Raw genomic sequence first — 288358 nt, 5'->3', positions numbered from 1 at the left:
TAACTATGTAGACCACCTATATACTTCAGCAAAGTTTCAGCTGAGTCTAAAGAAATTTCTATAATCAAAGATCTTTTCCTAAATTCTTGGGTGTACACTTTCCCCTTTCAATTGGCGAAGAGTTTGCCAACTCATCATAGCTTGCTGCATATAAGCTAATGGATAGAATTGTTTTTTAATTGCAGAGACAAATTCATTCCAGGTAGAAAGAATTTTACCATGTTTCTTCAAATTAGCTTGTGTCTTGCCTTCCCACCATACTAGGGTGGTGCCTCCAAGGCATAGGCTAGCCAGCTGAATCTTTCTCCTTTCTGAATCGATGTTATGCACTCTGCAATATACATCAATTTGTATAATCCAGTTATCTAGCTTTTCTGCATTCAGTTCTCCGTCATAAACTGGCAAATCAAACTTCACATCTAATTTAATCAACAAATATTTCTTCTTTTTCTTTTCAGGGGTCTCTTTGTGTGAAGAAGATGATGATGAAGGTGATGATGGGGGAGATGGTGGAGAGGGCTTCTCTTCTTTTCCTTTGCCTTATGGGTGGGAAACTAGAGAGGTTATTCTACTCCTTTATCTTGTTTGGAGGTTGATGACTCTTCACCTCTACCTTTCTTAAATTCTCTATACATTTCTTCTACCATGGCTCTCATGGTCATGAAATTGTCCATGAACTGGGAGTCTGATTCTAAGGGACTTTCTTCTGACATTTTCCTCTTAGGATAGACTCTTCCGATTTCTGGGTTAACTTCGACCAACTCTCCTTCTCTTAATTTAATCTTTGATCTAGTTATCATTCAATAAAAGAATCCAACACAAGCTTGTCTAACCTTAGTAACCTAGAGCTTTGATACCACTTGATCTGAAATTGATCTAAGACAAACAATTAAGGTATTACAAACTCATGTGCATGGATGTGCCTATGTTATTTTATGCAACGAATCAATAAGATTGTGAAATACACAAGCACTGAAGCAGTTAGAGAAAACATAACATGCAAACATGTAAACACAACAAGTTTAATAAGGAGTTCACCTAACACTCCTGGGCTACATCTCTCAGTCTAGCCTTCAGTGGTGGCCTCTCTATTATGTTTTCAAAAGCAAAGTTTTTACAACAGTGAGCTCAATTTGAGCCTCACTCAACAGATAGATATCAGCAAGACTGTACTTGGATTCCCCAAGTCTCTGGAGTACACAGACTCTCTTTACTGATTCTCGACCTCCTATGGGTCACGATAGTATGAGTCCAATATGAGACTCAATACATGACAGGTATTTACAGAGGAGTTCACTTGAGCCTCTCAAGCCTTCTCTAGAGTACACAGACTCTCTGCTCTCTTTGTCTTTGTCTCGATACTACCTTTTGCCTCTGTAGGTTAGCTCTATTTCTTCTTTCTATTCTCCGCTCTTAGCTTTCCGCTTCTAGCTTACTTACTAACTGCCCTCCTTCTTTCTTTGTCAGTTCGTGGATTTAAAGCCAATCTGCATTCTGACTGTTTGTTTCCGCTTCTCGGCTTTCTGGTTCCCCTGCCTTTGTCCGTTTGAATTCCTCTGTTCTGCGTCATCATCACTATATAACGCCTCATAGGGAGGTGGCCACCTATTCCATAACGGATGAGGGTGTCAGCTCTCTTAGACATGTTTGAATGGTCATTATTTTTGTTTGCTCCAGGAGTGCCCGCGAAACTGAATCTTCTACCAACGCATCGTCCATGTCGGACTTCAAATCTTATACAACTTTGTCTGTTTACCCCGTCGAATCTGATCATCCATCGGATTGTGTCTCCGCCATCAATCTGGAGCCTCCAGATCCAACGGTCATCATTTTTATTGGGTGGGTAAGTAACGTGATGTTTATCCATCCAATGTGAGCAGTTCTCTCTCTCTTCCGTCGGACGCGTGTCAATCACCGTGTGGCATCGGGCAGGACTTGGTTGAAACCACTTACCGCCTCAAAGCCCTTCCGATATCCTGCCGGTTTTGTGGGACCCCTCCTTTGATGGAATCGGCATGATATTTGTTATGTTTTATAACTATTTGGGTCTGGGTCGCTCGGGGCTTTTCCTTCTCTGAGGGGTTTACCCAGTGATATGTGATTAGTGACTTGTCGCTAATCGCATATCAGAAACCACCCTCGTTTCTCAAAAAGACCTCCAGTTTTGCCAATTCGTGATAGCGTGCATTACCATGGGCCAATGGTCTACGTGCTTGACCGAGGGTCCTCATTGCTCCGCTCTACTCACAAATTACAATTGTTTTGAGGATATTTCTAATCAGCTCATTCTTTGTAAGACTTCAAAACTTTGGCATGAATTTACAGAGTTCATGAAAACTTAGAGAGTGTTTTAGGATCCAATTTGGATCATCAAGGCATCTTACCCTCAGGTATTTCATATTTCTTAAAGATCTCCCATTAGCATAATATGGTAAAAAATGTAGGATTGTGTAAGAGTTGGTTTTATAAGCAAAGGTGGCTAGTTAACTTGGCCACATTAAGCAAGTTGGTGAGGAGAAATTAGTTAGACCACTCCACACGTGGCAGTAGTCAAATCAGAGGAAAAAAGGAGATAAGGCAAAAAATGGTTAAGATATAGATGATCAAAGTGGGAGATGATTATGAGGTAAGGAGGAATGATGGAGTGGTAGTGGGACCAACAGTCCAAAAGTGGGTGCTCGTATTTAGCTAGCCAGCACACCATCCCACACCATCACCTGTATGAGGAAATAAAACACTGATTTCCATGCAAAGGAAGCATTTGCAATCTTGAGGATTCATCGAAGCAAGGTTTCTCTCAGCTCTTGAAGCAGTGCCTACACAAAAGACAATGAGCATTTTTTAGTGCAGGAGCACCTACAAGATCCTACAGGAAAACCTACAGGATCCTATAGGAGGACCTACAGGATACAGAGAAATCATCTATAGGATTGTTAGTGGGAATTTAGAGAGGAAAGATCAAAGGTTGGCTTCATCAGATAGTAACTAGCAGGTAGGAACTACACCTTCCCACATTTTCCAGTTAAAAATATATAGAAAATCCCTCCATTTGGTTAAGGAAATTGCAGTCTAGGGGAATTATATTATAGAGTTGTCATTTAAAATCTCTCACCCACTATAATTTTGAATTATACCCATACAAGCCTCCAAAATTACCAGAGGAAAAATGACAGGGGGATTTAACAAGAGGAAACCCACAAACACAGTAAGAATTCATCATCACCCTCCTGTAGTAGAAATTTTCCCAAGGCACAATTGGATGGGTTTCTTTGAAAAAATGATGGGATACGATGATGAGGTGGGTAGATACTTTTCTCTCTCACTCATACCACTAACTGGGACCCATGCCACTACTATGGTGAAATGCCTCTTAGTAGAAATCACCCTTTAAGTCACAAGAAGAATCACCACACTTCCGTTAGGATTTCCTTGGAGAAAGGAAGATAAGGGAAACAACACCCTTGCAAAGAAGAAATTATTTTTGGAAGGGGAGGAGGCAATGGAGGACAAAAATTGGGTCATAATAGAAAGCCTTCCATACCCTTGAAATGAAATTAGCTACCACCTCATTAAATATATATCATGTGAAGGGAGATACATTGTGGTGTATGGATACCATTTCAGGTTTCTCAAAGAGCTGATATTTGGAGTAGACACACCTCCTCAAAACAGACTAAGCATACCCCATTTCATTCTTCAATCAGTGATAGGTATGAGCATCAAAGTGCAGGAAGTAAAACATCAACAACTAGCCCGTCATGGGTTAATCAAACTTATCCTAGAAGATGCCCTCCAAAACCTTAGACTCCCTATTACATGGACAAATTTCAGAGACATACAGGTAGGGAGAGAAATAAAAGCTCTTGAATATGACAAAAGCCCCACTGCTAGTGAGAAGGATGAAGAAGAAACAGAGGAGGAAAAAGAGAAAGAAAAGGAGAAGGAAAATGAAGAAGAGATAGAAGAAGAAGCAAAAGAAGAAACATATGAACAGAGTGAGGAACTGGAGTAAGAAGAGGAAGAGAAAGATGTTGGTGTCCAGGTATGAACAATTTTTCACCCCTTTTCCTACATTAATGTATCAATCCAGGTGTGTATTCTTTTCAAGGCAAAACGCAAGGTATATGTAGGGGCAAGGTTACAATCTGCCATCGACCAAGGGTTTGTGATTACCAAATCAAGCATTGTTGAAACAGAAATAGAAACTCAACTGCAGAACTTAAAAAGGTATTCATAGTGATCTAAAAAATTTGCAACAACAATCAAGAAATAAAAACAACAATGAACAATACACACATAACAAGGAAACACGAAGCACCTGATCAGGGCTGCGTTACTCACAGCGAAAGATATATAAAAAAAAGGGTTGTATTTTATTAATCTGTACAATGCTGTTACAATACAATGCAGGGTCTGGCTAACCCCTTGTACATGAATGACTCATATTTTATACAGTACAAACGGGAGTAACATCTCTCCCCAAAACCTAGCAACTATATGCCCAAAGATATACATCAGTTCAACACAGCACTAGCGCCAAGAGAGCAAGAACAGGAATGATCCAAAATGGGTTGAGAACAGCTGCAAATCAGTTATGTTTTTTCATTGTGGTCGATCAGTTGTTGTGAATCACGGAACTGCTGCGATATGCTGTGCGGTCAACACCTACGCTCCATAATCTGCAGTCATAACATGTTTTAGTGGTTCACATAGGTAAAACTCTCATGACTCTACTTCATTAATTAAATATCCCAAGAGACGATAAAATGGGAATTACCTCATAGTTTTACATAGTAAATATATGCAAATGAATACAAAAAGGGATGAAAAGAGGAGTGGAAATGCAGGAAAAAGATAGGCCAATTTGGTGCCCAACATCTCCCCCCAACTAGCCTTCTGCACGCCCTCGTGCATATCGTCGTCTCCGCAGGTCTGGGTTGGATAGGCTGTGTGCTTCATGAAGCCGGGCGAGATCGTATTCCTCAACCATTTCTATTCCTAGAACCTTAAACCCCTTTGAGAGAAGAACTTCCTTCCACCAATCATTTGGTACATTATATGCTGGGGTGTAGTGCTCTACTGGAAACCAAAGGACAGGGTACTAAAATCGAATTCCCATCCACTGGATCCCGCATGTTTGGATGCATGCCATGTATCTTGGCACCCTACTGAGTGCTCGTGCAAAATTTGGTGCTCCAAACGGTTCTCTGTTCCGGACAGATGTGGGTGACATCATCCACCTTTTTTGACAACTATCCAGGGCCTCAACTTGAAACATGACTAATTTCTTGACAAAGAGATCAGTGCACCACTTTTGTGTCCTCATCATCCATTCCTTATTTCCCATAATTTCTAAAAATTTAGTGTGCTTATTGTACATAGTCACTAATTGCTCGGGTTCTCCTCTTACCATAAAAGGCTTCGTGACTTGATTTGACTCAAACGTATTAGAAGCCTTCTGCTAGCTCATCTGATTAAAAGTGTAAGAGGTGAGGGCCCTTAAATGAATGTCCCCCACATATGGAACCAGATTAAATTCTCTATCAACATGTAGGAGATACCCATGCATGTAAAACTCACACATCAAATGCTGAGTTGGCACATCATGGGCTCTCAATATCCGGAGGAACTGTACACCATCCTCAATCTCGTGACTAATTTCTTTTTGGATGCTTTCCAAACAGAAGAAAAGAAAACGTTCATGCAAAAATAAATAATAACTGGAAGTGGGAGGGCAATATGCCATCACCTCCTATGCTAAATGGAGCATCTATTCTTTGTTGGTTTTCAACTCTGCCACTTCCCTTTCCAGCCGCTCCACCTTGAGTTGCTGCTTTGCATACCTCAATTGCATTATATCTATGCACTCCACATATTCGAAGATAGCCATGGATGCTTGTTCTTAGGCTTTCTTCACTTCGTTATGATATTGCACCGTGGTGGATTTCCAGGTTTGTACTTCAGCTATCAAAGAAAACTCACGGCCTTCAAACAAATACTCTATAGGGTCTGTCTGAGTGGCAACAGAGGTTGTTGCCACTCCATCTACCTGTGTCTCTACTTTGGCTATCATGGCTTTGGGCTTCTTAGCCCGTCACTTATATTTCTTCACCAGATTCTTCAATCAGTGCACCTGCCTTCTCAACCTCTTGACCTCTGTTTTGAGCCGCATTTTTTCTTTGAATTGCAACTGATATTTCTGCTTAATAGGCAGCCTCCGTTGCTCACACAATTCTACCCATTCTTGTTTGACCACCACCTCATCTGGTACTACAGCCGGTTCAACAGGTGGTGGATTACTCGAGGGAGTATCCACAGGGTTAATCAACAGGGATGCTTTGCTTGGTCTCTCTTCCTTGGGAGCAGACGCTTCCTTACTGACTCCTGCCTCAACCTGCTATGAAGCTATCTCAATAGGTGGCGGACTCACTTGATGGGTGTCCATCGGTGTTTCAGCTAAAATTTCCCCTCCAGGTTCCCTTGTTTCAAAGACACCTGCCTCTTCCTCTACTCTCGGTTCCTGGGAAAGGTCTCTGTGGAAATCTACAGCCAAAAAACCTGTGGCAGCTGGTTCCTTATTTAACCCATCAAACTTCAAAATCGGCGGAACAACAACATCCTCCTCCATGTGTCAAGAAGAGCGAGACACCCTAGCCCCTTTTGGAATGGAGAAGTAAGATGAAAATTGAAAGAATTTTCCTACCTGATCTCTCTCGGCCTCGGTTATGGCCTCAAGATATTTCCCTCTATCTGCAACATCTCTGCTTTGGGTTTAAACCCCTACCTGTGCAGTCCCCTGTTCCAAGGTTGACGTTGGTTCTTGTGGAGCAGTGTCAGTCTCAGCATCTAATTCCTCTACAATCTCTAGGGTCAGACAGGTTGATGGTGGTTCTTGTGTAACACCACCTTCCGTATCCAATAGTTCTTGAACAGACGATGTTGGCACTATTTCTTCTAGCATGACATTGATAAAAATGGATTCTTGCATCATTACATCAATTCCATCCATTATACCCATAGCCTCTCCTTCTATTGGCCCCACGGTTCTTTCAGCTTCGAGCCCCTCTCATCCTGGTTCATCTTCCTTCATTGGTTCCACAGTCAAGGGTGGTTCTTGTAGGACACCCCTGGCTACAATATTAACAAATTCCTCCACCTCAGCCTAATGTGGTACCTCTTCTCTTATTATAGTGTTGTTGATTTGCTCCACTGGCTCCATGGTCGAGGCTGGTTCTTGTGAGACAGCCTCGATCATGGTGCTGGCAACCCTTTCTATATTGGCGCTTTGCTACAACAATTCTTCTTCCATTGATTCTATGGTCAAGGCTCGTTTTTGTGGAGCAGCCTTGACTATCCTCTCTGGTTCATGCTCCTGATTCTATTCCAGCCCCTCGGGTTCCATCTCCATTTCCTATGGTTCTTCTTGATCTATGTATTCGTCCTCTGCTCCGCGTTCTTCCTCCATCGCTTCCAGCTCTTCTTCTCTAGTGGCTCTAGTAGATGTTATCTCTTCCTCTGTAGAATCCCAGAATGTTTCCCACGGGATTTGAGGTCGATCGATTTCATGCATGACTAACAGCCAGACTAGCCCATGGTTGGTAATGACTGCTGCCACTTGTCGCGAACTTCGAGCAGATTGCGCCATTGGCTGGAGACTTTTTAACAGGAAGAAAGGCATATTGAATAAGAAGGCTTCCCATTGTGGGAACCAGAGGTGATCCAACATTCTGAAATGATATTTAAACATGGTGGTATACCTCCCCTCACAGGTTATGTATCTCACTACAAAAACTGCTACCTCACCCCATGGGTGTGGTAATGAATTCCGGTCATACCCCCAGCCTTTCTTAACAACATTTTCTCCGGCTTGCAAAAATGCTTCGGGGAACTTTGAGAGGGAGGTTCTTCGTGAAAACCATCTCTGCCCCTGCTGGGGTAGTCTACTGACCTTTGCAATGGTTTCCTCTGTAACAGGGATTTCTATCCCCCGGACTCGAGAGCTCCCTTCCTCTAAATTGAGTGCAAATTCAATTGCAATCGCCTCGTTAAACCCCTACAACCTATCGAAATAGACGTTCCACCCTGCATTTTCAAAAACCTGCCATACTTCCTGATTATTTCGAACCATTGTCGTATCCTCCAGCTCATGGTGCACAGCCAACCCACCCATCGTTGTAGGAACTGGATCAACACAATGGATACAATTGGCTGGTAGGGGGAGAGTAATAGAAACTCAACCGACAATGGAAATAATGTTAGCATGGTGGCTACGGGGTAAAAGAATGGTAATAATGGCTGGTACACCTCAAAAAACACAACAAATAATGGCAGGGTATGGTAGTACAGGTGAATGATTATGGTGATTGAATACAATGTACTAAGGAAATGATCGATGAGGTTTTTCGCATACGATTTCAAATTCCAATGCATTGGAATCATGATTACAAAATCACACTATTTTTGGTTTTCGTTCACATTAGATTTGGTAGTGATGTGATATTATTACAATTTTAGATATGCCATCATTTATTTGTGACGGAACCCCCCAACTTAAATGCGGCCATCCGCGACGTGTACTAGTCTCTTCTTTGGAATATTTTAGTTAAATCCGTAAGAGTCAATGAAGGCGTACTTGGCAACCTACCTAGCGATGGAGTATTAGCAAAAAAATAACCGGCGGGGTAACAACACTAACAGAGTAACAATGCTGATGTAGTAACAACACCAGCGGAGTAACAATATGACAGAGTAACAACAATGGGGGAGTAACAGCAACTACAGAGTAACAGCACCAATGCAGTAACAACAACGACAGAGTAACAACACCGGGGGAGTAACAACATCAATGGAGTAACAGCATTGGAATAGTAACAACACTGGCGGAGTAACAACAACGATAGAGTAACAGCAACGATGGAGTAACAACAATGGTGGAGTAACAGCACCGACGGAGTAACAGCAACGGCGGAGTAACGACACCGGCGGAGTAACAACAAAGGCAGAGTAACAGCTCCTGTGGACTAACAACAACAGCGGAGTAACAACACCGATGGAGTAACAGCAATGGTGGAGTAACAACATCGATAGATTAACAACAATGGCGGAGTAACAGCACCGATGGAGTAACAACAACGACGGAGTAACAACACCTGCGGAGTAACAGCAACGGTGGAGTAATAGCACCAATGGAGTAACAACAACAGTGGAGTAACAACACCAGTGGAGTAACAACACCAGTGGAGTAATAGCAACAATAGAGTAAAAACAACGACTGTTACTTGGAAAATTTCTCAGTTTCTCCTTGTCATAATTCGGTTTTTATTCCTGTAAAAAGACAAACAAGTAAGTAGTAACAACATATTATTATTATTATTATTATTTATTTTTAACAGAAGGCAGAGGGAGTATTCTCTACACCAACAACCATCAAACCAGATGTATCAAAAAGATGTTTGATGAAGGCATCCTTAGAAGTTGGATGGTGATATAACTTCAGACGATGTCTGTTCACTAGGAAGGAAGTATGATTTTCATCTACTGTAACCAATCCGACTATTGCATTGTCAAATACAGCGTCCACTTCATAGGGTCCCATCCAACGAGTGCAAAGCTTTCCTTTAAAATCTTTGAATCGAGAGTCATAGAGCAATGCCCAGTCTCCTGTATGAAACACCTTATTCTTGATAAATTTATCATGCCATTTCGTTCTCTGCTGTTGGATAGCAGTGGTTCTCTAGACAGCTACTGAACGAATCTCGTCTAACTCATTGAGCTATTCCAGCCGGTGTTTCTGGGCCTCTAATAAGTCTAATCCCACTTCCAAATCTGTTCTAAGCATACTGATCTTGAATTCTACTGGAAACAAGGGGGATTTCCCATAGACTAGCTCAAATGGTGAAAACCTGGTTGTATTCCGCCATGTCATCCTATACGCCCAAAGAGCTTCTGGAAGTTTTTGCGACCAATCCTAGCGATGACTTGCTACATTTTTTGTCAAGATATTTTCCAATACCTTGTTTGTGCTCTCTACCTATCCATTCGCTTGGGGATGGTAAGGAGTTGTCACTCTGTGTTTAACCCCATTATCTACATAAGCCTCTCTATCATGTGGGATATGAACTGTGCTCCTCCATCTGAAACAATTTCTCTCAGGGTACCATATTGGGCAACAATCTCTTCAAAAAGGAAATCTGCTACCACCTATTCTGTTGCTTTTGTAACTGCTATGGCTTCCACCCACTTAGTCACATAATCAGTGCAGACCAGGATGTGAACCTTCAGGTGAGAAGGTGGGTTGAAGGGCCCAACGAAATTGATGGCCGACTCCTTAAAAGGTTAAAGGACTATCTGGGGCTGTAATGGCATTTCATCTAATTTCCCAGGTTGTCCCATCCGTTGACAACTGTCACATCTTCAGACATAATCTCTAGCATCACGAAAGATAGAAGGCCAGTAGTATCCCATTTGCAGCACCTTGTGGCCTATTCTTTTATCTGCAAAATTTCCTCCACAAGGTCCACCATGGGCGGCCTTCAATATCTCATAGATATCATCCTCTGATACACAGCGCTGAATCTGTTGATCAACCCCTGTATGAAAGAGGTATCCTGCCATCCATGAATATCGGGTACTATGATGAATAATTTTTCGTTGATCCTTATATGACAAATGACGAGGTACCTTCCCTGTAGCAAGATAGTTAGCAATATCTGCATACCACAGAGTGTTAGCGGAAATTGCAAAGAGATATTCATCTGGAAAGCTATCTTTGATAGGTGTACCTTCGACATTATTTTCTAACCTAGACAGAAAATCAGCAACCACATTGTCCTTCCCTAGTTTATCTACTATGGTAATGTCAAATTCTTGAAGTAGCAAAAGCCATCTTGTAATACGACCAGGAGTAATGGGTTTATTCATCAGGTACCTGATGGTTGCATGATCAATGTGTATAAAGGTGGGGTAACCAGTGACATAGTGTCAGAATTTGTTGATAGCGTAGATGACAGCAAGGAATTATTTTTCAATCACTGTGTAGTTTAACTCAGTAGGAGCCAAGTTCTTACTAACATAGTAAACTGCATATCGTACCTTATCCACTTGCTGCCCAAAAACTACCCCAACTACTGTCTGGGAAGCATCAACATGAATATGGAATGGTAATGCCCAGTTTGGCCCTCTAAGGATCGGAGCACTACAGACCAGTTCCTTGATCTTCACAAAGGCTGCATCATAGCCATCTGTCCACAGAAAGTCTGCACATTTTGTCAATAATTGAAAAAGCGGATGTTCTGTTTTAGCAAATCATACTATAAAGCACCTGTAATAACTAGCGCAACCGATAAATCTACGTACCTGAGTGGGTGTTCTGGGTATTGTAAAATGATGTATTTCCTTTATCTTAGCTGGATTCATCCGGATTCCTACAATCGAAAGCAAGTGTCCAAGGACTATTCCTTCGTTCATCATCATATGGCATTTTTCCGTACTTAAAGAGACATGCACCTGCTTGCATATTTCAAGAAATTTTTCTAGCTTCCCCAATGCTTCTTCGAATGAATCTCCATATTCTGTGAAATCATCCATATAAATCTCAACACTATCATCCATCAGATCAGAGAAAATACCTAAAATTGCCCTCTAGAATGTTGCAGGCACATTAGAGAGACAAAATGGGAGGACCCGGTATGCGAACGTTCCCTAAGGGCATGTGAAAGTGGTCTTATCCTGATCTTCAGGAGCTATCTGGATCTAGTTGTACTCACTAAATCTATCCAGGAAGGAGAAAAACTTCTTCCCAACTAATGAATCCAAGACTTGGTCAATGAATGGTAACAAAAAATGGTCTTTTTGAGTTGCCTTATTTAATTCTCTGTAATCCACTCATATTCGCCATTTACTATTTTTTGTAGGGACCAGTACCAATGGGGAAACCCATTGGTTGTCTCAAATGGGGTAGATAAATCCCATGTCTAGCAGCTTTTGGAGCTTTTCCTTAACAATGTTTTTCATAGCAGGGTTCATTCTTCTCCGGGGTTGCCTCACAGGATGACAATCCTCCTTAATGTATATGTGATGGGTGCATAGATTAGCAAGAATCCCCTTCATATCTGAGTAGTCCCAGGTGAAGGCTTCTTTGTGTTTCCGAAGAACATCCAAGAGTTGTTTCTTCTGGGACTCTGATAGATCTGGATTGATATTTAGGGCTTTTCCTGGTTCTATTTCCACGGAAATACTATCATGGGGCACAGTTGTAGGTAGCTCATCAAATCCATCTATTGTTCCAATACTTTCCTGAGTCTCACAGCTCAAGACGGACTCCAAGATTTGTTGATTTAAATCTGAAATAGAACAAGGATCACTAATAAAGGTAGTAATTGTGTCATCTTCCATTTTGGTTTTCAGCTGGAGGGCCTATCCAATAGTAAGAACTGGTCTTAACTCCTCATTTTCTGATTCAGACTCTTTCCTGGGTAAAGATTTCTTGCGGCCTGTTGATTTTGTTGATGGGTTAGGTTCTGCGGGAGGATATAATACTATATTCTTAGTGTTTTTCCCATTTGAAATGATCATATGTCCAGACCGACACCCAATATAAGCGTCTGCAGTTGCCAGCCATGGTCTTCCCAGAATCAGGGGATGGCCTCCAGCTGGAGATTGCGTTTGGAGTACTAGGAAGTCCACAGGGTAGTGCCATGAATCAACCAAAATTATGATATCTTCTAACTTCCCTACTGGTTTCACTGTAGATCAATCTGCCAGTTCTAACATTGTAGGTGTGTGTTTCAAGTTATGAAGACCTAATGCACACATAGTTTCAGCAGTGATGACATTTATGGTAGCACCCAAATCTACCAATACATTTGGAATTTCTACCCCATTAATTTGCACGGTTAAAATTGGGTTCCCGGTATCCCCATACTTTACAGACATGGAACTTCCCATCATGAGATATGATAACTTCCCCATTACATGAATGGTGAGCGGGTGTCTTGATTTCTTTTTAGGCTTCTTAGAACAATATTCCCTGAGAGTTTTTGCGTATAAAGGTACGTCCCTCATAGCTTGCAATAGGGGAATCTTGATAAATAAATTCTGTAACTCCCCTAACAGGTCAAACTCAGCTTGAGGGTTTTGTTTACTCAAAGCCAACCTTTCTGGATAGGGTGGTTTAGCTTGGTGCTTTTGAGTAACTAGTGGTTGAGGTGTGTTGACTCGGTTTGATTCCTCCTCAACCATTTCTGGTTCCTTTTCTTCACTGTCAATTTGTTAAATGATAACTGGTGAGGGTTGAGCATCTACTGTCCACTCGGATCGTAAATTCATCTCATAGAATTTTGTGGTAGAGTTGCCGTATGAAGGTAGGTTGAGGGTGTCAGCTTGCTAAGCCCCTTTATTGTTAGGATTCGGATTGGGTTAGATGGGAAGATGGGGACGAACAGATCGGTTACCAGGAGGCACATTAGAGGGTAACTGAAGTTGTTGTTGTGGCATTGACTGGGGAAACTAATGAGGAGGAGAAGGTCCTCACCAGTTCGGAGCCCGTGAGGAACTCGAACTAGCTTGAGGAGCCCACTATTGCCAAGGTGGAAACTGGTATTGGGGCCACATGGGTGGATAAGCCATGGACTGGGGACCCATATTAAAATTACTAAAATATTGAGATGGATCCGGAAACATACCTTGATTTCCCATTGATGGCTGAGGTTGCCATGGATTTTTAGGTCCCATAAAGTACAACTGCTCCATCTCTTCGCCTCTCCCTTGAAAAACCACTTTTAGTCCGGGCAAGGATGGGCACGAACTTGTCGCATGATTCAACTCATAGATTTCAAACTCCTCTATAGAGTTTAATGGACATTCCCTCTGTGGGTGTTTCTTCCTGCATGTTGGGCAAAATACAACCATAGTTCTTTCCAATTCCAGTTGTTTCTGTTTTACCTACAGTGTGTCTATTTGTTCAGACAAGGTACTCAGGATATCAGTCCTCAGGCTGTCCAACAGATTCCCAATTTCTACTTTTGTAACACCTCCACCAGATACTTTTGTTGATCGAATCCCTTGTTTATTCCTTGCAACTCCCCTTGAGCACTGGATGCACAACTCGCAGATGGTGTCAAAGTTCTCCTTTGATATATCTCCCTTTCTGACTATATTTAACAATTCCAAAGAGTCCTCTCAGAAGGCTCGGAGAAGGATAATTTTTAAAATGTTCTTATCCAAGTTAGAGTGACTTGATCTCTGCAATGTGTATTTAAAGCATTCCACATAGTCTTCCATATTTTCATTCTCTTTCTATGTAAATTTGAAAAGTTCTTCTTTAATATCCTATGATTTACAGTAGTCCTGGTACTTCTCCAAGAAAGCAGTGCTCATCTCCTCCCATGTGGTGATAGACCTTCCCCCAAGACGCATATACCTTCGTAGGGATATCCCTTTTAGCGTAGTAGGGAAGATTTTCAAATTCTGAGCATCCGTTATATAATCATATCCTCAACACACAATGTCAAATTCAAACAAAAACATTTCAGGGTCTTCTGAAATAAGCCCATGGAAACTGGGTAAAGTTGTTAAAGGAATGGGCTTTGTTGGTGCGCCAGTCCCAAGATCCCCAATTAGGAAGTCAATAGTAGAGGTTGTAGACACCATGAATATCCTCTAATAGTCACTGGGGATTTCAGCAGGCTCCACCAGAAGGGCTTTTATCATAGGGGTTCAAGTTGCCTTAACAGTGCTCCCTCTATCCTTTGGTGATAGAAGTGTCTCTATAATTTCTTCCTCCCTGTCACAGTGGCTTGACCCTTTAGATCTCCTCTCTGCAACTTCTTCTTCCCTACTGGGATGGACCATTCCCTCGGATGCTTTACTTGCAACTTCTTCTTCTTCTGTTACAAGCAATGGTATCCCTTTATCAAGCGTACTGTTGCTTGTCTCTCCGACTACTGGAAGGGTCTGTTGTATCGAATCAGCAGGGGGTGTTGTGGACAGCACTGGTTGATCTACAAATTGTCCCTCAGATCTTTTCCACGCACTTGGCTTCACGGCTACATAGGAAGACGCCTCTGATTCAACTTTTGCAATGATTTGCTAGATATAAGTATTGCTTCCCAAATCCTGTCCTCCCTTCTTTGGGGCTCTCCCTCTGCCCCTTTTATTTGGCTCTGTGTTCATACAAGTTGGTGTGATGAAGGGTGTTTCTACAAAATCATAGTGCTTAAGACCTAGAGTAGGGCGTCAAAAGACCATTCCCTCCCCAGGATGAGAGATCACATTGAAAATATAACAGTTAATGGGAAAAGAAAATAAAACAGGAACCTAGGGTTCAGGGACTGGAGAAGGGCATCAAAGGAATCCTCCCTCCCAAGGACAAGAAACCCAATCAAGAAAAATAACACACATATGAGAAAACCTAACACTTCAAGACCTAAAGTAGGGTGTCAGAGGATCCCTCCCTCCCCAGGGCAAGAGATTGGGTTTCTCAAAACCAAAACAACAAAATGCTAGGGAAATCTAAGCTCAGGGCTTGGAGCAAGGCGTCAAAGGACTCCTCCCTCCCCAGGGCAAGAGATCGACCCTAATAAAATAGGAAAACAATAAAAGCACAAAAAAAACGAAATACCTACGCTCAAGACCTGGAGCAGAGTGAGAAAGCTCGTTCTCTCCCCAAGTCAATATATTGACCCTCTGGTTGATACAGATCGTGTCTTGCACCTTGTTACCCTCCCCCGGCAATGGCGCAAAAATGTTGGTGTCCAGGTATGAACAATTTATTCACCCCTTTTCATACATTAATGTATCAATCTGGGTGCATATTATTTTCAAGGCAAGAATCAAGGTATATGCAGGGGCAAGGTTACAATCTGTCATCGACCAAGGGTTCATGATTACCAAATCAAAGCATTGCTGAAACAGAAATAGAAACTCAATTGTACAACTTAAAAAGGTATTCACATTGATCTAAAGAATCTACAACAACAATCAAGAAATAAACACAGCAATGAACAATACACACATAACAAGGAAACACGTAGCACCTAATCAGAAGAGCGGGCCCAGCTCTCTGATCAGGGCTGTGTTACTCACAGCAAAAGATAGATTAGTAAAAAGGGTTGTATTTTATCAATCTGAACAATGTTGTTACAATACAATGTGGGGTTTGGCTAACCCCTTGTACAAGAATGACTCGTCTTTTATACAATACAAAGGGGAGTAACATCTCTCCCCAAAACCTAGAAACTATATGCCCAAAGATATACATCAGTTCAACACAACACTAGCGCTGAGAGAGCAAGAACAGGAATGATCCAAAATAGGTTAAGAACAACTGCAAATCAGTTATGCTATTTCATCGTGGTCGATCAACTGCTTTGAATCGCGAAACTGTTGTGATATGCTGTGAGGTCAACACCTGTGCTCCATAATCTACGTTCATAACATGTTTTAGTAGTTCGCATAGGTAAAACCCTCATGAATCTACTTCATTAATTAAATATCCCAAGAGACGATAAAAGGGGAATTACCTCATAGTTTTACATAGTAAATATATATGGATGAATACAAAAAGGGATGAAAAGAGGAGTGGAAATGTAGGAAAAAGATAGGCCAATGTGGTTCCCATCAAAAGACAAGGATGAGAAGGAAAATGGAAAAGAGGAAACAAAAGGCAAGGAAGAATAGAGGTATACAGTTCAAGGCAAATAAGGGGAAGAATCACCAAAGATATCTTCAGAACCCACTGAGAAAGAGGCAACATCTGCTCTTACTACCCTAAGTACACCTATCAAGCAAAAAGGGAAGAGACAAAGACAAACCCCATTGTACTTTAGGACAAGAAAAATCACAACAATCAGGAAAGGAAGACTTCAAACACCCACCAAAATTCCTATTGCCATTGAAGACTCACCAAAGCAGAAAGAAAAGGTATCTCCTCTTGAGAAAAATTGGGGAGAAGGATCATCAAGACAAGCCTCTCCCAAATCTCCCATCACTTATGTTAGTAGTCCTATCACCAGGTCTGCCTCATCAAAGGGAAAATATATCCTATAGGAGACATAGAAGGACCTACAGGAAGCAGAGGCCATCCTACGGGAAACTCTACTAAACCTACAGGAAACTCATAAAATGGACCAAGAAGGTATCACTCGACAAGAAAGAAAGAAGGAAGATCCAAAACTGAGGGAACCTAGTCCTCAACCCAACCTTGACTCTTACTACAGGTTCATTGAAGGGGGTAGGGTCATTCCACATAAATTTGCCATCCCCTTATTCTTTGAGCTTGAAAAATAAAGGAAAAGAACACACAGGTGGATGCAAATTTCCAAATTTAGAGTGGAGGATATAGGCCACATGGAGGAGAAAGTAAAGGAGATGGGAAGATAACTGAGCAGCATAAGGGACAGAGAGGCAATGATGAAAGCTCAGTTAGAAGCAGAGAATGCATGGCTAAGGGGACAACTACAAGAAAGATAAAGTCAGTTGGCACCTATGGCTAGTTTATCCCTAGAGGCAATCCAGTGAAAGATGCCAGCAAAGTCTTATGTCTTGTATCTTAAGGAACAATGGCTATAATTCCAAATTAAGACTTTAGCATAGAGAGGCACTATGCCCTTCCAAGACTGTAGACAATTCATTGATCTCTGTGATCAAAGCACCTCAGAAGATAGAGCAAAAATGTCTAAGTTTTACCTACACAACTTGGCCTGGACTGATTTGAATGTGTGGGACCCAAATACAAAATTGGGGGACTTGCAATTGATGGCCTTAGCATCATGGATGAATCATGAGGAGGCAAGAGATACAGAGATGAAGAAGGTAATGGAAAGAGAAGAGACAGAACCCCTCATGATAAGAGCTAAGCAATCTAACCCAATGGTTGTCATCAGCACCCACAACCTAATTGCAAATGATCCTAAGATTGCACCTAGGTACCTTGCTTCCCAAGAGCAAGCAGTCACACACTTTGAAGACATGTTCAGGTTGTTAGGAGATGACAGCATGCAAGCTTGCCAAAGGATATGGAACACCTTGCCCTACAACCTGAAAATTAGAGAATACCATTCTCCTCAGAGAATGAGAGAGGAACTAAACAGAACACCCATGTACAAACAAGCTCTACAAAGACTGAAAGTCAATTGGATTGGCTTGAGACTCAATCCAACACTGCTCTTAGGAATGTTGGAAGGAAGGAAGGAAGAGAAAGAAAGAAAGTAGTGGGAAGAGATAGAGAAGAACTTAGGATTCTATTCACAGGAAGAAGAAACTACAACAGAAGCATGGGATGTCAGGGAGGCCACTAGAGCAATGAAGGACATGGATATAGATTGAGTTGCTCAAAGGATGAGAAACACTTTCAATAGGGGGGTGATGATGAGCCTCATCATTGGGTAACTTTATGGACCTTAATACACCTCCAAGCTTATTAAAATCAACTCTTCTCATAATTCCTTACATATTTTGATTATATTTTGCTTAATGAGATGAGTAAAAGTGAGATGTTGTGTCTAGTGGACTAATGTGCATTGATTGCAGTTTTTTGAGAGAAAATCATGGAAATTTTGGTTAATTAAGGGCAAAAACTTGAATGCGACAAGGAGGAGAGATTGTAGGAGATAGATCCTCCTCATTTAATCCTCACTCATTCGAATATTCCTCCATCAGATCACACTAGCTTGGAGTTGCAAGCAACCGAGTCATGAAGATCAAAAAGCAGTTGATCCAGTGATAGTTAAAGAGCCAGTTCATCTTGAGTTTCGAAGCCGAGCCTCTCTATATTTAAGGTATTCATTGGAGACTTAAGTTGTATAAATAAGGATGCCTAGACCCTCATCAGGATTCAAATTTTTTATGTAAGAGCACTAAGAATTTTCAAGTTTAAGACTTGTGGAAGACATTGTTATGTAATTTTCTGATATGATAATGAGAATGAGAATTTCCTTGATCCAACATTGAGTTGACTCAGAGGGCTGAAGCTCTTGGGTTAGGGCCCAACCCTAGCAGCAAAGGATCCTCTTCTTGTACTTGTATGTTTAGTTGATTTCATAGATTAATGGTTGAATTGTTTTAGCATTATTTTATTGCAAGTAGTTGTGAATTTGATTAGTTTGCTTCCATTTGTGCATTGCTTTAACAGTAGCTTAGAAAGATAAAGGAATACCAAGAAGTTGAAAATAGGAAGGTTTGGCCTCACTCCTCCCTTTAGGGACCATGGTTTGAGGAAAGAACTCCTATGCAGCCCCAAAAAGACAGAATTCTGATTTCTTATGGAATTTAGGGTTTTCTGCTACTTAGGCCAGCATCTTTTCAGTTTTCAAGAATAGGATTTAATTGTCATTTCTGATATCTTCAGCCTTGCATTAGATCTCATAAGGGTTTCACATTATTCTGCAAGTTTTTCCATGCATGAAATAGGCAACTAGATAATGAAATTATGTTTTCTTAGTTGATTGAAAATATTTCTCATTTGACATGATTCATGGATAAATGCCAGTGATTGATGTAGTGCAGGAGTTTCAATAGTGCAGGGATATCTCATGACCAGCAACCCCAACCTAACTTCATCCATCCATGATCATCAAAAGCCACTAAGTCCCTCACCCAATTCATCATTCCATAAGAACAACTTTCCAGGGTTGTTGAGCAAATCCAACCATCTTACAAACTCTGTTTTGAGCTTTGAAGAAGTCCTAGTCACTCTCTTGCCTTATTTCTCCCACCATTCACCTTCCCTAAGCCCTACACCACCTTCCAAATCACTCCTATTTCTCTCGGCTAGATCCTGTAGGAATATAGGGGATCCTGTAGGAGCATTAGGACATCCTGTAGGAGGCATTAGGATATCCTGTAGGACGACCTGTAGTGGCCTATTTTGAGGCCGAATTGTGGAAAAAGCATCTAGGAATATAGGAGAAGACCCCTACTTGCCTCCTAAGCCATCTGACCTTCCACCACCATCTCTAACCCACTTGCCACATCACCAAGAGGATTTAGCATTCACATTTTCACACAAGAAAAAAAAGGCAAAAAGGAAAAAGAGTTATTGTGTTCATTTACATGCACAGTAGTAGAATGTTTGGTTATTTCAGATTGCATGCCTAGGAAAGTAGGATTAAACACATGTAAACTTAGAATTATTTTGAAGAAAAGCCTCTTAGTAGTTAGTTAGATGAATGGTGTGTTTGATCATTTGATTTTAGTCTTTCCTTACTACAGTAGACAAGATTTTAGTTAGTGCAAATTTCCCCTTTCCTCATTGGTAACCAAGCTTCTTCTGAATCAATAGAAGGTTGGTTTGAGAAACCATAGTGGTCTATCGCCAAATTAGCAGTGACAAAGAGTGGACCCATCGCATCTGCTTATGTATATAGCACTGTCACCTCCAAGTTTGTATGAACCTCGGGTTGATAATTTAAAGTTGGTAGCCCCAGTAGTTGCAACATTCTTGTTACAATACAGGTGCTCATCACTCTCTTCCCTTTATCTCCCTCTCTCTCTCCCCTCTCCATCTTCCCTCCTCTCCTCTCTCCCTCTCTCTCCATCTCTCCATTGTCACTCCCTCTCTCTCTACCTCTATCTCTTTATGTTTGTGTTCTTCCCTCCCTCTCTCTCCCCTTCCAACTCCATCTCTCTCTCCCTTCAATCCCCTCCTCTCTCTCTTCCTTCCTCTCTCTCCCTCTCTCTTACACGTCCATCTCTTTCTCTCTCCTCTCTCTCTCTCTCTGCCCTTCAACTCTATCATTATCTCCCTTCCTCTCTCCTTCTCTCTCCCCTCCCCCCTCTCTCTCTTCCATCTATATGATGGAAAATTTTCACTCTATGTAACTAATGCTATATGTAATGTATAAAATATTTTACATTTTAATTTTTTTATTGTGAAATGAGTTATGTTTTTTGGGCATGTGTTATTTATAAGCCATGTTATTGGCCCATGGTATTATAACAAAACCTATTTACAAGTTAATAATATCCATGGTAAAGTGGGGGTGGATATCCATTGTTAAGAAACTTGTTATATTTTAAGTTTATTGTAAGTATTAAGTTTTATGTGCTTATTAATTAAATTTAAATATGGCTATGGAATCATTATTAGGCATTTACCACGCATGACTTTGACAATTGAATTTTTTGTTGATCGCTATTAGTTCAACATTGACCAATGCAACTCATAATATTTAACTTTGAAGAATAAATATATATTTTTCAATATTATTAAAAAAAAATCAAAAATTTGATTTGTCCAGAACTTGAAGATCTTAATGCAGCCTTTGCGTAATATAACGTCATGTGAATAACTAGCATACATATTTTATTCCATAATTTATGGATATGGTTGCAATATTAATGCATAATTTTTAAATGTTTGTGAAGTTATTTTTTATTCTTAAGCTTTGCAAGAAAACCATCCAAAAATAGAATACTTGAAAATAACTTATACTCAAATAAATAGCATATCTACCATCAATTACTTCCCAAGATGTAAAAACTACACTTATAGGAGTTATGTCCCACCATTATTTATGTTTTCTTCAACCCTTATGTAGGAGTTAAATTGTAAATGTGTAGACTTACTAGTGGTTACTACCCACCCAAATTTATGCAAGTTCTTCTGCATAAGCAAGCAATTGCTTATCCACTTCACATCTCAATTTAGTAGTTCCAAAGCAAGACTATAGGATGATTTGTCTATCAACCATTATTAATTTAGAATTGACTAATGTAACTTATAATTACAATATAACATATTGAAATTTATTATTTTTATTACTTTTAACTTTTTATTATTAATTGAGCTAAGATTCAAATGCTTACACTATAACATCTCCACCATAATCGGCTTCATATTACTTTTAACCTTTCATTATTTTTTAATTGAGCCGATATATAAACATTAAATGTTTATGTTAATCTTAAACCTTTACCCCTACACATCTACCCGTATACTAGGTTGTAGAGGGCCTCTTGGCGCAATTAAAAAACCCCATGGTAAAGTGAGGATAAATCTCCATGGTTCAGAATCATGTTCCATCTTTTCTTTAAACATATACATGTTTAACTTATATATTCATTTTTTTCAATTAATAAAATAATAATAATTTAAAATGTATATGATTTAGTTAGTTTCTATGATTCTTTTTTTTTTTTTTTTTTTTAATTTTTTTTAATTTTAGCAATGTGAGATGTATAATGAAGTGTGTGTTTTCATGCTTAGTGTAGATTGATGCATATCCTTATTTACCACCCATGATTAGTGTAGATTGATGCATATCCTTATTTACCACCCATTTTAGCAATGTGAGATGTATAATGAAGTGTGCGTTTTCATGCTTAGTGTAGATTGATGCATATCCTTATTTACCACCCATGATTAGTGTAGATTGATGCATATCCTTATTTACCACCCATTTTAGCAATGTGAGATGTATAATGAAGTGTGTGTTTTCATGCTTAGTGTAGATTGATGCATATCCTTATTTACCACCCATTTAATTTACATTTAATTTACATGAGTTCGTTGGTAATAGTTGGAAGTTAAAAAATGAAATGACGACGATGGAATTCTTTGGGTATTTAGGGTAAACTTCACTTGGTTGGAATTTTACAGTATATATTTTTTGGTAACCCATAGTTTTTCCCATGGTATTTTCATGTATGTAGCCTATTTAAGGGCATGATGAATCCATTGTAAAAAATAATAATAGATATATTATTAGGAAGCAAGGGTTTCTAGGAATGTGTTATTGCCTTTGCATTATTTTTTTCTGTTTTTTTTTTTGTCTAGAGAAATTGACAAGTCTTGTACTTAAGAATCAAGGGTTTCCAGGCATGCGTTATTTCCTTTGCATTGTTTTTTTCTTTTCTTTTTTTGTCTAGAGGAATTGACAACTAGTCTTGCACTCATGTGACATAGGGTAGGAAGGGATTGATTCCTTCTGCTACCACTCTAACCTCTAACCCAGTCTTGTACTCACGTGACATAGGGTAGGAAGGGGTTGATTCCTTATGCTACCACTCTAACCTCTAACCCCTTCTAGAGACACAGGTAAAATAGGGGGATTTGAATCTAGAATCTATTGGTACATAACACTTCATTATCACAATGATCATCAATTGAGCTACCCCTCGCGGGCTTTCATTTATGCATACTATGATGCATTTATTATCTCTATTTTTATAATAGTGGTATCAAATCTAAGGGAATGGAAATTTATTCAACAAAAGATCTATGATTTATATGAGCCAATGAGAGATGGATGTAATAGATCTAAGCTATGTTGAGGATAATTGAGCTATACTAAGAAGGCTAGGTCAAGGTGAGATGAGAGTGGTAGATGATTGGTAAGTGAAGATCGAGGAATACGTGCAAATTATGGATAGGTTGAGAAAGGTCATGTTACTTAATGTATGAGAGAATGTAGATAAAGTGTATGGTGTTGAGGCTTGGTGAAGGAGAAAAATTATTATAAAGAGCCCTAATAGTGCATGAATGCCCTAAAGTACTTAGGCCAATTTGTAAAGCCTAGTCATCTGGAGGATGCATTCCCTAAGGTTGTTGTAGTACTTATTTTTCAAGCATACATGTCGTATCATGGTAGCACACGATATCATCCCTCTCATACACAAAGCCGATGGATTATAAACTTATGGAATGACCCATTTGAATAAGTATGAGGGAGGTGGGTGTACTGGTATTGTAACTCGAGACTAGTTTGTTGGAAGACCTCTTATTTAGGCATACATATTGTAGTGTTGTGGGACCACTTGAATAGGTATGATGGTGGAAAGTGTAATCATGTACTAGCCTAAAGGAGAAATGTGAGATCTTAGGATGTGATATGGTTCATGAACCTTACATGAGAAAAGTGTAAGTGAGATCTCAGGATGTTAGATAATCGATGAACCATGTACTAGAAAAACATCACAGAAAATTGGTGGATATAGCTACTAATGGCTCGTATATTCTGAGGGATGGCAAGTTTTTTTTATGTGGAATTAAATAAAGATATTGGGACCAAGTTAATCTCTCCAAGTCAAGTTTAAGGGGGGAAATGTTAGTGCAGTTAGGGTAAACTTGACTAGGTCATTAAGCCAATTTGGTATGATCATTAATGGGTTTATCATAAACAATTTATCAAATACCAAACCTAGGTGTAGAATTTGAGTTTCTTAATTTAAAATCAAAGGTATTCATGTGTTTGGAATTAAAATTAAATATTTATCTTTAGAGAATTTAGAGAAAGAGAAAACTTAGGGTGATGAGATCTATTATCTTTAGAGAGAGAATGATAATGATATAAACCATATGCTTGATAAATGTTCTTATGTCAAGAAACTATGGTAATAAATTAAGTAATCCATGAATTTCATGGGAGGTTGGGTTGATGAAATAGTGAAGTAAAGTATAATAAGTTGGTTAAAAAGGAAATAAATAAAAGAGAGGAGGGTTCTCCTTTTCTAACATTTTAGGGAGTGTGGAACATTAGAAATCAATGGTTCTTTTAAGTATAAGGGGATGTCATCCATCTAGGTACCCCAAAATTTAAGAGTTTCAACCATATAATACAACTTAAAATTATATAAAACAATTACAAGGAAAAATATGGAGTAGATTATTAAAAAATGTCAAGAAATTATTAAGCACATTCTACTTGAATGTGTCGCAAATTTTCCAATTTTCCTTGCATGAAAATTCCAATAGTTGGGATTGTTATACATAGACGCTTAAGCTCATGAGTAGAGTTGGTGAATTATTTGTGCAAGAACCATTTGGAATCCAATGGTGGGGCTAGGACATGACCCATTCTTGCTCGACATTATACTGTTCTCCAATTATTGATACAATTCAAAATAATGAACTAAACTCCTTGTAAAATCCCAAGATTGTTGTTGCATATATTGATGTCTTCTTAGACATCATAGGTAGCTCAATGAGTTGATTTTCCCTAGATGCCATCAAACATAAAACCAATAGTTCGAAGAATTGAGTAAAGGCTTGTCATTCAATGCCAACATTATCTCTCATTGAACTAATTATGTAGTCTATTATGCAAAGAGAGAGTGGTTCAAAAAAAAACTTGGTCACATAGATGTTGAAATTTGAAGTGATGAATGCTTACAATGTCAAATTTCTATGGTTTCATTTTCATAAGTTAGTGAGCGTGATTTCATAACAACATCACATTATCACATGATCTTTGATGTTTGATGGATATTATTTTCAAAGATGCAACTTCAAATCAATGGTACCACCACACCACACAACAATATTTTGTATATATATATATATAGATAGATATATATATATATATATATATATATATATATATATATATATATTGTTATTTTCTTATAAAATATAATCTATATCTTCACACAATGATGTTAATTTATAATCTAAATGACAAAAATTCTTGAAATAATTTTTAACAATTGTAGATGATAATTAGTGTTTGTGTAGCCCCGAGGGTTAGCTCAATTGCTTAAGTCTCATTGTTAAAGAACCTTTCCTATTGAGAGGTGACAGGTTCAATTCTCTAAATATTCTCGAGGTCAAAACCCATGGTTGAGCTAGTAGGAAGTGATCCCTTAGGATGGATCTTCCCAGTACAAATATTCCATGGATGCAACAATCACCGATCTCTCGAGTCTGTGAATCGCATAACAAATTGAGTTAGTGCTTGTGTGTTATTGTTTTTTCAATGTTATTTTCATATTTTTTTAGATTAATAAAATTAGTGACTCCTTTAAGAATTATAATTGTTGGACACCTAATCCTCAATGGTTACTGTGGAAGCCAAATAGACAAAAGGAGTCCAAGAGAAATTGGGATGTGGAACCCAACGGTCACAATATGTACTATAAATGTATATCAATTGTTAATAAAAATTGATTCTCATGTTTTATCTTTCAGATTATTCTTGTTGCCCATGTGTGTTTAACATGGTATCAGAGCGGGCGAATTCCTGCCCTGCTCAAGTGTGAGCCACTATGTTTGTGTGGCCTTTCTTTGTGTGTCATTCTAGTCGTTGCTCATGATATGTGGAATGTATACATTGAATTGTGGTGGACGCTGTGAATTTGATTGAAAACATTGAAAGCTTAGACATTGCATTTATTTCAGTAACTGCATTGAGTTCTGTATGCTGGTGTTTGAAGCGTTACTCAGAATACAGTGATGAAATAATGAATTGCAGGATTTGTTCTTATAAAATTGATTTGGAATAAAATCTCAAGACCACAAAACGTTGTTTTTGAGTTTCCTATTGTATTAAAAAGTTGTCTGCCACTTTGCAGTGCTATGGAGGATTTAAAATTTGGGTCTTTGTTGCCTTGAAATGGTTTATTTATTACTGCTACAAACTGTATGCATGTGTCCTTGCTGAGAGACCCATCGTTGAAACCTCAGGCTTCCCATATAATACGCTGCCCATCTGACAGAATTCAGTTTCTAATATATACGCTGCTCCTTGCTCTAATACGCAGCCAGCTCTCATATAATCTGTGGTATCTGTCATATACGTTTTATTCTCTCTGAAATGGTCCACCCTCCAAACCGTTATGCTCGGTGATATCGCTGGTCCGACTTGCTGGAATGGAATTGCTGGTGGTATGACTCTGTTCCTCTGCCATCTTTTCATGTCAGACAACTACGCTGCCCACTGTCCACTATCATAACAGTTACATTGTCCACCTCCTCTAGTTGCAGAAAATGTTAGCGTGAACATTCCTGGTATCATTTGTCTCTCTGCCTGCCTAATGCTTGGATCTCTGCCCATATACTCTGTCGATTCTCTGCCCTGTAATCAATCATAATTCATCTGCTATACAAAGGGACCGTTACAAGCCTTCGATTACTGACAGTGCCTGGAATCACTCTCGTTTGAATGACTGTGCGTTGAATGTCGTCAAGCCACTGAAGCAATCCTGAATATCCCACATTTGGTGAGTGTTATGAGTATGGTGTTGATGCATTAGCCTTATTGTCTACTATGTATCATATTCCAAAAATACGTCTTCCACCACCGTTCGTAGAAGTTGAACTCATGGGAAGGCATTGAATCCCATTGAAATTTTAGGAGTTCGAATGTTCTTTCTTATGCCTAAAGAGAGTCATGTTCAACAAAACCTAGCCGTTGTTCTTTCCTAGAGATTAGAGGCCGAGTTAATATCAAAAGAAGTAGTTTGAACACCAGGGCCAAATTGTTCTAAGCGTTGTCAATAGATTCATCGGTTGTAATCATATGGCTGCAGGTACGGAACGTGAAGTTCTGTGGCAGTGATACCCCAACTATTTGATGCTGACTAAGTGAACTTCCTAACTGAAGGTCGAACCTTGTGGGAAGAGTTGTGTTCCTTTGCTTTGGGAGGCTGAGAGCCTTGCTCTGTCACCTGAACGTATTGGGGAGAAGGTTGCATTATTTTTGGAACATCAATGACTATCATGAATGTTGAATTGATTGCACCCTATGGAAAGAGTTGAATACTTGTTTAAAGGCTGCTAAATCAATGTCAAAAAAATTCATGTATCACTGGGTTGCATGTTACTTGAAGTCTGGAGCGTATGGACTATAGGATGTGAAATATTGTCACAAGCAGAGCCGCAGGACATTTAGGGATACTTCCAGAAATTTCTGGTGCCAGAGAAGGGATGTCGTTTTTAGAAGGCCGAGGATAAGTCGCAAAATTTCCATAAGCTAGGATGCTGGGCTGAGGAAAGCCATTCCTTTAAGCTGAAATTTATTATTTGAGTAAGCCAGGTGCTAATTGCAGTCATCCTCATTTGGGCAGATCAAGTTTTGAGACGGGTTTCTCTATGCATGGCTTGATGGACAAGTTCCCTTGTACATGGTTCGATGGTGTGATTAGAGCAATGTCCAAATTGAGGGTGTAAGGGTCTTAATCCACTGAAACTTGCTTCCACATATGAATGCTTGCTGAAATTCTGAAAAAATTCTATGTACGTTGTCGCTTTCAAAGACTATATTCCTGTAGTGTGATTGTTGGAGATCAAATACTTCACTGGTATAAGAATTGTTGCTATCGTCCTGTAATGAGTGATGCAACTATGCATTTAATTCCTGAAGCAATAATCTTCTTGAACGAATTTATTATTTTCTGGGCAAGTCAATTTGCTTAATCCAAAGACAACATTCGATTATAGTTGGAGGTTGACTTAGTATTGTCAGAGATCGTTGGGATTGCACAAATCTGGGTGTGAATTCCTCTGCTAATTTCAGAAAGGTTGGGTTGCTGGACGTGCATCTTCAACCGTGGCTGTAGTAGGCATTGTAAAGCAGAGGTGAGGAGGCCGTGTTTATCAGTCTTTCCCAAAGTGTATGCACTGCGTATGATGCGTTCAAGGAGGTTGCTTATGGTATGACAGTGTATGGTGTGAAAATGGTGATGATTCGAATAGAGATCAAAGAAATCACAAATGTCGCTTTGTCCATTTCCATTTCTTTGGCGTTAACTATATTTCGTGATTGCAAGTAATGTGACAACAACTTTTCATTCCATGTGGGCCACGAAAAATGGTTTTAAATGCATCCCTTCCTGATGAAGAAATGGAAGCATGAGAGGTTTTGAATCTAGAGTTAAAAGCATTATTCCTTTGCTATTTTTGTCAGGTTTTATATATTAAGAAATTTGCCTCTTAAAATCTTGTGGTTGCTCCTCATTCTGGCATATGCGTTGGTCATTTTTATTGTCGATTCATGCTCCTTATATGGCGTTGTTTACTTTATGTTATTTAAAATGTGTTGGAATATGAAGCTTATATAACCAAACACAACTGAAATCAAGAGCCATCACTATTTTTTAAGACAATTGCAATCTGTTGTAAAATCCAATTGTATTGACATATTGCGAGTGAGTGTTGATTTTTCTCTACAAGTTCATAGTTGTGATCAGTGTAATTTTGACAATGAATAAAATAGCCAGAATTGGTGAAGTATTGGAGTTCTTAAAAACTTTGATACATTCCTCTGATCATGGTACAGTAAGAATAAGCAAAGCTTCTCTTGTTGACATTAGAACCTGTTTGCATAATGTACAAGAGAATATTGAGTTTTTGCAACTTGAGACAAAGCTACAACAAGAAGAATTACAGCAGTGGAGTCATCATTCTGAACCTGTTTCTGTTCAGAATATTGAAACAAACTCCCATAAACAACAAGACAATAACATTACAATTCATTCAGATTTAGTACCCCATAAAGCAGCAGTTGTACATGTAGATGCAGAAACTCAGTCTGCACCTCCCAAGCCCATCATCAGACCTTAGGAATAGCTTGTACACAACAATCACATAATTGGTCTTGGATATGAAAAGGACATGTCCTTTCATATTCCAGACTACTCAAAGTCCATTCAGTTTCAGAGTGTTGGATTCATTCATGACAGTTCACATCTAGCTGTTCCAGATTCTACTCCTCTTTCACAGCAACAGCAACAGCCACCACAACATATTGTGAAATGCCAACACTGTGACCGAGTTGGCCATTTGAAATATCATTGTTTTGATATTCATCCATGTAAGAACTATCATAAAACCACCCATTCTTCACACAGATGCTTCAAATGTCCTGCAAGAACAAAGATTCATCTTGGATGGATCGCTTCTTGGCTATGGGCATCAACAACCAAGAAGATATTCCAATCACATGTCAGAACTTCTTCTAGAGTATTGAACAGTCTTGTAGTTGAGTTTTCTCCATCATCTCACCTTGTATCTGACAGGGGGGGAATGATGGTCATCTACAAGCTTCAAAGTCACATCAAGCGAGCCTGAGCCACAACCTGCAATACGAGATTCAGAGTTGTAGACAGAGACAAAGATGCCCCTGAGCATGCCTTCAGTTGGTAATCTTGGACACTTCCTCTAGTAGAAGACTTCATCTTCTTGCGATTTTTGGAAGAATTCCAGGAATGAAATTGAGGAAACTTCCTCTAGCAGAAGACTTCATCTTCTTGCCAGATTTGGAAGAATTCCAGGGTTTGCATTAAGCATTCCAAAGTTGTTGGTCATCCTTAAACCATCACAGGTTGAGACTTCCCTTTTCAGGTTGAAGTTCTCCCTTTTATGCGAGGTGAGACCTCCCTTTCATGGTTGAAGGTTTCCCTCTTCAAAACAATAGGAGCACTTCCTCTAGTAGAAGACTTCAGCTTCTTGCCAGTTTTGGAAGAGTTCCGGGAACTGCACTAAGCGTTCCAGTGTTGGTGGTCATCCTTAAACCACCGCCCTTTATACCAACATTTCAGAGAGCACATTCAGCCTAGTGCTGCCATGCATTTTTTCACATTTTGTATTACAGCTCTCTTCTTGGACTCATACATAACCCTTCGGATTAAGGGGGGGAATGTTGGACACCTAATCCTCAATGGGTTAGTGTGGAAGCCGAATAGACAAAAGGAGTCCAAGAGACCTTGGGATGTGGAACCCAATGGTCACAATATGTACTATAAATGTATATCACTTGTTAATAAAAATTGATTCTCATGTTTTATCTTTCAGATTATTCTTATTGCCCATGTTTGTTTAACAATAATTCGGTTTGACTGTGAGGAACTAATATAATCAATCATTCTTCTTAGACTGTAAATCTAAATATTTTTTTCCTTTCCCTCTAACAAATCACCCCACACTCTAGCCCATAAGCAATGGTAAGATATCCCATTGGGCTCAACCCCATACAAAAAATAAGGCTAAAATCCATGAAATCAACATGTTAATTTGGGAATTGAATTTGTGTGGGTAGGTTAACAAATTCCTTCCAATGACCCAAGATAAACCCAATTGAATAGTGTAAATATTAATCTATACTTGTGCACCATATAGTTTGTTTTAGATAGAAAAGGAAATAAAAATATATGCCAAAATAAAAGGCACTACATAGTTTAAAATTATAATATATGTAAACATTAAAAATGAATGGAAAATAGAAAATAATGTTTTTGTTGTCCTTTCTAACCTTGATTAGACCTCAAGAATTTGTTTTGGCTCATAACTAACCTTGTCATGGAAATTGTTACCACCCAAATTAGCCCCCTTATGAATGTCCCAACCATAGTGTTATGGGGTTAATCACACTTGGGAAATGCACCACTTTCACCTTAGCACAATTATGCCTTCACTTTTAATCAACTCCTAGAAGTAGAAGCCATAAGGGATATTGCAATATATGAAAAAAATGATGTAAAGCATATCATTGTTATTCATAAATTACCATGGTATTCCACTAGGCAAACTGTCACAATAGATCTGATAAAATTTATATTTAAAATCTGAAATTCTACATTATTACAGTGTTATTAGATTTTTGGATCTGCATATTATTATTAATAGTGCATGCATGTGAATTAAAATTATGCAGAAAATAGAGAACGAAAAAATAAAATATCACACACACATTTGACACAAGATATGCTCTAGGAAACCCTTTCAGGAGAAAAACCTAGTTAGAAGGTGAGGTTGCTCTGCTCACTTTCTCTAAGTGGAAATATGTCTGCGAGTACAAAGAAGTATGGCATGTGGCTCATAGGCTACTACAATGCATAAATCCTCATTGTGTGCTCTACCTCCTATCCCTCTTGGTTATTTTTGCTTATCTATGGAACAAATGTACTAGAAATAATGGAATCACTTTTCCTCCTAGTGGCTCAGTTATAACACAACCTGATAGCCTCCTATTGGTTAGGTTTGGCTACCTCAACTCTTAACTAGAGTTACAATATAGAATCTTCTAGTTTTTTGTACATCATAACCATATGGGTAACCCATTTTCCATGAATATTAGGGGATGATATGGCATCCTTTCGAATTATGGTGGTGAAAATAGGAAGGTTAACTTCTTAGTGGCATAACTTGCGCATATGGACTTTGATTAATGTGATTCTTGTGTTGTTGGAAATGTCTCTGTGTGTAGAATAACATGAAATGGTGCAATGCTAAAGCGACAAAGTTTTACCCCTAAAATACGTCATTTGATGCCTCAAAATGATCCTGGAAGGTTTCAGACCATGTTTTGCCAAACTGGGTCCTGTCGATAAAAATGGTCCTGTGAGTTTATTCCTCCACTTCTTCCACTCTTAAATCGCTATATGGATGAAAAATAATATAATGATCAAATTTGGATCACACCTCCCCATTTTGGGAGCCATTTGGTCCCCAAAAGATTCTACTGAATGAGGTGAGGAAATTTTTCCTCCACCTTCTCTTTGGTGTACCACTTAGCTTTGCTAGGAAGTTGTCCTTCCAACCCAATCTTCCAAAGGTCACGTTGCCCATATCTTGCAGTTCTAGACCTATTCTGAAAAATTGTATCTTCTGTCAACTCTGCCTGAGCATTTGGTGCCAAATCCTCCACAAAAGGTAGGACCTTTTCCTCTTCTCGATCTAGCATGGAAGGCTCATAGAGCTTAAAATTATCTACATTCACAACTGATTAAATGCACATATATGGAGGTAAATTGAGTCAATAGGAATTATCACCCACCTTTTCTAGTATCTCAAAGGGACCATACCTCAGAGCCTTGATTTTATTACCAGGCCATTGTAGCCTCTCCTTGTTCAGTTGTAGCCATACTCTGTCGCCCACCTTGAATGATTTCTTTGTTCTATGTTGATCATGTGTTGTGTAATCTAATTGGTAGTTAAATTACTTCATTAATTTTCTACCAAGGTTTGTGTACTTGTGAAGTGCATGTGCACAATATATGCAGGAGTTCTATTTTTTCTTATCAACTCAAGATCAACTCATCTCAACTTTACAAACATGTTCTTTCTATAAAACTTGAAAAGGTAAACTATGCTTCTAAAAACAATATTAAAGAACAAGAATTGAATCTATTCTACTTCCATCAAATTGAAATGACTAGTCTAATTTCGTTAAATTGAAAGAACTATTCTAGATTAATCAAATTGAAAGAGTTACTCTACTTGTGGAAATCAAATCTTAATCTACTACATCAATTTGAAATCCTATTCTATCCAAAAGAATCAAAACTTATTTTGAAGACAAACTATTTGAAATTAAACATATTGCATGAATTAAAGAAATGAAATCAAAATTCAAGTTATAATAGATTACTCATATGTGAAATGGAGATCTGAATCAATTCAAACATCTAAATCTGATACTATGAAATTCTTAATGAAAAAAATAAAATAAAAAATTGGTCGTTTCCAAATTTAATGAGCACTCGTTCTTGTGCCAGTGAAATCAACAGTAAGTGAATGAAAACTATATAGATTGCAAACCAAAATAAAAAATAATTGAAATGAAAAAGGAAATGGGGGGCTCCCATTGAGTGCAAGGTGCTATGAATTCAAATCAAATTGATTAAGGATGCATTCGTACTTTAGGAACAAAGTACTCATATTAATAAAAATAAGGAGTCTCCAAAAATTATCAACAGAGTATATATGATCTATCCTTTATTATTCCTTTTCTGGACTTTCAGATCAAGGAGATATTTATACACTAGCGAATTAACAATTTAAAGAAAGAAATGTCGAGAGGCAAGTTCATGGATTGACAACACAATTTTTGAATTTGACTACGAAATGGATCTGGCATGATTTTCTTTGTAGTAGCAAATCATGCAGATCATTTTCTTATGCACATCATCTACATGAAACTCACTTGCTTGGTATCATTTTTTCCATGCTCACTTGATGTCAAAACTTCTTCCTGAAACCATTGCACACGAATAGAACAATGTTGATCTGGACATTTGATCAAACAAATTCTCAATCTAGTCGATCTTTTGAGTTGGAATAATAGGTGGATAAGCATGTCCTTGACATTTGGCATATGATCATGTCCTTTGTTTGCTTTAAAAGTCTCTTCATCCTGTCTAACCATGGATTGAGCTACGGAAAATTCAGTCATATACAGAAATGTTACAATTCAGTAGCCAAAGAGATATTTTAGTCAATTTCATAAAGAAAGTCTAGATTATGGGAAATAATGATTTGATACCTTTTGTTATAGCTGAAATGACATTGATGACCTTATGACCTATAAATATATATCAAAACATATATGGGATGGATGGAAAAATGGAAAAAAGTGTCAAAATTGAGGACAATTTGAGGATCCAACATTCCCCCACATTGAGGATGTTGCATGTACTTATGCATAAAACTCAAAATTGAAGAAATATATTTGCTACTGTGTTGCTTCTAAATCCTAAACTAACACATCTATAATTCTTAACATCCCCTTGTTTCTCACATTAATATACCATCTGGGTTTTCTCATGAGAAGTTTTGCTTACAACCCCTTTATGTTATTTCTGAGCACCTTGTTGTTTTCTTTAATATTTTTGTTTTTGTTTTACTACAAACATATTCTTAATAACATAGTGTCATTTTGTGACGTCAAAAGTTCATTTTGTGCTTTGACCATTTCATTTTGTTCTTTGATATACTTTTTTAATATTTCTAACTTAGAAATATCTTGCTTGATAGTGTGAATAGTTTCTTGTTTCTCTTGAGAAGTAGCTATATGTATCTAAGGATCATCATCATATAAAAATTCTTCATGAAATTGAGTTTCTTCAAGGGACTTTACCTCCTTCTGTGCTCTTTTCCCCAAATTCTCAAAATATTCATAAACTTCTTGTGGAGTTAGATCAATTTTTAGAGTATTTCTCATTAGACTCTGCTAGAATGAAAATTTCGTCTCTATTCCTATGTAAGAATCATCTATCTCTTGAATATTAATAGTTTCTGGAGGGTTCTGGCATGTTGCATCTATTGAATTTTTGGAAAGTCATTTGCTTTTTCTCAATTTCTACTATGACTCTATTGTTTCAAGTGTAATCCTTCTCTTGTTACCCTTTCTTTGTATCTTGGCTTGGTATTTTTCATCTTCTTTTGTCTTCTTCATGGATTCTGGTTCTTTGTGTTATTTTATTGGCTTTCCCTCTTCTAACCTCTTGTTTCTTGTTTTTATTTCTAATTTTTTCCAAATACCGACTAAGTGGCACATCCTCCCTTGGTATAATTTCCATTAATTCTGGTTCATTGACTGGAAAACCCTCTTCCTTTTTTATAACAACTTTAGGGTTAAGGTTTTGTGATGTGCTTTGTCAGCTTCTCTTAGTTTTTATCAATTCCTCCTCCTCTGAAGCTTCTATAAAATGATTTCTAACTAGAAAATATTTTCAATTATCATCAATAGAATTTAGATGAGCTTCAATTATAATTTTTGTTAGACCATGATGATATAAAGCTCTATCGATATTCCAAGAATCTCTATGAATATTGAAGGCCATTTTCTTTAAACTCCACATTAAATAGTAAGGTAAATTCATTTATTTTCCTTAAACAAAGTGCATGAGCAGCCTAGCATGATAAAAGAGCATAGTACCAAACCTACCTTCTCAAGTTAGAAACTTTTGGAGGACGAGCAATAGGTTTCTCCACTTAGTCTTTAGCATAGTGACTGGTATTCCTTTCTTGAATGTTGAGGTGTCCATGTGTGGGTTATGCAAGAAATTCCTCCAATATTCATCCTTGAACATTTTACTTTTGAACCAACTTTCTCCAACTCAAGGCAATCATGTTGCCTCTACTATGAATGACTCGGAAATCTTAAACCTCATATCTCCTATCTTAGCCTATACGCCATCAAAGGCTCTAGCAGAATCTCATGTAACCTCTACTACGTGCCCATTGAATTTCTCAAAAAACTGAAGCCATCTCACCTTCTACAACTGGTCTCTAACCTTCAGATAGGCACTAAGAAAATTTTCTCCATGTGGCTCAAACCTGACAGTAACACCCATGGTGGAAGAGAAGTTGAACCCTCAAACTACCTCTTTCTTGAAAAGGATGAATGGAGATGGATATAGCAATGAATGAGTAAGACTGATGGAAGCAAGATATGAATGAAATAGGAAAGTAATTGAATTTGAATAAGACACCTCATTTGCTAATGATTCCCAACGAGCTTTCTTGGTCTATTTTTATAGGACCGTTAATACATTTTCAAATCACTTTCATACAATGGAAGGATTTTAACATAATGAGATGAATCACGATAAGGGGATCAGGTGTAAACATGATGAGTTATACTACACGGTCATAATTTTAAGAGAAATTGCATAAAAAATTATTATAAAAGCCCATAGATTTACCATTCCTTAATGAAAATTTACTTTAATATCCTTTATATGTACCTTTTGATGTAGCCATTTTTCCATTTTACATATTTGTGATGCCTTTCAGATGCTTACTAATTGATTTAGTTTTGCAGGTATGTCTTTAGCTACAGAATTTGAACTGAGCTATGGAAATTGTCAAATTCGGTAGCTTCCTTCCAAACTTTATAATTTTTTCCGGAAAACGTGGTGCTGATGTGGTTGATCTTTGTTGGTGTTGCTACCCTCTGGAAATAATTGAAGAAAACCAGATCTCTAAAAATACTTATTAGACCTGAAAATTTTATTAGAAGAAAAAGGAAAGATAAAATGGAAATGGGACAAGATAAGGAATTAGGAAAATCTAAACTGCCAAGAATTCTTGGTTTTCAGCTAATATTTTTTATATAGACATGCCAACAATTTTGGTTTTCATGTCTATACTTATTATTATTGTTAATTTCCTTTTTAATTTTTTTTTTTCAATTTAAGGTAAAAAATTACAATTTAGTTGGAAGAAGAAGTGTTATATATCTAGGGGGGATAATATGGGGTACCAAGGGAGGTACCCAAGGTAATAATGTAATAGTGGGATGGGCAATAGTAATAAATAAGGTGGTTAACCCATATCATGTAAGGGACCACAAGTAGTTAATAATAATGTAATGGGCCCATGCTATTAGTTGATGGTATGAGGGTACCATGGTAATGACCCATGGTATTGTATGTATGAGGCCTATGTAGAGGCTAGAGACTCCAAGTCAAGGAATATAGTCAAGGATTATTGTATGAACAGGCATATGGCTTGTGGAGTGTTCTCCTTCCTTAAGGAGTGAATGTATGGTGTTGCCCTACCTTAAGGGTTTGATCAATAAAGAAGCATTTATATCTATTTCTATCTTGTTATTCTTGGGTTATTTCTATTAGCATAATATCTTTGGGTTAGATATATAACAAGTGGTATCAGATATATAACAAGTGGTATCAGAGCTATAAAATGTGGTATCAGAGCACTTTCTTGGGCACAAAAGTGGAGATTTTTTTTTTTAATTTTTTGTAGGATTTCGGGGGTGGCGAGTTTGCAGATCAGATCTGTATGTTTTGGTGAAATATCTACAAAATATAATTGTAGATCTGTATTCTTTGTGAAAAAATAGCCGATTTCAAAAAAAAAATCGGTTGAATCGGAGTCCGGATGAAGGAGATATCACTAATCTAAAAATCAGTGGTGTTGTAGACAATTTTTCGGGCAGTGAGTTTGCGGCGAAGATCTAGACGTCCTGGTGCAAGATCTACAAAATATAATTGTAGATCTGAATTTTTTGAGAAAAATTACCCAATTTCAAAAAAAAAATCAGTCGAATCGGAGTCCGGATGAGGGAGATATCGCTGATTTAAAATCAGCTCTTTTTTGCAGAAATTTTGGTGACGGCGGGAGAGTTGCAGCGCAGATTTGAAATTTCATTGTCTGGATCAAAATTTTTATCACATGGGTAGATGCAGAATGATTATTCCATTTCTGAAAAGAACTCATAATAAGGATTCTGAGCAATATTGACTAAACTGTGACAATTTCAAATTTTCACCAAGTAAGTGAATTTTTTCAGAACCCTCTTCATGGCGGTTCTATGTTTTACAGGAAAAGGTAATGGTCCTACTATTGAAGAATACATAAAAAAACACAAGTTATTATGGACACATCATTGGAGAACTTTTGTAGTGTTTAATTTTGAAGATGAGGCAGCCACATGGTGCGGATTACTTAACCAAAAGAAGTGTTCCAACCTGTCCGATGAAGAATTTGAAAAATTACTTTTAGACATATGGTCTCATGCTAGAAAACAAGATAAGGAGAAACATGTGGGGCTATTTCCTACTAGTATATCCTTATTGCAGGTTCATGGATTGATTTAGAAAGAGAAGATCATTATTTCTATAAATTCTAGTTGCAAGCATAATTTTATCAATGTTAATTTGGTAAAAAAATTGCAAGTTCCAGAAAAACACATTGAAAACACACAGGTGGATGATGAGGATGTTCAATTGTATAAGGATTTGAAGATTTCTATGGATAAGTATGTGTTGCATGGTGATTTTTATGCTTCAGATATGGATAACATGGATGTTGTTTTGGGATACCCTTGGATGGAATCGATGGGTACTATCAATATTAATGTACAGAAGAAATTCCTGAAGCTCTGGTATAAAAAGAAGAAAATTACATTACAGGATATTTCCATTAATAAACAGGTAGAGGGCAAGGAGGCTGAAGCAGAAGATGTTCCAGGGTCTGACATATTAGATGATGAGACAGTGATGATTGACATTCAAACACAAACAAAGGCGGAAGCAGAAAAGGTTACAGGTGCTGATACATCAGAGGAGGGCTCAGTGGTTGAAGTCATATTGGAAAAGAAGACACCACAACAGGCACCACAGCAGGGTGAATTAAAGAAGAAGACACTGTGGGTTAAAACTTCAACATATCATCACCCACATCACCCCGCAAGAAAACAACCAACAAGATGGAAACCAATTAGCCACAAGGACAACAACCCCCGTATGACGGATAGCGAGGAGCGAAGATCCACCTACTACACATCAACACAGAAGAGCTGCCATGGTCAACTTCCATATCAAGCAAGCGAGGCACCAGCGAGATCGAGGGTTCACCTTTCTCTTGGGTGGCTAGATGCACGTGCATGGTACCAGTGGACTACTCTTTTGAGTAGATCTTATTATTTGTGTTCTTCCCATGTTTCGGGGACGAAACATGCTAAGGGGGGTGGAGTGTTATATACCTAGGGGGGATAATATGGGGTACCAAGGGAGGTACCCAAGGTAATAATGTAATAATGGGATGGGAAATAGTAATAAATAAGGTGGTTAACCCATATCATGTAAGGGACCACAAGTAGTTAATAATAATGTAATGGGCCCATGCTATTAGTTGATGGTATGAGGGAACCATGGTAATGACCTATGGTATTGTATGTATGAGGCCTATATAGAGGCTAGAGACTCCAAGTCAAGGAATATAGTCAAGGATTATTGTATGAACATGCATATGGCTTGTGGAGTGTTCTCCTTCCTTAAGGAGTGAATGTATGGTGTTGCCCTACCTTAAGGGTTTGATCAATAAAGAAACATTTCTATCTATTTCTATCTTGTTATTCTTGGGTTATTTCTATTAGCATAATATCTTTGGGTTAGATCTATAACAAGTGGTATCAGATCTATAACAAGAGGAGAAGGATCTCCTTTTTCAACCATCTTGAGATCAGAATTATTTTGCAAATATTTGACAAATTCTTCTCTTGTCAAGGGCTTATGGTATAACTTTATTAAATGGCAATTAACAAGGAAGGTGATCCTTTCTTTATCAATAGTCTTGATTATAACCGCCCCATTTTCAAAGACATTATCTATATCATAGGGACCAGGCCAATGTGTTTGAAATTTTCCTTGAAAATCTTTGAATTTAGAGTAAAAAAGAAGAACCCAGTCACCTGGCTTGAACTCCTAAACTTTGATGAATTTTTCATGCCATATCAATCTTTGTTGTTGGACTATGATGGTTATTTGGATAGAATCTTGTCGAATCTCATCTAACTCATTCAAATGTGCTAACCTTTGCTTTTGAGCTTTAGATAGATCAAGCCCCAACTTTGTTGTTATTCTGAAAGTCTCCACTTGGAATTCAATTGGAAGCAAAACTTGCTTCCTATAGAAAAGCTCATAAAGAGTGTGTCCGGTAGTATTACTCCATGTGGTATGGTATGCTCAAAGTGCGTCTGGAAGCCTTTCTACCCAATCTCTTCTATGAAAGTGTACAGTCTTGGTCAAAAATAATTCAAGTACCTTATTGGTAGATTCCACTTTTCCATCGACTTGTGGATGATATGGAGTAGACTTTTAATGTTTGATCTTGTATTTCTCCATACTTTTATGCACCAACTTGGATGTGAATTGAGTACCTTGATCTGTCACAATTTCCCTTGGGACACCAAAATGAGTAAAAATATCCTAAAAAATAAATGTAACTACAACATTTTCAATAGAAAAAGAAAGTGGTTTAGCTTCTACCCATTTTGTAACATAATCCGTACAAATAAGTATATACCTTTTCTATTTAGATGGAGGATTCATTGGACCAACAAAATCTAGAGCCCATTTTTCAAAAGACTCTACGAGTACCTAAGGTTGCAGAGGCATCTCGTCTGATGGAACAAGTTTTCTATTCTTTGGAAGTTATCACATCTGCTATCATATTCCTTGGCATCTCTAAAAGGAGAAGTATAACAATATCCTAAAAGAAGGAATTTGTAAGCATTTCTTCTATCAGAAAAGTTTTCTCTACATGGTTCATCATGGAAAGGTTTTAATATCTCTGGTACTTCATCCTCTTCAACACATATATGGATGATCAAATCAGGTCCAGTTCGGTACAATTCTCCCTCTGTCCATGAGTAACGTGCATTGGATTTGATTTTTCTTTTCTTTGGTTGATGATTGTGAGGGAAACTTTCCTATAGCCAAATAGTTATAAATATATGCAAACCAAGGAGTTTTAGTGGACATTACAAAAATATATTCATCAAGAAAGTTATCCTTCATAGGGGTATCAATATTATCATTCTGCATCCTAGAAAGGAAATCAACGACTATGTTTTCATTTCTTGGTATATCCAGAATATTAATATTGAATTAATGTAATAATAACAACCATCTAATAATATTACCATTAGTACATGGTTTATTCATTAGATATCTAATAGCAGAATGATCAATATGAATGAAAGTTTCATAAAAAATGATATAGTTTCAAAACTTATTAATGGCATGAACAACAACTGAAATCTCCTTTTTTGTTATTGTGTCATTTAACTCTATAAGAGTCAAATTTTTACTTGTGTAATAAATAACATAAGGCATTAGATATTTGTATCCCAACACGACTCCTGAAGTTCTCATTAGTTGAAATATGAAAAGGGAGAGACCAATTAGGCCCTTTTAGGATTGGTGCTTCAGTAATTTTCTATTTCAATGATTAGAATGCTTTATGGCAGTCAAAATTCCAATAAAATCACAATCTTTTGTAAGAAGTTTAAAAAATGGAGAGGTTATTTTTGTGAAATTTTCTATGAATCTTTTGTAATATCCTGTAAAACCAAGAAAACTTCTAACATCTCTTTGACAAGTAGGAACTAAAATTTTAGAAATTATCTTTACCTTCAATGCATCCACCTTAATTCCATCACCTAAAATATGGTGGCCTAAAACAAGTCCCTCATTAAACATCATAAAAAATTTCTCATGACTCAATGAAATATTTTTGTCTTTACATCTAATGAGAACTTTTCCAATTTTTCAATATCTTCTTCAAAACTACTTCCATAGACATTGAAATGATTGATGTAAACTTCTACAAAATCATGAATTAGATCATAAAATATACCTAAAACTGCTCTTTAGAGTGTTTTAGGTGCATTACATAACCCAAAAGTAAGTACCCTATAAGCATATGTACCCCATGGACACGTAAAGTTTTTTTTATCTTGATCTTATCGTGCTAATTGGATTTGGTTATTCTAGAAATTTGATATAATTCCAACTGCTCAAGAAATCTAATCTAAAATCAAGAGACACAATTCTACTCTGCTGATGTGTGAAATGAAATTCACAATTTAGAAGAACATATTGTTGGACAATTGACATTGTTTGATTGATTGGTGGCACTTGGTATGTTGGCATTGATGTCAACTGGACTAGCATTGAGGTTAGAAGCAATATATGTTAGCATTGATGTGAGCATGTTTGTTCCAAGGGGAGTCCCATGGTTGTTGCAGTCTCTGGTAGAGAATCATCATAGTAGTAGGCCTATTGGAAAATCCATAAAAATATGATTGTGCTGGTTGGGGAGTCTAGGATTCCAGGCACAAGAATAAGAGTCAAGGTGCAAAGAATGGTAAATAGTTTGAAGCCATGTTTCAAGTACCAAATGGGCTCAAGGACTGCATTAGACCTTCTCCACTGGAAATTTCTTTGAAAAAGATTTCCAATGGTATATGGAAGTCCATAAACGGATCTCGGGATCAAAAGTTATTGATAGACGAAGTAAGTATCTTGAAGTCCTTAGGAGCAGGCCAAATTTAAGATCCTCAGAACTAGGGAAGCAGGCCGAATATCAGAACCCTAAATTTCAGAACTTCAGAACTTCGGAGGGTCGGAGTCTCGAGACCTCAGAGGGTCAGAAGCTTGGGACATCGAAAGGTTAGAATATTGGAACCAGACCGAGTATTGGAACCCCGAATTTCAGAACTTCAGAACTTCAGAGGGTTGGAGTCTTGAGACCTCGAAAGGTTGGAATCTTGGGACGTCAAAAGGTCAGAATATCAAAACCCCGAATTTTGGAACCTCAAAACCTCGTAACTTCTTATTAATGAATTCTTTTAAAAGCATTGAGGGATGCGGGGAGCAGGGATTTACAAAGGAAAAAATTTTCTAAACCAAGGATCGAGGTACCCTTCCTCTCTCCTCGTACAAGACACATGGCAGTAGTTGATTAGCCCTCAGGGGCTGATGGTGGAAGATGACATCAACATGACATGGTTGTATGGAGGACATATGGCAATCAGATTCAACATTATTGAGTGGCCTAATGGGGAAAATCCTGGTGAAACGTGTCACCACTAAGGAGACACCATGCAGGGTTGTTGAAAATAGCATGATGTCACCCTAGAAGTATATTTCAGAGGTTAGATATTTCGTAAATCCTCTATAATTTCACTTAGAGAAAGTTCTGATACCAGGGAGCTTCTGATGTTGTTGGCATTTGGTCATCGAGCCCAAAGGACCAAAGGTGTAGAGCCAGAACACAAGAAGATACGCCCCCGATAGGATCCCAGAGGGCTTAGCAACTAAGTGCTATGGGACCAGTCATAACACCCGGTCCTATGGTGGAAACAAAATAAGAGGCAAAGGAAAAGGGGATAAAGGTCAGGCTCGGGATCTCGCGATATCATAATATCCTAGAACATAGTCACCTTTATAAAGTTACGAGATGCGGAGCTTCGAGATTGCAACACAGAGGTGTATGAAGGATGAATGAGTCGGAAGCTAAGAGTAAATGGGCACAGAAGAGTTGGTCGATGGAGTAAATAGCGACTTTCAAGATCGCTCAGTCAAGGGTGACAAGGATCACCGTTTAGAGATTCCATGCTAAAGTACATTTCAATCTATGTGAGCAATTAATAAGCATGGAAGAACCACCTGGGAGTATAGACTGAATGAGATTTAATTCTAAACATGGAGAATCACACAGTGACCCATTCTCCAAATTTATTATGCTGCAATTGCAGTTGTTGAGTAGCTAAGTAGGAAAAAATGATTAGAAATCCATGCTCCACGTTTAATATCATCGTAGTAGCAAGAAGTTAGATGCTACATCAGTATGGAGAGACATTCGTAGAGTACACACTCAGGATTCATTTATAACAAGTTGATGGTTGTCAAGGACTGCATCATTCACTCTGTGATAGGGGAACAAAACTTGTGATAGCAAAAGAGAAAATTGGGGGAATATAATATTGGTGTACGAGCTGAAGTGTGTAGAGTGGAGTACGCGAAAGTTGTGAAAATGGCCCAAGTGTTAAACTAAGACATAATTTTGTAGAGGATGTGATTAGAGATGAAGGAGCAGCAAGGAGCGCCATTCAGAGGAGATCTATAGTGTTAAAAGGAAGAGGGTGGTATTGTAGTGAATCAGATTTGTATTTCTACACATATGTATTTGCCCCTGTTTTTAGTTTGAAAATTGTATGAAAGGTAGAACAGTGGCTAGAGAAGGTGGTGGTCTGCATTCATAAGAGGTTGGTGCCTCTTGGTAAGTAAGGGCTTACTATCTTAAGTGGGTCGGTGCCTCCTCTGAGTGGGTTCTCACAAACAAATTGATGTAATTAAGTAGGTGCTTAATTCACATCATAACAAAAAATAGATTGGTGGTTTTTTCCCTTTGTGTTTCCACGGAAAAAATACTTGTGTAAATATGTGTATGATTCTCTTGTGATGGATTGTATATACATGTGAATTCCTTGTCTTCCTGTTCATTTGTATTGTGTATGAATTCTCTCACAAGTAACTAACAGTAGATTAAAGAACTAAAGACTTATTCTTAAAAGGTTTAAGAACCTCACTATTACTGAGTCATCCCCCCTCTCATTAATTCCTTATTCCAACAATTTGGTATCAGAGCCAAGTTCCTTCAGGAACATTCTAACCACTAGAAGGTAGAACCATAAGGAATTATGTGTAGGAAAGAGAGTCAAGAGGCCTACTCAAGCAAATACCAGTCATTGATGGGACAAACTATGTCCCTTGGAAAGTAACGATGGAATCTTATCTTATGTCCCTAGGAGTAGATGTTTTGAGCTTCGTACTAGTATATTATGATGTCCTTGATGTTCCTCCCACTGATGCAGATGGTAAAACATTGTATGGAAATAATGCTAAAGCCAAGAATGACATTCTCTTTAGCCTTAGTCAATCCGAACATGTAAAGGTTATGCACTACAAGTCTTCCAAGGAAGTGTGGGTGAAACTCAATCAAAGTCATGAAGGAGATGATAAAGTCAAGCAGGCCAAACTTCAAACTTTCAGAATGAAGTTTGAAAGCTTAAAAATCAATGAATAAGAAAGTATAGAAGAATACTTCCTTAGAGTTGATGAAGTAACCAGTATGATTAGAGGACTTGGTGAAGAGGTCAAAGAAGATATATTTGTTCAATAGCTATTAAGATCTATACCCATGATATTTAATGCCAAAGTCTCTGCCATTGAAGAGATGGTTGACTTAAGCAATCTCAAGATGGATCAGTTGCTTGGTACTCTCACGACCTATGAGATGAGAGTAGGGAAAGAGAAGTCTGAACCCAGGGAGCCAACGTTCAAAGTATCTAAGAAGGCCAAGGAGCGAAAATACCATCAAGATTTCTCCAGCTGCGAATATGATCAAGAGATGGATCAATTTTCTAGGAAACTAAAGAGTGGCTCATAAAAGTATAAAGAGAAGCTTCCCTTCAAATTCTTTGACTGTGGAAGAGTTGGACATTTTTCGTCAAAATTCCCTTACAAGGAAAGGATAGAAAAGGAAGATGATAAAAAATTTAGAAACAAATCTCAAAAACATTAGAAGAAGAAGTTCTTTAAGAAAAAGGGACTCTACTCCAAAGAGGGTAGCTCAACACTAGAATCAGACAGCGAGAACTCTTCAGAAAACAATTCAACTGAGTATTTACTCATGGAGTTTGGAGCATACTCCAAGAAACAAAATATTACTCACTCTGAAGGGGAAGAAGAATAAGTAGGAGTAGTTTAGTTTGAAGGGGAACTCATTAGTGCTCTCGATGAGTTAAAGAAGGCCAAGAAAAAGAACATGCAGCTAAAAGAACAACTGCATCATGTTGAAGAAGGTATGTACAACTAAGATAATGAGGAGTTTGTTTACCAAAAAGAAAAACTTGAAGAAACCATTAAAAGAAAAGATAGTTTATCCCTTCTACTAGAAGAAAAATAGGTAACATGTGAGAAACTATAAGAAGAGAACAAGCATTTAAAATAAGAGTTGTTTAAGTTAAAGAAGGAAACAATCTCAAAAACATGCAAAGATGAAATTTTGTCCCTGAAAGTAAAATTAGAATAAGTTAAGAGAAATGAAGAAGTTATTCATGATTTGATCCATGAATGGGAAGAAAATCATTAGAGTCTTGAGGCAGAGGTCGTCTCCCTAAGAATGGATCTTCAGAGAGTGGAGAGTGAGAAATGTATAAATGCAAAAATTGCATAAGGAAAAAGAAAGCTATATTAAATTCTAAATAGTGAAAGGTCTTCAAGAAACAAAATAGGCCTGGGATACTCTAGACCACAATAATTGTCTATGGAAAGATAAACTTCAGGTCCGCGGGATTTGAGGAACTAAAGAGCTATGTAAATATGTATCAAGAAATAATCAATGAAGACAAAAGGGTATCAAGGAAAAGATGATATCATCATTGGAATAATAACTCCATCCACCCCAAGGAACGCCACCAATGGAGAATGAATAAATCAACCATACAACAAAGGTACCTTCATGCACAAACTCATGAACCTTCCAACAATAGGTACACTTATTTATTTTATGGTAATTATTATAAATGTCACATATTTGGACATAAGGTTGTTGATTTTAGAAGGATCAAAGTTGAAAGAGATGAAAATCCTAGATAAAATAAGTACCAGAATTTTAGATCTCAAAAACCTCCTCTCAAAGATCGAAATGCCTTCTCTCCCCCAATAAGTGATGTTGATTGTTTCAAATATAATAATTTTGGACACAAGGAAAGTGAGTGCAGAAGGAGGTTTGAGTACCCATCTAAGTGCCGAAACACTTGGAAGTAAAATTTTCAAAAGGATAAGGAGAATTGGAAACAAAAAACTGAAAAGAGCATGACATGTGGACTTGCTCTATCAACACATAATCAAGAGAAAAGATGGTACGTGGATAGTGGTTGTTCCAAGCATATGACTGGGGATAAGAGAAAAATTATCTTGCTAAAAGAAAAAGTCTGAGGGAACAATTTCACTTTTGGAAACAATTACTCGACAAGAATTAAGGCTTAGGGCATAGTCACTCTTGATCTAAAGATGAAAGCCCAAAATGTGATGCATGTGGAAGGTCTCAAGAAAAACTTTCTTAATGTAAGCCAAATGTGCGATATGGCTATAATGTGACCTTTAGATCCAAGGAATATGAGATTCAAAATGAGAAAAATGGAAATTTGTTGGGAAAAGCAGTCAGAACTCACAATAATGTATATGTGTTTGATGAATCCAGAGTAAACTTCTATTTGAGCAAGACGAATGAAGAATGATTATGGTAAAGGATAGTTGGTCATATGAATTTTGAAAATCTAATAATAGTCAGCAAGATGGGAGTTGTGGGAGGTTTTCCAAGACTATGAAGGCCTGATAATTCAATCTGCAAGTCATGTCAATTTGGTAAGAAGACTATAACTCATTTCAAGACAAAAGAGTTATCTTCATCTAGACCACTGGAGCTAATTCACACAAATATATGCAGCTCAACTAGAGCAAGAAACCCAAGAGGAGAAAGGTATTTTATGTTGCTCATTGATGATTTTACTAGGGCCACTTAGATCATGCTCTAAAAAGAAAAATAAGCATTTAAACACTTTAAAAAATTTAAATCTCAAGTATAAAATGAGAAAGATCTAAATATAAAATTCTTAAGATCAGATAGAGAAGGAGAATACACTTCAAGAGAGTTTCAATAATTCTATGAAGAGCATGGCATCATGAGGCAGTATTCTATGGCTAGAACTTCACAACAAAATGGAGTAGTTGAGAGAAAAAATAGAATAATCTAGGAAATGGCCAGAACTATGATAGATGAAGTAGATGTACCTCACATATTCTAGGGACAAGTAGCACAACCAACAGTGTACATATCAAACAGAACACAACTCATGTGGAAGGGAAGACCGGCATCAGTGAAACATTACAAGGTGTTTGGGAGAAAATGCTTTATCAAAAGGAATGATAAAAATCCGAGAAAGTTTGATTCACGTTCTAATGAGGGTATGTTACTCGGGTACTCTGCTCGAAGTAAAGGCTACAAATGTTACAACAAAAGTACAAAGAGTGTTGAGGATTGCATTGATGTAGTAGTAGATGAAATAGATCCACAACCTGAAATCTCCAAAGAAAACATGAACTTAGATGGTGAATAGAGTTCAGCAATCAAGTCCTCGGATCATGAAGAAAGAGAGTCAGATAATGAAGACATAGAAATGAACATAACTCCAAGTCCTAAAACACCTTTAAGATATGTATAGAAAGAACATCCTGAAAGTCAAATTATTGGATATCAAATACTTAGTGTTCACACTAGGAGGAAAATATTTATTAGCAGTTCAAGTTGTGCAAATCTTTCTTTGTTATCTTAGGTTGAGCATAAAAATAGCAGTTAAGCAAGTGAGGACGAGTCCTGGGTAAGAGCCATGAATGAAGAACTTGGTCAAATAGAGAAGAATGAAACTTGGGAGCTTGTTCTAAGACCCAAAGAGAAAAATTTCATAGGAACAAAATGGGTCTTCAAAAATAAGCTAAATGAGCAGGGTCAAGTAATTAGGAACAAGGCTTGTTTGGCATGCAAAGGGTATGCCCAGATAGAGGGGGTAGATTTCGAGGAAAAATTTGCACTAGTAGCTAGACTGGAAGCTATTAGAATGTTTCTTGCCTTTTCCAGTCATAAAAACATCAAGGTATATCATATGGATGTGAAGTCTTCATTTCTCAATGGATATTTGGAAGAAGAGGTTTATATTGAGCAGCAAGAAGGATTCACGCTCACCAAAAATGAAGGGTTTATGTGCAAACTGAAAAAGGCCTTATATGGACTCAAACAGGCTCCGACAACTTGGTATGCAAGACTGGATTGATACCTTAAGCAGCAAGGCTTTAAGAAATGTACCGTAGACAACAATCTATAGATATAGTCTGAAGATGATCATCTACTAATTGTAGTAGTGTATGTGGACGAGATAATCTTTGGCAGCGACCTGGAACAATTGGGAAATCAATTCATAAACTGTATACAGACAGATTTCAAGATGTCCATAATCGGAGAATTTTCCTTCTTCTTAGGTTTGAAAATTTCTCAGTCAAAAAATGGGGTATTTATCTCCCAATCCAAGTACCTAAGAGAATTTTTGAAGAAGTTTGGGCTGCAAGATTGCAGGCCAGTTAGCACACCTATGGTTATAGGCTACAAATCGTGCAAAGAAGACACGACATTACTGGTAAATCAGATTGAGTACATATCAATGATAGGAATCTTGTAGTGTCCGATAACTTTGAGACCATACATCATACAAGAAGTGGATCTTGTGGCTAGATTCCAAGCTTTCACTCATGAAAGTCATGCCATCGTTGTCAAAAATATTTTAAAATATCTTCGAGGAACAACTGATTATGGATTGTGGTATGCTAAAATAAGAGAGTTTAAGTTGAATGGCTATACTGATAATGATTGGGAAGGTAGTATTGATGATAGGAAGAGCACCTCTAGTGCAACATTCTTTTCGGGAAACTGCTTGATGTCCTAGGTAAGCAAGAAACAAGACTCCATTTATTTATCAGCAGTTGAATCAGAGTATATTGTAGCTACCACTTAGTTGCAACTAGAATTGTTCGACTTGAATATGTGGCCACTAAAAACCAACTTGCAGACATATTTACAAAGCCAGTAGCAAGAGAACTCTTTGAATATCTCAGGTAGAAGATAGGGGTTTTGACTCCTCCTCCCACATGAATCAATTATAATGTGTGTTGGAAGGTACTGCTAATGTGGGATGAATTGAAGAGTAGGTTGCAGTGGTTTAGGGGAGTTTTCAAGAGCATCTTTTTCCATTGATGCCAAAGGGGGAGAATATTATTGCTGCATCGGATAAGAACAACAATGAAGAAGACCATGCCTGGTTTTAGGGGGATGTTATGTTGTTTCCATCAATGCTAAAGGGGGATATTGTTGGATAATTGAAATTGTCTGATTGATTGGTGGCACTTGGTATGTTGGCATCAATGTCAACCAGACAAGAATTGAGGTCAGAAGCAACAAATGTTAGCATCGATGTGATCATTTTTGTTCTGGGGGGAGTCCTATGGTTGCTACAGTCTCTAGTAGAGAGTCATCATTGTAGCAAGCCTATTGGAAAATCCATAAAAGGATGACTGTCTTAGCCAGGGAGTCCATGATTCCAGGCACAAGAAGAAGAGTCAAAGTGTAAAGAATGACAGATAGTTTTGAACCATGTTTCAGGTAGGAAATGGGCTCAAGGACTACATTAGACCTTATCCACTGGAAATTTATTTGAAAAATATTTCCAACGGTGTTTGGAAGAACATAAATAAATCTCGAGATCAAAAGTTATTGATAGTCGAAGTAAATATCTTAATGTCCTTAGGAGTAGGCCGAATTTTGAAACCTCGGAATGAGGGAAGCAAGTCAAATATCAGAACCTCAAATTTTGGAACTTCGGAACTTTGGAGGGTCAGAGTCTCGGGACCTCAGAGGATTGGAATGTCATAATTTCAGAAGGTTAGAATATTGGAAGCAAGCTGAATATCGGAACCCCAAATTTCAGAAATTCAGAACTTCAGAGGGTCGAAGTCTCGAGACCTCGAAGCATTGTAATCTCAAGATGTCAAAAGGTAGAAATATCAGAACATCGAATTTTGGAACCTCGAAACCTCATAACTTCTTATTAATGAATTCTTTTAAAAGAACTGATTGTTGCGGGGAGCAGGGATTTACAAAGGAAATTACTTGCGAAACCAAGGATTGAGGGACCCTTTCTCTCTCCTCGGGTAGGACACATGGCAGTAGTTGATTGGCCCTTAGGAGCTGATGGTGGTTGATCACATTAGCATGACATGGTTGTACAAATTACATGTGATAGTCAGATTCAACATTATTGAGTGGCCTAATGGGAAAATCCTGGTGACACGTGTCACCATTAAGGAAACGCCATGTGGGGTTCATGACAAGAGCATGATGTCACCCTAGAAGTATATTTCGAAGGTCATAGATTGTGTAACTCCTCTATAATTTCACTTTGAGAAAGTTCTAATGTCAGGTAGATTTCGATGTTGTTGGTGTTTGGTCGTGGAGCCCAAAGAACCAAGGGCATAGAGCCAGGACACAAGGAGATAGGCCCCAACAGGATAGTGAAGGGCTTAGCACCTGAGTGCTATGACGCTAGTCACAACACTTAGTACTATGGTGGAAAAAAAATAAGAGGTGAATAAAAAAGGATAAAGGCCAGGCTCAGAATCTCGCAATCTCGTAATGTCTTGAAACGTAGTCACCTTAATAAAGTTATGAGATGTGGGGCTCTAAAATTGTAGCATAGAGGTGTATGAAGGATGAATGAGTTGGTATCAAAGAATAAATGGGCACAGAAGTGTTGGTCGTTGGAATAAATAGCGACTGTCAAGATCACTGAGTCAAGGGTGACGAGGATCACAGTTTAGAGAAACCATGTTGAATTACATTTCGAGCTCTGTGAGAAATTAATAAGCATGGAAGAACCTCCTAGGAGTACAGACTGAATGAGATTTAATTCTCAGCATGAAGAATCACACAGTGACCCATTCTCTTAATTGATTATGCTGCAACTGTAGTTGTTGAGTAGCTGAACAGGAGAAAATTCTTAGAAGCCCATGCTCCACGTTTAATATGATCGCAGTAGCAAGAATTCAGATGCTACAATAGTATGGAGAGCTATTCATAGAGTACATACTCAGGTTATGTGTATAGCAGGTTGATGGTTGTCATGGACTGTGTCGTTCACTGTGTGATAGGGGAACAAAACCTGTGATTGTAGAAGAGAAAATTGGCAGAATAAATATTGTTGTGCGAGCTGAAGTGTGTGGAGTGGATTATGCAAAAGTTTTGGAAATGGCCCATGTGTTAAACTAAGATATAGTGCTGAAGAGGGCTATGATCATAGCTGAAGGAGAAATAAGGAGCACCATTCAGAGGATATCTATAGTCTTAAAGGGAAGAGGGTGGTACTACAGTAAATCAGATTTGTATTTCTCTGTAAATGTATTTTCCCTTGTTTTCAATTTGAAAATTGTATGAAAGGTAGAAAATTAGCTAGAGTGGGTGGTGTCCTGCATTCATAAGAGGTTGGTGCCTCTTGGAAACTAGGGTTTTCTATCTTAATGGGGTCGGTTCCTCCTGTGAGTGGGTGCTCACAAACAAATTGATGTAATTAAGTAGGTGCTTAGTTCACATCATAACAAAAATAAATTGGCGGTTTTTTCCCTTTGGGTTTCCACGGAAAAAATACTTGTGTCAATATGTGTATGATGCTCTTGTGATGGATCGTATGTACATGTGAATGCCTTGTCTTGTTGTTCATTTGTATTGTGTATGAATTCTATATTGTAATGATAATGGTTTTTAATAAATTATTTTTTATTTATTTGATTTATAATTGATTTTATTTTTGTGAGATTGTCATTTTTATTTTTATTAGAATGGTGAACTATCTAATATTTAACAATGATTTTGAAAAAAACTAAAAATTCAATGAATATGGATGAAGTTAATAATTTCACGTATCTATTAAACATGTAAGATTTTGAATTAATTATCCTTGATTTCTCTTATATTCATCAAATATTTAAAATATTCTAGAGTTTGTATATTTGTAATAGATGGAAAATGATGCCTTCCACCTATATCAATCACATTTACTAATGTGGTTGTGCTAGTATTAAAATCTAGTTCACTTGACCAAAAAAATCAAATACATCCAATTTATAATACCAAAATCTATGCATCAAATTCATAATGGTGAAATTCATTGAAGTTTCCCAAACAAAATGAAATACATCCAATTCATAATACTAAAATCCAATGTAGTTAACCAAACAAAATGAAATACATCCACTTCATCATACTAAAATCCAATATTGTTGCTCAAGAAAAATGAAATACATCCAAATCATAATACTAAAATCCTGTCCAATTATCCAATCTAAAGGAAATAGGTCTCATTCAAAATATTAAAATCGAATCTAGTTGCCCAAACAAAATGAAATACATCCAATTCATAATACTAAAATCCAATGCAATTGAGCAAACAAAACGAAATAGTCCAATTCATTATACTAAAATCCAGTTGAATCCAATTTCCCAAAGAAAATGAAATACATACAATTCATAGTACTAAAATCCAACCGAGTTTCCTAAACAAAATGAAATAAATAAAATACATCACATCTCAATGCTGTAATCTAGTTTAGTTTCCCTTATAAAGTGAAATACATGGAATTCATAATACTAAAATCTTGTAAGTTAGACAAGGTGATATTAAAAATACCCATTACCAATACAAAATGAAATACATCCACTTCATAATACTAAATTTATGTCCAATTAAAAATAATATTAAATATATTATTATCCAATTTTAAGGTCACAACCAAGCCAACACCAAAGTAGTGTATGAGACCCCTTTGTTTGTGGGACAAGGGACCCACCTATGCATAGCTAACTCTACAAAGGCATACATACTCTACCCTCCTCTAATTTTGAACCTATGACCACACACCAAATTAGTATATGAGACCCCCTTGTTTGTGGGACAAGGTACCCACCTCTGTGCAGCTAACTCTACGAAGGCATACATACTCTACCGACCCCACTTTCCCGTTTGGTACTCTACCTACTCCCCTTTCCCCTCTAGTTTTGAACCTCTAACCTCACACCAAATTAGTGTATGAGCCCCCTTGTTTGTGGGACAAGGTACCCATCTCCACACTGATAACTCTACGAAGGCATACATACTCTACCCCCCTTTGATTTTGAACCTGTGACTTCTTAGAAGGAAATACATGCTCTTAACCATTAGGCCCACTTAAACTATATAAAACCAAATACATCCATTTCATAATACAATTAATTGAAACACATTTCAACCCTTTTATTTTTCAAATCAAAATTTTAAATATTCATAAAATTTAAAATATTAAATAAAATAGAATTGATATTTAAAAAAAAGTAGTTGCATTTTGAAAATGTCGTGCATGTCTCGAAACGAATGGCAGCCTGTATCCGAAAATGAAGCTTTTGTTTGTTTCTCAATTGACTGAGAATACCGCCATCTCAACTGACTGAGAATACCGCCATCATCCATGACGTTAGGGAGGTTATCCTCCCCACAAAAGACCGAGGGCTATAAAACGTTTAAATAAAACCCTAAGAAATCTCTAAAGTCTCTGGCATCGCGTGCTGCTATCTTCCTTTTTTACCATGAATATAAGTAAGCATGTTTTACCATGAATATAAGCATGTTTTACCACAATGTATGTGGGGTTAGTGTATTTCTAATTTAAGATTGAATAAATTGAGTTATAACTGAATAGAAGTCATTATCTTCAAAATGTAGTGGTAATTTTTTAAAGAATTTTGTGTAGGGCAGATACCAATATGATTTAATATGTGGGGTTATGTTTTAGTAATTTTTTTTTATTATAAATAAACAAATTTTGTAAGGATTTTTTGTTATGCATTTGGCATACATCCTTTTCATAAAAGTCATTTATTTTATTCACATGAGTTTATTGCTTTTGTTTTTATTCTATTTTGTTTTTATTCTATCAAAATGGCTCTGTCTAGAACTGCAATAACTATAGAGTCTAAATAATTTGATTTTGGTGGGGGTTTAAACAATATTAAGTTCACACCTCGTAAAGAGGAGTTGAACATCACTTAGTTTTGAGTATGGTTATCTTTATTTTTTGTTGTTCTTCTTAGTTGTCTTGTGTTATATGAGTGGAACTTCAATAAGGTTGTAAAATCTCTTCAAAGATAACTTCTAATTGACTTATTTTTTTATATTCTTCACATATCAAACAAGCTTTACATTCATATACACTTCCCCATCATGTCTAGTATCAAATATTTTGTTAATTTAAACTGAGCCATGTATTTTTTTTTATAGATATTATCTTCCTTATTAGGCTAGTTTCAAAGTCCGTTGATTTAGTTTTATGTTTATATTCAAATCCCATATCATACTTAGTATGAGATATTCAGTTAAATTTAAAATGAATAATGAATTTTTTTGGAGGCTAATATTATTTACTTCATTTGGGTTGTTGCAAAGTCATTTTATTTTACAAAGTGATTTTCTATAGTATTTTTGGATTACACATAAGTACAAATTCATCTTAGGGCTAAATTTACGATAGTTTCAAGAAGTTAAAATTTCTCAAATTACAAACTATTTCTAAAGTACAAAAATTAAAAAAAGGTTGTAGATCAATGTACGACTTACACTGCAAAATGTTTTATCCCTCAATGTGCTTACAAGTTATATTTTACGGACACATGGTTATATTGGAGTTAGACTTGACCAACACACTAATAAAATGTTTTAACCATAATTTTTTTCTATTATTCTATTTCATAATAGACATTTCATGATTTTCATTTAATTATCAGTAATTATTAGGTGGATGGTAGAGATTTAGCCTCCATTGAATATGCCAAATTTCATTCATAGACCAAGGGTTAAGATTTATCTCCAAGTTACTTATCCTCTTTTAATTAATTTATCTCAAATTAATTAACTAAGGAGAATGGCATATCAACACTTGTGCATGTGGTATTAATAAGCCATGATATTGGCTCATGTTATTGCAACAAAAACTATTTACAAGTTAAGAATTTCCATGGTAAAATGTGGATGAATAAGCATGGTTAAGAATATTGTTACATGTACTTTATAAAGGTATATATATTTCCCTCATATGTGAATTTCTTTTATAATTAATAACATTTGTGCATGTGGTATTAATAAGCCATGGTATTGACTCATGTTATTGCAACAAAAACTATTTACAAATTAAGAATTTCCACCATAAAGTTTAAATGAATCACCATGGTTAAGAATGGTTTACATGTATTTTATAAAATGTGGATGAATAAGCATGGTTAAGAATATTGTTACATGTACTTTATAAAGGTATATATATTTACCTCATATGTGAATTTCTTTTATAATTAATAACATTTGTGCATGTGGTATTAATAAGCCATGGTATTGGCTCATGTTATTGCAACAAAAACTATTTACAAATTAAGAATTTCCACCATAAAGTTTAAATGAATCACCATGGTTAAGAATGGTTTACATGTATTTTATAAAGGTATGTATATTTACCTCATATGTTAATTTCTTTTATAATTAATAAGAACAGTGACTTAAAAACATTGAACAATTAGTTAATTTTTATGGTTTTTTTAATGTGGCAAATGTGAGATGTGTCATGAAGTAAGGGTTTTGATTCTTACCATGTCTTGATGTCTATGCGTGTTTACCACCATTTAATTTATATAGTTTCCCCATTGAAATATTTTACTAGGAATTGAAATATTTTAGTTATGATCAACTTTAAATATATTAATATATATGAAATTGATATTGAAATATGTGTTACCATGCGAATTCAAATATTTTGTGAATAACATTAAAATATTTTTAATAATTATCACAATTACACATATTAGATTAAATATATAAATATTATAGTTCTATCATCAAGTCAACAATTTATTTTACATCTATTCCCTGCAACTCTGATAATTTTAGTGGATACAATACTTTCTATACAATTAGATGGCTAGATCCAACAGGTCTTCACCTTCGCTCTGACCCCATGCTTTAGATATTACATGTTTTAACTCATTGGTTGCAAATGGGTGGTGGTACTAGAAGTCAAAACCTTCTCAATTTATCAAGAAGGTAGAAAAAATTCCAAATGTGGAGGTTTTTTCTCCTCAATTAAGGGCACGAGCCCTGCAGCAAGATGAATGTAGCTTGGTAGGTCAATTCATGGTGATGTGGCCTTCCCTCATTCTCTGAGGTTCTAGGTTGAAAAATATTGGAATTCCATCATCGAGTGTTTTTTTAGTTTCCTTTCTGCATAAAAGGTATTTTTACCTTCTTTTTCAAGAACAAGGATGATCAGGACCTAATCTTTCGAGGCAGAGCTTACTTCATGAGGGCCCAATGAATATATATGGATTCATGGAGCCCATATTGTAACCCTACAAGTCATGTCGAATCTATCATCCCTCTTTGGGTAAAGCTCCTTTTTCCCCGCACTATTGGAATGATACTACTTTTGGAAATATCGAGGATGCACTTGGGAAATAAATCGATCGATCCAAGCCGACAGAGGGGTTCTTCTCTTGTGCAAGGATACGTGTGGGGGTATGTTTGGATAAGGGTATCCAAGCAACAATAACACTAAATCTGGATGGTTGGACGCATATTAAGGAGGTTGACTATGATCAAAATCCTTTTAAATGCAAAGTTTTCCATGAATATGGCCACTTTTCAGGAAGATGTAAAATTTATCCAGGGAAGTAGAAAAAATAAGGGAACAAAGGAGACTAGTGGAAATAAAAGAATAGGAGAGGATGCTTAGCTAAACAACAGAACAATTCACCAACGTAGCGAGATCATAATTTGAACAAAGGGAAAGGAATAGCTTCCCCTAAGTGATTCACTTAGTAGGGGGGGGAGGGATATAGTAAAGGCCAAAAAGAGGAAAATAACAGCTTTGAGGTTCTCAATTTGGTGACTAGAAAAGGGGGAAATTTATAAACCGATGTGCAAGAACATGTACAAAATTCAAGAGTAGGGCGTGAACTAGAGAAGAATAATGCATTAATGTGACCATTAGAAAATGGTCCAATATTAGGGTATTAAACACTAGAATCATCCTCAGGAGAGGAATAATTCCTCTCCCCTAAAAGTTACAAATTGGCGCCTCCATTTTCAATATTAAATCATGAGAATTTAGAAATAGAGAAGAGAGAAGAATTAGAAAGGGTCTAATGGAAGGCCAGTCAGTAAACTAATAAAAAGGTTAGACACAAAAAAGTAGAGAAGGTCAAGGAATTATAACACATGCAATATTAGATCCGAAACTAAAAGGATATATAAAAACCAAAAAGGGAGGCAACTTAACCCCTTAGCAAAGGGCTACTCATACAATAGGTAGGTAGTGAGGGTTACCTCTTGGAATTGTAGGTGATTGTGGTCGCCAAAATGGATGGAGGATGATAAATATATGATTAAGAAAAAAGCACCCTTAGTAATCTTGGTCTAGGAGATAAAAATGGGTGATCAATAAGTCCTCAAAAATTAACGCAAGGTTTGGAATGGTAGTGGGATTTTTCCATTAGTGCAAGAGGCGTTTCAAGAAGGATATCCACCATGTTGTCTCAATCATCACTCAAAATGGTAGAACCTTTTTCAATAACTCACTGGTTAGATACTCATTTTCTACACATTCCTTCAAATCAGTTATGCTCCACTCTCAAAATTTACATTCTTGTTCAGTTCAAAGAAAAACATGTTTGTTGGAATTCCTTAGTGGCCATTGGGGACAAAATGTTTGGATCAGAATGCATCTTGGGTGGAGACTTCAGTCTTCAATACAAACACTGCATTAATTGGAGAAAAATGGGAGATATCACATTTGATATCAATTCCGAGAACATTTAGAAGACCTTACCCATAACCTAAATTTTTTAGATATAAAGCCTTCCACTAAAAAATTAACTTAGAGCAATACATAAACTATATTAGTCCATATTGCTACCTAGCTATACAAATTTTTAATTTAAGTTTCATACATATCACAAAAAGGATTTTAATTTAAGATTATCATACATATCATAATCATGATTGTCATCTCATATCTATTGGATCTGATCCATCATCAAATTCTCGGGTGCACACTTAGTTTTAGATCAAGAAAAGCATCAATAGCCCATTACATGCATATTTGCTTCAATTCTAACTATTCATAAGATTTCCATCGCTTGCACGCACTACCAATTTTTTCTTCATCACCTTATATAACTTACCCTTTATCCAATACCACAGGTCAAAACCATACTCCAACTGATGGTTTTCTTAGACAAGATCGAAACATTTGTTACTAGGCTCAATACCATAGGGAAATACCATGGTAAGTACCCTTGGTATTTAGAATAGCATGGTGCAGAAACTATACGTGTCTTTGCTTCTTCATACTCACGTGTGTATGCGACTTTGCTTAACAGAACCCGCATATACTTCTTGAACTTTTAACTTTATCATACCTCTACCTCTGAACTACTATGCCATTGTCAAAGCAATTTGTCACATTTTTAAAGCATTCTATCACATCTTGTTTACATCTTCAACAAGTAGGTTTCCATCAAGAGACAACTCACCAAGTAGGTTGTTGTTCATCAAGTAGGTTTCCATCAAGGACAACATATAATTCATAATGCCAACAAATATTATACATTCCCTCACAGTTCACATATTTTTGCAGGAAATAAACAATGTCACCCCATGGGTATTTTAGGAACAATCATAATACGCTTTTGGCCCAGTCAATGTTACCTTCCGTTCTATTCAAAAATTGTGTAGCTGCTTCTTTAACTATCCTCTTCCCTTTAAACCACTTTTCACCTGTTGGTGGTAGCCCTGAACCCTAGCTAGGGTTTACTCTGAGACAGTTAATGTAATGTCGCCAAACCTTGTTGTTTATGCATTGAATGTATTAAAAAACTACTCTGTGATTGTAACATTATTCCCTTGAAACCTTTTAAAATTTGGAGTAGTCTAGCTCTGTGAAAATGTATCCTACAGGCTGGGAACGGTTCTAGGAGAGAAATTCCATAAGCTTCAGTACATACCGCTCTTGGGGCCGCCATTCTTACTCTTGTCTCTGGTCATAAGGCTTAGGCTTGGTTTTAGGGATATAAGGTATGATACAAAGTAGCGACACTAAGCTTTATAGGACTTTGAAATTGGAAATTGTTTTAGATTATATCACATAGAACAGGAATAGTTCGATTTTGGATAGAAGTGATATTTGTAACCAAAGGTACAAATGCGACTTTTCATAATCATTAGCCATAACATATTTATCATAACGAGGAGTAGGCTGACACCATTAGACATTATAGGATAATAATCCATAACAGATAAGTGGTCATGTTAACAATAATTACATAAAAGGGTATGAATCATGGTAATAATGATAGGTTATGGAGAGTGGGGAATAATTTATTTAAAAATAAAATCACTTCTTTTTAAACTATTTTCAATTTAATAAATAAGTGTGAATAGTTTGGTTACCTTGTCATTACCTTGTAAGGAAGTAAAAAATTGTGATCTTGCTGGTACATTCACCATTGCTACCATGATGGAATAAAGGTCTTTTTGTTGCAACCATCTTCTTTCTATTGAGACTAATTTTACAGGAAAACACTGCTTAATTGCAGAAATTTGAACTTTACTTGCAGTAGTCTAAACTTCACTTACAGGAATTTGAATTTTGCATTCAGGAATTTGGATTTTATTTACAGGAATAATTTGAACTCATTCCTTAATATTACAAAAATATTTCCTCATTTATAGGAATTTAAAAAGAGAGATTTCTCTTGCTAACATTGCTCAAAATTTTCACAAGTGATATCAAATGTAAATTCTCTTCAATCCAAATTTCTAACTAAGATAATCAGTCATAAAAATGGTATCTCTTCCAATAAATATTGAAAGTACTTTAATCCTAGAGATCCCTGTAATTAAAGGATTTTACAGGAAACTTTTCTGATTCTATTTTTACAGGGATTGATAATACATGTTTCTAGAAATGCCTATATCTACAGGAATGAACATAAATGTTTGTTTTAATTATGCATTTACACGAAACAATTTTCACATTATTTTTGTAAGTGAGAGGCTCTTTCTCTGAGTAACTTCCATTTATTACCAAACTATAATATTTGTATCTTTAGAACACTCTCATGTGGATTTTTATCAAGCCTATGATAATAAATGCTCGTTAGCATTTTCATTTTTAAAGAGTTTGGAAAACTTAAATAAAACTCAACTACTATCCTGTGGATTTTCCTTGAGGCCGGGATGGTTAATTCTCGCCATTATTTTCAATTTTAGAGAGTCTAAAAAACTTAAAGAAAACTCTAAAGGGGTTCCTTTTCTATTATTTAATATATCAAAGCTAGATAAAGGATTAAACCTAAAATTGATAGATGTCCTTCTCATTTTTTAATGAGTAAAAGAAGGAACAGAGTTAGCTCATTATTTACGAAATATAAATTCAAGACGAAAGTGGACAAGGGGTATTACACCATTTACCCATAATGTCCATCTCTGCATTTTAAATATTTGAAACAAAATCATCCTTAGAACTGGTTGATGATAGAATTTCAGCGTATGGCCATTGCCTATAAATCAAATGTTTGATTCATCAATTGTCCTTATTTATACAATACCATTACAAACACATTTCGAATTTCATATGGTCCCAACCAATTAGTATTAAACTTACTCTTGAAGTATTTAAACCTTGATTCAAACAATAGGGCCCAGTCTCTAGTTTTGAATTATTTCTTCTTTATGAATCTGTCATGCCATTTAGCTCCTTGTTGTTGTATAAGAGTGGTTTTATGTAGAGAATCTAATCACATTTCATGTAATTCATTTAACTGTAGAACTCTTTGTTGTTGAAATTCAGATAGGTTTAATCTCAATTTAGTTGCAATTTTAAAAGTTTTAACTTGAAATTCAAAGGGAAAAAGTACAAGTTTTCTGTAGACTAGTTTGTATGGAGTATGAACGATTTTACTCTTCCAGTTGTTCTATATGCTCATAAGGCATCAGGAAGCCTTTCTGCCCAATCTGTTTGGCGAAGATAAATATTCTTTGGTAAGATGCCTTACAAACCTTATTTCTAGATTCCACTTGGCCATTGGCTTGTCGATGATAAGGAGTTGATTTTCGGTGTTTAATTTTGTATTCCTTCATGATTGACTCAACTAGATTTGATGTAAATTAAGCCCCCTGATCAATAACTATCTCTCTAGGTACCCCAAAATGAAAAACAATATCTTCAAAAAGAAATTCCACTACTGATTCTTAATTGGCTGTTACCAATGCTTTTTCTTTTTCCCACTTTGCCACATAGTCAGTATAGACTAATATGTATCTCTTCTTCTTTGATGATGGATTAATAGCTCCCACAAACTCTAAGGCCCATTTATATACAAAAACTTGTGGATGAAGAGGAATTTCATCGGTTCCAACTAGAAGACCCATTCTTTGGCAACTATCACAACCTTTCACATACTTTCGGGGATATTTAAAGAGACTTGGCCAATAGTATCCTAGTTGGAGAATTTTGTAGGTTTTCCTTTTATATGAAATGTTTCCTCTACATGGCTCATCATGACATGCTTTAAAGATATATAACATCTCATCTTCTCTAACACATCTACAGATGACCATATCTACTACTGTATAGAAAAGATCTCCTTGAATCTAAGAGTATCTAACACTTTTTCTGATCACTTTTTTCTTTTCTTTTGATAAAATGTGTGATGGAAGCTTTCCTGTAAAAAAATAATTTTAAATATAAGAAAACCAAGGGGTTATGACAAAATTTGCAAATAAATTTTCACCGGGAAAACTATTTACTACAGGAATGGTCTCACCAAAATTGTTGATTCAAGAGAGAAATTTTGTTACCCGATTTTCCCTTCTTGGCCTATATAGCATTGTGATTTTAAATTCCTGTAATAGTATCAACCATCTTGTGATTTTTCCATTTGCTACTAGTTTTTTCAATAGATATTGAATAGCAAAATGGTTAGTATGCATAAAGACTTCATAACCTGTAATGTAATGATGAAACTTGTTAACTGCATAAACAACTGCCAATAATTACTTTTCTGTAATAGTGTAATTAATTTCATTCAGAGTCAAGTTTTTACTAATATAGTAAATGACATATATTCTTTGTTGTTCTTTTTCCCCCAAAAAGGATCCTACGGCTGAATCAGAAGAATATATAGATATAAGCACATCAAGAGCAATTTGGTAGTTATCATTCCAATATAACCCAATATCTTTTGCAAGAAGTTTAAACAATGGCGAGGAATTTTTTGAATTTTTTTTAATAAAATGCCTATAATACCCCACATGTCCCAAAAAGGTTCTTAAATCTCTCAGAGAAGATGGAATGGGAAAGTTAACAATTACTTCAACTTTTTGTGGATCTACCTTAATACCAAAGAAAGAGACATGATGTCCAAAGACAACTCCTTCATTAAAAATTTAAAAACATTTTTCATTGCTTAAAGAAAAATTTGACTCTTGGCATATTTTAAAGATTTTTTCTAGGTTATCAAGGGCTTCCTCAAAAGTGTTTTCATAAATAGTGAAATCATCCATATATACCTCTACACAATCATGAATTAAATCAACAAAAATAGTCAAGACTTCCCTTTAAAATGTAGCAAGTGCATTACAAAGTCCAAAAGGTAATACTTTATAAGCATAAGTTCCCCATGGGTAGGTAAATGTTGTCTTATCTTGGTCTTCCAAGGCTATTTGTATCTAGTTATAGCCACTGAAACCATCAAGGAAAGAAAAATACTTCTTTCCAGCTAGTTTATCTAGGACTTGATCTATGAAAGGTAGAGGAAAATGATCTTTTAGAGTGGCCTTATTAAGTTCCCTATAGTCTATACATACCCTCCATTTACCATTCTTTTTAGGAACAATAACCAAGGGTGAGATCCATTGGATTCCAAATATTGGGTAGATAAAATCTACATCTAATAGTTTTTGGAGTTCCTTTTTGACAATTTCCTTCAATGCAGGGTTCATTCTTCTTTGCAGTTATCTAACAGGTCTAACATTTTTTTGAATGTAAATATGATGTGTGCAAGTATTAGGATGTATTATTGGAATATCAGTGTATTCCCAAGTAGAAGTTTTGGAATTTTTCTGCAATAACGTAATCAATTGATCTTGCTAGAAATTTTCTAATTTAGAGTTGATATTTAAAGTCTTTCCGGGAGATATTTCAATAAATTTATTGCGAGGATTTTATATTAAATGTACAGGAAAAGCTAATAAATATGCTGATTTTAAACCATCCTCAATAAATATTTCTTGAAAATGTTTTCCTAAAAGAGAATGCAAAGAAAAATCTGGGGTGCTCAACAAAGCTACCTTAGAATTTTCAGGAAAATTTTCAGGATTTACAGAAATTTCACAATTTATAGGAAAATTTATAATGTTTACAGGAATTGTTGAGTGTAACAAAATTTCAGAATTTTGAGAGATTACAGGAATTTCAGACTGTTGAAATATTGCAAATTGATCAGAATTTACAAGAATAACAGTTTGTTCAGAAATTGCATAATTTTCAAATGGTTCACAATCTTCTATTGTAGTTGATGTTCTAGATGAATTACCCCTAAAATACTGTAGAAAATAAGGATGGGAAACAAAATGATCAATTTTATTTTCATCAACATTTTCTTTGAGATTAAATTCTTCTTTAATGGTTAAAAAAGGGTGAATTATTTCATCATCTAGTTCATTTTTGTAAAACCAATGAACTTTTTTAATTTTCATTTTGTTTTAGCACAGTGGTACAAAGTAATGTTTTTAATTTCATTACAGTTTGTTATTGTCATATTTCCATAACGACATCTAATGTAAGCTTCAACAGTTTCCAACCATGCTTTTCCCAAAATTAGAGGATGTCCTCCTAATGTGGATTTGGGTTGAAGGATCATAAAATCAACTAGATATGCCCAAGAGTCAATAGAAACAATGATGTCTTCTACAATTCCCTCAGGTTTAATTTTTTATCTATCAACTAATTCTAACATTGTTTGAGTTGGTCTAATGTTGTCTATTCTAGGATATCCATGATTTCTTTGGTCATCACATTTATAGCAATAGCCAAATCAATAAGCATATTAGGAATAGAAAAATTGTTAACTTCTATTGTTACAACATGAATGCCTAGGTCAACATATTTTTCTACAATGATTTCTGTAGTCATTAGACTTGCTAATTTACCTATGACTTGTATTTTTTATGGATCTTGTTTCCTTTTTCTAGTTCTTTTAGTACACAATTCCCTTATTGTTTTAGTGTAAATTGGTATATCTTTTATTGCTCTAAGTAAGGGAATATTTATAGTAATGTTTTTCAATTCATCAATAATATCAAATTCAGGTATGATTTTTGGCACATCTTGTTTTTCAAAAATCAATCTCTCAGGCAGTGGCATTGTCCTAGAAGTTTGAAGCTTCTTTTGTGAAGGAACAATTTGTTTCATTGTTGTTTTCATTTTTCTTGTAAAGGGGCTATTTTTATTTTTTGTTTTTTGTTTTATCTACAATTATTTCAAGTTGTTCTTCAATTATCACTGTAGATTTTGGTTTTACAACTTTACCAGATCACAAATTAATCTCTTGTGATTCTACAAGACTATTTGTTAATGTTACAACAAATTCCTGTAATTTCACTGGATTTTCTTGTAGTTGTACAAAACAAGCATGTAATTTTACTAGTTCTTCTTGTAATTGTACATAAAATTCCTGTAATTTTACTAGAGATATAAGATATGTAGGGAATGATTCAGATTCAACATTATAAATAGGTTTTTCTATCTTATTATTTGGATTTGCAACTAGTTGAGAAGGAATTTGTGTAGGTCATGGAGGTGGTTGATTGGATGGAAGTTGTAATTGTTGAGGTTGGGTTAATTGAGGTTTTTGTGAAGGATGTGGTTGTTGTGGTATTTGTGGCATTTGGGGATATGGCTGATATGTTTTTTGGTGACATGGAGGCTGAGGTTGTTGATATGATTATTGTTAGTATGGAGCTTGAAATTGTGGAGGATAAGGATGAAGACGTATATTTCCATAAGGAAATGCCCTACATGTCTGTTGATAGGGTTTATTATGTGCTTGTTGTGGAGGCAATTCTTGACATGGAATTGGTGAATTCCATGTATTCAGAGGAGCATTATAATAAAGAATACTTTTCTGATTAGGATCTTGATACATACCTATTCCACGTGGTTGCCATGGTCTCCAGGGTGCAATATTGTAAATTGATTCTACATTTCTGGAGTCTCCTTGGTAAGTTTCCTTTAACTCAGGTAGTGTGGGACATTCTTCAGTTTTGTGTAAATTTGCACGAATTAAACAAACTTGAATATTATCAAGAGGACATTCTCTTAATGGATATTTTTTTCGACATTTAGTGAAAAATATAGATAAGGCAGACTCTTGCTCTTATTTGTTTTTTCCTAATCTTCAAATAATCTATTTGAGAAGTAAGAGTATTTAAAAGATTAGTAGTAAAACCCTTTGGTAACTTTCCTAATTATGCCCTACTCATACCTTCAGTTGTTGATTTAGTAACTTTAGAAAGTGGATTTCTTATACTCGTACCCATTTTATCTTTTCCTCTTGAATATTTCCTGCATAAATCACTCATTCTATCAAATGAAAGATGTAAAATATCACCAACACCCATTAGATTAATTATATCTACATATTAATTATGGATTCCTTTTAGAAATATAGTATGAATTGTGTCAGGACTCAAATCATGTTGCTTAAATTTCTTCAATATAAAAATATTTCTAAATAATCTTCTAAGTTTTCATCTTCTTGTTGCATCATTATGAAAATATCCTCCTGAGAATATCTTAGTTTGCAATAGGGTTGATATTTCTTAAGAAAATAATTTTTCATATAATCCCAATATGCAATAGTATCCTCACCTAAACCTATGAACCAACATAGAGCATCTCCTTTCAATGTTCCAGGAAATAATCACATTTTTTGTGCTCAGTGTTATAAGCATAACTGCGACATAAAATATCAAATTCAAATAGAAAGGATTCGAGGTCTTCAGTGATCCTACCATAAAATTTTGAAAGCACAGATGGTGGAATGTTCTTCCTTCGAATTTAAACACCTGGAATGTCCGCAATAGGAAAAAAAATGGTTCTTCCCTATCATTATCATCTGGTGGTGGTCCATTTCCTCAGCCTCCTCCACCAATTCTATGTCCATCAAGGCCACCTCCTATATTACATCCTCTTTCCTCTTCTATCATGTTTTTGTTCCAAAATACAGTATACATTATATTCCACTTTGTAGGGGAAGAACCAAACCATGGTTCTAATTGAGTCTCTGATGTATCACTTATATAACTTGATCCTTTTAGTGCTTCTATTTAACTTTCAGATCTTCTTTCTTCTTCTACAATCACATGAGTATATGGGGGAAAAATATCCCAATTAACTGGAATTCTATGTCTACCAATTCAAGATGGTGTAATAAAACTTCCTCTTCTATCTCTTAAAATATACATACAATATTTAGCTCAATTGTCTTGGTAGGACACACTATGGTGGCAGCGCAGGTTCTTACCTCTCGCCTTATATTCCTACTCCCCCATAATAAAAAAAAATCATATTGTAGGATTTAAATATATTGTATGTGTGCAGAATCAGGAGCGAATCGTATGGTCTCAAACAGGCACCTCGAGCATGGTACGCTCAGATCAACAATTATCTCAATGGATTAGGCTTCACCAAAAGTGAAGCAGAAGTAAACCTCTATCACATTGTGGTATACAGTAAGTTTCTTATTCTTCTTTTGTATCTTGATTATTTAATATTGATAGGTGATGAGGAGTTGATCCTCTCTTGCAAATAGGATCTTGCAAGGGAATTTTGGATGAAAGGCATGGGCCTCATGCATTACTTCCTCGGGTTGCAAGCATGGCAAGGTGATAGCAAATTATTTGTGTCTCAGGGGAAGTATGCCTCTAAAATACTTCAAAGATTTCACATTGATAGTTTTAAGCCCATGGACACACCTCTAGCTACAAACTAGATGAAGGAGAATGCCACTTCAAGTGAAGAGGTTTATGCTACCATTTACAGGAATCTTGTGGGGCTTTTGATTTTCTTGTGAACACAAGACTCGACATGTGCTATGCAGTAAACTAGTTGATTCAAGCTATGGTGAGGCCTACCAAATTATATTGGAAGGCAACAAAGCATGTGTTACGGTACCTTAGAGGCACTACCGAGTATGGATTATGCTACAAGAGGACAAAGGGAGTGAAGCTTTAAGGTTTCACTGAGGCATATTGGGTAGGGAGTCTATCAGATAGGAAAATTACTTCAGGTGTTATCCTCAATGTTGGGTCCGCTACTATTTCCTAGTACAACATGAAGAAGAGGTTTGTGGTGCTCAACTCAGCAGAGGTTGAATACATGGTTGCAAGTCAAGAAACATGTGAGGACATATGGATGAGGAAAATACTTGTGGGTATTTTCAGTTGGGAGATGGATCTGACAGTGATATATTGTGATAATCAAAGTTGCATTAAGCTCTCTAAGAGTCTGGTATTTCATGATAGGTCCAAGCACATTGATATCCGGTATCATAATTTGCTGGACTGTATGCAGAGGAGAATTATGTTGTTATAGTACATTCCAACTGAGGAGAAAGATGTTGACATCTTGACAAAGGCATTATGAAGAGGTAAATTTGACTTCCACAGGTGCAAGATATGGGTGGTGAAAAATCCCTTTCTTGCTAAGAAGGAGTGTTGAAAAAATGTAGCAAGAAAGGCTCAATTTGATTTTAGTCTTAGTCAAATTGAGTAAAATAAAATTTCCACATCATAAGGACAACTTGGAGGCATTTAAATAGTGTGACATGGATATTTTCACTTAGTTAACTCAGTAAATTTGAGTTAGAGGGCATGGAGTTCAATTATGCATGTGTGATTGCTAAATTTTAGTAATATAGTTTAGTTATTTTTAGTTGTATTCATTTAACGAACATCTAACTATTGATAGATTCAGTTGAAGGTTAATTATGCAGTGAGGCAACAATATAAGTCAGAGTTGTGTTAGTTAACTAATCAATCCACCCAAAATAGGTAGTGCATGCAAGGAATTTCAATTCCTCAGCTAAAGTGGAGATGACAAGGTAGTGTAACATCGGTTGTAGACTATTTTTGAGTGTACAAGTGTTGCATCAGTTAGAAGATCAATAATTGACTAGGTGAACTAATATTTGGCTAAGTTTTGGCCAGAGCTATTCATTTTGAGCAAGGAGAGCAATTATTCTTTTGCAAGTTGAGCTCATAGTTGGAGCTAGAAATTGTAATAGTTTATATATTCAATTGATTAATGCAAAGAGGCTTGAGGGTTTTTTCCTAGTTGGGTTCTCCTATAAATTATTGTGTATTTGTGGTTTTTCTTATTGCATGTTTATGCATGTGCTGGAATAAGGAATTACTAGGGGGGGGGGGTGAATCAGTAATAGTGAGGTTCTTAAAACTTTAATGAATAAGTCTTTAATTCTTTCCTCTACTATCAGTTACTTGTGAGAGAATTCAAACAAAATACAAAAGAACAACAAGACAAGGCATTCACATGTACATACAATCCATAACGACAACATCATACACATATTGACACAGGTATTTTTTTGCCATGGAAACCCAAAGGGAAAATACCACCAATTTGCTTGTTATTATGATGTGAATTAAGCACCTACTTAATTACATAAATTTGTTTGTGAGAACCCAATCATAGGAGGAACTGACCCCTTTAATATAGAAATCCCCTACTTTCCAAGAGGCACCAACCTATTATGAATGCATGATATGACCTGCTCTAGCCAATTTTCTGTAGGAATTTACAGGGTAAGTTCCTCAGAAAGAACACCAAAAGGACACCACTCACAACCAGATCACAGATCAATACACCAGTATTTTTGACGTGGTTAAAACCCTCAAAGAGGGAAACAATCCACGGCCTGCGCCAACGTGGCTACTACAGGCAATTTATTAATCAAAGAATGAAAATTTACATAAGCTTCTCTCATGCACGGATTACCCGAACAATGACCCTCCATGCGCTTTAAATAGAACTCATGGACCAATCGGGTGTCAAGCCACGGATCAAGTGTCGGTAATACCGAGGAGAGAGTGAACCGTCGGATCACTACATATCGTGACCGTCGGATTGTAAGTTACAAAATGTACAATGGTAAAGAAACACACTTTACCTAACTCTACACTAGACCAAGTTGAACTTAACTATATCCTATGTGTCGGAATATCCTAACACCCCCCCTTAAGAACAACTTGGGATAGGATTGAAGGATTTACAAATATGACACAATAGGAGAAGGAAGGAGGCACTAGAGCCTATCCCCCCTTAGTGACAACTTCCTGAACTCCAAGCATATATCGAAGTTTAGTGAACTTCGCCTCTGTGAGAGCCTTTGTGAAGATGTCTGCAACCTGATCATCTGTTGTACAATATTACACTTCAAGAACATGGTCATGAATGAGCTTTCTGATGAAGTGCATGTGTAGTTCAATGTGTTTGTTGCGCTGATGCTGGACTGGATCTTTGCATATCTGAATGGCACTTTGATTATCACACCAAAGTGTGGTTGGATGCTGCTGCTCAAAGCCAAACTCTGATAGGATCTGACGAAGCCACAAGGCTTCCTTACTGGCTTCCACGGCACCACGATACTCTGCTTCTGCTAACGAAAGAGAAATGGCAGCCTGTTTCTTACAAGCCCATGTAATAGGTCCTGAACCTAGAGTGAAGACATAACCGGCAGTAGACTTCCGATCATCAGGGTCACCAGCCCAATCAGAATCAGTAAAACCAACTAATAGAGGAGCTGCTTTGGCACTGTAATGAATCCCAAACTGTACTGTACCTCGAACATAACGAAGTATTCTTTTAGCTGCTTTCCAATGACTTTCATGGGGGTTTTGCATAAAACGAGCAACAAGGCCAACAACAAAGGAAAGGTCAGGACGAGTATGGGTTAAATACAAGAGTTTTCAAACAAGTTGACGGTATAAGGTAGCATCAACTTCAGGAGAAGTACAAGAGACTGAAAGTTTGACTCCAGACTGAAAGGGAGAAGGGGCTAGCTTACAGTCTTCCATGTGAAAATGACGAAGAATATCACAAGCATACTTGGACTGGGAAAGGGAAATACCCTCCTTGGATTGCAAGACTTGAAGACCGAGAAAATAGTGTAAGTGTCCTAAGTCTGTCATTTCAAATTTCTTTTTAAGGCTGGACTTCACATGGTTTATAAGGTTGGGATCACTACCAGTAAGAATAAGATCATCAACATAAAGAACAAGGATGATAAGAGAGTTGCCCACTTTCTTGGTGTATACAGTATTGTCAGAATAACACCTAGAAAAGCCAGATTCTAAAAGAAAGCTATCCATTTTGGCATACCAAGCCCGAGGATCTTGCTTCAGACCATAAAGAGATTCCTTAAGTCGACATACAAGGCTGGAGTCTGTTTGGATGAAGCCAATGGGTTGTTCCATATAGATTTCTTCATGCAAGTCCCCATGCAAGAAGGCAGATTTAACATCCATCTGATGGACTTCCCATTTTAAAGAGGCAGCAAGGGAAAGAACAAGGCGGATAGAGTTCATTTTGGCAACAGGGGAGAAGGTTTCAGTGTAGTCAATGCCTTCAACCTATGAAAAGCCCTTAGCAACAAGACGAGCTTTATGTTTATCAACTTTCCCATCTGGTCCATACTTGGTTCTGTAAACCCATTTACATCTAACAAGTTTGCGTCCCTTTGGTAGAGGAACAAGATCCCATGTGTCATTTGTCAACAATGAATGATATTCTTCATTCATAGCTGCTTCCCAATGTGGATGGCCTGAAGCTTCTGCAAAAGTGTCAGGATCATGATTTACTGGAGCTTGAGCCAATAAAGAAGATGCTCTTTCAAACTGAGAACGTGTACGTCGCTGATCTGTAGGATCACCGGCAAGATCACCTGCTGCATCCCGAGTAGCACGGACCCATCTTGGAAGTTGAGGATCCTGAGAAGGTGGGGGAGGATTATCATCCTCACTTTCATCATCTGAAGAAGAAATGTTTTCAAAAGTAGAAGAGAAAGGAAGAGGTGGCACATCCGCCGGACTAGGCTCGCAGGCCGATTTATTTTCATCAAATTTTACATCTCTTCTAATGATAACATTTTTGGACTTAAATGGAATAAGTCTATAACCTTTTACATCTTCAGAATATCCAACAAAAGTACATTTCTCACTCTTAGGTTCTAAAGCTTTATGCTTTTCATCTGGAATATGGGCCCATGCTTCACTTCCAAAAACACGAAAGTGACTTACATCTGGTTTAATGGAACTCCAAGCTTCTTCTGGAGTGATATTATTTATAACCTTAGTAGGAGTGCGATTGATTATATAATTTGCACAATTAATTGCTTCGGCCCAAAAACTAAGACTGAGTCCTTTAGATTGTAGCATACAATTAGCCATTTCCTTTAAGGTGCGATTTTTCCTTTCAGCTACACCATTTTGTTGTGGAGTGTATGGAACAGTATGTTGCATTTGAATTCCATTTTCGGTGCAAAAGTTGATGAATGTGTTTTTAAAATATTCTCCACCATTATCAGTTCTTAGCTTAAGAATTTGATGTCCAGATTGTTTTTCAACAAAGGCTTTGAAGGCCAAAAATGTGTTAAATACTTCACTCTTGAGTTTTAATAAGTATAACCAAGTGTGTCTGGAGAAATCATCAATGAAAGTTAAGAAATACTTGTAGCCAGAGAATGAAGCAACAGGAAGTGGACCACATAAATCACTGTGCACAAGCTGTAAAGGGGCTGAGGCGTGCCAAGAGGCACGTTTGTCAAAACTGTCCCAATGATGTTTTCCGAGTACACATCTGGAACAAACACCATCTCTGCAAGATACCATAGGAAGACCTGTCACCATATTTTCTTTACATAGATGCTGAAGGGAGCGATAGTTTAAGTGACCAAATCGCTCATGCCAAAGTTTGCTCACTTGATCATTATGAGCAACAAATATTGAGGGAAGATTTGATGACCCAAAGTTGTGAAACTTATACAACCTTGTGGAATCATCAGCAAGACCAGTAGCTAGAATCTGTTTAGGATCTTTTAGATCCTTGATTACAACATCATGAGGTGAAAATTCAACAATTTTACCTTCACCTGAATGAGTTATCTGATATACAGATAGAAGGTTGCAGGATAAGGTTGGAACACATAATACATCATTAAACTGACCATTGTCTAGATGAACAGTTCCAGTCCCTACAACATTAAGAGATCTATCATCACCAACGTATATATTTTTGGTGTTACAATCATTTAAAGAAGAAAACATGGCTTGGTTTTTGGCCATGTGATAAGAGGCTCCAGAATCAATGAGCCACTCATGAGAATGAGAAGAAGAAGATACATTTAATGCATAACCAGACTGAGATGATTGAGAACGACATGCAGAAAGTGCCATTCCTGAAGATGAAGTTGAAGTTGAAGTTGAAGAATGTAGGAATTTACAGGGTAAGTTCCTCAGAAAGAACACCAAAAGGACACCGCTCACAACCAGATCTCAAATCAATACACCAGTATTTTTGACGTGGTTAAAACCCTCAAAGTGCAAGGAGGGAAACAGTCCACGGCCTGTCCCAACGTGGGTACTACAGGCAATTTATTAATCAAAGAATGAAAATTTACATAAGCTTCTCTCATGCACGGATTACCCGAACAATGACCCTCCATGCGCTTTAAATAGAACTCATGGACCAATCGGGTGTCAAGCCACGGATCAAGTGTCGGTAATACCGAGGTGAGAGTGAACCGTCGGATCACTACATATCGTGACCGTCGGATTGTAAGTTACAAAATGTACAACGGTAAAGAAACACACTTTACCTAACTCTAACCTAACTCTATACTAGACCAAGTTGAACTTAACTATATCCTATGTGTCGGAATATCCTAACATCCCCCCTTAAGAACAACTTGGGATAGGATTGAAGGATTTACAAATATGACACAATAGGAGAAGGAAGGAGGCACTAGAGCCTATCCCCCCTTAGTGACAACTTCCTGAACTCCAAGCATATATCGAAGTTTAGTGAACTTCGCCTCTGTGAGAGCCTTTGTGAAGATGTCTGCAACCTGATCATCTGTTGGACAATATTGCACTTCAAGAACATGGTCATGAATGAGCTTTCTGATGAAGTGCATGTGTAGTTCAATGTGTTTGCTGCGCTGATGCTGGACTGGATCTTTGCATAGCTGAATGGCACTTTGATTATCACACCAAAGTGTGGTTGGATGCTGCTGCTCAAAGCCAAACTCTGATAGGATCTGACGAAGCCACAAGGCTTCCTTACTAGCTTCCACGGCACCACGATACTCTGCTTCTGCTGACGAAAGAGAAATGGCAGCCTGTTTCTTACAAGCCCATGTAATAGGTCCTGAACCAAGAGTGAAGACATAACCGGCAGTAGACTTCCGATCATCAGGGTCACCAGCCCAATCAGAATCAGTGAAACCAACTAACAGAGGAGCTGCTTTGGCACTGTAATGAATCCCAAACTGTACTGTACCTCGAACATAACGAAGTATTCTTTTAGCTGCTTTCCAATGACTTTCACGGGGGTTTTGCATAAAACGAGCAACAAGGCCAACAACAAAGGAAAGATCAGGACGAGTATGGGTTAAATACAAGAGTTTTTCGACAAGTTGACGGTATAAGGTAGCATCAACTTCAGGAGAAGTACAAGAGACTGAAAGTTTGACTCCAGACTGAAAGGGAGAAGGGGCTGGCTTACAGTCTTCCATGTGAAAATGACGAAGAATATCACAAGCATACTTGGACTGGGAAAGGAAAATACCCTCCTGGGATTGCAAGACTTGAAGACCGAGAAAATAGTGTAAGTGTCCTAAGTCTGTCATTTCAAATTTCTTTTTAAGGCTGGACTTCACATGGTTTATAAGGTTGGGATCACTACCAGTAAGAATAAGATCATCAACATAAAGAACAAGGATGATAAGAGAGTTGCCCACTTTCTTGGTGTAGACAGTATTGTCAGAATGACACCTAGAAAAGCCAGATTCTAAAAGAAAGCTATCCATTTTGGCATACCAAGCCCGAGGAGCTTGCTTGAGGCCATAAAGGGATTTCTTAAGTCGACAAACAAGGCTGGAGTCTGTTTGTATGAAGCCAATGGGTTGTTCCATATAGATTTCTTCCTGCAAGTCCCCATGCAAGAAGGCAGATTTAACATCCATCTGATGGACTTCCCATTTTAAAGAGGCAGCAAGGGAAAGAACAAGGCGGATAGAGTTCATTTTGGCAACAGGGGAGAAGGTTTCAGTGTAGTCAATGCCTTCAACCTGTGAAAAGCCCTTAGCAACGAGACGAGCTTTATGTTTATCAACTTTCCCATCTGGTCCATACTTGGTTCTGTAAACCCATTTACATCTAACAAGTTTGCGTCCCTTTGGTAGAGGAACAAGATCCCATGTATCATTTGTCATCAATGAATGATATTCTTCATTCATAGCTGCTTCCCAATGTGGATGGCCTGAAGCTTCTGCAAAAGTGTCAGGATCATGATTTACTGGAGCTTGAGCCAGTAAAGAAGAGGCTCTTTCAAACTGAGAACGTGTACGTCGCTGATCTGTAGGATCACCGGCAAGATCACCTGCTGCATCCCGAGTAGCACGGACCCATCTTGGAAGTTGAGGATCCTGAGAAGGTGGGGGAGGATTATCATCCTCGCTTTCATCATCTGAAGAAGAAATGTTTTCAAAAGTAGAAGAGATAGGAAGAGGTGGCACATCCGCCGGACTAGGCTCGCAGGCCGATTTATTTTCATCAAATTTTACATCTCTTCTAATGATAACATTTTTGGACTTAAATGGAATAAGTCTATAACCTTTTACATCTTCAGAATATCCAACAAAAGTACATTTCTCACTCTTAGGTTCTAAAGCTTTATGCTTTTCATCTGGAATATGGGCCCATGCTTCACTTCCAAACACACGAAAGTGACTTACATCTGGTTTAATGGAACTCCAAGCTTCTTCTGGAGTGATATTCTCTAGAACCTTAGTAGGAGTGCGATTGATTATATAATTTGCACAATTAATTGCTTCGGCCCAAAAACTAAGACTGAGTCCTTTAGATTGCAGCATACAATTAGCCATTTCCTTTAAGGTGCGATTTTTCCTTTCAGCTACACCATTTTGTTGTGGAGTGTATGGAACAGTATGTTGCATTTGAATTCCATTTTCGGTGCAAAAGTTGATGAATGTGTTTTTAACATATTCTCCACCATTATCAGTTCTTAGCTTAAGAATTTGATGTCCAGATTGTTTTTCAACAAAGGCTTTGAAGGCCAAAAAGGTGTTAAATACTTCGCTCTTGAGTTTTAAGAAGTATACCCAAGTGCGTCTGGAGAAATCATCAATGAAAGTTAAGAAGTACTTGCAGCCAGAGAATGAAGCAACAGGAAGAGGACCACATAAATCACTGTGCACAAGCTGTAAAGGGGCTGAGGCGTGCCAAGAGGCACGTTTGTCAAAACTGTCCCGATGATGTTTTCCGAGTACACATCCGGAACAAACACCATCTCTGCAAGATACCATAGGAAGACCTGTCACCATATTTTCTTTACATAGATGCTGAAGGGAGCGATAGTTTAAGTGACCAAATCGCTCATGCCAAAGTTTGCTCACTTCATCATTATGAGCAACAAATACTGAGGGAAGATTTGATGACCCAAAGTTGTGAAACTTATACAACCTTTTGGAATCATCAGCAAGACCAGTAGCTAGAATCTGTTTAGGATCTTTTAGATCCTTGATTACAACATCATGAGGTGAAAATTCAACAATTTTACCTTCACCTGAATGAGTTATCTGATAGACAGATAGAAGGTTGCAGGATAAGGTTGGAACACATAATACATCATTAAACTGACCATTGTCTAGATGAACAGTTCCAGTCCCTACAACATTAAGAGATCTATCATCACCAATATATATATTTTTGGTGTTACAATCATTTAAAGAAGAAAACATGGCTTGGTTTTTGGCCATGTGACAAGAGGCTCCAGAATCAATGAGCCACTCATGAGAATGAGAAGAAGAAGAAGATACATTTAATGCATAACCAGACTGAGATGATTGACAATGACATGCAGAAAGTGCCATTCCGGAAGTTGAAGTTGAAGTAGGCTCCACATGGATGTTATGTTTCTTCATTGCGGCTTCCAAGGCTTCCATCTTCTTAAAGCATTTAGATTCTAAGTGGCCATCTCGATTACAAAAGTTACAATGTCTATCAGTCTTCTTCCATTTGTTTTTATTGGTCTTATCATTTTGCTGAAATGATCTTTCATTTTGAGGCTGAGATGGTTTAGGACCATTCTTTTGAGGATATGACTTCTTAGGATTCTTTGAATTTGGTTGCTGCTGGGCGGCTAACGCTTTCGTGGAAGAGTTTCCAAGATTAAGAAGACCAAGGTGTAAGAGTTTTTCTTGTTCTCTTATTAAGGAATCACAAAAGGAGTCAAAGGAAGGGGCCTTGTAGTCTTTTCCTTGACAAATGAAAGCTTCCCTTGTAGAATGGAAAGTGGAAACAAATACAGAGTAGGCTGGTCCCAACTTAGTAAGGATGGAATAAATAAGGTTACCATCTTCTTTCTTAACTTTAACACCTTCCAAGAGATATCTAAGGGTCTTGAATTTGGACAAGAAATCTTCAATGCAAGAAAAATTATTAGGATCCAAAGTAAGCAGCTCATTTTCAAGTTGATGGGCTCTAATTTCATTTTTAATCCCAAAAACTTTAGCGAGTTTTTCTAATGCTTCATGAGGAGTCTCAAGTTCTGCAATGTGGAATCTAAGATCAGGAGAAATAGACATCCCTATCAAACCACGTGCTTGATCTTGTCTATTTTCCCATTTTGCAGCCTTGTCTTCATCTTTTGGTTTCTTCTCTTGGTCTGTGGCTATTCTGAAGAGACCTTTACTTCTAAGTAAATCTTCCATGTAGGCTACCCATTGGAAGTAGTTAGTGCTGTCAAGAATGACTTGGCATGGACTTTCCATTTTTTTTAAAAAAACTGAAGCTGAAGATGCTGAAAGTAAGTGTTCCAATGGATAGATCTCGAAAAAATAGGTGGTTTTAAAAAAAACGGCTCTGAAAAAGGCTTCCGGATGAAGAAGTTATGGCTTTTTGAAAAAAAAATTGTTGAAGTTGCCGGCAAAGTGCGCGAATGTGCGGGAATGAAAAAATCCGCCCCCACAAAATGGAGACTTGAACCCAAGACCTCTACTCTCTTAAAATAGCTTTGAACCAATTGATCTATACAAAAAATTTGAGAGAGAGAGAGAGAGAGAGAGAGAGAGAGAGAGAGAGAGAGAGGGGGGGGGGGCCTTGGTTTGCGTGCTTGCCTTGAGAAAGCTCTTTTTCCCTACAAAACACAAAACACAAAACCCAACACGAATATGCAAAGAAAAACGAACCTTGCGGCTCGAAGTTAGCTTTAGCCAAAAAACTAGAAATTTAAAAAAAAATCTCAAAGTTAGCTTTAGCCGAAAAACTAAATATTTTTCTCAATGTTTCTGATTTTCCGAGATCACACTAAGGTGCAGGGAAAAGAGCATACGCATGAGAAAAATCCTTCCTTTCTGTTTCTGATTTGCCCAGATCGCACAGAGTCGCAGGGCAAAGAGCATACGCAGAAATGAAAGGTATAGATCCGGTTAAAAAAAAGGCTAAATAAACTGAGACCGAAATAAGCAGAGAGAAAATAACAGTAAACTGCAAAAAAAACACTGTATACCTCCCGATCTGAAAAATGACGCAACTAGGGCTACCGGAAACCTTTTCGCGTGAAACGAAAGGGGTTCCTCACTGGAACAGATGCTCCGAACGCAACAGAGCAGTCTTCTCGGCCCGAAAGCAGTCAGAAACAACAGATCTAGGAAACGACAGCCACATGCAGTTCTACCGGCTTCAGATTTGGATCACCAACGGACGCGGCCCTCAACTTGGCTCTGATACCATGTAGGAATTTACAGGGTAAGTTCCTCAGAAAGAACACCAAAAGGACACCGCTCACAACCAGATCTCAAATCAATACACCAGTATTTTTGACGTGGTTAAAACCCTCAAAGTGCAAGGAGGGAAACAGTCCACGGCCTGTCCCAACGTGGGTACTACAGGCAATTTATTAATCAAAGAATGAAAATTTACATAAGCTTCTCTCATGCACGGATTACCCGAACAATGACCCTCCATGCGCTTTAAATAGAACTCATGGACCAATCGGGTGTCAAGCCACGGATCAAGTGTCGGTAATACCGAGGTGAGAGTGAACCGTCGGATCACTACATATCGTGACCGTCGGATTGTAAGTTACAAAATGTACAACGGTAAAGAAACACACTTTACCTAACTCTAACCTAACTCTATACTAGACCAAGTTGAACTTAACTATATCCTATGTGTCGGAATATCCTAACATGCTCCACATGGATGTTATGTTTCTTCATTGCGGCTTCCAAGGCTTCCATCTTCTTAAAGCATTTAGATTCTAAGTGGCCATCTCAATTACAAAAGTTACAATGTCTATCAGTCTTCTTCCATTTGTTTTTATTGGTCCTATCATTTTGCTGAAATGATCTTTCATTTTGAGGCTGAGTTTGCTTAGGACCCTTGTTTGGTTTAGGACCATTCTTTTTAGGAAATGACTTCTTAGGATTCTTTGAATTTGGTTGCTGCTGGGCGGCTAACGCTTTCTTGGAAGAGTTTCCAAGATTAAGAAGACCAAGGTGTAAGAGTTTTTCTTGTTCTCTTATTAAAGAATCACAAAAGGAGTCAAAGGAAGGGGCCTTGTAGTCTTTTCCCTGACAAATGAAAGCTTCCCTTGTAGAATGGAAGGTGGAAACAAATACAGAGTAGGCTGGTCCCAACTTAGTAAGGATGGAATAAATAAGGTTACTATCTTCTTTCTTAACCTTAACACCTTCCAAGAGATATCTAAGGGTCTTGAATTTGGACAAGAAATCTTCAATGCAAGAAAAATTATTAGGATCCAATGTAAGCAACTCATTTTCAATTTGATGGGCTCTAATTTCATTTTTAATCCTAAAAACTTTAGTGAGTTGTTCCAATGCTTCATGAGGAGTCTCAAGTTCTGCAATATGGAATCTAAGATCAAGAGAAATAGACATCCCTATCAAACCACGTGCTTGATCTTGTCTATTTTCCTATTTTGCAGCCTTGTCTTCATCTTTTGGTTTCTTCTCTTGGTCTATGGCTATTCTGTAGAGACCTTTACTTCTAAGTAAATCTTCGATGTAGGATATCCATTGGAAGTAGTTAGTGTTGTCAAGAATGACTTGGCATGGACTTTCCATTTAAAAAAAAACTGAAGCTGAAGATGCTGAAAGTAAGTGTTCCAATGGATAGATCTCGAAAAATTAGGCGGTTTAAAAAAAAACGGCTCTGAAAAAGGCTTTCGGATGAAGAAGTTATGGCTTTTTGAAAAAAAAAATGTTGAAGTTGCCGGAAAAGTGCGCGAATGTGCGGAAATGAAAAAATCCGCCCCCACAAAATGGAGACTTGAACCCAAGACCTCTACTCTCTTAAAATAGCTTTGAACCAATTGATCTATACAAAAAATTTGAGAGAGAGAGAGAGAGGGGGGGGGCCTTGGTTTGCGTGCTTGCCTTGAGAAAGCTCTTTTTCCCTTCAAAACACAAAACACAAAACCCAACACGAATATGCAAAGAAAAACGAACCTTGCGGCTCGAAGTTATCTTTAGCCAAAAAAACTAGATATTTTAAAAAATGAACCTTGTGGCTCAAAGTTAGCTTTAGCCGAAAAACTAAATATTTTTCTCAATGTTTCTGATTTTCCGAGATCACACTAAGGTGCAGGGAAAAGAGCATACGCATGAGAAAAATCCTTCCTTTCTGTTTCTGATTTGCCCAGATCGCACAGAGTCGCAGGGCAAAGAGAATACGCAAAAATGAAAGGTATAGATCCGGTTAAAAAAAGGGCTAAATAAACCGAAACCGAAATAAGCAGAGAGAAAATAACAGTAAACTGCAAAAACACTATATACCTCCCGATCTGAAAAATGACGCAGCTAGGGCTACCGGAAACCTTTTCGTGTGAAACGAAAGGGGTTCCTCACTGGAAAATATGCTTCGAACGCAACAGAGCAGTCATCTCGGCTTGAAAGCAGTCAGAAACAATAGATCTAGGAAACGACAACCGCATGCAGTTCTACCTGCTTCAGATTTGGATCACCAACGGACGCGGCCCTCAAATAGCTCTGATACCATGTAGGAATTTACAGGGTAAGTTCCTCAGAAAGAACACCAAAAGGACACCGCTCACAACCAGATCATAGATCAATACACCAGTATTTTTGACGTGGTTAAAACCCTCAAAGAGGGAAACAGTCCACGGCCTGCGCCAACGTGGCTACTACAGGCAATTTATTAATCAAAGAATGAAAATTTACATAAGCTTCTCTCATGCACGGATTACCCGAACAATGACCCTCCATGCGCTTTAAATAGAACTCATGGACCAATCGGGTGTCAAGCCACGGATCAAGTGTCGGTAATACCGAGGAGAGAGTGAACCGTCGGATCACTACATATCGTGACCGTCGGATTGTAAGTTACAAAATGTACAACGGTAAAGAAACACACTTTACCTAACTCTATACCTAACTCTACACTAGACCAAGTTGAACTTAACTATATCCTATGTGTCGGAATATCCTAACATTTTCTACCTTTCATACAGTTTTCATACTGAAAATAGGGGAAAATACATTTACAGAGATATACAAATATAATTCACTGCAGTACCACCCTCTTCCCTTTAACACTATGAATCTCCTTTGAATGGTGCTCCTTATTTCTCCTTCAGCTATAATCATATCCCTCTTTAGCACTTTGTCTCAGTTTAACATTTGGGCGATTTCCACAACTTTCACATACTCCACTCCACACAGTTAAGCTCGCACAACAATGTGTTCTGCCAATTTTCTCTTCTACAATCACAGGTTTTGTTCCCTTGTCACACACTGAATGACACAGTCCCTCAAAATCATCAACCTGTTATACACGTAGCCTGAGCGTGTACTCTATGAATGGCTCTCCAAACTGTTGTAGCATCTGACTTCTTACTATTGCAATCATATTAAACGTTGAGCATGGGCTTCTAAGCATTTTCTCCTGCTCAGCTACTCAACAACTACATTTGCAGCATAATCAATTCAGAGAATGGGTCACTGTGTGATTCTCCCTGCTGAGAATTAAATCTCAGTTAGTGTGTATTCCCAGGAGGTCCTTCCATGCTTATTAATTTCTCACAGAGCTTGAAATGTACTTTAACATGGTTTCTATAAACTGTGATCCTTGTCACCCTTGACTCAGTGATCTTGACAATTGTTATTTATTCCAACGAACAACTCTTCTGTGCACATTTAATCTTAGCTACCAACTCATTCATCCTTCATACACCTTTGTGCTATAATTTCAGAGCCCCACATGTCATAACTTTATTAAGGTGACTATGTTTCAGAATATTATGAGATCACGAGATTCTGAGCCTGGCCTTTAGCCTTTTTGATTCACCTCTTTTTTTTCCACCAGAGAACTAGGTATGTGACTAGCGGCATAGCACTCAGGTGCTAAACCCTTCAGTATCTTGTTGGGGGCCTATCTCCTTGTGTTATAGCTCTATTCCTTTGGTTCTTTGGGCTCCACAACCAAACACCAACAACATCAAAATCTCCTTGACATCAGAACTTTCTCAAAGTGCAATTATAGAGGAGTTATGAAATCTACGACCTCTGAAATATACTTCTAAGGTGGCATCATGCTCTTGTCATCAACCCCATGTGGCTTTTCCTTAATGGTGACATGTGTCACCAGGATTTTCCCCATTAGACCAGTCAATAATGTTGAATCTAAATTCCACGTGTAATTTGTACAACCATGTCATGTTGATGTCATCTACCACTATTAGCTCCTGAGGGCCAATCAATTATTTCCATAAGTCCTGCCCGAGGAGAGAGAAAGGGTCCCTCAATCCTTAGTTTTGCAAACAATTTCCTTTGCAAATCCCTGCTCCCCACAACGCTCAATGCTTTTAAATGAATTCATTAATAAGAAGTTATGAGGTTTCGAGGTTCCAAAATTAGAGGTTCTGATATTTTGACCTTTTGACGTTCTGAGATTCCAATGCTCTGAGGTCTCGAGACTCCAACCCTCTGAAGTTTCAAATTTGTGAAATTTGGGGTTCCGATATTCAGCTTGCTTCCGATATTCTAACCTTCTGAAAATCTGAGATTCCAACCCTCTGAGGTCCCGAGAGTCTGACCCTCCAAAGTTCTGAAGTTTTGAAATTTGAGGTTTGATATTCGACCTGCTTCGCTCATTCTGAGGTTCTGAAATTCAGCCTGCTCCTAAGGACATTAAGATCTTTACTTCGTATATCAATAAATTTTGATCTTGAGATATATTTATGGACTTCCACATATCGTTGGAAATATTTTTCAAAGAAATTTCCAATGGAGAAGGTCTGATGCAGTCCTTGTGCCCATTTTCTACCTGAAACATGGCTCAAACTCTCTGCCATTCTTTACACTTTGAATCTTCTTCTCGTGCCTACAATCTTTGACTCCCTGGCCAACACAATCATCTTTTAATAGCTTTTCCAATAGGCTTGCTACTATAATGAATCTCTACCAGAGATTGCAGCAACCATGGGACTACCCCTGGAATAAAAATGATCACTTCGATGCTAACATCTATTTCTTCTTACCTAAATTCTAGTTCGGTTGACATCAATGCCAACATACAAAGTGCCACCAATAAATCAGACAATTTGAATTATCCAACAATCTCCCCCTTTAGCATTGATGGCAACAACATAAGCTCCCCTGAAACCAGGCATGGTCTTCTTCATTGCTTTTCTTCTCCGATGCACCAATAATATTCTCCCCCTTTGGCATAAATGGCAAAGGATGCTCTTGAAAACTCCCCCTAAACCACTGCAACCTACTCTCCAATTGATCCCACATGATGAGTAGCTTCCAACACACATTATAATTGAGTCATGTGGGAGGAGAGGTCAAAACCCCTATCTTCTACCTGAGATATTCAAAGGGTTCTCTTGTTATTGGCTTTGTAAAGATGTCTGCAAGTTGGTCTTTAGTGGCCACATATTCTAGTCGAACAATGCTAGCTGCAATTTTCTCTCTTACGAAATGGAACTTGATAGGGATGTGCTTTGTCTTTGAGTGCATGACAAGATTCTTAGAGATACTGATGACACTAGTATTATCGCACATCATTGGAATGGGATTAGTCAACTCTACCTTAATTTCCGTCAAGGTCTGCTTCATCCATAGAATATGCGAGCAACAAGCGGTAGCTACAATATACTCTACTTCAGTAGCTGATAAAGAAATGGACTCTTGTTTCTTATTGACCCAGGACACTAAGTAGTTTCCCAAAAAGAATGTTGCACTAAAGGTGCTCTTCATGTCATCAATACTACCTGCCAAATCAGCATCATTATAGGCATTCAACTTAAACTCTCTTATTTTAGCATACCACATTCCATAATCAGCTATTCCTCGAAATATTTGAAAACAATTTTGACAACGATGACATGACTTTAATGAGGGAAATCTTGGAGTTTGGCCACAAGACCCACTTATTGCATGATGTATGGTCTCGAAGCTATGGGACACAACAAGCTTCCTATCATTGATTTGTACTTAGTCTGATTTACCAGTGGTGTCGTGTCTTCTTTATACAATTTTCCACCTGTAACCATAGGTGTTCTAACTGGCTTGCAATCTTGCATCCCAAACTTCTTCAGAGTTTCTCTTAGGTACTTGGATTGGGAGATAAATACCCCATTTTTTGACAGAGAAATTTTCAATCCTAAGAAGAAGGACAATTCTTTGATCATGGACATATTGAACTCTATCTGCATACATTTTGCGAATTGATGTCCTAATTGTTCCTGGTCACTGCCAAAGATGATGTCATCCACATACACTACTATAATTAGTAGATGATCATCTTCATACTTTATGTATAGATTGTTATCTACAGTACCTTTCTTAAAGCCTTGCTCCTGTCTAAGAAAACCATCGGTTGGAGTATGGTTTTAACCCATGGTATTGGGGAAAGGGTAAGATATATAAGGCGATGAAGATCAAAGTGGTAGTCTGTGCAAGTGATGGAAATCTTATGAATAGTTATAATTGAAGAAAATACGCATGTAATGGTCTATTAATGATTTGCTTGATCTAAAACTAAGTATGCACTCGAGAATTTGATGATGGATCAAATCCAATAGATCTGAGATGACAATAATGGTTATGAGATGATTTGATTTGGGTTAATAGCGTCTTAAAGCGTGATTTTCTGTGTATGTCTTGATTAGGGTATGTCTAAAGTTCTGTGTTGCAGCGAATATTTGATTCTAAATTTGCATATTTGTACATGGGTTTTATAGTCTGCGAGGGATGTACACACGCTAGTGTGATTTTGGTCAGTCGCATACATGCAGGTTTATTTCCTGAAAAGTGCATACACACGTGGATATGCTTTGAAGAAAGTGCGTAGAAAAAGTAGGTTTTGATGAAAATGGTGTTTGATCAGTGTAATCAGTTTTGATGTGTTTCTGTTGTCTATCAATGAAGTCTTCTTGATGATTTGGGCTTAAACCATGATGTTTTGGTTATGGGTTGATTGATTAAAGAATGTTGAAGTTACTTGTTGATTGTGATTGAAGATTAGAGAAAGTTTTGAGATTATTTCAAAATGATGTAGTAAATCTGTGTATGATTCAGTGTTTGTTTCAGAGTGATAGTGGTTCAGTTTTCAGGTTGTAGTGGTTGAAGATATGTACATCAGTATGCTTCATAAAAATCATGTACACATGCCGGTTTTCTACTACAAACTAGAGTACATATTTTGATAGATGGTTGATCAAAGTTTGTAGTAACAGAATCTGATTTCTGTGATGTGTAGTATGATGTTTAGTATTTTTGGTTACAATGATTTGACTTTTCTAGTTGATTGGTTGAGTTTTGGTTAATTCAGTGATTGGCTGGTTTTGTTGGTTTAATGTTTGGTTGGGTCAATGGTTGACTTATAGATATAAGTTTCAATTTCGATGATTGATTTTGAACTTAAATGTTGGTAGTGGGTCCAATCTGAAAATTTGATGAAACATGGCCTACAATTTATGATGTTGTGTAGCAAGTGGATCTAGTACGAAAATTTATGAAACGTGGTCCCTGAGGATGAGGGAGTTGGAACTTCCTTCTATTGGTGGCTGGTAAATAAGATCAGGGGGTTGGAGCTCCCTTCCAGTAGGAGCTGGAAAATGAGCAAAGGTTGTAGCCTTTTGTAGGTGGGTGCTTGCGTACTAGTATGAGTTTACGCTAGTACAAGATTCAGGGGCTTGGAGCTCCCTTCCACTAGGAGCTGGAGAATGAGTGAAGGTTGTAGCCTTTTGCAGGTGGGTGCTTGCATACTGGTATGAGTCTATGCCAGTACAAGATTGTAAAATCTTTTCTTTATATTAAAAAGAAGATAGAGATGACAATAACAGGTGGTGTTTTCCCACATTGGGTTTCCACTTTAAATCCTGGTGTTCATGTGTGTTGCTTATGTGTGATGGTTTATTTTATTCTTACTACACATGGTTACTGTCTATCTAATGTTTAATAAATTATTGATGAACTGGCTCAAGATAAAGAGATGATGAATTAACTGAAACATAAGTTTTTTGGATATATGCCAGTTTTCTTAAGAACAATTATGTACAAATGCGAGCTTCCTTTAGGAAAGTTGCGTACAAAAAATAGAAAATGAAATTGAAAAGTCTATGATTTGAAAATACTAATTCACTGCCCCCCAATATTTTTCCCAATAATTGGTATCAGAGGAGGTCCTTTGGCAGAAGCTTGATCGCTTGAAGGAGATTCGTCAAGACAATGGGAAAGAAGAAAGAAACTCAAAGGAAGAAAATAGTGAATGGAAGTAGATATTTAGAAGCACTATTAGGTATGGACCATTTTTTCTAAATGTGATCCATTTCCTTGTCTATGAAAAAATGATAGTGATTAAGAAGATGAGTTTGATCAAGACTGTCAATTACTTATGGCATTTGAAGATGAGTCTGATGATAATTTCATGGATTCCCTAGAAGAAAATGATATTTTTATTGAAGAAATGTCTCAGCTTAAGATTTGTTTAGAAGAAGCTAAATTAGCAGAAGAAACTTTGAAGAAACAAATCATAGAAAAGGAAGAGCATAATGAGAAGTTAGAATGTGAAATAGTCAGTCTAAGGAAAGAACTTGAGAAATAAAAAAGTCTTAATCTTAGATTTGCTAAAGGATCTGAAACCTTGGATGAAATCATCAAGTTTCAACGCTCACCTCTTATAAAGACAAGTCTTGGATACTGTGAAGAAACATCAAAGACTGTAAAGTCTTCTACAAAAACAGGAAGCTATCTCAATGCAGTAAAAGGAAGAAGTCAAACTTTGTCCTACAAAAAAAGAATAAAGGACCAAATACAAAAGTAGGAAGCTATCTCAATGCAGTAAAAGGAAGCAATCAACATCACTTTGTCCTACAACAAAAGAATAAAGGACCAAATACCTCCCAGGTAAATTATTCTTGGTTCAATCAAAATAACAACTCTAGAAGGTATATGCTCCGAGATGATTCTATTTTAATGGACAATGTTTTTCTTATCACAATTTTGGTCATAAGGTTGCTCAATGTGTTGCTTACAAAACTATCATGACTAGGGAAGCAAGAAAACAAAAGAATGAGAAATACTCTCACAATGCCTTCTCTCCTCTTTAATATGAAACTAAATGCTCCCTTTACAATAACTTTGGGCATAAGTAATCTGAATGCAGGAGCAAAGGACGATCAATATCTCAGGATAATCAAATGGAAATAACATCTAAGGTATGGAAGAAGAAAACTAGTGAATCTGAGAATTGTGGTCTAGATTTATATGGAGGGGATCAAGAAAATTGGTGGTACATTTATAGTGGATGCTAAAAACACATGACAAGTGATAAAGATAATTTTATGTCTTTTAATGAAATAAATAAAGAAAATAATGTAACCTTTGGAAACAATACACTTGCTACTATTAAAGGAAAAGGAAATGTTATGTTAAAAGAAAGGGTTAAAGCTGTAAATGTTTTATTTGTTGATGGATTGAAGCATAACTTGTTAAGTGTCATCCAGATGTGTGATCAAGGGAATGAAGCTATTTTCAAATCAAAGAATCATGTAGTTCAAAGTCTCGATATAGGAAAGACCATAATAAAAAGAACAAGAACTATAGACAATGTCTATGTCTTGGAAGGTGGTCTTGAACAATGTTACTTAAGCAAAGCATAAGAAGGTTACTTATGGCAAAAAACATTGGGACATTTAATATTCAGTCAATTACATAAGTCAAGCAAGCTAGGAGCAGTTTGTGATTTTCCAAACATCTCTCTACCATAAAATACCATATGAAAATCATGTCAATTTAGTAAGAAAACTCGGGTACAATTCAATGCCAAAGAAGGTTCTGCAAGTAGGCCTATTGAACTTATTCATACTAATTTATGTGGGCCAATAAAGAAAAAGTCACTTAGAGGTGAACGATATTTCATATTATTTATTGATTGTTTTACTAGAATGTACAATGTGTTGGATTGGTTTATTAAAGTATAAAGATGAAGCATTTGATAGATTTAAAAAGTCTTCAAAGCTTTAGTAGAGAATGATTCATACTTGAAAATAAAATTTCTCTGACCATACAGGGGAGGAGAATACATATCAAACAAATTTTCTGACTATTGTGAATAGCATGGCATCAAGAGGCAAGTTTCTATAGCTAGGACTCCTCAAAAAAATGGGGTAGCAGAAAGAATGAATAGAACAATTCAACAAATGGCATGCGCCATGCTCAATGGGTCCAAGACATCTCATACCTTCTAGGGTGAAGCACCACAAACAATGGTAAATATTCTTAACAGAGCTCATATTCGTGTGAATAGTGATAAAATTCCTTATGAACTTTGGTAAACTCCCAACTGTTAAGAACTTCATATTTTTTGGCAGTAAGTGTTATATAAAGAATAATAATGATAAATTTGGAAAGTTTGAAGCTCGAGTTGATGAAGGAATTCTTCTTAGGTACTCCTCTAGAAGAAAAGGATATAAATGTTATAATAAAATACTTAAAAAGATTGTTGAATGCATTGATGTTGTGATTGATGAAGCATCCACAGGTATCAAAAAGGAAGCACCAATAGATGACAAATATCCTCTTACATCTAGCCAAAATAGAGGAAAGAATCAATGAAGCATCAGATGAAGGAAGTGACAATACAGAAGAACCAGAAAATAATCCATCAAGGTATGTTCAGAAAAACCATCCAGAATCTCAAATTCTAGGTGGTAAGGAATCTGGAATACAAACTAGAAGAACTCTTGTTGGAACTGCTAGTCATCTAGCCTTACTATCCATAATTGAACCGAAAATGTAAATCAAGCTAGAAAAGATGAATGTTGGGTTAATGTTATGCATGAAGAACTAGATATAAAAGAATCACACTTGGGAATTAGTTCCTAGACCCCATGATAAGAATGTTATTGGGATGAAATGGGTATTTAAAAATAAACTAAATGAGAATGGAGAAGTAATTAGAAACAAAGAAAGACTCATTTACAAAGGTTGTGCACAACAAGAAGGAATAGACTTTGAAGAAACATTTGCACCTGTAGCCAGACTTGAAGCCATAATAATGTTTCTTACCTTTTCAAGCTTTTGTATTTTCAAAGTCTATCAAATGGATGTTAAAGTTGCATTTCTAAATGGGGAGCTATAACAAGAAGTCTATGTTGAATAACCTGAAGGGTTTATTCTAGGAAATGATGAAAAACTTGTTTGCAAACTCAAGAAGGCATTATATGGGCTAAAACAATCCCCTCGTGCATGGTATTATTGCCTTGAAAAATATCTTCAACAACAAGGCTTCACTAAGGGGTATGCAGATAACAACCTATATATAAAGGTGGATGATGGTAAAATTTTAATTATTATTGTTTATGTGGATGACATCATCTTTGGTAGCAGTGAAGAATCCATGAGTCAAAGGTTTTCTTCTATCATGCAACAATAATTTGAAATGTCTTTACTTGGTAAACTAACATACTTTCTTAGTTTACAAGTACAACAAGAAAAGAATGACATCTTCCTCTCACAAACAAAGTAACTTAAGCAAATTCTAAAGAAATATGGAATGGAAGATTGTAAACCAATATACACACCCATGATGACAGGATGTAGTCTCAGTTCACATGATGATTCTCCCACAGTCAACCAACCAAAATACAAATCCATGATCAGAAGTCTACTTTATCTTGCACGAACAAGACCAGATATCATGCATGCAGTTGGGATTGTTGGACGATTTCAGGCCAATCCAAAGGAAACTCATCTTTAGGCGGTCAAAATAATCTTCAAATATATATAAGGCACTGAAGGCATTGATTTATGGTATCCCAAAGATGCATATCTTACTCTTCATACTTATATAGATGCAGATTGGGTAGGAAATGTGGATGATAGAAAAAGCACTAGTGGAGGAGAATTCTATATAGGGCCCCTCTTGGTATCATTGTTCAATAAGAAACAAAGCTCAATTGCTTTATCTATTGTAGAAGCAGAATATGTAGTTGTTTCATCATGTTGCACACAACTTCTCTGGATGATGCAAACATTGCAAGATATTCAAATCAACTATTCTCAACCCATTTCCATTCTATGTGATAATACAAGTGCAATTAGTATTTCAAAAAATCCGGTTATGAACTCCAAGACCAAGCATATTCCAGTTAAATATGATTTTCTAAAAGAACATGTGTTGGAATAAAAGGATAAATTGGAATCTGTTCCATCAAAAGAACAAGTTGCTGATATTTTTACAAAACATCTTCCACGTGATGCATTTGAATATCTCAGATAGAAATTAAGAATGGTCTATGTTGGGAATGGAATCCCCCCACAGCATGTTTTTGGGCTCAAAGCCGAAGTTTTGAGTGATATTATTGTAAAGCTCCGCGAATTACGGGCGCGAAATGTATGTTAGAGTCATAGGGTTGTCTGCCCTAAGTTTGAATGTAATGTCGGCCTACCCGCGGACCATGGGTAGGTCGACATTACATTCAAACTTAGGGCGGACAACCCTATGACTCTAACATACATTTCGCGCCCGCAATTCGCGGAGATTTACAATAATATCACTCAAAACTTTGGCTTTGAGCCCCAAAACATGTTGTGGGGGGATTCCATGCCCAATAGTCTATGTTTCATCACTCAGTTGATTCTTCATGTTTAAGGGAAGTAATACATACGTGACTTGATGATGACTCCTATGGTTTTTTTTTTTTTCATGCTCCTTATAGTACTTATAGTGTCTCTAGTATAGTCATAATGCACAGGTACAGACAGAATAGACTCAGGGGGAGTTGAAGGTGTGAAATTTCCATATTTCACTTTTTGTATGTAGATCCTATGAGGAGAAGTCGTGTGTATACGTGAATTCTGAACTGAACAATCACATATATCTTGGTTTGATGAAGAAACATTGGTACAAACTCAGGAGAAGGGTCTGATATGCTTTAATCAATTATTGTTTGGCTTTTCTTCTCTGATGGTTGGTGGTTACAGTGTGTTGATGTTATTTAGAAGTGCTTTTGGTCTTTATAATTTGTCGATACCTTAATGGATGACCAGCCGATCAAGATACTTTGATGTCCTAACTAATGGACGAAATGATATGATCTGATAGTTAATAGTTGACACAGGTTCAGGGGGAGCATCTTCTATGCTTCTAATAATGCATTGTTGGCATTATGTTTGTTCCATACATAATTATTCTTTGGTGATGCTTCTTATGAAGTTCTTGAATGATGAACTTGTTATCTCATATTATGATGAATAGTTGATTATGACTGCTTAAGTTTCATATTGATGAAATAGCTCTTGATGAAATGGTGTTGGTGTGATAATTCTTCATTATGAAGAATTTGGGCCAAGATAATGATGTTGCGAAGACATGGTTGTATGCTACTGCTACATCTGTTAGATGATACTTGGAAACATGGCATATTGAAAAATGATGCTACACTGTGCTATCTTACTTTATGATTATATGCTTGGTTCTCTCTTATGATGTTGTCGCTGCATATTTGGTCAGAGGTTAATGATACTGAAGCTACATTGTCTTATCTTGTGAATTGATGATGGAAATGTACACACGAGCGAAATCTAATTGCAAAGACCATTGGTGGATGGTATACTTGAGTATATTTTGAAACAAGACAACCTTGCTACTTTCTACAAAGTTTAGATATGATTTATGATGAAAAACACATAAAATGCATATTTAGAGTCGGGAAAAGCAACCAAGAGTGCCTAAAAGAATTTAGAACAATTAGTCTTGTTTGTGTTTGTTATGTATGTAATAACCACCAAAAAATGGTTAATTACCACTCTAATTGATAAATAACCATGTCATTAGCTCAAACTCGTAAAAAGAGGCGGTGGTTCCCTTTAATGTTTCACCAAAAAAATTTCAATTGAAATATAAACACAACTAACCACTTAGGAGATGAATTTCTCCATTAAATTATGTTAGAAAAGATTTAGAAACAATCTACAAATGAAATATATTAGAGTTAAAATGCATCTTCGTGGCTAAATCCTAGCTTTTAGGGTTTTTCCAAATCTAATTTAATGTTGCAATTTAATTTCTAGAATTATTAAACACCTTATATTATCACACAACACATTATATAACACTTTTTACCACAAATATGTGGGGCCATTTTTCCGTCATTCGAGTTAAAATTCAACAATTAATCACAAGATACCTTTAGACAATGGATACCTATTTTTATTTTGTTTTATCTTTCATGATATTTTTTTCTAATTTGTATATTTAAATACAAGAAAGAAAATAGTTTGGGTTTTCTAGGGTTTTCGATTCATTGTTTGAAGTTATTTTTAATACCTTGTCTCTAGTTACCACTTATGGGTTCAAGAAAGAATCCCCTCTAAGCTTTGGTTATATAATTCTTATAGATTAGAGCAAAGGATATAAAATACTAAAGGGTGCTAAATAGTCCCTTTTCTAATCAAGTCAAGTTATGAAAACTAAGTCCCTTCACCAACAAGTTATTACTCAAAGGAATAACCTTCACCAACAATATCAATAATGGATTGGAAAATAATATTTAAAACCCTTGCTAACGAAAAAAACCTAATGAAAAGATATTGAGCACTTACCAAGACACTTAAGGATAATGGAAGAGATACAAACCAAAAATGTCCCACTTTCATGTGATCGATTTTCCCTTCAAATGGACTGATCTTGCTAGCTAGTAGTAGCCTTGAACATTCACAAATATATCTTCAATGAACAAAGAAAAATAACAGAGAAAGAGAGAGATCTAAGAATCGACACTCAAACACCAAGAAACATATTATGCTAATGACTTATGTTGGCTTATATGGGCCTGACCTAGGTTTGGAAGAATTATTTAGCCAAACAAATCCCACAGCTACCAGCCCTTTCGGCAACAGTCTGCGAAGAGCAAACTGAGGTCTCACCCGAGGTAGCAGGGGAGGGTGCTGGAACCAGGTTTCTGCACCCTTGGGATGTCTGGATGTGGTCTTGAGGTATCGCACACCGCTCGACAGCCTCACACTGCTCTATATTCATGCAAATTTGGACCCAGAATGACTTTAACTTTCTATGATCGTGCTGTTGATATATCTAATCTACTGGATGAAGTATTGTAACTCAGATCTACCTAGAAGGGTCTTTAAGCAAACATTTAACAAATTTAACCAGTTCACGTACTTAGAATACACTGAGATTCACATATATTTATAGCTTAAGCATATGCGCATAGATTAAACAGTTATATCAATCATTCATATAGTCAAATTCACGATAACTCAGATTGTAACACAGAATTTGCAGAAGAAACTTATCTTTATTTCCACTTATCACCAATACATCCAAATCCACCCTGTGCACTCAGCTGCAGGGGTCCGCACACACAGCTGCGGACTCTTCCAGGTATTTGTGCACACAATTGTAGAGCCTCTATCCACTACCCAAACCCCCGACTCGGACTTACAGACGCTTTCAGAGTGCTTCCCTCAAAATCCCATTACAATTTAGATCCAAGATCATACCCAAAAGTGAACTGCCTTTCCATGATAAAGTCACGCTCTATTTATACCTTCCTATGGTCCACGGACCGACTTACTTCCTATTATTTTATATTATTTATTGGGCGGGCAATCCTTTGACTCAACCTTTTATGTTTTGCGCTCCACATATTTCGGACGTTTACAATATTTTTATCCTACTTTCTAGGTTATCAGACCCAAAACTATTATGCAGGACCTCTGCTACCCAACAACTTATAAAAATGATATCCAACTCTTAGGGTCCTATAATAATAGGATTCATAATTTTGAATTGGTTTTGATTAGTCTTGTAATATTGTACATACTTTTGCTTTCTGTAAAATGTTTTCCTATATTAAAAATAAAAAATGTAAAGAGGGTAAGTCCTAAAAGAAAAATCAAAGGACTAAAAGAAAATGATCAAAAAGAAAATAAAATATGAACCCCACCAAAAAGAGATTAAAATAGACACTCAAAGTGATGCAAATTCAAATTCCACTACTTTTTACTTTGCCTTGAAAAAATAAGATTGTGTGCAACTTGTCAAAAATGCCACAATCCATGATGGTCAAATAGTTTAATCTTGATTCATTCATGCTTTAAATTTCATGTTGATAGATAGAGAATGAAGATCCAGCCAAACTGTTAAACCTTGGTGGATCAATAGTTAGGTAAAGAATAATAAGGAGCTCATTAGTTTAATCTGATCCCTTGGAAGTTATAAGCTTAGAATTATATAGTTTGCTTATCAAAGAAAAAATAAATCAAGGGTCAACAAGCTCAAATTCACCCAATAAATGAAGAGAAAATGCTAGGGTAAATAAAGGGTAGGTACAAGAGGTTTTGGAGTGCACAAGGTTGCAAGCTCAAATGCACCTTCATTATGCTTAATCCTATGTTTCATGTGTAGGAGGAACTGTCAAAGGAAAGAGGACATTCACAAAAGTTGTGTAGTACTTTGGGTATTTACCCTAAACAAGTTCTATATGATTTTAGGCCTAAATACTAAAGTTCATTCACTAATTTCCCCTCATTTCACTCAAACCCTTACATGTCTAAGTTTCCCTCCATTACCCCTTCATTACTTTTCATTCACTAATTTCCCCTTCTTGATTCCAAAGGACCCTTCCCTTTCACTTCCTCTCATTTTAACACATTCCCATTGTAAAAACCCTTTCCCTTCATTTTAACCCTGTTTCCCCTTGATTTTACACTTTTCCCTAGACATTACCCTTTAAAAATCATTTTCCCCTTATTAATTTCCCTTTTCCCTTAAAAACCCACTAGACCCCCTTATCCTAAGTTATTTCCTAACATATAGTCTCGCTTTATGTATATTAACCCCCCACTGTATAAATCCTCAACCCTCACTAAACCTTTGAAAATATGTAACCCACCACATTATTTATCCCCGGGCCCCGCCAACCACACCCCGACTCTACCCTCGCAACTCTACCACGTGATAGCCATCCAATCAAACACTCCCAGATCCAACGACCCATATCCATATCGCGCGCTCCCATCGTCCGACTGTTAAAATCCCAAAAACACGTGAGATTTGTGGTTTTTCCCAAGCGCTCTTTTGTTACATGGCAACCCCGCATTATATCGCGTGCTCTCAGAAAATACCGCCTTTCACTCAAAAGCAGTGTGATATGCCACAAAACTGCCTCCCCATGTAGGATGAAACTGCCCACTATTCATACTTTAATCTCACGCCCAAATGTTAACCGTTGTTGGATAAAAGCCAAAAAGCCGCCCTTTTACCCTTTTCGTTGTTATTTCGTTGCAAACAACCTCTGCAGACCAATTTTGAACCCCTAAGCTCTGCTCAACCATTTTAACCTCACTTGCAACCAGAAGATGTGGCAGAATTCAAGTTTCAAGCAGCACACAGGCAATTGAAGTCTCAGAAACCTCTGTTGCTACCACAGAACCCTGACTGCACACCAAAACTCTGTTTTTCCGGCTATTCTTGCATAAAACTAAAACGGCCTTCTACTTAAGCTTTGCACATTAATTATAAAAGGTTAATTAATTAAATTAATTAAAAACTTTACCAAGTTGAAGAAACCTACTATGCATCCGAGGAAACCCTTTTCTCCAGACTATATTCACCCTTCCCACTATTCCAGAAGTCCTAAGCTTACTTATTAAGCTAGATAAACAATAATTCAATAGAACAAACCAAATTATGGATTCCCAAAGCATTCTAAATGAGAAACCCCTACAAACCCCTCACCTAGATGTTGACCACCTCCCATTGGTTGACAAATATTTCCAAATTAAAGACACAGTTTCCCCTAGCCATCTATTGAAACTCCACTGCTGGAGTAAAGACAAATTCCTGAACCAAAATGATGACATTCATTTATGGGAATCCAATTTTCCCAAATACTTGTTCCCACAGGTATACCAGTTCCCTGAAATCATCCATCTATGCAAAAACTATTATATCCCAAGCCAAAGATCCATAGTCTCTCCTAACTAGCAGATTTTGTTTACAATCACTGCAGAGTCAATAAACCAAATGTTGCAGATCCATCCAAACCCAAATGAAACCCCATTTTCCATTGAATACCTACTTGAACTCTATTTGAAGCTGGACCTTCCCAAGAGGACTCAAATCTTTCAGACTTTCATCCTATAAGAGTCTCATACCCCTACAGACAGTCCCCCATACTCTGCTACCATTTTCTCTGAGAGGGCTAGACAAATTGTTACCATGCTATCTTGTATTCTAGGATACACCACAGATGAGCATGTAGATGAGCCTATTCTTGCTTTCCTCTCTATTTTTTTCCCAGGCAAGCCTCCAGCTACAATTTTCAATTTTGCCCAGTTCTTGGCAAATAGAATCCATGATCAATTGATCAGATTGCCAAATGAAAGAGTATTCAAATACTCTTCAGTTCCAATCAGATAAGTTTCCAGTCAATATCTAGAAGCTGGACACTAAGGGCCATCCCAGATCAGTCATGTTTTGGAAACCCTTAATCCAAAAGTATTCCACAGTTTTCAGTTACAAAGAGTTCATTGATTCCTTTGTGCATCCAGTTGTAAATATGCTAACCAGTAGCAATCAACCCAGGATTAGTGATGAGATAAAAATAATTTTGTAGTTGTCTAAGAACAGTAGAATAGGAGACTGGTATCTATACCAGGACCACACTGAAATTAGAATATATGGATGCTAGCTCACTCCATATAAGCTACCTAAATATCTTCCCATGAGGATATTTGCATTAGAATATATCAGGCAGATTTTAACTTAGATGATTTGAATTTCCTATCAGCTAGGAAGAAAACATAGTTCAAGATAAAAAAAACCAGATTGGTCCTTTTATCTATAATAATAGGGAGGTTGGAGAAGAAGCAGAGAAATGTTTATAGGAAATGAAGTTCAGTAGCAGTTTTAAATGGCAGTATGACCCTTTAGGAGTCATAAACAAACTAAGGCTCAAATTCAAATTAAGCCCTTTTATGCATGAGTCCAAGGTAGACATTGAAAAATATGCCAACCAGTCAGAATGGTTGGAAAATACCTTGATAGATATGGAGAAATAGATGGATACTAGTTCCATTTTACATACTCTAGCCCTGCAGGACAAAAGTACAAAGAGGACTAGGGAAGAAGGTTCATGTTCAAGCATAGATACAACACATGATAGATTTGAAATAATGTACAGGAAGAAGCCCAAGCTAAATCTTGTCAATGAGCAAGAAGAGCAAGCAGAGATAGTTGGGACAGTTGAGACACTTTAAATCATTGATAGAGAGACAGTGGTCAGAGAAAATACAGGTTCATTAGTTTCAGAGGAAACTCATCAACCTTTCACCTCTAATACCCAAAGCATTCAAAAAAAACTTAGTATAGAGGTTTCTTCATCAAGAAAAACAGTAGATAAGGAGAAGGACATAAAGGAGAAGTATAAAGAGATCAAATTAAGGAATGAGGCATTAAAGGCTAAAGCATATGCCCAGTATTTCAAATAGACTCCTAGCAATCAAAATAGGTTGATGTCAGCTTTTGACATTAAAACTGGTAAAATGAAAATGACCTTTTTGCATCCTACATTCCAGCAGCCTAAATCATCAGTAGACTACAGGAAAATAGAATTTGAAGTTTTGGCCAAGGATGTTCACCCTATTGATCAAATTGAATTTCATAAGTAGGCAGGAGAAATGATCTACTCAATGATGACCAACAAGGCCATGAGTGTTCAGAAACTTCAAAATTCTCTAGACAACATCACAACACAGTTTAAACTAGAGAAATTATCATCACAAGCAAAGGATAACAAAATCAAGTCACTAGAATACTTGGTTATTGAGATTGGATATAATCCAAATGACATCAAGGCTATAGAAAAGCTCATAAAGAAGAAAAATGAAGACATTGTTGCACTGAAGAAACAACTGAAGTTGCCTCCTTCTGAACATCCACAGACCAAGGAGGTTCTAGAGAGCCAAAGCCAGAAAGATGAAATGATGGACCTCATTCTCCAGCTAAATGCTCAATTAAAAGAAATGGAGAATGAATTGGAAAATTTAATACAGCTGAAACAAGCCAGCATTGAGACAGCCACTGCCACTACTATTCCTATAGTTACTACAACAGTTCCTTCAACTTTGGCAGCTTCATTGGCCCCAACAGCTCCACTAGCTACAACACTTCCAACTGCAATATCAACTACATCAGCAACAAGTTCAACAACAACAGCAGGTCATCCTAGTGATGAAGCAGCTAAACTGGTCAAAGCCATGGAGGATATGTCCATCCTATAGAAATTCCCACTATAGATCACCTGATAATGCAATATACTAAAGCAAAATACTTAATCTACTTCTACAACCAATTATGCGGAAGCTTAATCGAATTGAGCAAGATCAATTGAACACATATAACTGATAAGAAGAAATCAATCACACATAACACAGAAGAAATAACCAGGGGAAAGCCTCAGCCTAAAACCCCAACTTTGTATTATCATACAAGTGGAAATATAGTCTGGATTACAAAAATATTCAGCTCACAAGCTATCCTGCTCTCTCTGCAATCCCTCTACTGTCATAGACAGTCAAAGGCATCTCTAAAACCTTCTCCTCTACCCTCCAAACCTCCTATTTCTTTGCGCAATTTTCCTTGGGGTCCAATGTTGTCACTTGTGTGAATTGGACTCTTCACACACTCACTATCCTCTGATCTAACTGCGCAATCCTGAAGGAGATAAATCCTTCTCCATGGATGAGCTTCCTTTATAGGAAAAATCCATCCCACTGATAGTACAATGTCCCTCCTTTGATCTCAACTCGGTCTCTAACTAAACTGACATGCATGAGTTATTTATGAGAGAATATTCAGTTATCTGAAGTGCAACAGTTATATGCAAGCATGCATTAACTAACTGAACTCACAATTAATTCAACAAACTGTTTGAATTAATCTAACTAAACTTGACTCAGTTAACTGAGCCAACTAATTACAACTCAATATTATAACTCATCCTTATCTCTTTAACTGATGGATAAATTCCTCAACCAATGGAGAAACTGTTGCATTTCCTCACATAGACTTCATGTTTGATTTTTCACACTAATTAACTCATGGTGAATTAATTAATTTATTTTCAAATGGCTATTAAGTTCAAATTCGAATTTTACTTCTCAATTTTAGTCCAGGGATTGACTAAAATTGGAATCTATCCCAAACAGCTAAAAATAGCAATGCTATTTTTAGCACTTCCATTTTTCATTCCCTGTTGCTCAATCCATCACTGGTACCCAAACTGTTATTTATAGCAGTGTTATTTTTAGCACTTCTATTTTTAGCATTTCTTGTTGCTATTTTCAACACTCTGTCTCAACAAGAAAGGCATTCAACTTGAACTCGATCCCGTACCTTTGGAATGTTCTACATGCAACACTTCTCCCAAGTGTGGTTGCTCCAGCAACTCTAGAAACAAAGAAATCTCCTAACTGACCTCTCTGTTGGGCTAGAAACATCCTCTGATGTTGAAGCTCCATCTACTGATAACAAGTTTTCCCTCTCTGACCTCTGAGCTACTGCAAAACTCCATGCATCTCGCACCATTGCACACCTCTCTATGCCATCTTGCACTTGTGCAACACTCCTGTGCCTATCGCATTGTTGCAAACTGCTAGCTCTACACTATCATGGGACTCCTGCACTGTAGCTCTCTCTACCGCTCCATCCGCATCTGTCTCTACCCACTCAGCCAGTCTTGCTACTCCTCTTTGAGGCTCCTGTAGCAAAGTTGAATCAAAGAGGTTGGGTACCTCAAGGATCCTGCCCCTATTCCAGCCTTCTTGGGACGATCACTCCACATCGCCCCACCTCCTACTTGAAGGTATGGATGCATGTGATCCCTCTACCCACTTGAATTGAAATTTCCCCTACTAGAGGTCTCTGCATGAGTAGATGTCTTTACTAGATCTCCTCTCAGCTTCTCTAGTTGTGGTTGCTCCACAACCTCCTGAAGCTGCTTCACCAATCATGGCTCCTCCACAATCGTCTGAGACTTCTTCTGGCGCTACATGTTGAGAGGTAATGTACTCTCCCTCTCAACCACCAAGTCTCCATTAGTTGCCTTGCTCCTCAAGGCTTTGCATGCATCTTGAACCTCAAGAGCATACAGGTTCTTGACCCATGAACCAATTTGCTTCACCTATCTAGTGGTGATATGTCGAAGGAAAACCTTTCCCTTACTAAAGACCACATCATAGCCTCTGTCTTCCACCATCGTGATCGACACCAAATTTTTTTTTAGTCCTGGTACATACTTGACATTGGTCAAGGTAATGCGAGCTCCATGCTTCCTCTAAAAAACAACCGTGCCTACACCTGAGACACTATACTTTTCATCATTACACATCGCTATGAGTATCTGGAGATCTTTCTCCTCCAAATTACTGAACAAACTCTTGTCATCGGTCATGTGGAAAGAAGCTCCACTATCGAGAAACAACCACTTTCCACCATGAATGAAACCATGCATGCGAATAGTGTGAAATCCAACTTGAACTATGAGGCCAGTGCCTCACCTTCTGATACTTCCACGGATCCCTTCTTGGATTTCCTCAGTGGACAATTTGTAGCAAAATGGCCCACCTCATGACAACGAAAGCATCACACTTTCAATTTGTCAAACTTCTTCCCAACTGGATTCGGAATGAGAATCCTTCTCCTTCCCCTTCTTTGCCTTACTCGCTAAGGTGTAGTTTTCTTCATCCTCCTTGGATGAAGAACCATCTCTGGTGCTTCTTCTTATCTCCTCCTTCATTAGATCTGACCAAAATCGTTCCCAATATGGCAGTTTCTCTCTTCCACTAACCGAGTCCTGGTAGCTATGCCAGCTCTTAGGAAGATCGAGGAGTGCAAGACTCACCATGCCATCATCAATTGTCGCGATCCCTACACTTCCAAGCTCATCCTTGCATGTGGTGAGCTTGTTTAGTTACGTAGAGATTGTGTCGCCCTTTTCACACTTGATCTTTTGAAGCTTGTCTTTCAGCGCCAGCTTCCTCTGATCGCTGCTATTCTGATATAGATCTTTCAATGTTTTCCACATTGAAACTGGAGTCTCCTTCCCATGGAGACTCGAGTCTATGTGGAGACTCGAGTCTATGTGGTCTCGAACTCCCCGTAGAAGGATTCTCCCTGCTCTAGCCACACAATTCTTCCATTCCGCCAATTGAGTAGCATTAGTCGACTTGGGGACTTCTTGATTAATGAAGTCCTTTAGACCGTTATCCTTTAATATTGCTTCCATGCGATCCTTCTAGGCTATATAATTCGAGCTTCCATCAAGGGCATAATCTAGCCTTAAACCACTTAATGCCATAGGTGAAATAGAGATGTGATAAGAACTCGATTTCTATATTCAGGAATCACAAACTTCGAACTTCTCCCTTCTTGTATATTGTTCTTCCTTGATCACCTTTGCTCTGATACCATGTAGAAATTCCCACTGTAGATCACCTGATAATGCAATATACTAAAGAAAAATACTTGATCTACTTCTACAACCAATTATGCGGAAGCTTAATCGAATTGAGCAAGATCAATTGAACACATATAACTGATAAGAAGAAATCAATCACACATAACACAAAAGAAATAACCAGGGGAAATCCTCAGCCTAAAACCCCAACTCTGTATTATCATACAAGTGGAAATATAGTCCGGATTACAAAAAGAATTAGCTCACAAGCTATCCTGCTCTCTTTGCAATCCCTCTACTACACATAGACAGTCAAAGTTCTCTCTCAAACCTCCTCCTCTACCCTCCAAGCCTCCTATTTCTTTGCGCAATTTTCCTTGGGGTCCAGTGATGTCACTTGTGTGAATTGGCCTCTTCACACACTCACTAACCTCTGATCTAACTGTGCAATACTGAAGGAGATAAATCCTTCTCCATGGATGAGCTTCCTTTATAGGAAAAATCCATCCAATTGATAGTACATTGTCCCTCCTTTGATCTCAACTAGGTCTTTGACTGAACTGACATGCATGAGTTATTTATGAGAGAATATTCAGTTAGCTAAAGTGCAACAGTTATATGCAAGCATGCATTAACTAACTGAACTCACAATTAATTCAACAAACTGTTTGAATTAATCTAACTAGACTTGACTCAGTTAATTGAGCCAACTAATTACAACTCATCCTTATCTCTCTAACTAATGGATAAATTCCTCAATCAATGGAGAAATTGTTGCATGTCCTCACATAGACTTCATGTTTGATTTTTCACAACTAATTAACTCATGGTGAAATAATTAATTTATTTTCAAACAATTGTTAAGTTAAAATTCGAATTTTACTTCTCAATTTTAGTCTAGGGACTGACTAAAATTGGAAACTATTCCGAACTGCTAAAAATAGCAATTCTATTTTTAGCACTTCAAATTTTCATTCCCTGTTGCTCAATCTAGCACTGGTACCCAAACTACTATTTATAGTAGTTCTATTTTTAGCACTTCTATTTTTATCATTTCTTGCTGCTATTTTCAACACATCTAGACCACTAAAATAAATAGACTTAAGGAACAAATCAAAATTCTAGAGGATGAGAAGAAATTGGCTCAAATTATGCATAAGAATGAAGTTTAGAAGACAAACAAGTTGAATGAAAAGATTGGGAAGCTAGAAAAATAATTAACACTGAAAGAGCCACTAGCCCAAGCAAAACAACTTTTATGGGCTAATATCATTGACTCATACATCTATATATTAAATTGAAAAATAAGACCATTTTTTCAATAATCTTTCACATCCTGAAGATGAACCACCATTGTTGGTTCGAAACGTCGATCAACAAGAAACCTAATGTGATGAATCCAGAAGATAATCTACACAATCATTAACTCAGTGAATGATATTTGGCCATATATATAGGTTATCTTTGAACCAAATGATTTAGTCAAAGAGGCTGGTGAAGAAATTCAAAGGGTTAAGGCCGAACTTGGAAACATGCCAAAAGAAGCCTCTAGAATAATCCAGTTCCTTAACTCAAAAAATAAATATGAATTGTAGGAGCTTGGAATAGCTGACAGAACTGGCACTATACTAGAGGTGAAGAAGGTAATCACTAAGAGGAACCTGATGATGCAACTTGAGGACAAATGCCAAACAATGGATCTAGTTATAGGTAGGTTCATGGTCAAATTTAATGCTTTGAGGCAGAAATATCAACCTAATCCACTGGCAATTAATGAAAGGTTAATGCCACATGAAGACTATGATAAGAGAATCAGAGAAGTGGCAAAGGAGCAAGCCAATAGTTCCTCCATGAAAGGAATGCCTATAGGAAAGGTGTGTTACCAGACTTTTGAGAACCTCTTTTCCCTCCACCATGAGGTAAAACATCTTTTTCTAAATAAGCCCACCTTTGCAAAATTTACAGAAGTGGATGAAGTCTACAGAAGAATGGTAAATATTAAATTACTAGATATGAAAACTTGGGAAAAGTTAAATGATTTACTGTAAAAAAAATGCAAGGTAAACAATGAATACAGAGCAGTGAAAGTGAAACAACAGATCAACTAAGTCAAAGAGTATCAGATGAAAGAGTATAAGTCAAAATGCAAAGTAAAATAATAGCTAGCGTAGACAAACAATAAAGGAGAGAAGTCAGTAAAAGATCAAAGTATAAAACAACAAAATTAGTAAAAGAAGGGACAGCTATCCTTTTAGTTTCCTAGGTGTCTCTATCTTCTTGCATGAAGATATTTATTTTCCTTGAATAATTCCTAAAACAGTTTAGGATATTTTGTAACTATTTTTTGTATAAATACTTCATAATTTGAAGTATAGAGGGTGGATTGTTGAACATTTCTATAGTTACATTGATCTGAAAACCTGAGGGTTTATTGTAAACATTTTCAAGTCAGCAGATTGGACTAAGTAATAAAGGCATTGCATTATAGGATTCATGTGTTGGGCCACTTCAGTGAAGTATATTTCATTTGTCAAATTGTTATTTTCTTAAGTATTTCACAAACATACATGTGTTTCCAATTTGAATGAAATAACTAGAATTTTACTTCAGAATTTGTTTAAGTACACTCTATCTTGAACAATTATTCATTTTAATGTTTTCTTCTGATATCCAGAGTAGGGAATTCTTCGTTGCTCCCTAGTTTAGATTGACCTCTTTCATTTCCTTCATTATCTAGTTTGATGAATCCTTGACTGTTCCTTGACCCCAATTGAAAAACCACTTCACCATCCAACCTAAAAGATATGAAATTACTCAGCTACCTTTCCCCGTGAACACTATCTTCAGAACTTGATTCAGTGATTTTTTCTTCACATTTGGACTCCATGGCCCAATGGTAAAAAGACATCTATCTATACATATAAATCAATGATTCCACCACCAAACCAAATCAAAAACCAACCCAATCAAGCTTAAATAATTATCCTAAAATCAATTAACTTAGCAAGGTTAAATCATTAAGAGAGAGCCCTCTCTAAGCATTAGGAAGGCTAGATCTTGATCTCAAAAGTAGGTTTGTGGTTACCTCTATTATTTCTTTCATGACAACCCTAGGGAAATTTTAGAGTGATAACATAGTGGCAACCATACTGGGGATGAGTCCTCAGTTCAATAAACCTTAAAGGAAATCCTAAATCTCATCTTTGCACCTTAGGGCCATTTAGGGTTGTAAAAGATTTCATTAAAAAATAAAAATAAAAATAAAAATTCTGGCTTCCAAAAGAACATACTATACCAGGGCACATCCAGATCCAAACCCTACTATAATTGTTGATAATCCAGACAAAATCTTGAGAAAAAACAATAAAGTAGAAAGCCAAGAAAGCATTAGTTAGCTAACCAAAGAAAATTCACTTCCTAAAGAGTTATCAAACTTAGAGGATCTTCAATTTGATTTATCATTTGAGCATTCATTGTTTCATACCAAATCTGAAACTTCAGTTCATGATACTGTAATAGACCCTGCTTTTATTCAATTTATTGAATCAAAGAAGACTACTATACATCCTGATTTAGATCAACATGTTCTAGACACTTTTGACAAACTTGATGCTTTGACCTCAAATTTGATAAGACACATAGATGAAGCTTATTTTCAACAGTCAGTTGAATTAGCTACCCTAATTGTTGCTACTCCTAAGCCTTCTACCATTCCTTCAGAATCTATAAATTCATCTTTATTTAGTACCACCTCATCTATTATTTCCACTACACTTAATTCCACAGAATCATTCATCCCCAAGCTCCCTCTTCAACCCAGAGTTTTATTTCCATCTCCAAATATTTCAAGCTCACCAGTAAGCCCTTCAAGCTCAGCTGTAAGCCCTTCAAGTTCATCTTCAAGAACTACCACTTTACCTCCTAGCCAATCTAGAATCTTAGCCATGGCTGCCAGATATGCTCCTTTGACCTTACCAGCTCAACTACATGCTATTCCCCAAGACTATCATACTAAAATCTTTCATTTTGATGGTACTGGTCAATATATTGCACAAGAACATGTAAATAAAATGAATGATTACTTTTAATTACATGAAATTAATGAAGGAGATGTACAAATGATATTATTTGCACAAACACTAGTAGGAGATGTCAAGAAATGGTTTAAAGGTTTACTTGCTAGTCATATTGCTGATTTACCTACTTTCCGTAGATTGTTTATCAATAGATGGGAAAGGAAGAAAATCCCTTTACAAATATTATCTGAATATGAAAACATTAGAAGAGATCCTAATGAATTAGTTCAGGACTATTGTACTAGGTTTAACAGTATTTACAATGCAATCCCTACAAATATCGAACCTCCCCCAGACTTAGCACTAATCAAATTCCCTGATGGTTTTGACACTGATATGTCTTACCAATTGAGAGAAAGAAACCCTCCAGCTTTAGAACAAATGCAGACTGATGTAGTTAGTGTAGAAGCTAACTTGTTGGCTAAAAGGGCTAGAATGAGGAATGAGAGGAGAGTTACCATTAAGGAGGAACCATCCACTTCAAATGTTAAGATAGATACTTTTGCTAAAAGTTTAGAAAAGTTAGTGGATAAATTAGAAATTATGGAAAGAAAATCATAATGGGATAATCAACAACCAGGCCCTCAAATAAGAAATCCTAATTTTAGGAAGAATCCCAATACTGGTAAGCCTAGAGAAGGGCCACCTGATCAACAAATTAGACCACCTTTCCAAGAAAACTATGCTGAAAGTTCTCACCAAAATGAAGAAGATCAAGACACTCAGATTAACCTAATGGGAATAAATGATGGTAATACTATTTTTCTTACCCAAGAAGAACATGAATTATGCATGTTACAACAATTACAGTTACAATCTGGAGAGTCTTTTGATTATAAACAAGGTTATGAATTTGCCATTAATGAAGTTCATAAGCAATATAACCTTAGGAGTAGGAAAAACACAGAAGCCCCTACTAATAAAACTATCCAAACTCAAACCAAGAAAACAGTGGGAGCTCCTGCAACCAAAGTGCTGCAAATTCTCTCTAGGGAAACCCAAAAAACTTTCACTCCAAAGATTGCAGCCAATCCAAAAATTGTAGACATCACAGATACTACTGTCAAAACTTCAATTGATATTCAAAAATCAGCTGCTGTGAAAACTTCAAAGGATGACCAAAAATCAACTAATCCTCAAGCTTCAAAAGCTATTCAGATTTCAACTACTTCCCAAACTATTCCAAATCAAAGAATTGAAGATAGTAAAGCAGTAGACACCCAAACACAAACTGAATTACCAACTGAGGATAAAAGAGAAAAAACTACACAAACTCCAATTTCCAAGGAGGAAGTCATTCAGTTAGGCAAAACACAGACTCCATTTAATATCCAAAATGAAATTGCCAAATTAAAAATATCAGTTCCTTTAACAGAATTGATAAGAAATGATTCCTACAAAGCCCAAATCACTGAAACATTGAATATAGATGAAGGAGAAGACTCTGTTAATCTAAATGATGACCAACCAGAATTAATATTTGGTCCTGAGGTAAATGGTAAACATGAACAAAGTGGTGTTCCTCCATTCTACATTAGCTTGACTATTCATGATCAAATCTTGCACAATGCTATGTTAGATTCAGGAGCGTCTCACAATTTAATGCCAAAAGAAATCATGGAAACATTAGATTTAGATATAACCAGACCATACAAAGATCTTTTCTCTTTTGATTCAAGTAAAGTCAAGTGCCTAGGCCTGATAAAAGACTTGTGTGTCACTCTAGTTCAATACCTAGGTAAGAGTATTGTCATGGATATTGTAGTTGTTGATATCCCTCCAAAGTATGGAATGCTATTGTCTCGCTCATGGGGAGCAAAATTGCAGGGATCTCTACAGTTAGACATGTCTTATGCCACAATTTTAGTATTTGGTCAACCCAAAAAGCTTTATAGAGAAACTTTAATGAAATACATGGTCAGTAGTACAGATAAACCACAAAACTATCCTATTTATTATGTACATTCTGATATGGATTCTTTCATTTTATGTAATTCAGACACTGAAAAGGACAATAACACAGTTATCAAACAAGAACATAAAGAACTTGATAGTGAAAATATATTTCATGAATCTAGGTGGCACTTATACTTTGATGGTTCAATGAACAGATTAGGAGCAGGTGCAGGAGTTTGGATTCATAACATGGAAAATAACCATTCTGAAGGTCATGCATGTAGATTAAACTTTAAATGCACAAACAACATGGAAGAGTATGAAGCCTTATTCTTAGGATTTCAAATTGTAGGAAAGCTTGGAGCCAAGAGAGTTTCCATCATGGGAAACTCTGAATTGATCATAAAAGAAATTAGAGGGGAGTATTTTGTAAATAATCCTAGACTTAGCCAATATAGAGAAATTGTCCTAGATCTCATTAAAGAACTTCTTGAAATTGATTTTGTTGCTATTCCTAGGAAACAAAACATGCAAGCTCACAGTTTGGCTACTTTTTCCAGCACTTGCAGATTACCTTTTCAGCCCAATCACCACTACACTGCAGAGGTGAGACACAGGCCTGTTATACCTGATAATCTAAAATATTGGCATATTTTTTCACAAGATTCTCAAATCTATGATTTTATGAATGCTGAGGGAGAATTCCAAAACTGTAACATAGATACTGATTGTACAGTAGATGACACCATGGATAGTGAAATAGATATAAATGCTTTAGATGTAAATAAACCCACTAAATTCACTAAAGTAGAAATAGATAACTTAGAAAAAGTAGAAATAGAAGAACTAGTTAATGATGATTCTGAGATTTTAAACCTTAAAAATAACTTTTTTCCTAAGGGATTAGTCCCATTAGAATATATGTTTGATTCAAATGATGTAGCTAGGAAACCAAAGATGGAGCCTTTAAGATCAGACATAGAAGAATGCAACCTGGGAACAAAAGAAAAACCTAAGCTTTTTAAGTTATCCAAAGAATTACCTCCAGCTGAAAAGCTAAAATACATAACTCTGTTTAAATAATTTCAAGATGTCTTTGCCTGGAGTTATGAAGACCTTAAGTCTTATGACACCAACATTATTCAACATAAGATACCCATCAAAGAAGATCAGAAACCCTTTAAACAAAATCTTAGGAGAATTAATCCAGTTCTTATGCCATTGATTGAAAAAGAAGTAAAAAGGATGTATGAGGCACAAATCATAGCACCAATTAGATATTCTTAGGTCTCTAATTTAGTCAATACTAGAAGGAAAACAGGAGAAATCAGACTCTGTGTTGATTTCAGAAACTTGAACAAAGTATCACTAAAGGATAATTATCCCCTCCCTAAAATGGAAGACATTCTCTAGAGGGTAGTAGGGTCATCCAGAATTTCATTACTTGATGGATTCTCTGGATACAACCAAATCCTATTTCAACCAGAGGATCAAGCAAAGACTGCATTTACCACTCCTTGGGGTACTTTCATGTATTTGAAGATGCCTTTTGGATTGATGAATGTTGGAGCAACATTCCAAAGAGCAATGGACATAGCTTTTGCAAAATAAATCCATGACTTTCTAGTTGTTTACCAAGATGACATCACAGTGTTTTCCAAATCAGATAATGAACATCTAGATCACCTAAGAAGAGTTTTTATTAAATGTAGAAAATTTGGCATTTCTTTGAATCCCAAAAAGACACTCTTTGGGCTAGAAGAAGGTAAACTCTTGGGACACATAATTTCAAAAGAGGGCATTAGAATTGATCCAGCTAGAATAGAGGAAATCCTAAACATCACTCACCCTAGGAACATTAAAGAATTACAATCATTCTTAGGTAAAATAATTTTTCTTAGAAGATTCATTTCTAACTTAGCAGAACTAATCAGAGAATTGAATAACATGTTAAAGAAAGATTCAACACTTAAGTGGATAGTAGAGGCTAAGCAGTATTTTGAGGCAATCAAAGAAGCCCTTACTAAAACACCTATCCTCATAAGCCCTGATTTCAAAAAAGATTTTATAATTTTTTCCTTTGCTTCAGAACACACTATTGCAGCAATCTTGTTGCAAAAGAATGATCAGGGTTATGAGCAACCTATTGCATTTTTCAGCAAATATTTGAGAGATGCTACACTAAAGTATAATATAATGGAAAAACAGGCACTTGCTTTAGTGAAGGCTATTAAAGATTTCAGAGTGTACATTTTATACTCACACATCATTGCATATGTTCCAAATTTAGTAGTAAAGGACATTCTAACATAGGATGGGCCTGAAGGAAAGAGAGGCAAATGGATTGCCACTATTTTGGAATATGATATTGAAATAAAGCCCACAAAACTAATCAAAGGCCAAGGTTTAGCTAAACTCATGGCTGAATCAAACTGTCAGGCCTTAGATATAAATTTCATTGGTGCTCTAGACGATTAGGAAGAGATGGTGACTCCACATATCAGTGAATCTTTTTTAGATTCACCTTGGTATACATATATCATATTTGTTTTACTAAATTTACAAGGTCCTCCAGGTTTATCTAGAACTAATGGTAGATTCTTGAAAATGAAATTAGTGAAATATTGTATCATAGACAATGCTTTATTTTGGAAAGATAATGGTGGCATTTTTTTGAATTGTTTATTAAAAGATGAAGCTGACAAAGTTATGCAAGAATTTCATGTAGGAGATTGTGGAGGGCACCTATACTGGAAAACAACTGCTGATAAGATTTTAAGGGCAGGTTTTTATTGGCCCACCATTTTTGTGAAATATGTAACCTCCTGTCACAAAAGCCAAATCTTTGAAGGCAAGAAAAAGCTATTACCTTTGCCCCTAAAACCCATCTCCACAGAAATGCCATTTCAGCAGTGGGGTTTAGACTTCATTGGTGAAATTCACCCATCCTCCTCAGCCCAACATAAATGGATTTTGACAACCACTGATTACTTCACCAAATGGATAGAAGCCATCCCTTCTAGACAAGCCACTGATTTTGTCATCATCTCATTCCTTGAAAACAATATCCTTTCAAGATTTGGATGCCCACAAAATCTCATTACTGATAATGCAGCTACTTTCAAATCCAAGAAAATGGTAGACTTTTGTAACAGATATCACATTACCCTTGTCCATTCCACTACCTATTACCCTCAAGGTAATGGACTTGCAAAATCCTCAAACAAAAGCCTTGTTAATATCATCAAGAAATTGTTAGAAGACAATAAGAAGACCTAGAACAAAAAGTTGGTTAATGCCTTATGGGAAAATAGACTAACTACAAAAAAGTCCATTGGTACATCTCCTTATCAACTAGTATATGGAATGGATGTTGTTTTTCCATCCTCTTTAGGAGTACCAGTGATGAAAATGATTCAAGAACTGTAGGTAGAATCCAATGATATCCAAAGGAGGATAAATCAGACAATACATTTGCAACAAACTAGGGAAGAAGTCTATGTCAAATCCCAAGTGATCCAAGATAAAATCAAAAATATTTTTGACAAGAAAACCAAAGCTGATGATTTTTACATAGGTGACAAAGTACTCAAATGGGATTCCAGAAGAGAAGAAAAGGGTAAACATGGTAAATTTGATTTCCTATGGAAAGGCCCTTATATCATTTATGGTTATAGAGGTAACAATGCATTTTTCTTGAGGCAGTTAGATGGAATAGATCTACCAGGTGGACCAGTGAATGGTAGAATGCTGAAGCATTATTTGTCCCCAGATTAACATTAGTTCAGTTGTTTACTTTGCTCATTGTACATAACATTGCAAAGTTTAGATTGGATTAGATGATTATCTTTTGAGGTTGAAGCCCGAAGAGAAGGCCTTAAGCTTTGAAAGGTGTACCATCATATGTATGAATAAAGCAGATCACTGAGAAGTAGTTACAAGGCAACCACAGTCAAAGTTTCAAAGGCTACTGATCTTAAAGTTCTTGACATTTCACCAGGAAATGCCATCCCCATGTGGAGCCACTGTTAGGGTCCTATAATAATAGGATTCATAATTTTGAATTGGCTAAGATTAGTCTTGTAATAATGTACACACTTTTTATTTTTGCAAAATGTTTTCCTATATTAAAAATAAAAAATGTAAAGAGAGTAAGTCCTAAAAGAAAAATCAAAGGACTAAAAGAAAAGGATCAAAAAGAAAATAAAATATGAACCCCACCAAAAAGAGATTAAAATAGATTTTGAAAGTGATGCAAATTCAAATGCCACTACTTTTTACTTTGCCTTGCAAAAATAAGATTATGTGCAGCTTGTCAAAAATGCCACAATCCATGATGGTCAAATAGTTTAATCTTGATTCATTCATGCTTTAAATTTCATGTTGATAGATAGAGAATGAAGATCCAGCCAAACTGTTTAACCTTGGTGGATCAGTAGTTAGGTAGAGAATAATAAGGAGCTCATCAGTTTAATTTGAGCCCTTGGAAGTTATAAGGTTAGAATTATATAGTTAGCTTATCAAAGAAAAAAGAAATCAAGGGCCAGCAAGCTCAAATGCACCCAATAAATGAAGAGAAAATGATAGGGTAAATAAAGGGCATGTACACGAGGTTTTGGAGTGTACAAGGTTGCAAGCTCAAATGCACCTTCATTATGCTTAATCCTATGTTTCGTGTTCTGGAGGAACTGTCAAAGGAAAGTGGACATTCACAAACGTTGTGTAGTACTTTGGGTATTTACCCTAAACAAGTTTTATATGATTTTAGGCCTAAATACTAAAGTTAATTCAATAATTTCCCCTCATTTCACTCAAACCCTTACATATCTAAGTTTCCCTCCATTACCCCTTCATTACTTTTCATTCACTAATTTCCCCTTCTTGATTCCAAAGGACCCTTCCCTTTCACTTCCTCTCATTTTAACACATTCCCATTGTAAAAACCTTCTCCCTCATTTTAACTCTGTTTCCCCTTGATTTTACACTTTTCCCTTTAAAAATCGTTTTCCCCTTATTAATTTCCCTTTTCCAATAAAAAACCCACTAGACCCCCTTATCCTAAGTTATTTCCTAACATATAGTCCTGCTTTAGGTATATTAACCCCCCACTGTATAAATCCTTGGCCGTCACTAAACCTTTGAAAATATGTAACCGCTGCATTATTTATCCCCGGGCCTCGCCAACCACACCCCAACTCCGCCCTCGCAACTCTGCCATGTGATAGCCATCTAATCAAACACTCGCAGATTCGACAGCCCATATCCATATCGCACGCTCCCATTTTTTGACTGTTAAAATCCCAAAAGCACATGAGATTCGTGGTTTTTCCTGAGCGCTCTTTTGCTATGTGGTAGCCCCACGTTATATCACATGCTCTCAGAAAATACCGACCTTCACTCAAAAGCGGTGTGATATGCCACAAAACCGCCTCCCCGCGTAGGATGAAACTACCCACTGTTCATACTTTAATCTCGCGCCCAAATGTTAAATGTTGTTGGATAAAAGCCAAAAGCCGCCCTTTTACCCTTTTCACCATTATTTCATTGCAAACAACCTTTGTAGACCAATTCTGAACCCCTAAGCTCTGATCAACCATTTTAACCTCACCTGCAACCAGAAGACGTGACAGACTTCAAGTTTCAAGCAGCACATAGGCAATTGAAGTCTCAAAAACCTCTGTTGCTACCACAAAACCCTGACTGCACACCAAAACTCCATTTTTCCAGGTATTCTTGAATAAAACCAAAATGGCCTTCTACTTAAGCTTTTCACAGTAATTATAAAAGGTTAATTAATTAAATTAATTAAAAACCTTACCACACTGAAGAAACCTATTGTGCATCCGAAGAAACCCTTTTCTCCATATTATATTCACCCTTCCCACTATTCCAGAAGTGTTGAGCTTACCTATTAAGCCAGATAAACAATAATTCAATAAAACAAACCAAATTATGGATTCCCAAAGCATTCTAAATGAGAAACCCCTGCAAACCCCTCACTTGGATGTTGACCACCTCCCATTGGCTAACAGAGATTTCCAAATTAAAGACACAGTTTCCCCTAGCCATCTATTGAAACTCCACTGCTGGAGTAAAGACAAATTCCTGAACCAAAATGATGACATTCATCTATGGGAATCCAATTTTCCTAAATACTTGTTCCCACAGGTATACCAGTTCCCTGAAATCATCCATCTATGCCAAAACTATTATATCCCAAGCCAAAGAGCCATAGTCTCTCCTAACCAATAGATTTTGTTTACAATCACTACAGAGTCAATAAACCAAATGTTGTAGATCTAGCCAAACCCAAATGAAACCCCATTTTCCATTGAATACCTATTTGAAATCTATTTGAAGCTAGACCTTCCCAAGAGGACTCAAATCTTTTAGACTTTCATCCTAGAAGAGTCTCATACCCCAACGGACAGTCCCCCATACTCTGGTACCATTTTCTCTAAGAGGGATAGACAATTTGTTACCATGCTATCTTGTATTCTAAGATACACCACACATGAGGATGTAGATGATCCTATTCTTGCTTTCCTCTCTATTTTTTCCCAGGAAAGCCTCCAGCTGCAATTTTCAATTTTTCCCAGTCCTTGGCAAGTAGAATCCATGATCAATTGATCAGATTGCCAAATGAGAGAGTATTCAAATACTCTTCAGTATTATTCCACATGTTTTTGTATTTCCAATCAAATAAGTTTCCAGTCAATATCCAGAAGCTAGACACTAAGGGCCATCCTAGATCAGTCATCTTTTGGACACCCTTAATACAAAAGTATTCCACTGTTTTCAGTTACAAATAGTTCATTGATTCCTTTGTGCATCCAGTTGTAAATATGCTAACCAGTAGCAATCAACCCAAGATTAGTGATGAGATAAAAAGAGTTTTGCAGTTGTCTAAGAATAGTAGAATAGGAGACTGGTATCTATACCAGGACCACACTGAAATTAGAATATATGGATGCCAGCTCACTCCCTATAAGCTGCCCAAATATCTTCCCATGAGGATATTTGCATTAGAATATATCAAGCAGATTATAAACTCAGATGATGTGAATTTCCTATCAGCTAGGAAGAAAACATAGTTCAAGATAAAAAACCAACTTGGTCCTTTTATCTGTAATAATAGGGAGGTTGGAGAAGAAGCAGAGAAGTGTTTATAGGAAATGAAGTTCAGTAGCAGTTTTAAATGGCAGTATGACCCTTTAGGAGTCATAAACAAACTAAGGCTCAAATTTAAATTAAGCCCTTTTATGCATGAGTCCAGGGTAGACATTGAAAAATATGCCAACCAGTCAAAATGGTTGGAAAATACCTTGATAGATATGGAGAAACAGATGGATACTAGTTCCATTCTGCATACTCCAACCCTGCAGGACAAAAGTACAAAGAGGACCAGGGAAGAAGGTTCTTGTTCAAGCATAGATACAACACATGATAGATTTGAAATAATGTGCAGGAAGAAGCCCAAGCTAAATCCTGTCAATGAGCAAGTAGAGCGAGCAAAGATAGTGGGGACAGTTGAGACACTTCAAATCATTAATAGAGAAATAGTGGTCAAAGAAAATACAACTCCATTAGTTTCATAGGAAACTCATCAACCTTCCACCTCTAATACCCAAAGCATTCAAAAACAACTTAATATAGAGGTTTCTTCATCAAGCAAACCAGTAGATAAGGAAAAGGACATAAAGGAGAAGTATAAAGAGATCAAATTAAGGAATGAGGCATTAAAGGCTGAAACATATGCCTAGTATTTCAAATGGACTCCTAGCAATCAAAATAGGTTGATGTCAACTTTTGACATTAAAACTGGTAAAATGCAAATGACCTTTTTGCAGCCTACAATCCAACAACCTAAATCATCAACAGACTATAGGAAAACAGAATTTGAAGTTTTGGCCAGGGATGTTCACCTTATTGATCAAATTGAATTTCATAAGCAGGCAGGAGAAATGATCTACTCAACGATGACCAACAAGGCCATGAGTGTTCAGAAACTTCAAAATTCTCTAGACAACATCACAGCACAGTTTAAACTAGAGAAAGCATCATCACAGGCAAAGGATAACAGAATCAAGTCACTAGAAGACTTGGTTATTGAGATTGGATATAATCCAAATGACATCAAGGCTGCAAAAAAGCTCATAAAGAATAAAAATGAAGACATTGCTGCACTGAAGAAACAATTGAAACTGCCTACTTTTGAACATCCATAGACCAAGGAGGTTCTAGAGAGCCAAAGACAAAAAGATAAAATGATGGACCTCATTCTCCAGCTAAATGCTCAATTAAAAGAAATGGAGAATGAATTGGACAATTTAATACAGCTGAAACAAGCCAACATTGAGACAGTCACTGCCACTGTTATTCCTACAGTTACTACAACAGTTCCTTCAACTTAGGCATCTTCATTGGCCCAATAGCTCCACTAGCTATAACACTTCCAACTTCAATATCAACTACATCAGCAACAGGTTCAACAATAGCAGCAGGCCATCCTAGTGATGAAGCAACTAAACTGGTCAAAGCCATGGAGGATATGTCCATCCAGACCATTGAAATAAATAGAATTAAGGAACAAATCAAAATTCTAGAGGATGAGAAGAAATTGGCTCAAATTATGCATAAGAATGAAGTTCAAAAGACAAACAAGTTGAATGAAAAGATTGGGAAGCTGGAAAAAGAATTAACACTGAAAGAGCCACTAGACCAAGCAAAACAACTTTTATGGGCCAATATCATTGACTTAGTCAATGATATTTGGCCATCTATACAGGTGATCTTTGAACAAAATGATTTAGTCAAAGAGGTTGGTCAAGCAATTCAAAGGGTTAAGGCTGAACTTGGAATCATGCCAAAGAAGCCTCTAGAATAATCTAGTTCCTTAACTCAAAAAATAAATATGAATTGCAGGAGCTTGGAATAGTTGACAGAACTGGAACTATACTAGAGGTGATGAAGGTAATCACCAAGAGGAACCTGATGATGCAGTTTGAGGAAAAATGCCAAAAAATGGAGCTAGCTATAGGCAGGTTCATGGTCAAATGATGCTTTGAGGTAGAAAGGTCTACCTAATCTAGTGGTAATTAATGACAGGTTAATGCGACATGAAGACTATGACAAGAGAATCAGAGAAGTAGCAAAGGAGCAAGCCAATAGTTCCTCCATGAAAGGGATGCCTATAGGAAAGGTTCTTTACCAGAATTTTGAGAACCTCTTTTACCTCCAGCATGAGGTAAAACATATTTTTGTAAACAAGCCCACCTTTGCAAAATATACAAAAGATGATGAAGTCTACAGAAGAATGGTAAATATTAAATTACCAGATACAGAAACTTGGGAAAAGTTAAATGATTTACTGTAAAAAATGAAAGGTAAACAATGAATAAAGAGCAGTGAAAGTAAAACCGCAGATCAGCTAAGTCAAAGAGTATCAGATGAAAGATTATCAGTCAAAAGGCAAAGTAAAAGAACAACCAGCGTAGAGCAACAAGAAAGGAGAGAAAGCAGCAAAAGATCAAAGTATAAAACAACAAAATCAGTAAAAGAAGGGATAGCTAGCCTTTTAGTTTCCTAGGTGTCTCTATCTTCTTGCATGAAGATATTTATTTTCCTTGAATAATTCCTAAAACAATTTAGGATATTTTGTAACTATTTTTTATATAAATACTTCACAATTCGAAGTGTAGAGGGTGGATTGTTGAACATTTCTATAGTTACATTGATCTGAAAAACTGATGGTTTATTGTAAACGTTTTCAAGTCAGCAGATTGGACTGAGTAATAAAGGCATTGCATTACAGGATTCATGTGTTGGGCCACTTCAGTGAAGTATCTTTCATTTGTCAAATTGTTATTTTCTTAAGTATTTCACAAACATACATGTGTTTCCAATTTGAATGAAATAACTAGAATTTTACTTCAGAATTTGTTTAAGTACACTCTGTCTTGAACAATTATTCATTTTAATGTTTTCTTCTGATATCCAGAGTAGGGAATTCTTCATTGCTCCCTAGTTTCGATTGACCTCTTTCATTTCCTTCATTATCCGGTTTGAGGAATCCTTGACTACTCCTTGACCCCGATTGAAAAACCACTTCACCATCCAGCCTAAAAGATTTGAAATTACTCAGCTACCTTGCCCTATGAACACTATCTTTAGAACTTGATTCAGTCCTGTTTTCTTGACATTTGGACTCCATGGCCCAATGGTAAAAATACATCTATCTATCCATCTAAATCAGTGATTCCACCACCAAACCAAATAAAAAACCAACCCAATCAAGCTTAAATAACTAGCCTAAAATCAATTAACTCAACAAAGTTAAATCATTAAGAGAGAGCCCTCTCTGAGCATTAGGAAGGCTAGATCTTGATCTCAAAAGTAGGTTTGTGGTTACCTCTATTATTTCTTTCATGACAACCCTAGGGAAATTTTAGAGTGATAACACCAACAATTCACAATAATTTCAAATTAGAGGAGGGTGTTTGTTTGTAAATTAAGCTTCTAACTCCTTCTCATTATTTATTCCCTAAATCAAGCCAAAGAACATAAAATAAAATTGACTTGTCATCGACACAAGAAAAGAGACCAAGTGAAAAATACAAGTAAATGATTCCACATATGCACAAAACCCTTGAAGGGAGGTAGATACTTCATAAAAAAACAAAAGCAAACAAACAAACAAAAACTCTATAATAGTGTAGTATGATGCTCTATAACATCTAAAATAAGCCTTAATTAAATTCCCATATTCATACCTCAAGTTAAGAAACCTCCATGAAACATAGAAGTTAGCCCTAACATCATAAAATGGATCATTAAGCTCCCAACAAGAAAAGTGACATCAAAATGAGTAAGGTTCACCCCCAATATCTACACATTTGTCTTCAACTTGTGTCTTTCAACTATGTCCAAATCATACTCATAATTTTAATTGAGTTGCATATCATTTCTTCATGTTGGGAAGTGACCTCTCCAAGTCACCACATTCTCAAAATAACCCCATGGTTGTCATATTGTGGTCACATGTGTGGGTTGACCCTCATAATGTATAAAAATCAACTCCAAAAGTGAAAAATAAGGGGATATATCTACAGTCTTCCATGTGGCATGTGTATAGGGTTTCCATGTGAGTATAAATAGCCCATTTATGCAAGGAATGTGACAATTTATCAAAAAATGTGGAAATACATGAATAAGAGCATCAACATCTCCTGGCTAAAGTGTGGTACACAAATAAGAAAATGGGTTCACGTGTCTATAAAGTAGGCGTGCTAAACATGAGTATGAAAAACACTTACAAAGTGAAATTGCCTTTACATCGTATATAACATAAGTGTCTAACTAGGGGATTAAATAAATCATGTATCCTAATAGTTTCACTTCAATTTACCCAAATACATAACCAAAACATAAATTCCCAACTTGAAATGGAGACTAAGAGGACCGGTCAGTCTGACCACCAAAGGGGTCAAGGCTACCAACTAGAAAAACAGGTTTACCTCCATCATCCTAGCATTTCCCAAATACAATATATAGATACAATCATCATCAAACCTTTTTTATACATGTGGATATAATTGGCCACCCACCTCGCCCATTGACTCAAATGTTCTTTATATTTTTGCCAATTTTTCTATGATTTTTGGGTCTCAAACTTCTAGGGCCATTTTGAGGCCCCAAATGAATTTTTTTGTCCATTGAGGGGATAAGGGTTTCATGGAATTCAATGGTCTTAACTAAAAGTTGTAATTCTTAAATATAGCTTACAAAGAGCTATTTTGTGCCCTAAACTCAGATTGTATGCAAAAGTGGTGCGCCTAGGAAGTTGATGAACTAACCACGCACCTTAGGGCCTGCAAACCTTTTGTGCTTCATCTTCTAGGGTTAGGGTTTTGAAAATTTAGGGTTATTTATTTATATAAAAGGCTACTCTTTTAGCCTCTTTTGATATACTTTTCAAATGTGTGTAGCTTTCATCTCCTCTCTCTCTCTCTTCAAAAGTAGCTACCACCATTCTATTTAGATTGTGTTCTAAAATATTTTGTTTATTAATAGAATTTGGTTTTTAATATATTATTATGATCTCTACTATATTTCTCTATGTACATGTTGCATTTCCTTTTTCTTCCTTTCATTTCATTATCTGTACAACCTATATTAATGGCATCATAGCAATATGCTCCTTGTTGTTTCTCGGTGCATGTTTCCAACGAGCTCATTGTATTGAGAGTTGGGTCTAGCACTAGTTTCACTTGAGGGTAATCACTCTCACCAACCCCATTAGCCTTCCATGGTGGAAGAGAAAATACACATAGCAAGAGATCCTCTGAAGTTGTTTTCTAAGGAGGCACTTATGGATAGAGGAATGAGATGATAGACAATTTCACCCATATCCTTCGATGATTGTTAACAATTCCCAAGGAACTTTCAACAAGTTGAAATTTCATAGATGCATCATTCTTTAAGGTACAATTTAACTTTGATATCCCCTTATTTAAAGGACAATTAGATATAGATGCTTTCGATAAATGGTTAAATTTGTTAGAGAGACATTACTTAGTCCAAAAATTTTGTGAAAATGAAAAGATCACCTTCACACTTTTGAAAGCCCTTCCCCATGTAAAATATTATTGGGAAGGTTAATAGGAGAGATATAATTAAGATGAGTCTACGATATTCAAAGGAGGACCCAGTTGGGTAGTTATTGTAAATTCCCTCAAATAGGAATTCTACACTATAGGGAACTATAATAACTAGTACACAAGATGTACAACTCTGTGATAGGAGAGAGACTATATGGTGCCATAGTACAACGATATTTTCCATACCTTATGCTCAAAGTTGAGTATCAGAGAATCCAATTGGAAAATGGTTCTGAGATATTGTAGTGGGCTACATAGGTACATCCAAATGGATATGGATTTCTTATACATATCCTCATTGTGAGTTTCATATTGATATTCTATTAGAGATTATTAGAAATTTAAGTAGAGGAATAAACAAGAGTTCATTTCTACAAATATGCTACAAAAAAATCCTTGAAAAGGTGCCCCCCTAACTTGGAAAACAAGGGATAGAGCAAGAAGAGTCAACCCCAAGAAAACTAGCCTAAGTCACAAGTAAATAAGGTAATGAAAAATTAGAAAAGGACACTAGAAAGTGGTGTGAGTTCGAAAAAATCCCCATGCATGCTACTCAAAACAATCATTGTTGGATGAACTTAAAGAAAAAGAAGCATATCATGGCTCTAATTTTGATTTAGAACAAAAAAAGGGAAAATAAATAATAAATTAAAAAACCATTCTTACCATAGTGACAACAAAGATCCAATCAAAATAGTTAGATGAGCTTGAGGAGGGGGCACACATACTCCATTCATAGTTATGGATGAAGGGGACCCCACTGCATTTCATTGTTGATAGTAGGAGCCAAAATAAATTTATCTTAGCTAAGGTCATCAAAATATTGAAGTTGGTGATAATGCCACATACCCAAACATATACCATTCTTCAATTGAGCCATGGATGAGACATCTGCATCGCCCAAAAATGCTTCATGTCCTATGACATCAAACCTTTCAAATGTGAGGTATTGTGTGATGTTATTTTAAGACATCCTTATCTATGGAAACATCATGATATTTACAAATCCCATCCTTGTAGTGTCACTTTTACTCTAAGAGATTAGCTCTATAGGGTACTAGAGGTACTTTTGACTACTATGATTCCATTAATATTAAGAAAATAGTTCTAAAAGGTAATCTCTTAGACTGAAAATTTTGTCCTCTTCATTGTTCATTCAAAAAGTGGAAGGAATGTCACTGTAGCCACCACATCCTTAGCTTAGGGCCTCTCTACATATCAAAAGTTGGTGGGCAAGATTGCTGAGACATATAATGATATATTTGCTTCACTTGTGGGGTTTCTTGGCATTGTTATGTCAAACACTTAATTGACTTGATATCTAGTGCTCCTTTACCTAACAACCCAATATATAGATGTTGTTTCTTGGAAAATGACGAAATAAAATGTCAGATTCATGAGCTCAGTGAAAAGGGCCACATTCAAACAAGCTCCTCACATTGTGGGAGCCTAATTGTATTGGTGTTGAAGAAGGATGGAATGTGGAGACTCTATATTGATTATAGATCCCTAAACAAAGTCATTGAGAAGAAAAGATACCCAATCCCTCATATTGACGATCTTCTTGATCAACTTAAGGTTGCCAAGTTCTTTAGTAATATTGATATGAAGTCTGGATACTCCAAGCTCCAATTGAACAAACACATGTATCGAAAAAAACCTTCAAATATAAAGAAGGTTGTTAGTTTTTGTAGCATCGGAAGTGATCTAGTCTTGAGACTTTGTGGAGAGGCTAAAACATAGGAGTTCTCCATAACCTAGAAAACATTTCTTGGAATTCCACCTAGAAATGTCTCGATTAGATTATTAACCTTTTTTAAAATGTTTCTTAAGTCTAAACTTAGGAAAACTATTTAATTAATAAGTATTAATTTGGAAAGGTGAGAATTATCTAGATATTCACACAGATCGACTCAGAAATAATCTCAACCATTGATTAAGATTTAGTCTTGGTCGTTGGAGTCCCACATTGAGATTATAAGAAGTCGATGGGTAGATAGAGGAACACACTTTTGACACTTAAGATCGATTTCCTGGGAGTTCGATTTTCTAGAGAGCAGTAGCAGTTGTCGGAAGGGTTCGAGCCAGAGAAGGGAAGCAGAGACAAAGAGGGGCAAAGGCAATGAGTTTGGAGGAAGTATTTTTGTTTCGAGGACTCGGAAAGAGGAGGCTGAGATTTTCTCCAAGAGGCTGCGTAGAGGCAGTGCAGAGCCTCAAGAGGGAAATTCAATCCATATGAAGAAGAGCTCGTTCTCAGTTCCAGAGGCCGAGAATATTTTCCAGAGTGTTGGAGAGATAGTTTCTTAGTCAGAAGCAAGCCGAACGACTAGATTGGCAGTTCATTCAGGCAGAGCATGTGAGGGACTACGCTACGGCGACATAAGGCATGCACAAAGATTGTTGGACAGTTATCTTTTCAGAGGCAGTGACGTGTCTGGATTGCTCAGAAAGAGGGCAAATTCCCTCAGATAATTTTTTCCAGTATTTCTCTTGGATAGATTTGTCTGTTTGGTGATATTTATTGTAATTAGAATTTCTCACTGCTTCTTAATAATAAAAACCCTCAACTACTGCACCGGTTTTCCCAAGTTGAGTTTTTTTGGGGACTTTTGTCCAAAAGTAATGATGTCATATTTTTGTGAGTGTGTGCGAGCATTTTCTCAGTTTTTAGTTTATCTTCTACAATATTTTTATTTGTGAAGATAGCAGTGTGATTTATTCGATATTTGTCGTAGCAAATAAACTGTTAATTAATTTACATTTAGAAGAATTTATTCTAGTTGCTACAATAGAATTTCAGTGGTGAAATTTTCACAAAGGCAATTTTGAATAATTGGTTTATCAACATTCATGAAGATGATGAATGATCTCCCATGGACATTCACAAGCTCTTTTATGGTTGTATTTTTAGATGATATCCTCAACTTTGGGAAAACTTGGGAAGAACATTTTTATCACATTCAACAAGCCCTGAGCACATCACGACAACACAAGTTGTATGCAAATTTTGAGAATTACTCATTTGGAATGTAGAGAATTCAATACCATAAAAAATTGTTCACATGAAACGATTCTACTTGAACATCATGTACAAGAAGAGCAGTACCAATCATGTTGGAGAGTGAAAAGTTATAGAATCACTATCATATAAAATGGTTTACATGCAATGATTCTACTTGAACATCATGTACAAGAAGAACAACACCAATCATGTCGCAGAGTGCCTCAGTGAACTTTTAATTGTGGCGTTAACCATAATTATTGACTCTTATGGGAGTCGGACCTTTGTTTCTGTTAAACACTCGCTGATAATTACACACGCAGATGCTTAGTTTTTGTTGTTTTCGTCCTTCCAAAATGCTCATTGTCATGAGCAATTGAAAGGATCACGGAATCATAACAGGGATAAAGACATGTTTCGTATTATTAGAACAATAATGGGTTGGTGTATTACCAACTCAGACACCAACCAGCTTTAATCCGTGGCTTTTGAAATTGCCATGGGAAATTGCAGAGAAATAGATGTTTTGATTTATATCCTAATTTTTATGTTTTCGAAGTATTCCCATGGTGAGATACTAAACGAGAGCCATTCGAACTAAAGAACGAAAACTTTATATGATAGGTTTTGGTTTATTGTGCTATTCGCAATCATTGAGGTCCTCGTAATCATCCATTCAAGAAAGGCCAAAAAATTGTGATAAGCATCCACGCTTAGTTTCAAGTAAAAACGGTTTTTAAAATTGTTATTGGGAAATTCCCCTAAAATAGCTTAACCAATTAAACTAACTCTAAAACAAATATGTTTGTATTTTATTTTTAATTTATGTTTATTTTTATTTTTTTGAATGTTTATATAAATAGAATTTTAATAGATAAACAACCATAAAAAAAACTCAAATTAATGGGATTCAATTACATTGATTTTATTTTGGTATTTTTATTATAAAATTTTAATACATGTTCCCCAACACTCCATTAGTAATCCGACGAAGATTGTCTCATGGAACATTCAGGGCTTAAATAACCCAGGTAAGTTTCGACATCTCAAAGCAAAAATCAAAATGGAAAATGCAAGGATTATTCTACTACAAGAAATCAAAATTTTAGGTACAAAATTAGAGCAACTGGTAGTTAAATGTCGGCCAGGTAGTGCTTCCATCGTGGTGGATGCTTGTGCCATAGCGAGAGGATTGGCGGTTCTATGGGACCCTTCGAGGGTCACTTTCCAACACTGGGAGGGTTTGACCTATAGCCTGAGTGGTAAGTTCCGATCCATTGGCTCCGAGAAGTGGATTTATTTATCGGCAGTATATGGTCCACATGTCACCTAAAGTAAAGAAAAATTCTTGCAAGAACTTTGTAGAATTAAAGAAACCATTGATGAACTGGGCTGGATCATCAGTGGAGATTTTAATCTCATCCAGGACTTGGGGGGGAAACTAGGAGGGGTCAAAAGGTTGGATCACTTAATCAATGAAACAATCCAAGAGTTAAAGCTTGTAGAGATCGAGATGAGTAATGGAGTACACACTTGGAATAATTGAAGGGGGGGAAGCCAACAAATAGCTAGTAAATTAGATCACTTTCTCGTCTCAAAAGAGTTGATTGGGAGGGATGCTTTCATGGAGACCATGATTTTGTCTGGTATGGGATCTGATCACTTGCCCATCAAATTGGAAATGAACATCAAAGCAGTAACCCAAAATTGTTCATTCAGATTCGAAAGTTTCTAGCTAAGAAGCCCAAATTTTATAACTAAATTAGAAGAATGGTGGGGGTAGATTAAGGTGGAAGGGTGCAGCCGCGTATATAGTGCTTCCAAAATAAATTTAAAGAAATGAATTATAAGATTAAGATATGGAATCAAAAGGAATTTGGAAATACCATCCAGGAAAAGAAGAGTGTGGAGGCCCGAATGGAGGAGTTACAAAGTCAAATAATTAGAGAGGGTAGATCAGAGGACATCGCCTTAGAGGAGGGATGAATTTTCTAGGAGCTAGAAGAAAGATGGAAACAAGAAGAGATATTGTGGTGGCATAAATCAAGAATTCAGTGGTTGAGGGAGGGAGAAAGAAATTTGAAGTTCTTCCAATGTCGCTCTATGATCAATCATAGACAGTAGAATCACATCCTATCCTTAGCTTCATCCTCAGGAGAGACACTTCTAGATCATCACGAGATGGAAACAGAATTGATCTCATACTTTTCTAGTATCTTGATTGAAGAAGATCGAGATCAGGAAGAGGTAATAAATCAAATAACTGGTATCATCCCAAGTCTAATATCACAAGAGAAAAATGAAGCATTGATGAGACCTATCACAAAAGAGGAGGTGGAATTTATTATTAAAGGCCTTACAAATAACAAATACCTAGGCCCAAATAACTTCATTGCTAAATTCTTCAAAGAAAGTTGACCCTTTTAGGGAGATGAGATCGTCAAAATAATTCATAAGTCTCACAACAAGCAGCAAATTTGGTCAAGATTGAATGTGCCCTTCTTAATATTGATTCCGAAATCACATGAGGAAGATATTCCAAGTGGCTATTGATCGATCAGTCTTTGTAATGTGATCAATAAGGTTATCTCCTCTCTCATATTTCATAGACTAAAGTCCTTGCTAAAGTTGATTATAAGGGTCCTTGCTAACGCTGATTATAAGGCCAGAGAAAACAAGCTTTGTGGAAGGGTGCCAAATCCTTGATGGAATAATTTTAGCCCATGAAATAATTTACTCGCTCAAATCCCACCATAGACCTGGTATGCTCATGAAACTAGATTTATCAAAAGCCTATGATTGCCTTAGCTAGAATTTTTTTTTCCATATCTTGTCAACTTTTGGCTTCTCAGAAGAATGAATTAGATGGATTCAATCAATGGTATCTACTCCTTTGTTCTCCATCCTACTTAATGGACCACCCACCTGCACTTTCTGCTCCAGCTGAGGATTACGACAAGGGGATCCGTTCTCCCCTTTCCTGTTCATCATATAAGTAAGGGGTTTGGGTCAATTGATCTAGGATCTAAAGAAGAAAGGTCAAATTAAAGGGCTTAAGATCCTTGGTACTAATCTCTCAGTTACGCACCAATAATTTGTGGATGATAATATGTTGTTTGGGGAGCCAATAAGATGGGAGGCACATGCAGCGCGAGAAAACTTGTAAGTATTTTAATTTGCATCAGGTATGTCCCTTAACAAAGAGAAATATAATATTTTTTTCTTCAACACTCCTGTTTAGATCTAGAAGCATCTAGCAAGAATTCTGGACTTCTCGATTGGCACATTACCTTCCAAGTACCTAGGAGTTCCCTTGGTGGCCAATCCGCTGAGGATTGCATAATGTAAAAAGCTTTGTGGTAAGCTAGCAAAAAAATTGTCCTCTTAGACTTTTTAGGTGCTCAATCTTGCAGGTAGAGAAACGTTGTTGAAGGCAGTGCTGTAATCCATCATGCTATATCAACTTTTAGTATTTCCCGCACCTCATTGCATCTATCAAGAGACGGTGACCATATTTAGGAAATTCATTTTTCAAGGAACTAACCCCCAACGGAAATGGGTGTTGGGGTCTTGGGAGAAATTATATTTACCAAAGCTGAATGGAGGATTTAGGCTTTGTGACTCAGAAACCATGAGCAGGGTAATGGGGACTCAAATCTAGTGGGGATGGATCCAAGGAGGGAATGAACTGTGTAAGAAGATCTAGTTCCAAAAATACTTCATGGGAAAAACACAAGAGGAGATCATTCATGTTCAATACCTCGACGTAGGCTCACCAGTATGGAATATAGCAGCCATAAACAACTCCATTGTCAAAGATCACTTGTTATGGGAGGTTCACAATGGAGACTCTGCTCTGTTCTAGCAGGACTTCTGGAAACAACTCCCCAAATTGATGAATAATCCCAACTTAGCCTCAGTGAAGACCATCTTATAATCTCATAATTCCCATAAAGTAAAAGACTATTGGAAAAGTGTAGGCCCTTGAGATTAATGGAGGCAGTGGAAAAAGAAGGAAGATTGGTAGGGTGTGGGTGAGACACTGGACTAGGAATCATTCCATAAAATGTTAGAAGAAAGACACATTTTCATATCCCAAAAGTCAAATAAGCTTTGCTCGGGCTACTCCTTGGTAGGTATGTTCTTAATCAAAGAAGCTTACTCTTTGGCTACTGAGGATCAATCCCTACAATGAGAAATGATCCGGAGCAAGATATGGACTACAAAACAGGGGCTAAAAGTTGTTATCTTCCTATGGTTACTACGAAAAAAACATATTTTAACTAGGGTCAATCTGTTAAATAAGGGGCTAGTGGGGCCATCCAGATGCCCGTTATGTAAACAACATGAAGAAGGTATTGAACGTCTATTAAATAATTTCCTTATACCAAGCTCCCTTTAGCGTTGGGTTGGAGGGAATTTTGGGAGAACATACCATTCTCCAAATAATCTACTTTACACGCTAATACATTGGAGGCTACCTCCCTTCAAGAACCCCATTATTAATCAAGCTTGGACCCTTACCCTTAGCCTATTAGTGTGGAATCTATGGAAAATCCACAATAGATATATCTTTAAGGATCAAAGTACCCCTCCATAGCAGATATGGAAGACTATCAAAGATAGCATAGGAGATACCATTCTCTCGAAGTTGTGGGCAGAAGACGACAGGTGATTAGTCCCAGAGGAAACCAATATTCTGGCCAATCTCAACCTTTCTCCATATTTATACTCCCCTTGGCACCCCATTCAATCTTAGCCTCAAGCTCCCCCTCCCCTATTCTACTCCCACCCCCTAGAAGGCTTTATCCAAATTAAATTTGATGGGGCTTCCAAAGGTAATATAGGTTTTGTAGGGTATGGTGGCATCCTTAGAAACTGGTTGGTTCAAATGCTCAGCTTCTTCCTTGGGCCTTATGGTCATACAACCAATAATGTTTTGGAACTAACCGTGCTAAAAATATTCTTTATTATTTCTAAGCCTAATCATTTTAGAAAAATACAAATTACCGAATACTATGAAATGGTTATTAGAATGGCCCTAAAATTTCTACATGGAGTTTTGGTGGAAAATATCCTCAGAAGATGGATATTAGAGGCACAAATTTTTCGAGTTTAAGACCTCCTGTTGTACTTCCCATATGTAATACCCACTCATATCAGACGAGAAGGCAATAAAATCACATATTGTTTAGTCAATCAAGGAACCATGGAGAATTATCAAGACTTGGTGTTGGAATGGCTTCCTCTCACGCATCCAACCTTAAGGAAAAATTTGGAGCCTCTCATCAACAACGATCAACTCTCCTTGATGGGGGTGCTTTCCAAGAATGATGAAGGGACAGGAAGTGTTCCTTCTTCACATGGGGAATTTGATTAGCATGATCAGGATTAAATGCATCTTGGGAGACTACCTTTGGAAGTTTCTCGATGCAGGCCAACAATTGTTACGAGGAGTAACTGAAGCGATGGGTATCATTCTCTACAAAGATATGTGTCTAGTTCTTGGAGAAATATTTTTGGAGCTGAAGATAGTTTCCTTAGTTCTTTATCCCTCTGTTGGTGGCGAGACAAGACCAGGAATTTGGCCCCCCTCACTTGTTGCATTGTTGTAGTTCTCAGCCTCCATTGCAGTCCTTTGTCTTGAGATCCTGACGTGAAAAAAGGAAACATTGGGAGAAAGGTGGCAAGGGGCAGAGGAATGAAGGTAATGCTGAGGTCGTTGGAGAAGCTCTCTTTTGGCATTATGATTCAATTGTTTTCCTTGATGGCAACTCACTCATAGGTCATTTCAGTTTTGATGAAAGGCAACCCACAATGTAACAAGTCCATTCAGATGTTACAGGGCATTGGTACAGAAGAACAGGTAGATGGAACTAAAGTCTACTAATAATAATGAAGAAGTTGAAGGTAAAGGACAGTGAAAAGTAGTTTAAGATGTATATGCAGGTCCACTTAGTCAAAACAACGTATACACACTGGTTCATAGAACAAAAAGAGCATATACGTATACACTCACTTTCACAAGAAGAAAACTGCGTATATGTTGGAAAATTGAGGAAATTCAAGAGGAGACAATACTAGGGGTCAATAGCATGGTATTAGCCCACAATATTGAGCAGAGTAATGACTATTTGATCTCGTTCAAGAATACCATGGGTCCTAAGTGGTTTTGGTCCGAGGTATTGAGAAAGGCCTAAAACTATATAAGGAGAAGAAGATCATAAGGCCAATGTGTGCAAGTGAAAAGGGTTTCTAAGGAATACTTCTATCTGGAGTATATTTTATGTTGCAGGGGGTATGTTGGTGATTTGATTTGAAATATTGTGTGCACCTTGAATTCAATGTTTGATCAGGATCGTGAGACCTGAAATGACTTATCATTGAATGATTTGATATTGGTTGGGCTAGATTTGATTCTATATACCTGTTTTATTCTTTAAATTTCATGATCTAGGTTTGTCTGAAGTCCGCAATGGTAGCAAAGTTATTAGTTAATATTTGTAGATCTATACGCTGGTTCGTCTCGGTAAAATCACGTGTACATGCAGGTTCTACTCTTCCAAGTAGCGTATACAGAAGAAAAGCCTATTCTTCATATCTGACTGATCTATCTGATTAGTTCTATTGTTTTACTATTGTCTGTCAATGAAGTCTTCTTAGATCTGAATGTAAAACTGAATGCATAAGGAGTTTGATATCTGATTGTATAAGTGAGAAGGGTGATCTCTGCTACTACCTGTGTAAAGATCTGTAAATTGACAGTAGATGTTCAGTATATTGTTGGTTGGTATATACTTGATTCAAAAGTTTTATGTTTCAGTAGTTCTGAAGGTATACGCAAGTTTGATTAAAGGAAGTAGCGTATACATGCAGGTTGGGTTCAGTAAAGTAGCGTATACATTCTGATGCATGATTTTTGAGGTTGCAGCTGGTTCTGAATGATGATGCAGGTTTCTGGATTCAGCATTGTGTTATGGTGATAGTTTAAATTAACTGATTGTTGGTTGCTGCAGTTTGAGTTTCAAAGTTTCTAATGGGTCCAGTATGAAAATTTGATGAAACGAGGCCTTCATGTATATTGTTGTGTGCCAAAAGCATCCACTCTGAAAATTTATGAAACATGGTCCCTGGAAGAAGAGGAAAGTTCGTAGCCTTTTGTAGGTTGGCGCCTACATACTAGTAAACACATTGTCTAGTACAAGAGCTAGGGGGGTTGCAACTCCCTTCCAGTAGAAGCAGGAAAATGAGATAAGGTTGTAGCTTTCTGCAGGTGGGTGCCTACGTACTGGTATGAGTCTGCACAAGTACAAGATTGTAAACAGATTTTCTTATTATTAAAATATTACAGAGATGACAGTAGTAGGTGGTTTTCACCCACATTGGGTTTCCACCTTAAATATTAGTGTTCATGTGTGTTGCTTATGTGTGATGGTTTATTCTGTTTTTACTGCACTATTTAATAAGTTATTGATGCATTGGTTATAGATCAACACATGATAAATTAACTAAATCACAAGTTCTCTAGGTATACGTTGGTTTCACTAATCACAGTAGTGTGTAAATGCTAGTTCACTTCACAGAAGTAGCGTATATAAATCTGTTTGGGAAATGAAAAATTATTGATCTGATAACACTGATTCACTTGCCCTCTCAGTATTATTTCCAACAATTGGTATTAGAGGAAGTCCTTCAGAAGAAGCTTGATCTCTTTAAGGAAAATCTTTCAAGATGAATAATCACGAAGGCATGGGATCCATTAGACTACTAATATTCAATGGGAGAAACTTAGTATATTGGAAAATAAGAACGAGAGCTTATCTACAATCGCTTGGAGCTGATGTTTGGGAAATTGTGGAAGAAGGATATCAATTTCCAACAGCAATTCCTACAGACTTTGCAGGTAAGAATTTATACGAAACCAATGCCAAAGATGTCAATACATTATTGGGAAGTCTGTCAGAATCAGAACTTATCAGAGTCATGCAGCTCAAGACAACCAAAGAGATATGGGACAAAATCATTCAGAGCTACGAAGGAGACTCTTAGGTAAAATGTGTTAAGCTTCAAACTCTCATAGTTCAGTATGAAACTCTTAAGATGCATAATGATGAGAGCGTTGCTAGTTACTTTTTATGTATAGATGAGATTGTTAATCGTATGAAGAATCTGGGTGAAGAGATAAAGGAAGCTACTTTAGTTGAGAAAATTTTGAGATCTTTGTCTTCTAAATTTGAGTCAAAAGTGTCCGCCATAGAGGAAAAACAGGATCTTCAAACTATTACTGTGACTCAACTCTATGGAATCATAATTGCCTTTGAAATGAGAAAAGGAGGTCTATCAGATATGAGAGAAGCCGCTTTTAAAGCGTTAGTAAAGGGAAAAGAAAAGGAAGAGCACAATGAATTAGAACACATTTAAGAAGAAGAAGATGAGGTAAATTTTGTGAAGAAGCTTCAACGGGATTCCAGAAGATTCAGAGGTAAGCTACCTTTCAAATTCTATGCTTGTGGTAGAGTCGGCCATTATGCTTCCAAATGTCCTCATAAAGATAAATGTGAAAAAGGAAAGGAATATGCAAAAGGAAATAGAAAATAGGTTGTGAATAGAAGGAGTTACTATACACATGAAGATAGTGATGGCTTATCTAATAATGATGAACATGAAATTGACCAAGATTATAGACTACTCATGGCTTATGACAATGATGATTTCTTGGATTCCTTAGAAGAGGAAGACTTTCTTGAAGAAATCACTAAACTCAAAATCTGTTTACAAGAAAAGAATATGACCATTGATATGTTGACACACCAACTCACTGAAAGAGAATAACACAATGAAAATCTAGAATGTGAAATTGTGGGTCTAAGAAAAGAACTTGAGAAGACAAAATCTCTTAATCTTAGATTTGCTAAAGGATCTGAAACTTTAAATGAAATCATCAAAGTTCAGTGTTCTCCTTTGATAAAGACAGGTCTTGGATATACTGAATAATCATCTCAATCACAGAAGTCATCAGCCTCCACCAGAAGCTATCTTGATGCAACAAAGACCAGTGAATAGTATGTCAATTGTCAGAAAAGGCCTAAAATTACTCATAAGGTAAATCATACCCAATTTACTCCAAGGATGAATATCAGCAGAAGCTTCAACCAACAGGTAAACAATGCCAAAAGATTCTATGATCGCATAAACTTCTTTAATGGGCAATGTTTTTCATGTCATAACTTTGGGCATAAGGCTGCTCAATGTGTTTCTTACAAAACCATCATGACTGAAGAAGCACGAAATCAAATGAGTGTAAGAGGAATCAAGAAAATTTCCTATAATAACTTTTCTACTCTTGAAAATGAAGTGGAATGTTCGATTTGTAACAACTTTGGTCATGAAAAATTTGAATGCAGGAGCAAATTTTGGCCATCACCTCAAAAGGAGAAAACATTATTAAATCCCAAGATATGGAGAAAGAAGGAATCTCAATCAGAAAGATGTGGCATAGCTCTATATGCAGAAGGATAAGAAAATTAGTGGTACATCGACAGTGGATGCTCCAAACACGTGGCATGTGATAAAGAGAAACTTCATTCATATAAATATTTAGAAAAGGAAAAGAATGTATCATTTGGAAATGACACTCCAGCTGTCATTAAAGGTAAAGGTTATGTCTTCTTGAAAGAAAAGGTTAAAGCTAGAAATTTCATGTATGTAGATGGTTTAAAGCATAACCTGTTAAGTGTCAGTCAAATGTGTGATCAAGGAAATGAAGTTGTGTTTCGATCAAACAGATGTGTGGTTCATGATCTTGATATAGGAAAGACCATGATAAAAGGAACAAGAACTCCAAACAACTTACACATACTCAAAGGAGGAAAACAACAATGTTATCTAGGCAAAACAGATGAAAACTAGCTATGGCATAGAAGATTGGGACATCTAAGCTTTTCTCAACTAAGAAAAGCATGCAGGCTCAAGGCAGTTCATGATCTTCGGGATATCAGCATCCCAGAAAATACCATATGAAAACCATGTCAAGTTGGTAAGAAAACCAGAGTTCACTTCAATGAAAAAGAAGGATTAGCAAGTAATCCTCTTAAACTCATCCATGCTGATTTATGTGGACCAAAAAGGAAAAGGTCACCTCGTGGAGAAGAATACTTTATTTGATTTATTGATGATTTTTCTAGGATGTGTTGGATAGGTCTACTAAAGCATAAAGATGAAGCATTTGAAAACTTTAAAGCCTTCAAAGCTTTAGTTGAAAATGAATCATATCGAAAAATCAAATGTCTCATATCTGATCAAGGGGGAGAATTCATATCAGATGAATGCTTTGACTTTTGTGAACAACATGGAATAAAAAGGCAATCCTCCATCACAAGAACTCATCAGCAAAATGGCGTGATGGAAAGAATGAACATAATAGTTCAACAAATGGCTCAAGCAATTTTTGATGAATCTAGAACTTCTGCAACGTTTTGAGGTGAAGCTGCATTTGCTGTCGTGACTATTCTCAACAAAGAAAATGTTTGGATAAATAGAAATCAAACTCCATATGAACTTTGGTATGGTAAGCCTCCTACGATAAAACACTTTAGAGTGTTTGGAAGAAAATGTTTCATCAAAAGGACTGATGAAAAACTTGGTAAGTTCGAACCCAGAGCAGATGAAGGAATTCTTCTTGGTTATTCATCCAAAAGTAAAGGATACAAATGTTATACTAAAAGACTTTGGAAAATTGTTGAAATCATTGATGTTGTAATTGATGAAGCATGCAGAAATCCAGAACAAATGAAATCAACAGAGGAATATGATAGTGAGGAAGATGGGGAATGCTTTCCCGCATTAAATAAAAATGATATAGAAGAAGAAACCAATGAAGTACCAGAGGAAGATACAACAGACAGGGAAAAGACTCCATCCAGGTATGTCGAGAAGAATCATCCAGAATCTCAAATTCTAGGAGAAAAGGGGGTTGGTGTACAGACAAGAAGAACTGTTACAGGGAGCTCAAGCTATCTAGTATTACTATCCTCCACCAAACCTCAGAATTTAAATGAAGCCTGCAAAGATGAATGTTGGGTCAAGGTCATGGATGAAGAACTTGACCAAATTGAAAAGAATGATATTTGGGAGTTAGTTCCTAGACCTCATGATAAAAATGTTATAGGAACAAAATGGATATTTAAGAACAAGCTAAATGAAAATGGAGAAGTTATTAGAAACTAGGCACGACTTGTTTGTAAAGGTTATGCTCAACAAGAAGGTATAGGTTTTGAAGAAACTTTTGCACCTATTGCCAGACTTGAAGCCATAAGGATGTTTCTTGCTCTTTCTAGTTTTCGAAAATTCAAAGTATATCAAATGGATGTAAAATCAGCCTTCCTTAATGGAGATTTAGAAGAAGAAGTTTATATTGAACAACCAAAAGGATTCATTCTTGGAAATGATGAAAAACTTGTATGCAAGCTTAAAAAGGCTCTCTATGGTCTGAAACAGGCTCCAAGGGCTTGGTATTACTGCCTTGACAAATATCTACAACAACGAGGGTTCACAGAAGGTTCTGTAGATAGTAATTTATACACAAAGATTGAAAATGATAAACTGCTAAATATTGTTGTTTATGTTGATGATATCATTTTTGGTAGCAATGAAGAATCCATGAGTCATAATTTTGCTTCAGTGATGTAGAAAGAATTTGAAATATCCTTACCTAGTGAACTTACTTATTTTATTTGTCTACAAGTACAACAAACAAAAGATGGTATCTTTCTTTCACAAACCAAATATCTCAAGTAGATCTTGAAGAAGTACGGAATGGAAGATTCTAAACCAGTATGTACTCCAATGGTAATAGGATGCAGTCTCAGTTCTAACGATGAATCACCAGCAGTGAACCAACCAAATTATAGATCTATGATTAGAAGTTTTCTTTATCTAACAGGTACCAGACCTAATATCATGCATGCAGTAGGAATTGTTGGAAGGTTCCAAGAAAATCCAAAGGAATCACATCTCCAGGTAGTCAAAAGAATTTTCAAATATCTTCAAGGAACTCAAGACTTTGGACTATGGTATCCTAAAGATACAGACCTTACTCTTCATGCATATACAGATGTAGATTGGGCAGGAAATGTTGATGATCGAAAGAGCACTAGTGGAGGTTCATTCTATATGGGTTCTCGGTTAGTGTCATGGTTCAGAAGGAAACAAAGTTCGATTGCCTTATCTACATATGAAGCAGAATATGTGGTTGTTGCATCTTTCTGCACACAACTACTTTGGATGATGCAAACATTGCAGGACATTCATCTCACATGAACTCCACCCATATCCATTCTATGTGATAATACAAGTGCCATCAGTATTTCGAAAAATCCTGTCACGTACTCCAAGACCAAGCACATACCCATTAAGTACCATTTTCTACGAGAACATGTGCTTGAACAAAAGGTTAAATTGGAGTATGTTCCCTCCAAAGAATAGGCTGCTGATATATTCACTAAATTTCTCCCTAGAGAAACATTTGAATATCTGAGACAAAAGCTAGGAGTAGTTGCTACATCATCTTGTTGTTAAATCCAGTTTTCAAAGGAAAGTTATTATCTGGGTTTCATGAAGTATAGTTGCATGTACATGTGGTTTTCTATGGCTGAATGAGTGTATATGTTTTTCTAACAAAAAAACAATGGGTCAGACTCCGATATGGGTGCTTTGTCTGATATTGATGATTACAGTCTGATGATATGCTTTGTTCATTGATTTTTATCTGACTAACAAAGATGCCTTGATGAATGACTTGTTGACAATGCATAGGTAGCACAGGTTTAGGGGGAGCATTAGCCTTCACACACATTTAGCATTATTGGCATCATGGTTGTTGAGTTCAGCTATGGATTCAGATACTTATATCATTTGTTGCATAAGTCATGTAAAGATCTAGGGTGTGATATGACTTCTTTTGTCATGGTCTATATTTCAATGAGTCCTATTGGACATATGATGTAATTTGTATCCCCACTTTGCATGGGATGGATGATGTAATAATTGCTTTATTTCTATCATGTGTAAACAATTGGTATATCCCCACTTGGTTGGGTGGATGAGTCAAATATGGCGTACCCCCACTTGGTTGGGTGATTGATGTATGTATGAGTCATTGGTCATAGGGAGGTCATACTCACCTAGTTGAGTTATAGAGTCATGTTATTCTTTTTAAACATATCTCTGCAAACTTGGCATGTACTCAGGGGGGCATGGACAACATAATGTATATCAAAGGGGGAGAATATCTTGGTCCGCCCTTTGCCCTTGATTTCAAAGGGGGAGAGTATTTTGGTGTTGCTTGTTATCTCTAACGATTTCTATAGCTTGCAGTAATCAACATCAGCATGGTTTCCATCAAGTCCAAAGGGGGAGATTGTTGGCATTATGATTCAAGTGTTGTCCTTGATGGAAACTCACTCACAGGTCAATTCAGTTTTGATGAAAGACAACCCACAGTGTAACAGGTCCATTCAAATGTAACAGGGCATTGGTATAGAAGAATAGGAAGATGGAACTAAAGTCTACTAATAAGAATGAAGAAGTTGAAGGTAAAGGATGGTGAAAAGTAGTTTAAGATGTATACGTAGGTCCACTTAGTCAAAATAGTGTATACATGCTGGTTCACAAAACAAAAAGAGCGTATACATATACACGCACTTTCACAAGAAGAAAAGCACGTATATGTTGGAAAATCAAGGAAATTCAAGAGGAGACAATACCAGGGGTCAATACCATGGTATTAGCCCACAATATTGAGCGGAGTAATGACTATTTGATCCCGTCCAAGAATACCATGGGTCCTAAGTGGTTTTGGTCCAAGGTATTGAGAAAGGCCTAAAACTATATAAGGAGGAGAAGATCATAAGGCCAATGTGTGCAAGTGAAAAGGGTTTCTAAGGAATACTTCTATCTGAAGTATATTTTATGTTGCAGGGGCTATGTTGGTGATTTGATTTGAAATATTGTGTGCACCTTGAATTCAATGTTGGATCAAGATCATGAGACCTGAAATGACTTATCATTTAATGATCTGATATTGGTTGGGCCAGATCTGATTGTGTACACCTGTTTTATTCTTTAAATTTCATGGTCTGGGTTTGTCTAAAGCTCGGAATAGCAGGTACGTTATGAGTTAATATTTGCAGATCTATACGCTGGTTCTTCTTGGTAAAAGAACCTGTACACACTAGTTCTACTCTTCCAAGTAGCATATACAGAGGAAAAGCCTATTCTTCAAATCTGACTGATCTATATGATCAATTATGTTGTTTTACTGTTGTCTATCAATGAAGTCTTCTTAGATTTGAATGTAAAACTAAATGCATAAGGAGTTTTATATTTGATTGATTGATTGTATAAGTGAGAAGGGTGATCTCTGCTACTGCCTGTGTAAAGCTCCATAAATTGACAGTAGATGTTCAGTATATTGCTGGCTGGTACAGAATTGATTCAGAAGTTTTATGTTTCAGTAGTTTTGAAGGTATATGTAGGTTTGATTAGAGGAAGTAGCATATACACGCAGGTTGGGTTCAGTAAAGTAGCGTATACATCCTGATGTATGATTATTGAGGTTGCTTCTGGTTCTGAATGATGATGCAGGTTTCCAGGTTCAACATTGTGTTCTGGTGACAGTTCAAATTAATTGATTGTTGGTTGATGCATTTTGAGTTTCAAAGTTTTTGATGTGTCCAGTATGAAAATTTGATGAAACGAGGCCTTCATGTATATTATTGTGTGCCAGGAGCATCCAGTCTGAAAAATTATGAAACGTGGTCCATGGAAGAAGAGAGAAGGTCGTAGCCTTCTGTAGGTCAGCGCTTATGTACTAGAAAACACATTGGCTAGTACAAGAGCTAGGGGGTTGTAGCTCCCTTCCAGTAAAAGCTGGAAAACGAGAGAAGTTTGTAGCCTTCTGCGGGTGGGTACTTGCCTACTGATATGAGTCTGCACTAGTACAAGATTGCAAACATATTTTTTTATTATTAAAAGAAGACAAAGATGACAGCAGCAGGTGGTTTTCACCCACGTTGGGTTTCCACCTTAAATCTTGGTGTTCATGTGTGTTTCTTATGTATGATGGTTTATTCTATTTTTACTGCATTGTTTAATAAGTTACTGATGCACTGGTTATAGATGAACACATGATAAATTAACTAAATCACAAGTTCTCTGGGTGTACGTTGGTTTCACTAATCATAGTAGTGTGTACATGCTAGTTCACTTAACAGAAGTAGCATATATAAATCTGTTTGGGAAATGCAGAATTATTGATCTGATAACACTGATTCACCCCCCCCAGTATTATTTCCAACACTCTCAACTTGACAAGGCTCCCACTTGGGTAATTCACTGCTCATTTGATTATTATCAGGTGTCCCTTAACATTTTCTATGTAGGCAGGAGTATTTCCGATCACAAGGAGATTAACACTACTCTGGTGGAGAAAAGGAATAGGTTCTCTCATCATTCTCGAAGGTAGAAGTTGGCAAGCTTAAAAATCCTTTGGCTGGAGGCTAGTGAAGTCAGGGTCAAACTCAAAAGTCAAAACCCTGTTGAAAGTGAGGAAGTGTGGTGTATCTTCAATCTAGTCATGGAAATCACTGAAGTGAGGCCTAGTAAAAGCCCCAAAAAGACTTTGCCTTTTGGCGACATGATAAGTAGACTGAAGAGAGGTGGGGTGCCCGCGGGGAGGAGTTCCAGGACAATAGAGATAAATACCACACCGGTAATGAGGAAAGAGGAAATATGGTCACTATATATATATATATATATATATATATATATTTGGTGTTAAGATTACGATTTTTCTTATGTGTAAGTCAATCTATTTTGATATCTAGGTTAAAAAATTTAAATTTAAATTTTTATTCTTTTTGTTAAGTAATGTAAGTTCTGAGATGACTGACACACTTAATTTGTGGCTTAAGTAGTTTCAATTCAGGGGCATATACATGTCTTGGGCCACACCATGCCTTAGCAAGAGCGAGGTTTCAACATTGTGACCTTTGAGATAATCACATTGTTACTAAATTAATAATGATGGTGTATATACAGAGAGAAAGAAGACAACAAAGAAAAAATTTCAACCTGCAAAGAATGAATAAACCACAAGGAAGAACCCACATAGGGGAAGAAGACATTTATGTACATTTAGGATAGCAGAAGGAAATGCCCACTAGGAAACGGTCAGACATGATGAGAATTTGCAGGAAAAACTGATAAACTTGTGAACAATAGCAACTCATAAAAAAATTTAATAGAAAAATCAAACCCTAAGAAAGTGGAAATGGTGAGGAATGAGGAGAACTGGGGTGAGACCTCCAAATGAAAAAATTGTTGAAGATGTGGAATAAATTCAAGATGAAGGGTTGAAGGGAGAAAAGGAACATATTTCCTCAAAATTGCACACAAACTTAGAGAAGAAACCTGTAATAGAGTTGCATGGAGAATTCAAGAATATCTGACCCCCAAACTTTGATGGGGGAAATAGGCCACTAAGTTTTGGTGGATTAATATTAACATATACTTTCAATTGTATGATTATTCCACCAAATTAAAGGTTAAGTTGGCTACATATAAGTTGTAAGTAAAAGGCTTCCTTGTGATGGGAAGAAATGAAAATAGTTCATAACCAATAAGGAAAATAGGTCGACTAGGAAGAATTTTAACATTTATTCAAAGAGAAAGACCTATCAGAGTATTATTTTGATGACAAAGCTAAGGAATTCCATGAACTAAAATTGGGACAAATGAAAATGGATGAGTTAGTCAACACGTTTACTCATTTATTGTAATATGTACCATACCTAAAGGATGAAAAGGCAAAGATAAATTGATTCTTAAGTTGTCTTCCACCTTCATTTAAGGAGAGAATTGTGTATGATAACTTGAAAACCATGGGAAACGTAATTAGAAAGGCTCGAATATGTTATCAACAAGTCAAGCAAAAGAACGAAAATATGAAATCTTGGTCCAACAAGAAAAATGACTAGATGGCTCAAGGAGGCACTAGTTAAAAATGGCTAATTAGTTACTAAAAAATAACTAAAATTTGCATATAAATGACCATTTTTCAGTTGGTGGCCAATAGTGGTTAATTTACAATATCTTATAACGCGGCCAACTTTTAGTTGTATTTAGCTTAATTATTAATTGACTGTCTCAATTTTATCATCTAGTAGTGTTTTAGTCATAAATTTGGTCCTTAATTTAGTCATTAATTGCTACAATTAATGACCAAATACAAAACAAAATATACTACTACATGATCACCCAAGAAAACCAATTAATGACCAAAGAGATTTGACCAAAATGTTGGTCGTGTTATAAGATACTATAAATTAGCTACTAATTGTCATACATTTGTAAATTTTAGTCATCATTTGAAACCAATTAATGACCAAAGAAATATGACTAAATTTCATTCATGTCATAAGATATTGTAAATTAGTGTCACTAATAGTGGTATATATGTAAAATGTAGCCATCATTTGCAATCAAAAATTTATCATTTATAGAATTCATTTATCTTGTTTTGGTGGTTACATATTCATTATATAAACAAATGATTTAGTAGTTATATTCATTTCATTTTCTTTCATTAATAATCATTATAAATGACTAATTTAGTTGTATATTCATTTTATTTGTGTTCATCATTGATCAACATAAACTACTAATTTAGTAGTTTTAGATTGATTTTATGTGTTCATTATTAATCAACATAAATTAATTAGTATGATTTTGTGACTAAATTAAAAAAATCACATACAATGTGCATGCTCATCTAATATGAAAATGCCAAGTTACATATGCTAATTACAATACTAAATAATATCAAGTACAACTATAAATAATTTCAACCACATAAATTATATGATATAAAATGTCAAGTATTACAGTATGAGTTTCCAACTTAATATTGGTTGGACTACATTTTACACATGAAATATTATTTCATCACTTCAAAGCATTATCATTGTGTTGCCAAGGCATTGAAGGTGAATCCACCAACTCTAAATACTTGACCATCAGTCTGTATTTGTGTATCATGTGGGATATTGACTTTAAGGGTATCACTAGATAGATTCTCTTCGCTCTCTCTTTCTGCATGTGTCACTCAATTGTTATTGTTCTCCCCTTTCTTCAATTCCTGCTTCTTACCATCAATATTGAGTTTCCCTTGTGAAAATGAAAGAAAATACAATGTATAAGACATGAAAAATGATGAACACTGGAATATAAACTAAAGTATAATATAAAGGATTTATATGACATATACCTCAATATCAACAATGTCAATGCCATTTTTCCTAGAAAAGCAAGAAACTCAAACAAGTTTTCTTCAATTGGGCAATAGTAGCCACTATGTGGCGAGATGACTTGTATACACAAAGAAAATAAAATGTCACCATAGAAAATAAAACCTTAGGAACTTAGTATTCAACCTTTAGGAAAATCTTAGGCACAATCCTCCCAACTAAGTTACATGCTAAAAATCTGAGGTAGTAGATAACGTGTGAAAACAAATGGAAAGAAAAAGAAAACATATAATAAATAATGTATGATATTTGACTAGCAGATTGCATCATAGAAGAAAAATTTCTCCTACGGTTATCCATACATGTGGGTTTATTTAATGTTATGGAATATGTCGATATTGATAACCAACTAACACATACAATATATTTCCCTCAAATTTTCTCTGAGGAGGATGACCAGATGATTGGGGGACCTATTACTAGGGCGAAGATTCACTCTGTTCTCAAACGTTTCTTGAGGGAAAAAGTCCTAGTCCAGAAATATGGACCATCAATATGTTTTTTCATTTCTATTAGATAATGGGTTTTGGCCTATTAAACATGGTGCAAGAGTCTCGGGGTTTTAAGATAATTTCTGGAGCAATGAAAGGGACCTTCATTATGTTGATATCTAAATCATCTGACCCTAAGAATTTTAGGATTACAATCCTATATCTCTGTGTAACATTGTTTACAAATTTATATCTAAGATAATTGCAAATAGGATGAAGGCATGTCTATCGTCCCACATATCATAAAAGCAATTCATTTTTTAACAAATTGGCAAATACAAGATGTGGTCGCCATCAAACATGAAGCTTTACACACAATGATAACATGTAGGAAGGATGCCATCATTTTAAACTTGGATCTTCATCACACATATGATAGTGTAAACTGGACTTTCCTTAGGCTAGTCTTTCATAAGATTGGGCTCTCTGTGGGGGTTGTTGAATGCACAATGGCATGTACTTCATCAGCGAGCTATGCAGTTTTAATTAATGGGGTACCATCGAGTTTCCTATGTAGTTTTAGTTAATGGAGTACCATCCAGTTTCTTTTGTGCCTCCTGAGGCCATAGACAGGGTTGCTCCTTATCACCTTTGATGTTTTTATTAGTCATTGAAAGACTTAGAAGATGGATCCTGGTAGACAAAGCACAAGGATTTTTCCTGGTTAACAACTCACAAGACTAGTATTTATCACATACCTTATGCTTGTGGATGATGTATTACTATTTGGAGAGGTTCCTTTAGATCAGTGGATCCACCTTCAACACATTGTTTCAACCTTCAGGGAAGCCTTTAGATTATTTATGAATTCTTCTAATTCCATGCTCATATAGGATACTCCTAAGTTGGAAAAAGGTCGACCTTCAAGGAAGCCTCTAGATTATTTATGAATTCTTCCAATTCCATGCTCATATATGATACTCCTAAGTTGGAAAAAGGTCGAGGAAATATCTACATTTTAGATATCTCTTCCACTCCTATGGAGATGGGTTTCATGTATTTGAGTTTTCATATGAAGCCAAACAAATATTTTCTTGTGGATTAGCAATGGCTCATTGATAAATTCAGGGGAAGATTATCCTCATGGTCTCACAGATGGATATCTCTCGGTGGTTGATTTACTGTTGTACAATCGGTCCTGCAGAATATATTGGTGTACTGGATGCACCTTTACAGGCTTCCCAAAGAGATCATAAAGAGAATCGATGTTATTATCGCAAGTTTCATATGGTCATGTACAAAGATGGGAAATAAAATGCATCTTGTTAGCATGGATATTATCACTAAGTAGAAGGAATTTGGTGGGTGGGGTATAATAAACACTGAGAAATTCGGTTGGGCACTCCTGTCTAAAAGCTTTTGGTGGGACATATCTAGTTTTGTCATATAGCAGGAGGTCATCAAGGGAAAATTTTCGAAGCATATGGGCACACAAGAATGGATCAGGCATGGAGAAATAGGCACAAAATATGGATCATACATTTGGAGAGGTTTTTTATGACCAAAAGATGGATTATAGAAAACATTCACTAGTTCATTGGATCAAGTAGGGAGACTATTATTGGTTTCAATCCCATATATGGTGTCTCGAGTGAATATATGCTACCATTCCAGATAATGAATCATCTTCAAGATAGATGTATTTTTCGTATTTCCTAGATTCTAAAGGGTTTGGATCCATTGCAACAATTTTCTATTTGGATGTATGCGACAGATATGGGCATCAATGATGCATTCTTTGATATATGGAATAGGTATTTTTTCCAACTGTCAATGGTAGGCATCTCACTAAGGCATGATGAAGATCAAATTTGCTAGCATGCTGGTATTTCTTTGTGTCATATCATTGTTAGAGGTATTTACGATCACATTTCTTCCTCTCTTGGCAGGAGGGATTGTAAGTGTTGGTTTAGCAAGGTTTGGTCATGGAATATGCCAACAAATATTATGTTGTTTAGTTAGCTTGTATGGAGGAATTGGGTCCTCACCTAGGATGCTTTAGTAGGTGGGGAAAATTTAGTAAGTGGGGGTTTTAGGGCCCTGGGAGTTGCAGTGTATGTCACGGTTTGCATGAGAATGTTTTGCATTTATTTATAAGGTGTCCTTTTTCTGTAGCTACATGGATATATGTTTACAGAGAATTGGGATCAATGATAGTTGGTGTTTTTCATCTATCGAAACATGCTTCAAATATTGGTTTGATCAAGAGAAGGAGGTCAGTACACTACCTTTTTTTATTTGTTGGGGCATTTGGTGGGGGCAGAATACATGTATCTTTAAAGGTTTCTCATATAACATTAGGCATATTGGATCAAAAAATTGTGCCTATTATATGGAATATTGACGGGTTCCTAGCCACAAGATCCCAAGGATTATAAGTCGCATGGATCTAATGGTATCCTTTCCAATAGGACATTTCGATGAGGCTGCACAAAATTCCATTTGTGGATGTGGTGCTAGCATTGCTATTGATGCAAATTACTTTTTCCACTTCTGTTAGAATGGAGGATTCTGAACCAACAATAGGGCAGAGATTATCACCCTATCGGGTATCTTATATAGATGGCTAAATCTCAGTGAGGCACATATTTTCGACAACTCAAAGGTGGCTATTGATTGGAATAACAAAGAAACTATCTTCGCCCCTCCCCTCCTCGGTCACTAGATGCTAAGGATTCACAAGATCAAGGAATTATTTCATCTAGTTACCTTTACACATCTGCACAAGTGCTCAACAAGGAGGTTGACACATTGTCAAAGGATCGGTTGGTTATGCCACTTGGGCTTGTCAAATACACAACCTACCAACAAGGTCTACAAAAAATTTCGGGCTACATACAATGGTGTTGAGGGGTTGCTTTCCATATTTGTTTTTTTGGAATGGATGGATGCTCGTCACAGATCTATTCCCAATACTTGGTGATGATTTTTTTCCTTTTCAGTAGGTACTTCAACTCGCAATGATATAATTGTTTTTTGTTTGTTTGTTTCCTGTTCAGACCTAGGTGTTTTCTGTTGTGTTTAAACATTGACAATGTGTATATCGGAGATAATAATTTCCACCTTTTAGTTTTTGATAATGGTAATTTTGATTCAAGTATATTTTTTCATTTATGTGGATTTTCACCAGATTTTAGTATATGCTCCTAAGAACTATATATGTAAACATGCTTTTCTATATAAATATATGTTCTATTTTTCTTTCCTAAAAAAGAGGAATCCATGCTTTGAATAGATGAATAGAATTTATTATCTTCATTTATTAGATGTTATGAAGTTGGAAAAAAAACTACTTCATTCTTTTTTTTAAGCTAACAAAAACACTTATCAAAAAAAATTGGAATTTCCAATTTTTTGAAAACAAAAATTTATTTTTAATTCATATTATTTTATTATTTAAATTTTCTCAAACATTTAAATAGTTAAGTGAGAAACTTATCATAATTTAGTTGTTAATTGGACTTCAAACAACATGATGGCTCATCACTATTATTCAAAACAAACCATGTCACCTAATTTTATTATGTTACTAATGGTAAAATTACCCTGTTACTAATAGTAGTCCATAAAAAAATAGGCTTTCACTCCTATTGAATACGGAGTGATAAAAATTAACTTATTCCTTTATAGCCAAAAAAACCAACTTTAAAAAAAATAGTTTTTAAAACATACTTCAAGTATTAATTGTATACCACAATACAATCCATGCTTTGTTGACATTCTAAGAATATGACATGAATATCATATCTGTTAATACCTTTTTTTTTAATGAAAATTGCTAGAATTCTGTAAAATAATTTGAATTACAAATTGGAATTGTGAACTCTCCATGTCTTTTAGGGCATTAATTATATATATAGTAAAAAAAACTGATTTAAACATTAAAATTTAATCCAAAAAAATAGTATTTCACAGTTACACAAAGCCTTCGAAAACTAAATACCTCAAGCGCCGAAAATACCTCTGAAACGCCACACGCTGTCAGGTCCCCGGATTACGGGATCTGCCGCCCGCCGAGGGTTCAAATCCTGTCGCCATTTGTTGTTTTCCTGTACTTTGGAGCCGTTACGCACTTCACTGGCTCAGCAATTTATTCATTGATTCAGACGATCGCCTTTACGCATGTTATTCCTTGTCCCTCACGAAAAATCTCCCCTTTTTCCTGCCACACACAATCCCAATCGCCTCACTGTCACTGGAACCCACAGCAGCGGCCTGCCAAAATATTCATTCACAGCAGCGTTTGATTGGCGAGGGTTTTGTCTGGATGCCATTGATCAGCGCATGGGACAATGCTCTTAACTGATCTGGATCCGGAAGTTAATGGAAAATTTATTGCCAGATCCACTTAATTGATCGATACCCCTCTCTCTCATTCAATTCAGACGTTTGTTGGTATTGAGAGGCGCTTGTTATATGGACTGTGATCGATTCAATCGATTGTTCAGACGAGCTTGGAGATCCACAGTACATCTCGCTGAGAAAAATAAGGCATGAGGCGTACATACAGGCTTAGAGCAACAGCCGCCTCCATTGTGGCCCAGTGGTGGCCCCTGCTGCTTCTCTTCTCTGCTCGTGTTATACATTCTGCACGATTACTTAATACTCCAGGTAATCTAAGTTTCTGCTGTGCCTGTGTTATTGTGACAGGGAATTTCATGTGCTCGTAATATTAAATTTTAGTTTTAGTGATTTGGTAAATAATTTGTTTCAATTTGGTTGGTTAAATCTATAGAGACATGTTGTATGGGTTGGTTTAAATCTATAGAAACATGTTGTATGAGTTGGTTCAAGTTTTCAGAGACATGTTGTGAGTGGACCGAGGTGCTCTAATAGTAAATCTTAGTTCTAGTGATTTGGTGAACAATTTGTTTCAGTTGGGTTGGTTTAAATCTATACAGACATGTTGTATAGGTTGGTTCAATTCTCTAAAACATGTTGTGAGTGGACTGTTAATAATATTCATGAAATAATTGTAACTGGTTTAATAGTGAAAAAGCCAACAAATTGTTGTATATGATATATGGTGTAATAGTGAAATCCTATCTTTCAAAACAATTAGTTGAATAGTGAAAAAGACAAACTTTTATGAAAGAGTTTATACAGTGTAATAATGAAATCCAATTTTTAAAAGCCAATCTTTTTATGAAATAATTACATATGATATAATAGAAAAAAGCTAATATTTTATGAAATAATTGTATATGATAACCGTGAAAGTCAACTTTTAGAATCTCTATTCTTTTTTGGATTATAAAAAAAATTGTTAAATGTAATATTTTCTATATTCAAGTTTTTGTGATCTATAATGAATTAGGTAAAGTTTTTTGGTAGAAATTACATCAGAGAAATTTTTGGTTTATCCATTTGGAACAACGAGTGTGATTTCATATCAGGACCAAATGACGAACCACATTTAGTGGTTCCAGTTTGCCAAAAATTTCTCTTATATGATTTCTTAAAAAAACAGAAAAAACAAATTTTACTAAATATAATATTCTTGCATTTAAACAAATTTGGACTAAATATAATATTCTTGCATTTAAGCCAGTGATAGAACATTGAATTCGTGTTCTCCATTCTAATATGAAGAGTAATTTGATCACACCATGGTCTCTTAAATGCATTTATTCAGATGAAACTGGAGCACAGAGCCTGAGATCAGAATCGTCCAGCAATAAGCTGCAAGGATTAATATCAAAACATCCTTCTTGCATGACAGTTGCAGGAAGGATCAGTTGCAGAATTGAAAGCACGCAGTTACTGCACGAGGTTCCGTCTGGTCCGAACTGCATCGGTAACTTTCAAATATCTCTCAAACATTTGATCAAGACATGGGCACCCCCACCACCAAGAGCTGTACGTCCCTGAATAAATATATATATATATATATATAAACAAAGTCTCTGAAAAATATCAGTAGCTTCTGCTTTAGCGCTTGAGCATGTAATTTGCCTCTAGTTCAGGCAATTATTTGCAGAGCTGCAGGGAGGATGCTATGGCTTGGGCTTAGGTATTTCACTATATGATATAACTTGTATGAACAAGAGTATGGCGAGCTTTTATGCCATGGCAAACTTTAGTTCCGCTAAATACTATAAGCGGACATCACCATGATGAGCGAATGAGAGCTTATGTTAATGAAATATTTATGACCGTCGTTTCTATGTAGTTCCATGGCGGTTACGGCCGTCAATGAGAAGAAAAAATAAAACTAGAAAAACCCATGAGAAGTTAAATGATTGCATGTCACCGTTCAATTTATAAATGGTATATTTATTAATTTTGAATGTATAAATTTTCTCTCGATTAATTTATTAATTTTGAATGTATAAATTTTCTCTCGATTGAAAAGTGGAATTGAAGTGTGAATTTGTGTAGTAAAATTTAAATAAAAATAATATTATTCATGAAAACGGTTGTCAAATTAGCAGCGGCGACGGATCTGCAATCTGGATCTGTGAAGGTAGGCTGATTCATTAATGGCTTCTATCTGTGAATTTGTAGCATATATATATATATATATATATATATATTATTTACTATATTATTTTATCATATATTATATTTTTTATTATAATAAAATTAAGCAATAAAATATCAATTAAAAAATGAATTTTAATATTTTTCTTTTAATAATTTATATATATATAATTGATAAGCATCAAAACACTTATATCACGATACATCTTACATTTTTAGTCTAAATAATCTTAAAATGACTTAAACATCTTACATTACCTAGACGAAATAATCTTCAAATCACTTAAAGGGTATAAAATTTGATCATGGGGATATTCTTGTTAGTTTTGACCTAGCCTTCTTTTACACTAATATCCCTATTAACAAGGCTATAGAGGTTATCAAATGCATTATGGGGATGTTCTTGTTAGTTTTGACATAGTCTTCTTTTACACTAATATCCCTGTTAACGAGGCTATAGAGGTTATCAAATGCATTATGGATCTTGATACAGCTAGATTGGTTGAAATTTGTCTTACCTCAACTTTTTTCAGCTTTGAAGGGGAATTCTATGAACAAACTTGTGGTGTTGCCATGGGTTCTCCTCTTTCCCCTGTCATGGCTAACCTGTTCATGGAGGACTTTGAATCCAAAGCATTGGCCTTAGCTCAATTCAAGCCAAAGCTTTGGAAAAGGTTTGTGGATGACACCTGCATCATCTGGCCTCATGGGCGGGAAAAGTTGGATCTATTTTTTCATCATCTTAACAATCAATCTAGCTCCATCAAGTTTACCATGGAATATGAAAACAATGGTAGCGTGCCTTTCCTTGACGTTCTTATATCCAAAAAGGATGATGGTTCTTTCTCACACTAGGTCTATCGTAAGAAAACTCACACGAAGCAATATCTTCATGCTAAGTCTCATCATTATCCTTCTCAAAAACTAGGAGTTCTCAACACGTTGGCTACTCAGGCTTTAAGAGTTTCTATGATAATCACCTTGAAGATGAGAACGCCCATCTCCTTAAGGTATTTGAAAATAATGGCTATAGTAAGCACCAATGCCTCAAAGCTTTTCTTAAAGCAACCAAAGGTCCTAGGATAATAAAAGAACCCAGAGATCGGATTTATGCGGTGCATCTTCCCTTTATCCAAGGGACCACTGACAAGATTGTTAGGATCCTAAGGAAACACAAGGTTCCTTCAACCTTTATGCACCTAAACACCATTCAAAGTTCCCTAAGATCAGTCAAAGACCCGATGAATCTTAAGAATACGAAAGGCGTTTATGTAATCCCATGTTCTTGTGGGACCCCCTACATTGGTGAAATTGGCTGCCTAATTAATCAAAGGATTCATGAGCAACCAACATCAAGCATGGTAGGACCTACTCCTTAACATTGGCTAAACATATGGAAAAGACAAAACACCACATCTATATTGAAGAGGATCTGGTCATTGCAAGGATTGATCACTTCCATCACCAAAAGCTTAGGGAGGCCATAGAGACTGAAAGGAGGCCAAGTAATCTTAACAAAGACAATGGCTGGAAAATTAGTAGTTGTTGGATCCCTGCTCTTTCTTCTTAAAGGTTTCTCTATTCTTTGTTTGCCTCCTCTTGCATTTCCATTTTGTTTGACTCTTCCTAACTTACATGCTTAATTTTTTCTATTATTTTATTTAATTAATAATTATTAACTAATAATTGTTTCAAGGACTATTATATTTTCCTAATTATTTTTTCTTTTATGATCATGTATTTATATCATTTTTTCCTTAATTCTATCCTAATTTTCTATGTTCATTTATTCAATTTTAAGTTTCATTTCCCTCAACTTACTATTTACTTATGGTTTTGGGTGAGCGAATGGAGTTGGCTTATACTTTTTAGCAAAGCGAGGGCACGTTTTGGTAAAAAAGGATGCTCGATCGAGCAATTTTAAGTGCTCAATCGAGCAATTTTAAAGTGCTCAATCGAGTTGTTTATGTGCTTAAAAATAGCTCAATCGAGCAATTTTAAAGTGCTCAGTCGAGTTGTTTATGTGCTTAAAAATAACTCAATTGAGCATAAACAAACCCTTGATCGAGCCCTTTTCTAACCCAAGTTAAAGGCTCAATCGAGCATTTAAACAAACCCTTGATCGAGCCCTTTTCTAACCTGAGTTAAAGGCTTGATCAAGAGTTGGGGCTCAATCGAGCTATATGGTTCGATAGATTTTGTTATTTGTTATTAAAAACCCTAGGTCATGGCCTGTGCAAGTCATTTTGCTTAGACGGCGAGAAAAAAATAGTTCGACTGAAGATTTTTAAGCTCGACCAAGATGGAGGAACTTAATCCAACTACCCAACAACCCTGCCAATGACCCAGAGGCTCAAGCCAAGGTAGGTTAGGTTTCTTGTCATTTGTCTCTTTTATTTAAGTTTTTCCAAAATAAAATAAATTAAATTGAAGATAAAACCTACCATACAAAAATTACAAAAAACAACCACGAAAACCACCATGAATACCACAAAAAATCAAAAGAAAACCCTTGAAAACCATTAAAAAAAAAAAAAACCTATAAAACCACCATGAAAACCCTTAAAAACACAAAAAAAAAAAACTATAATTTATGTTTTAGTTTTTTTATTTCATTGTACTAGTTATTTGCAATGGTAGCCTGGTTATTATTATTTGCAATGGTAGCCTGTTTATTAGAATATTTTTTATGAGAAAAAAATTATTTTTAATTATTTTAGGTATTAAAGATTTTTTAGGAATTTAGTGAAATAAATATTTAAAAAAATATAATTTTATCATTAAAAATGCATTTTAAATTTTGAGCAAATTTGACTAGAAATATGCCAAAAAAAATCCAAAACAGAAAATTACTAAACTATAATCAATAAATAAATAAATTAGAAGCCTTAGATTGACATAATGAATATGGTTTCTCATGGTGAACCTCTCTTAAATCAAATAAGAAATTTTATTTCAATTTATATTTTAATTTTTTTAGTAATAAATATAGTAATTTATTTAAAAAAATAATAATACTTAAACAAAATATTAATTAAATTAAAAATCCAAAACTAAAAAAAATTGTTATTTAATTAAATTTTATTAACCCCCCAACACACATATATAACATAACTAGTATATATATTTTTCTAAACAAATATAATTATATATAACATCTAATTTAATCTAATCTTATATATATATATATATATATATATATATATATATATATATATATCTTAGCATAGCATAACATAACATGTAACATAACTATATATAACATAGCTATCGCTATAACATCACACACACACATATCTATATAAAACATTTAACATAGTTTTATAATTATTTAACATAATGTGCTATTCACAATAAGATAAGATGAGTAATGTTCAACAACATTTTAAGACTCGAGTTTATATATAAATTGTAATTTTCCTTAAAAAAATCCACTATTGATATTTGTAGAATTATATAATATAATGATATGACAACTATATATCTCTTAGTTCCCACCCTTATTAAATTAATTAGTTGAGCAATGATTTTGTAACTTACACTTCCTGTATTTTTATTTAACTATATATATATATATATATATATAGCATCATTGATGCATACATTAAGTTCATGATGAGAAGTGCATTTAAAGTGAATATAAGCATTTTGACTCTTTTCTAATTTGTACCATATTAGTTCATTATGTAGTGTGTTGTACCAGAAACATTGTCTTCATGTGTTTGCACCTAGTACATGTCATGTGTCAAATTCAAATATTATAAGAACGTGCCTTATGGAGTATTTGGTTGGCATGAATTTTTAATTGTTTTTCAAATAGGTTTATTTCAATTTTTTACATATATTTACATATTTCTACTCCATGAATAAAATTCATTATTTAGAAATGGGAAAAAGTGTAAGTTAGATTTGATCACATTTTTTGATTGTGTTTACATGGAACTCAATACTTTGGTTGATAATTTATCAAAAAAGAGACTCTATTTAGTTTAGGACTTCAACCTAGATTATTCTACTTGAGTTTATAAATGGTTTTCTTGTCAACATTCTTTCTATGTCAACATTTTTTTCTTGGATTAGTTTATATGTATTATATGTAATTTGCAGATCCATCTCTCGTACACCCCCCAACCACAACCCCTCGAAGTGTTGGGGAATCTATCATACATGGTCGGGCTCATGATAGATGACGTAGCCATACAAGAGTGTGTGTTCCACTCATAGGTCCTCCCTCCGACACTAGTCAGAGTGTCAGAGGTAGTGTTTTTGTCTCTGCTAATGATCTTGCTACAGATAGTGGACCTTCTTCAAATGTTGTAGGTACACATCTTGGATTTTAAATTTTCTTTAAACTTTATGTGTTTATGTCTTGAAATTGTATTTAATTTTTAAATCGTATTCAATTGATGTGTTTGAATTTAATGTATATGTTATTGTGCTTCTAGTTTGTTATATATTAAATTATATTTATGATTTGTAGACCCTCGGCAGAGTGAAAATGATGATCACAGTGTAGCATCAATCCCTCTGTGGAATGATGCTATAACTAGTATCAAAGTTAAGGATGTTAAGGCCCAACAGACAATGATTACATGAGAGCTAGATAAAATCTCTGTCAGTTCGCATACTAAGCGTATTTTGTCTTTAATGTTGGATAACATCAACAAGTTGATCAAGACATACCAGAGGGTGGGCCCACAGAGCCACCTCCTATATTCCATACATAGGATTAGGAAGCTAGAGGTTAGAGGCCAACATACTTGGAAGGTGGTGAAAGATGCCACCAAGAACATTGATGTTCATGGGGAGTTGTTTGACATCCCTTCGGACTGTCACACTAAACATGTTGATCTGATTCCGCTAAAATATTTTTAGAATGTTGATGCAACCCCTTTTTTTATGATCGATTCATTGGATATTGGGGCCATCTCCCCCACCATGACCAGGTCCCCATTTACTTTTCAAATCATATATATGTGGAGTATGTGCTACATATAAGGTTGTATTACACCAGCACCGGATCTAAGTTTTATGGAACTGACTTGGGATATAGTTATGAATGTGTTATGGCTCATAGGGACCTTGCGTATGTACCACCACCTTTAAGATTTTTTCCACAACCATCTCGAAGTGTGGTATTTCTAATGGATCTAGACAATTTGTCACAACTCGGTGTTTAGACTAGGTTTACCATTACAAATAACATGCAGAGGACATTGGCCATTGTACATGTCGCATTGCATGGAGAGATGAGCAGACCACTTTCGTTTCCTTGTGGCCCACCAGTTGCATTACATGATGATTCATATCTTGAGAGCCTAAGGTATGACCAGCTTTTGTCATATGCACGTACGTGACGTGATATCATCTGTGACACTTGGAGGGTGCCCAGTCCATGTGACACTCACTAGGTACATATATATGAAACTTTTGACTCTTATCGCCAAATTATACATTATTTATATTAATAAGTTTGTATCATATTGCATTTATATTAATAAGTTCATGATAACATGCATGCACAACCCAGTTACACATATGAGCTTTTGATGTCATATGAGGGGGAATTTGACTAGCCAGAGCAGCCTCCTCTAGTGCATGTTTCCATGGATCAGTCTCCTCCACCTCCACCTCCACCTCATAACACTCATGTGGAGGAGAGTCACTATGTACAACCATATAGACCAGCAGTTGAAGTAATTTTTTGTATTCCTAAGATTTCAACATTTTCTTTTTTAAGTTACATATATGCATGATAATTAATTCGTAGAATAATTATAATTTGTCTATCATTGTGTACACAGGCCCAGACGCAAAGTGGTGTCGATGTCACAGTTATGTGGATGCATGAGTGGGATTGTGGGTATGGAGGCATTGAGCCATAGGCAAGGGAGCACCAAACCCATATTGATCAGATCCCCATCCCACTTGACTTCCATTTGCACTCAACTAAGCCACAACTAGGAGACTAATTAAATTCACATCTCAAAATCATTTATTTCCTGATTGTTTCTTTTGTACAAATAATTTTCTAATTAATTTGAATTTGAATGTGTTATATTTGCAGTATCATATTATGGACACTCACTCTGAGCAGCGGAACACACATAAGAGTTCTAGAAGCGATATTTTCTAGAGTGGATCACAGATAGTTTGTATAATTTCAGGCCCATTTCATAGGGCACATTCACATGTTATATACAGACTTTGTATATTTTCATACATGGACAGTTTATGGATGCATGAACATTATTTTAGTTTATGGATGTTCATGTACAATGTAATTTGTATATGTTTTTATATGGACAGTTTATTATCATACATAACTAACAATATAACAATTTTGACTTCTATTAGAGGAGCTAGTCGGTTTAATTGACTAGTCTAATGAAAAAGGACTAGCTGACTAGCCCCAGTAAAGTCAGTAGTCTGTAATGTGATATAAGGTTAACTAATGGCTAATTAAGCAGCATTATTAGTTGAACTGTTAAATCTACATAACTCTCCTGTCAGTCTATATATATTTGTCTACATAACAATGTAAAGGTTGGTTCAATACATAATAAAGAATATATCTGTGTGTCTTAGATATCTCTCCTTTACTGTATTTCTCGTACCTTTATATGCTTATTGTGTAATTGGTTTAAGTCTATCTATTGGTAACAATGTATGGTTTTCGCTAGATCACAAAATTGGTTGCTTTACCAGTAGTCAGAACTTGAGTCATATATTATGCAAGTATAAATGTTAACGTTACACAATATACATTTATGGTGGGAAGAAAATATTAATAATTATTTGAAGAACTATGCATGAAGTAATTGGTGTTTGCTTGCAGAAGCCAGAGATAACATTTTCACAAGAAGCACATGAGTTATTTTATAGAAGGTGCCCCAATAGAGATAAAAAAAATCCTCAACAGAATCACCCATGAAAAAACCTCAAAATGAAACTAATGCCCAACTGTCACTGAAATTGTTGAACATTGGTAGAACGAAATTACATGAGTGGCTCGAGTCAATTCTGGAAGACTACTGTGAATAAAAATCCTTAGAAGATTGGAAATTTATTGAAAATATAAAAACTAGATTTTACGATGACTTACACGAAATTTTCTTCTACACAATTTCAACCTTAGTACACAAATTTCATCTTGACGAAGGTGTAGGCCATATTGTCGAGTATCGAACACTAGCGTTAGGGCCACCATCCAACATTGACTGGGGGAAGCAACAAATGAATTGGCGTAAATTCCTCGAAACTCACTATAATGATACAAAAGAAGCGTGGGACTATTTATTAAACAAATAATTATGTTTGATGGATACTCCCTTGTGAACCAGCACTAGTTGGGTCGGCAGGGGGGGTAATGGATCGTGAGAAATAAAGAAGGAAAATGAAAACAAAAAAGATAAAGTTGGATAAGTACTTGTAACTGACAAATATGGAAGGAAGTCATCTGTCATAAAAAAACAACAAGAAAATAACTGACCAAGTAGTGATCGACAATATAAACAATCAATTGATATATAAAAATTAGCAAGAGATAAGAAACAACAACAATGGGAGAGAATTAGAGAACAAGAATACCAGAGTAAAAGAATGGAGAATTGAGAGTGTGAGAGTGAAGATGCATGGGGCTCCTCAAAAGAGATGAGAGGCATAGCACCGCTCGCACCGATGGAGAATGAAGGTCTACTGATAACCCCTAGAGAGCAAGTAGACACAATGGAAATTGATGACTTTGGTCCAGCAATAAGGAACACTCTGATTGGATTTTTATAAAGTCCCAACGTTCGAGAATTTCTTCAATCGTGAAATTATTTTGAAATACCTACAATGTTGCATACCGAAGACCAACAAATAAAGCATTAAGAAAATGAAAATGTTATCCAAAATCAATCAAATAATAACAACCTATTATAATGAATACTTCTCCAACTGAATAATCTCACGATCGTACCCTGCTACCGCAATTCGTATCCATTGAAGAAACTAAAAGTATAGAGTCGGTCAATAAAGAGTCACACCCGCAAGTAAGTTGGTTCATAGAATACATAGATAGGGCTTGTTAGACTGAAGATTCATTATATCAAGACATCAACGATAACGAAGAAAATAAAGACACAAGTTGTCAAGCTTTGATGAAGAAATTAATGAAAACGACCAATTCGTCCTACGTTACCTCATACGAGCAAGATGGGCCTAAATCATATACCCATCTACGAATGATGAAGATCCAAAAATACATTAGTTTGTCTGTGAAAATTTTTGGATAGTGAACGACATCAATGATGAAGATAAGCAAATGGTGTAGTTAATTACAGCCTTAAGGAAACATGATCTAACATGGTTCATGAACCTAACAGAAAAGAAAATAAACAAAAGATGAGATCAAGTCCAACTTCCTCACATTATTCAAAGCACAAGATGTTAAGAATTTGGTAGTGCAAAAACTAAAGGAAATCAAGCAAAGACCAAATGAATCTATACGAGAGTATGACAAACGAATCAAACACTTACTAAGCCAGATCCCATATGCCATCAATGAGAATCTTCTAGTATAATGGTATGTGGCTAGCTTAATTTAGAAAATTCGTGGGCTACTTTGAATGTATGAAGTCAAAACATGCGAGCAAACCCTTAAATTAGCACAACAAATCGAACAAGACGACGAGGGCCAATTGATCATCACACCAACCAACAATAAGATTGAAGATAAATTAGAACAACTACAAAACTCTTTGATGTAGTTATCACTTCAAAAGAATCATCTATGGTGTACCAATTTTCATATGTAAGTCCATACAAAAGACACTTCTAAGTTCCTATACTAGTTTGATCAGGATGTTAGACGAATATAAACTAAGGTATATTGGGGTATTTGTCAAATTGCTTCTAGTCACTCCACTAAATATTGCCAATATAACCTACGAAATTCCAAGCCAAAGTGGTGTGAAATCTATGAATATAAGGTACATCCCACTGAGGAATGTCCAATGAATGGGAAAACTAAACCTAAATACCACATTTTCAAACATACTCATGTTACCGACCATCTCTTAGAATCATCCTCATTCACCGGAAGAGGATGAGGTCGAGGAGGCTATGAAGGACGTTGAGGTGATTATACTAGTAGAGGTCATGATCATGGCGAAGGAAAAGGAATATTTTGTTGCTATACTTGTTGGAAAGAGAGACATATTTTGACTGAAAGCGCCTTAAAAGACAAGACTGATTTATTCTTATGTAATATGTGTGGTTTGGGTGACCATTCTTTGGAAGACTGTCCTAAAATTATAGAAAAAGTCTTAAACAAAAGATCTATCAATTTACTACAAACTATTCTGAAACATGAGATTCTAAATTCTAAAAACCTTCATGTAGTCACAAGGTCTGGCATAGGGATAACAATCAAGACCACCAAGTAATTTGTCTAATCAAGAATACAATGAAATATCATAATATGCAAGGTCACAATGATTCAATGAAACAAGTTGTCGATTTTTTTATGAAAGAAAATGAAGAACAATGTCTATCTAAGGATTTAATCTTAGAATAATTCCTTGAACTATTAAAGGAAGAACATTTTGTCACTTGTCTTGTCGAATTGCTAAATATGTTGAAAAATTGCAATGAAAATAGAGAAAGAGGAAAGAATGTCAAACAACTATCGCAAGGAAATCAGATAGAAGATCATGATCCACAGGTGGATTTGGAAATAAATGGTTTTATGGTTAAACAAGTTGTTGTTGATTTTGGATCGCAAGTAAATATTCTCCCAAGGGAAACATGGATTAAAATGGGACAACCAAACTTACACAAAACATCTAACTATCTTAAATTGGCTGACCAGAGATTTATTGAACCAATTGGCACACTATGACAAGTCCAAACATCTATAATGAGAATCCCGGCGATAGTTGATTTTGAAGTCATTGACTTAGTTGACAGAATTCCTGGTTACCCAGCGTTAATCGGTCGACCCTCTGGACGAAGAATGAAGGTGATGATATCATTAGAAAATGACATAATCAAACTAAAGGGAAACAATAAAAAGATTATTATCCCCTTAGACCCTCAAGAAGGTAAATCATGGGTGGAAGCTTTTGATGAAGAAGATGAAATAAGGAAACTTTAGCAAGTCCTACATGATGAACATGACAGTGTTGAGAAAAATGCCTTTGGTGAAATTTTCACTGGGTCACCTCTCTCAATCGAAAAAAATTCGGATGTTGAGCTATATGAATGGAAAAATTGAAAACTATGAATCAAAAGCAAAAGAGTATTGGAAAATTTAATTTATTATGACATCAAAGATTCAACCATATTATTCTATCAAAGTGGTACCAATTATACGAGAATTTCTTTTTCAACAAACACCATCTTTACTTCCAAAAGATCTAACGAATGACTCTAATAATAATATCCATTTTAAATAAAGAGCATCCCCTATCAATCACATAGAACAAGTAACAAAATCTATTGGTGAGCAGGGACGAATGCAAAGTTTAGTACAAACTTTTACCGGTCAGGAAGCAAGATGGTGGGACACCCATTCATCCCAACTCCAAACATGGATGACTGCAACAACCTATTTTATTGAACAGTTTGGAGGAAAAAATTTATATGCGTAAGCAAATATACCCACTTTTAGTGTTGGCCAAGATCTTGTTGAACATATCAAAAACTGTGAATCAGAATGGCGAAGAATTGGTTATAAAGATGAATGTGTTTGGCCACATATGTTCCCAAATACCCTAGATGATCTACCGAATAAGTAGTATAAGTTAGAATAAGAAAGGGGCCAATCACTCCAATGGAAATAATTAAAGGAAAACTTCATTAAGGACTTTGAATTCAAACCAGAGGAAGCAGATTTAAGAGACGCAATCCGAAAATTAAAGAGTTCATCATAAAAAAAACTAGTTGATCAATAGACCTTAGTTAATGGTTCAGTAACTTGCAACTATATAAATTGCACCACAGACCAAAAGATGGCTAGTTAATTACAAATGGAAGAAACACCCATCAATGGCCAAAAATTTTCTTTGAATAAGCATCACCCTGAAAATCACAAGAAAATTCAATCAGTATACAAAGTCATTAAACAAGACATAGAGAAACCAGATAAGTTATATTTTTTGCTAGCTTATCAAGAAGAAAAAGTTGGAGAACAATGACTAGACGAATCAAAAGCACCCAACTAGATGGATGCAGAAACCAAAATATGAGAAGTAGACATATCAAATTATGACTAACTGAAAATTACTTTACTTGGTGATTATTGGTCAGGGTAACAAATCACAGAATTCGTCGACTTACTTAAGGAATACCAAGATGTGTGTCTTGGGACTATAAATACCTAAAAGGATTAGTCAAGGAAATGGGAGAAATGAATATCAATCTCATTCCTGGAGCTAAACCAATAAAGAAAAGACCATACAAATTAGTGCATAAATATAAACCCATTGTACAGAAAGAAATAGAGGGAATGCTTGTCACTGGTATCATATACCCCATAGAAACATTAGAATGATCAAGCCCTATTGTTGTTCAACTGAAGAAGCATGATCCAATGAGGCTATGCATTTATGTCAATTATCGTGGATTGAATAAAGTAACAATTATTGATCCATTCCTGACTCCTTTTGCCAACAAGATTATCAATGAAGTCACAGGACATAAACGTTACTCCTTTACATATGGATTCTCATGATACAACCAAGTATCCATAACAGAATAAGATCGAGAAAAAATGACATTTGTTACTGAATTTGGTTCTTTTGCGTACAGAGTGATGTCATTTGAACTAAAGAATGCACCTGTAGTATTCTCGAGAATTGTTGTCAAAGCATTTCAGGAGTATATTTATAAAACCATGGCTGTATATTTTGATGATTGGACAGTCTACACGTTATTAAAGGATCATATTCAATGGATAAGACTAATGATTGAAAGATGCAAACAGATATGATTATCCCTGAATATTAAAAAATGTATCTTCGCAACACTGATTGGAATATTACAGGGTACTATAGAAGATTTATCAGGGATGATTCTAACATAACATTCCCAATCGACGAAATTTTAAAGAAAGGCTTTCCTTTCATTTGGTTTGATGAATGTGATGAATCATTCCAACTATTAAAATATAAGTTGGTCGAGGCACCAACCCTCAAATTTCCATAATGGTCTAAATGGTTTCATGTTCATGTCGATGCATCAAATGTTGCAGTTGGAGCAATCTTAGCACAACCCGATGATGAATTAATAGACCATCCAAATGCTTATGCCATTAAAAATCTCAACAAAGTAGAAAAAAATTATTCAACGATATAACATGAAGCTCTAGCAATGATATTCGCCCTGTAGAAATTTTGGCACTACCTTTTGGCAAACCCCTTTATATTTTACATGAACCACCAAGCATTAAAATACCTTGTAAACAAACTAGTTCATAAAGGAAGAATTTGTTGATGGCTACTATTATTTCAGCAATTTGAATTTGAAGTTGTTGTCTAACCCAGTAAAAGAAATGCCAGTCCCGATCACCTATCCCGACTAGAATTGCAAGAGGAACCGTTAGACATCGATGATGATTTACCCGACACACATTTATTCATAAATTAAGTAGTCCCAACTGAACTTACTGAAATAGCGGAATTTCTACATAGGTAAAGAACTAAAAGGATTATCAGAAAATATATATATATATATATATATATATATATATATATATTAGCAATCAAAGCGACGTCATATACATTGATAAATGGTCAATTATATAAACTGGGAATTGATGAAGTACTTCAAAGATGCATCCTAGAACATGAAAGAGAAGCAATTATCAATGAAGCCCACAAAGGGGGAGTTGGAGGCCATTATCAAGGAGACACGACTGCTCAGAAAATAATGCAACTCAATCTCTGGTGGCCAACAATGTTCCATGACTACTGACAACAGGTTAAAAAATTGTGATATATGTCAGAGAATAGATTGAAGTCTACCAAAACATCAAATTCCATTGCATTCCATAGTTCCATCATTACCATTTGAAATATGGGCTATCGACTTCATCGATCCATTTCCTAAAAGAGCTAAACGAACAGGCACAAAATACATCATAATTGCAGTTGAATATGTAACAAAGTGGGTAGAAGCAGAACCTGTAGCATCATGTACTAAGTAAGTAACAGCTAAATTCATGTACGAAAATATAGTGATGCATTTTGGTTGCCCCTTGGTCCTCATTAGCGATAGGGGAACATATTTTGTTAATGGCACGATTGAAGTATTAATAAAGAACTTTATGATAGAACACAGGAAGACTACGACATATCACCCTCAAGAAAATGATGTAGTTGAATCATTTAATAAAAGTTTGCATAAAGGATTACTGAAAATGGAAATATCATACAACATACAAGCAGTTGACGGGGTCGATGTCGTTTAAGCTTGTCTATGGACAAGAAGCACTCGTGTTGTTCCACTACTCAGCAAATGCACAAAGCATATCAACTATACTAAAATACAACACAAAGTTACAAGCACAACGCATCAGACAGTTACATCAATTAGAGGAAGATTGAATGTACGCATTATATCATCAACAAATTAACAAAGACCAGAAAAAGCATGTTATGAATGGAATTTTCAAGCTAAACATCTTCAAGTCGGTAATTTAGTCCTATTGTATGACAGTTGAGTCAAAGGAAAACCAAAGAAACTTGAAATTGCATGGCTCAGTCCATTTTTCATTGAGGATATTCGACCATTTGGAGCAGTTCAACTAAAGACATTACAGGGTCACCTTTTCAAGTCTCTTGTCAATGGCGCCTGTTTAAAAAATACATCTCATAAAAATAATTATTATATGTTAAATGTAAGGCCATTAATAGAAAAATATAACTGACTAATATGTAATATATTAATTTATTAATAAAAAGAATAAATAATAAATAATAAATTAATTTGTTCTTTTCATTTTCTTTATTAAAAATCAAAATAATAAAATCAACAAAAACAAGTATTTATAAATATAAATGACATAATAGTTGGCATACCAATAAAAACTAATTGTAGGGATACATTAGGAAACTTAACGGAGTAACGTTATGGAGCGGGATACTGACCTTCACAACCTCTTAAGAAAAAAACAAAGTTCAGAATGAAAGCAATATGAAGATGATAAAGATATAGAATACAGAGGGAGAAGTCGACTTGTATCATGAAAGAAATGCTCGACAGAATAGGCACGCAGAGTGTTATCTCTTAAGGAAAACCCTGACTGCAAGAAAAACCATAAGGTAACCTCAAACCTCTTTTAGGTTGAAAGCTAGCCCTTCAACCTAGAGAGGGATCTCTCTGTAAAACTCAACTACCCTATGGTCACTGTAGTAGAAGGTTTTCTGCAATTGAGTTCAGATGGCCAGATTTAGATCTAGGATGAAATTGGTTGGGTGGTTTCAAAACATACCATTGGGCATGGAGTCCAATTCTTAAACAAATGAAATTACATATCCAATGAGCAAGTTGTACAAAGCATGAAAGCAACAAGTCCTTTGATTATTCGGGAAATTGGAAGAAAGAGGAACAGGAAGGAAACAGAGTTTATAAATGACTGGAAGAACAAATACTAATGGTTGATAATACAAGAGAGGAGCATAAATGAAATCCAATCTTAGAAACTAACATTCTCAGACATGAAAGAGAATTTTCATAACAAAGAAGTACTGACAGGGAGATGCAACACATGAGTTTCCTACAAACTGCTCATTAAAAATTGTAAATATATTCAAGATTGCTCAAATATATCAGACTGCAAATATGTTTTTCAATTAATTTCCAACCCTTCTTCATTCTTCATAAATTGTTATATAAGACTTACATAATTGTTTGCACAATAGTAGTCACCATAATAATTACAATAATCTGAGATATCTGAAATATCTTTCAAGTTCATGCATGTAAAATATAAAACTCAAAAATATTTTGTTTTTCCTAAAATAACTATAGGAAAATATGTTGATGTTTAGGTAAGGTAAAATATCTTGTTGAACTACTTCCCTTGGAAATAGAACAGGTCCCTAAATGGTAGCTCGACATCCAAGCTGGCAAAACAGGTCCCTCTGCAAATCAGGTCCAAAACTCCTCCAAAACTATTATTCTGTTCATCATGATTTTCTTTGGATTTATTGGAAGAAAACGTTGATACTGTAGATGTACGTCAGCGTTACTAGTTTTATGTTTGCAACTTTCACTGACAACCAGGTGGTCAACATTTTCGCCTGTTTGAATATTGTTGATGATGAACATGTCAGCACTCCTTGTTCACTCCAAAATTGCTAACGGGAAGACCGTCGGCCTTTTACCTGTATCGTTTCTCCAGCAACCGACACACATAGTTTCACCCCAAAATAGCTGACAGGCAGACTGTCGGCCTTATCAAAAATGATGACAATAGGAATGTTAGCTCTCCCAAAAAGTATGTTGTATGCAAAAGCTATAAGGCCGATTGTCAGCAATAAAGTGAAAACTTTGTTTCATAAGATAGATAGGCAAAAAATCTAAGTTTAATAGCCAAGCATCCTAGCTAAGGGTACTAGCCACCTTGAGCAATACATTTACCTTCTTCAATCTTTGTTTTTTACTCTGCCTCATCTCCATGGGTCCCCTTTTCGTAGTTTCTCTACTTTGGCTCTTCTTAGAACCTATAAAATTCTTCTTTATATTAATAATAAGTTCCTTCAGTGACATGTTGTCCATGTAAATCACCTCCTAACCCAACTCTGGGTTATTTCTAAGTTTGATCTTGTATTTTCACTAGTTAGTTTTGTTGGTATGTCTATTGCCACACTTGGATACCTTAGGTAGTGGCTCCTCCTCTTTCCCTTCCACCTTTGGTTCTTTTCCTTTAGGGTCCTTTGTTTTAATTGTGTCTGTAGGGAAAGTTTTGGAGGGTGGAGTTGCAACATGGGAAGAGTCAACATCAATTGGTGGGTTCACAGGGGGTACAAGTTCTAGTTTATGAATCCAAGCACTTTTACTCTAGTAAACCTTAGGGATCTTTGGACTAGATGAGGTAGATGGAACTCCTAGGTTTTCTTGGCTGGGAGGCGGTTCACTAGGAGCTTGACTTTTTTCTTTCTTTCCCTTTTTGGTAGTCTGTGGTTTGCCTCTTGTTCTATTAATGGGTTGAGGTTGAAAACCTCACAAGAAAATGAAATGACTCCAAGTCCTTCCTATCTTGGTCAGCTGGTTCTCTATTATTAATTTAATCAGGGCTCTGTGGTATATAAAATGAGAGGAAGGATTAGTATGTGTTGGGTGTGGAGCCCGATTATATTCTTTATTCAGAGGTATCGCCAAATTGGATCTCAGTTCGTAATGTGGTAGCAACACCGCCCGTAAAATGTTCGTCACCAGGGGGGTCTAGGGGGGGCAATTACAATTCTTTGGAGCCCCCCCCCCTCGGGTGGGGGATTGGGGCAGCGTCCCCGAAGCTAAAAATAGATGTAAAATTGCCTTGTAAAATTTTGTAATTTCGTAGTCAATCTGGGCCGTTCATTAGGCAGAGATCTGATGGTAGAAGTTATGTTTAATTTAGGGTTTTTTGCCCTAGAAGGAAACCCCTCGCTATGTAAGAGGAAATTGTATTGTGTCTATTGAGATCTGTATTCTGAGTGAGAAAGAGAGAGGAGATTGTGTGAGAGCGAAGAGGGAATTACAGCAGATCTGTTGTAGGTTGTATCGCTTTAGTTTGCTGGATAATGTAAAAGGAAGGACGGGTTGTTTCTCCATGGACGTAGCCCAAATTGGGTGAACCACGTATATATGTGTCTATCTTGTTTTATGTGTTTTTTGAAATATATTTCTGCAATATATTTTATGTGTTCCATTTCTTTGTAATATATAATTTTCTAACAGTATGTGTCCTGAACCTAGTTGCCATATTTCTAAGGCTCTCTAATAGATAAAAACATGGATTGATCCTAATCTGACTAGCAAGATGAGCGAGAAAGTAAAAATGGTAAAGGTTCACTTGATTATACCAACCTTCACATGAAAAATATTGCTAACAGAGGTGTAGGGGAACATGCCATTGATCCTGCAACCACTCCTTTTGAACTCCATCCCTCCAATTCTTCCCTCTGAATTCTTCTTTGAAGAAGAAGGGGACATTAATCCCTGCCAAAATGTGACTGTGAAAGATTTTCTCACCATCCGCTGGTAAGGTCGTGGCCTCAACAATGGTTTTCTCTATGACTACGAAGGACAAACCTCCCACCTCCACATGGTTCCCATCGAACCCCTGTGCAAAAGACTGAGCCACAAGGTCGTGGTAGTCAGAACAACGGTGGAAGAATTCACTCCATCCTGCCTACTAAAACAACTGGAGAATCTCGGGGTAAATATCCAGCAAATTTGGCACCTTGGGCTTGGACCGGTTCAATTTACCACCTCTCCCCATTTTTCTGCGTGGTATTCCTGGGATTCGATGTTGAAACTCTATAAACAAAACTGCTCCCAATGCCAAGTGTAAAGGCTCCCGAACTAACATCAACCAACTTCTTAGAGGACAAGTCAAGGTAACTTATCATACAGTCGAGGTAATGTATCAACCCTTAAAATATACAACTAATTAGATCAATTATGTTATTTATAGTCAACACATAACTATTCAACTAATTAGCAAATTTTCCAAAAACATGAACAGAGAAAACTTACCTGTAGTGATGATATTCCTTGTGATTTTAGAGTTGACCTTATTTGAATCCCGCTAACCACAACAAAGTTTTGGGGACGACTCTCCACCCAATCGTAGGCTCAGCTGCACATAATCTTTCTATAACTGGCCACCCTCAAACCCTCAATCAACGTACTACTACCAAGGAATCCTTGGTCTCACAACCCTTTTCTCCCAAGAGAATGGATAAAAGAATGATGAATCTCATCTTCTTCATCGTTTATTAAATAGACCAAATAATGGAAAGGGGTTTGCATTTACACATTCCATGTGTCAACATGCAACTTTTATTTATTTATATTAAGTTTTACTTAATTTAATTCTTTCTTATTTTATTCCTTTTTATTTTTTGTTAACTTTACTTATTTTTACTATCTTTATAGTTCTCTTGATTTAACTCTTTCTTATTTTATTTTACTTTTTGTTAACTTTACTTATTTTTACTATTTTTATAGTTTACTTTTATATATATTTGTTTAGAACTCCAATATTATTATTTTCTATTTTATTTATTTATTATTATTATATTCTCTTCATTTTATAACCATTTTTATATTTTTTTATTGTTTATCATTTATTTGATTATATTTTAATATTATATTTTTTTATTTTATATTTTTATTTTTTTATTATTATTAGGGGACATTATATACTCCCCCTCTTTAAGGAATGTCATCCCGAAGTTAAGTTGAATCATTTAACATTTTATATATATTTAGTTATTTATTACTTCATGTTTGCCTTACACCATCTGCTGAACTAGTATAACCAGCAGACATTGAAAATATCCACAACACCGAGAATCTCAAGGAATCTTTGTCATTTTCCCACTTTTGGAACCAAGCATAAGCCTCATCGGTCTGTACCTTAGTCCAAGGCTCGCGCTTGGTTCAGACCTCATCTACCCTAAGGCAGGCATCAAGTCCCAATACTTAATGACTCCGGGCATCTCACAAGGTTGGCCCACTCCCTCCACACTCACTAAGGTGCACAACCCCAGGCATCGAAGTCCTTACACCCCCACCAAAATTCGGCATCCCAATCCAATATTAAGCACTTGGCCTCCTCAAGCTGGTCCAACAGCCTCTTAAGAGCTATCCATCAAAAGCTATACAAGACAAAGGAATCACTGGCATATGTAGTGTTGATTGAGCTTTTCCCTAGCCCATATGGTGTTACATTCTCCCTCACAAGTATAGGCTCCCATGAGATCATCAAATAAACTGGCCCTCTCAACCCATTTGTGGATTTCCTGTCAATCACCACATCTCAATATACACTCAATGCATTAGCTATAACATTGTAATATCATAGAAAATAGTCAATATGCTAAGTCTTGCATGTCATCATGAGAAAATAACATCATTATTATCGCAAAATTTTGCATGTCATAAATCTACATACAATTACCACATGCTTCACATCATAATATCCTCCTAAGTTATAACATCAACATTCAACATCAAAGATGTATCATCACATAATAAATGAACCACATGTCAATATACCTCAACATAACATCACAATTTCTATGCACACCATATTTATCATAAGTACACAACATTATTATCATAACAACTATATCATAATAAGAAATACATGTACATCATTATCCTCATACCACCCTATCATGAAACATAATTAATATGAGAATCATTTCAATACTTATCAAATATAGAACAACAATACGCTTTAAGCATTCTTATCATGAATTAATTTCATTTACTTATAAAAACAATGAATACTAACTATGAATTAAGATTATTCAACATCCCTCTAGGATGTATGTTATGTCATCAATACTATTAGTGTCATGTTTTCATCAAGGTACCAATTACTTTTCAATAACCATTTCTTGTTCTTTCTATTAGGAATTTTACCATTTACACTATAGGTATACTCATCTAAGTACATCGTTAAATTTCAAATGAGCCTTAATCTCTCATCAAATATTCCTCCTTTCCCAAGGAAAATTTAGTGAAGTTCATTGTTAAGATATTAACATTTGTACATTCATTTAAATCATCAATATCAAGTTAAAATTCCATGATCACTATACATATTTTGCTTATCCATTCTATTACCGTTCTACTTAATGACACACATACACTAGGTCATCTTTGTTTGAGTTTGTTATCTTGCTTAATCAACTTGCATGAGGGTTTGTTCATCCCTTGTAAGTTATCCATCATTGTGTAATTAGAATTATACATCCTCAAAGGACCTACTTATCTCATCAAGTTCTCATCTCAATACCACCTGACTTCACTTCTTTCGTCGATTTGTGCATATTCTTCTTGGAGTATCATTATAGAATTTCCAACAACATATGTTCTTATGCTTCATGGTCAATGTTTTCTCATTAATCCACCTAGTTTACTTCCTTTTCCATAAGTTAAGCAATCGTTATCCTTGAAACATTTTCCTAGTTTATCGCTTGTCATTTCTCACCAATTACAAGTATTCACAAATTCTAATCTTGACACTTTTAAATTTTGTAGGTTAGCACTATGACCCTTACCAATCATGTTGTTCAATCCACTCATCAATATCCTTAAGAGAACTTTCCACTTGAGATAGACCCCATAATTTATCCCTAGACATTATTACATTTTCACAATTATCTTCATACTTTAATGTTATGCACGTTAAGAGCTGTATGAATTTTAATTCGTTACTCCAATCTTAAAATTTCATATTGGTCTTATGTTAGAAGCCTACTCAACTATCACTAACCTTCTCCTCTTTATGATTATCCTTCTCTTGTTCTTTTGTGGAAATACTACAATGATCCCACATACATTTTCCCCAAACTTATTCATTCATGTGATACACCAATATTGTTAAGTTACTTAACTATGATCAATCCCTAATAAAAAAACCTTGTAAGATATACTATAAGTACTTCTTATTTTTTTTTTTATTCATCAATGAAACTTCCACCAATTCACTTTAGGTATTTATTAATAATCCTTTATATTAATCTCATCATTAAATTTCAAAAATTATATATATATATATTAAAATTACTTTATATTTATATATTATTAATATATATTTCTTTATATTATTTAAATACACGATGATATACTAAGATATAATTAAATTATATATTAATGCAAGTTCACAAAACATTTCTTCTTTTTTTTTTACCTTCTTCTTAAACCAAAATCCTTTGTTTTTATTTTTTAATTAAAAAAAACACTCCCACTCAAATATGTTATGCTCTCATTCTTATAGTGGAAAATGTTGACTTACTAGTTTTGATGTTCCAAGCAAAGCGTGGTATATGTGGCATATGTCGGTCAATAGCAAATACTTATGCTACTTAGTTTAAAACATGTGCATATTGAAGTATCATGACGCAGGGATTTCTCTCATTAATATATACTAGTTGATTTTTAAGCAATTTATAAATGGGCTACATTAGTTGTCTTTGTATTTGCTAAGTATCACCTATTTTATTTTATTTTTATTTTATATATACAAAGAGTGCAAGTGTATATGAGGAATATTTCTCCTATCCTCTTTTTAAATAAAACTATGAGTGTGTTAAGTATCTTCCCAGGGTTATTATTCTCTCTAGGAAAAAGACCTTCCTATGCATAACATCCTTTGATTTCCCGCCTTAAATCTATGCATATTTTACGAAATCGACATGGCTAAGTAAATTCCTAGAATTTTATTGCAACCCCTGGTCCTTCCTCCCTTGCGCGTGATAAAGTCACTAAAAAATCCTATGATTTTGTTTCTATCTTATCTTTTTACTCTTTCAAATAGCATACAATAATGGAATAATATTTCTATATTTTAGAATATAAGTAATACGCAATTCTAATGGCATAGTTTTAATAATTTACCTGTAAATAATTCAATAATAATATTTGGATTTCTAATAATTATGGTACTTTTTTTCTCGTTATAAAATATATAGAAGTTCAAAAGTCCAATAGAGTTAGAACCTTTGCTCTAATATCATATGTAATAATTTCGATTTAAAATATACAATTAATTAAAAGTCCAATAGAGTTAGAACCTTTGCTCTAATATCATATGTAATAATTTCGATTTAAAATATACAATTAATTAAATCAATTATATGATTTATAGTCAACAAACAACTATTCAACTAATTAGCATAGAATTTCCAAAAACACCAATAAAGAGAACTTACTTGTAATGATTATATTCCTTACTTGTGATTTTAGAGTTGAACGTTATTTGAACCCCATTAATCACATCAAAATTTTGGGACAACTCTCCACCCAACCCTAAGCTCAGTTGCACATAATCTTTCTACAACTAGTCACCCCCAAGCCCTCAATGAACATATTACTATTAGGGAATCTTTTGTTTCACAACATTTTTCTCCCAAGAGAATGGATCAAAGAATGATGAGCCTCATCTTCTTCATCGTCTATTAAATAGACCAAAAAATGGAAAGAGGTCTGTATGCACACATTCTATGTGTCAACATGCAACTTTTATTTCTTTATATTAAGTTTTACTTAATTTAATATTTTTCTTAATTTAACTATTTCTTATTTTATTCTTTTTTACTTTTATTAACTTTACTTATTTTCACTATCTTTATAGTTCTCTTTATTTAATTCTTTCTTATTTTATTTTACTATTTGTTAAATTTACTTATTTTTACTATTTTTATAGTATATATATATATATATATATATATAGAACTCCAGTATTATTATTTACTTTATTTATTTATTATTATTATATTCTCTTTATCTTTTTATTATTTATTTGTCATTACTATCTTTCTTTATTGTTTATCATTTATTTGCTTATATTTTAATATTATATTAATTTACTTATTATTTTTATTTTTATTTTTATTATTATTATTAAGGGACATTATAGGTAAGACAAGTGGCAAGTGAATAATCATGTCATTCTAGGTTATGATTATGAATAAAATTCATATCATATGATAAGATTTAGTTAAATGACCTTTCACTGATTACAGCGGATAAAAAATGATTAACCCAGTACTTTACCCTTTCGAAAACGATGGAGACATGTTTAATCGAAAATGCTGACACTGACGTGGTCAGCACAATCATCATTTTTTAAATTTGAAAACTGGTTTTGGCGCTGACAATTGGCCTATTAGCCAAAATGAAAAATGTTGCTACCCTTATTGTCAGCGAATTCCTTTGCAAGACCATATCGGATTTCCAAAAATGTTGATAGCCCCGCTATCAGAAATTTTCCCTATTTATTACAATTTAAATGTTAACACTGCAACTGTCAACATTTTCTAAAAAATTTAAAAAACGAAGTTTATTGTGATAATAGTTTGATCCATGGGGATGTTGTCGATCAATGATAGGAGCAAGAACTCCCCATGGACCAGTTGCCTCATCCATTACAAACACTAGCTTAAAACAAAAGTAACTCAAAAATAAAGACTTCATCTTTTACAAAGATTATTTTCCAGACTCTGAACTTGAAAAAATAATTTTTTTCTAGAAAACTTTTATTTTTCTGATGAATATCAGTAGAACCTCGGGGCCTTCACTTTGGGCTTCAAGTCCTTTAGAATATTCATCCACACCTGCAATATATTTTTCAAAATATATGGATATGTACAATGAAATTTGAAAATCATTATGTGTTTAGGAGATATAATGCTTCAGGAAACATCCATTGATTGGAACTCCTCATAGAAATTCTCCCTGTGAACCTTCTAAGATGAAATTGTTTTCACCCCGGAAAGCTGCAATTTTGCATGGCCCTTTCCAAATTTTCTCAAACTTCCCCTATTTACCTTTATCCTCAATGCGGGCATCCCATTTTAAAACTAGGTCTTGGCATTTGAAGTCATCCTCTTTAGTTTTTCTATCAAAAAATTTCTTAATCTAATCTTGTACTTCCTAAGATTTTTCATACACCCTTTCTCTAGTTTCTTGCACTTCAATTAGTTGATTTATCCTTCTTTGTAGCTGATTTGGTTCTTCTCCCAATTCTTGCAAATATTTCATAATAGGCATTCCAATTGAAATAGGAAACAATGCATCAACACCATACACCAACTGGAAAGGAGAAGTGTTGATTGACCTCTTAGTACTAACTCTATCTGCCCATAAGGAAAACTTGAGTTTTGTATGCCAAGCCTTTTTGTTATCTTCTAACAATTTTTTAATAATTCTGACCAAACTCTTATTGGAGGATTCTGCAAGTCCATTACCTTGAGGGTAATAGGTTGTGGAATGGCTGAGCGTGATATGGTAGTCTTCACAGAATTTTACTAACCTCTTAGACTTAAAACACTATGCATTATCAGTAATTATCCTCTTTGGGAAACCAAATCTAGAAAGAATATTTTCTAAGAATTGAATAACCACAAGATCAGTAGCTTGCCTACTCGGAAGTGCCTCAATCCACTTTGTGAAGTAATATGTCCCTGTCAAGATCCATCTATGTTGTGTTGATGATGTCGAATGAATTTCACCTATGAATTCAAGGCCCCATTGCTGGAAAGGTGCCTCCACAGAGATAGGTTTCAAAGGTAAAGACATTAGTTTTGACTTACCCTCAAACAACTGACATTTGTGACAAGTTGCTACTTCTTTTCTAATATCATAAAATAAAGTAGGCCAGTAAAAACCAACTCTCAATATTTTATCTGTTGTGGCCTTCTAGTAATGATCTCCTCCACATGCTCCTTCATGAAACTCTTTACTCATTTTCTTAGCTTTGTCTTCTAGCAGGAATTTCAACAAAATGCCCTGAAGATCTTTCCAATATAGACAACCATTCAAAATACAATACTTAAAATATTTAAATCTCAAAATTATAACCTATGTCTTATCGATTCCTGGTGATACGTGTAAATTCAGCAGAATGTAAACAACTTTGGCATACCATGGACATCGTCTAAAACAATCTTCAGCTTTAACCACTAATTCTTCACCTGGTAGATCTGATAATTCAAAAATAGAATTTATACCAACAGCATCAAGATTTGATTCAGTCATTAGTCTAGCTAGACCCTGTCCTTTAATCAACTTGGTAGGTTTAATTTCCAAGTCGAACTCCAACATTTTAGCAATCCATGTCCCTCTTCTACCATCACTGTCTGGTTGTACTAAAATACTCTTTATTGCAACATCTGGCACATACGTAGTCACATGAGAATGCAAAATAAAAACTCTAAAATATTTTAGTTCTTTGATCAATGCATATGCATGTATGTCTAGAATATTGTACTTCAGTTCAGCATCCCTCAATGCCCTGTAGAGAAAGGAGATGGGTTGTTCTTGACCTCCCTCGTTTTTCTGAAGTAACATGCGAGAGATAATATGCTCGAAGGCAAAAGAGAAAATCATGAAATCTTTCGAAAAATATGGACTAATGAGTAAAGGTGCTTGGCCTAAGGCTCTCTTGATATCATTAAAATAATTTTGTGTTTGCTCAGTCCACTTAATTTCACCCCCTTTCTTAAGAATTCATGTTATTACTTTAAAAATTTATGCAAAATTCGGAATAAAATGCTGTAGAAAGTTTACTTTACCTAATAAAAATTTCACTTCCTTTTTTTTCTTGGATGCTCAATTTTTTTAGTTGTTTTCAGTCTATTGGGGTCTATATTGATGTCTTCCTTTGATACTATGTGTCCCAACAAATTGTCTTCTCTCATGGCGAAATGGGACTTCTTTGGATTTAGAGAAACTCCAAATTTCCTGCACTTTCTAAAAACCGTCCTTAGATGCTTCAAGTAGGCATATTCAAATTTTTTGAAAAGAGTAATGTCATCTAGATAAATTACCACAAACTTATCTCTTTCGTCAGCAAAGGTGATGTCCATTGTGTGCTGAAAAGTATCTTCTACGTTCATGAGTTTGAATGGCATCTTAGAATACATGAACGTACCCCACGGTGTGGTGAAGGCAGTCTTCTCCTGATATTTTGGGTCAACCAAGATTTGATTGTATCCTAAAAACCCATCTAGCATGGAAATCCTTTCTGCACCAACCACCTTCTGAAGAATGTGATCCATTTTTGGCAAAGGATAATTATTCTTCAGTGAGACTTTATTTAAATTTCTGAAATCCACACACAGGCAAATTTCCCCACTTTTCTTTCTTACTGGCACCAAGTTCGCTACCCAATTTGAAAATTAGAGTGGATCAATAATTTTTGTAGCCAATAGCCTCTTTACTTCTTTCTCAATCCGCGGCAGTAACTATGGATTGGTCCTTATCAACTTTTTTTTAAATGGTTTTTTATCCTCCTTAAGTGGTATAGTATGTTGGATGATGGACTGATCATAAATATTCAAATATTCATACCTCCAAGCGAATATATCAGCAAATTCCTTCAATAATTCTGCATATTGTGTTTTCTACTCTTTTTTCAAAGTGTTGGAAACTTTGACTACTTTTGGGTCACTTTCGGTCCCCAAATTATAATCCTCCATGTCACCATCACTTGGCAGAATTCTTGGCTTTACTGCTACATCATTAGAATCAAACAATCTTTCTAAAGGTACCAAGCCTCTAGGAATCAAATTATTACTTAGCTGAATAATTTCCTATCCTGCTACAACATTCAAAAAGACTATTGTTTCAGAATTTTTATCTATAGTTTCATCTTCATGCTTTTCTATTGGGGTGCTGAGAAATTCATCTGTTCTTTCTAGAAACCTTTTGATCTATTGATTGTCTTCAAACACCTGCCAATGTTTTGTATTATCCAGAATTGAAGACCTGCTTCTCACATTTATCTCGTCCTTTTCATTTGGATAAATCGAAATTCTGAATGCACTGATATTTTTTGCCAAGGAATCTACGATTCCATTCTCCTCTCTTGATACCAGTGAGATCTCATGTTCGGAAAAGAAGTTAGAAAATAAATCCCAAACTTCGTTTCTGGAGGCTCTCATTCTTGGATGTTTAGTTCGATAGGTAACTTCGACTTGGTTCACAATAAGCTTTGAGTCCCCAAAAATGTGAATTTTCTACGCCTTTTTCTCTCTTAACATATTTAACCCAATGATGAGAGGTTCATACATTCAAAATGAAGCTTAAATGAATGTAATTGACTTGTAAAATCTAGTGGAACAATCCACACTCCTACTCCAGAACCTTTCTCACACGTGGATCCATCAAAATGTAATTTCTAGACCTCATCTAAAAAAATTTGAAACTGTTCTTACTTAATATCATTTTCATTTGCTACTGATGTTTCCCCCTCAAAGCAACAATCATTGAAAAATATTTGTGACCCCAGCGCTATGTCGACTGCATAGATTGGGTGATTATCTGGCGTTTTGTTGCTCACCATATAGGCCATTTGAACCTCTCGGTATAATATTTTCATTTCACCAAACAATGGTATAAAAACATAAGTCATGTCCATCTGTAAAGTCCCTCCTAATCTTGCTGCCCAAGATCAGGATAACAACATGCCAAATCTAGTAGGGATGTCTACTACTACTATATCCATCAAGACACTTTTAGCGAGAATCTGAGCTAAGGTGACAACTAAATCCTTAATCATCCCTAAGCATTTTACCTTTCTGGAATCAAAGGAGAACAAATCTTTGTAGGGTTTGGTAATTTGGAGTCCTAGATGGTCCATGATTGACTTAGGCATGAGGTTATGTGAAGCTCTGGAGTCTAACATGGCGTTGTGAAGAATCATATCATGCACATTTAGACTTACATAAAATGGGGGCATGTCATCGTTTGCACTTGTGACGTGTGGGCCAAACACAAATTCAGGAGCATCATCATCTAGGTTCAAAGAATCTTGTGAAATTATGTTGACTTGATCAATTTATGAATTTTTAATCATAGTAGAAATTATTTTCCTATATTGCTCATTTCTTAAAAGTTCAGCAAAAGGAATGGACACTTTCAACTTACTGATTTCAGACTCCATATTAAAAGCTGACTGTAATTTTCCTGCATCTTTGGTCTCCTTTCTTGCTTCTTCTGAATTTCCTTCTTTGGCTCCTCTGGCTTCTTCAATACTTCTTTTCTAGGTTCAGCTTGTTGTTCAGCTGTTGTATTTTGTGGTAGAACTTTAATAGGAACATTCTAGTTTCTGAGTTTATATTGTATTTTAAAATATGCCACCACATTATTGTACCCCTACTGATAAACAATTGAATCACAAAGATTATTTTTGTCCTTTTCACCTAAGCATCCAACAGAAATGTCATGTTCTTCTTTGGTGGCAAAGACTTGGGTTTCCTTGTCATCAAAGCACCCAATCTGATGATATTCTTCATCAATAGTATCATCATCTACAAATTATTCTGGAAAATGGGGTCGAACAACAGGTTGTTTTTCTTCAGGAGCTTTCTTCTCTTTAGGACGATTTTGAGTAGCCTGGGGTCTCTTGAAATTCAAATTTTGGACTTGAGCTTGATTCTCACCTCAGGGAGGAGTCAGCTTATCCACCAGTTTATCCACAATTTTGAGCATCATATCAAATTTCAAGTAAGTGGATGAGAATGACTCTTCTTTGAATCCTACTCTTCTTTCAACCTTCATTTTTGCCTTCTTTTCCAATAAATTTTCCTCCACTCCAATTGCATTGCTTTGCATTTTCTCCAAAGTAGCATGATTTCTTTCAAGGAGTTGATAAGCCAACTCGACATCAAAGCAGTCAAGATAATGTAATAAATAAAAACCAAGATGGGGTTTGATTTCAGCCGGAATATAATTATAAGTCTTATTAAATATAACTGTGAATTCTTGTACAGATTCTCCTGGGTTTCTTTTGAGTGCATTATACTCAGCTAAAATATGCAATGGGTTTTTATTCACTTCCCATCTGGCGAGAAACAACTATTCAAACTATTGGAAGTTATTAATACTAGTTGCAGGTAAAGATCTGAACCATTTATTTACCTCACCTAACAGACTTTGTGCAAAAATATGAGTTTTGACATCCTCATGGTCAACTTCTTTTAGATCTATGAAATTGTTGAGTTTGTCTACATGTTGTTGAGTTGTATAATACCCAGTACCATCAAATTGAATAAGACACTATCCATAATTCTATGGGAGGTCATGGATCTAACCCCCAATATCGAAAGGTGCATATCAGGAAGCCATAGGCTTACGATGTGAAATTATACTAACAGCAGGAATAAGGACAACATAAGTTACAGGTACTGAGATTGATGGAATGGCAGTTAATGTAATAGGCTTTTGCAAACCTCCATATGATAGCTGAGTAGTTGGGGTAAACAAAGATGGGACGAAATAAGGATAATTCGGGGATTTAGCAACAGCTTCTTGAAGTTCCTATACTTTTTGTTCCAATTTCTAAAAGTGACCTAAAATCTCAAAATTTTGGGGTAAAATCTCTAGTTTCAGGATAGAGGGCCCAGGGGTAAAGGTCTTAAGATTTGTTGGATCTAGAATAATCTCTGACAAATTACTCTTGGATTTATGTTTGAGTAAGTTACTTTCAAATTTAACATCTAGCACTAAGTCTTCAAAAGTTTCAAGCTTTGCAGGTAAAGAGAAAGATCTTTCTAAATCAACTGTACATGTTTACTTTGGAATCTTTTTCTTGAACAACTCTTTTGGGCTTGAAAAAATATGAGGTGGATTTTGATCTGGGTTCCTCCGAATACGAAGTCCTGTATGATCCAGAACTCCATCAATAAGAACCCTTAAGATCATAGTGTGGAGTCGCCAGAGAAAACATCTTGCAGCCAAACTGATATACAAATATTTGTTTTGCCTCAGTGATTTGATCTTCAACAATAAATCATTAGGGGGAAAATATGATTCTTGTTCTTTGGAAATGGTGCCAAAATGTTATCTCTTAGGGAAAACACTGGCTACAGGAAAAACCCTAAGGTAACCTCAAACCTCTTTGAGTTTGAAAGCTAGCCCTTCAACCCGAAGAGGGATTTCTCCATAAAACTCAACTACCCTATGGTCACTGTAGTAGAAGGTTTTCTGCAATTGAGTTTAGATGGCTAGATTTAGATCTAGGGATGAAATTGGTTGGGTGGTTTCAAAACATACCATTGGGCATGGAGTCTAGTTCTTAAACAAATGAAATTACAGATCCAATGAGCAAGTTGTGTGAAGCATGAAAGCGACAAGTTCTTTGACTGTTCGGGAATATGGAAGAAAGAAAAACATGAAGGAAACAAAGTTTTAAATGACTTGAAGAACAAATACTAATGGTTGATAATACAAGAGAGGAGCCTAAATAAAATCCAATCTTAGAAACTATGATTCTTAGACATGAAAGAGAGTTTGCATAACAAATAAGTATTGACAAGGAGATGCAACACATGAGTTTCCTACAAACTACTCATTAAAAACTGTAAATATATTCAAGATTGCTCAAATATATCAGACTACAAATATGTTTTTCAATTAATTTACAACCCTTCTTCATTCTTGATATATAAGACTTACATAATTGTTTGAACAATAGTAGTCACCATAATAATTACAATAATTTGAGATATCTGAAATATCTTTCAAGTTCATTCATGTAAAATATAAAACTTAAAAATATTATGTTTTCCTAAAATAACTACAGGAAAATATGTTGATGTTTAGGTAAGGTAAAATATCTTGTTGAACTGCCTCCCTTGGAAATAGAACATGTCCCTAAATGGTAGCTCAACATCCACACTGGAAAAATAGGTCCCTATGCAAATCAGATCCAAAAATCCTCCAAAACCTCTTTTCTATTCATCCTGCTTTTCTTCGACTCTACTACAAAAAAATATGATATTATAGATGTCTTCTTTACTAGTTTTCTGTTTGCAACTTTCACTGACAACTAGGAGGTCATCATTTCCACCTATTTGAATATTGTTGACAATGGATATGTTAACGCTCCTTGTTCGCTCCAAAATTGTTGACAAGCAAACTGTCGACCTTTTCCCTGTATCATTTTTCCATCAACCAACACACATAGTTTCACTCCAAAATAGCTAACAAGAAGAATGTCTACCTTATACAAAATGTTGACAAAAGGAATGTCAACTCTCCTGAATATTATGCTTTATGCAAAATCTATAAGGCTAATTGTCACCGATAAAGTGAAAACTATGTTTCATAAGATAGATAGGCAAAAAATCTAAGTTTAATACCCAAGAATCCTAGATAAGGGTACTAGCAGTCTTGAGAAATACATATACCTTCTCCAATCTCTACTTTTTACTCTGCCTTGTCTCCATGGGTCCCTTTTTCATAGTTTCTCTGCTTTGGCTCTTCCTAGAACCTGTAGCCTTCTTCTTCCTATTAATAATAAGGTCCTTCAATGGCATGTTGTCCACGTCAATCACCTCCTTAGCCAACTCTGAGTTATTTCTGAGTTTGATCTTGTATCTTAACTAGTTAGTTGGCCTGGTATGTCTATTGCCACGCTTGGATACCTTAGGCAGTGGCTCCTCCTCTTTCCCTTCCACCTCTATTTCTTTTCCCTTAGGGTCCTTTGTTTTAGTTGTGTCTACAGGGGAAGTTTTGGAGGGTGGAGTTGTAGCATGGGAAGAGTCAACATCAACTGGTGGGTTCACAGGGGGTACAAATTCTAGTTTATGAAGTCGGGCACTTTTCCTCTGGTAAACCTTAGGGATCTTCAGACCAGATGAGGTAGATGGAACTCCTAGGTTTTCTTGGCTGGAAGGGGGTTCAATAGGAGCTTGACTTTTCTCTTTCTTCCCCTTTTTGGTTGTCTGTGGTATGACCTCTTCTTCTCTTAATGAGTTGAGGTTGAAAACCTCCCCAAAAAATGAAATGATTCCATTTCTTCCTATCTTGGCTAGTTGGTTCTCTATTATCAATTTACTCAAGGCTCTGTGGTATATAAAATGAGAGGAAGGATTAGTATGGGCCCTGAACCTAGCTTTCATATGTCTAAGGCTCTCTAACTGATAAAAACATGGATTTATGCTAATCTAACTAGCAAGATGAGCGACAAAGTAAAAATGTGTTGTAGCGGCTACAACCACCCTCCAAAATTTTTCCTTAGCTTCATTTTAGAGCCTCCCTACCAACCATCCTTAGCAGCATGTCTTGAACTATCCAAGTGAAAATGCTTTAGATGAGTTTCACTGGCTTATCAACTTGTGTGTGACAGCTTGTTTTCCTCCCACTCATAGGCTGACATTCCAGAACTTGGTCAGTTTCTGGTTGTGATGTTCACCTGGAAAATTACGCAATTCCCGAAGGGAACCAACCTTCCCTCTAGAAATTGTGCAATCAATCTAGGCTGCCTGCTGCTGTTAGGCCCTATAATACTAGTGTAACCCCTTTTTTTTATTAGTACAACCCCCTTATTATATTGGTGTGTCCATGTAGTCCCCATATTTCTATTATTGTTCCCAATAGAAGCCCACTATTGTTATTATTGTGCCCTTACATTATTATTGTTATGTCGGCTCTGATTATATTATGACCCCTTAGACTCCTATATATAGAAAGGAGGTCTTGGCATTGGTATCATCCAAGAATTGTTCATTTGTGTAATGTAAAGGAGGTTTCCCCCTCGAAGAGGCTGAATTCTAAGGCATTGATCTATCTTTTTATATTTTTTGTGAGCTGGTTTCCTTACATTTGGTATCAGAGCTTTGGATTCTAGGGTTTTCGCTGCTCCAAACAGGTCATCGTGGCATTTTCGCTATAACTTTTGTTTTTCAACATTCCAGAAGCTAAAAATAAAAACCATTTGAGAAGAATTTGTTCTAAACCTCGGCTATGAATTTCAGATCCTTTCTCGCTATATTTTTGGAGATATAGTATGAGGACATTAGGGTTTTTGCACATCCTTGAATTACATTCCAAATAGGTCACCTTGGGAAAATTGTCATAGCTATCTCTCTGAGCATCAGATTGAAATTTCGTAAGAAGTTACAGAAAGAGGATGGACTATAGTTTTATGTATATATTTTTCAGAACCAAAGGTCAAAATAGTAACACGTGGCACTTCATACAAGTTAGCTCGTCTGAAAAGGTATATATTCAGGTCATCTTGGGAGATTGTACATAACTCTTTCTTGGAGAATCCAATTTTGATCAGATTGGTGGCATTGGAAAGAGGACACAAAGGGCTACTGCAATTCACAATTTCAGAACTGGAAGAGCTGAAATTACAGAGTTATAGTCATTTCAAGATCGAGCTCCTAAAATCAAGAAAATGCGATATGAGTAAATTTGATGATAAGGATCCAGTAAATTGGATACTATAGATGGAGAAATATTTTGATCTACATGAGGTGAAACTGTTACAAAAGGTACGTATTGCATCTTCATATTTAGAACTGGATCAATTTTTATGGTATAAGGGCTTTGTTCTCATAAACCACTTGTTACGTGGTCAATTTTCACGGAGGAAATGATAGCACATTACGAGGATACAAAGAGAAACCCCTACTTTAGCCAATTGATAAATATCAAACAAAAGTGTTCAATGGCAGAGCACATTGAGGACTTTCAAAAATTGAATATAAGGGTAAATGATATTCCAGAGAAGCAAAGGATTGATGTCTTCATAGGTACTTTAAAGGATAACATTCAACATGAGGTTCATCTTTGGGAACCTGATTCATTGGAGAAGGCATTCAGGTGGGCAAGAAAAATTGAAAGAGAAATTATGGAAACAAGGAATCCCACCACTCACAACTATAATTATGGAAGTGTTTTTTCTCCTAGCCTTCCACAACCTACAATGTTTACACGACAACAATTGGAAGAAAAAAGAGAAAAAGGGCTTTGTTACAATTGTGATATCAAATGCACTAAAGGTCATAAGTGTGCTGAGAAGAAATTATTTTACATAGATTATGAAGAGGAGGAAGAAAAGGATCAAGAAATATCAAAATAAGAAGATATACACCAGGAACCAACCCCAGAGAAAGAAGAAATGAATCCGACCATATCTTGTAAAGAATTGGAAAGAATTACCACTCCTCAAACTCTCAAGATAGAAGGACATATCAAGAAGAAAAAGGTTCAGGAAGTGAAAGATCACATCAAGAAAGAAGAAATGAATCCAACCATATATTGTAATGCATTGGCCGAAATTACCACTCCTCAAAGTATCAAGATAGAAGGACATATCAAGAAGAAAAATGTTCAAGAAGTGAAAGATCACATCGAACATCAAGAAATGAATCTGACCATATCTTGTAAAGCATTGGAAGAAATTACCACTTGTAACGACCTATCTATAAATTATATATTTCAAATTATTAATAAAAATTATATTAATATATTAATAAATTAATAAAACGATTAAAAAAATATATATATATATAAGAAAAAATCTTAATATCAAAAGAAGCACTTTAATAAATCATAAAGAAATATAATTAATTAAATTTTAAATGAAATAAATACATTTGTGATCATAACAGAGATATAGATGATACGTGACATGGAAGGAGTCATGAGAAGGCTAAGCGGTGGGCTGCTGGTGGAAGATCGGCCACCGCCAAGAAAACAAATAAAAACCACCGAGCAGAATTTTAGAGGGAATCGGGGGGAGGAAGGAAAAGAGCATAGGAAAGGGAAACTGGAGGAAGGACATCATAAACTGAAGTTACCAGCACGAAGAGCGCAGATTTTTCTAAGGTTTTTGAGCATGGGGGAACAGTTTGCTTCAACTAAGAAGCTTACTGGACTAAGTAGCCAGGTCCTGCTTAGTTTGGCTGGGTGGATTCGGTCTTTTGGTAACCGAAGCAGGGAGCTGGATGCATCATCAACCACAAGTGCACAAGTAGGTACCCTCAGTAGCTCTGTTAGTTAATTCTGTAAAATTCTAGGAAATTTAATTACAGGCTCATGATTAAAAACCCCTTTACTATATTTACATCTGCTTTATGGTCGTCTCACCACTCCTCAAACTCTCAAAATAGAAGGACATATCAAGAAGAAAAAGGTTCAAGCAGTGAAAGATCACAACGAGCATCAACAACAAGTTCCCCAACTTTTAAAGGATAATGCCACTTTGGTGCAGAATCGAATGAAACAACAGGTAGATCAACATCGTAGTGAAAAAAGTTTTGATGTAGGTGATTGGGTATTTTTACAGCTACATCTCAAGCAAGCTATTTATGAGAAGGAAATGTTGGCAATACTACATTCACTTAAGAAATGGAGACCTTACCCAATGGGAAGACACTTCAAGGTAAAACTGGATCATGATAGTCTTAAATACTTTTTAGAACAAATATTATCTTTAGAAGAACAGAAAAAATGGGTCACAAATATGTTGGGTTATGACTTTGACATCATCTACAGAAAAGGGAAGCAAAATTTTGTTGCAGATGCACTCTCAACAAAGGATGAGGATGTGGAAGCATTGTTTTGTGCTATTTCTATTATCCAACTAGATTGGATAAACGAAACAAGGGATGAATGGAAGAAAGACGAAGAAGTGTGGCCACTCATTCAAAAGTTATAGAAGATCCCAATTCAAACAATATTGCTAGAACTTGAAGAGGAAGGAAAAATCATATTGGAACCTGGAGCAATCACAGAAACAAGAACTTGACAACTAAGAAATCGATCAATTTCATAGTATCTCATCAAGTGGAATAACTTACCTGCTGAAGATTCCACACGGGAGGACAAGAATTTTATACAGAAACATCAAGAACTACTCAAGCGTTGAGGACAACACTTTTTGAAGGAGAGGGGCATGTTAAGCCCCTATACTACTAGTGTAACCCCTTATTGTTATTAGTACAACCCCCTAATTATATTTTTGTACCCATGTAGTCCCCATATTGTTATTATTGTGCCCCATAGAAACCCACTATTGTTATTATTGTGCCCTTACATTATTATTGTTATATTGGCTATAATTATATTATGACCCCTTAGACTCCTATATATAGAAAGGAGGTCTTGTCATTTGTATCATCCAATAATTATTCATTTGTGTAATGTAAAGGAGGTTGCCCTCTCAAAGAGGCTAGATTCTAAGGCATTGATCTATCTTTTCTATCTTTTTGTGAGTTGGTTTCATAACAGTTGTTTCAAGATCAAGCTCCTAAAATCAAGAAAAAGCAAGCTGAGGAAGTTTGATGGCAAGGATCTGGTAAATTGGATACTACAGATGGAGAAATATTTTGATCTACATGGTGTACCACCATTACAAAAGGTATGTATTGCATCTAATTATTTAGAACCGAATCAATTTTTATCGTATAAAGGGCTTTGTTCTCATAAACCACTTGTCACGTGGTCAATTTTCACGGAGGAAATGATAGCACATTATGAGGATACAAAGAGAAACACCTTCTTTAGCCAATTGATAGATCTCAAACAGAAGTGTTCAATGGCAGAGCACATTGAGGACTTTCAAAAATTCAATATAAGGGAAAATGATATTCCAATAAAGCAAAGGATTGATGCCTCCATAGGGACTTTAAAGGATAACATTCAACATGAGGTTCGTCTTTGGGAACCTGATTCATTGGAGAAGGCATTCAGGTTGGCAAGAAAAGTGGAAAGAAAAATTATGGCAACAAGTAATTCTACCCCTCACAACTATAAACATGGAAGTGTTGTTTCTCCTAGCCTTCCACAACCTACAAGGGTGACACCACAACAATTGGAAGAAAAAAGAGGAAAAGGACTTTGTTACAATTGTAATAAAAAATACATTAAAGGTCATAAGTGTGCTGAGAAGAAATTATTTTACATTGATTGTGAAGAGGAGGAAGAAAAGGATCAAGAAACATCAAAAGAAGAGGATATACACCAGGAATCAACCCCCGAGAAAGAAGAAATGAATCTGACCATATCTTGTAAAGCATTGGCAAGAATTACCACTCAAACTCTCAAGATAGAAGGACATATCAAGAAGAAAAAGGTTCAAGAAGTGAAAGATCACATCGAGAAAGAAGAAATGAATCCGACCATATCTTGTAATGCATTGGCCGGAATTACCACTCCTTAAATTATCAAGATAGAAGGACATATCAAGAAGAAAAATGTTCAAGAAGTGAAAGATCACATCGAGCATCAAAAAATATCCGATCATATATTGTAATGCATTGGAAGAAATTACCACTCCTCAAACTCTCAAGATAGAAAGACATATCAAGAAGAAAATGATTCAATAAGTGAAAGATCGCAACGAGCATCAACAACAAGTTCTCCAACTTTTAAAGGATAACACCACTTTGGTGCAGAAACAAATGAAACAACAAGCAAATCAACATCTCAGTGAAAGAAGTTTTGATGTAGGTGATTGGGTATTTTTACGGCTACATCTCAAGCAAGCTATTTATGAGAAGGAAATGTTGGCAATACTACATGCACTTAAGAAATGGCGACCTTACCTAATGGGAAGACACTTCAAGGTAAAAATGGATCATGATAGTCTTAAATACTTTTTAGAAAAAAAATTATCTTTAGAAGAACAGAAAAAATGGGTCACAAATATGTTGGGTTATGACTTTGAAATCATCTACAAAAAAGGGAAGAAAAATGTTGTTGCATATGCACTCTCAAGAAAGGATGAGGATGTGGAAGCATTGTTTTGTGCTATTTCTATTATCCATATTGGATAAATGAAGCAAAGGATGAATGGAAGAAGGACGAAGAAGTTTGGCCACTCATTCAAAAGTTGCAGAAGATCCCAGTTCAAGCAATATCGCTAGAACTTTACGAGGAAGGAAAAAACATATTGGAACATGGAGAAGTCAAAGAAACAAGAACCCGACAGCTACGGAATCAATCAATTTCAGAGTATCTCATCAAATGGAAGAACTTACCCGTTGAAGATTCCACATGGGAGGACAAGAATTTTATACAGAAGCATCAAGAACTACTCAAGCGTTGAGGACAACACTTTTTGAAGGAGAGGGGCATGTTAGGTCCCTATACTTCTAGTGTAACCCCTTATTGTTATTAGGACAACCCCCTTATTATATTGGTGTGCCCATGTAATCCCCACATTTTTATTATTGTGCCCCATAGAAGCCCACTATTGTTATTATTGTGCCCTTACACTATTATTGTTATGTCGGCTCTGATTATATTATGACCCCTTAGACTCCTATATGTAGAAAGGAGGTCTTGTCATTTGTATCATCCAAGAATTATTCATTTGTGTAATGTAAAGGAGGTTTCCCCTCGAAGAGGCTTAATTCTAAGGAGTTGATCTATCTTTCTATCTTTTTGTGAGCTGGTTTCCTAACAGCTGCTCTCCATAAATGCATAGAACAGCCAGAAAGCCTTCCCTTTGGAAATTGTGCAATGCTTCCCATCACTGGGCTTGCTCTCAAAAATTGCACAATTCTAACTGACAGTTAGGGCTTCAGTCTAGAAATTACGCAATGCCTGAGTGACAACCAGACTTGCTTAACCCAGAAACTGCGTAAAAGTCACTCCAAGGCGTACAGGTTGTTGGATGCTCTCCCATGTTGCCCAGTTCCCTCCAAGACTAAGCAATCTTGATTTGCATGCATGGGTTGATTTTCCTGAAAAGGAAAAAAGCAAAAAAAAAAACATCCCTAGATTTTAGGGATCTATTTTTAGTAGCTGAAGGTTACATGAAAAAATCATTTTAGAAACCTCCCACCAAGTGTCTCTTTTTCCTAGATTTATGGCATTTGTGTCATAAGCCTCGATCTTATCAAAACTTATTTATTCAAAGTTCATAGTTCATTCCTCACATCGATCTTGGAGCTTTGACATCCCACATCAAATCTAGGAGCATTCAGCAGATTCATCCCAGCTTTTTTTGGGTAAGTCCACTTTTCATGTCTTTTGCTGCTTTTATGTCGCTTTTTGTATTTCAATTTGTGTGACTGTTGTTTTATTAGTTTTAATGAATGCTTGTTGTAGTTTTAACGCATGTTATCTTGTAGAAGCATTGTTTCATGTTTTTTATTGCATCTCACTGTTGTAGCATGCATGACACTATTTCTACACTAACGGTCGTCATTGCGGTGAATCGCTTCACACACTTACTTGTTTTCCTGTTTTTTGAATCTTGCACTCACCGTTTGCATGCATGATCATTCACTGTTTTTTGCACTTAGCTTCGCCATCCATTCAAGATTTTCATGTTTTCAGCCTGTCGTCGATGGGTCTAGGATGCCTTGGCCCTGACCTTGCCTTCCCCAGCTTGCACTGTGCATTTCTGAGAGTGAAGGCTCTACCTTCCTCCCAAAAATTACATGGAGTTGGCCCAACATTGGCCTCCAAACTTGCTCTATGCAAGTCTTGGAGGCAGTGCCCTGCTGGCCCCAGGAATTACCCATATGCAATTTGTTGGTTGCAGTCATTGTTGACTGAAACCGCATATTGCCTAGTTTCAGTCCTCAGCAAGCTAGGCTGGATTTTGCATTGTGCGGTTTTAGCAATCAGTCAGCCCGCTAATAGCCCAGACTATGCTTTGCATAGTTTTGACAATTAGTCTCCCAGCCTCCCAGTGAAAACTACTCAATCTTTCCAGTTAGTCACCCAGGTGTGTTGTATGTCAATCCTCAAGTTGCTTCTGGTTTTCAAGTGATAGATTGCTTGCCATGAGTGTTGCTATGTCTCTAGGTATCATAGTGTTTTTCCATCTCTCAGCAGTATAGGTACAATGGCCTCCAAGAGATAAGGGTCAAAGGACATCGTCGAGAGTGCAATTGGAGATGTAGTTGAGCATGTGTTTATGAGCTTTCCTATCTATGAAGACCCCAAGCTACTCATAGAAAAGGATATCAAGATGAAATGGCAGGACATCAATGACACTTTTTCATGCACATTTGAGGAGAATCTCGAAGATCGCAAGGTCTATGTCAACATACACAAGTCTAGCTTGTATCGGATTGCATGCAGGTATACCGAGTTTCCATGCGTGGACATGATCCATTGGATTGTCTCACATACTGATCCAAAGAAAATGGTGTTGAACAGCATCAGTGGAACAAAAATTTCTACCTTCAGGGCAAAGGATTTTTAAGAGATGTATCACTTACCACATTCGATGATCATGAAGGATACACTCTTCACCAAACCCAGCAACAATGCAAACTCAAGAGACATCTTGAAGAGATGGGTGAAAGAGCCCTCCAAGTTTAGGACAACATCCAGTCAGGTTTACAAGCAAAAGATATTGCGGAAGGCATATCATCTCTTAGTCATCTTCGCATGCCTCTTATACGACCAAGAGAGCACAAAGACCTTCCTACAAAGTTGGATGATTGTGTTGGATCAACTGGCGTTGAGGGAAGACCTTGTAACTGGTCTGACATGTTGGGTCTTACGTTGATCACCTACAGGTTGCTCTCCTTGTACCTACATTGGTTCTAGAAATTCAGGAAAACAAGAGAGAATCCCAAAGCCTCCATTCCAGAAGCTTCCAGGATCTATTGTAACCTTTTACCTCAAATAAAACACTCGAATCCTATCCTATCCTACCTTGGAGTTTCCATCCCTTATCCTTATATCTCATCATCCCATCAAGAGTGGATCTCAATCCTAATATTGGTAAAAGGATAAGAAATCCCAAGTTACCTCACTCCTCTATATATTTACAGCCTTCCATATGCAAGGGGTTGGATTTTGGAGAGTGATTCTACCCTTATGCTGTTGTTGTGAGAGTTATCCTTTCCTACATTTAGGGTGATTGGAGGTACACTTTGTGACAAAGGAAGGACAAGTCAACAACTTGGATGAGCTCTTCTACAAGATAAACACTTATTTATGGTTGTAACTCGCTCCATTTATATCAATACAAAGAGTTCTTTTGTTTTCATATATGTGATGTCATTATTTCATGTATTTCAATACCATATTGATCTATTGAATGAAGTAGATAGATGATGCTACATAGATCTCGTAGTTTCTTGGCTTGTGTTGTCTGGTTGTGTAGGTTCTAATTTTGGTATCTGGAGCTAGGATTGGAGCATTCAAGCCAAAGAAGGAGCGAAACATACGACAGATTCCAAGTAGGTTTCTTCCCCTCATCTACTTACTTTAAGGAAAACATTGGGTCCTTTGTCATTCTGTTGTTCTAGGTTAGCCACCAAACCTAGGGGAGATATTTTTGTCTGCAATCATAAATCCTGCATAACAAATTGGTGAATATATTGGGGAACGATGTATTCCCTTGGTGGTTTATTTTTCCATTGTGTTTGATTTACCTCTATCATAGACCTTTGTTTCTTTAACCAGCCAAGAACAGACCTAGGAAGTGATTGCATTGAGTCTTGTTTGCAATTTTTGTGTCAGAATCCTCTTTCCCAGGACCAACGCACCCTTTGGTCTACTGACAAAGCATTCCACCTCACTTGGGCCTTCTCTGTGCTTGCATTACACCTCACATGGGCCCTCTTTGTGCCTGCATTGTAGAGCACTAGTGCCTCTTTTTCACCTGCGTTGACCCTTGTTCTTGCACAAATTTTTCCTTGTTTTCTTAGTGTTGATTTGATCAACCTACTTCCAGCTAACCTTCCTCGAGTCTTGAGAGTCTTTTGGTCTCTTTGGAGCCTCCATTTGGTTTGCATTTTTGTTTGATTGCCTTTGGTAAGAATTGGTTTCAATTTTTCTTTGTTCTTATCATTAGGTCACTTGCAAACTTGTTTTGTTTTGGTCATTGATCACTTGGATGAATTGTTGTTCTAGTCCTCATTCTAAAAAGTGCATTTGAATCAGTGATTAAACATTTGCATCTTATTTTTCCTCATTTTGAAAATTAAGTGTGGTGGAAAGAAAAAAGCTTACATTGGAATTTAGGGTTTTGGCATCTATATTGATTTAGGAGCAGTTGCATGAAAATGGAATTGCATCGAGCATCTTGTTTGCTACATTTTCTATGTTTCATATTGTTTGTCTCCTCCCTTCCTTAGCTATATTTTCATTGAAGATAAAGATTCCATTTCCTCATGCTAGATTTTCATTTTAGGGAATTCAGGTGAATTCATGGTGAGAAATAAAACTGAAATGTAATTCAAGGTCAACTTAAAATTTATTGAATCAACTTAAGGAGCATTTGTAACATTAACGCAAACACGTAGAGGTCTAGGCTAGAGACGTGTTCCGACATCGTTAAACGTAGGAGTTATCATTGTTTTCCAGCGTTGCATCCCAGGGTGAATTATCATTCCACATATGTGAGTGTATAGGATCGTACTCCACGTACCTTCAGGTATATTGGTGGCACTCCACGCACGTAAAGTATATGGGAACGCTCTCATCGAACGGTTATGCATTAGAAAACACTACTACGGACTGCACTCCCATGTACCATTGTGTATACTTTGATATTCCCCAATAGGTTGTTATCTGAATCTGCCACCTTGTAAACCACGATACATTGAACACAACATTTGGGGAGATTGGCTGCCATACGTTAAGTCCTTGGTCACCAAGGTGTATATTCTAGTTCATGGTTTCTTGGTAATCCTTATCCCTAGATTACCCTCTTTTTTATTTATTTCTTTTTGTGTTAATAAAATTTTCTATCCAACGTGGAACAATAAGATCCCCGCCTCTTCCACCAGAGGTTATTCTTGGTCATTGTTAGAAACATAAAATAATGCAAACTACCGAATCGAGAAACTTGGGAACTACTTCTGGTCCTCCTAAATCTGATCAACCAGAACCATTTGTTCCCTTGAGTACCGAACCTGAGATTACATCTACTTTTTCAGTGAAACTGACACAGCTAATACTGAATTACCTGAAAATTTGTTCCCTGAGGTTATACAATTTGACCTTCCTAAGTCAGAAACTTTATTTCCTAAGGTCATTGATCCTGAGGAGCATCAATAATCTTTGCCTATTGCTTCAGTTATTTCATCCTCTCTTTCATTGTATCAAACAGATTTGCCTACTATATACCTCAGCCCCAACGATGAACTTCTTACACCTAGACTTGTGAGTATCGAGGAGATCCCACAAGAAGAGCCTCATCCTTCTACTCATTTGGAGGGAATTTTCCTTTATCCAACCCATCCTCTTCTTCCTCCACCTCTTAAAAAAACTCCTTTACCTGGTTCTTTTGACTTACCCACGAATTTCATGCGGAAATCCACATTGGGATTATTGACCATGATTGGAACTGATATGGATTCTCAGCTTGCATCTACCACTATGGTTGAGACTTCAAATGTCACTTCCACATATATGTTTTTGACATCACCATAGGCACATTTGTATGGTGGCTCATCCATCCCACCAGGTTATCAGTCCTTATCTGGTACCTTCTCTGGTGCATCTTCCAGTTTATGGACATCCCCCATGTCATCCACTTTGGGAATTCCATCTGGCACTGCTCTTATGAGTGTTTCTCAGCCTGCTCCTTCTCCTCCTCCTACACCGACAGTTGAACAATAGGTTGGCCCCTATGTTAGTGGGAAAGGTCTTCTTCAACAACCTAACTATCCTTATGTTGGGTACCCTCCACAAGGGGGGAAGTTTCCTCCATCATCCCCTCCTCCTTTGGCAAGGGGGAAACCTGTTGTTGGTATACCTCAAATTGGTAACCAGCCTTATTATAGTCCTCCTTATCCTTGAATAGTTGTTAGTGTTTGGCAGCCTACTTTTCCCATTCAACCTGGTTCGATGTTGGGTTCATTGTTTGTTTCCCAACCTATGCCATCATCTCAAGTTCCTATTCCTCAATTTGTACCTCAACAAGTTCAAATTCATGTAAATCATCTTGTGTAGGTTGCGATTGCATCTCAACCCATTCCTTCAATATCTTGTACCTCTCAGGTTCCTCTTACTCAACCTTATAAGTTCCTTTACAACCTCAATAGCTTGCATAAGGTATTCCTCAAATTCTAGTAATACAAACTATGTAAAGCATGGCACGGAATCAATCGAACCCTATTTATCATGGGACAATGCAATTCCCCGTCAAGAAATAATATAGACCTTATCAAGGTATTCCTCGGGTGCATTTTCAAGGCTAGAAAATCCATGGTTATCCTAGGGCTAGTCAATAAGGTCACTTGTATTCTGGCACTCAGGATCCTCCTTATTCTAGTAACCAGGTTCCTTATTACCAAAACCCTCCTTATTCAGGAATGCAAGTGCTTGTTGCCCAGACTATTCCTTCATATCCAGGTCATCCTCCACCAGACTTTAATTGGTAGTTTCCTTTTGTAGCCACTCTCGAGTTACCAAATTTGACTCAGCTCACCAATGACCCCATCGCTCATTTGCCTTGTTGGTCAATTATTCCTACTAAATTGCCTTCTGACATCCCTAAATTCAATGGGAATCCAAGAGAAGACATGTCAACACATGTCATGACGTATCATTTGCGGTGTTCATTAAACTCCCTTAATGATGATTCTATTTGACTTCGTCTTTTCCAAAGAACGTTTATGGGTATTGTTGCTAAATGGTATATTGAGTTACCCAAAGCTTCATTCCATGATTTCAGTACCTTATCCACAACCTTCCTCACGCATTTCTAGTTGCCCATCAAATACGAAAATGGAACGGAACTGTTAACCAACTTCAAATAATCAGATTCCACTCACATTTCAGATCACATTCATGAGTTGAAGCGTCATTGTTAGTTGATCAAAACTTATGTTCCCAACCAATTTCTCACGGAATGGTTCACCAAATATCTATTGGCACCTATAATAGAAGATGTGGCCAAAGGTGAATTCGTAACTGAAGAGAAAGTGATTTCTCGTGTGCAATATTTGGATTTGGTTTATACCCAATTTGGCACGCTCTAAAATAAGATATCAAACACTCTTAGACCTTCGAATATTGTTCCTCCTCTTATGCCCGATAAATAATCTCATGTTGTTGATACCATTATCAGTTATACCAGTATGCAGACAACGAGTAACGATATGGTATTGCTCCACCCGCATCTTCTCAAAACCCTCAATCCCACCCTCCTGCAGCTTCCACTTTCGAGATAAATTTTGTTTCATCTAATAAATGCAAGTCTCAATAGCAACCTGGAAGCAAGAAGAAAGGAAAAGGTAAGAAAAAGAAAGATCCCTCTCCATAGGATAAACAAACAAATCAGTCTTCTAATGAGAAACGAAAGCCTCGATATCCTTACTTGATTTGTAATGAGGAACACTTTACACGTGATTGTCCTCACTGCATTGAAGTGAATCAATTTCTTAAGTCCTCCACTTCTCCTGCAGTGTTGACCGACCCGTTTCCTAATCAAGAGACTCATATGGTTGCTTGGGACCCATCTTCCTCTAACACGGTTTTGATGCTTTCCTCTTCAAAGCCGAGATCTGATGTTTTGGTAGCTACTCAGAACAAGGATTATGGTAATGAAAATCTACCAAATGGTCAAGATACTAATCAACCTACTAGTTCAACACCATCCTTGTTAGATCCCACTCCGCCATCGATTCCTACCGAATTGACTATTAAACCTCCAAAGGGTGTTATTCATAAGTCAACTTTCAACCCTCGTGCAAGAGTTGCTCAGAATTATAACGTAGTTGAAGACTTGGCTCAATCTCCATCGGCTATGTCAACTCTTGAGGTGTTGCAAAATTGCCCTACCCAAAAGAGGGCTTTACTTTCAGCTATCATATGTGTGAATCCATCGAATTCCAGCTTTGTTGTTTTCTCTCATGAAAAGTATACCCGTCGGCTTCCATGTCAGTTAGCTTTTATAATCCAAGTCATCGTCTGTGGTAAGAATATTCATCATTTTATCGTGGATGAGGTAGTCTTGACTTGCATTATGTCCATGTCTTGCTGGAAGGCGATTGGTTCTCCTCAACTGATTCAGTCACCTACTACATTGAAAGCCTTTGACAGGAGAACATATAAACCTTGTGGGATTTTGAACTCCCTGCAAGTTGAATTAGGGGGAAAAACTATGTCCATATAAGTCAAAGTTATTTACAGATCTCTCGATTACAATCTTCTATTAGGATGTATGTGGGTTTATGCCATGGTTGTTGTCATTTTGACTTACTTCCGTATGATTTCCTTTCCTCATAAAGGTGGGATTGTAACCATAGACCAACTCACCTTTTTCACCTCTAATTCATAGGTTACTAGAATAGTCCCTCTTGTGGGGGAAACCCTGCAGTCATATCAACATGTCGGAGTTGGATTGTTGAAGGATTCTTCACTTATGGGAACCTTTTCACTCCCTCCTCCTCTCCTTCCTGACAACTCATCTTTGGTAGCCTATATCAACATGATATTGTCTTCTACTATCCTGGTCGATCCATGTATTGTACCAGACGAAACCGACATCCAAAGTTTTGGCAACCGAATGTCGCTTAGCCCCATTTAGCTAGATTACTAAGCCATTTATTTGGCTTGTGTAGTTTCCTCATTTGATTCGCTTAATTGGTTAGACAAATCATTGGACTATGGTATGTCTTATGATCCTTTCTTGTGTGTATTCCCTACTGATGAAAGCATCATGGAAATCATGATGTTAGACGATGCATCATGGGATGAACATCACCATCATTCCTCCTTACTTGATTCCATTGAGGATAGTCTCAGTGATGTATACTCACCCAATTATGTCGATCTTTTTACAAATTATGTGTCTATTCATGAGGTCGATTCAAAAAAGAACCTTTCGAATATCAAAGAGATGATACCTCTTGACATTTCCATCAAGCCAAGTGTTGTCGAAAATCTACACATTGGAGCATCTTGTTCTCCATCTGAGATCGAGACTTATCGAGCCCTTTTTTGTGAGTTCCGAGATGTATTTTCTTAGACCTACAAGGAGATGTTGAGTATTGACCCAAATATAGTTGACAATGAAATTAAGACGTATCCTGATGCCAAACCAGTCTAGTAGTGCCTCCGTCTGGTCCATCCCAAGAAGTCTATTGGTATTAAGGCTGAAGTTGAAAAACTTCTTTGAGCTAGTTTTATATACCCCATTCCTTTAACTAATTGGGTGTCGAATGTAGTTCATGTCATGAAGAAACAGGGCACCATTCGAGTGTGCATTGATTATCAGGATGTGAATCGTGCATGTCCAAAGGACAATTATCCCACCCTATTTATTGACCAGATTGTTGACGACTGTGCTGGCTGCAAAATTTATTCATTCATGGATGGATTTTTGGGCTATAATCAAATCAACATTCTCCTGACGGACCAACCTAAAACTGCTTTTATTTGTCCCTAGGGCACTTTCGCCTATAGGAAACTCCTGTTTGGTTTAAATAATGTTGGGGCCACATTTCAACGTGCCATGGATTACACTTTTCATGATATCAAACACATCGTTCAACCATATTTGGATGACCTCCCTGCTCACTCAAAACATCGGACTGATCACCTGATGCATCTTCGGGCTATTTTCCTTCGTTGTAGACATTATAATATTCACCTTAACCCACACAAATGTGTGTTTTGTGTCAATTCTGGTCAACTCTTAGGTTTCATTATATCGAAACAAGGAATTCATATCAATCCATTGAAAGTATAGGCAATTGTTGATTTGCTTGCACCTTCTTCACTAGTTCAGCTTCAACGACTTCAAGGGAAAGCTAACTTCCTACAAATATTCGTCCCTAATTATGTTGAATTGACCAAAGGATTCACTCACTTGCTGAAAAAAGGGGTTCCCTTCCATTGGGATGACATGGATCAGAAAGTGTTTGATGCCCTGAAAGATGTACTGGTTCAGGCATCTCTTCTATATCCCCCTAACTATTAGCACAATTACTTCCTATATCTTGTTGCTACCATTTCTACTATAGAAATGGTATTGGTCCAAGAAGATGATTTAGGGACTGAACATCCCATTTACTATCTGAGTCGGAATCTTAACAATACTGAAATTCGATATTCCCACGTAGAAAAGTTGGCTTTGGCGGTCGTTCAAGCCATCCAAATATTTTTCCATTACATCTTGCTTCGAAAGACTATGATCATTTTGGATTGTAACCTTATGACATACATTTTGTCAATTCGATTGCTAGGGGAAAAGTACTTGAAATGGATTGTTATCTTACAAGAATTCGAAGAAATCCCTAGTTTTCATGGAACTAATGTGCGATCTACCTTCTCCTGATTTAGAATCTACATCTAAAGATTCTATTCCCGACGAGTTGTTTTTTCTGATCTCGTCATCTGACCCATGGTATGGAGATTTCCTGATTTATCTCCAGACCCAGACTTTCTAGTCTAATACCTCTCACTCATAGCAGCAACATATTCGTTACCAAGCCCGAAATTACATCATTATCGGCAACACTCTTTACTGTCGTGGTATCGATACGATCTTACGAAGGTGCCTCACACTTGAGGAGGCTGAGAAAGTCTTAAATGAATGCCATCTGAGGGCATGTGGCAGACATTTATCTGGTTATGCTACCGCCTAGAAAATTTTACATGTTGGTTACTTATAGCCTACCATCTTTCAAGATTACATCCTTGTTGTCCAAAGTGTCATGCATGCCAGATATATGATTGTAAGACCGTACTCTACCCAGTCTGTTACATCTCGTTATCATTGTTGGTCCCTTTGTGAAATTGGGTATCAACTTCATGACATGTAATCCCCACTCGCTCGAGGAGCATGGTTATATTATTATCGTTGTTGACTACTTTACTAAGTGGGTCGAGGCAATCCCTACATTTAACAACAACGGAGAAACAACTCCATACTTCTTTTTCAACAACGTCATCACACGGTATGGTGTTCCATAAGCAATAGTTACGGATCACAGAAAACATTTATGGAATCATATGATGACCGAACTAACTACTAAGATGCCTGAAATTTCCACTCCCTACTAGCCTCAGGCTAATGGATAGGTTGAGGCCATCAACAAAGTTCTTAAGATGATGCCTCAATGCATGGTAGGGGTCCACAAATCGGACTAGTATTTACTCATTTACGTTGCTTTGTGGGCACACCGAACCTCAGTCACGATGGCTACCGGATTCACGCACTTTCAGTTGGTGTATGGTCTGGAAACTATCCTCCCAATTGAATGCAAAATTCCATCATTGAAACTAGCTATCGAACTTCTTCCTGCCACTTTCGTAGAGGATGAGCATCTTTTACATTTGACTCTTTTAGATGAAACCCAACGTGATGCTACTATAGCTAACGAAGCTCATAAAAGACGCATCAAGGTGCAGTATGACAAGAATTCAAGCCTCATTTCTTCTTGAAAGGAGACCTTGTCTTGTTATATGACCAGGAGTTTGATAAGTTAGGTTCAGGGAAGTTTCAACCCATGTGGTTAGGTCCATACATTGTCAAGCAATCCTTGCAAAAGGGGCCTACGAGTTAGTAGATCTTGATGGAGTTCCCTTAGTGCAACCTAGAAATGGGTTGTACCTCAAAAATTACTATGCTTGATCTCAAGTGTAGTTTTCACTGTGTACATACTATCTATAGGTACGTTGAGTGTGTTTGCAGTGTGCCTTTATAGAGTTTTACATGGTTTCTATTGATTTCCTTTTATGTTTGGTTTGTAGATGTCAGTATCTCTTGAAACTTTCATTGGTTATGTTGATGGTTCCAGTAATAGTACTCAAAACCTATCTTCCATAACATGGGCTATCTTTGCTCCAAATGGCGCATTAGTGACTCTGCAAGGAATTTGTATTGGTCACTACAACAACAACATCATTAAGTGTAGCATAGTGGTCGAGCTACTGTCTAATGCTATTGCACATGGTATCAATCATTTATTTGTCAGACTTGATTCACATCTCGTAGTACTACAACTTTTCGGTATCTATTTAGCTAAAAGTCCCATCATCTTATGCATGGTTTTAAGAGTACGCCTTCTAGAAAGACATTTTGATTTCATACAATATGAACAAATTTCTAGAAATCTAAATACATTGACAGATTCCCTAACTAATCATGTTTTAGATAGAGATTTGCAACTAATGTAACTAATTTTCAATTCACATCACATCATATTGAAAATACAATAGAAACCCAAAAACATTGATATATATATATATATATAAGTTTGGTTTTACAAAAATTTGTGCCCGAGACACATATGGCATACATCACCCATATAAAAAACTACATGCAAGGATCTAAGTAGAAATAATCAAAGGCGCTCATGATAGAATAACACTGCGTGAGCCATCTTGCACAGTAGTCGACCAATATGACTAGGCACTCCTATGGTGTATCGTTGAAGTCACAACGGAAGTTGGTCGACCATGGTATCATCAATTCCATGTGCCAACCCTTCCATGTGGTTCTCTACCTGTGATAGGTCCTCTGTTACATCTGGATCCTGTAGCATATCCCATCCTACCATAGTGACACGTGTTGGTTCTACTACCTCCTCCTATTGTCGTTCCTCTACACGACAGAGATATGAAGCACCAATAGGGTCGAACTTATCCCACATATGCATGAAGCATCAATAGTTTAGTCTCAAAAACACCAAGAAACACAAAAAAAAAAAAAAATTATAAAACTTTCAAAGCTTTAAAGGTCGAAATTTCTTACCTGTAGCACCCCATTCCTTACCCTCAGGAAGCACGACCTCAGGGTCATCACTAAAATCCATGCCTCTGTAAAGATAGTCATTGATCATGATAAACTGACTACATAGCCATTCGAAGAACGCTGCTGAGAAGTTGATCACTAACGGCCCTGCATGTTGGGACATGTGATCTATCCACCTCCTCATCCGTGGCACCCTCAGATCGATAAGCTTGAGTATGACATGTTGAGGTTGAAATATGGAACTCATTATAATGAAAAGGAAACTAAGATCGCACCATATCCAAATTTCTTTAGTTTTCCCTCTTTTTCCTTAGTCAATTGTTCTTTCATATTGACCAGAACTCCCTCGCTCCAGTTGAAGAGTGTTGGCTCTAGACACTCCAATCCATATTGCATATATGATCTGCTTGCCACATGCAATGTGGAGCTACCTGCCAATCTTGCGATAATGAATAGGATCGTTCTCAAAGGTAACTAGGTCACATATTTTATACTGATCTTTCCATCCTTTGTTGGCTGAGATCGAGGTCTACAATAGGTGGCGATATAATCTTTCACTGTCTCCCCACCACTTCTCCCTAAGAGAGATATGGGGGCACCCCTCATGGATAGCCTGAAAGTACATATCCTCTACCTTTATCTTGAGTAGATGTTCCCCAAACATGAACTCTTGTGCCTAAAAATCCCATGAAGGAAAAAGGTATTTCAACAACTCCACCTGTTGCCTCATACCATGAAGCCAGAAGAATTTTGGAAATCCACAATTCTTTAAGGGTTGGATGGTAGTAGGATCATTTGCTACATTTAAATCATGTTCATATTGTTCTCTTTCTCTCCATATGAAAGTTATTTTGTGTTGATGAACCCCTGAAACATCAACAAGAGATTCATTAGGATCCTTTTCATGCAAAAAACTTGTCAAATTTTGAGGGAAAACTGATAAACAAGATTTACATTTGTGCCCAACGCACCCCAGGAGAGCAAACCAAAGCATTGCACCTCTGCCTATAGTGCATGACTGCCTAGGTGCAATGCACTTTTTGACCCTTTGGGCCTGCGTTGGTCCTAGGGCGAAATTATGGAAACCCAAGGCCCTCAAAAACTCATAATGTTTTCTTGAAATCACATAATGGAACCACTGAAAGAAAGAGAATGGTTTTAGCTCCTACCTGGAAGCAACGGTACTCAGAATCGTCCACTGGATTGGTTGCAATCAGTTGCAGAATATTGAGGGGAAAAGTAGTCAGAACTCTCATTGTTAGAGGTAATTGTGAAATGGTAAAAATGAACAGTAATTTTGAGTATATATGGCCATATTGTTCATTATTTTACTCCTATTTAGTGTTTTGAGCTAGTAATGATTCATTTTTACTATGAAACAGGTATGTTTAATCCTTTCTGTGATGTTCTACGTAGGTTTACAGTTGTTAACGAATTTTTTTGTGCTTTACAGAGGTGATTTTGACCGAAGAGTATACTTTTATCTCTTTTTTGGACTCTTTAAACCTATGAAAAAAGAACCCCATGGAGTCCTCTTTCATCTCTTTTTAGACTCCCAAAACATGAAAATATTGTCGAGCTCATAAAAGTAAATGAAAATATGTCTACTCAGTATAAGTTTAACCATTTTCCAGACTTAGAAAGACTAACTACGAAAAAGGAATACCTTAATCGAATATGGCTAAGAGGTTCTCTTGGGTATTGTTTTCTACCTTTTCAGACCTAAAGGACTATCTATGAAAAGGGACATTTGGATTTTTCTTTTTTGCCTCTTTTTCAAACTCTCTAAACATGAAAAAGGTGTCAAGTTTTACCTTCACTAGACTCGTTAAAACATCAAAAAATGATGGACTTGTCGAACATGACAAGGCCGAACCACTCCTTCTCAAGATTCATTAAATATACTCGGAGGGATTCATCCAAAGGATGGACTTACAAATCAAGCATATGTTATCCTCCTCAAGCTTGTTAAAAAATAAAGAGGTACTGACCAATATGGTTGGGGAAATTGGGAAAACAGGGTACTCCATTTTTTAATGGCAACAAGTTGCTCTTGAACACGACACTTTTCCACTTCATCTTTGTGGTTGTTAGGTTTGGTAATCTGCTTGTCTTTCGGTTCATCATACCTTCACAGAACCTTCATTTCAGTTTTGGGTCAATGTTGCCAACTCCATTTTAGTGTCGCTGTTGTGTTCAAGAGAATTCATTCAGTTGATATCTGTTACAATACTCTTAAGCCTTCATTCCATGTTTTCCTTTCCTGTTCCAATTCCATATCAGCATCATTCTTATCATTTTGTGTCAATCATCATACCCGTTTCTTGTCGTTGATGGGGGATACATCAAGGCCCCCCTGCGACGGGTCACTTCCTCTCAACATCAGCACATTATCCAAGAAGTTGACTTAGAAACACCAATTGGTACCTTGGTGCTTGCATACATCAATGACAAGTGTCCTTGCTCTCAGCAACATGTTTACATCATTGGCCTTCAACCGAAATATTTTGTGTGGTGTTCGACATCAACTCATTTATTCACACCATATAGATTGTACTTGAGTACCTTGAGAGCCATTAACATCATTGGTGGTTTCTCTCACGTCTGTTAACGGCTTACATCATTGGCCGGTAATCAGATGGTGTCTACCATGTTTGAATTCAGCTCATTGATTCACATGGTTAGACTCGTATGTTGGTTGGTCATGTGAACGAGATAAAAGACCCCAGATCTAGTTTCCGCCATTTGGGCTGCAATTTCAGGATTATATAGAGATCACTATGTATGATGGCTATGATCATATTAATAGTCATCTAGTCATGGGTCCACCATCAGTCATCAGTGGACATGTCTTTTGATCATTATACATGTTATGTTAGCTTATGTGTTGAGTATGGGTATGCCTCCCTCAGCAAAAAGATGTCATGATGTAAATGTATTGTAACAAAAGATGAAGCTCGTCGGTTGTTCTTGATCCCGACTTGTCACAAGGTAAATCACTTCACTCATCAATCATCATCTCTGACCTTGTGCTTTAAGGAGAAATATGTTATATGCTATTTTGTCACACATGATCAATCAACCTCCTAATGGGATCAATCAACATCATATTCACTCTTTACATCATCATTGCACAAATCCCTATGCATGACTCTCTCATTCCCCATAGTTTATACCCTGAACTGCATCATCTGAGTTAGGACCAATGCACCCTGGCCTCTTGTTAGATAGTGTTCACCTACAGGTTGCTTGATTGTGGCCTATGTTGATCACCTACATGTTTCTCTCCTTGAACTTGCGTTGGTTCTAGAAATCAGGGAAAAAGGAGAGAATCCCAAAGCCGCCATTTCCATAAGTTTCCAAGATTTGTTGTAACCATTTACCTCAGATAAAACAATCAAATCCTATCCTATCCTACCTTGGATTTTCCATCTCTTATCATTAGATCTCATCCTCCAATCAAGAGTGGATCTTAATCCTAAAATTGGTAAAAGGATAAGAACTCTCAACTTACCTCACTCCTCTATATATTTACAACCTTCCATATGCAAGGGGTTGGCTTTTGGAGAGTGATTCTACCCTTATGTTGTTGTTGTGAGAGTTATCCTTTCATGCATTTAGGGTGATTGGAGGTACACTTTGTGACAAAGGAAGGACAATTCAACAACTTGAACGAGCTCTTCTACAAGATCGACACTTATTTATGGTTGTAACTCACTCCATTTATATCAATACAAAGAGTTCTTTTGTTTTCCTATATGTGATGTCATTATTTCATATATTTCAATACCATGTTGATTTTTTGAATGAAGTAGATAGATGATGCTACATAGATCTCGTAGTTTCTTGGCTTGTGTTGTCTGGTTGTGCATGTTCTAATTTTGGCAGCTGGAGCTAGGATTGGATCATTCAAGTCAAAGGAGTGAAACATACAACAGATTCCAAGTAGATTTCTTCCCCTCATCTACTTACTTTAAGGAAAACATTGGGTCCTTTGTCATTGTGTTGTTCTAGGTCAGCTACCAAACCTAGGGGAGATATTTATGTTCGTAGTCATAAATCCCGCATAACATTCCTCTAGTAATGTATTGCTCCAAAAATGATCCTCTCTTTGTTATAATTCCCTAAGGAGGCTTATATCAATTCTTTATCACTCTATTAGTGGTCATATCAATGCTATCTCAATTGGATGATGGTTAATTTAACATATAGCCTATCTCTTCTAGCTCTCTCGCACTTACGCATTGGGTCTCATACTCTAAAGGTGTATCATTGGATTTAGTGGCAGTGAATTAAAGTGTTAATAAGCATTTATTACTTAGCTTTTCACAGGCCAAGCTCAAAAGAAAAAATGTATAAAGCCCCTATATCACCCTCATTCTTCCTAATTCTTATTTATTTCTTCCACTTGTGAGATTGAAAGCATCTATTGACCAAAACACTTCATTAGTCCTTGTCAACACTAGGAGTCAACCAACTCAAACTATGTATGGGTTAGTTTATTCCCACTTAGCCTTTGAATTCATTTTAGTTATTTATCTTATGAATGAAATTGCCTAAATTTTATGTTTCTCGCTCTCAAACAACTCCCTCACTCCCTTTCTCTCCATCAACTAAGTAAATATCGTGCTTCTTTCCAAGTAGATGGTCATGCCATCACATTTCACATTAATCCTTAACCTATTTTTCTCTCCATGCACTAGAATCATCTCATATAGCTCACAATGGAACCTCGTAAATGCTATCAGTAGATGAGGAGGACTTCACAATCTCCAACTTGTTAATCACACTCAGTTCATTTTCAATTAAGCCCTGGGATTATTTCCTAGTAACCACGAGTTCATTTTTGGCCCCTTAGTTAATTCCTCTAGGCCAATAAAAACCTAAAAATCTGTCAAGCCCCATATTCTCTACCACTATGCCCTTCATCATTGCATCTTCTCTAGCTGGCTCAACTAATAACCTAGGATTTTTTGTTCCAGGCACCATCCCTATGTATCTCATCTAGGTTTTTCATAAAAACTTGGCACTAGTCTCAATCATCAACACACTAGTGACTTCTCCTCAAGGAACAAGCGCACATCAATTTGTCTCACAGAAACGCTAATCTCACCCTGTATAGCCAAAAAAAGCATCTTTGCAGTGTGATATGGATCCATCCTGTTCAATATTGTGATTTTATGAGATGTAGTGTCATTCACAACCCTTCCCTTGGTCACTCTTATTAGTCTTTCCTTTCCTTTCACCATAGAAACTTGGAATCTCTATATAGGTTCAAAAAGAAGAAGAGTAAGCCAATACACAAACAAAAGCAACCTCAATACTAGACCTCATAATTACTTGGAATTAATGTTTGTGGGATAATAATTATAATATGTGTTTTATTTCAATGGCTTAAGCAAGGAAATTATGCACATGTCATGAAAAAGGGCCTATAAATTCCCCATAGTTGAGCCCCAAAATGAAGACTCACCCACTAGCTCCACTAGTCTTGAGTTCATGGAAAATCCATGCTTCATTGACATTTATGTAGCATATGCATGGCCAGAGGTGTATAAACTATTCCAGAGATACAATTTTCCCCTAGATGACCCAAACTAAGAAATATACAGGGTCATTAGAAAATTGTGGCTACACAAGGTGGCTTCCCATCCCCTTATCTTTCCATGTGTAGAGGTAGTTTTGTTTATTGTAAAGAATACCGACCCTCGATAAGCCATGACTAGTGACAGTCACAAGGAGCATTTTTCTTCATTCAGTGCCTCAATCATTGAGATGTATTACAGGCTCCTCAAGGAGGAAATAACCTTTGATGAATACTATAATACCCCTGATTTGATCCTCAAATTGTAAATATATATGTACATATGATGCTTAGGCTGGTGAGCAATGGTACATACTAATTAGGCTAGGGAGTTAGGTTCTATCAAGGTCTGGGTACCTCTGTGTGTATAAATGTGCCAGGCTTGTGGGTCAGTGTACTAACATGCTTTAAGGCTAGGGACGGTCACAAGAAGCATCTTGCTTCATTCAATGCCATAATCATCGAGATGTATTACAAGCTCCCCAAGGAGGAAATAACATTTTATAAATATTATAAGACCCTTGATTTGATCCTCGAAACAGTGTAAATGTATATGTACATGTGATGCTTAGGCTAGTGAGCAATGGTACAAACTAATTAGGGCAGTGAGCTAGGTTTTATTGAGGTGTGCATACCATTGTTTGTATAAATGTGCCAGGCTTGTGGGCCAGTGTACTAACATGCTTTAAGGCTAGGGAACTTGTATAGTCATGTCAATGAGATTGTATCACGCAAAGTATGCATGTATCAAAAGAACACCACAATTGCGGGCCAGTGAATGAAAATGCATGGGGTGCAAGGACTCCACGAATGGAAAATAAAGTGGCAGGTTGATATTGAAATATATTATGATATTATTATTATATATTATTATAAAAGGGTGTTTCCCCCATTTAGTTGGGCATGAATCAGTAAGGACAAGTGTCCATGTGTGAGGACTTGGACGATACCCATAGATCCCTAAGGGTAGAAGGAACTCATGGAGCCATAATTTTCTTGGCATCCTTGGTCGGCTAGGTTGGATACCCTAGAGGTAGTGTCATAGCTTGAGGGACTACAAGTGCATAGAAGGGGATGCACTACTTGAGGGTGGAGCATATGGAGGGTATAAGCTTGTTTATGGTACCTTGGCTTTGTTGTATTTAGTACTGGATATGTACCTAGATCAAGAATCCATTACTAAAATGGAGTCACTGCCCCAACTCAGGGGTGATTTGCTACTGAGAGAGCTAGAGCAATGTGGTCTATGGTTAGGTGGTACATCTGAGTCCTCTAGCTAGTCAGTGGATGTTACTAAATAAGTGACCAACATCCTTATGGTGTTTACAATTTATGATTTCCGTCCCTGATATTATGTTTATAGATTATGTGACATATGGATATATGTATCGTCATAACTTGTGGTATCAATATGTTAGTGGATGGCATCACCCCACTTGGAGGATGTTACAAGTGGTATCAAAACCTAAGTCTCAACACTTGGCCTACATGGGCAACATTCAAAGCATGGACATGAAATCATTATAAAGTTAACAAATTATTTAATAAAATGTTTACATAAAACATGGTAAAAATGATAGTGGTATTTTTAGGGTATGTAGATCCCTAACAATTATTTTTTTTTAAGTGCTAAGTCGATTTATGCTTTAATTGTGACAATTGGAATTGATGGTGATGGCTCTATGAGCAATGGAGATGAAATCATTACAAAGTTAACAAATTATTTGATAAAATGTTTACATAAAACATGGTAAAAATGATTGTGGTAATTTTAGGGTATGTAGATCCTAACATTTTTTTTGAAGTGCTAAGTTAATTTATGCTTTAATTATGACAATTGGAATTGATGGTGATGGCTCTATGAACAATGGTCTCCTTGATGTGTGTGCTAATTTTTTAGAATAAAAAGAGGAAGACACACACAGAAATACAAGTAAACCTACAAAATCTCAAATTGTGTCTAAGTATGTCATTTAAATGCATTAGATAGGATCATCTTCCCCATTCATGAGCTTGTATTGGTATATGCAGGTTTTACAAAGGCTATGTATTTGACCAGGGAAATCTCTCTTATTTTCTACATTTAGTTGCCCTTTAATGCAAACAAAATCAAAGAAAAACACACAACTATAAATATGAAAACAATATAAGTTCTTGGGTTAAGCTGGGAAATGTGATCTCCCACACTTCCACGATCACAAGATATTGCTGACAATGGAGATTGGGAAATATTGCTGACAATGGAGATTGGAAAATATTTCGCGTCAATGTGATGTTGTTTCATGGACAACAATTCTTGCAAGATATGTTCAAAAATGGCAGGATGGATGAAATTCGAATAATGTTCAATAACATGCCCGCATACAATGTTGTCTTGTGGAACTCGAATAATGTTCAATAACATGCCCGCATGCAATGTTGTCTTGTGGAATGGTATGATTAAGGGTTTTGTATGGGATGTTGGGATTGAAGAAGTTTTCGAACTGTTTAACAAAATACCACGCCAAAATATGTTTTCCTAGACTACAATGATTGTGGGGCATGTGAGAAAATGAGATCCAATGTAGTCACGAAGCTATTTTAGAAGATACTGCTAATGGACGTAAAGCTGAATTTCACCACCATTTTTGTTCTCATCGTTTGTTGCAGCTTAACTGATCTAGAAGAGGCAGGAAAAAAGTTTAACAGAATGTGTCATAATTCAAAGTGTATTTGGAATGCTCCCAGATCAATGGCCTCTGTGCAGGTTTTGCACGATGCTAATGAGTGTTGGGGTTGCTCAGCCATTGCCTTTGGAGGTGTTTGGTATATTTGTCAACGTTTTGTAAATCTGAAAGGAGTTTGCGTGTACAGTTATACTGTCCCATTGCACTTGAAAATAGTTTAACATATCCAGGTATTTTACGGGCTGAGTGTTTAACACATCAATGCTAATACAGAGGGATGTATCATAGCCATCTCCATCAGCCACTTTTGTCTTTCTTCGGTAAGGCTGTATCTCATCATTATTGATGTGAATTTTCTGGTGTGTAATTTCCAAGTGTCATGGTAGTTTTGAAGAGCAGCCTGGGCCTCCACAAGTTTACGTTGCAGAAGAATGCGAGATTTGAAAGCTTATATTTCTTCCTTCTTGGAGTTGTTCTTGAGTTTGTCACTGATGAGCCTGGGCTCCAGTCCAAGGTTTCGATATTTGTGTATGTAGTTTGGTGGTTCGAATAAATAGCACAAATGGATTGCCTCTGTTCTGGCCGGTTCTTTAAACTCTAATTCTATGGAGAATTCATGGAATTCCCAAGTTATTATGGGCTCTACAACGTGAAATGGCTCATGTGCTTGTGAAATTATGGTTTTGGGAAGGGCTCAATCTCGAGACCTGATTTAATAGTCCATCGTCAAGGCCCGACTTCTCTAACACTTTGAAGAGCTCAAAAGGCAACAATATGTAGAAAAGGTCCTACTTAAAAATGTGTTTGAACCAATATTCCTTAGGGTGAACTCAAGGTTCGGAAGCATAGCACATATACACTCTGTTATGCAATTTTTGCGTCTACTGTGATATTCCCCTTAAGGCTTTGATCAATTTATTTAATTCTGAAGATGTTATTATTACCTAATCAGCGCTCGGTTATTAGATGAAATTCTCAGAATTCCACTCAAACGCAAAATGCAAACCAACACAAATGATCCACAAAGAAGACAACGATTACATTTATTAGCTCTGAAATCCTTGTATTTTTCAGTGGAAAGTCCTTGAAACCCTAGCATTTCACAAGATAACTACAACTTCAAATATTTGCTACTATGCATGGTCTAGCCATCGACTACCGCTATGCTAGATTAATCCGCAATTTACTGGAGCTCGAGTTCCCTATAAAGATCTGTGGTAATATACATGGTCAATATTCAAACTTGTTACAACTGTAAGAAAACTATTTGATTTTAGGGGATTATGTAGATCGTGGAAAGCAGAGCATAGAGACAATATACCTTATTTTGGCATACAAAATGAAATTCCCCTTTCCCTTGAGGGGAGAAACCATGAATGTGCTTCAATCAACAAAATGTATGGTTTCTATGATGAATGTAAGCCACTGTACAGTGTTTGAATATGGAAAGTTTTCGTAGAATGTTTAAACTGTTTCCTGTTGTTTTTCTTATAGATGGAAAAATAATCTTATGTATGCATGGAGGTCTACTCCCTGAGTTGAAGGACTTGTGGCAGATCAAGGATGATATTCCTCAACCTTTAGATGTGCAAGATCAAGGTACCCTGTGTGATCTTCTTTGGGCAGATCCAGATCCAGATCCAAATTTTCAAGCCAGCTGAGAAAAAGGGAAAGCCTGGGTATGGTAGTAGTGCACCACTGCAAGCCACACCACCTCACAAGGATTCACACACTAGGTTGTCCTTCACATTCCTCAAATATATATGTGATGACAAGTTGGTCCATAAGTTTTATCACGACCCAATTGTATTACCAGTAGAAAAGGTACGTCCCAAAAGAGCATACAATGAAATCGTGAAGCAAAATCCCAAAAGGAATATTATATCAGAAGTTCCAGTTCGAGTTTAAGTATTTTTGCAGATTTTTGGTTGTCAATTTGTTATTCCCTATGTTACCCCGCAAAATGTGCCTCCATTTTCAGGCATACTTTCAGTATGGGAGTATTGACTTCATATTACTTAGTAGAGATTTATATAAACAATGGAGAGTCTAGAGTTCACATTCTTGAAGAATGAATATCTACAAAACAGTGGCACTGGCTCTAGATGAATGCATTTCCCAGCTGCTCCAAATATAATAATGTTATTCAGGAACTTGTTATGTGCACAAACAATGATGAAAAGAGACGTGTTATAATTGTATCAACTGTAGCACGTTAGAACAATTACTATATTAAAGAAGCTCTGGTTGATACAGTAACAATACAGAATTTGGGCATGTGATTCTTAAGAAAGCAAAGTCTGAAGTTACATCTGGTTGGATTTCACAAGTATACTGCGGGGGTGGGGAGGGGTTGAATTTGCATAATGAAAATTGTTACTTAATGTCATTCAAACATCATAAAGCATCAATTTCATGAACTAAACAAGTAATATTATATATATACATGGAAATTTTTATAAGAGAAAACCACAAAACCTTTTTATATGAAAGATCTTATAGGCACCAACCTATAGAAGACACCAATCCACTCTGCTGCTTTGTATGTTCCAACCTACAAGAGACACCAATCCCCTCTAATTCTTTGTAGGCACCAACCTATGGGAGACAACAATTCCCTCCACTGCTTTGTAGGCACCAGCCTATAGGAGACACCAATCCCCTCTACTTCTTTGTAGGCACCAATCTACAAGAGACATCAATCCTCGCTACTACAAATATTCGTAGGCACCAACCTACTTCACTAAGTCTTCTTGATCTAGATTGGATCATTATATTGTTTTTCATCCATGTAGAGTGGAAAATTTGGAGGAATCAACTCATAGGACCGCTTTTACCAATGAGACCTAGTTTGGTAAATTGGTGTTTAAAACATTATAGGAGCATTTTGAGACATCAAATGGAATATTTTGGGGATAAAACTTTTCCACTTTAGCGCTGCACATATTTTTTCTATTTTACACATAGAGACCTTTCCAATGGCACAAGAATTGCCTCAATCAAAGTCCATATGCAAAATTTATGTCACTCAAAAGTTGACCTTCCTATTTTGACCACCATAATTCAAGAGGATGTCACGCCATCCACCATCATTCATGGAAAGGGGCTAGCCACATGATCATGATGAAGAAGACTATAGAAAAATCCATATTGTAGCTCTAGTTAAAAGTTTAAGGAGTCAAACCTAGTTACCTAACCATTAGTAGGCTATCGGGCTATGTTACAACCAAGCCACTACGAGGAAGAGGGGTTCCATTATTTTCGAGTATATTTTGTTCCACATACGAGAAAGGTAGTTAAGAGGGATAAGCAAAGAGCACGCAAAGAGGATTGTGCACTATAGTAGCCCACAAGCCATAGACCTTACTCCTTTGTACTTGCTGCCATTTTCTATTCAAAAAAAGAAAGCAGAGCAACCTCACCTTCCAGCTAGGTTTTCTCCCGAAAGGGTTTCCCAAGATATATCTTGTGTCAATTGTAGTTTGTGAGTTGTAGATTTTGGATTTTTAAGCATACTTCTATCAGATCTGTTGTGACGAAGTATCCATTGGAATATCCATGGAAGTTTATGGATCACTACTTGCCTCTTCACAATTTTTGTTAGTTGTTTTATTTCACCAAGTCTACTTGTTGCTTCTGTCTTTACCATCTTTGTGAGTTTCTTCTGCCTTCACCGGGTCTACCTGCTTCTTCTTTCACCAAGTCTACTTCTCCCAAAGCTTCTTGTTTTTGGCTTCTTCCCAAGAATGAATTTGCACATCATGCCACGTATCTAATTTTGCAAGTCTGGTTCTGAAATTTCTACCTCGGGTACCTAGAGATCTCTTCTCAATCTCATCCAAATTTCACAATCTGAAACATCTCAGAAAGAAAGTTACAGCAAAAATTCCAAGCTTACATATTTGAAGTATGTTTCAGTAGCATTCAAGAACACTAACTTTCTCATATCATATCTCCAAAATTATAGCGAAATAAGGTCTGAAATTTCTACTAAAGGTACTTTAAGATGATATCTTCTTTGTCTCCTACATATTTCAAATTCTGAAACATCACAAAAAAAGACAGTGAAAATACCAAGTTGACCTACTTGAATAAGATTTCAAGGGCATTCAAGAAGCCTAACTTCCTTGGAACATATCTCCACAATTATAGTGCACCAAGACCTAAAATTTGAACCACAAGTACTTGACAATATTCTATCTATATCCTCCAAGTTTTGCAATCTGAAACATCCCAGAACGAAAGTTATAGCAAAAATGCCACACTACGTTTGAAGAAGATTTCAAGAGAATTTAGGAAGCCTAACTTCCTTAGATCATATCTCCAAAATTATAGTGAATAAAGGTCTGAAATTTGAACCATAGGTACATGAAGATCTTCTATCAGTATCCTCCAAATTCCATGTTCCAAAACATCCTAGAAGAAAAGTTATAGCGAAAATTGTCATATGGCTCGTTCACCCCATAAATCATATTTTTGCTTCCACCTTTATGCTCCAAGAATCATCTCAAAAGTTATTCTTTAGCTCCTCCAGTGACTTTAGATCTCATTTTGCTTGGATTGTGTTTAAATCAACTCATATTCTCTTTATTTATAGTGTTTGTGCATTCACTTATAGGGCTTACTCGTAAAACTGGTTGGGTCAACCTGCTTGTACTATGGTTGGGTCAATCTTGACAAAATCTTTCAGATCTCTTTATTCCTATGGAGTTAGAGGGAATGTCATATACCATTGGAAAGATCTTTCCAACCATATATCACATGCTCCCATTTGAGCTAGATAATTCGAGTAAAGATGTCTTCAAAAATAAGGTATCCAAATGAGGCATCAAAAATCCAAAAAAAATATTTTCAACAATCTTCATTTTCAAATCTTTATCTTAGACACAAGTAATCTACTTCTATCTTTGACATCAATAAAAACAATATTTCTAACCCATCTCATCTCTGTGATAAAGAAATTGTTCTTATCAAAAATTAGTATCATTAATCACACAGGAAAGGGTGGGTCTCCTTGTCTCTACTATGAAACATATTCCCAAGGATCCTATTCAGAAAAGGCATATGTACACCGATTGATTCAATATTTCCTCCATATCGCATTAAGGTTATGATCTGGACTAGTCAATTTCCTGTAGAAGATTTTATTCTGAATTCAGGGCGGTCTGTCCCAGCTAAGTGACTTATGTGATTTATAAAGCTTCCTTAGCAGCCTCTCATATAGCCGTTGCAGGAGATATATGCAAAACATGTCAGTATTGGTACGTTCTCTTAAATGACAGCCACTGCATCAAATCTGAATAAGGATAATAAAATAGCAAGGTATTTTTCAATGCCATTACATGAGTGCTTAAGGTCTAATTTTGAGGAAACACCCATCATGGAAAGGACTTGATCCATTATAGAAAAAGGCCTCTTTGAAAATGGTCTTATATTTCCCAACTAGTCTGAGAGAGGTATTTACAGCCTGTGCACACTTATGCTACTACGTTGTCATGTGACTACAATGTCATGGGGAGATTGGAGGTCCTATTCTCTATGTTCTGGCACTTCAACTCAGCCATCTGGGAAGCCACCGCCTAGGGGATATTCCAAATCACATCAGCAAGTGAAGGTAACCGGGGAAAGAGGACATGCTGGAGTGTTTTATCATCACATAGCAGTTGAAGAACACCTTACCATTGTGCTATTCCCAAATGCATTTTGTTATGTTCCTATTGATGACTTCAAGTGTGAAGAAAACACCTAACTTGCTGATTTCAGGAGTCTGATCAATGGAAAGGTAATAAATATAACAGAATTGATTGATCTTCTTAACAAGCAGTTTGCAGCTTGTAGTTCAAATTTAAATGAATTTCCTTGGAAAAAAATAGCCTTTACATCAATTTAATATATAATTTAATAAGAAGAATAAAAAAACTTAATATTGAAATCAAAATTACAATAAACTGGAAAACCGTAGATAGATATCTACGTACTAAACAAAATGCCAAAGCATTGAACTCAAAATAGCTTGTAAAATGATAAAAATAAAAATGCCAAGGCATTGAAATGAAAATTACAATATTTTTCAAAATCATATATATCCGTTTGCTCAACCAAAAATATTAAAGCATTGAAATCGAAATGATAATATTATGATTCACCAGGGTGATATATTGGACATGATGAAAATATAGTCTTGCCATACTTACAAATAAAAAATGACAATATCCTACAAAACCATATATATCTAACTGCTCTAAATATTATATCTAGCTATTAATAATAGTAAGAACCAAAATGTCAAACATTGAAATCAAAATTACAATATCTTGCAAAACCATAGGTGTCAGCTAATTAGTTTGGGTGGGATTTAACCCTCTTCATGTCACAGATTCAAATTTTATAAAAAAATTGAAAATACAAACTATTTAAGAAATTAAACTTCCCAAAAACCTCATAAAACTTTACACAATCTTAATGATAAGCATTTATTATAAATCAGCGTTGTTCCATCTCATAAACCAGTTAATACCAACCTAAACTTGTAACTCTATTTCAAACGAATACCAACCTAAACTTGTAACTCTATTTCAAACGAAAACTCTCTCATTATGAAAGATGTCCTTAAAAAAACCATAAACCAGTTAAACCCCAACCTAAACTCAGCCAGTCACAGAAAGAACCTAAAAAACATAATAGTAGTAAGGTAGGGATTTAACTTATAACTGTATTTCAAACAGAACTCTCTCACTATGAAAGATGTCCTTGAAAAATGTTTCGCTGCCGTCAAAATCAAGCAAGTGCCTTAAACTTAGTTGTTTCATGCTGCACCACGACGCACAGAATGAATAAATTACTCAGCTAATGCAGAGAATGTTATGTCCAAGGTCGTATTAAACTCCTCCTGGAACAGATTCAAACGCCGAGAAAACAACGCAAGCTCTAGAGCTTCCTGTTCTTGCCATTTTTGATCGAGGGAACATGACGCTCTCTGAATAGTCGTCCATGGTCTGGGAAACTTTGGTTTGACAGGATGGCATTGCAGCATCCTTTCCGATATGTTTCGATTCACTGATTGACTGAATTCTTCAAATCAATTACCCTCACCTCTTCATCCTCCTCCTCTGTTATAGTAAAATTATCTTCAGCTATGTCTACGACTCGAGAAGGAGCTGCAGCTGCTTCATCCGGCTTCAATGCTCTGAAATTTCTCTTGATTTTCAGATTCTGATCTGCCTCACGTGTTGTCCTTCTCCTCTTGGCCACCGATGAATAGTGTTTTCTCTGCCTTTTCTTCCGGTAAAGTAATCCCGAGAGCGTTTATTGGGAGGTTTGGACATTGCAGGCTGAACTGATCTTTACTGGATTAGCTCTGTAATGTGATACAGAAAAGCTAGAAAGCGGAATTCGGGAGGAGGGATTCAGGGTGGACCTCCTGGGTTTCGTGCGAAGAAGGGCAATATGCGGATATAAAAGTGGTCGACTGCATGCATGGATGAATGAATTTGAAGCACAACCAAATCAAGAAAATCCAGGTATGCAGTAGTGGGCACGTTTAAGTGTGTGGGGTTTAAGTGTATGGGATTATATGCAGCGATCAAATTTGAATGGCTAGTCTTAATATCAAATTTCAACGGCTAGTTTTAATTTTATTTTATTTGGAAAGTATATATATTTATTTTTTGAAAGATGAAAAGTTATATATATATATATTTATATTATAAGTGTATATTAGATAAAAATAAATAAATAAATAAAAATAATTCTAAAACAAAATGGTGTCTTTTTAAATCTTTAAAATTTAAGAAGTGGCTACATTAAAATACTATAAAATTTCAATAGAATTTAGTAATAGGCAAACATTTTTCTCAATTTTATTAAAAAAAGGTAAACATATGTTTCTTCGATTCATTAAATAATCTTCAAAAGTATTTGAATTTACATTAATAAAAATATAAGTCTATTTGCACAATGGAAAAAATTCTTTAAAGCAAACCAAAAAAACAAATATATACCTTCAACAACCAAGGGAATTAAACTTTTCTCCTAACATTGCTCAATCAAAGAACGCTATCAATAGAATTTCGTCTTCATTAAAAACTTCAAGCTCTATAGATTCAAAAATTTATGTAATTAAAAGGAACGTTTTCCATATCTAATAGAGAAATATTGTCATATGTAATACACATCTGCAGTGTTGTTGTTGTATGGCTTGGTTGGTCGTGTGTTTTTTGTTTAAGAATGATTTTCAAATTTGGTCCTTACAATGAATTCAAGTTTGGTTGATATCATTTTTCTAATATTGTGGTTTCTTTTCACTGATGTTTTTTCTAATAATATGGTTTCTTTCAATTAACAATGTCATTTAATTTTTCTATGATTTCAACATCTCCTTAAAAACCCTTCATAGCATCAGCGACATGGACACCCAAATGCACAACTTATTTCCTAGATGCCCAATGGAGAGAATGAAGCGGGAGACACAATAGTAGTTGTATGGATAGCTATTGGCATTCTATATCTTTTGGGAAGACCAACCAGTTGTATCCCAGACCAATCTTGGGTTGTGTGGTTATTAATAGAGTCCTCTAGTTTCATTTTAACACTTCTCCCCGGTTCAAAACTATACATAATTTTATGGGAAGCACAATTATTATTTTTCAATTTTTTTTATAGCATTAATTTCTATGTTTTCAAAAACTAGAGAGTTAATAAAGAAAAAGGCTTTTTAAGATAAGAGAAGAAATACGGGGTTTTAAATAAAGTTTGATTTTACAAATGCTAGGCTTAATAGTAAGCTTGATTACAGTGAGTTCAAATGGCAGCAATGTTAGGCTTTTGTAAGCATTATGGTTGTCAGTCATGAAATCATATAAAAATAGAAAAGAGATGGTAGTAGTTATTTACAAGAATATCACTAAGCCTAGTTACCACCATCTAATGGGGTAATTTCATAATTGAACAATCTTGTCTGAATGGTTGGTTGACAAGAATGAAAGAAAATTTTGCAAATTAGGAAAGAAAATGAAGATATAGCAGAAAATGTGGTTATGATGTAAAAATGTCAATATTATCACTTTAATCTAGTTTTAAACACGATAAAATTCTTTAACTAATTTATTTCATTTATTACTATAAAATGAACAATTATTCATTTATTACTATAAAATGAGAATTGAAATTAATAAAGAGATTACTCTATCTATATACCGGTGTTCGCTAAAAAGAAACCCTAAAGAAAGAACCCTATCGGTCTTATTATGCTATCTCAAGATTTCCATGTCGAACATTAGAGTTTCAAAGTAATGATGTCTTCATGGAAAATGTAAGGAACCCTATGGGCCTTATTATACGATGTCAAGATATTTATGTGGAACATCAAAGTAATGTCATGAATATGTCCTCTTAAAGGTAGGATGGAAAATGTTTTCATAGCAGTAGGATGATCAGTACTCGAATATATTTGGCATCCTCAAAGATGTAGTAGATGGTAGTAGTTATTTACAAGATGAAAAAAAAAGTTTGTGAATCAATAAGCTTAGTTATCACCATCTAATGGGGTAATCTCATAATTGAACAATCTTGTGTTAATGGTGGGTTGACAAGAAAGAATAAAATTTTACAAATTAAGGAAGGAAAATGGAGATACCACAGTAGAAAATGTAGTATGTGGTTATGATGTAAAAATGTCAATACTATCACTTTAATCTATTTTTAACAAGTATGAAAAATATCGTTTCAACTACATACCTGTTGAAGGCCATTGATTGGGACCATGAAATCGCTTGCCTTTATCGACGCTTCAGAAGCTTCATAACTCCCCTTCCAATCCCCTGGAAAAACGAATATATGAAAAAATATGAAGTGAAATACTTCAATGGATTGATTTTTCAGAGTTGAGCAGAGCAAGATGTAATTACAAGGAGAAGTAAATATAAGGAGATACAAATCCACATCAAACCTTCGAGCTGAATGGAAAGATTAAGAGATTCTGCTTGATATGGAGTGTAACCTTGACAGTTCTCATTCCACAGCAATTTCATCGTTTCCTCCTTAGGAAGGGAAAAAGTCGTCGACTTTGCTCAAAGACTTAGTCCAAAAAATCTTCATCGATGACATGATGGACGATATAAAAAAAATCCAAAGTCTACACATGACTATATAAAGATCAATCAACCATTCCATACATAATAATTTTAATCGGTTCCACCTAAATGAATGAACTAAATGAAAAGCCAGGGAAATGAAAGTTGAAAATTAAAACTGAGAGTTAAAAATACCTTGCAAACTTGTGGTATAGTCGACGTAAGTTTCGGGTTGAAAAAATCAATGCAAGAAAGATTCACAAGCTCATAATAATCTACCTCAGTCATCGTTAATTCTTTCTTTTGTCATTTGTTTCTTCTAAATCTTTGATACCTTCAAAATATGTGTTTCACGGATACCAATACATATCTATTTCTCCTCTCCTATCAATGAATGCGAAAAGAAACCTCTGTTATCAACGAATGCGAACATAAACCTCATATCATGTCTACTAACTCTATCAGTGCTTCCATTATGACTGATGGCCTAGGAATGGATGAACAACCTCCATTACGTCCCATTGCACTTTCTTGAGTGTTGCCAGAACCTCCTGCAGACTTTAGAGTGTTACATCAATCAGATAACTGGAATTTTCTAAAATGTCCTATGGACACGAAGCCCTTCATACGGCATTTTATAATATTATTTAAATTTTAAAAAAAATCTGTAAAAATCAAAATTTAATTTTCTTTTGACTGGTAAATTTCGCTAAACACTTCTATGACGTGCTAGAGTGCTTCGGAAGGGCTGTGACATGTTCAAATTTGAACACTGAGTGTATGGACAAACGTTAATGGAAAAGATCGTATGAGTTATCAAGATCTGAGATCATATGGACGGCAACTAATCAAGACCGTGTGCAAACATTACGAAGGAAATGGGAGAGTAGTGAATATTTTCCCTCAAATGTGGTTCACATTCTGAATCCCTTTCCAACATATTCATGAACCTGTAATTTGAGGGGACTAAACCCACACAAATTAATTGGTCGTTCACCAGTAACTTGATAGGGTTAAACTCCACATAAATCAATTGGTCACCCACCAAATGAATGTTATTACCAGGATTCCTGAAAGGTGGCTCCCATCTTCAATCCCTTTCATGAGATTTGAACCTATGACCCAAGGGATATTAAACCCCACATAAACCAATTAGTCTACACCTAATAGATAATGAATATTAAAATACAATGTGAAAGTAGAAAATATTCAACTCTAATGTGGGAGATGTGTGAAAATCATTCTTCCAAAACATACTAATGAATACATCTCTAATCAATATATATAAGATAAGATAATTATATTTATGTCCATAAAATGTTGGAGAACCAAACAGTATCCTATAAAAAATATAATGCATGAATATAAAAGGTACAATGCAGGAACATAAAAGATACAATGTATGGAATGCCCTCACGAAGAGGATTAGACTGATCTCTCTTAACATCCTAGACTGACTAAAGAGCACTAAAAAAATTATACAAAAGTTATAGAGAATATAAATTGAGATATGATATAAAGGTTTAAAATGTTATATAAATTGAGATAATCCAATAATGAATACATCTCTATATTTATGCCAAAAGATGTTTTCTCTACGGGATTGGACTAGGAAAACATTGTTCATCACAGCCAATCTCAGCTTTTCATTTTCGTTGTTCTCGCTACTTAAAATTTGACACTGTCCAACTAAAATTTCAATACCTGACATGTGGATCATCATTGTTGTTGTCTCCTTTTTCAACAGGTTTCTATAGCATAGAGGCCCATTTGCGCAGAGAAGCCATCCCTTGGTAGCCATGGTGGTTTCAGTGTTTGATGAACTGTAGAACAACACAACCTTCATGGTTGTTGTCTCCTTTTTCAACGCTTTTCTACAGCACAGAGGCCCATTTGCGCAGAGAAGCCATCCCTTCTTTGGTATCCATGGTGGTTTCAGTGTTTTATGAACTGCAGAACATCCCAACCTTCAACCAGAGCACATCCTAACCTTTAGCCATTACCACCTTGTTTCTGACATCAACGCTATAATATACAACTTGTCCAGACTTGAGAGCCTCCACGAGAATCGAACTCTGCTCATCATTCGGATCCTTTGGATCCTTTAGCCACTGTCGCCTTGTTTCTGACATCAAGGCTATAATCTACAACCTGTCCAGACTTGAGAGCCTCCACGCGAGCCTCCACGAGAATTGAACTCTGCTCATCGCTTTCATCCAAACTATTTGTACGAGCTAAAGGTTCCCCCCTCTTCCGTCAACCTATGTTTCAGTTCTTATGTTTAGTGTTTTTCTTTCATGATGTTGTTTGTTGGTTCGTGGTGCTTTCCAGCACTATTACTCTTATCACGGTTGGCTCTCTTCGCTTGCCTCCTGGTACCCTATTTAACATTTCTTGCCTCTATCTCTGTGTGTCCTGGTTTGTTTGCGTTTTTGTCCTGTGTGTGTTCTATGTTCAGTTTTCAACGTTATTCCATAGCCGTGGTGGGCTTGTGTGTGTGCAATTGATTTGATTTGGTTATTGATCAATCGTTTCCAGGGGGTGGGCTGGCTCCGGAGATCGGATCTCCTCCATGATCCGCCCGACTTCAAGCGGCTTCATGGTTTTTTTTGTTAGAAGATAAAGAACTCTGCAAGTTGGGTATTTGAGTTCTCTAAAAAAAAATAATTATGTTGTACTTCAGTGCCCACCTCTCTCAAAAATACTCCTTCACTCGTTGCCAACTTTGAAACACTCTTCCCCGCTACTACACACATTCAGTCCTTCCTTGTAGGGGCACAGTGGCGTGCAACTACCTCACGCTATAATAAATACATGATTTCATTCTCATTCTCAGCCACACCTACAACCTCACTGACGATAAAGAGCTCAGCTGATTGGGTTGGTTTTTCTCAACAGAACTCAGAGCCAGTGTATTGTTTCTGAGTAGACATGGCTTTCACCAAGCCCATACATGTTGCACGCTCATCCTCCTGCATATTTGCCCTCATCATATTCATAGCCATTACCATGCATGGAGTGCAGAGTGCGTTCTTTGATCTATTTATGTGTTGTTCTTCATCGGTGACTCTTTGTTATATGATTTCCTTACAGTTTGTAATAGTCATTGGATTAATCATAGAGGTCTTGCAGGCGTCACATGGTTAATGTGTTAGGATGATGTACTGTATTTGTTCAGGTGCCATTATCAAGTGCGAGGAGCTTCCCGTGGAACTTTGCGCCTTCTTTGTTTCTTTGTCTAGTAATAGACGTGTGCTCGAGAAGGATGTAATGATGGACAACACATTGCAATATCAATGTCAGGTACCTTTTAATTATTAACGCCTTCAATCATATAAACCTCAGTTTACACAACTATTAGTGTTAATATATACGTCATCAGCGATGATCATAGTTTTATGAAAGAGTAACAATTATTGCACATATATATAGTCATCAGTTGTGATGGTGGAGAAATTGGAGGGATGGATCGAAAGCGAGGAGTGCATAAGTGTGTGTAGCTTGGAACGGATGGTTGTGGGAATGTCCACTAATTCTCTCCACGAACAGGAGTTTAGTAACAAGTTTTGTTCTTTTGAGTGCCGCAACAATTGCCCCAACTTTGTCGCTTTGTATGTCAATCTCACTGCAGGAGAAGGTGGGTCCCCCAGATACCCTTTTTTCTAATGTAAAATATTCATTTAACATATTGTTGGAGTCTAAATAGACGGCTTTTTTCCCTAAAAATCATGGAAATTTTAGCAAGATTTTGATAAAATCTGGTCGGGATTTTGGCAAATTCAAGTTATAGCTGTCAAACTTCAAAATTTTAGGTACCCCAAAGGTTTTTGATGGCGCTGAATCCATTTCCACTATCGGAAACATGATTCAAACACTGCTACCGCAAGATTTTTTGAAATTCTTTTGCCAAGATTTTGGCCACTTTTGACTGTCCCAATTCCTCTGCCTCAGTATCCTTCTTCTAAAGTATTTACATAATAATAGATTTGAGACATGGTTTTGACAAGAATATCTTTATCCAGCATGTGTGAATCTCATAAGCAGATCGGCAATGTGATGATCAAGAAATTAGACTCTGACTTGTCCAAGTCAAAGTCAAGCATCCGTTCCAAATCGTCTAATCCCCATATCGAAAGTCAACTAGCGAATTGAGTCAGAAGTTGTTGTGATTGGACTTCCATGTTTACGTAGACTGATTATTATTTTTAATTGCATGGAGAAAACTAAAATTGGTAATTTCCTTTACACCTAAGGAATAGAAGATTTGGAAAATCATCTCGACAACCCATTATTGAACTAATGGATGGGACAATCCCACATACTAATGGAGAATAATATCATACTTATACTTATGTGTGTTTTTTAGAAGTAGTTGGTAAAACATATCATATAAAATTGAGGTTGTGAGATTGAAATATTTGTTTTCTTGTTTTGTTTAATTAGGTAAAATCTATTATAATTTTATTGATAAATAGGTAAAAGGTAATAGTCATGGTTTACAATTTATCAATATCAGTTAATCCATTACTGGAATTAGGTGATATATATATATATATATATATATATATATATATATATATATTAAATTTTTATGGTGGTTTGTAAAGAGTTAAAGGAAAATTCGGTGATTTTATATGCTTGCTTTAATAAATATGTACTTTTTAATAAATATCTACTTTTATCATGTTAGTAGGCTTTTATTCATGTTAAATTTAATGGTTATTTAAAAAACAAAAACCTATTCTCTTCTATTAAAAACACCTTTTAACTAATAAAAATATTTTTAAATTCTATTTCAAAATTCAAAAATATTATAAATAATCATTAATATCCATCGAATACCTAACACACAAACAAAGAATATTTTTTATTCAACTATATTTTGATATAAAAATATATAAATATAATTTTGCATTACATTTTTCAATGCAATAATCCATAACATTTTTATTTTGATATTATCTTAACAATTCTTATCTTAGGTTATGCATTGATTACAAGAAGTTGAAAAAGGTGTATTAGGTCCCTATACTACTAGTGGAACCCCTTATTGTTATTAGTACAATCCCCTTATTATATTGTTGTGTCCATGTAGTCCCCATATTGTTATTATTGTTCCCCTTAGAAGCCCACTATTGTTATTATTGTGCCCTTACATTATTATTGTTATGTCAGCTTTGATTATATTATGACCCCTTAGACTCCTATATATAGAAATGAGGTCTTTTCATTTGTATCATTCAAGAATTGTTCATTTGTGTAATGTAAAGGAGGTTGCCCCCTCGAAAAGGCTTATTTTGAAGGCATTTATCTATCTTTTCTTCTATTTTGTGAGCTGGTTTCATAACATTTGGTATCAGAGCTTTGGATTCAAGGGTTTCGCTACTCCAAACAGGTCATCGTGGCATTTTCGCTATAACATTTTTCTGCGACGTTTCAGAAGCTAAAAAAAAAATCCATTTGAGATGACTTCTCGCTAAACCTCAGGTCCAATTTCAAATCTTGTCTCGCTATATTTTCGAAGATATGATCTGAGGAAGTTAGGGGTTTTGCAAGATCCAAAATTCCATCTCAAACAAGTCATCGTGGCATTTTCGCTATAATTATTTTTCTACAAAGTTTCAGACTATGAAATTGAAACCCATTTGACCCGCAAAATTGGTGAAGCTCGGGCCCGAATTTCAAATATTTTTTGTTATATTTTCTGAGATACAGTCCAAGAAATTTAGAGTTTTTACAGGCTCTCGAATTACATCCCAAATAGGTGACCTTGGGAAAATCATCATAACTTTCTCTTTGAGCATCAAATTGAAATTTCGTAAGAAGTTACAAAACGAGGACGGACTATAGCTTTGTGTTTATCGGTTTCAGGTCTTAAGGTTGAAACAGTGACATGTGGCACTTTGTACAAGTTCGCTCTACTACTCTAGTCTATAATCAGGTCATCATGAGAGATTTGACATAACGCTTCCTTGTAGAATCCAATCTTGATCAAACTTGCGGGGTTAGAAAGAGGAATCAGAGGGCTACTACAGGATGCAATTTCAGAACTTGGAGATTTGAAATCACAGTTACAATCGTTTCAAGATCGAGCTCCTAAAATCAAGAAAAGGTGATATGAGAAAGTTTGATGGCAAGGATCCGTTAAATTAGATACTACAAATGGAGCAATATTTTGATCTACATGAGATACACCTATTACAAAAGGTATGTATTGCATATTTATATTTAGAACCGAATCAATTTTTATGGTATGAAGAGCTTTGTTCTCGTAAACCACTTGTCACGTGGTCAATTTTCATGGAGGAAATGATAGCACATTATGAGGATACAAGGAGAAACACCTTCTTTAGCCAATTGATATATCTCAAACAAAAGGGTTCAATGGCAGAGCACATTGAGGACTTTCAAAATTTGAATATAAGGGTAAATGATATTCTAGAGAAGCAAAAGATTGATGTCTTCATAGGGACTTTAAAGGATAACATTCAACATGAGGTTTGTCTTTGGGAACCTCATTCATTGGAGAAGGCATTTTGGTTGGCAAGAAAAATTGAAAGAAAAATTATGGAAACAAGGAATCTCACCACTCACAACTATAATTATGGAAGTGTTTTTCTCCTAGCCTTCCACAACCTACAAGGTTTACACCACAACAATTGGAGGAAAAAAGAGAAAAAATGTTTTGTTACAATTGTGATAGCAAATACACTAAAGGTCATAAGCGTGTTGAGAAGAAATTATTTTACATAGATTAAGAAGAGGAGGAAGAAAAGGATCAAGAAACATCAAAAGAAGAGGATATACACCAGGAATCAACCCCAGAGAAAGAAGAAATGAATCCGACCATATCTTGTAAAGCATTGGCAAGAATTACCACTCCTCAAACCCTCAAGACAGAAGGACATCTCAAGAAGAAAAAGATTTGAGAAGTGAAAGATCACATCGAGAAAGAAGAAATGAATCCAACCATATCTTGTAATGCATTGGCTGGAATTACCACTCCTCAAACTATCAAGATAGAAGGACATATCAAGAAGAAAAATGTTCAAGAAGTGAAAGATCAGCATCAAGAAATGAATCCGACCATTTCTTGTAATGCGTTGGAAGAAATTACCACTCCTCAAACTCTCAAGATGAAAGGAAATATCAAGAAGAAAAAGATTTAAACAATGAAATATCACATCGAGCATCAACAAAAAGTTCTCCAACTTTTAAAGGATAATGCCACTTTGGTGCATAATCGAATGAAACAATAGGTAGATCAACATCGCAGTGAAAGAAGTTTTGATGTAGGTGATTGGGTATTTTTACGGCTACATCTCAAGCAAGCTATTTATGAGAAGGAAATGTTGGCAATACTACATGCACTTAAGAAATGGTGAACTTACCTAATGGGAAGACACTTCAAGGTAAAAATGGATCATGATAGTCTTAAATACTTTTTAGAACAAAGATTATCTTTAGAAGAACAGAAAAAATGGGTCACAAATATGTTGGGTTATAACTTTGAAATCATCTACAAAAAAGGGAAGGAAAATGTTGTTGCAGATGCACTCTCAAGAAAGGATGGGCATGTGGAAGCATTGTTTTGTGCTATTTCTATTATCCAACTAGATTGGATAAAGGAAGGAAGGGATGAATGGAAGAAGGATGAAGAAGTGTGGCCACTCATTCAAAAGTTGCATAAGATCCCAGTGCAAACAATATTGCCAGAACTTGACGAGGAAGGAAAAATCATATTGGAACCTGGAGCAGTCACATAAACAAGAACCTGATAGCTACGAAATCGATCAATTTCAAAGTATCTCATCAAGTGGAAGAACTTACCCACTGAAGATTCCACATGGGAGGACAATAATTTTATACAGAAGCATCAAGAACTACTCAAGCATTGAGGACAACACTTTTTGAAGGAGAGGGGCATGTTAGGTCCCTATATTACTAGTGGAACTCCTTATTATTATTAGTACAACCCCCTTATTATATTGTTATGCCCATGTAGTCCCCATATTGTTATTATTATTCCCCATAGAAGCCCACTATTGTTATTATTGTGCCCTTACATTATTATTGTTATATCGGCTCTGATTATATTATGACCCCTTAGACTCCTATATAGAGAAATGAAGTCTTTTCATTTGTATCATCCAAGAATTTTTCATTTGTGTAATGTAAAGGAGGTTGCCCCCTTGAAGAGGCTTATTTTGAAGGTGTTATCTATCTTTTCTTCTATTTTGTGAGTTGGTTTCATAACATAAAGCTGCAATAGGTTATGCATTGATTACAGGAAGTTGAATAAGGTGACCATCAAGAACATGTATTCGTTGATGAAGATTGATGATTTATTTGACCAGTTGAAGGGAGTAGCAGTGTTCTCAAAGATTGATCTTAGATCATGATACCATCAAGTATGCATTAAAGACGAGGACATCTACAAGACTACTTTCTAGACCAGGTATGGGCATTATGAGTTTGTTGTAGTTCTTTTTGGTTTGACTAATGCTCCAACTACTTTTATGTGTTGATGAATAGTGTGTTGTGTCCTTATCTAGACAAGTTTGTTAATATATTCATTGATGATATATTGGTATATTCTAAAAATGAGGAAGAGCATGTTGAATATTTAGCAACAGTGTTGAGATTGCTAAGGGAGTGTTGACCACTCCATGTCAACTACCCTATACCAGTACCCTCTTTTTTTCGCAAAAGGGATTTCATCATATTCCAATGTTCAGATCATCCAAGATTCATCATCAGTAAATAGTTTGTGAAAGTTGTAAACCCATTTTGCAAGTTTGTAATGTAAATGATATTAGTAAGACCATAATGTAGGTAACGATCTAGGTAAGCCTATCATATTCGTGATGATTTTTATCCTAGGAGGTTTTCTGTCTCACTGATTCATATGTGTTTCTAAACACAGATGATCGACAAAGTTTTTCCCTCTAGCCTCACCCCAAAGCTAGGATGAATTTTGTTGTCAAGATTTTAGGTGAGTCCTAGTGTTCGAATCGAGTCTTCTATAAAAGTGATTTGGGAATAATTTTAGCTAATTGACTAAATTATTTTATTACAAATCACTTGGTCTACTAAATCATATTGAATCTTATAATTAGGTAAAATAATTTAAAGTCTATAATGAACGTGTTTTCCCCCTTCATGGGTTAGATGTAGTTATCTTATGTAAATAATATTTAGCCATGGTGTTAGAATATTAGAGGGTTGTATAAAATTATTAATCCCCTTATATGTCAATTAATTAATTTTTCTGACAAAAATAAATTAAAAATACTAAGTCAAAAATTTAATTAATTAGAGTCAAAATTAAGTCTTAGGAAAAATAAATTCTCCAAAATAAAAAAATGTGTGGGTTCTAGAGAAATTAATTTTTGGAGGCCCCCCACCAAAGGAATATTGAGAATTTCAAACAAAATTGGACCATTGGACTTTGGTGGTTAAGTTAAAGTCAATTTTTTTGAGGAAATTAGCTCCAAATAATTAATTTTGAGCTAATTAAAAAGAAATTAAAAGATAAATTCGAAAATTCTTCAAAAAATAAATATTTCAACGGTGGAGATTAAAAGATAATTAAATCTTTATCAACAATCGAGATTACTTTGACGAGGATCAAGCCAACTAGCCGTTTAGAGAATTTATCTATAAATTATAGGTCATTTGTCTCACAAAGGATCCAATCATTGAATTGTGTACTAGCTCTTGAATATCTCTTGTAATCTTTTATGGAATAATAATAACACAAAGTCTTTGGGGTTTACATTGATGGTGGTGTTTCTCTCGTGCATCTTATGGTAATATTGTTTTTAATGTTCCACTGAATACTATTTTTATAAGTTAATGCTTAATAGTCTTTGTGAAATAATCTATTGATAGGGTATTTTGCATAGGTTATTGGGTTTAAAAGCATTTTAATTTAATGGACTTAGCGGGTATCTCTAATCCTTGAGAAATTATATTGTTATTTTATCTCTATTAATCTAACAGTTTAATCTGAAGTGTGCAGAAATCATTTGGATTTAAAAAATTGGGCGTTTGGGGAAGTCCTCAGCTAGAACATCTAATTCCCAAGCCAAAAGATCTGAAGAGACTTCCTGATCTAAATTCCTAAACTTATCTTACGATTTTCTTTTTGTAGGGTCTTTAGGGCTAATACCTCATTTTTTAAAATAATTATCTTTTATAATTTGTGCTCAATAGATAGATCTGGCTAGGAAGAGCTTATATCTATAGATCTGGGAGTGGATTTGGACTCGTACTCCTCAGCTCTAGTAGATATGTAATTTAATTGTATAGATCTGAAATAATTTTTTAACTTCTAACATCTGGGTTCTGGGGTTTTATTTTATTTTTGTATGTATTTGAGATCTAGAGTTTTATTTTTATTTTGTGCAAGTGTAAATCTAAAATTCTTCAAGCAAAATTTGGAGGTTTGAGATATATCTAGGCCCTCGAGAGCAAGATCTTCTCTCAAATATTGTTTGCAGGGAATAAATGACGATCATTTAGCGAAAGTTTGATATCTAAGATTTCATAAATTTCTGAGATTGATTTTGCGGCAAAATATAAAAATCTGGAAGTGAAATTTGAATATCGGGCGAGGGTTTGTGTTTAATTTTTTTTTCTTCTAAGGTCTTTGAGGCCTTAATGTAGAGCTTCAACAGCCCTCAAACAATCCTATTTTCTCTGGGTTAGCTCCTTCCTTCTCTGTCACACCCATACCTTTCGGATTTGCCTGCTACAACCCTCCAAGGCAAGCTCCAACCTCCCTTGTTGCAACCTCCTCCTCAACTCCATTGTCTCTTCCTTTCCCTTATCCCTCCTTTTCCATTGTCCCTTCTTCCTTTAACCCTTAATGCTGCTCACAACATCCTCTTCCCCTGTCGTTGTCCTAGTTCTCTCTCAGGCTGCTTGTAACAATGCCCTAAATTTTAACGCAATCATTGTTGCTGCTTGTAGCAGATTTCAAACACCTATTATTGCTCTGCCTCTCTCATTGTCACCTTACAACAATTGTTAATAATTTCTGTCACTATTTCTCCTCGCTACAATACAAAATTTTGAAATATTTTCTGAGTTTGGATAAGGCTATTTTGCATTCAAACCTGAACTGAAGGGAGAAGTTAAAATTTTGAGTTGACACATTTTTGAAGAGAAGATTGGTTGAATATTTTTGTTTTTATATTTACTCATCACTGAAGATTTTGACAAGTAATTCCAAGGCCTAGGGCCTCAGGTTTCACTTCTAAACCCTTTTTCTTTCACTCTCTAAATAATTAAAACATTAATTCCTAAGCAATGACATTAACTGAACACATTGGCAAGACAACAATTGGCATAGATCAATAATTTATGGTGACTGTCATATGTTTCCTAAAGCTTATTCATAATAGAAATTTTCATCTTTCTAAGAGATAGTTAACTGGGAATTGTTTGACATATTTGTTCTCTGGTTTGGCATTAAATTGGCATCTTAATTTCACTGTTGTTATAAAACAATTTATTGTTGTCCTAAAATCGTCTCTAAAATTGAAAAGAAGGTGATTGTTTACTTCAACAATTTTGGTGCTTACAATTTTCTGAAATCCTAATTCAAATCACACACAAGCTTGTTGCCTAAAAAACACAAAATAATCATAACAAATCAGTAAGTATCTCTCTCTGTTGCATAACTTTGAGTTCCTTTGATTGTGATTGATATTTCTTAATAATGGACTGATATATAGTGACTGTAAGATATGATATTTTTATTTTTGAAGTTCAAATTAGATTTCAGATCTTGGTCTCATTACTTTTCTTATCAAATCACTCAGTGAATGTTCTTACAATAGTTGAAGGTTTCACTTTCTCTCATCTATTATATAAGGCACTCATAAATCCAAGAGTAGGCACTCATAAATCCAAGAGAAAAATGGTAATTCGTTGATAACTCTTACAATTATTATGCTTATCCTCATCATTTGGCTTTATCTTTATCATCATTGTAATATTTTAAGTGGAAATACTATTCTATTATCCCTGTTGTAGATCATCATCTTTACTACTCATACTAACATTTTTTTGCAGCACTGATATTTTGTAGTCTGATATCATTTCCTAGCAATTACTTTGATTTACCATTGAGTATTAATATAGAAAGGCACTTGTCTATGATAACCAAGTTACATTAATAACAAGTTTCCTTGATCTAGATCTCCTAGACCCTATTATTCCAATAGGTTTCCCATCGTCCATCCACCTACAGGGACTACCCCCCTTGACTTAGCTAGGAGAGAGTCTAAATGGAGTGAGTAGGGATCAGCGTGACAATCCCTACTCTTAGCGTTGCGCCTTAAGTGTACACTTTAGGTGATAATATTTTTTGGCGTTGTTACTGGAGATAAATATTTTTTGTCCTTGGTCCCCATGACATTTTTCTAATCATCTAATATTTTCCACCATTCATTAGTCTATCAAGCGACACAACATTTTTTGGCATCATTGCTAGGGACCAATTTATTGGACCTTGGCATTATGACATTTGTCTTAATCTTCTCAGTCTTTCAACATTTCTTATCCCTTCAATGCCACATTTTTCTGGCGCAATTATATCACTCCATCTTCATCACCTTATCTTTTTCCTCTCACTAATCATTTCATCTTCTCCATCTGCACTTTTAGCACCTAGACATTTTAGTTGGTTTCTTGTTTTGGTGGCGACTCAACTTATTCATCCATTATTTCTCAGACATGAAGCCCTACCTAATATCCATATGCTTCTCTCCGACTAACCTTTCGGTTTTTTTCCTATTGGATCTTGGAGTTAGATTCATGTTCAAGTGGTGACTCCACTTCTTTCATTTCTTACAAGAATTTCTATTAAAAGCTCGCTTCTTGTGGATCTCCTGATTTTCTTGAGCAAGGGTCTCTCTCTCTAGTATCCATTTGTCCCCTCCTTTTCCCTTTAAGGAAGTCATCAATGATGACTTGTTTGCTCCTTATGATTTTACTAACTTTCAGGGAGCTCCACATGATTTCACGCATTCAATCAGCAAGGCCATCGATGGGGTGCCCCCTTTTCAAGGTAAAAAATCCATTATTATCGACTCACCTTCAAAATGTCAATATTTGCATAAGCGAGTGTCACCCATATACCGACTATGACGATGTGAAGGTGCAACTTTTCATTCTCACCTTAGGTGATGATGCTTTGGATTGGTTCATTGAGTTTCCTGATAACACTTTTGATTCTCTACAATCAATCATTGATGCCTTCAAAGATCAATATGGAGATAAGAGAAAGGTCAAATTGAAAGTTGAAGTAAAGGAAATTAAAGAAGTTGAAAATGATTTCATCAAGGAGTTAACTCAAATGGTTAAAGATATGCATTTGAATCAAGCGCATGTAATTAAGAGTATGGAGGTTAACCAGTCTCAACTCATTAGGAACATGGAACTTAATCAAGAAAAATTAATAATCAATCACGCCAAATAAATGAATTCTATAGAAGCTAATTAGGTCATTCTTCATAATAGTGTGTTATCTATAGAAGAAAAACATGTTGAAGAAATTAAGATCATGGAAGTTAATCACTCTAATCAGATAGCCACCATGCAAAATCATTTAATTACCAATGAAGCAAATCATCATAAAGAAATGAGTGTTATTTAAGTGAATCATAACACAATGATAAAGGACATAGAAACTAGTCATATATCTCTTCATAACAGGTTGTTTCCATGGGAGAAAATCAAGTACAATTAATAAAAGATATGGAATCAAGTCATGCAAAGGAAATCAGTGCTATGAAAATTAAGCATTCTAATCAAATGACTGATATTCAGAATAAGTTGGACAAAATGGAAAGATCACATATACAGATGTTTCAACCCAAGTCAGATAATAAATAACTTTCAACGAATCATAAGCCACCCATTTTGTTGAAGCAAGATCCATATTATTATGAAAAGGTCACTTGTTTTATTGAAAATTGGCTAATTGAAGGCGATCCAGATAAAAGGGAAACTGAAGGAAATTTTGTTAATACATGTAAGGTTAAACCATCACCCCTAATAAAGAAGATGTAGAATGAAGAAATGCATGTCATGAATATCTTGGATACTTCATCTGAAAATTTTCAAGATCAAGCAAAATGTTCTACATCATCAGCATCACAACCCACCACAAAGAAAAGTATGAAGCAAAAGAGAAAAAGAAAGAAGTTGGGTAAACCCGATGTCCATATACAACACAACATTGGGATAAGTTAGAGTCCTAAATGATTAGAATTGCACATGGTACATCAGAGAAACAACCTATGGATATGCCAAAGAGCAGGAAGATGCTTAAGAAATATTTCATTGAACACATCTGATGCCATGGGGCATCCTCTATATTGTGTTTCTAACCCTACTCCTTGTTATTTACTTATGTTGTTAAAGTAGTTTTCATTTCAGCATTTTGTTTCGTAGTTTGAGCTTCACTTCTGTCTATAGGTTAGATTTACGTTTCAAAGTTCCTATTTCATGTACTTAATGTTATATGATAATTTTTGGATGGACACTACTTATACGATTTTGTGTGTTTCTTAGGTGCAGATTTTGGATTCTCACATTCCTTCATTGAAGCAACGTGTCCCCAAGTAGAGCCAGAGGTTCACCACTCCGTGTCAACTGCCCTATAGTAGTAGCCCCCCTTTTTCACAAAATGTATTTCATCGTGTTCCAGTGTTCAGATTATCCAGGATTCATCATTAGTTGATAGTTTGTCAAAGTTGTAAACTCATTTTGCAATTTTGTAATGTAAATTATCTTAGTAAGAGCATAATGTATGTAACAATCTAGGTAAGCCTATCATATTGGTAACGATTTTCATCCTAGGAGGTTTTTTATCTCACTGATTCATTTGTGTTTCTAAACACAGATGATCAGCAATTTTTTTCCCTTTAGCCTCACCCCAAAGCTAGGGTGGATTTTGTTGTCAATATCTTAGATGATCCATGGTGTTCTAATCGAGTCTTTTGTAAAAGTGATTTGGGAATAATTTTAGCTAATTCGATAAATTATTTTATTACAAATCACTTGGTCTACTAGATCATATTGAATAGAAAATTTGGATAAAATAAGTGAGGGTTTATAACGAACAAGCTTCCCCCTTTCATGGGTTAGATGTAATTACATTATGTAAATAATATTTTATCCATGGTGCTAGAATAATAGAGGGTTGCAAAAAATTATTAATCCCCTAATGTGTCAATTAATTAAATTTTCTCGCAAAAATAATTAAAAATACTAAGTCAAAAATTTAATTAATTAGAGTCAATATTAAGTCTTAGGAAAAATAAATTCTTCCAAATAAAAAATTTGTGGGTTCTAGAAAAAATCATTTTTGGAGGTCCCCCACCAAGGGAATATTGAAAATTTCAGGAAATTTTGGACCCTTAGGCCTTGGTGGTTAAGTTGAAGTCAATTTTTTTTCGAAATTAGCTCAAAACAATTAATTTTGAGCTAATTAAAAAGGAATTAAAAGAGAAATTTGAAAATTCCTCAAAAAATAAATATTTTGACGGTGGAGATTAAAATATAATTAAATCTTTATCAATGATCAAGATTACTTTGACGGGATCAAGCCAACTAGCCATTTGGAAAATTTATCTATAAATTAGAGGTCATTTGTCTCACAAAGGATCCGATCATTGAATCATGTACTAGCTCTTGAAGCTCTCTTGTAATTTTTTCTGGAATAATAATAATGCAAAGTCTTTGGGGTTTTCATTGATGATGGTGTTCCTCTCCTGCATCTTATGGTAATATTGTTTTAATGTTCTGTTGAATACTATTTTTATAAGTTGTTGGTTAATAGTATTTGTGGAATAATCTATTGCACAAGTATCTTGCATAGGTTATTGGGTTTAAAATAGCATTTTAATTTAATAGAGTTAGCATGTATCTCTAATTCTTGAAAAATTACATTGTTATTTTACGTCTCTATTAATCTGACAGTTTAATCTGAAGTGTGCAGAAATCATTTGGATTTAAAAAATTGGGCATTTGGGAAGTCCTTGGCTAGACCAGCTAACTCCCAAGGCATAATATCTGAAGAGACTTCCTGATCTAAAGTCTCAAACTCATCTTACGATTTTCCCTTTGCAAGGTCCTTAAGGCAATAGCTCATTTTTTAAATTAATTATCTTTTATAATATGTGATAAATAGATAGATCTAGCTAGGAAGAGCTTATATTTACATATCTGAGAGTGGAGTTAGACTCATACTCATCAAATCTAGTAGATCTATAACTCAATTATATATATCTTAAAAAAAAAGTAGTTATATTTTATTTTTGTACATCTTCGGGATCTAGGGTTTTATTTTTATTTTGTGCAGATGTATATTTGAAATTCTTCAAGAAAAATTTGTAGTTTTGAGATAGATCTAGGCCTTGGAGGGAAAGATCTTGTCTCAAATATTGTTTGCAGGGAATAAACGACAAGATTTCATAAATTTCTAAGATTGATTTTGCAGCAAAATACACAAATCTAGAAGTGAAATTTAAATAACATGCGAGGGTTTGTGTTTAAATTTTTTTCTTTCAAGGCCCTAGAGGCCTTAATGCAAAGCTTCAACAACCCTCAAACCCTCCTCTTTTATGCGGCTTAGCTCCTTCCTTCTCCGCTGCACCCATACCTTTCAGATTTGCCTGTCGCAACCCTCCAAGGCAGCCTCCAGGCCTCCCTTAAGACTTATTGCAGCCTTGCCGCAGCCTCCTCCTCATCTCCGTTGTCTCCTCCTTTCTAGTATCCCTCATTTTCCACTGCCCCTTCTTCCTTTAACCCTTAACGATGCTCACATTAGCCTCTTCCCCTATCATTGTCCTAGTTCTCTCTCATGTTGCCCGTAGCAGCATCCTAAATTTTAATGCAGTCATTGTTGTTGGTTGTAGAAGCTTTCAAACACCTATTGTTGCCATGCCTCTCTCATTGTCACCTTACAACAGTTGTTCCTAATTGTTGTCACAATTTCTCCTCACTGCAATACAAAATTTCAAAATATTTCTGAGTTTAGATAAATATTTTTGCCATTCAAATCTGAACTAAATGGAGAAGTTAAATTTCTGAGTTGACACATTTTTGAAGAGAATATTGGTTGAAGATTTGTGTTTCATATTTACTCATCATTGAATATTTTGACAAGTAACTCCAAGGCCTAGGGCCTTAAGTTTCGCTTCTAAACCATTTTTCTTTCACTGTCTAAATAATTAAAACATTAATTCCTAAATAGTGACATTAACTTAACACAATGGCATGACAACAATTGGCATAGATCTATAATGGTGATTGTCATATTTTTCCTAAAGCTTGATCATAATAGAAATTTGCATATTTCTTAGAGATAGTTAACTGGGAATTGTTTGACATATTTGGCCTTTGGTTTGGCATTAAATTGGCATCTTAATTTCACTACTATTATAAAACAATTTACTGTTGTCCTGAAATCATCTTTGAAATTCAAAAGAAGGTGACTCTTTACGTGAACCATTTTGGTGCTTATAATTTTCTGAAAACCTAATTCAAATCACACACAAGCTTGTTGCCTAAAGAACACAAAATAATAATAAGAAATCAGTAAGTATCTCTCTATGTTGCATAAATTTGAGTTTCTTTGATTGTGATTGATTTTCTTAATAGTGGACTAATATATACTGACTATAAGGTCTAATATTTTTATTTATGAAGTTCAAATTAGATTTCAGATCTTGGACTCATTACATTTCCTATCAAATCACTCAGTCAATGTGCTTACAATAGTTGAAGGTTTCACTTTCTCTCATATGTTATATATAGGCACTCATAAATCCAAGAGAAAAATGGTAATTCGTTGATAACTCTTACAATTATTATGCTTATCCTGATCATTTGGCTTTACCTTTATCATCACTGTAATCTTTTAAGTGGCAATACTTTTCCATTATCCCTGTTGCAGATCATCATCTTTACTGCTCATACTAACATCTCTTTGCAACACTGTTATTTTGTAGCCTGATATCATTTCTTAACAAGTACTTTGATTTACCATTGAGCATTATTGTATAAAGGCAGTGGTTTATGTTGTGGTTTGCCTAATCAAGCTTAACTGAATCTACCTTAACATTGATCATATCATTAACACTTTCCTTAATTAATAACCAAGTTACATTAATAACAAGTTGCCTTGCCCTAGATCTCCTAGACCATGTTATTATAACATGTCTCCCATCTCCATCCACCTATAGGGACTACCCCCGTTGAGTTAGGTAGGAGAGAATCTAAACGGAGTGAGTAGGGATCAGAGTGATAGCCCCTAATCTGAGTGTCGTGCCTTAGGTGTACACTTTAGGTGACAATAGGGAGCATCAGTTGTATGCTAAGCCAAGTAAATGCAGTTTCTTTTAGATAGAGGTGCATTACTTGGGACATGTGGTTTCCAAGGAAGGCATAACAGTGGATCCAGAAAAGATAAAAGCTATTATGGAATAGGCATCTCCTATGAATGTGGATGAGGTAAGATCACTCATGGGGTTAGCAGGTTATTATAGGAGGTTCATCAGGAAATTCTCTTGGATTTCCTATCCCATTACACCATTGCATAGGAAAGGTAATAAATTTGAATGGAGAGAAGAATATGCAACTAGTTTTGAGCAATTAAAGCAGTTGTTGACAATGCTCTAGTTTTAAAGTTTGTAGATCCAGACAAAGAGTTTGTGGTATGTACAGAAACTTGCAAGAGAGGACTTAGTGGAGTCCTGATGCAGCAAAGACATCTACTATTCCATGAATCAAGGAAACTGAATGAGCACGAGCATAATTATGTTACGCATGACCTTGAGTTGGCAACGATTGTTCATGCATTAAAGATGTGAAGGCACTATCTTTTTGGTAGGAGGTTTGTGTTGATGAACGTTCGAAGTGGATTGAGATATCTATTTGACCAACCAAATCTGAATGCCATACAAGCTAGATGGTTGAACACAATCAACGAGTTCAATTTTGTGATCAGGTACATTAAACGTAAAGAGAACAAGGTTGCAGATTCTCTTAGCAGGAGGATACAGGTGAATCATATACCAGCTATGAGCTACTATGGGACAGATTTATAGGATCCAATCTTGCAGGCAGGTCAGCAGGATGACAAGCATAGGGAGCTTATGCATAGGTTACAACAAGGTACATTTGATCAGGATGTGGACTACCCTCTCATAGTAGATGGCTTGGTCAGAATTAGGGACAAGATATATGTGCCAGATGACAGTGAGCTCAAGAAGTTTATCTTGAGGGAATTTCATCCTAAGCCATATTCAGGTCACCCAGGATATCAGAAGACATTAACAGCGATGAAGAATTTCTACTATTGGCTGAATTTGAAGAGGGAAGTGGCAAAGTTTGTGCCTAGGTGCTTGGATTGCCAATAGGTAAAAGCATAGTGTAAGGATTCAGATGGTCTACTACAACCAATTTCAATTCTAGAGTGGAAATGGGAGGTCATTTCCATGGATTTCATTATAGGTTTGTCAATGACATCTAGACAACATGATTCTATTATGGTTGTGGTTGACAGGTTGACTGAGGTAGCTCACTTAATTCTAGTAAAGCCTACATATTTAGCTAATGATGTATCACAAGTCTTCATCAGAGATGTAGTGAGGTTCCATGGTGTATCGAAGAATATTGTATCATACAGTAATGCTAAGTTCACTTCTAGGTTCTGGAAAGAGTTATTTGTAGGTTTGGGTATAGAGTTGGCCTTCAGTACAACTTATCATCTACAGATAGATGGACAAATAGAGAGGGGGTCAACATAATTCTGGAGGACATGTTGAGGATGTATGTGATGAATCAAAAATGGAAGTGGGAAGAGTATCTTCCATTGGTTGAGTTTTTTTAGAACAATGGGTACCAGAAGTTAGTGAGGATGAGTCCATTTGAGGCACTCTATGGGTGGAGTTGTAATACTCCCAATGAGTTGGAGTGATCTAGTCAATAGGGTGTTGATTGGACCGAACATGTTGGTAGAGATGGAACATGAAATGTAGGTAATCAAGTAGAATTTAAAGGTAGCACGGGATAGACAGAAAAATTATGTAGATTAGAATAGGTTGTTTAAGAAGTTTCAAGTTAGGGCACAAGTGTACTTGCGCATCAATCCCAAGAAGAGCTCCTTGAGGATTGGATCATGTGCCAAGCTGGCACCTCATTTTTGTGGACCTTTCAAGATTCTTGAAAGGATTGGACTAGTAGCCTATCGACTTGCATTGCCTCCAACAGTGAAATTCCATGATGTTTTCCATGTGTCATTTCTTAAGAAGTATGTTAAAGATGTTGATCATGTGATTGACTAGTATGTATTGTAGGTGGAACCAAAAGGAAAATTCCAGCCGGAACCTCAGTGAATTTTACAGAGAAAGATGTTCATGCTCCAAAATTGAGTAATCGAGTAGGTTAAACTGCAATGGAAGCACTTTGGGCCCAATGATGCTACGTGGGAGATGGTGGATCAGATGCGGGCTTTGTATCATTCTCTATTCGCTAGTTGAGCAAATGTTTTTGGCATATGTTTTGGTACATGTATATATGTATATGGATGTAAATACCACCATGAGTTGTGTTATAAAGATCCAATAAGTGGTATGGGTTTCATGTTGTTATGTTTCTCATGTTATTTTTCCTCTCAGTAAGTTGATAATTGTAAATACTGCAATGAGCTAAGTTATAAAGCTCCATGGGTAGTATGTTTTTCTTTTCAATAGTCTTGTTGGTTGTAGGTGTCATTGAACATTGAGGATGGTGTTCCCCCAAGGGGGAGGGTTCTGTAACAGCCTTGGTAAAAAATCCATGTAATAAAGTTAATAAAGGCAAAATAGTAACCAAGGTCATGGGACACGTATTCCAAGCTAAATGTTGGGAAAAAAACATATTGATGGGTGTTGAGAATCTAGGGCATTAGAATTAGGTGATTTCTTTTCTATTAGTGACTGCTTGTGAATGCATTTTACATTTTAGATTATGATCTTATTCTTATTATATTATTAGTGTTCTTCTCCATCAAATAATAAGCAATGCATGAACATAAATAGACAAGAGACATAAAATGTCAGCGATCAGCCAGGGCCAAAACCTCTCACTCTTTGAGATGAAAACCTGCACAAATTCTTCTTATAGAGATTCCAGTTGATGAATACCAAGACCAAGACCCTAGACCTATTTAGCCACTCCAAGACCATTCACTAGTTCTTCTCTTTTCTTCTTCTTGACTCCATTTATGCTTCGATCTTCTTAGCACCAAGTCATAGCTACCATCGAGATCTTATCTCTGTCTATATATTGAGATCTCCTTTAACTGATGAGACCTCCTTGTTGTCAAAGACCTTACTTCTGTGATGGCACCAAGACTTCTTCTCTGAGTTAGCACTGAGACCTTTTGGAACAACATTGATGTCTTTTACTGTGGCAGCAAGACCTGTTTGAGTTCCTTTTGTGACATGCTTGTCACTATAATATTGATCTGAATTGCAAAGGGTAATCTGAAGTATCCTAATGGAACTGTGTTTCTCTTCACATCTCAGAACTAATCCAAACTTTTGTGTATGTAATTAGCCTAGTAGAAAAGGTCCTTGTTGTCCCTTCATCACTACTCCATCCAAACTTGCTTTTGTACTATATATTTGAACTTCTCCCTGACTTATTCACCCAAAATCTCAGAGAGATACTTCCAAAATTCATTTTGTTTTTATCCATCTGAAACCATAGAGAGGTATGTGAAATTCTAACTATGGATATCATCCTAAGATCTCATTGACAAATCCGAATTTTTCTGTGTGTAAATGTGAAGAGCCTAGTTGTGTATATATAGTAGTTTGTTTCCATAAATAAGTTGACATGATCTATCAAAGGGATGTGTACATTTAACTGTGAGACGACATGAGTTTAATTTATTCATTTGGAGGCTGACTTGAAGAGGATGGCTAGTGCTTGTTGTTGGAGGGCTATCTAGACATTTTGTAGACTCATATACATTGATATATCCCCAAGAAGGGTTCTTCATACATGACATGGAATCTTTGACTTTTAATGACCAATCCTAAGGCTCTCAATGGGAGCCAACTAAAATAAAATCACTTGCTCATGAAACCCATGAAGTAAGGCTTACAATAATAATTTTATTTTTCTTCATTACATATGTTGAGCCTCATAATTGCTTCTTTTTTACACCCTTTTTCCACCTATTTTACTCCTTTTTTATCATCATAATCACTCAATGGGAAAAAAATCACAAAATCTATGGCATGGCAGGTATATAAAAGTCTTGTATTTCATAAGTTAATAATGTTCTTTATTATTAGTCTAATATTTGTTTTAGCTACCGGATTGGGATGATTGTGCAGCTAAGTCCATTGTTTCATAGGTTCTAAGGTGCCAACTGGAGAGCGAATTATATGGAAAGGTGGAAATCAATGCACTCAACGATTCCTTCCTACTTTCATGAACTAGATCAACGAAAGAAGCTTCCGGTTGTGTGGTCAAAGGAAAAAGTCAACTCTATCATCTACACAGGCGAGCGAGGAATAATATATACGCGTAACGATTTTCTTTGTTAATAGCAAATCGTTAGCGACTTTCATTATGATGTTTTTCATAGTTAATTTTAGTATATTGTTAAGCGAAGCTACGCATGAAGCTCTAAACATTTAATGATACGAGCTTTATAAAAAAGGCTCATAAGCAAACATAAAGACAGTGATTTTATTATGCGACAGTGAGAATTAAAACTCTGTTTTCAATTCAGTTATAAAGAATCCTTCTAATTTCGATGCGTGGTTGATTGTTCAATTGGATCTTGTGACCATCTACTTGTGGAGGGCCCCCTTAAGTAGTAAGGTTCTTTAATGTTTTTAAGTAGAATTTCCTTATATCATTTTGTGAGCTTATTTTCTAGATGCATTCTATAGAACGTTTTCCTTTGTTGATTTTTTTGAGTTAAATAGCAACAATGTGATTGTCTTGTTAACTAATTTTATTTATTGATTTAAGAGCACATGAATTGATTTTAATTAGTAATGATAACAACAGTGAGGGTTTGGATTTACATTAAGTAGAGGATTTGATTACAGGTTTTATTTCAAGCAAGAGCGATTTATGATTTTGAGCAAGTGAGAATATATTTTCAATTCATTTTGGATTTTCATGCAAGAATGTGTTATTATGATAGATGATTTGATTCTTTTAGAAAAATGAGTTTCTTTCAAAGCATAATAAGACATATAGCAGAGAGAGAGAGAGAGAGAGAGAGAGTGTGTGTTTTCTGAGTTAAATTTCATTTTACAAGTGTGAGATTGATTTATAATTCTAAGATTTTCATAAGTTGTGTGGATTTCATAATTAGATATAATTTTTATAAGAGTGCAATTAATTTTCATAAGTGTGGGATTGATTTATTTTTATGCAGAGTTGTGAAAGTTTCTTTTGAAGTAGAGTGTGAGATTTTCCATAAGTAGTCTTTGATAAAAGAGTGTGATCATTTTATTTTCTAGGAATAATTGCTCTACTCATGTGCATTCCAATAACTTAATTTAGAATCTATATTTCGATAACTTAGTTTAATTTAGAGGTGTGAATAACCAAGGACTTCTAGCACATACAGTGCACTTACACTTCATCATCTTACTAGCTCTGGTCAATAATTTATGCAAGTAATTTAAAGTTAATTAAATTACCAAACATTTTGGCGTCATTGCCAGGGAAGTGTAAATAGGAGTCTTTTATTTTTATATCAAAAAAAAAAACAAAAAAACAAAAATGATATGCATAGGGAAAGAGATTCTAGAGGTAGATTTGTAGGTAGAGGTAAAAGTTTAATTCCAACAACATCACTCACCCCACCATGACCTTGTAGTGCCACACCACCCACTCAAACTCATATTCCATCATTTGCAGGCAAACATAAACTTCTTGAGGTACTTAGATCTGAAATCCAACCTAGAGATTCACCAACATTATCAACTAAAGTTATAGTAGAAGAAGAAGATCCTACATCCCCAACAGAAGGAGTAGTTTTCCTATCTTCAACTGGAGAAAGACTTCTAGGACAAGAGCTAGATATCCTAGTGAAAAAGAAGAGGAAGAAAATTATTTTAACTTACGCTTGATAGAAGAACTAGAAAACCCAATTTTGGAACCCTATATTAGTTCTAAAGAATCTACAATGGTTGGAGAAGGGGAAGGGGAAGCACATAATGTTAATGGTGAGCAACCTAGGATTGGAGGAGGAAGAGGAGGAAATAGAGGTGGAGGAAGAGGGAGAGGTGGAGGTAGGGGAGATCCAGAACCCTTTGGATTTCCTATCCCCGATGAAGATACAATAGTTACAATGAAAAACTATCACCCTCCATCCTTCAAAAATTTCATGGATTAAGAAATGAGGATCCTCAAACATTTCTCTTTGAGTTTGAAGTCTTGTGTAGATCTTATGATTATTTTCTTGACCCTCAAAAGTTGAAATTGTTTCCAGCAACTCTTAAGGATGCAACATTAAAATGGTTCATGGGCTTAGGAGCACACTCTATAAGAACATAAGAAATGAAAACTACTTTCTTAGAGAAATATAAGGATTATTGGATGCCCCATAATCTAAAGGATGAGGTCTTTAAAATGATGCAGAAAGAAGATGAAAATCTTGAAGTTTTAATTGAAAGATTTTCTTATAATGTTAAAAGGGATAAAATGCATGAAATAGATTAAGAAACTTTGAAAGCTCTCTTATTAAAATCCATCAGAGATGAGTGGATTGTTCTCCTCAATTTGATGGGCGAGGGTGATATTTCTCAGTTACCATTTGGAGACATTTGTGAGTTGTGCATACACATTTCAAGAGGTAAGGCAAGAACTGGGGAAAATCCAAGAGATCCTCTCATGTCTAGAATTAATAAATCTACGGTTGGGACTATAAGTAGGGTTGAATTAGGTAATTTGCTTGACAACTTTAAAACAAACATTTTAGGAAGTCTTAGTGAACAAATAGATACGCTTAAAGTGAAAAACCAGCAAAAGTGTTGCATTGTCAATCTTTTGTCCCAAGTGTAGAAAGAAACATGCTCTAAGAGAATGCCTTCTTGATTTAAAAAGTGTAGAAACCTATGTTATATGTGCAGAAAATTATGATACAAAAGAATGTCCTTCAATACCATGTCTTAAAGAAGTTTATCAAGAGGAAATAATATCAAATCAAATAGATCCCCTCTATTTTATTGCTAAGAGACCATGGCAAAATTCACAACCAAATATGACTCAGGGATTTAACACTCAAGCATTTGCACAACCATCCCAAAACAATTGGACCACACCCATGCCTTGGTAATCTTGGCCTCAACCTTGGGCACAATGATGGAAAAATCCTTATGGGAAATATCCTCAATATCAACCACCTTATCTTGTTTTTCCACAACAATATTTTCCTCAACATGTTCAACCAACTTAACCTCAAAATCCAGATCTGCAACTTTCATTACCATTTCCGCAAAGACCAAATCAATTGCCTGCTCAACCACTTCCAAATCCAAATAATAATAAAAAGTCACAACCTATTTACAATATGGAAAGACAAAATTTCTAAACTTACATGATAACTCCACTAGATCTAAACAATGTCCAACTTAGTTTTGGTAGAGTATTGGAAAAGAAGTCCCTGACAGTTGTTATTCAGGAATCTGAAAAATAAAATGCCTCTAGAAAAGAGGAGCCTCTCAATGAAAAAGAAAAACTTCAAAAACAAGTCACCCCTACACATTTTGATGACATTCCAACTCCTATTATGGAACAACCTTCAGTATCTGTTTCAAAACCACCTTTTCCTGAAAGATTAAAAATTGATGAAGGGGTAGAAAAACAGATTTTATTGCCTGATTATGATATGTTAGATGAGCTGAAGAATGTTTGTATAAAAATTCATTTGCTACAAGCCATTAAGGAAATATCAATTTTTGTAAAGACAATTAGGGAGTTAAGTATTAAAAGATGAGGAAGAAAGAGAAAAGAAATCAAAAGAATTTAGTTAGTTGGAAAAATTGTAGATATCATGATGGGAAAAACAACAATTCAAAAATACCTTGATCCAAGAAGTCCCATTGTGAAAACACATATCAATGGTATTGAAATTCCAAATACATTGATTGATTTAGGAGCAGTTATAAACATCATGAGTAAACAAACTCTAAACCAATTGAAACTTCTTAATCTTCAATATACACCTACATTATTGCAATTAGAAAACATATCTATTATTAACCCTGATGATGTATTAGAAGATGTATTTGTATCCTTAGATTCTTGGAAGTATCTTGTTGATTTTATGATTCTAACACCCAATAGTAATTTAGGAGGACATCCATTGATTCTAGGAAGACCATGGTTAGCTACAACTGATGCTTTTATAAGTTGTAGATCTAGTGATATGTTTATTTCTGATGGAAGTTCAACAAAGAAATTCACATTATATCCTCTTGTAAAAACAACAATAGAAGTAGAAAGTGAAGAATGGATAGATGATGATATTGATATATGACAAATCTTTGTTACTTCACAAATAGATGAAGAAGATCAGATTTTGAATTTAATGGAAAATAATGAGTCTTCCTCATATTGTGAATCTAATCAAAGTTTTCAAGAACAATGCAATATTGAATATTTATCATCTCGTCAATTATCTTTACATTCTATGGAAAAATTTGGCAATTCTCCAATAGAAATCTTCCTAGAAAAAACCTTGAATATCAATAATAATCTGGAAGAATTTCAAAAGAAATATTTAATAAAGATGTTAAAAGAACATTCCTCTGCTTATGCATGGGAATATACTGACATGAAAGGAATTGATCCTAATACTTGTATACATCATATTTACATTGAAGAAAATGCTAAACCAATCTGAAAGCCTCAGAGAAGAATGAATCCAAATTTGAGAGAAATTATTAAAGAGGAATTACAAAAAATTATTAAATGTGATTTTCATTTATCCAATATCAGATAGCCAGTGGGTTTCACCATTGGTAATTGTTCCTAAAAGGAATGGAAAATGGAGAGTATGCATTGACTATAGGGAATTGAATAAAGCTACCTTAAAAGATCATTTTCCACTTCCTTTCATAGATCAAGTTTTAGACACATTGGCAGGAAATAAATATTTCTCATTTCTAGATGGTTTTAGTGGATATAACCAGATCTAGGTAGCTCCAGAAGATCAAGATAAAACCACTTTTACCTGTCCATGGGGAACCTATGCCTACCAAGTACTTCCTTTTGGGTTGTGTAATGCACCTGCAACATTCCAAAGGGCAGTTTTAGGATTTTTTTTATGATCTAATTCATGATTGTGTGAAAGTTTACATGGATGATTTTACGGTTTATGGAAATTCTTTTGAAGAAGCTCTTAAAATTCTGGAAAAAGTTCTCATTAGATGTTATTATCTCAAAATCAGGCCCTGGAAGGCTGCAGACCAGGAAGACTTCAAGTAACTGTTTCAAACCTACTTTAGGCTGAGGTTTAGCCTCCCCAACCTGAGAGGGCTCTCTCAAAGGATTAAAGGTTTTTGATTATGATCAAGATGGCTAACTCTTGTGAAACAAATAAAAAATGAAAATGGTGGAAACACAACTAACAAGTATCCATTGGGCTTATGGAGTCATATATGATTCAGTATTAACAGTAGGGTTGGCTTTGCATAGAAGTCAAGGCATTCAGATTTCAACACACCAAACATATAGAAGGCAGTTTACGAGTATATGAAGGAAATTAGAGCATTGTTAATGATTTCTAAGTAATCACATACTCATAACACTGTAGATAACATGAAAAGACAACAAAAGAAACTCATTACATTGAACTCTTTATGATTCTTGAGAAGCATAAGCCAATACTGTATTACCAAAAAAAACAGAGTCTTTACATAAGCCAAATATCAGAGCTTTTTTCCATAAATTTCCAACCCTTGGTACATTGCTCTTTCTCCTATATATAGAATTCTTTTACAAGGCTGAGATTCCTCCTCCAACATGAGGGGAACTCGAATTCTACTTCTTATGACACCTATTCAAATTTTAACTACCTATTAAATGTAACAAACTGCTAACTAGACTTTTTAGAGATCTAAGTCAAATAGGAGTCTAACTCCATATCATGCTAATAATAGCCTTAATTACAATCAATTCTCGTTCTTTGACAAGTGGTATTTTTTAGTTTGGCTGTGGTAGGTGTTTGTAGCTGCCTGCTGGCCCTTAATGTCACATCTTCTCCATTGCTCCTGAAAAGTAGGAAACTGCCCCTGTTTACCTGCTTTTGGTTTTCCTCAAAGATACTCGAAACCAATGAACCATGCCCTTCTTCTTTGATTATACAAAAATATATTAGGATGCCACGTCCTTGATGTGTTGTCAACCTTTTCCATGTGTGAAGACAAGACCTCCTCCAAGCTGTCTGATATATCATGAACTATAGTAACTCTGATCACTTTATAACAAAAAGTTTAGAGTTCGAATATAGGTCTCTTCCACGTGTTTCTTCCTTTGTTGAATGTTGACACATGTTACATGTTCCTTTGAAAAGATGCCTTTTTCAAAAATTTCCCCTCGGTCCTCAAAATTGGTTGATTGGGTTTTAATTATGTAGCTACAGCAGTTTCGTAATGAAACTACTATGCGTTAGGCATCATTTTCAACAGTTTCGTAGCGCGCTACGAAACTGCTGTGTAATCACCAAAACACAACCTAATACCAAAAATCTGCTATCTTGAGCTTCTTTATATTTAAACATCCTTTTCAATTGCTCCAAAGCTTTTCAAAACTGAGTGGAAATGTATGATTCTTCAAGAAAGATTATAACAAGGAAAACCATCAAAATTTGAAACATAACCTTACTTGATGTGTGACTTCCTTAAGGAGATTCTTTCTGCTGGCTTAACTATATCTTTAAGTCCTCAATTTGTTTCTTCATGACTCTGATCCCAGCTCTCAGGTTTGTATTGACCTTTCTGATGAATTGTGCTTCCTTTATTGCAGGGACAGTCCAGCTACGGAATTGAACATTACAATCAACCACCTCGGGTATTTGAAATGTTTTGTCCTCCCACCGAGCTTGCATTTGGTTAAAATAAGCCTCCTTGATTGCAAGTTTCCTGGAGGCTTTCTTCAGTCTAGCAATTTCAAAGTTTGCCAATTCCAACCTCCTTTTCAACTCTTCCACACTATCTTCTTCTTGAAGGGTAACTGCTTTGCCTTTATCTTTTCCTTCATGAGGCTATGTTACCTCCCCTGTTTCATCTGCTCTTGGTAGTACCTCTTGTATGTGTTTAAAATTCCTCGTTATGGGTCTTCTTGGCTTAAAGACAAATTGATCAACCTGATCATCAAACTTGAGTTTTTTCGAGGCTTTGACTCTCTTAGCCTTGTCTTTTCCTGACTCTATCAAATATGCTTGAACCAGGGGAGATTCTTCAATATCAATGGCTTGTAGTAAGTCATTCAAGTCTCCCTTTGAAACAGGGCTTTCCTCAATAATCACTGACTTTCCTTTTTCTTTAGCTACCTGGCTCCTAGTCCTTCTTCTTTGGACTCCTTCACCTGTGTTTGATTCATGTGCACCTTCTTTGACCTGATTTTTCTCTTTAAGGGACTGTTGGGGTGTATCTTGGATAGTCAATGGCTTGGTGGATTCCCTTACTTGTTTCCTAGCCTTCAACTTTGCAAACCTCCTAGATCTTGTTTCTGCTTGATGACCAATTGTTGTTGGAAGATCTTTTGCAACTTGAGGACTGAGACCGGTCTCGTTCTTGAAACCAGACATGAATATGAATGTGGGCCAGTCCCTACCTACTCTCTAGAGTTCATGCAGAACGATCAACTTAATTAAACCGTGGTGAAACAATGAGGTCTCACAGGCTTCTTTCCTTAGCTGCACCTTATCACACATTTTGCTTAAGCTACGAAATAAGTAAAAAGGTAAATCAAGGGATATATTTCCTGTAAAATGTAGCAGAAGCTTGAAATGATATGAATACACCTTATTATATCTCCCTTCACAGGTAAGGTACCTCTGTATACAGGTAAGCAGATTGGCATATGAGTCCTTGACATAATTTCTAGGCACAAACTTGTTTAAATCTGAGTCAATGTACTCCGGCTTCAGAAATTCTTTGCGGGGGGTCATATCAAATTTGAAATTCTTAAACCAAGTTTCTTGTCCCATTGGAATCTCAGTAACTGTGGATATTACCTCTGGTGAGACTTGCAATTCGAGCATCCCAACCTTTGAATTCAGCCCTGTGAAATTCAAAGCAAATTCCTTGGTGATTTGTGCATGACCTCCCTGGAGTTTCTCACAAAAATTCCAACATCCAACCTGCTTGAATGCATGCTCAACTTCTTTGTTTTTCAAGATAATGTCTACACCTTCAGGTTCGTTTCTCAAACATTTGCCTGATCTGTGGTCTTTTCTTTCTGCAGATCCCTCCATGAGACTTCAGCGTAATGAAGGTTTGAAATACTAGTGCTGCTCAATCTTCAATCTCTGCCTCGCTTGAATGGCTGCCTCGCTTGATAACTGCCTCGCTTGATAACAATGCATTCAAATTGAAAACTTGCAGACTTGTTCCTCATGCAACGAATACAATCATAATTAAGACTGTGAATACCTGGCTTTTCTTGGAACTTGCAATCCGAGCGTACCAAGGTACCTAGCGGCTGTAATGATGGAGATAAGTGGTTGGACATGATATGTGGAGTGTATAAGCTGACAGTGAATGATGCAACCATAACTGAACTTGACAGATTTGACAGTTAGGAAAGATTTGCTACGGATTGCACGAATCTCCGATTTCGTAGCACAGCCAGTGTAAAATCTGAATTATGCGCTACGAAATCACCTAAAACATGTTGCGCTGCGAAACTGCTAAAAAGGATTTATGCGCTGCGAAAACACTTCAAAATGATTTATGCGCTACGAAATCACCTAAAGAGCTTTGTGGCACATAGTAACCTTTGAACAAAGCTGACACATGGTTATGAGACCGGTGATGAATGAGAATGCATAGTTGACCTTTATTTAAGTATACCATCAAGACTCCTAAGACTCAGACTCTAAGGCAAACAAAAAATCAAACTTAGACTAGCACCGAACTTTACCATCAAACTAATGGGAGAAATTTGGGCATTAGAATTCTTAAATGATAACAAATGTAAGGAAGCAAATATCTCATTAAACCATGGAAAATGTTTTATGATGTTTACTGAGGGGATTGTTTTAAGACACCTTATTTTAGGAAATGGAATTTGAGTGGAAACATCTAAAGTAGAAGTTATTTCTAAATTGTCAATTCCAACTTGTCAAAGAGATGTTAGAAGTTTTCTTAGTTTTATTAGTTACTATGGAAGATTCACAGAAAACTTTACAAAAATTGCATCTCCACTTTTCAAATTGCTCGCAAAAAACTGTGAATTCAATTGGAATTCTGATTGCCAAAACTATTTTGAAACATTGAAAGAAAATATTTCTGAAGCACCTAGTCTAAGAGGGCCAAATTGGAAATTACCTTTTCAGATTTCAATAGATGCTTCAGATACAACATTAGGAGTTGTACTAGGACAAAAAGATTTAACTCCTTATGCCATTTACTATACCAATAAAAATTTGTCTCTTGTGGAGTTAAATTATACTGTAACAGAAAATGAGTTTTTAGTTGTTGTCCATGCCATCAACGAATTCAGACATTACATTATTGGCTAAGAAACCTTTGTACATACAGATCATTTTGAAATTAGGTAGTGAATGAATAAATCAAATACTAATGGCAGAATTACATGATGGTTATTATTTCTACAATAATTCAATATTACTATTTTGGATCCACCTAGAAAACAAAATACAGTTACTGACTTTCTATCTAGGATCCAAAATGATAATAATAATGTACTTGTGGAAGACAATTTTCCCGATGAATATTTATTTTCAATATCTACTAAATCTCCTTGGTCTGTAGATATCGCTAACTATTTGGGTACAGGTAATTTACCATTATATTTGTCTCCTCGAGAGAAAATAAAGGTAATTCAAATTAGTGCATCTTACTCATCGATATTTGGAGAATTGTACAAAACAGGGCCAGATTTGATTATTCGAAGATGTGCCAAAGAAGATGAAGTGCCATAAATATTAAAGGCTTTTCATGATGAGCCATATGGAGGACACTTCACTGACAAAAAAACTGCTTACAAAGTCCTTCTCTTAGGATATTATTGACCTTCCCTTTTTAATGATGCCAAATAATATGTTAAGAGATGTGATAGTTGTCAAAGAATGGGGAAACTTGTTCCTTCATATGAAATGTCTCTGCAACCTCAGGTACTCATTGAACCTTTTGAGAAATGGGCTCTAGATTTTGTTGGTCCAATTAATCCACCATCTAGAAAAAAAAGGTACATTCTTATTGTTGGGTGAGGAAAAATGTATGTTTTCTTTTTGTAAATAGCTTATTTCAACATTTATCCATACATGGTTATCTCTGTTTATGGATCAAAATAAAGGAAATAACAGCTAAAGTTGGATAAAAGTATTTGGTAACAAATTAGATAAATCTAGCACGAGAAACTGACTTTTTACTATCCTTATGTGCAGAAGACGCGGATTGGTCAATAGTCGTTCAATCGATAGAGCAGCACCAAGCCGTAAAAGGAAAATACAGCGTCTAAGGTAGAAAAGACAGCGAGAGACCAGGCAAACTGATGCTATTTCATGACAAGGTCAGATTATGTATAGTGAAATCTTCAGGATTCACTTTTATCTAGTTTACTCTTTTAATGTTATATATAAGGCCAAAAGGCAAACGAGTTCAGAGTTCAGACTTTCATAATTTGTAATTATTCTTTTTGAGACATATAATATTGTTATCTCAGTGATGCTATAATCTTGTTACTTATATTAATGAAGAAAGACTGCGTTTGATCCATACTTATATTCTTAGTATCTCTTAGCGGAGATTTTTGGTGACTCTAGGCCCAGTCAAGAGAATTTATATTGCTTTCTTGTGTTATAACCTTTTTACTTAGTCTTTATTGATTGTTAATGTTCAGTTGATATCATTTCGCTTATTGTGAAGATTGATGATTCTAACTCATATTGTTGTTCATTTAGATTCAGATTTAGCTGTGTGATATATCTGAGTATCGCTTTGATTGGATTGGTTATGTTAGTTTTAGTAGTAGATTGTTGTTCATTCTGAGTGATGTTACCATAGATCTTAGAGATAACATTATTCAATTTCCATGATTTTCTTACATAGATCAATCGCTGCTTAGAGATCATTTATCGTTATATGCTTGCTTACTATTCAATTATCATTTGCCGTTCAATTTAGATTGTCGTTCAATTGAGATTGTCATTTAATTATCATTTGTCGTTCAATTGAGATTGTCATTCAATTAGGATTTGTCGTTCAATTGGATTTGTTGTTTAATTCGGATTTGTTATAGATTATGATTGTTGTTCAATTGTTATAGTTCTCTTTCTTGATTGAGTGAGTTAGTCTTAATTCTATTTGAAGGTTGCCAAGCGTGATTCTTTGCATTCGCATTCAGATTCATTTGATTTCAAAATAAGTTAAACAGAATTGCAGAGTGTGTTAAGAGTTCTTTCAGAGTTATTTCTTCCTTAGTTATTTCTTTCATAATTGTATGGATTGAGTTGAAGAGATAGTCATTAGTGATTGCAACGATTTACCATTAGATAACCTTTGAATTCACTGCATATATTGTGTTGACACTCTTGAGATAAAAAGACTTGCCTTGGGTTGACAATCAATGTAGGGATTAAGATTGCCTGTAAAAAGACATCTTAGTGCACCAACATTTTGGCGTTGTTGGTGGGGAGAGTGTTTCGAGTGATTTCCTTTTTATCTTGCTGTGAAAGAATTAGGTTTTAAAAAAGGAAGGTAAGAACCTACATACCTAGCAAGTAAAGTGCTTGCTTACTAGCTCGCTTGTCAGCAAAAGCTTAGAGGTTAAATAGGAATTGGTTTTTATAAATGACTAGGAACAAAAAGATAGAAAAAGAGCAGAATCCCCTGCGTAAATCCACAAAACCCAAAGGATCAGTGAACCTTGAGAGAACAACCTTTATAGACGAAATCGTAAGAAAAGTAGAGTCTCAAGTGTCAATAGGATTCTGGGCAATATCTGGAAAAATTCCTACTACAATCCCTCAAGCAGCAGGCTCACCATCTGCAGCTTACGCTGAGATTCAGAGCCAAATTGGAGGATTTGAATAGAGTCTTCAAGCTACAACAAGTTTACATTCTGATCCTCTATAAGAGGGAAAATCTTGTAACTTAAGAGAAGGAGAAGGAGAAACCAGTGGGACTGCTAAGGCAGAACCACAACTGTCTGAACAGGGGTCTCCTGTGATCCCAGATCTAGGCAGTGCTGCAAAGCCAGCTCGAGTTGCTAATCCTCTGCTTACTCAAAAAGCACCCCCTGAAATCCCTGAAGGTTATTGGCACATCTTTGACCAAATGGAAAACCAGCCACCTCAAGGTCAAACCTCGACATTGGAGTATCCATAGTCGACCAGGTATCCAATGCCCCCATGAAGGCTATTCCTCTACAGAGAATCCCAACTTTTCATGGGATGATCACAGAGGATCTCGATGCTTTCTTATTTTACTTTGATGTCCTCTACAAAGGGTATGACTACACCACTGACCCCCAAAAGCTAAAATTGATCCCTTCTACTCTGAAAGGAGTAACCTTAAGATGGTTCATGGGTCTGGGTGGATGAACTATTAATTCTTGGGACGATATGAAAACCTCCTTCCTCACAAGATACCAGGACTTTTGCAAGACTAGGGAGCTAAAAGATGAAATTTTTAAGATGACTGCAAAAGATAATGAAACACTAGAAGAATATGTAGAATGGTTTAATTATAATTTGCAGAGGTCTCCACACACCACCTTACCTAAAGAATTCCTAAGAGTTATCTTAATTAAAGGAATGAAAGAGGAATGGTTAGAAACTCTAAATTTAATGGGAAAAGGAGATATTTCTTAGGAATATTATGATGAAATCGTCTGCTTGTGTATCAGGTGTTCACAAGGAAGCACACGCATAGGAGCAGGATGTTGGGATCCCATGAGCAGGGGAAGAAAACCACACAGTGGAGGCGTAACACGAATGAAGATCGGAAACCTCCTAGAAGATTTCAAAACAGACATCCTGGGCAACCTTATGACGCATCTAGATGTCTTACAGGCTAAATAGAAGCAAGCCTTAGCAGAACAAAACTTGGCCATATTCTATCCATGTTGTCAAAAGAAGCACAACCAACGGGAATGCCCACTAGACATGGTGCAAATGTTCGCTATCTGTGCTAAAGATCATGTTACTGAATAGTGTCCATCATTGACGGGGCTGAAAGCAGTATTCAAGGAAGAAGAAGAAGAAACAGAGCCGGTATATCTGATGAACCAGCATCGACAGTGGCAGGCTAAACCTACGGGTATGTCACAATACACATCCCAGTTCTTTCCTTCTTCATAGTTTAATCAGCAATAGAACCTTGGGGCAGCATGACAAGGCCAATCACCATACCCTAATTGGCAAACCCAACCATTTCCTATGACATCCTGGCCAACGCAATCCTTTCCGGATAATGGCTGGTCGAATTCTCCTTTTACTCCTGTTTGGCAAGGCAATCCCTATCAATCCCAGTGGCCTGCCTCCACCTCTCAAAATCCAAACTGGTCTCCAAATTGGCAGCGACCGCTGGGGATATCCAATGTATGTTGGGTCCCTATAATACTAGTGATTACCCCATTACTATTATAGTTGCATCCCTTATTAATATTGTTGTGCCCCTATTATCCCCATATTTTTATTACTGTGCCCCATAGAATCCCTCTATTGTTATTTTTGTGTCTTTATATTATTATTGTTAGGTCGGTTGGGTTATATTGTGACTCCTTAGACTCCTATATATAGAAAGGAGGTTTTGTCATTTGAATCATCCAAGAATTGTTCATTTATGTAATGTAAAGGAGGTTTCCCCCTCTGTTATAGACATTTTTGGGCACTGCAACCCCAAGCATGAAATGTCCATAAACCAAGGGCTCCTAAGTCCCTAAAAGTTTTGTTCTAACCCCTAAAGGAACAAGGTCAACTGATTACAGCTTCTCCCAGAAGTTCTCCATGAAAAACTGCTCAAACCTGGTCAAAACAGGATCATTTCAGTTGCTCCATAGGCAAAGTGCGTTGCATCTCACCTAAGTACACTATGTGGGTGCGTTGCATTTCAAAAAGCCCTTCTATGGGGTGTGATGGGTGAGAAGTGACAAATGGCAGTGTCAATCTGCGAGGTGGAGAGGCATGGAATCTTCTAGAAACTTCTCCTGTGACACTTGCCTCTCTGAATTCGACCAAGGAAGAGTAAGAGATCATCAATCTCCAAGTGGAAGCAAGAATTATCAAAGGGAAGACACTAATCAAATCACAAGCTGACTCATCTCCCTTACAGATATCTATATATGGATCCCTCATCCCAGAGATCCAGGGGCTGGAATTTTGCATCTTGTAAGGAATTGTTGTTAGTTTCTTGAGACAACATCATAGTGTTGGGTGATCTAAGCTTTGTATGAGGTGAAGAAGGGCTTACTTGCTGAGAGGATGATGTTGGGTCAGAACAACTGGTTGTAACTCCCTTGGCTCTTTCTTGATTATCAATAAAAGATATTCAAGTTTTCCTCCATACTCTTGTGTCATTTATGTTTCATGCATTTGTATGGTCAATTTACATATGATCCTAGATTGTTTATGATTATAGATCCATGTTCTTGTATAGTGTTATGCTACTGTGATCCTACAGGTACTCTGTGAAGCTGGGCGTACAAGGGAGAAAGTAGCGAAAGACTATCAAGAGAGAGAGGAATCGAACTAGGAGATAAGAACAAGACAGAGGTTGGTCTTCTTTGTTCTTCTCTCATCTATATTTCATAAAGGAAAAACGAAAGTAGCTTTACTTTGTTTGTTTCTAAGGTAGCTACCACACCTTAGTGGGATAAGCAGTTCTATGTAGACACTTTTCCCTGTAACAAAATGGCGACTCCGCTGGGGATGAATTAGGTTGTTTGTTTATCTTCCTTGTTGTTTATTTTATAAACTTACAGACGGAGCCTGAAGTCGAGCCAGGTAGCTTTCGAACTGCATTTGCTATGCAAATGCAAAGTAGATAAATGCCGCTTCAGTCAATCTCCGGGTTTTGTTTATAAATTAAACAACTGATTTACAAACTCTCTGATTGCCCCTTGTGGTAGCTCTAGTAACCTCCTTAGATCTACCCCTGATTGTTGCTTTACTGATTACCATTTGCTCGGCCAAAACCCATGAACTGAACTGCAAACTGTGACCCAGAACCCAAGCAAAGTCTCGTCTCTGGCCCAGCGCAGGTTCTATTCTGTGAATCTGAAATTCAGCGCACTTCCCGAGTGTAGTACGTGCACTACATTTCAAGTTCACTGTGTTACAGGTGCGCTGATCAGACTAGGCATTGTTCAGTTTTGGTTTCTATGATTCATTCTTTTAAGTTCTATTCATGAATTTTGCTGCCTGTAATCAGTACATCTCTGTTTGAAACCCCTTTTCCTTGTTGTTATTCCGCCTCCAATGTGCAAAGAACTGTAAATGTTTTTGTGTATTTGTTGAGTCATTTTTAGTTCTCCTTTGCAAAAAGTAACGTAGTTGTACTGTCGTTTCTCGATTTGGAAGTGTCGTAAGTGTCGTTTTCAGTTGTAGAAGAGAGTCTAATTGCTCTTGATAGTCGATTACCCTGTTACTATTGTATTTGATCTAAATTTGTAGTTTTTCTAGTGTCGAAAGCAAGTATTCATTTCCGAATCATAAAGTGATGTGATTGTCTTCATTTTTTATTTTGAAAAAGAAACTTGTTAGTAATTGTCGCTTGAAAAGTAATTCAGATTTGCGCATTAACTTTCTTTTTATCATTCACATACTAAGAAAGCCGAAAACAAATACATGCATGTGAATTTGCATTTAGACTGTTTCATTGGTTTGATTTAGGACAGTGCATTTAGTGTGTGCTCTTTGCTCTTTGTGAAAGAATATTGTCTCTCTTTCCTTAGTAGCTAGGATTTTCATTGCACAAAGAAGATAAAAGATTGTTTATCATCTTAGATTGCATTTTAGGAATTGTACATCTACATCTCGCGGTGAACCTGAAAGGCAAATTTCTTAATCAAGATCAACTATAAAATAAATTTAATGAATCTAACAACGCTTTGGAACCTAACGCACAACATCTAGAAGTCTAGGCTAGAGACGTATTCCGGCGTCGTAAAGCTTGGTAACTGTTGTTCTCACTAATGGTTGGGTGATTCCTCCACTTTGAGACGATAAGTGCCAGTACGGACTTGTGCTCCCACGTACCGTCGAGTATATTTTGGGAGACCACAATAGGCTTAATCCTTTATCCATAGGAAGCTGTGTCTACCGCCCTATCGATCGCAATGCACTGAACACAGCATTCGGGAAGATTGACTGTCATACCGTAAAAAGTATTCTGCAGTTTTTCGATTGGTTTGGTAATCCCTCTACCTAGATTTCCAGAGCAGTCCCTTTCGTTCCTTTTCAGACTCCTTAACGGAAAAGGTCCATCTAAGCACTTGTCACTTCAGGCTCATTAAAAATCAAAGGTGACTAGAGTCATCTTTTGTTTTTTCTCGACTCTTAAAAATTGAAAAAGCAAGTTGTGTCAAAGCGTCTAAAATTCATTTAATTCAGAAACATATTTCCCCTTTATTTTGAGTTGATCGAGTAATCCGCAATGGTGGAAGAAAGTCAATCGAAATCGCTAGAAAATCTTTTGGATAGACTAGATATGTCTGAACAACCGTCGACATCCAGGACTGTGTCATCCGACGCAGCAGCAGCAGAGCCTCCTGCTGCTACTCCAACGATGTTCGCCGGTATACCATCTGTCCCGGCAAGTTATCAACAACAAGCCGGAGTCCAATCAGGGATTGTTTCGACGACATGGTCATTTTCATTACTTGTGACTGATGGTGGATTTTGAGGATAGTTCTTTTACTATGTCAACCTCATTAAAAAATGAAATGACCCCCATTCCAAATCGAGTCTTTGATTACGATATCATAAAATCAAAGCGAGTCTTTCGAAGATCTCAAAGGTAAACCTTCATTCCAACCACCGAGATGAATGCAATGAAGCTTGGGGGCATGCACCTCGATTTGCATTATTATGCTGGGGGCAAGCAAACTTATCATGAGCAGTGTTACCGCAGGGTTAAAGCTCGTTAAAAAATAAACCCGCCTCGAGCAGTTTTAGCACATAGTTCAAGCTCGTTAAAAAATAAACATAAGTCATGAGCAAATGTTTCTCCCCGCGTTTAAGCTCATTAAAAAATGAACTATTTCCCGATAAATAACCATCGTGAATGTAGTACTTCACCCTTTAAAGCCTTGGTCGTGTTCTCATCATCACCTCCACTCTGTAATTGACTGATCATTCACCTCCATTTGATTGTTTACCCCTTTTTAGGAATAGCTGCGAAGAGTGATCCTGCTAGCCATCCTTGTAACACTGCCGTGATTGGAAAATTCCAAACCTTACCTAGAATCAGCTGCTACCCAATTTTATCACTCGTTCCTCAAAGATGAGTCTCCTGTTATATACCTAGGGGGGATAATATGGGGTACCAAGGGAGGTACCCAAGGTAATAATGTAATAATGGGATGGGCCATAGTAATAAATAAGGTGGTTAACCCATATCATGTAAGGGACCACAAGTAGTTAATAATAATGTAATGGGCCCATGGTATTAGTTGATGGTATGAGGGAACCATGGTAATGACCGATGGTATTGTATCTATGAGGCCTATATAGAAGCTAGAGACTCCACATGGGGGAGAGTCAAGGATTATTGTATGAACAAGCATATGGCTTGTGGAGTGTTCTCCTTCCTTAAGGAGTGAATGTATGGTGTTGCCCTACATTAAGGGTTTTGATCAATAAAGAATCATTTCATATTATTTCTGGGTTTATTTGCATTGTCTTATATTTTCATATCAGATCTATAGTATTTCTGGGTTAGATCTACAACAAGTGGTATCAGAGCACTTTCTTGGGCACAAAAGTGGAGAATTTTTTTTTTATTTTTTGCAGGATTTCGGGGGCGGCGAGTTTGCAGATCAGATCTGTACGTTTTGGTGCAAGATCTACTAAATCTAATTGCAGATCTGGATTATTGGTGAAAAAATAGCCGATTTCAAAAAAAATCGGTTGAATCGGAGTCCGGATGAAGGAAATATCGTTGATCTAAAAATCAGTGGGGTTGCAGACAATTTTTAGGGCAGCGATTTTGCGGCACAGATCTAGACGTCTTGGTACAATATCTGAAAAATATAATTGCAGATCTGGATTCTATGTGAAAAAATACCCGATTTCAAAAAAAAAATCGGTCGAATCGGAGTCCGGATGAGAGAGATATCGCTGATTTAAAATCAGCTATTTTTGCAGAAATTTTGGTGACGACGGGAGAGTTGCAGCGCAGATCTGAAATTTTAAGTGCCGGGATCAAGATTTCTATCACATGGGTAGATGCAGAATGATTGTTCCATTTCTGAAAACAGGTCATAATAGGGATTCTGAGCAATATTGACGAAACTGTGACAATTTCAAATTTTCGCCAAGTAAGTGAATTTTTCTCAAACCCTCTTCATGGTGATTCTATATTTTACAGGAAAAGATGATGGTCCTACTATTGAAGAATTCATACAAAGATACAAGTCCACACATGGGACATATTGGAAGATTCCAATGATGCTTAATATGAGAGATGAGGCTCAAAAGTGGAATTTATCACTTGACTTAAAGCAGTTGCTCAAACTTTCAGATGCGGAATTTGAAAAAGTCTTTTTGGACAAATGGTCTCAGGCTAGAAAAAAGGAGAATGAGACACATAAGGGGTTAATTTCTACGGGTGTCTCCTTATTGCAGGTTCATGGATTGATTCAGAAGGATAAAATCGTTGTGTCTATAAATCCTAGTTGCAAGCAAAATCTTATCAGTGTTAATTTGGCAAAAAGATTGCAAGTTCCAGCACAACACATTGAAACTGCACAGATTGATAATGAGGATGTTCAAGTGTATAAGGATTTGAAGATTTCTATGGATAAGTATGTGTTGCATGGTGATTTTTATGCTTCAGAGACAGATAATATGGATGTTGTTTTGGGATACCCGTGGATGGAATCAGTGGGTACTATAAATATTAATGTGCAGAAGAAATTCCTGAAGCTCTGGTATAAAAAGAAGAAAATTACATTACAGGATATTTCCATCAATAAACAGGTAGAGTCCATGGAGGTTGACGCAGAAGATGTTCCAGGGAATGACATATCAGATGATGAGCAGTTGATGGTCGACAATCAAACACAAACAGAGGCTGAAGCCGAAAAGGTAACAGGTGCTGACACATCTGATGAGGGTTCAGTGGTTGAAGTCATATTGGAAAAGAAGACACCACAACGGGCACCACAGCAGGGTGAATTAAAGAAAAAGACACTGTGGGTTAAAACTTCAACATATCATCACCCACATCACCCCGCAAGACAACAACCAACAAGATGGCAACCAATTAGCCACAAGGACAACAACCCCCGTATGACGGATAGCGAGGAGCGACGATCCACCTACTACACACAGAAGAGCTGCCATGGTCAACTTCCATCTCAAGCGAGCGAGGCACCAGCGAGATCGAGGGTTCACCTTTCTCTTGGATGGCTAGATGCACGTTCATGGTACCAGTGGACTACTCTTTTGAGTAGATCTTATTATTTGTGTTCTTCCCATGTTTCGGGGACAAAACATGCTTAGGGGGGTGGAATGTTATATACCTAGGGGGGATAATATGGGGTACCAAGGGAGGTACCCAAGGTAATAATGTAATAATGGGATGGGCCATAGTAATAAATAAGGTGGTTAACCCATATCATGTAAGGGACCAAAAGTAATTAATAATAATGTAATGGGCCCATGGTATTAGTTGATGGTATGAGGGAACCAAGGTAATGACCCATGGTGTTGTATCTATGCGGCCTATATAGAGGCTAGAGACTCCACATGGGAGAGAGTCAAGGATTATTGTATGAACAAGCATATGGCTTGTGGAGTGTTCTCCTTCCTTAAGGAGTGAATGTATGGTGTTGCCCTACCTTAAGGGTTTTGATCAATAAAGAATCATTTCATATTATTTCTGGGTTTATTTGCATTGTCTTATATTTTCATATCAGATCTATAGTATTTCTGGGTTAGATCTACAACATCTCCTTTAAGCTCTTTTCAACTGACTCGTAAAATATGAAAATATTGCCGAGCCATTGGCCTCTCCAGCTCGTTAAAGGGACCGGAAGTGATATCCCTCCTTTAGATTTTAATCTTTTTGGACCTGAGGGATTATTACACAAAAAGATCGAGCGCTTGTTTTGTTCGGCTCGTTAAAAGTATCGAAAATTCATCCCTTCTGTATTGTTTTATACTTTTTTCAGACTTAAGGGATTAGATGACGAAAAAGGAATTTTGGAGTTTCCTTTACATCCCTTTTTAGACTCTCTAAAATTAAAAAGGACCGAGTTATCTTTGTCGTTAAACTCGTTAAAACCTAATAGCGACAAACTTGTCCACAGCAGACAAGAATGAGTTTCACTATCGCTAGGCTTGTTAAAACATAGTGATGGGTTTGCCCGAAGGGCAAATTATAGAACAAGCATATGTTATCCTCCTCAAGCTTGACAAAAATAAAGAGGTACTGGTCAGCAATGACTGGGGAAAATTTGGGAAGAAAACTTGAAGAAACTTTGTTGGTAGCAAGTCGCTCCTAAACATGACACTTTCACTCCGCATCCAAGTCGGGTTGGGTTGTTTCATTCACCGGTCACATCACCATGGTCCCATCACACCATCCACATTTGGGGTTAATGCTACCAATCCATCACGTCAGTGTCGCCGATATGTTCAAGAGAAGTCATTCAGAGAATTCACCTGTGTCTCACCCGCTCCAATACATTTACACTCCATTCTTTCATGACCGCCACCCTAAACCTTATATCACCATATCGTTTTCACCTCCATTAAAATCATTTGCTTCGTTCCATGTCATTGATGTGAGATTCATTAAGGCCCTCCTATGACGGATCACTTCTTGTCGACATCAGCTCATTATCCAAGAAGTTGATCTAGGAACACCCCGTTCAGTACTTTGAAGCTTGCATGCCTCAATGGCAAGTTTCTCACTTCCGGCGACAGGTTTACATCAATGGCCTTCGACCGAAAGATTTTGCGTGGTGTTCGACGCCAAGTCCTTTATTCACACCACGTGAATTGTACTGCAGTACCTTGAGGATCATTATCATTATCGGTGATTCCTCTCGCGCCTGTTAACAGCTTACATCATTGGTTGGTAATCAGGCGATGTCTTTCCATGTTCGACTCCAGAACATCTCTCACATGGATAGACTTGTACTTCGAGTGAAGATCGAACAAGATTGAAGACCCCAGATCTAGTTTCATCCATCTGGGCTGTGATATATATTCCGGGAAATAAAGACATCAAATGTACATCATTGCTGCACAGATAATCATCCAATCAAAGGGATGATGGCTCTACCAGAATCATCAGTCTACACTCAGACGATTGTCTGTCCTATGTACATGAAAATGAATTTATAAAGCTGAGCATGGGAATGCCCGCCTCAGCTATATCATGAAAATATTATGAAGATAATGTATTGTATTGTATCTTATTACAGGTCTCCTTCCAGCTTGAAAGAACTTCGGATCCTCATGATAAATCATTTCACCCGACATCAAAAATATTAACGACCTCATGCTTTAGGGGGCAACTATTATAGACATTTTTAGGCACTGCAACCCCAAGCATAAAATTTCCATAAACCAAGGGCTGCTAAGTCCCTAAAAGTGTTGTTCTAACCCCTAAAGGAACAAGGTCAACTGATTATAGCTTCTCCCAGAAGTTCTCCATGAAAAACTACTCAGAACTGGTCAAAACTGGATCATTGCACTTGCTCCATGGCCAGGATGCAATGCATCTCACCTTGTACACACGGGAAGTGCGTTGCATTTCAAAAATCCCTTCTATGGGGTGCGATGGACGAGAAAATACAAGTGGTGGAGACAGTTTGCGAGGTGGATGATCATGGAATCTTCCAGAAACTTCTCTTATGACACTTGCCTCTCTGAATTCGACCAAGGATGAGTAAGAGATCATCAATCTCCAAGTGGAAGCAAGAACTATCAAAGAGAAGACACTAATCAAAAACCCAGAGCTGACTCACACCTCTGCAAATATCTATATATAGATCTCTCATCCCAGAGATCCAGGACGTTGGAGGCTGGAATTTTGCATCTTGTAAGGAATTGTTGTTGGTTTCTTGAGACAACATCATAGTTTTGGGTGATTTAAGCTTTGTATGAGGTGAAGAAGGGCTTACTTGCTAAGAGGATGATGCTGGGTCAGAACGACTGGTTGTAACTCCCTTGGCTCTTTCTTGATTATCAATAAAAGCTATTCAAGTTTTTCCTCCATACTCTTGTGTCATTTATGTTTTATGCATTTGTATGGTCAATTTACATCTGATCCTAGATTGTTTATGAATATAGATCCATGTTCTTGTATAGTGTTATGCTACTATGATCCTACAGGTACTCTGTGAAGCTAGGCGTACAAGGGAGAAAGTAGCAAAAGACTATCAAGAGAGAGAGGAATCGAACTAGGAGATAAGCGCAAGACAGAGGTTGGTCTTCTTAGTTCTTCTCTCATCTATATTTCATAAAGGAAAAACGAAAGTAGCTTTAATTTGTTTGTTTCTAAGGTAGCTACCATACCTTAGTGGGATAAGCAGTTCTGTGTAGACACTTTTCCCTGTAACAAAATGTAGATGCCCCCTCATCAGTGGAGTCGCCATTTTGTTACAGGGAAAAGTGTCTACACAGAACTGCTTATCCCACTAAGGTGTGGTAGCTACCTTAGAAACAAACAAAGTAAAGCTACTTTCGTATTTCCTTTATGAAATATAGATGAGAGAAGAACTAAGAAGACCAACCTCTGTCTTGCTCTTATCTCCTAGTTCGATTCTTCTCTCTCTTGATAGTCTTTCGCTACTTGCTCCCTTGTACGCCCAGCTTCACAGAGTACCTGTAGGATCACAGTAGGATAACACTATACAAGAACATGGATCTATAATCATAAACAATCTAGGATCAGATGTAAATTGACCATACAAATGCATGAAACATAAATGACACAAGAGTATGGAGGAAAACTTGAATAGCTTTTATTGATAATTAAGAAAGAGCTAAGGGAGTTACAACCAGTTGTTCTGACCCAGCATCATCCTCTCAGCAAGTAAGCCCTTCTTCACCTCATACAAAGCTTAGATCACCCAACACTATGATGTTGTCTCAAGAAACCAACAGCAATTCCTTACAAGATGCAAAATTCCAGCTTCTGGACCTCTGGGATGAGGGATCCATATATAGATATCTGCAAGGGAGATGAGTCAGCTTGTGATTTGATTAGTGTCTTCCCTCTGATAGTTCTTGCTTCCACTTGGAGATTGATGATCTCTTACTCATCCTTGGTCGAATTCAGAGAGGCAAGTGTCACAGGAGAAGTTTCTGGAAGATTCCATGCCTCTCCACCTCGCGGATTGACACTGCCATTTGTCATTTCTCACCCATCACACCCCATAGAAGGGCTTTTTGAAATTCAACGCACCCACATAGTGTACTTAGGTGAGATGCAACACACTTTGCCTATGGAGCAGCTGAAATGATCCTGTTTTGACCAGTTTTGAGCAGTTTTTCATGGAGAACTTCTGGGAGAAGCTATAATCAGTTGACCTTGTTCCTTTAGTGGTTAGAACAACACTTTTAGGGACTTAGGAGCCCTTGGTTTATGGACATTTCATGCTTGGGGTTGCAGTGCCCAAAAATGTCTATAACAGTTGCCCCCTAAAGCATGAAGTCGTTAATCTTTTGATGTCGGGTGAAATGCTTTATTATGAGGATCCGAAGTTCTTTCAAGCTGGGAGGAGACCTGTAATAAGATACAATACAATACATTATCTTCATAATATTTTCATGATCTAGCTGAGGCGGGCATTCCCATGCTCAGCTTTATAAATTCATTTTCATGTACATAGGACAGACAATCGTCTGAGTGTAGATTGATGATTCTGGTAGAGCCATCATCCCTTTAATTAGATGATTATCTGTGCAGCAATGATGTACATTTGATGTCTTTATTTCCCTGAATATATATCGCAGCCCGGATGGATGAAACTAGATCCGGGGTCTTCAATCTCGTTCGATCTTCACTCAAAGTACAAGTCTATCCATGTTGAAAAGTGTGCAACAAGAAATGCTTGTTGAGAATGCAACAAGATGATGGAGCTTAGTGAAAAGAGTCGCCTACACTAAGTGGGACCGCAAGCAAATTATGGCCCAAGTTCTATGGATGATCACAGTATGAGTGATCACAGTGTGGGTGACCACAGTGTGAGTGATCACAGTGTGAGTGATCAAAGTCTATTTTTAGACTCGCTGTCAAAAATAGAAAAGTCAAATATTATTGTCTCATAATAATATTTGGACTATAAACTTGATCTTATTCTCTTGGAGCACTTTAGGATGAGCTACGGATGTGGTACATGCAGATCCCAGAAGGAAATATGTGGTTACCTATGGGATGACTAATATTTGCATGCAGGACTTCAGTTAGAACTCAAGTGAGTTGAGTTTAGTGGACTGGAGGTGCAGTTGATGGAGTTGTGTTCAGTTTAGCTTTGTTAAACTGGTTGTATTTAGTCTAACTGGCAAATAGACTAGAGATGAGTTGGGTGAATTAGTTATTAATTAATTCACTAGTTATTAACTCATAATGCAACTATAGAATACATCAGTTAACTCAGTTGCATGTTCAGTTCAGCAGGGACAGGTGTTAGAGGATCAGATTGCTATCAGTTGTGACTATAGTTGTGCATGATGATTTGCACAATCATAGGGATTGAGTATGCCAATGAATTGGCCAATATCAAGAATTGTAGCTTGTGCTCACGTCCAACAGAGTGTGAGTGATTATTTGCAGGTCAAATACGAGTTTGGTAAGCCATTCTCATCAATTCTTGAGCAGGTATTGAGCTGGCAGAGTCTGTGATCGGGCCAGGTAGCCTCTGGATTCATACTTCTTTTGGAAGGTGAGATATCCGGTGAATGCCCATATAGTCGATCTCTGTACAAGAAATAATTTGTTTTCACAAATTCTAGATCGGAAGCGGTTGAGTTTTGAGCTGGTGGAATTCGAATTTAATTCCAAAGCAAGAGCAAAACTCAGAAACATTCAGTGTGAGAATGGAGACAGTATGCCCCAGTATCTCATGAAGTTCACCCAATGTCGGGATGAGCTGGGAAGTGTGGAGGTGACTGTCGGATGAGGATGGTGATTCTAGCACTCCTTGACCTTCCTAAGAGTTTGCATAGCTGCGAGGACTCGATGAATGGAAGGGAGAAACTGCCAGGATGGGAGAGACTTTGGTCGGATCTTGTGCAGGAGGAGATTAGACGGTGCACCAGAGACAGTTCTTCATCCATGCAGGATGAGGAGAACTGTGCCTTAGCGAGTAAGGTGAAGAAGGGGAAGGAGAAGGGTTCTCTTTCCGAATCCAGTTCTTCCAGTGATGGGAAGAAGGTTGACAAGTCGAAGGTGAGATGCTTTCGTTGTCATGAGATTGGTTCACGGGTCAGGAACCTGTATCCTCTTGAGGTTCAAGATGCATGCAAAGCCTTGAGCAGCGAGGCAACTGATGGAGACTTGGTGGTTGAGAGGGAGCGTATATTACCTCTCAACATGTAGAGCCAGAAGAAGTCTCAGACGATTGTGGAAGAGCCATGATTGGTGCAGCAGCTTCAGGAGGTTGTGGAACAGCCACAAAAAGGGAAGTTGATTGGAGATCGAGTAGAGACATCTACTCATGAAGAGACCTCCAGTAGGGGGAAACTTCGAGCCAGGTGGGCTGAGGGATCGCATGCAGCCATACCTCCAGGTAGGAGGTGGGGTGATGTGGATTGATCGTCCCAAGGAGGAGGGGCAAGATCCTTGAGGTACCCAACCTCTTGGATGAGACCTTGCTACGAGAGCCCCAGATGTGTAGTAGCAGGAACTGATTGATTGGGTAGAGACATATGCGGATGGAGCAGCAGAGAGAGCGACAGTGCAGGTAATCCCAGGACAGCGCATAGCTAGCAAGCTGCAGCAATGCGAGAGGCACAAGTGTTTTGCACAGTGCTAGGTGGCACAGAGAGATGTGCAATGGTGCGAGATGCATGGAGATGTTGCAGTAGCGCAGATGTCAAAGAGGGAGCACTTGTCAGCAGCAGATAGAGCTTCAGCATCAGAGGATGTTTCTAGCCCAATAGGGAGTTCAGTTGGGAGGTGCAGTGCGGATGCAATGTTGGGAGATAGAACCAGCAGCAGCACAGATGCAGTCAGAGATCAAAGTGACAGAGCCTAGACCAGTCAGATACTGAAGAGCACAGAGATGCAGAGTTTTCAGTCGACAGAGGCAATAGCAGTCAGAGACTTTGATGACAGAGCAAGTGGACCGGCCAGATGTGTTGCATGGAGAACATTCCAGAGTTACAGGATCGGGTTTGAGAGGAAGCCTTTCTTGTTGAGAGGGAGTTTTGAAAAGTGTGCAACAAGAAATGCTTGTTGAGAATGCAACAAGATGATGGAGCTTAGTGAAAAGAGTTGCCTTCACTAAGTGGACCCGCAGGCAAATTTTGGCGCAAGTTCTATGGATGATCACAATATGAGTGATCACAGTGTGGGTGACCACAGTGTGAGTGATCACAGTGTGGGTGACCACAGTGTGAGTGATCAAAGTCTATTTTTAGACTCGCTGTCAAAAATAGAAAAGTCAAATATTATTGTCTCATAATAATATTTGGACTATAAACTTGATCTTATTCTCTTGGAGCACTTCAGGATGAGCTACGGATGTGGTACATGTAGATCCCAGAAGGAAATACGTGGTTACCTATGGGATGACTAATATTTGTATGCAGGACTTCAGTTAGAACTCAAGTGAGTTGAGTTTAGTGGACTGGAGGTGCAGTTGATGGAGTTGTGTTCAATTTAGCTTTGTTAAACTGGTTGTATTTAGTCTAACTGGCAAATAGACTAGAGATGAGTTGGGTGACTTAGTTATTAATTAATTCACAAGTTATTAACTCATAATGCAACTATAGAATACATCAGTTAACTCAGTTGCATGTCACTGCATGTTCAGTTCAGCAGGGACAGGTGTTAGAGGATCAGATTGCTATCAGTTGTGACTATAGTTGTGCATGATGATTTGCACAATCAGAGGGATTGAGTATGCCAATGAATTGGCCAATATCAAGAATTGTAGCTTGTGCTCACGTCCAACAGAGTGTGAGTGATTATTTGCAGGTCAAATACGAGTTTAGTAAGCCATTCTCATCAATTCTTGAGCAGGTATTGAGCTGGAGAGGCAGGCAAGCAGTGGAATAGATTTGGAGATCAGATCTGAGCTGTATTGTGTGTAACAGGTGGAGCTGGTACTGGATTTCTTGTGATAAGCATTGTACTTTGTAATGTTACATGATTCAATCAATATAATATACAGATAGTGTGGGGTTTTTAGCGAGATGCTTTCCCCGGGATACATACTGTGTTAATGAGTTTGATTGATGCTTCTATGTGTGCCTGTGAATGTTTCTACTTCTGTAAATTGATGATCAACGTAGAGGAGATTATGTATTATACATGTTCCGCTTAGAATTGTATGATCAGGATAATCTCTGTGAATATGTGTTAAATTATTCAAAATTTCTACAATCCATGTGAGAGATGTTCTGGAGTCGAACATGGAAAGACATCGCCTGATTACCAGCCAATGATGTAAGCTGTTAACAGGCGCAAGAGGAATCACCGATAATGATAATGACCCTCAAGGTACTGCAGTACAATTCTTGTGGTGTGAATAAAGGACTTGGCGTCGAACACCACGCAAAATCTTTTGGTCGAAGGTCATTGATGTAAGCCTGTCGCCGGAAGTGAGAAACTTGCCATTGAGGCATGCAAGCTTCAAAGTACTGAACGGGGTGTTCCTAGATCGACTTCTTGGATAATGAGCTGATGTCGACAAGAAGCGATCCGTCACAGGAGGGACTTAATGAATCCCACATCAATGACACGGAACGGAGCAAATGATTTTAATGGAGGTGAAAACGATCTGATGACATAAGGTTCAGGGTGGCGGTCATGAAAGAATGGAGTGTAAATGTATTGTAGCGGGTGAGACACAGGTGAATTCTCTGAATGACTTCTATTGAACATATCGGCGACACTGACGTGATGGATTGGTAGCATTAACCCCAAATGTGGATGGTGTGATGGGACCATGGTTATGTGACCGGTGAATGAAACAACCCAACCCGACTTGGATGCGGAGTGAAAGTGTCATGTTCAAGAGCGACTTGCTACCAACAAAGTTTCTTCAAGTTTTCTTCCCAATTTTTCCCCAGTCATTGTTGACCAGTACCTCTTTATTTTTTTCAAGCTTGAGGAGGATAACATATGCTTATTCTATAATTTGCCCTTCGGGCAAACCCATCGCTATGTTTTAACGAGCCTAGCGATAGTGAAACTCATTCTTGTCTGTTGTGGACAAGTTTGTCACTATTAGGTTTTAACGAGTTTAACGACAAAGATAACTCGGTCCTTTTCAATTTTAGAGAGTCTGAAAAGGGACATAAAGGAAACTCCAAAATTCCTTTTTCGTCATCTAATCCCGTAAGTCAAAAAAGAGTATAAAACAATACAGAAGGGATGAATTTTCGATACTTTTAACGAGCCGAACAAAACAAACGCTCGATCTTTTTGTGTAATAATCCCTTAGGTCCAAAAAGATTAAAATCTAAAGGAGGGATAGCACTTCCGGTCCCTTTAACGAGCTGGAGAGGCCAATGGCTCGGCAATCTTTTCATATTTTACGAGTCAGTTGAAAAGAGCTTAAAGGAGACTCGTCTTTGAGGAACGAGTGATAAAATTGGGTAGCAGCTGATTCCAGGTAAGGTTTGGAATTTTCCAATCACGGCAGTGTTACAAGGATGGCTAGCGGGATCACTCTTCGCAGTTGTTCCTCAAAAGGGGTAAACAATCAAATGGAGGTGAATGATCGGCCAATACAGAGTGGAGGTGATGATGAGAACACGACCAAGGCTTTAAAGGCTGAAGTACTACATTCACGATGGTTATTTACCGGGAAATAGTTCATTTTTTAATGAGCTTAAATGCGGGGAGAAACATTTGCTCATGACTTATGTTTATTTTTTAACGAGCTTGAACTATGTGCTAAAACTGCTCGAGGCGGGTTTATTTTTAACGAGCTTTAACCCTACGGTAACACTTCTCATGATAAGTTTGCATGCCCCCAGCATAATAACGCAAATCGAGGTGCATGCCCCCCAAGCTTCATTGCATTCATCTCGGTGGTTGGAATGAAGGTTTACCTTCGAGATCTTCGAAAGACTCGACTTTGATTTTATGATATCGTAATCAAAGACTCGATTTGGAATGGGGGTCGTTTCATTTTTTAATGAGGTTGACATAGTAAAAGAACTATCCTCAAAATCCACCGTATTTACAGTATTTGATAGAAAGTCAAAAACTGATGGATGATTAAGGTTGCTGGAATTATCTTCGTGGTAATCCGGAAGATGGGAGCGATGGTGGTAATCTTCCCATGTTGCCTCTCCTATCATCATTGATTGAATGATTCCTTCGTCTGTAGAATGTACATGCGACCAAGGATCTGAAGAGGTGCCATATTCCTTAGACCTATCTATCCAAACACTCGATGAGCGTTGATTTGGGTTTGCCCCCCAAGCCAAGAAAATTGATTGCTACAATATTTCAAAAATGGCAATGATCCATGCTGACAAAATGTTTAGGAATCTTCTGAATCCTTTAGATATAGAAGATTTCATATTGCAGGTTTCCACTGTGGCCACTTCCGCCAAATTTCTCGGAGGCGGTAGGGCAAAAGTACCCATTAAGGCAGGGTCTTTTAGGAGACCTACTTCGATATTTTGAAGCGAATGATTGCTTCCATGGATCATTGGAATGCTTCCCGTAACTTGTGAACTGTTGGGGAGAAATGTTTGTTTGTCGACGATTGTAATTCCTCCTTGAAAGGGAAATGCAATCTTCCTGAAGTAGGTCGACACAACTGTGGCCATGGCATATATCCAGGGCCTTCCCAGTAGGATGTTGTAATCGAGGTTTCCGTCGATTACTTCAACATCAATTTCTATTGTTTTGCCCCCTAATTCAACTTGCAAGTTAATTAAAATCCCATATGGAGTGTATGATCGTCCATCAAATGCTTTTAACGTCATTGATGATCTCGACAAGGGTGGTGAGCCTAAATTTTTCCAGCAACTCATCGACATAATACATGTAGATGCCCCCTCATCAATAATTGTTCGACGAACAGTTTTGTTGACGGCTTTCACTTGAATAAGGAAAGCTAGTTGAGCCGGTAATTGAGGGTCATGTCCTTTATGATCAAAGGCCACAAGATTGGAATCCATTGGGTCAATCCCACCTATTGCTGATAATAAAGCTTGCTTTTGGGAGGGGCAATTTTGCGGTACCTCAAGTGTCGAGATAGCGGACGGTGTTTGGGCCAGGTCCTCTACTATATTATAATTCTGTGCTACTTTTGCACAAGGACTAAATGTCGATTTGTGTACTTCTCCCTTTGGCGACTTTATCATTGGTTCAGGAATGATGGGTGGCACAACTTCGTTCAAAGTTGTTGTCGAACTACTAGGTTGTTCATTAGCCTTGTTATTCGACAGCTGTGGATTCCTGTAATCTTTATTCCTTGTCAAAGCATCATTTTGCTGCTTTGAGATAAACAACATAAGCACTTGGGATCGGGAAGCATTTTGATTAGCAACCAGTTTGGTTCCTGGGTTTGGAAACGGATCAGTCAATACTGTTGAGGTTTTTGAACTCTTAAAGAGTTTCTTAACTTCAGCTTTATGTGGACAATCTCTCGTCCGATGATCCTCATCGCATATATGACACCCCGCAGGGGGTTTCCTTTGCCCAGAAGGGTTTGCAGAAGGTTTTTCTGGAGATGACTCATCCTGCTTCTTTTTTATCCCTTTCTTTTTCTTCTTGCCCCCTGGTTGCTTCAGTTGTTTTCCCTTGTCGGTCGACACCGCATTTACTTCTGAGGTGAGAAGTTCTTCATTTGCATTTTGATCAGAAATCTTATGGGCTTTCTTAGATGTAGCCTTTGTCGATTTCGTGTTTGTCGTACCTATCACGCCATTGCCGGCATGAGAGTCTTTGTTTGATTTAGGAGGGGGAGGAACGGAAAATTCTGGTCTAGGAGCATCAGGTATTTTATCGTAGAGCGTGCCAGACTGAGTATAGATCAAGTCTAGATATTGTGCACGAGCAATAACTTGCTCTTCAGTGACGACTCCTCCCTTTTCCACATCTTCTGTGATAGAAGGTAATAATGACTTAATAAACCATTCAGCTAGCAGTTGATCAGGAACATATGTTTTTACCATTCTGCGATGACGTCGCCACTCATGAATATGATCAGATATGTGAGTGGCCGTTGTCTGCTTGAAATTGGTAAGAAGCTTTGTTCCTGTTTCGTACCTTATCGGTAACTGAAAATGGGTTAAAAAGGTTGTGGCTAGGGTACTGAAGTTGTCAAACGAAGCTCTGGGCAATTCGAAATCAACCTCAAGTCACAAGTAATGGTTGAAAGTGTCGTAAGTGTCATTTTCAGTCATAGGAAAGAGTTTGGTTGCTATTGATAGTCGATTACCCTGTTACTATTGTATTTGGTCTGAATTTGTAGTTTTTCTAGTGTCGAAAGCAAGTATTCATTTCCAAATCATAAAGTGTTGTGATTGTCTTCATTTTTTATTTTGAAAAAGAAACTTGTTAGTAATTGTCGCTTGAAAAGTAATTCAGATTTGCGCATTAGCTTTCTTTTTATCATTCACATACTAAGAAAGCCGAAAACAAATACATGCATGTGCATTTGCATTTAGACTGTTTGATTGGTTTGATTTAGGATAGTGCATATAGTGTGTGCTCTTTGCTCTTTGTGAAAGAATATTGTCTCTCTTTCCTTAGTAGCTAGGATTTTCATTACACAAAGAAGATAAAAGATTGTTTATCATCTTAGATTGCATTTTAGGAATTGTACATCTACATCTCGCGGTGAACCTAAAAGGCAAATTTCTTAAGCAAGATCAACTATAAAATAAATTTAATGAATCTAACAACGCTTTGGAACCTAACGCACAACATCTAGAAGTCTAGGCTAGAGACGTATTCCGGCGTCGTACAGCCTGGTAACTGTTTTTCTCACTGATGGTTGGGTGATTCCTCCACTTTGAGACGATAAGTGCCAGTACGGACTTGTGCTCCCACGTACCGTCGAGTATATTTTGGGAGACCACAATAGGCTTAATCCTTTATCCATAGGAAGCCGTGTCTGCCGCCCTATCGATCGTAATGCACAGAACACAGCATTCGGGAAGATTGACTGTCGTACCGTAAAAAGTATTCTGCAGTTTTGCGATTGGTTTGGTAATCCCTCTACCTAGATTTCCAAAGCAGTCCCTTTCGTTCCTTTTCAGACTCCTTAACGAAAAAGGTCCATCTGAGCACTTGTCACTTCAGGCTCATTAAAAATCGAAGGCGACTAGAGTCATCTTTTGTTTTTTCTCGACTCTTAAAAATTGAAAAAACAAGTTGTGTCAAAGCGTCTAAAATTTATTTTAAACGGAATAATCATCACCCTTTCCTATGTTGATCTTAGGTTGAGAAAATGAAATCCACCAACCAAGGAATTCCCCTTGGAGGAAATCCTAGTCCCTTCTCCTCTTGGGGAGATGTTGGTGCACCCCATATGGCCACATTTTCGCTTCCAGGACTGACAATCGGCTTTCCCATATGGCTCTTCTCAACCTCTGTCGTTCAGAACACCGCAATTCCTAAGCAATCGAGTCAGCAACTAGACGAATCCAGAGTTACCCACCAACCTTCTGCTTCCTCCAATTCTTCCTCTCCTCCTTCCTCTTCGCTTGATGGGGTTGGTAAAGCCAAAAATCAAGTACTTGAGAAGAAGAAGGAAAAGAAGAAGAAAGAGAAGAAGAAGAAGGAGCCAAAAGCGAAAGGGGGCAACCAAGCGTCGTCTAGCGAAAATCCACACATTGCACCGACCAGGCCTAAATCGCCATGTGTCATTTGCAAAGGAGACCACTATCATAGAGATTGTCCCTGCATCCCTCGGATCTTAAGGGACTGGTCTCCTTGTTTGCACAACCCGGTGTCGTCAACCTCTGATGATCATGTTGAAAACACACCGTTGACTAGTGAAAGTGAAGCCCCAGGACAAAAAGGAAAATATAGATTTCCTTGTAAACTGTGCGAAGGCGATCATGCCGTCCACCGTTGTCCCTTCTTAGATGAGGCTAAAAGAGTTTTGGACGATCGTCCGGTTTCACCGTTACGACTTCCTCCTAGGTATAAAAAACTCTTACCGAGTCCGTCACTAGTTGAAAATCCGGCTGACCCGCCCAGGTGGTCAACCGAAGCGTCTATCATTGAAGATAAACCATCTGAACCCATACCAGACGAAAGTCAAAAGTTCGAAGCGGCAGTTGACCCGGTCTTGCCTTCAGAGGTTCCATCTTCAGAAGATACAGTCACAGAAGAGAATAAGGATGACACCGTCCAAATTCTTTTCGTAAGCACAGACTCCGATGAACATGGGGGCAATTTACCCATTCCTTTACCGCAGGAAGGAAGTTCGTCAAAGTCGTACTCGGCTGTATATTCAGTCCCACCTCCAAACAACCTAGTTGTTTCCTTCGACTGGAATCAACTAGGCAAACCCCGCTTACCAGCTAGTGTACCATTCCGAATCATTGCTCAAATATATAGAATGGTTATGGTTGGTACCATCATAGATGAAGGGGCTTCTGTGAGTATCCTTTCCTCGACTGCTTGGAAAGCGCTTGGTTCGCCATCACTTTTGCCTGAGATGAGAAATCTAACAGGTTTTGACAAAGGAACTAGTCGACCGTTAGGGATCCTTCCCAATGTGCCCATAACATTGAGAGGGAAAACCGTTCATATGAACGTAATGGTAGTCCAAGGACCCCTGGATTATAATCTACTCCTTGGACGAGATTATATTTATTGCATGGGAGCCATTGTCTCATCACTCTTTAGAGTAATGTGTTTTCCGCACGAAGGAAGAGTGGTCAAGCTCGTAGACCAACTTTCATTTCCCGAATCACACATAACAAATAGTCATATACCAACCCTGAATGGTCTTTCCACACAAGGAATGTCTCATCAATCCCTACTCCGTCCACCTGATGAGCGCGAGTGATTCGGGGGACATGACTGAAACCCAGGGGGCATGCACCCTGGTCTGCTTCGGTAGGAAAACTTCGGGTATAGGGTAGGTTTCCGCGAGAGATATATGACTGGACTGTACTCCCATCCGTGATTGGAAGAGGGGGTTAGAATGGAATAAGATTCCCTCGTCAAAGTTATGTGAGTGGATTGTCTCACCTTTGTCTATTTCGGTAGACATCGCCGAAGAAGTGTTTTGTTTGCGGTGTGAATAGAACAATCTTTGGTAACCTGAAAGAGGTAGACCTTTCCTGATAAAACAAATGTTTTGTCAGTAGAATGAAAGGTGACCTTGAAGCTTTATTTTATACCTGGGGGCATGCAAACCTTTTGGCGTGCAAGCAAAGAGCGATTATTTATCTTTTTTTTGGATTGGTCGTTTCCTAACTTGCATAAAGAAAGGATGTGGGGCAAAGATTTGAAAAATTGCCGTTTTTAAATGGGACATTCTTATTATACGACTGGATTAATCGAGCAATTTTAGCACATAGTTCAAGCTCGTTAAAAAATAAACATAAGTCATGAGCAAATTTTTCTCCCCGCGTTTAAGCTCATTAAAAAATGAACTATTTCCCAGTAAATAACCATAGTGAATGTAGTACCTCAGCCTTTAAAGCCTTGGTCGTGTTCTCATCATCACCTCCACTCTGTATTGGCCGATCATTCACCTCCATTTGATTGTTTACCTCTTTTTGAGGAACAGCTGCGAAGAGTGATCCCACTAGCCATCCTTGTAACACTGCCATGATTGGAAAATTCCAAACCTTACCTGGAATCAGCTGCTACCCAATTTTATCACTCGTTCCTCAAAAGACGAGTCTCCTTAAAGCTTTTTCAACTGACTTGTAAAATATGAAAAGATTGCCGAGCCATTGGCCTCTCCAGCTCGTTAAAGGGACCGGAAGTGCTATCCCTCCTTTAGATTTTAATCTTTTTGGACCTGAGGGATTATTACACAAAAAGATCGAGCGCTTGCTTTGTTCGGCTCGTTAAAAGCATCGAAAATTCATCCCTTCTGTATTGTTTTATACTTTTTCGGACTTAAGGGATTAGATGACGAAAAAGGAATTTTGGAATTTCCTTTACGTCCCTTTTCAGACTCTCTAAAATTTAAAAGGACCGAGTTATCTTTGTCGTTAAACTCGTTAAAACTTAATAAAGACAAATTTGTCCATAGCAGACAAGAACGAGCTTCACTATCGCTAGGCTCGTTAAAACATAGCGATGGGTTTGCCTGAAGGGAAAATTATAGAAAAAGCATATGTTATCCTCCTCAAGCTTGAAAAAAATAAAGAGGTACTGGTCAGCAATGACTGGGGAAAAATTGGGAAGAAAACTTGAAGAAACTTTGTTGGTAGCAAGTCGCTCTTGAACATGACACTTTCACTCCGCATCCAAGTCGGGTTGGGTTGTTTCATTCACCGGTCACATCACCATGGTCCCATCACACCATCCACATTTGGGGTTAATGCTACCAATCCATCACGTCAGTGTCGCCGATATGTTCAAGAGAAGTCATTCAGAGAATTCACCTGTGTCTCACCCGCTACAATACATTTACACTCCATTCTTTCATGACCGCCACCCTGAACCTTATGTCATCAGATCGTTTTCACCTCCATTAAAATCATTTGCTCCGTTCCATGTCATTGATGTGGGATTCATTAAGGCCCTCCTGTGACGGATCGCTTCTTGTCGACATCAGCTCATTATCCAAGAAGTCGATCTAGGAACACCTCGTTCAGTACTTTGAAGCTTGCATGCCTCAATGGCAAGTTTCTCACTTCCAGCGACAGGTTTACATCAATGGCCTTCGACCGAAAGATTTTGCGTGGTGTTCGACGCCAAGTCCTTTATTCACACCACGTGAATTGTACTGCAGTACCTTGAGGGTCATTATCATTATCGGTGATTCCTCTCATGCCTGTTAACAGCTTACATCATTGGCTGGTAATCAGGCAATGTCTTTCCATGTTCGACTCCAGAACATCTCTCACATGGATAGACTTGTACTTCGAGTGAAGATCGAACGAGATTGAAGACCCCGGATCTAGTTTCATCCATCCGGGCTGCGATATATATTCAGGGAAATAAAGACATCAAATGTACATCATTGCTGCACAGATAATCATCCAATCAAAGGGATGATGGCTCTACCAGAATCATCAGTCTACACTCAGACGATTGTCTATCCTATGTACATGAAAATGAATTTATAAAGCTGAGCATGGGAATGCCCGCCTCAGCTAGATCATGAAAATATTATGAAGATAATGTATTGTATTGTATCTTATTACAGGTCTCCTCCCAGCTTGAAAGAACTTTGGATCCTCATAATAAAGCATTTCACCCGACATCAAAAGATTAACGACCTCATGCTTTAGGGGGCAACTGTTATAGACATTTTTGGACACTGCAACCCCAAGCATGAAATGTCCATAAACCAAGGGCTCATAAGTCCCTAAAAGTGTTGTTCTAACCCCTAAAGGAACAAGGTCAACTGATTACAGCTTCTCCCAGAAGTTCTCCATGAAAAATTGCTCAAAACTGGTCAAAACAGGATCATTTCAGCTGCTCCATAAGCAAAGTGCGTTGCATCTCACCTAAGTACACTATGTGGGTGCGTTGCATTTCAAAAATCCCTTCTATGGGGTGCGATGGGTGAGAAGTGACCAATGGTAGTGTCAATCTGCGAGGTGGAGAGGCATGGAATCTTCCAGAAACTTCTCCTGTGACACTTGCCTCTCTGAATTCGACTAAGGATGAGTAAGATATCATCAATCTCCAAGTGGAAGCAAGAACTATCAGAGGGAAGACACTAATCAAATCACAAGCTGACTCATCTCCCTTACAGATATCTATATATGGATCCCTCATCCCAGAGATCCAGGGGCTGGAATTTTGCATCTTGTAAGGAATTGTTGTTGGTTTCTTGAGACAACATCATAGTGTTAGGTGATCTAAGCTTTGTATGAGGTGAAGAAGGGCTTACTTGCTGAGAGGATGATGTTGGGTCAGAACAATTGGTTGTAACTCCCTTGGCTCTTTCTTGATTATCAATAAAAGCTATTCAAGTTTTCCTCCATACTCTTGTGTCATTTATGTTTCATGCATTTGTATGGTCAATTTACATCTGATCCTAGATTGTTTATGATTATAGATCCATGTTCTTGTATAGTGTTATGCTACTGTGATCCTACAGGTACTCTGTGAAGCTAGGCGTACAAGGGAGCAAGTAGCGAAAGACTATCAAGAGAGAGAGGAATCGAACTAGGAGATAAGCGCAAGACAGAGGTTGGTCTTCTTTGTTCTTCTCTCATCTATATTTCATAAAGGAAAAATGTAGCTTTACTTTGTTTGTTTCTAAGGTTGCTACCACACCTTAGTGGGATAAGCAGTTCTGTGTAGACACTTTTCCCTGTAACACCCTCGAAGAGGCTGAATTCTAAGGCGTTGATCTATCTTTTCTATCTTTTCTTGAGCTGGTTTCATAACATTTGGTATTAGAGCTTTGGATTCTAGGGTTTCACTGCTCCAAATAGGTCATCATGGCATTTTCGCTATGACTTTTTTTCTGTGACTTTTCAAAAGCTAAAAAAGAAACCCATTTGAGAATAAATCGCGCTGAACCTCGACTCCAAATTTCAGAGCTTTTTGAGCTGTATTTGCGGAGATATGATCTGAGGAAGTTGGTCTTTTTGCAGAGTCCTGAATTACATTCCAAACAGGTGACCTGGGGAAAATCGTCATAACTTTCTCTCTGAGCATCAGATTGAAATTTCATAAGAAGCACAAAAAGAGGACGGACTGTAGTTTCTTTTATATATTTTTCAAAGCCAAAGGTCAAAATAGTGACTCGTGACATGTCGTACAAGTTTGCTCTACTGAACTAGTCTATAATCAAGTCACTGTGGGATATTTTGCATAACTCTTCCTTGGAGAATCCAATTTGGATCAAACTGGTGGCATTGGAAAGAGGACACAGAGGGCTACTACTGGTCGCAATTTCAGAACTGGATGATCTGAAAGTACAGAGATACATCAGAGGCAATATCGAGCTCCTACAAAGTGAAAAAAGGTGTGTAAATTCTTTTAAATTTTTGCTTAAGATTGGTTTGAAAATTTATTTTGAAGGAATTAAAAGGGCATAGTAGAGAATTACTATCGGTAACTGATGTCCCGAGGAAAGAAAATGCAAACACCTAGTAAGCAACCTAAAAGCTCTAACATGACTCATGAAGAAGAGGAAGAAATGCTACATGATATATCAAAATTACAAGAACAAGTGCAACAAATGTCACTTTCACAAAAGCTAACAGAAGCTAAGATAAATGGCGTGGAATCTAAGATAAAGGGTGTGGAATCGAAGATGGACAATTTGAAGATAGATTTGAAGACAGACATGGCAAATTTGAAGACAGATTTGACAAATTTTCTACAAGAAATACTTACTAATGGTGAAAAGGTAGTTAAGGAAACTCATGATGCAAACAAAAGAAATGTTAATCATGATTTATTAGACTCTAATGTGGGATCGAAGACCCACCATATTCCAAAAATCGATATGAGGAACTTTGATGGCAAGGATCCCACAACATGGATATTACAGATGGAGCAATTTTTCGATCTCAATAATGTGCAAAACACACAAAAGGTACGTATTGCAACTTTATATTTGGAACCAAATCAGTTTGTATGGTATCAAGGGCTTTGCTCTCGTAAACAAATTATCACTTGGCAATTTTTACGAAAGAATTGACAGCACATTATGAGGATACAAAAAGCAACACTTTTTTTAGCCAATTGATAAGTCTCAAACAAAAGGGTTCAATAATGGAGCACATTGAGGAGTTCCAAAAATTGAACATAAGGGTAAAAAATATTCCAAAGGAGCATAGGATTGATGTGTTCATAGGGACTTTAAAAGATAATATCCAACATGATTTTCGCCTTTGGGAACCTGATTCATTAGAGAAGGCATTCAGGTTAGCAAGAAAAATGGAAAGCAAAATTATGGCAGCCAAGAAGCATACCACTCACAAATATAAAGATGGAAGTGTTGTTGTCCCTAGTCTTCCACAAACTATAAGGTTGACACCACAACAATTGGAAGAAAAAATAGCAAAAGGGCTTTGTTACAGTTGTGATAGCAAATACACTAAAGGTCATAAGTGTGCTGAGAATAAATTATTTTACATAGATTGCGAAGAGGAAGAAGAAAAGGAGCAAGAAAGGCCAAAATAAAAGGATATACTCCAGGAACAAAGCCTAGATAAAGAAGAAATGAAACCGACCATATCTTGTAATGCATTGGCGGGAATTACCACTCCTCAAACCATCAAGATAGAAGGACAAATCAAGAAGAAAAAGGTAATAGTGTTGATTGATTCAAGAAGTACCCACAATTTTATTCATTGTAAGGTAACAAAAGAATTGAATTGCTTCTTATATCCAGCACCAGAGTTTCAAGTGATGGTTGCAAATGGAGGAACAATAAATTGCTCTAGAAAGTGCCATAATATCAAGCTATCGATGGGAGAATATGTATTGACTAGCCCAATGCTTTCCATTCCAATGGGAGGTGTTGATGTTGTACTAAGAGTCCAATGGGTACAATAGCTTTTAATTTTCAAGAACTTTTCATGAAATTTTCTGTGGAAGGAAAGGAAGTTGAATTAAGGGGTATTGCAGGGAAACCAGGAAAGATAATCAGCTCTAACAGTATGGCAAAGCTTCTAAAAAAGGAACAAAGGGGTGTAATTGCACAATTATGTTCACTAGATGTTTCCACATTAGAATCATCTATTTCTCCAAATCTCCAAAAAGTCTTGGACAATCATTCCAAGGTATTTGAGACTCTGAAAGGTCTCCCACCTATTCGTGATCATGATCATGCTATTCATCTGATTCCAGGAAGTGTTCCTCCAAACATCAGGTTGTACAGATATCCCTATGCTCAAAAGAGTGAAATTGCATGTATGGTTGCAGAAATGCTAGAGGCTAGTATAATTCAACCGAGTCAAAGTTCTTTCTCTGCTCCAGTAGTATTAGTGCACAAGAAGGATGGATCATGGCACATGTGTCCTGATTATAGAGAGCTCAACAAACTCACTATTAAAGAGAAGTTTCCCATTCTCGTCATTGATGAATTACTGGATGAATTGCATGGATCAATTTACTTCACCAAGTTGGATCTTCGTTCAAGATATCATCAAATCAGAATGAAGACTGAAGACATTCCGAAAACAGTATTTAGAACTCATGAGGGTCATTATGAATTTTTGGTCATGCCTTTTAGCCTTACCAATGCACCTTCAACATTTCAAGGTTTGATGAATTCCATTTTCAAGACATTCCTTAGAAAATTTGTGTTAGTATTTTTTGATGATATACTAATCTACAGCAAGTCTTGGAAGGATCATGTTGAACATGTTGACAGGGTGCTACAACTATTGGAGGAGAAACAATTATATGCAAAAAGATCCAAATGTTTCTTTGGAGTATAAGAGGTGGAATATCTGGGTCATATTGTATCTCATGAAGGAGTTAAGGTAGACCCTAGCAAAATTAAAGCCATTAAGGAATGGAAAATCCCCACATCCATAAAGCATCTGCGAGGATTTCTCGGGTTGACAGGGTATTACTGCAAGTTTGTTAAGAATTATGGGAGAATAGCAGCACCTCTAACAACATTATTGAAGAAAGATGCATTTTCATGGACTCCAGAAGGAACAAAAGCCTTCAAACATCTTAAAGAGGCAATGTGCCAAGCACCGGTCTTAGCTACACCGGACTTCACAAAAACCTTTATTGTGGAATGTGATGCTTCAGGAAATGGAATTGGTGCTGTTTTAATGCAAGATGAAAGACCCATTGCTTTTGAAAGTCGTCCAATCCAGGGAAAGTTTTTACACAAAGCTATTTATGAGAAGGAAATGTTGGCAATACTCCATGCACTTAAGTAATGGCGACCCTACCTAATGGGAAGACACTTAAAGGTAAAAATGGATCATGATAGCCTTAAATACCTTTTAGAACAAAGATTATCCTCTGAAGAGCAACAAAAGTGGGTCATAAAGATGTTGGGTTATGACTTTGAAATCATCTACAAAAAAGGGAAGCAAAATGTGGTGGCAGATGCACTCTCAAGAAAGGATGAGGATGTGGAAGCATTGTTGTGTGCCATTTCTATTATCCAACCAGATTGGATAAACGAAGCAAGGGAGGAATGGAAGAATGATGAAGAAGTGTGGGAACTTATTCGAAAGTTACAACAAGATTCCAGTATGTCTGATACATTTAGCTGGCAAAATGATTCTTTATGGTACAAATATCGCTTATACCTCTGTAAGAATTCCCAACTAAAACAAAAGATTCTTATGGAATTGCACACTTCTCCCTTAGGAGGGCACTCAGGATTTTTAAAAACTTACCACAGGGTTAAGAAGGAATTTTTTTGGGATGGCCTTAAATCAGATATTCAAAAATTTGTGGCAGAATGTTTGGTTTGCCAACAAAATAAAGTTGAAACAATTAAGACATCGGGTCTATTACAACCTTTATCCATTGCAAGCCAACATTGGGAGGAGGTTTCAATGGATTTTATCACAGGTTTACCCAAGTCTGAGGGAAAGAGTATCATCATGGTGGTAGTTGATAGACTTACCAAGTATGCACACTTTTGTGCATTATCACATCCATTTAAAGCCAGTACAGTTTCTACTGCATTTATGAAAACAATTCAAAAGCTACATGGAAACCCAAAGATTATTGTAAGTGACAGAGATCCCATTTTCACTGGAAATTTTTGGACAGAATAATTTTCTTGTCTTGGTACTTAGTTAGCTCATAGCTCATCTTATCATCCTCAATCTGATGGGCAAACTGAGATAGTAAACAAATGTTTGGAAGGATATCTTCGTTGCTTTGTATCTGATAAACAGACACAATGGGTCAAATGGTTGCCTCTGGCTGAATTGTGGTATAACACTTCCTTCCATACAGCAACAAAAATGACCCCATTTATGGCACTTTATGGATATCAGCCACCATCCATCACATCATATTTAAGAGAAAATTCTAAGGTTCAAGCAGTGGAACATCACATCGAACATCGACAACAAGTCCTCCAACTCTTAAAGGATAACCTCGTGTTGGCACAGAATAGAATGAAACAACAGGCAGATCAACATCGCAGCGAAAGAAGTTTTGATGTAGGTGATTGGGTATTCCTACGGCTACAACCATATAAGCAAATGTCCCTCAAGCAAGCTAAGAAGGATAATAAATTATCACCAAAGTATTATGGTCTGTACAAGGTGTTGCAAAAGATTGGTACTATGGCATACAAATTGGAGCTTCCTACAGCTTCTCGATTGCACCCAGTTTTCCATGTTTCATGTTTAAAGAAGGTTATAGGCGACAAGCTCCCAGTTCAAACAATATTGCCAGAACTTGACGAGGAAGGAAAAATTATATTGGAACCGGAAGTAGTCACAGAAACAAGAACTCGACAACTACGAAATCAATCAATTTCAGAGTATCTTATCAAGTGGAAGAACTTATCCGCTGAAGATTCCACATGGGAGGATGAGAATTTTATACAGAAGCATCCAGAACTACTCAAGCGTTGAGGACAACACTTTTTTGAAGGAGAGGGGCATGTTGGGTCCCTATAATACTAGTGATTACCCCATTACTATTGTAGTTGCATCCCTTATTAATATTGTTGTGCCCCTATTATCCCCATATTGTTATCACTATGCCCCATAGAATCCCTCTATTGTTATTTTTGTGGCTTTGTATTATTATTGTTAGGTCGGTTGGGTTATATTATGACTCCTTAAACTCCTATCTATAGAAAGGGGGTTTTGTCATTTGAATCATCCAAGAATTGTTCATTTATGTAATGTAAAGGAGGTTTTCCCCTCGAAGAGGTTGAATTCTAAGGCATTGATCTATCTTTTCCATCTTTTCTTGAGCTGGTTTCATAACAATGTACCTATGGGGACAGGTCCTCAGCCTCAACCTGCACTATCAGCTCCATATGCATTACAGCAAAATCCTCAACCTCTTCTGTGCCCTCAATTGCCAGCTCAGCCGAATCTGAATCCTAATAATAGACCAGTCCAGTTGGTGCAGATCATCGAAAGCTCAGATTATGAGATTGAGTAGAAAGAATGTAATGAACTCAGATTGAGGTCAAGATGTATCATCACCCCTGAGGAAAACAGGGACCAACCTTCAATCGAAATTGAAACCCCACCTATACATATACCACCACCTGTAATTAATACCGAACCAAAGCAAGGAGAAGAGACAAATCAACATGAAGACCCTGAAAAAATTACAATCACTTCTCCCCCATTCCCGAAAGGTTAATGATACCCAAACCTATTGTTTACCCATATTTCGATCTTGTAGGGGAACTAAAAAATCTTTGTATTAAAATTCCTCTCCTCCAGGCCATTCAAGACATTCCCATCTATGCTAAAACAATCAAAGAGCTATGTGTAAATAAGCCTGTGAGGAAAGCAAAAACCTCACCCACCATTCACGTTGTAGGAACCTTATCTGATTTACTCTTGGGAGGGGAAACTCCAATAAAGTATGAAGATCCTGGAAATCCCATAGTGACAATTCAGATATATGGTCACTCTTTTCCCAATACACTAGTTGATCTGGGTGCAGCCATTAATATTTTAATAACAGAAACTTGTCAAGCACTTGGTATCATAGCCCTGGAACCAACCACTACTTTATTAGACCTTGTTGATCATTCGGTGGTGAGGCCAGAAGGAACCATACAAGATATTCCAATTTTTGTTGATTCGTGGGAATATCCAGTAGATTTTCTTGTTATAAACCTAAAGAGTCGATTGGATGGGCACCCTCTGATTCTAGGCTGACCTTAGTTGGTGACAGTTGATGCTTATATTGGTTACCGAGAAGGCAGCATGACTATTGCAAAGGGGGATGTTGTAAAAAATCTTGTATTATATCATCTTTCCAAGCCAAGTCTACCCATTGTAAGAATATGCAAACAACCACTAGCGTACCTGGAGGAAAGCATCCGTTCACCACTCATAGTAGTGGAGGCACTGGAATTTAAAGATCAGACTGAAGATGATGTTATCAATAATTTTATAAATTAGCTGGCTAATGTGAGCAATGTAAAGTGTCAAATGTTGAAAGAAATTCTTGATAATGAAGCCATGGAGGATCCTCTGAAGGATACCGACGACCAGCATATTCAAACGACTGTTGTTCATAATAACAAACCTGTTGAGATTAAACCAGGTAAAATTTTAAATATTAATGATAGTCTGGATAGTGATTAGCAGCAAAAGCTCATACGGGTCTTGCAGAAATATAAAGGGGATTTTGCCTGGGATTATCCTGATATGAAAGGAATAGACCCACAACTATGTACACACCACATCTATACGGAGAAGGATGCTCAACCCATCCGGCAGCCTCAACGGAGATTGAATCCACATCTCAAGGACATTGTGAAAGAAGAATTACATAAGTTACTGGATGTAAACTTCATTTATCCTATCTCGGACAGTAAATGGGTCTCTCCATTGGTGGTCATCCCTAAGAAAAATGGGAAGTGGCATATCTGTGTAGACTACCAGGAGTTGAATAAGGTGACACAGAAAGATCACTTCCCCCTCCCATTCATCAATTAGGTCCTTGATACTTTGGCAGGGAAGCAGTTCTTTTCCTTCTTAGATAGTTTCAGCAGCTACAATCAAATTCAGATCGCCCCTAAAGACTAGGACAAAACAACCTTCACCTGTCTGTAGGGTATATTCACATATAGAGTATTACCATTTGGCTTGTATAATGCCCCAGCTACATTCCAAAGAGTTATACTCAGCATCTTTGTTGATTTAATAAATGAAGGACTTGAGGTGTATATGGATGACTTTACTCCATATGGGGATGACTTCGACCAAGCATTGCAGACACTAGAAAAGGTCTTAGAACAATGCATTGCTACCAGGTTATGTTTAAGCAATGTCAAGTGTCACATGATGATGACTGAAGGCGTAGTCTTGGGACATTATATCTCTGCAGCAGGGATACAGGTAGATCCAGCAAAAATTCAGGTAATTCTTTTACTACATACCCGCTGCACTTAGACAGAGTTGCGTAGCTTCTTGGGATATGCAAGCTATTATCGTAGGTTTATTAAAAAAAATTCACAAATTGTTGTGCCTCTATATGATTTAATTGGAAATTTTGATTTCAATTGGTCTGACAAATGTGACATAGCTTTTACAGGTTTAAAGAAACTAGTCTCAACAGCACCAGTATTACGCCGACCAAACTGGGAGCTACCTTTCCACATATCCATGGATGCATCAGATGTAGCTATAGGAATTGTCCTTGGCCAGGAGGAGGGCATGAAACCTTATGCTATATATTATATTATCAAAAATCTCACTTCTGCAGAACTTAATTATACAGTGACCAAAAAATAATTCTTAGTTGTTATTTATGCAATAAACAAATTTAGACACTACATAACCGGCTACCAAATCTTTTTGTACATTGATCACTCTACCATTCGATATCTAGCTAATAAACCTATCACAAATGGTCGAGTAACACGGTGGCTATTGCTTTTGCAGGAGTTTGACATTACTATTAAGGATCGTCTGGGGAAGGAAAACCCAGTTGCTGATTTTATATCTCGAATCCCAAAGGTGAATGATCCACTGGCGGTAGACAACCAATTTCCAAATGAACATCTGTTTGTCGTGGCAATCAAGACGCCATGATACGCATATGTGGAAAATTATCTGGTAGTAGGGAAGCTACCCAGGCATTTGAAAACAAGAGAGAGGAAATTGATTGTTCAGTGCAACGCCCGATTCTCTTAGATAGGTGGATATATTTTTCACATAGGGGCCGACATGTGTATACATAGATGCATCTGCGAGGATGAAATTTATGACATTCTGAAGGCTTTCCATGACGAGCCTTGCAGGTGACATTTCGAAAATTGAAGGGCAGGGCATAAGGTATTACAGATGGGCTATTAATGGCCCACTATTTTTAAGGATGCTAAGAAATATGCCCAGGCTTGTGATAGTTGCCAAAGGATGGGCTGGCCTGGCTAATATGATTAAATGCCTCTACAGCCCCATCTAGTCATAGAACCCTTCGAGCATTGGGCATTGGACTTTGTGGGCCCACTCCATTCGCCATCCAATCAGAAAGCCTACATACTAGTAGCCATGGATTATGTGACAAAATGGGTGGAAACAGTAGATTTACCAAGAGCCATAGAGGAAGCTGTCATTAACTTCCTTTTTGGGCTATTTGTGCGGTATGGTTTACCACGAGAAGTGATCACAAATGGGGGAGGTCAATTCGTACGACACAAGATTACTGTCACCCTCAGAAATCATCATATTACGCACAGGATCACTTCCCCGTATTACCCACAAGTGAACGGGCAGGTCGAAAGCACCAATAAGGTCATTGAAGTGATTCTGACCAAGACAGTCTCAACACATCAACGAGACTGGGTTGCTAGACTACCAAAGGCCTTGTGGGCCTATCGCACGACTTGGAGGAATACTACTGGATACTCTCCATACCAGCTGATGTTCAAAAAAGAACCTATTTTTCCGATCGAATTCGAAATAAAGACTCTAAGAATAACCCAGGAAGTGGGGCTGGATCTAACAGAAGCCTAGACCAAGCGACTCTAGCAGATCAATGAACTAGACGAGGCTCGACTACTTGCTTCGCAACAAATTGCAATTATTCAACAATAAAGGGAAAAATGGCATGATAGCCTTATCAAGAAGAAAACATTTCAAAAAGGGGATTGGGCACTCCTTTATGACTCCAGATTCCAAGATTTCTCGGGCAAGTTGCAAACAAGATGGCTTAGCCCTTATAATATTCAAGAAGTACATAGCAATGGTACTCTTACCTTGACTACCATTGACGGGTCTAGCCATTCTTTTAAGGTGAACAGGCATCGAGTGCGCCTCTATCACAAACCGCTCACCAAGGAGTCTTTCTGTGAGTAGGTATGTGAGGACCCCTCCATGCAAATCTTAGCTGCAGGGAGTGATGACCCAACAAATTTTCTTTCAAAAAATTGAAATTTCTTTAAAATTGTAAATAATGTATATATTCTTTTTTATTGATTGCAATTAAGAATAGGCATTACTATGTAAATACGAGAATTTTTATTGCTTTGTGTGCTTGATAAGTGTTATTCAATTGATTGAATGATTGATGTTCAATCATTTGAATAATACTTCTGTGTCTTTTGTTTTTGTTGTTCAAACGATTGCACGATTTCCGTTCAATTGGTTGAACATTTTTACGTTTTTTTTTTTTTTTTTTGTTCAAATGATTGAACGATTATTGTTCATTCGATTGAACAACACTTTTACGTTTTTTTGTTTTTTCTGTTCGAATGATTGAACGTTTATTGTTCAATTGATTGAAAAGCACATTTTCAATTTGTGATTTTTGTTGTTCAAATTATTGAACGATTGATGTTCAATCGCTTGAACAACACATTTTCATTTTATTGATTTCGTCGTTTAAACGATTGAATGATTGTCGTTCAATTGATTGAACGATTGTCATTCAATCAATTGAACAACACTTTTTCATTTTGGTTTTCATTGTTCAAATGATTGAATGATTGTTGTTCAATTGATTGAACAACACTTTTGTGGTTTTTGTTTTCTTGTTCAAACAATTGAACAATTGATGTTCAATTGACTAAACAGAACTTTTATTTTTTATGCGATTTTTGGTTGTTCAAATGATTGAATGATTGTCGTTCAATTGATTGAACAATACTTTTTTGTTTGCGATTTTTGTTGTTCAAACAATTGAACAATTGTTGTTCAAACAATTGAACAATTGTTGTTCAATCCACTGAACAACACTTTTAAATTTTTGCGATTTTTGGTTGTCCAAACAATTGAACTATTGTCGTTCAATTGATTTAACAACACTTTTTTGTTTGTGATTTTTTAAGTTCAAACAATTGAACGATTGTCGTTCAATCAATTGAACAGCACTTATGCATGTTTTTTCTTCTTTTCTTTTAATTTCTACTATTCAATCCATTGAACAACACTTTTTGTCTTTTTAAATAGGATAAACTGTGAATTCTTTGATTGACGGTCATTATGCCATCTTCTTTTTTCTTTTGTATTGTGAATAAACACCATTTGAATGGATTTGTGCCTGATATAAGGAAAAACAGTGATGACAATACCATTATGACTTGTGAAGCCTTTTTATGGTTATCTTTATTCAAAGCTAATACGGTGTATCTTTATAATGACTGGTTGAACATCTCTCTTTGGGTACATCATAAAATGATTCATTATTTTCAAACCATGATGGATTATGTTTACACTTTC

The sequence above is a fragment of the Pinus tabuliformis genome, chromosome 4_2, assembly GCF_031772625.1.
Source record: "Pinus tabuliformis cultivar Carrire ecotype Pingquan chromosome 4_2, CPIR1, whole genome shotgun sequence".
Taxonomy (NCBI): Eukaryota; Viridiplantae; Streptophyta; class Pinopsida; order Pinales; family Pinaceae; genus Pinus; species Pinus tabuliformis.
Note: the sequence above shows the minus strand (reverse complement) of the source record.